At 43.6% G+C, this 288,358-nt stretch overlaps 1 protein-coding gene and 2 long non-coding RNA genes across 18 annotated transcripts; 2 read left to right on the top strand and 1 right to left on the bottom strand.

Annotated features, from left to right (window-relative positions):
• Positions 1-71,821: 71,821 nt before the first annotated feature.
• On the top strand, positions 71,822-139,788 carry BCAS1 (brain enriched myelin associated protein 1). Of its 13 annotated transcripts, XM_067708539.1 has the most exons (11): positions 71,860-72,529; positions 73,136-73,177; positions 92,168-92,314; positions 93,364-93,408; positions 95,802-95,936; positions 102,428-102,604; positions 113,836-113,877; positions 121,371-121,526; positions 129,481-129,546; positions 135,441-135,701; positions 138,625-139,788. In XM_067708539.1, the coding sequence occupies exons 1-11, from the start codon at positions 71,942-71,944 to the stop codon at positions 138,697-138,699; spliced, it is 1,734 nt and encodes a 577-aa protein (XP_067564640.1). In that variant the 5' UTR covers positions 71,860-71,941; the 3' UTR covers positions 138,700-139,788. The 13 variants fall into 13 exon arrangements, with proteins under 13 accessions (XP_067564644.1, XP_067564645.1, XP_067564652.1 ...); XM_067708543.1 differs by lacking the exon at positions 95,802-95,936 and having other exon boundaries at positions 71,822-72,529; XM_067708542.1 differs by lacking the exon at positions 129,481-129,546 and having other exon boundaries at positions 71,862-72,529.
• Positions 139,789-144,783: 4,995 nt separating this feature from the next.
• On the top strand, positions 144,784-206,842 carry LOC137208088 (uncharacterized). Of its 4 annotated transcripts, none has more exons than XR_010935455.1 (9): positions 144,784-144,906; positions 192,516-192,710; positions 193,179-195,892; positions 196,273-196,351; positions 196,642-197,842; positions 198,187-199,824; positions 200,712-200,822; positions 203,758-204,719; positions 205,282-206,842. It is a non-coding gene; the product is annotated as an uncharacterized lncRNA (long non-coding RNA). The 4 variants fall into 4 exon arrangements; XR_010935454.1 differs by lacking the exon at positions 144,784-144,906 and adding an exon at positions 191,867-192,257; XR_010935456.1 differs by lacking the exon at positions 144,784-144,906 and adding an exon at positions 192,295-192,515 and having other exon boundaries at positions 192,596-192,710.
• A 4,899-nt stretch (positions 206,843-211,741) lies between these two features.
• Positions 211,742-226,917, bottom strand: LOC137206489 (uncharacterized). Its single transcript, XR_010934671.1, has 3 exons — positions 226,737-226,917; positions 213,054-213,145; positions 211,742-211,949 (listed from the first exon to the last, which is right to left on the bottom strand). It is a non-coding gene; the product is annotated as an uncharacterized lncRNA (long non-coding RNA).
• Positions 226,918-288,358: the final 61,441 nt, after the last annotated feature.

Here is a 288,358-nt window from a genome sequence, read left to right as displayed (position 1 = left end):
TGAACCTGCGCCCTCAGCAGTGAAAGCACAGAGTCCTAACCACCAGACCACCAGGGAATTCCACCATGCTTTTTTTTATGAAAAGCAATAATGGACTCAGAGATGTTAAGTAACTTTCCCAAGGTCACACAGCAATTAAATGTTGGAGCCAGAATTTGAAGCTAACGTTTGCCATCCTAATCACACTACTCTCTACTCATTTAATGTTCATGAAAACTTTGGAAGTGGATACTATTGATGACCCCATTTTGCAGATGAGGAAACTGAGGCACCAAACAGTTGAGTAACTTGTCTCAGGTCACCTAGGTCAGGCAGTCTCTTATCCACTGCCCTGGGTGCCAGGCACTATACAGAGTCCTCCGTATACAGTTCTATTTAATCTTTGCAAACACTATGAGAAAGGGATTATCACCTCATGTTATAAATCAGGACACTGAGACTTGAAGACATGCTGTAAGTTGCTTCTAATTACACAGCAATGACACGGGGTTACTGAGATTCAGGTCTGCCTGTGGCTGACCACAGAGCCCTTAACTGTTACAAAACCCAATGGCCTCCTCCTCCTCCTGTCCCAATGGCCCAGATCCCAAGCGGCCTTTTCTCTCCCTCTGCCATGTCTCTTTTTCTCATAAATTCAAAAAATCAGGATTCTTTAGATCTGGCCTCACCCTGGGACTAAACTTTAACCTCAGGAACTCATTTAAAGGTCACAGTTCCCAAACAGAGATGTTGGGGGGGTCTGCCAGTGATTATCACCTGAACTTCATCACCTCCACGACTCACTGCAGTCACTGGGTTCACGCATTACGAAACCGAATCAGAGATATCTTCTACCAGCCCCTTAGTCAAACCAACAGTGAAAAACTGCTCTCTCATCAAACACGTATAAAATCCAGAGAAACAGGTTCAACCATTTGAAAAGTCTTCATGTGAATATGATTGGTACCAGCTAAGAGATTGATCAGTTATCTTTATATACTTACTTAAAAATAATGTAATCGTTTTTTTTTCCTTAAAACTTAGAATAGAAAAGATCAAGAGGCTCCAAGGTGGATAATACTCAAATTCAGTCTGTATCATTTAGGGTTTGTTCAGGGAAGCCAGAACCATTCCGAGTGATCTAGAAGAGGGATTTCTTATGGGATTGGACCTTATCCGATTGTGGGAGCAGAGTAAGGACTTTCAAGTTGGGGCTCCTTTACTTCCCTCTTCTCAATTCTGTGCCGATTTCTCTGGCAGGCAACCTCAAGCGGAAATACACAGGAAAGCAAATTCGGGGAAATGTCCTACCTTAGCTACATTGACACAGTGCAAATCTACCACCCATAAGATGAATTTCTATACTTGAAAATTAATAATAATAGAAGCAAATGTATTATTTCATCCACCCATTCATTCATTTAACAAATACTGAGCATCCCTTATTAGGCACGAGGGAGACACAGGTGGACAAAATGAGGTCATAATTCTGCCGGAGTCCACTTCTCCTTTCATCTGGATGCTGGTCTCCCTGCTTCCTTTGGGCAACACCCAGCCCACCGCAAAGATTTCTCTACAGAATTGCCAAAGCAATCCTTTTTTTTTTTAATTAATTAATTTTATTTTATTTATTTTTGGCCACGTTGGGTCTTCGTTGCTGTGTGCGGGCTTTCTCTCTAGTTGCGGTGAGCGGGGGCTACTCTTCGTTGCGGTGCACGGGCTGCTCATTGCGGTGGCTTCTCTTGTTGTGGAACACGGGCTCTAGGCACGTGGCCTCAGTAGTTGTGGCACGCAGGCTCAGTAGTTGTGGCTCACGGTCTCTAGAGCGTAGACTCAGTAGTTGTGGCGCACAGGCCTAGCGGCTCCGTGGCATGTGGGATCTTCCCGGACCAGGGCTCGAACCCGTGTCCCCTGCATTGGCAGGTGGACTCCCAACCACTGCGCCACCAGGGAAGCCCCAAAATGATCCTTTTAAACACAGATCATGTCACTCCTTACTCTCAACCTCCCAATGGCTTCCCATCCCAACAAAAATAAAACCCAAAGTCCTTCCTACGGCCTAGAAACCCTCCAGGGTCTGGGCCCGGCCGCCTCCTCGTTCTCATTCCCTCCTACTCCCGCCGGCGCCCTCTAGCCCTCCTCGCACCCATGCTGTTCCTCAGTCACACGAAGCCTGTCCCTGCCCTTGGGTCGGTGCACTGGCCACCCCTCTGCCTGGACCACTCGCCCCCTGAGCCTCTCAGTGCTCTCCTCACTTCATCTCAGTCTCCTCTCAGATGTCACCTCCTGAACTCGGTCGTCTTTGTCCCCATGCACTGAACCCTTCAGGACACTCTCTCTCTGTGTAGCAGCTGCGTGTCATCCTCAGGGCATTTATCACTACCTGAGTCACTGTAAATGTGTTCATTTGCTTCCCTTTGGTCTCCCACGCAGCAAAGGGCACTGCGGGGTGGCAGGGACTCTGCTTTATCCACAGTGACTTTGTCTATGCCTACCTCTCCGTCCTGTTTCCTTCACAGCACACAGCACCATCTGAATTGACTTGCTGTTCATAGCATTTACTTGTTTACTGCCTGTCTCTCCCCGCAAAGGAGGCAAACCCTGGGTGGGGCGGGTGTTGGGCAGAGGTGGCCTTCCTGCTCTGAAGCAGGGCCTGGCAGACACTCTGCTCTCTTCTCCAGGAGTAGAGAAGGGCTCTCCCCATGAGAGACCTGCTCAGAAGCAACCTTTATGTTCAAGGAAACAATCCTGGCAATAAACATATTCCAGTGAATTTCATCTTAAAAATTTCAAAGCCCCACCTAAGCAAGCCATCAAAATTTACGTCGCCCATCGAGGGGCAAATTGACATCGTGGGCTTCCCGGTACGATGCACATGACGGGAACATACCGCCACTCATGTTTTCCTGTCCGAATGTTCAACCCAAATCTAAATGGGATGAAGCAATCGAAATCAAACCCAAACTGAGGGTCGTTCTACAGAACGGCTAGCCTGTACACTCAAATCTGTCCGTGTACAAAAAGACAAGGAAAGGCCAAGGAACTATTCTAGAGAACAAAGGGAACTAGACGTGATAAGACAATATGTGACCCTGGATCCTGGGTCACAGAATTAATCCCTTTAAATGGCCTTTGTGGGTGGGAGCAGTTGGGAAGATTTGAATGTGGTCTGTACTGGTGGTAGTATTGTTACCGATGATCAACTTTAGGAATTTGGTAATTGCATGTGCTTGTATGAGAGGATGCTGGTGCCTTACGCAGTACTTGAGGGTTTTAGGAGTAAAAGAACAGGATGTCAGCAATTTGCTGTCAAATGATTTAGCAGGAAAATAATGTATATATTATCTTACTATATACAGTACATACTACATAATATATAGTATATCTCAGAGAGAAAGCAAACGTGGCAAAATGTTAACAACTTGAAGAATCTGGGTGAAAAGCAAAAAGGTATTCATGGTGCCCCTCTTCCAATGTTTCTGTAGTTTGAGGTTTTCAAAATAGAAATTTGAAAAATTTTTAAAGCATCTGGGTGGATGAACAGACAAAGAAAATGCAGTCTATAGATACAGGGGAAATATTATTTGGCCTTTAAAAAGGAGGAAATGCTGCAAAATGCAGAAACATGGGTGAAGTTTGAGGACATCATGCTAAGTGAAAAGAAGCCAGTTACGGAAGGACAAATACTGCGCGATCCAGTTATATGAGGGATTCAAAATGATTAAGCTCGGAGAGGCAAACGATAGAATGATGGTGGTCAGGCGCTGTGGGGAGGGGCAAATGCAGAGTTGCTAACCGATGGGTATAAAATGTCAGTTATGCAAGATGAGTAAGTTCTGCAGATCTGCTGTACAGCATCAGGTCCAGAGATAACAAGACTGTATCACACGCTTAAAAATCTGGTAAAAGTGTGGATCTCATCTGAAGTGTTCTTAGCACGATAAAATTAAAAAAAAAAAACTTTTTTAACCCAGCCCACCACAAAATCATCCGCAGAGAAGAATTGATTTGAGTTTCTACCTGGCTTCCTTGGAATATAAGCCCTTTAAAGACACAGTGGCCTTCCCTATCTTTGCTGAGTCATTTCATAGTTTAAGTGTCAGACATTTCACATCTCACAGTGTGCTGAGTTAGTAACTGAGAAGATGTTGTGTACGACACTATCTGCTTTAGATGTAATACGTATATTTTAACACACTCCTTTACTCACTCACACACACACATGCACGTAGTCACCCATTGGATTTGACCCCGTTGACACTGATCTCATCCATGAACTTGATGCCTCACTTGCCCCCGTTGTCCACTCACCTCCCCTTGGTCAAGTCACATTTTAACAGGAAGGTCACAAACCTCCTTGGCCTCTCTGAACTCTTCCCCAGTAGGTCAGGGACAACTCCACAAGCACCCGATTCCCTCAGTGAGTCTCCTTCACGCTGTTGATCAGTTGAGGCGAGCGACAGAGACACTGATGGGTCGGGGAGGGAGGGATGCTGTGTGACCCAGCCTTCAGCGCTCAGCAATCACGTCACCTCCCGGTCCCTCTCCCTCTGCGGGTCCCCGGCATGGGAAGGCGTTAGCTGCCAGAAGCACTCAGGGAGTTGACACAGACCAAGGGGAAGCCATGTTCAATGATTAACTCAACCCTGACTGCAGAGTGCACTTCACGACCTCTCATAAGAACCCAGCAGAAAACAAGTTCTAACACTCAGAACTGAAATCCATAAACCCAAAACCTTTTACAGAGGGTTCATAGCAGAAATAAAATGCTGTTCAGAAAAATGCACATCTAAGCATAAGTGCTAAACATGTTGAAACTATAAAGCAGACAAAGAAAGAGGAGAGCAGACAACACAAGTGATGACATACGAGTTTTAAAATTCTGAAACATTGCAAGCATACCGAAAAGCATCTACCACCCAGCTTTGTCAAATCTTAACATTGATCATTTAGGCCCCAACACTTTTATAAGAAATAAAATATTACAGATAGTGTCAAATTGCCCTGATTTCTTTTCAGCAAATCTAATCCCCTGTTCCTCCTTTCGCAGAAATAACAGCCAACCTGAATTCCTGAATTTGGGATCCATTATTGCCAAACATGTTTTATATGATTACCACAAATGAACATATTCATAATCAATATATGATACTGTTTGCAGGTTTTAGGCGGCATATATCTTTCTGCAATTTGCTTTTTTTCAACATTCTACTCGAGATCTCGCCTTGCTGCTGTAATTCACTTGAGCGCTAATGCATTTATTTAACTTTGGTGTAAGATTCCACTGAATGACTTTATCCTAATTTGTTTACTCATCATCTTGTTTCTGGACCTTCAGTTTGTTTCCATTTTTAACCATCTCACATCCTTCTGCTGTCAACATTCCTTGTGCATGGGTGTGAGGGCTCCTCCAGGGCATCACGAAGTTGCTAGGGCCCAGGGATGCACATCCTCATTTTGATTCGATCTTGTCGAATGACTCTGCAAAGTGGGTGCAGTCCTGGCCCCCACCTGTTCTCTATGAGAGTTCCCACCACTGCATATTTCAGTACTATCTTATTCCAGATTTTTGGTCCACATTCAGCTCAGTGAACACCTTTAATTCACTGGGGCAAAAAACTGTATAAACATAAAACTTAAAATAGGATCACTTTTATCCCGTATCCCATATACACATAATTATATTTACATTTTATATAAAAAGCACTCACCTCTGAAATAAAATAACAGCCTTTAACACAGATGTCAACATCGTGATAATAATCATTAAAAACTATCAGCTATGGGCTTCCCTGGTGGCGCAGTGGTTGAGAGTCCGCCTGCCGATGCAGGGGACACGGGTTTGTGCCCCGGCCCGGGAAGATCCCGCATGCCGCGGAGCGGCTGGGCCCGTGAGCCATGGCCGCTGAGCCTGCGCGTCCGGAGCCTGTGCTCCGCAACGGGAGAGGCCACAACAGTGAGAGGCCCGCGTACCGCAAAAAAAAAAAACTATCAGCTAATATATTGAGTACTGACTGGGTGTCAGGAACTTTCTGCATTCAATAAATGCAATATCTCCTTGGACCCTCACCACCACCCTTATTTAGATACTATTGTTATTATCTCAGTCTTGCAAAGGACCTAGTAAATGTTGAAGTCAGTAAGTAACTTGGCCAGAGCCACATGGCAAGGAATCGGTGAACGCAGGATTTGGACCCTCCGCCTAAGCTTCATAGCTTCCGAAAATTTACTTACTCTGCCCCCATTTCCTCAGCTGTAAAAAGGAGGAAAATAATCGGACTTGTCTCATAAGAACGGACCTGATGATGCAACGGCAAGTAAAGCGGAACAGTCACGAGCATGCGGAAATCTCTTCAGCAGTTCTCAGCTGTCGTTATTTTCCTGTTTATTAGTTCTGTCATTTAAGAATCTTACAAATAACCTTAATCTTAAAATGAAAAGCTAACACCGGAGGCCTCTGCTGTCACACGTGTCCTGTGCTAAGGGCTTCAGGTAACTCTCACTGCCACCTTGTCATCTCAGTGTGTCTTCATCAGTACAAGACGGTGCTCACTTTGAGTCCGGCTTATAACCATCCTCGCTAGTTATTCTGAGCACCGTTACCATTAAAGTGCACAGGAACAAGTGAGGCAATGGAATGTGTACACCCAGTTCAAAGGAAGGAGAAATGACTGAATAATTGCCTAGACCTCCAGAGAGAAAAGGTAAAGAGGCTTTGCTTCATCAACGACCTTGACTCACGATGAGAAAAATGTCGTTGCTGACCTCTAAAGAACCAGCCGTTTTACATGCCCCAGATACTCGAATCGTAGAATTCCAGGTCTAGAAGAGCTTCGCAGATGAAAGAGTAAGAGTTCCAAAGCGTCTTTCAAATAAGTTTGGGAAATGCTGTCTGCCGCACCCCATCTTGGAGATCTATCCCATACGTTGGTACATGAGAGTCTCTGAGAAGTCCTATAATAATCATTTTTAAATCTGTTTCATTTGCTTAGCACTCATGTCCCCTAACTAATTGGATCACAGCATGCTTTCATTATTAAGCACCCCATGCTGCCCATCCTTGGGAACCAGTACCCCACGGACCTCAGTCACCTTAGGGGTCATTGATCTAAAGAGACTTTATTTTACACATGAGAAGACTGAGAGCCAGAGGCAAGTGGGCAGCTGGTGGACGGATTTCTCCAGTGTGGAGGGTAGTGCTTTCCCCATTATCCCAAGCATTTCCCTTTCTGGAAGATAAGAGCCACTTACCTAACTCTGGCCTCATCCCACTGCCCAGGAAAAACAAGTCACATTTCTTACAGATCTCAGCATCTGTGGCCCCTGCTCTTCTACACGAATGTTATCATAGCCATCATCTGTTTGGCACCTACTAAGCACTGAACTAAATGGCTTAAATTATTAATTTAATTTTTACAGCCTGTGGTTATTACCCCCATTTTATAGATGAACTAACTGAGGTTTAATGAGAAAACCAGCAGAGCTGGCACTTGTCTCTTTGGAAGCCCTGCTCCTTCTATGTGTGGCAGTAAACTAACTTAGCCTGTTTATTAGTGATGGGTAGGAAGGCTTACAATAGAAGCCTCTAGAAGAGGCAAAGAACTTTATAATTTTTACTAATTATTCTGCCAAGCAAAGATAATGCCATCTCAATTTACAGGTGATGGAAAGACTCAGAGAGAGTAGGCCAGTCTCAAGATTTCACGAAAGTTAAAGGCATAGCCTGCCTCTTGCTTGATCAAAAGTTCTGCTTTTCCAGCATGATAGGGCTTACCTAAGCCATATTATTACCATTTGCTAGACCAGTTTTTAGCCTCACATAGTGGAAGCAACTTGAGTTTGGTGGTAGATCTAGACTTGCATCCTGGTGCCACCCTTGGGGAAGTCATGGAACCTCTCTGAGACTCGGTTTCCTCATTTGCAAAAGGAGCGTCTAGCCTGATGCTTGGCACATAATTGACCTTCAGTAAATTGCAGTTGTTTCTCTTTTGATGCACCTGGTGATCCTTGCCCCATTGGATCATCCACTGGTGTTACCTGCCATGCCCCTGCCAGCTGGCATGTCCCCTCCAGCCTGCGGGCACTGACGATGGGAATGCTTCTTCAGGTCAATCTAGACCAGCTACAGGCTGGGGCGCTCTACCACCTGTGCCCTCAGTGACCACAGACACCTGGCAAGAAGGATGACTCAAGAGCCCTCAGTGACCCGGCTGGGGATGCGCCGCACTCTCAGCTGTAGCACATCTGTCATCGGGCCGTCCTCGCTGGCCTCCACACCTGCAGAAGGAAAGCAGACGGTCAGCCAGCGTCCAAAGGTCAAAGGGAAGCTCAGCGTTTGTTGGGCACTTGATCCTGTTTCTTTGGGAGTCGCCTGCCTGGAATTTTCAAAACCTCTGAAAATTTTTCACGTTTTAAGCTTATCCAAGTGATTAATGCCACAGTGTGTGAGTGGTCCCCTGTGCTCTGAATTCACTCAGCTTGAAGCTTGGTATAAATAGCATCACATTCATCACTTCTGCATCTTCGGGTGAGACTTCACTCAGCTTTCAGGCTGTTAATTTTATTAGTTATGTAATTTCCAAGGATCGTCTTGGGGCTTTGTTGTATCTTTAACGAGAAGGAAAAGGGAAGTAGAGAAAAAGGGAAATATTATGGAGGGGTGTCTATGGGTTTTGTGCTAGGACGTATTAAACACAGTTAATCCTCGTATTCACTCATTGTGCTGGGTATTATTATCCTCATTTTGCTCAGAGAAGTCAGTTAAGGTACCTAAGGACACCAGTAGTCATGGAGGCTCCTAGGATTTGGCCCCAGGTCCACAAGACACAGAACCCAAGCTCTTTAATCACATGGTCAGCATCACATGGGTTGGGTTCTTACAGTTTATACTGGTGGTGATTGGATTGAAACAATACAATGAAACCCCATTAAATCATGGCCCACATAGTTCAGCCTCAGAAAGGAGTGCAAGAAACACGATCTGCTGTGGAAAAAGAATTTCCGATTTTTACATAGATTTCTCCACAGTCATAAGGGAGTTCACAGTCAAGGGGGGGCGGGGAGACAGATGTGTAGTTGGATTCAGCAGCATAAATGGTACAGTGTGGAGCAGACAGGGACCGGCAGGCAGAGTGCGTGGAGAGATGAGTCCCATGTGCTGGAAGCAGCGGACATTCAAGCAAGGCTCCACCTTTACCCACTCCTTCTCTGCCTTGCTGACCTCACCTCCCATATTCTTTCAATTCTCTCTACGTCCCCCATGTAGTCACAAGCTGGCTGCCCAAATGTCCAAAAAGCACATCCTCTCAACAACGTCCCAAGCAGGAAGGAAGAGGACGAGCCTTCTTCCTGTAACAGAGAAGAAAATCTTTTCCAGAAGCACCCATCAGACTTTCCCATATCTCACTGGCCAGCCTGGGTCATCTGCCCACCCCCAGACCTGTGAGCTGGATATCTTCCAGTTCCCCCCAGCTCTGCATCCTTTCTTCAACATTCTAAGTAGACCAGTGAGGGCTACCTGTAAGGACTTCAGGGCTCCCAGATTCCCTGCCTGGTTTCAGCCCAGGCGGGATCCCTGCAGAAGGTCAGGGGAAGAAAAGACAGTGATGGGGGAGGGGGACGAGTCCCCAGATGTCTTCTCTGGATGTGACCTCAGGCTGGCTGGGGACTTTTCTGCTCTCAAGAGGGTCCTCCCTACTTGACTCTCTCCTCAATTCTATGATGACGCTACTGATGCCTTTGGCCTGAGGAAGGTACAGCTCTGTCGCTGCTAGTCTGTAATTACCTCACTATCCTTTTGGAGTCCCATGTGTTCATGCCTCTATAAATATTCTATTTTAATAACCCCTCCTAAATCACCTGGTGCCATCTGTTGCTTCTTGGGGGCCTGATGTGTTACAACTTGTCATTTCCAAAGAAGAATCATGGTGTAGACCAACCCTATTTCATTCCCCTGGGGCCAGGAGAAGGGTCTACTCTTTCTGAGGGGCTAAACGCACAACACAAGGCAGCGTGTGCCATGAGCTGCAGGCCAAGAGGAGGGCAGGACCCTTGGGGGCAGATGTATCCATGTCCGAAAGCTTCACAGAGAGGGTGACAACCTCTAGAAACCCAAGTAGAGGTCTTCCTTCACTTTTCTCTCCATCCCTCTCTCCCTCTGTCAGCTGTTGCTCTTTTTCTACTTCACCGGTTTTCACTTGTGAGCGGTTTATTCACACAACTCAGCATCACAAAGCTGATTTAGAATCTAAAATATTGGGCTGGCCAAAAAGTTCATTAGGGTTTTTCTATAAGATGTTAAAGAAAAACCTGCACGAACTTTTGGGCCAACCGTAGCAGTGGGTCTCAAAGTATAGTCCCTGAACCGGCAGCCTCCAGCATCTGGAAACTTGTGAAAAATTCTCAGACCCACTCCAGACCTACCGAGTCAGCAACTGCGTTTAACAAGCTCCCCAGAAGATCCTGATGGACACTGTGGCTAGAGACCCCCAGCTTTAGATGGTGGCAGAAACTGTCGGTTGCCAGCTCAAGCCATTACCAACCACGCTCCTTGCGAGCAAACTCAGACAGCGTGTGAGTTTCAGGTGAGGGACATTGTTCTCAAGTTCTTTCAGGACAGGAAGCGGAAAGGTCTTTTTTTCTCCATTCTTTGGTCCTTTCCCTCCTTGGCAGCTTGCACTACAGGGTGGGGCGGCAGGTGTCACGTGGTCGTGGTCAGAATTGTTGCTGAAAAGGTGAGAGGTGAGGCTAGCCAAGGGAGGAGGAGGGGGAGGGGAGGGGAAAGGAAAAGAAGGCGATTGTGCGGAATCTCCGGGATCTGGTTAAAATGCAGATTCTGGTCCAGCATGTCTGGGTGGGTCCTGAGACTGCATTTCTAACAACTGCCATGTTGCAGTCAAAACTGCTGGTCCCTGGACTCAGCAAATGCCCCCTATTCACGCACTCAGCTTCGGAGTCAGAACCGAGACCTGGCTGTCCTAGGCACAGCCCTAGCGGGGGGGTTCTCCTACCTGAGTGCGTGCAAATCACAATCACTGTGCCCCTTGCCCCTATGCACACACCCGAGTTTCTGACTCAGCCCTGCTGGAGAGTTTGCATTTCTACAAGGTGGTACAAATGATGCTGACATTTTGAGAACTGGTGCTCTTAACTAGCAGAACTTTTTCTTTGATATTTTTTAGCATTAAGTGACCAAGATAACTGTTATTTATTCCAGATGCTAATGATCCCAGGTGTTGATAAAGAAAAAAAAGACAAGTATTTATCGTCCCACAAAACCCCCAGCTGAAAGAGCCCCAGGCCCTGACCATCTAAAATATAATCCAACTCCACCACCTGCTGGTGATCTCAGGAAGTGCAAAAAGGTGTCTGTCCTGTTTGAAAACAGCTTATTGCAAATTAATCTTGGCAAACACAACAGGACGCGAGACACTCACTAACCACCATCCTCCTCGCCTTTATTTAGAGCATAAACATGATTTGCGTAGTTAATAAACCAGTCCCTTGATTCTCACCTAAACGGTGCCTGGCACATTGAGATAAAAGAAGTGATAGCTAACATTTGTAACATGCAGGGTAGCCACGCTTCGGCAATGTGTGCGTATGAACTCTGCTGCTCCTGTGCTTCCTACAGGAACCGGTGCAGGGAATTTAAGTAACTTGCTTAAAGTTACACAGCAAAAAGTGGTGGAAACAGAATTCAGACCAGGTAATGTGCCTCCAGAGTTGCCTGCTCTAAATCTCCATGCCATGCTACCTCCCAAAAACAGCTGGAGGAAGTGCCCAATAAATATGTTTTAGGTTAGTTAACTCACCCCACCCAGAAATGTAGCACTGGAATATGCCTCAGATCCAAACTTTTCCATCCCTTTCATTTTATAAAAAGAAGACAACAACAATCTGGGGCACAGAGAGGTGAGGTGACTTGCCTGAGGTCACACAGCAACTTGATGACAGATCAGCAAGGCCACTTGGGCTCCTTCAGCCGTATCACCCTTGCAGTAACATTTACTGAGGGTAAATTGCCAAGTCTCTAGCACAAGGCGGTGTGCCATGGGAAAAGCAGAATTGTGACTAAATGCCCATTTTTGGACAGTTAGGGGCTCTGATTCCATTTGGGGACTATGATTCTAGAAATAATAACTCATTAAAAAATATAATCAAGGGCCCACTACATTCTCTCTTCCACTGTTTAAAAAATTATTTTCTATCTATTCAAATAAGCTATTAAAAGTTTTGCCATGTGCTACCTGGATATTATTTACTCAATATTTTTCCTGTAATCCATGTTCATTTGTCCTTGTCCAAAGTAATATCTGTCAAAGCATGTGTATGACATTACTTGATAAATCTGTTGTTTGACTTAGTCATGTGAACTACACAGAATTTACTTCTGTAAAGCCTAATAGCATCTTCCTCTCCACCAGTGACGCACCACCATGTTTTGGGCAGAAGTGACTGGGTCCTCAGTAGCTCTGGGACCTACATCCTTCTCTTCTCAATGATACCTGTAGGTCATGTGATGTGGGGCAGGTTATTAACCTCACTGAACCCTGGTTTTGTCATCTGAAAAGCGGGATTAATATCATTTCCCATCCAATATAATTATTGGGATTAAATGAGAAAATCCAGAATTTGACAAGATGCCCCACTCATAGCAAGTATCCAATCAACGCCAGCTATTATAATGAGCTATAATCATTGCTCTAATGAGGCATGACAGTGTATTTTTTCAAAATGAAGAACCATGAATCTCAAGGCTAGTCATAAAGGTGGCATGTCATCGTTTTCTTTGAGAATATAGACCTTTCTTTGGAAGAGGGACTTGTTTCCCATTTAACAGCTGGACACACTGAGGCTTAGGAAAGAGTCATTATCGTGAATTCCCTAAAGTCGTGGCATGACTCAACAGGAATACAGGCATCTTCAAGTCTTGAACTTAGTAGGAGGTTTTCATTCTTGTTTATTTTCTAAATATGTGGCTTGGGCGTTTATGCTATCTAAAAAGGTGCATCCTTTTTCCGTGTCAGGGAACAAACAAACCAGGAGTTCTTAATGCTGCTTCCTAAGAAGGGAATGGATTCTACCTAACTGAGCATGGTCTCCTCCGTGATTCATGGAGGACAGTTCTCTTGCTTCAAGAATAAATTGTGCATACGGAGAAACCACTTAGAGTTCATAAATTCTTGCATCTATTCAGGAGGAGGAAATTCAGTTTGACTGTATTCTTTGGGCTTCTTATGCCATAGACATAAAAATAAAGCAGCTTTTCAATTTAGAGAGGACCTTATGACCCAGAGCGTTTAAGTAATTTTACACAAACAGAAAAGCCGGAATTATTAAAGAAGATTCAGATTCAAGCTACAAATCCCGTTCAATGGGGGCATTGTTCTTTTCTCCTCCAGGGAAGGTTGAGTGAAAGTGGATGGTTCCAGTCAAAATCAGGAAAGCACACTCCACTTTTTTCTCCCCACAGCCAGTTATGCAGTGGAATTACATAGTTGGGAGCCAGCTGGGGGAAGAGGGAAACAATACTGCAATTGAAAGAACACTGCTTTGCACACACGCTTGGTTTAATAATATGCTTTGTGTTTCTGCTTGTTCATATTATTGGATCTTCTCTGGTTAGAAATGCCCCAGCAAATTAACAAAGCTGCAGTCTCAGCCCTCACCAAAATAGGAAGAAGCGAGAGCCTCACAGGGCTCCCCACGACAGGGGTTCTTGCTCTGGATATACATTGAAACTACCTGAGTAGCCTTAAGATAATACGAAGTACCTCTGCCCAGGCACACCCGGAACCTACGGAAACTTAATTGCTGGGCGGGCAGCTTAGATGAGCCCAATGTACAGTACAGCCAGGGCTGAGAACCACTGAGCAAGCAGACAGGTGGGCAGGGCCGGACAGCTCTCCATCATGAAGCAAGCGGGCTCTCTGTCCTCAAGGAGATGCACTGTGGGAGGATGTGGGCATCATGGTGGATGTTCGGACATCAGAGAAGTCATTGGTCTAATTCCAGTCTGACTCTGACTGGCTGTGTTTTTTCAGGCCTTTTCTGTAATCTCCCTGAACTTCTCTCAATTTCTATTCTGTGGACCGAGGAAAAGAACTCATTCTACTAATGATTCAAAAAATCAGTATCGTGGCTCACAAGAAATACTTTTTAAGTGGACCAGGATAGAATGCAGTAGAATATAATTGAAATAGAATGTACTACATAGAGTAAGTAAGAGCATTTTTTTCTTCAGATGCCTGTGTGTGTGTGTTTCGGTGAACACGGTCCTAATGAAAAAATGTGTGTCTTAATTGTAAGTGACCATTAGAAAAGTTTGAAATCCTGTGTTCTCACCTACAGGGTTTTCGGGAGGATAAAACGAGATAATGTTGCAGTGCACGTCGGGTATGTAGTGCACATCACATATTGTACAGATTAGGTAGATTGATAGATCAGTAGATTGATAGACAAGCAATCTACAGCAAAATACGTCTAATTTGGTGCACAGATGACGGAACCAGCTGGATGAAAGTGGGGCCACTTCAGCTGTGGTTCTGTTAGTGGTAGAATTGGAAGGTCTGTGTCCTAAGAGAGCATGATTTTGAAAGGGACTCAAACCCTCGATCGATTCCCTGTGTGATGAATGGGAATTTGCTCCATCACATTCAGATTCAAGAAATGTCACATCTCTTCTTTTCCTCGTTATCAAATGAATCCAGCTGAAAACCTTCACTAACTTCATTGCTGAGAAATTCAGTCTCAGTCCTGGTTATGGGGTCACTGCTCTTTTTTTTTTATATAATCATACAATAATAGAAAATAATAATAAAACAGCTGTGATTTATGAACCTTATTATGTGCCAGGCACTGTGCTAAGCACTTAAGTACATTGTATTGTTTAATCCTACCTATGAGATACTTACTATTACAATCTCTATTTTCCAAATTGGAAACTGGGGATTCAGCATCTCCGGGGATTCACTTTGAAGTTACAGCTGCTGTTTCTGCTAATTACCCCCCTTACCGACCTGTTCTTCTTCCGTCTGCAGAGCCCAGATGCTTCAAGTGGGCTCAAAGATTCTCCCCTTTCCCCTGACCACAGGCTCAGACTGTAACCCTCATTGTTACTCTTAGAACCTCTGCTTTCAGAAGCTAGATTCCACTGGCGTCCCATAGCTGCCCTCCAGGGAACATGAAAGCAAAGGTGGCACTGGTCTCTGGCACTAACAAAAACAGCAACCACCCAAGAGAAGTGTTGCCCCTTCCTTGGAACTGGGCATAACCCTCTGTCTACCAGGGTAGAATCACTCCCCCTTTTTCAACCACCAGCCCCAGCTTCCCTCCTGGGATCCTCTATGCACCTCTTTCTTTTTCTTTAAGAAAAACCTAAATCTTGTCCTTGGAGTGTTTAGAAACCTCTGTCTTTGAGCTTGAGACACAAAAACCACGTCTCAGGGAAGCACAAACACTAAACACAGACAGTTTGGCTAATTCCTTAAGGAACCTCTCATGATTTCAAAACTCCTACATTAAAAATAAGTATCTCAATATTTGAGGTGTTCCACGGTAACAAATCACTTTCACTGACACCGTTGGTTCCCCACTTATTTGCAAACAGAACCCTGTTTATTTTTCCAGACAGCGATGCGTCCAGCCCTAGGAAGTGAGCCATGCTTGCTTCAAGCCTACTGCCACACGTGGCAACGTGTTACAATTTGCCAGTGATTTGCCTGCAGGTGAGGGGTTCTTGGAGCTATTTTTCTCCCTGCATCTGAGAGAGCCACTCAAAAGTGATGCTCCATCCTGCTTTGGAAGCTACCATGCCAGGATGCGATATTTAGATCAATACAACCATGGGATAATAGCCTAAGGACAAAAGTCAATGTTCCAAGGACAGTTCAGTGGAAAGGTGGAAAGTCCTACTTTCCTTGATGACATTATTAAACCAGTATCATCCCGGGGGCTGCAAATTTGTGTACTTCTTAAGTAATAAATAAGTGTACTTGTGATTTAAGCCACTGTTTTTGGACATTCTGCTACTTGTGGCTAAGACTATCCCTACAGATGCATGAATCCTTCAGGCAAAGAGGAGAAATAAGTCATTAGGAAAACCTGAACAAACTTTAGGGTACCAACTTCCTTGACTTAACAGTGTTTCGATCTTTTCTGCCTTTGCTGAGTTACTCAGACTAGATCTTCAACAAGCTTAGCCCTGGAAGCTCCTTCAGGTTTAAAGTGTTGGGGTAATATGTTATTACCTAGAAATGCAAAGTCTTTGTGTCCCTTTGTGTCTCTGATAGCACTGTTCAAAAACTTTTCAGATAATTCCACAAGCATTTATGTTCCCAAGGATGCTGGGGGATGGCAGCAGGAAGGTGCAGTACAAGGTGCCTGAGACACAGTCCCAGTGCTCATGGGGCTTGCTGTCTAGTGGAGAGATGGGCCTGGAAAGGAAACGTCTCAAATACAGCATGGCAAATACAGATTCCAGGTGAACAGAGAGGAGGGATGCTCTTACTTCAGTTCCCTCGAGAATTTTGGTATAAAGCAGAAATGGTCAGAAGTGAAGGGCATGTCCCATCCTTGATAATGTTAAGAGATGAATGAAGAAATTTCTCCAGGTGACTTTGGGGTTCAAGAGGGAAAGGGGGACGAGAAAAGTCTTTGGATGAAAGGAAAGGGATGTTGGAGATTCCAGGGAATTACTGAGGCTTAGGCAAGTGACTTCAGAGCAGAAGCTTCTGCCCTTCTTAAAAAAAAAAAAAATCCCTTAAGGCAAGAATATTAAAAGTCTGGCTGATAGCGTGAATTGAGGACCAGGGGAAAATATGAGATTGACAACCATAAATTACAAATAGATCCTTCCAGATTCTTGTTCTCCCTCTGTCATTCACTGTTGCCTTGTTCGCAGCTAATTTGACAGCGGTTTTTTTAGGTTGTCCTTTGCTGAGGTTTTTCCCCCAAAAGAATTTAACTAACTTTTCACGGAAAACTCTGAAAACTCATTGAAAACACTGTGAAAACTCACTGAAAACACTGAAAACTCAACTCTCTTTATTTTGATCCTGATAGTTTACTGAATTATTTACTATTTATTTCAATGATCACTAACAGGTGCTACCACTGTAAGCGGGTATGGGGACAAACATAACTGAGTCGTATAAACGTAACATTCAACAGGTGGGAACAAAGGGAGCCTGCAGACCATGGAATAACCAACTTCCACAAGCCACCAGGTGCTGTGGGCATCCTCAGTGTGTTTTACAGTCTGTGTGTGTGCAAATAAAAGAACCGTCTATTTATAGAGGGAATGGAGGAAAAATCAATCCAGAGGTGAATAATAAGATCTATTTTACTTTAGTCAATCATTCTGTTATCTGGGCTTTGAAATATATCGTACTTTCCTGAGATAGATACAGTAGTTCTTGGACTGGAATGTAGCATGATATTCTTGTTTTAAAAGACTTGCCGAACTTTAATTGGTACTTTTTTTTTAATGTAAATTTATTTATTTTTATTTTTGGCTGCGTTGGGTCTTCGTTGCTGCACACAGGCTTTCTCTAGTTGCGGCGAGTGGGGGCTACTCTTCGTTGTGGTGCACAGGCCCTAGGTGCGCAGGCTTCAATAGATGTGGCACAAGGGCTCAGTAGTTGTGGCTCGCGGGCTCTAGAGCGCAGGCTCAGTAGTTGTGGCTCAGGGGCTTAGTTGCTCTGTGGCATGTGGGATCTTCCTGGACCAGGGCTCGAACCTGTGTGCCCTGCATTGGCAGGTGGATTCTTAACCACTGCGCCACTGGGGAAGTCCTTAATTGGTACCTTGAGTCGCTAGCCCAAAAGCTGATCAGTGATACAGTCGGTCTTTAGGACTAGCTTCACCAGAACCTTCCTGTCCAGGCAGCTCAGGAGCCTCATCTTTCCTGGGGTGTCTCTTCTGTTTGCCTTACTGTTTCCACCCCTCTCCACCTGCGCTCTGCCTCCCAAGGCCAGCCTTTGTGGACGGCGTCAGCACGCAATTGACATAGTGCTGTGCCCTTGGCTTCCGGTTGGGTTTGGCCCCTGGGGATACCAGACAGGAAGTTAGAGAAAAGGAGGAGAGTGAGGTGACCTCAGGCTGGCCGTGTCCTTCTACAGAAAGTCACTGTTCTGCTTAAAGCAACCAGCTTTCTCCGCTCTCTTTCTTTCTGAGTCCACGGCTGCTACCCCTTGGGTTTCCACGCTGTCCTTGTCCTTCTGCTAAACTCCACCCACACCTTGGGGATGAATCTCTCAGGAGATAAATCTCCCTTGAATTGTCCTCATTTGAGCGTGCCATCTGTTCCCTTCGGACCCTCACTGATACACCACTGGAGGGCTCTCTTGGATGCTAGCCACGGACTTGCGGTTTCAAAGACACAGGAGGAGAAAATCGATGGGGAAAGATGTGGTTACAGACATACTTTCCTTTTAGGAGGAGAAATTGTCAAGGCTTGAAATCTGCTTGGAGGCAAGGGTGTGGGACAGTTTGAGAAGTTCCTGATGGTACATGCTCTCCCAACAGCTGTTCTTGGCTTTTAAACAAGGCAGTGTCCTTTTATGAGAGTTTACACACTGTAACTTAGAAAAAACATGATTCCCAGGAAATCAGCAGCAGTAAATGATGCCAGGAGAGGTTGAGAAAACTATAGGTCCCGTTTTCAAAAATCCTCTTCTCTCTCTTCTTTTGGAAACTTGGAGCAGCGTTGAGAGTGTGCTGAATCATAGGAGTAGCACCAACGACAGTAAATTAATCGTCGCAAACATCGATTCAGTGCTTCCGGTGTGCCAGGCACGAGCTCCAAGCTTTCCGGGCACTGGTTCGCTTAATCTTCACCAACTGCCCTGAGAGTAGCTACTACTGTTCTTCATACTTTACAGGTGAAGAATTTGAGGGCGACAGAAGGGCAGTGACACTCACTTGGTCACACAGCCGGTAAATGGCAAAAAGGAGTCAAACCCAGGTCTGTCTGGTTTCAGTGCTACCCGGGGCTCGTCAAGGGTGGGCTGGGAGGCGGGCATGGGCTCAAATGCTGCCTTTGCTGCTTAGTGCTCGGGTTGCCTTGGGCAAGTCACCAAAACTCAGAATCCATGTTTATCCAATGAGGCTAATATTACCTGTGTCCCAGGGCTGTTGTCAAAATGAACCCAGGTCCCCTATGCCCCCTACAGAGACCCCTGTTACAGAGTGGACTTTCTAGAACATGCAGGAGAAGGGCAGGAGGTTGGCATTGCGAGGGCATGGAGTTCCCATCCCTTTGCAAATCTGCTTTCGTAATTCTTAATTTGGCCAACTCAGCTGGGGCTATAGTTGAGGAATAATAATCATGCTGAACGTTTATTTTTTGCCAGACTGTGCCAAGGGTGCTGTGTGCAAGATCTCCTTTCAACCCCACATAATCCTAAGAGGGAGGAACAATCATTATCCCCATTTGAGCAGTGAATAAACTGAGTACCAGAGAGGTGAAGTAACTTGCCCAGGGCCACACAGCTAGGAGGTAACAGAACTCACATTAGCACCCAGATCTGCCTGGCTCCTGCACCGCTGCTCTAATCCCCCCTATCCTATACCGCACACCTTTCTTTATTGCATTTAACAAACATTTCTCTGCTTACTCTGTGCCGGGAACTGTCTGAACCCTTCAAATATTAACTTGTTTCATCCTCATAAAAACTTCATGAGGTAGGCGCTATTATCATCTCATTTTCATGGGTGGAGAAGACTAAAGCCCAGAGAAGTTAAGTAACTTGCCCAAGATCACACAACCTTTCCAATTCCAAACCCACTTTTTCTTAAGTTTGCAAATGAAACCAACGTCAGGCACTGTAGTATGATGGGAGTGACAAGTTTGAGTTGCCCATAGACTTAGTGATGTGTACTCCCATGTCATAAAGTTGTGTTCTTTGTAAAAGGGTGAAGGAAACAGATAGTGGTTTTCAATCCTCAGCCTCACCATAAAACAGCTTGGGGTGGGTCATGGCCTCAGTGGGGATACCAAAAAGATGTCAGAAAGCAAGCCCTGTACTGGTTTAACCTCAGAGATTCGAGAGAACCTCCAAGCCGTTTGTCTGCAGACAAAATAATTCTGTATGAACTGCTCCCAACAAGCAGCCCTGGGCCAAGAGAAATGAGCTGGAGAAACACCCATTCCCTTTTTCCACAGGGATATGGTGGATACGCCAGGCTGAACACCAAAGGTTAATTGCTCTGAGTAATATTGTAGCATTTAATCCTGGTGCCAGACGAACTGAGACAATATTGACCATGGTTCAGCCAACATCAGAATGCAAACACAAATGAAAACCCAAGCCCTTAGGCAGAGAGAGTCCAAGCAGGAATCTGAATATCCAGAAAGAGCAAGCAAGGCCGGGCAATCCCCTCAGAACTTAAAATTTGGGACCCATATGCCAGCGCTTTACTACTAGCAGTGTTGTGTGCGCTGGGCCTTTGCACATGTAGCTCTCTGTGCTAGAAGCAACTTTCTCCACCCCTCCAGACCCCTGATTTTCACCTGACCAATGCCACATTTTTGTTCAACTCTCATGTGTAAGATGCTTGCTTCAGGAAGGCTTTCTCCCCCCCGAGGCAGAGCTAGGGTGTCTCCTCCTCAGTCTTGTATTCCCCCTGCTGTTTGAACACTTTTTTTTTTTCAGTTTATACACATGCGTTTCTCCCTATTAGTCTGTGGCCCAGACAAATCTATACTTTTTGTGTCTTTGTATCCTCTTGTAATCTTAGCATGTACCACAAGGCCTGGCATGGGATAAGTGCTTAATAAATGTTGAAAGGAAAGAAGAATGGATGGATGCATGGATGAGTGGCTGGATGGTGGCTGGATGGAAGCGTGGATAACTGGGAAAATGCATGGTTGGGTATTTGGATGGGTGGGTGAGTAGGTAAGTGATTGGATGGTTAAGGGGATGACTGGATGGACGGGTGAGTAGACAGATGGACAGATACCTCTAGGAGGCAGCTGATGAAGGAATGACAAAAGCTTCCATCTTCTGGAATCAAAGAAATCAAGTCTTCTCCCAACTGTAATTGACCCACAGAATTCTGTAACTCCATTCCTGTGGAAGAAGGTACAGGCCCCACTCCCCCTTTCTCAGAATGTAAGTTGTCTTATTTTTAGACACTTGTTCTCCTTCAAGGTAGTCTATTTGCTAATTGTAAGCAGATTTCACCTGGATAAAGATATAGTTCAATACGGGTCACATCTATGATTGATCCTGAGAGCTGAAACCACAGCCGCCCTTGTTCCTAAGGAAAAAATGAACACTTCTAGGGGTTTTCTATTCCAGCCCTCTGGCAGGGGAAAGCCACTGGAACACTACTGATTTCTTAACTTGTGAGGGCTATGGGGTTTGAGGGGGCAAAACTGTAGTGAAGTTGGTTGTTGATCTGAAGGGCAAGCAATTCCAACTATTACAAGTAGTATGAGACCTGGGTTTGAATTTCAGCTCACTTCTAGTTGTGAGAAAACCTGGCTAAATTTAACTTCTCTAAGCCTCCTTTTCCTCATCTGTAAAACAGGCAGTAGGAATAATTGAGAAACAGTATGAAAGAATATCTCAAAGAGTTTTGTCGGGATTTGAAAAAAATAGCACATTGTAGCAATTGTTCAGTCAATAATAGGTTGACATAATAGCTGGTAGGTAGAAGTAACCCAAGTAGTAATACAAATATTTTCAATTCAATTAAAAAATGATTAATAGTACACTAGGATTTCACAAATTATGGAATACTTACCAGTGGTGATAGAGAAAAATCTTTACATTGTAAATAAAACAAGATTTATATAGCATTAACTCACCAAGTAAGCAAGTGGCAAAGTTATTCCCTGTGAAACTTTCTTTCAGTTACGAATTACTGCTTTTAATTTGTCAAGGAGGAAATCTTAGTTTGATGCCGGAATTTCTTTAACATCTTTTAACAGAATGAGCAGGACTCAGGTGTGGGTCTTAGGCAGGTAACAGGATCTAGCTAGAATGTATGACCCTTCTTTGTATTTGTTGCAAGTTTATTTTTTTAATGTTACTTTTCAATTGTGGGAAGTAATATTGGTTTTCCTTTTATGGTAATCATGTCCAATTAAAAAAATACATCAAATAAAATTGTGAGTCAATTTAAAAGAAACATATAAGTGATAGTTTAGGTGGCATAGGAGGTATGGCAAAAAACCAAAAGTGAGTAACTAAAGTTTGGAAAACCCTGCAGGAGGAGGGAGAAAATACAAATATGGCCATATGGATAATGTTTAAATCCACCTATGAAAAACTTGCCATCTTTTTTCCTAACCGTCTGTTTTAATCTGTCAGAGCAGTGTACATTATAGCTCCTAAGAGATGGCTTTTCTCATATTCTCAGCTCTAGCTCTTTAGAGAGGCTAAAATAGCCCAGATGCCTAAACACTGCACGTGGTGAGTTGAGAAATCTCCTTCTCTCGAGGGAAGGAAAAACACTCACAAAGCTCAGCTTAAAGCTTCTGCCTAAATGCAAGAGGAAGATGGATGGACACCATCTGACAGCCTTGTTGGGATTCGCAAACTCAGGTGTCTACAGTTCAGAGAGACCCAGGGCATGTGATACACATGTTGGAATAAACTCTCCATCTAAAAAGAGCTTGATGCCTGGGCATTTTTCCAGAGGTTTTTTTAAAAAAATAATAGTTATGTTTTAGATGAAAAAATCATACCTGCTGCTTTAAACACACATGCTTTGCATACTAAGTATATGCAACTATATTTATATACATATAATATATAACATATTATACATTGCATTAAATGCATTGCATTAAAATGTAGTATATCAAATTACATTAAATATGTGTCATATATGAAATATATGTCATTTCACTTTCACAAGGATACTTACAAATGGAGACAATGGCGTCTCCAACAGTTCATGGTTCTTTTAAATTTACCCTAAGAAAAAATGGCAGCATGAGGCTGAGGATAAATGGCAAATGATGCTGGGACTCAGGGCCAGAGAAGGAGAGAGGGAGATGGAGGTCGGGGTAGGGGGAGAGGAGGGGACCAGGGTGAATTGAAACTTGAGCAAGGAACATGGCTCTTTAAAAGGTACAGCCGGGCTTCCCTGTACTGTAAGAGGGATTAAGAGTGGTTAAGAGTCCGCCTGCCAATGTGGGGGACACGGGTTCGAGCCCTGGTCTGGGAAGATCCCACACGCCGCGGAGCAACAAAGCCCGTGTGCCACAACTACGGAGCCTGCGCTCTGGAGCCCGCGAGCCACAACTACTGAAGCCCACGTGCCACAACTACTGAAGCCCTTGCGCCTAGAACCCGTGCTCCACAACAAGAGAAGCCACTGCAATGAGAAGCCCGCGCACTGCAACAAAGAGAAGCCCCTGCTCACCGCAACTAGAGAAAGCCCACGCGGAGCAATGAAGACCCAACGCAGCCAAAAATAAATAAATAAATTTATTTAAAAATAAATAAATAAAAGGTACAGCCAATGTCCAATCCCTGTCAACAGTGATGAGAGACTACTTCCTAGCCCTTTCCAAGTTAGAACTGTGAATTTTCATACGCAGTTCCCTGATTATTAAATTAATTCCTGCTTTTAAAAAACACTCTTCCCTTTACCCATTCCTCTGTCGATGGACACTTAGGTTACTTCTATGTCCTGGCTATTGTAAATAGTGCTGCAATGAACATTGAGGTGCATGTATCTTTTCGAATTACGGTTTTCTCCAGATATATGCCCAGGAGTGGGATTGCTGGATCACATGGATAAAGAAGACGTGGTGCATATCTACAATAGAATATTACTCAGCCATAAAAGAAACGAAATAATGCCATTTGCAGCAACATGGATGGACTGAGAGATTGTCATACTGAGTGAAGTAAGTCAGACAGAGAAAGACAAATATGTGATATCACTTATATGTGAAATCTAAAAAAAAAAAAAAGGTACAAACGAACTTATCTACAAAACAGAAACAGAGTTACAGATATAGAAAACAAACCTATGGTTATCAGGGGGTAAGGGGGGAGGGATAAATTGGGAGATTGGGATTGACATATACACACTACTATATATAAAATAGATAACTAATAAGGACCTACTGTATAGCACAGGGAACTCTACTCAATACTCTGTAATGGCCTACATGGGAAAAGAATCTAAAACAGAGTGGATATATGTATAACTGATTCACTTTGCTGTACATCTGAAACTAACACAACATTGTAAATCAACTATACTCCAATAAAAATTAAAAACAAAAAAAACAACACTCTTCCCTCTGACAACATCAGGGAAGATTAATCACTAAGATTATGGCCCTCATGCCACTTATTTCCACCTCTGCCTTGGTTGAGCAATGAAAGCTGATCAGGAAGGAGGCCGAGTCCTGGAAGATAAACGGAACTGGGTGTCAATTGTTTTGGCAGTCGACAAAGAATAAAGACAAATGTCCAATAAACATGTGACAGCATTTTCACCCTCATGTTCACTAAGGCAGGAAAAATTATGAGATGGCATACTGATGAGAGGTCATCTTTTTTCACTAAGCAAACACAAAATAATTTTTTTAACTGTGAATGCCCAATTTTCACCTGGATACAAAGAATCTGTCCCTCTCACACACTGATTCATTCATTCATTCATCTGTGGAAGAACAGAATATAATCATGAGTGTTGGCGACCCAGTCCCTGGCCTCACGGAAGGCCATTTAGTGGAGAGGAATTTGGCCATGTGTATCAAATGCCTTTAAAACATGACTATCCCTTTGATCCCACACTTCAACATCTGGGAAATGCTTCTACGAGAAAAATCTAGGAAATGACTTCAATAATACTGCTGCAAGGATGTCCATCTCTGTCATGTGTATAATAGTGGAATATGTCAAACACTTAAATGTACAGCATGGCCAGTAGTTAATTCATCTGGGGCATGGCTACTCAGAGACACTCCAAACCCTATTTTAAATGACATATTTGGCAGGATATACAGTGATTTCTAAAAAAAGATATCTTAGCTTCAAAACAGTATTTCAGAACCAGTAATGTTTGTGATATTGACATGGAATGAGAGAAATACCAAAAGAGAGTATTTCTCGGTGATAGGGTTATGGATTAGTATTCCTTTTATACGTTTGCTCCCTGCATATTTTATAATGAGCATCTATTCCTTCTGTAATGAGAAAAGAGAGGAGCAGTTTTTGAAGTTTTGTTCTCTAGAACCCTTTTAAACTGTTAAAAACTACTGAGGACCCCAGAGTGCTTTTATTTATGTGGATTAGAGCTATAGAAATTTGCCGTATTAGAAATTAAAGCTAAGAATTTAAAAAATATTTATAAATTCATTTTTAAAAAAATCATAAACCCTTTCCATGTTAACAAAAATAACATTTTATGAAAAAGAACTCTTTCCAAAAGCTTCCAGCAAAACTATTTGGTTTGTTCCAAAACTGAAAACAAAAGGCAGAAATAATGGTACAGTTTTTCATTTTTGCCAGTCTTTTTAATTTCTGCCTTCCGAGAAGACAGCTAGATTCTCATATCTGCTCTACTTCAATGTGTTTACATATGTTGCTTTGGTTAAAGTATAGGAAGAAAATCCAGCCCCACACAGTTCTGTAGCTGGACAAGGAAGAAGTATTTTAACAGCCTCTTCAAATAATTGTGGGTAGTGTGCTATGATGCCACGCCAAAACTTGACAAAGGACAGTTTCTTAAGGTTAGTTGTAGTGTGAAATCTGAAACCATATAATGAACTTTTTATTGTCTCTATAGATGTGAGAGGATGAGCGAGAGAAAGGCAAATAGCATCTTAGTGATATTATGAAGACTGTGTAACCTTTTGGACCACCTGAAAGGCTCAGAGACATCCACGGGTTCCTGGACCACACTTTGAGAATCGCCATCATAAATTATCCACAAGAAAGTGTGTAGCTCCTACCAAATGTGAAATAGATAGCTAGTGGGAAGCAGCCTCATAGCACAAGGAGATCTGTTTGGTGCTTTGTGTCCACTTAGAGGGGTGCGATAGGGAGGGTGGGAGGGAGATGCAAGAGGGATTCAATTTGTTATAAAGCAGAAACTAACACACCATAGTAAAGCAATTATACTCCAATAAAGACGTTTTAAATTAATTAATTAATTTTTTAAAAAATTATGTAGCTCTAGGGTGTCATCCTAGGAGAGTTGGAGTGATAGCTCCATTTTTTTGTTTGTTTACATTTGTTTGAGTAACCTTTTGAATTTTTTTTTCACTTTTTCCCATGTGCATTTCAATTTAAAAAATCAACTTTCCTAAAGTCATTATCATAGATTGGTTCCATGGGATGCAGACTCTGAGATGGAGATTTGCCTGTCGGGAGTTTATTGGGGTGTGCTTTTGTGAACCACTCCTGGGGTGGGGGGGGCGGGGTAAAGGGGGCGGGGCTGGGCAGAGGGAGAAGGGAAACACTGTCAATCCGACAGGGAGCTCTGGAGCTGAGCCCACCTTTCAGGGCTGTCCCCACTGAAGCAAGGTGACCAGGTCTTTATATGTATACTAACCAGTCATAGGATGCTGACTGCCCAGGGAAGGGCTGATCTGAGGCAGAGCAAGTTCCAGAGAGAGAGAAAGCGCCATCCACAGCCAGCCCTTCCAGAAGCTGGGACCGAGCGCTCAGTCCTGGAGGGGGCGTCCGGGCAGGCCTTGCAGCATTCCCTGCAGCCACATGGCTAGTTCAATGTCAGAGCTGAGATTAAACCCTGTCCTTCCATTGGACTCTGGAGCCTCTGTAAAGAGACCCTCTAAACACTCTCCTCATGTAATGAAGGCTCTATCCATCCATCCATTGCGGATGACGACCAAAGCAGAAAATCCTAAGTTAACGGTGTAAGAAGAAAGGGTGGGATCTGCACACCACCCTGTCCTGCACGCGTACAGTTGGCCCCGGGCTCTCTGCTCCTCTCGCGGTGAGAATCTGATCCACTTGTCGTTTGCAAACATGATAAGCAGGTCCACGTGCGATTTGCTCTGGGCTCTCGCAGGATGGATTCTGGGAAAATGGAGGACTTTTCCCGAAGATTCACACACTTTCCCCATGGTGATGGGAATAAGCTAACTGACCAGGAAGGGGAAAGGAAACCGTAGAAATTATGCCTTGAAAGTGTCACCTGAGTCTGAAGTGCTACTATTAAGAAAGTGAAATAATCGACATAGGGATATCCACGCCCATCTATAAGATTGGAGGTGGGAGTACCCAGCTACAGGGGCTACAGATGCCTCTTACACCCACACGGCCTTAATGAATACAGTAACGGCCTGTGTCTCTCTGACACAGTAACCTTTTCTCTATTCTGGAAGTCCCCACAGAAGGAAATCTCTAGTTGGCATCTGTGTCGTTGTTCATGTTTGCTCTAATACAGAGGGAGACCTGAGGTGGTTTTCTGACACTCCTGCCCAGGAAACCCCGTCCACCTTTCTGAAAGCAGGAAAAGAAAACAAAACAAACCCTGCCTGCCCTCCGATCTATGTTCTCTGCCTCTTACTTCATTCAGTGTGAGCAGGAAAACCCCACGAGAAATCACACAGGGAGGGAAAATGATTAGCACCTCATAATACCGTATTTCCAACTCTATTTGCAGAAGTATTTACAGATGCTTCTAATTTAAAACAGCTTTCTGACTGAAGTCTCTGAAGCACAGTACATTGACAACAGTACGATATTTAGACAGTTTTATCCTATGTTCGTGGTAATGAAGTCTTGGAACAAGCTAGGAAGATGGGAGTCCTGTCCCCTTGCCATCCTCAAGAACAGGGGTTAGCAGGGAAGCCATTAATTCTAACGATTAGAAGAAAGAAACAAGTGACTAAAATTGTGGGAATCTAACATGGTGTTTAATTTCCATGCCAGTCCGTGTAGATTGTGCTCCTTCTCGGCAGCCTCTCCGTAGCTGTGCGGGTCCTCCTACGGCCTTTATGTCCCTGTAGACTCTGAATAAGCATGTGGGTGCGGAGACCACTGCAAAGCTGGTGTTGGAGGCTGGTCTGCAGAATCAGATGGGTTAGACTGTGTGACCTCCCTTACCCCGTCCATGCTCAAAATCTAGCTCCCAAATCTAGACTAGGCTCCATGAGGTCAAGATCTCCCTTCTCATCAGTGCTGTCATATAGAAGCTAATGTCATCCCTTTCTTTCCAAACCCTTCCGAACCATACTTTGTGCCAGGCAGTGTGTGAAGTATTTTCTCATTTGAAATAATCAAATTATCTCATTTGATTCCCACAAGTCAGGGTGCTGCTGCCAATACCCCCATTTAACAGACGATAAAACTGAAGCACAGAAAGGGCAATCTACCTTCTCAAGGTCACACAGCTAATCAGCTACCGAAGCCAGGATTCTTTTTTAGACTGCATGGCTTCAGAGCCTGGGTTTCTAATCAAGGCTGGGCCCTGGATTTAGCCTTTAACTGACTCCAGTGTCAGTCTATAGTTCAATTTGGAGCAAGACATTGTCTTCTCAGAACCTCTGTTTCCTCCTTACCCAAGTAGATACCTCTTATGTCATATGATTTTACTAAGGAGCACATCAGGTAATGTACAAGAAAGTGATCTGAAGAATGCCAAGTGAAGAGTGGACACATGTATTAGATTTAGTGTCTCAGCCAAAGCAGGGTGGGCATGCATGACCACACTGTGATGTCTGGGTCATTCCCCCCTCTGGGTCAGTGATCAAAAACACGGCTGAAATCAGCTCAGAATGAGTGAGAGGCCTGCAGGTAGAAAGGAGGAGTGTCTGCAGTGCTGGCCGGAGGAGGCCTGGAGAAGTTGCCAGGGAGACTTCAGATTTCAGATTTCCGATGAATCTTCAGCAGAGGGACCAGCTCCAGTCCAGATTCCAGGAAAGCAGTTTGATAACAGGAGCTGACAACTTCATGAGTTTGTAATATTTGAAGAGGGGTGGAGATGGTAAAGAAAGATTAAGAGGAGAACCAGGTCATGAGATGTGATGATGAACACCACCTAAAATATGCATGGCCAGGAGCAACTCCTGCCATGTGGACGGTCAGAAGTGAATTCTTCCACCAAGAAGTCTGTCAACTCACTGCTACCTCCAGCCAGGGCCCTGAGCTTGGTTTAACACTCTGTGGTCACCATCTTGAAATTATTAACAATTTTATCTTTGAACTCCTGTTGTGGAAGCAAAATTGGATGGGACAGCCTATTAGAATGGTCAGACCAGAACACTGACAACATCAGACACTAGTGAGTGGACTTCCCTTCCCTGGTGGCGCAGTGGTTAAGAATCCGCCTGCCAATGCAGGGGACACGGGTTCGAGCCCTGGTCTGGGAAGATCCTACATGCCGCTGAGCAGCTAAGCCTGTGCTCTACAACTACTGAGCCTGCTCTCTGGAGCCTGCGAGCCACAAACACTGAGCCCACGCACCACAACTTCTGAAGCCCGTGCACCTAGAGCCCGTGCTCTGCAACAAGAGAAGCCACCGCAGTGAGAAACCTGTGCTCAGCAACGAAGAGTAGCCCCTGCTCGCCGCAACTAGAGAAAGCCCGCATGCAGCAACGAAGACCCAATGCAGCCAAAATAAATAAATAAATAAAAATGCTGATGAGGATGTAGAGCAACAGGAACTCTCTTAGATCGCTCGTGGGAATGCAAAACGTTATGACCAGTTCGGAAGACAGTTTGTCAGTTTCTTATGAAAGTAAACATGCTCGTACCATGTGATCCAACGATCATACTCCTTGGCATTTACCCAAAGGAATGGAAAACTTGTGTTCACACAAATACCTGCACATAGATGTTTATAGCAGCTTTATCCATAATTGCCAAAACTTGGAAGTCACCAAGATGTCCTTCAGAAAGTGAATGGATAAATAAACTTGTACATCCAGACAATGGAATATTATCCAGCGCTAAAAAGAAATGAGCTAGCAAGCCATGAAAAGACATGGAAGAAACTTAAATACATATTTCTAAGTGAAAGAAGCCCATCTGAAAAGGCTATAAACTGTATGATCCCAACTATATGACATCCCGGAAAAAGGAAAACTATGGAGACATTAAAAAGATTAATGGTTTCCAGGGTTAGGGGGAAGGAAGGATGAATAGGCAGATCACAGAAGATCTTTTGGACAGGGCATTAGTCTGTATGATACTACAATGGCGGATACACATCATTGTACATTTGTCCAAACCCATAGAATGTATAACATCAAGAGTGAACTGTAATCAAAACTATGGATTGGGGGTAATTATGAAGTGTCAGTGTAGGTTCAGTGAATGAAACAAATGTATCACTCTGGTGTGGGATGCTGATAGAGGGGGAGCCCTGCATGTGTGGAAGCAGGTGGTATATGGGGAATCCCCATACCTTCCTCTCAATTTTGCTGTGAACCTAAAACAATAGAATCTTTAAAAAACATCTGATGGAAAAGGCGGCAGGTACGTGAGCAGAGGAAGCACGGCACACACGCCTGCTGCCTGTTGCTGCCTGTTCACAGATAGCATTCATGGTGCCCCACAGGAAGAGAATCCCAGTGGACCGTGATGGGTGGGTGTCTAGCAAGCCTCAAGGTGAGTATAAAGTACAGTGTGTTGTAGCTACAGCCGAGTTTGTAGGGGCGCTGGCAGCCCTGAGAAGCCACAGTTTCCATTCAAATCAGAAATTGTCTCGAATGCAGAAAGAAGGCGATGCAGTCTAAGAAGTATGAACAACAGAAGAACCCTATTGCATGAGTTGTTACTCAGGTTACCTCGCTGCCCATGTGCAAAAATGATGACTTAGAAAAGGAAAGATGGAGCAACCAGTAGCTTCTTTTCCTTTCCACCCTTCCTTACTCCTCCATAAACTGAAAGTACACGGTGCTGGTAGAATGCATGCGTGTCTAGAAGCAAAATCAAAACAGCGGAGTCAGTTTGTGTGGCGTTTACTCTGCTTTAGTAAAAAAACGAAATACGAGTGTGTGAGTTGGGAGATTCTGCACAGGAGTTCACTGCATTTAAAACCGACACTGCACAATAGAGTATGAATGGTAAAACTCATGCTAATAACTTTTTAAATTTTTCTTTCCTTAGAGTGACTTAGAATAGCAAATAAAATACATAACACGTAGCGAGAGACTGTGGAAGAAGGGAAAGCGCTTTCTATCTCAGGATGTCTACCAGTACTATTTCCTGCTTTCAGAGCGAGGGGCTCAACATTTTCCTCTTGCACTGGGTCCTGCACATCATGTAGCCAGCCCTGCCCACATTACCACTACTCAGTAACACTTGAGGAGATTCTAAGATACACCAGCCACAATGCCAGGTGCCCTGCCTGAATGATGTTCCTTCGTGGCCCGAGTCACTCACGGCCCTAAACCTCATATAATTAATTCTCCCGTAAAACAGATGCCAAACTCCTAATCATGGCGTGGACGTAACTGAGATGGGTGGATGTGAAATGCTTTGCAAAGAGTAGAATGCCATCCATGGGGCACTTATTGTCATAAGTAATGATGGGGGGGGCGGTCCCATCAGGAAGTGCTTGCCCAGCACCTCTTCGACGGCGGGGAGGTGGTCACCCCGTTCTGCAGGGTGCTGAGAGTCGGGATACAAAAACCAGCACCAAATCAGCTCCAAGGCACTGGCAGCCAAGAGGGGTGGCAGAGACTGAGGGGGGCGGAGGGCAAGCTGCTTGTTCCACTCAGCAGCTGGTGACGTGTGAACCCAGGGTCCGGGAGCCCAGGCCCTTGACCCCCAAGGCCAGCCTGCCTCTGTGCTAGTGTCCGCACTGTGTGCGCGCCTGACAGCTGCTTAGCAATTGGGTTTATTACATTCCAGATTTAAAGGTACAGTGCTGAGCTGAACTTGAGGTTATAGACCTAATTATGGTGCATCCAGCTGTGAATTCAGTTTTTATTTCAATAGTATTTTTGTCCCTTAAATGTGGCTTTCTGAAAGGGGCCTTCTCCAGCTCTCCCTGTTTCTCTCTCTTAGCAGCCTCGGCTTTTGTTTCATAATGAGGATCCTACTCTGTGACTCTATTTGTAGGACTCTGTGTTTAATTATAATGAGCCCGGGCAGGGTGGGGACAGGGCCTCTTTTCCTCACCACTCTAAATGCAGGCCTATATATAGCCCAGTGCTCAACAAGTATTCATGGTGGGTGCTTGGATGTGCATATTAATGAATAAAGCCACAATAATTACTAGTTTGTATTTCTCCTGAATGTTTTCAAGAACACTGAATAATATAACTTATCATGTTTCCCTTTTTGCAATGGCTATCAGGAGGCTCAAAGCCATATCTGTGAAGCCTTCATAGCAAGTTTGTAAATCCACATGCAGATTTATATGTGGTGCTGGTCCCATTTGCTGTACGCACTCTTATTTTTCTATCTTCTTTTGTTATCTTTTTATTTATGCTCTCATACTGCCTTGCATATGTCTTTCTAAGACACCTTAGTAAATATCCTTGCTGGAATTAAATAAAATAAATAGCCTGTCTGGAATTTCTGGCCTGCAGAGAAAAAGAATGCCTTTTCCAATGCCGTGCTCTGTCTCCAGAGCAATAAGCCACCCTTAGGTTACCTGCCTTCCAGTATCCAAAGCCCTTTGGGAGTGATGTTTATGTGACTGGGGGCGGTGCAGTGGGTGAGATGTTATTTCCTCCCGATTAGGTGGTTAGGTGGTGGCGGAGGGGGTATTCCAGAAAGAGTGAAGGTGAAAGGCAGACAGAACGGTAAAACCTTACAGAACGTGTTTTCCCTGCTCTGCCCATGACCCGTGGTTACCGGGGAGAGGAATTAGCTACCCAGGTCAACCCGAGCAGCTGCGGCCGGTGAGGGCAACCAGACAGGATGCTTGTGGTGCCAGGGAGGCATTAGCACAAAAGAAATCAGGTACTCGGGTTTTATTGGAGAGGTGAGGACAGCCCCTGAATCCAGGAAGAGAACCTGCTTCTATAGGGCAGTCGGGGAGAGGAGGGCTCCACCCAGACTTGTGTTTGCCCTGCTCTGTGTATTCAGCCAGCAGGCTGCGGACGAGGAAGCAAAGGGCAGGGAGCCGCCGGGCTCAGTTGACAGCCTGGCACTGGGCAGCACCAGCTGGAGACACAGCGCTCCAAGTAAAAGCAGCTCCAGGTGACACCAGAGGACAGAAGACACTCCCACCAGGGGCTCAGCAGGTAATTGCTTCCAGATCCTTTAAGCGTGACTGGAGGGTTTGTTGTTTGTGGCAGGCAGTGAAATGTAGAAGCCAGGGGTCAGAGAGGGTTGCGCTTGACCCCGGCTCTGCCGCTGAGTCACTGCGTGGCGTTGGGTATGTGAGAGCCTCAGTTTCACCATCTGTGAAATGGACCCAAAGATAGCCTTACCTGAAAGGATACAAAGATTAAATGGCAATGTGGGCAGTGTCAAGTTCAAAGCAACAGAAACAGCTCCTATTTGCATGGAACAGTGGAGCGTCATTTCAAGTGTAAAACTTGGGGGAAAGTCAGCAGGTGGAAGGGTATTCTGTGTGATTTGGGGACCACCATCAGGACAAGAATCCCCCATAGTAAAGCCAACTTTGAGTCTGTGTCTAGGGCCATTGTCTAAGGAAGTAAAGGAGACAGGGAGAAGGACTCCCCGAGTGCCTTTTGTGAATCCTGCTGTTCACATAAATTGTCCTAGTTAACATTCAAGACTGCCCCTTGAGGTAGGTGCTGATTCAAATCCCAGCAGCACAACTGCAGAAATTTGCATTGCCCTCAGAAGTTTTCCTGCTTTGAAGAGTCATGGTGACGAGAGGGTGGGACCAGTCTCAGTCCCACCTTGGGCTGCCAGGTTGCTCTGGGGCGGGTGACTTCACTCTCTGGGCTTCAGTTTCCTCAACTATAAAATGGGCATTATCATAGTACCGAGATCAAAGTGACAGCCATGAGAGCTGAGGAGACCAACGCATGGGAACACCTGTGAGCTTGACACGTTAGCTGTTATTTTTGTTGTTGTTATATCATCATCGCCGTCTGATAATTAGGAAAATGAGGTTGGAGGAGGGCGTGGGTAGGAACTCCTTCTAGAGCTCACAGAAAGGAAGTTGTGAAACTGGGATCCGATCAGGGCCAGAACTTCAGTGAGAGGAGTGAGGCACTCCTGGGTGCAAAATTTAAGAGACACCAAAAAACTCAGTTTTCGAGATAAATTATATTTTAAGGCAATGGTTTAAAATTTTAAGATCAATGCCAAAACTCCACTGTGAACAAAGTAGCAACATATTTACTAAAGATAGGATCAGTCCCAGCACTAACTTTGGTTTTTTTAAATATTGTGGTGAAATATATTGTCTATCTTGATGGCTGAGTTTTCTGGTGCCCCTTAAATTTTACACCAGGGGGCACCTGGCCCCATCCTCATGGCACTCTGCGCCGATTGCACTGCCTTAGATGCCTAGGGTGTATAGATCCTTCCTCTCTCCCTAAATAAAAGGCAAGAGAGGGCTGTGCTAATGTAGTTTTCAATTTAAGGGGTCCCAAATCATGGTGGGTGTTTTTTCCAAAGGGTTCTGAAACTTGGGAAGGGTTGTCTTTTTAGGAAAAAGGCATGTGCTTCAGGAGAGTAATGGGCCTGGAAAAGCCCATCCTGGCTTGTTCCCAGTGATGGGGTTGCACAGGGAGAGGGTTGGAAAAGACCTGGGAGGGCTGCTCTCGGCTCCCACAGGCCTGCCCGAGCTGCTGGCGGGTTAAACATTTGTGGAGCGTCACCATGTCAGCAGCTTCTTTTGCTGCCCAGACCTGGGCCTGGACGTGGTTAAGGATCTGAGTGCCTGAGTCACGTGGAACCAGGTTCAACCTTAGCTCTGCCTCTCCAGAGCTTTCTTTCTGATCAGGATTACTTTACTCTCCTTTATCCATTTAATCAGCAAAGGTGAATTGAGGGCTCGCTCTGTGCAAGCAGGAAAAGCAAGGTGCCTGCCCTCATGGAGCTTATCTTCTAGGGGTGAAGGGCTTGCGTCACTAAGCCTCAGTTTCTTTATCTGTGTAATGGGGGAATAGTGTGGGCTGCTGAAAGAGAAAATAGAGACAATGTAAATAAAGTGCCTGGCCCCAGGCACCGTGGAGGCAAAATTCAGGGAGGCACTCACTCTTAGGTGCCCGTCTGCACCTCCCGACCTTGAGGGGGAAGCCTCCTTGCATTTTGCACCCGGATGCCTCTCCTGTCCCACCCTACTCCTGGCCCTGCCCAGCCCATGGTAAGCCTGCAGTTAATGTTACCTGCTATCTTTATTAGCTTAAAAATGGTTGATGCAACGCTCAGAATAAGATACTGAGCTCTGACCCTTCTAGGAACAACAAGGCGTAAATGGATGCAAACACAATGGAGTGTTCCAATAGCAGGACATCAGTTACGAAGCGTTCCTAAAACACTCAGCACCATTTTGATAAAGAAGCTCCTTCCCCTGGGCCCACATGGGCCCATGCCAGGGCGCAGGGCACAGGACTTGGGGAGCACAGAGACGGATGGATTTCAGTCCTCATGTGCTCCCTCGTGCAGGTGGCAGCCTGCACCACTGCACACTGCAGCCCATGTTCCCAGCACGGTGCTGGGGACCATGGGGAGATGCAGGACTATGGGACCTGGCAGAGCAGGTCTGTTCTCTTTACTCATCTTGACCCTGCCTTTGGAGTTGGGGGGCAGAGGGCTTCTGCTGGTGTGCCAGCCTGGCCGTGTTGACACCGCCCTCAGTGGGTGGTGAGAAGGGCCACAGTTGGCCTGCATTCCATTGCATTGATCAAAGGTGTTTCTGTTTACTTGGTGACTAATTCTGTCGCCATTCCACCATCCGAGGACCTCCTCCTTTCATCTCACAGTCATTTAGCTGCCGGCTGGTAAGGCAGCTGCAGGGCAGGTTGTACCATATTTGGTGTTTGATCTGTTCCCAGGAGGACGGCATACTGTTAAGCTGTAACTAAAATGAGGAGATGCTGGCGGTGGTGGGAGGGCTAGGAGGGGATAAAAGTGAAGGTGTCTAAGAGAACAAACTTGCAACGAGTCATAAATAAGCCATAGAGATCTAGTACACAGTATAATGAGTATAGAAAATAATATTGCTTTACAATTGTGTAATGTGATAAATATCACTACATCGGCAGTTACCTTGCAATATATAAATGTATCAAAGTAACGTGTTGCACCTTAAACTTACACAATGTTACACATCAAATTTATTCAATTAAAAATCTTTAAAATTAATTAATTGATTAAATTAAATGAAGCCACATGAACACAAATCACTGGAGTAAATGAGGGATTCAAAGGAAACTTCCAGAATGGCCAATTTACTTGTGGATCAGACCACAGAGCTAATGGGATCATAACATTAATATGAGAAATAAATAGTAAAAACTAACATTTTCTCATCTGACTACTGCCAAGCCCTCGGGCTAAATCTTTCCAAAGATTATTGATGACTTCTCAATTTTTTATTCCTCACTTTAGATCTGGCTACATTCCTTGACTAGTTATGATTTTAATTTCTCAATGCAAAAACACATATGCAATAAATATTTAATATTCTATGTTGTATTAATAAATAAAATATAGCATAAGTTATATGGCAGAGGAGACAGTAAAGGTAAGAAAGTTAAGAGTTTGAACTCTGGAACGAGGCTGCCAAGGGTTAAGTCCTGATGTTTCTTCTTACTAGCTGATCATCTGTATTGGTCAGCTCAGGCTGCATAACAAAAATACCATAGACTGGGTGGCTTAAACAACACATATTTATTTTCTTACAATTCTGGAGGCTGGGAAGTCCAAGGTCAAGATCCTAACCAATTCTGATTTTGGTGAAAGTTTTCTTCCTGGCTTGCAGTCCTCACACCTCTGCCCTCTTGCTGTGTCCTCACGTGGGAGAGAGAGAGCAAGCTCTTAGGTGCCTCCTCTTATAAGGACGCTAATCCTAGAGGATTAGGGCCCCACGCTTATAACTTCCTCTAATCTATCTCTAAATACAGTCACATTGGGCTAGGGTTTCCACATGTGAATCTGGAGGGGGATGTAATTCAGTTCATAGCATGATCTTAGGCAAGAAATTTAGGGTCCCTGGGCTTAGGTTCTGTATCTGTAAAATGGGGACCAAAAGAATATCTGCCTCATGAAGTTCTTAGGAGGATATAATACGAAAAGCATAAAAAAAATTAATACAGAAAAGTTAATACAGAGAGTTAATACAGAAAAGCATTCAGAGCAATACCCAGCATAGAGAAGGCACTGTAGAAATAGTAGGTGTTATTGTTTCTAAAGTATGGCACACTTTATTTACCATTTATAATAATAGCTAATCTTTATTCCTCAACTGCTGTGCACCAGCCAGTGGGCTAAACCCTGCATGAACTGCTTTCTTTTCAGCTCAGCCTCCACGTAGTGACATTGGGGCCAGATCACTCTCTGTTGTGGTGCTGCCCTGTGCATTGTAGGATGTTTAGCAGCGTCTCTGGTCTCTACCCACTGAATGCCAGTAGCAGCCTCCCATCTTGAGTCATGACCATTAAAAATGTCTCCAGACATTTCCAAATGTCCCTTGGGGGGCCCCCAGTTTGAGAAACACTGCTCTTGAATCATTGTGAGAAACAGAAGCATATTTCTAAGGAGAACTTTTTTTTTTTTTTTCAGTGGTACGCGGGCCTCTCACTGTTGGGGCCTCTCCCGTTGTGGAGCACAGGCTCCAGACGTGCAGGCTCAGCGGCCATGGCTCATGGACCCAGCCGCTCCGCGGCCTCTGGGATCTTCCCAGACCAGGGCACGAACCTGTGTCCCCTGCATTGGCAGGCGGACTCTCAACCACTACACCACCAGGGAAGCCCCTAAGGAGAACATTTTAATATAATAATGTAACTCATCAAGAAATATGACAAGATCTGAAATATAAAATGTAAATATATAGTCCTGGATAAGTGGGACCGAATGCACCAGACATTATATAATTTAATATACTAGCTCTGTGCCTGCTACGTGCCTACCTCATTTAATCTTTCCCACACACTACTGTGATGTATAAAGATTGTTGGGTAAGTGTCACAACCTTCCTGTGCCTCAGTTTCTCAAAAAAAATGAGACAATATCGAAAAAGACAAAAATGTTAATTCAAAAAGATACATGCCCTCCAATGTTCATAGCAGCATTATTTACAATTGCCAAGGCATGGAAGCAACCTAAGTGTCCATCAACAGATGAATAGATAAAGAAGTTGTGATATACACACACACACACACACACACACACACACTTATATACAATGGAATACTACTCAGTCATAAAAAAGAATGAAATTTTGCCATTTATAGCAACATGGATGGACTTGGAGAACATTTTGCTAAGTGAAATAAATCAGACAGAGAAAGACAAATGATGTATGATATCACTTATAAGTGGAATCTAAAAAATACAACAAACTAGTGACTAAAACAAAAAAACAAGCAGACTCACAGAGATAGAGAACAAACGGATTGTTACCAGTAGGGAGAGGGAACGGGGGAGGGGCAATATAGTGGTGAGGGGAAACAGTTATTATGGGATTATATGAAACCATGTGTGTGAAACTTTTGAAAATTGTAAAGCACTGTAGAATTTAAAGACTCTTTCATTCAATTAAAAAAAAAGAAAATTGAGAAAATAGCATCTAACCCAGAGAGCGGTTGCAAAAGGGCCAAGGGAAGTCAATACACACAAATCAGAAGTGCTCGGGGGCTTCCCTGGTGGCGCAGTGGTTGAGAGTCCGCCTGCCCATGCAGGGGACACGGGTTCATGCCCCAGTCCGGGAAGATCCCACATGCCACAGAGTGGCTGGGCCCGAGAGCCATGGCCGCTGAGCCTGCGCGTCCAGAGCCTGTGCCCCGCAACGAGAGAGGCCACAGCAGTGAGAGGCCCGCGTACCGAAAAAAAAAAGAAGAAGTGCTCGGCACATAGGAAACACTCAGAACATGCTTATTGTTGTCACCGTTACGAATACTGTCATTTTCCACAAGAAAAATGCATTGAAAGGGCCCAGTGCTTGGCCCAGAGCCTCACAATCGTGGGGTTTACAGAGGCATGTGTCACTCCAGAGCTCTTTTTCATGAGGGGGAAGAGGGGGTGCCCAGAAACGGAGGAGAGTGATGGCTCCCCGCTCAGGCTGCCCTTCTACCCTCCTCCCGCGGGGCACGTGCCCCTCACTTCTCAACAACCAATCAGGAGGTGAGGCTGTCCAGGAGCAAGTGTGCCCTGCACCCCTATTCTCAGGGAAGGAAAGCCGGAGACCCAGGAGGTTTCTTTTGATTTTCGGGCTGACAAAACAGAGGGCTCAAAAAGGAGTGCGGGACTTCCCTGGTGGTCCAGTGGTTAAGACTCCATGCTTCCATTGCAGGGGGTGCAGGTTTCATCCCTGGTCGGGGAACTAAGATCCCACATGCCACATGGGCGGTGCAGCCAATAAAAAAAAAAAGAAGTGCTTTGAAAGGGTTGTGAATGTTTTCAAATGCCCAGGCTGATTGTGATTTGTGGGACCTGGAAGCCAATGCGCTTCCTCCATCTGAGAATCCCGAGCTGGTTCTGGGTACCAGGGTAGTCGGCATCCGGAAGGGTCCCTGGCCTGGGGGATGCTCACTTCCCCAGAATATCCAAAACAGCACCTCTTGGCCTCAGCTCTCATGGAAGTCACCCAGAGATCTTGAAAATATTCCGATGCCGGGGCCCCACCCCGGGGAGTCTGATGGAATGGGTCTGGCTGGGGCCCGGGCCCGGGCATTTAAATCTCCAACGGTGATTCTAATGTGTAACCCGGTTTGAAGACTGGCCTCAAGGACACGGTCGGGAAGCGGAGAAGTAAAGGGACTTTCTCATCTGAATGAGCCCCGTCCAAAGACTTACCCCATGTTCTCCAAATGCTGGGCCCTCAAACATGAGTCCAATTTCAAAAACACACCCCTCTGCCATATGGAGGCGTGTGTTTAATGTCAGATAAGGTCATAAGAACAAAACAACTCACACCATCAGTTCATCAAAGAAGGGGCATTTTGACATCACCTTCAAACTTTTTTTTTTTTTCAAAATAAAACCTAGCTCTTTCAAAGAATATGTTTTTCTTGATGAAAAAACTTGTCATCTAATTTATGTTTCTCCTTTGTTGGAGACTGGAGAAAACTTCATCACAGACAGGAATTGTCATCTGGACCACCTGGAGCCTCGGTTTTACCATCTGCTAAATGGGGATAAAAAGGGCCCTTGCCTCACAGAGTCCCCGACCTGGCTTCCAGGGTGATCAGCTTATCCTGGTTTGCTCAGGACTTTCCTAGCTTTAACAGGAAAGTCCTGCATCCCAGAATGCCCTCATTCCCGGGACAACCTGGTTGATGTTCCCCATCACGGTGTTTCCCCTTATGTGCCTGATCGTGAGAATCACCTGTGTGCATTTGCTAAAAATACAGATCCAGGGCCCCAACCTGACTTTTTGGTGAGACGATCATGGGAATCAGAAGTGCTGCAAAGTTCTTTAGTTGATCATATCAGACAACTGGGGGAAAATGACTGAAAATCTCAGTGATGATCATGGTGATACTTCTAATCATGAAGAACACCTTCAGGGTACTCACTGCGTTGCCAGACCCTGTTCGGGGCACCTTCCACGTATTAACGCCTTAACTCCCATGAAACTCTTAAGTGTGTGCCCTTATTATCCCCATTTTACAGAAGAGGAAACTGAGGCCCAGTGAGGCTCAGTCGCTGGCTCAGGGTCACTCCTTCAGTATGTAGCCGAGCAGGGATTCTCAACTTGGTGGTTTGTCTCCAGAGCCCACATTTTTATCCTGCTGCAGTGCTCTCCACCCAGAATTCTTAGCACTGGGTTGGCACGTCATAAGGCAGATGTGATCATCATTATTGTCTTATTAGTTGTACTATCTTTGGGGCTAGAGGACTTGCCACTGTCTTGCCAACTTTTATCGGAAGGTTTAACTGCTAAATGTAAAACCGTTTCCTTTGACCTCCCCAGACATTTTGACCTTGCCCTGGAGGCTGAATATGTTCATTTCTGCCGATACTGACATTGACCAATAGGTGGCAGTAACTGTTTTTGTCTCCTGGAAATCAGGCTCCTCGCAGAATTTGAAGGAAGGGCAGGAGCAATTTCACAACACATATGTTGTAACTGCTGGTGGAAAGCAATGTTATCTGAGTCCAAGTTGTCCCCGCAAAAGACGTGCAAATGGATTTTCCTTTTCTGAGTCCATTTGGCCTTGAATCTGCCAAGAGGCTCCTTAAAAGTGCAATGATTGGGGTAATGGAACCCGAACTCGAACCCGAACTCTGTGGGTTGAAAAAATTTCTCTCCTGCTTGCACACATGACATCTCTCCCAGTCCAAAGACTTTTTCATAACCTCAAATATTTTTATTGAAGGTAGCCCCCAAATTGGACTAAATTTAGATTGAATAACAGGAACTTTAAAAGTTTGTAAATCTTTTGGTAAATAATTTTTAATTTTATAAAACCTGGATGATGGAGATGTCATATAGTGTGTGTCCATTTTTGCAAGTGGCCTTGGTCGAGGAATTTAACCTACAAAGCTCAGTTTTCTCATCTGTAAAACTGGAATGATGATGCCACTGCCTTGTTGATTTGCTATAAGGAATGAATTCATTTACAGCAAGTAAAGCTCTTAGAACAGTTTCTCAGCACATTGTAAGCACTCACCAAATTTGTTGTTGTTATTATTATTATTACTATCTTATCATTACTATGGTTAGAGTGTTGTTGTCATTATTTTTATACACAGTGGGTTCAAATCCTGGTCAGTCTCAATTTGGGCAACACTTAACTTCCCAGCTGCTTCAATCTCCTTATTTGCAAAATGGGTATATATGTTACCCAGGGTGATCTTGAGCAGAAGTGATAAACTTTGTAGAAAGGGCCAGACAGTAAATATCTTAAGCTTTGCAGGCCATATGGTCTCTGTTGCAACTACTCAACTCTGCCTCAGTACGTGAAAGCAGACGTACGTAGATAATACATAAATGAATGGGCATGGACGTCTTCCAATAAAATTTTATTTATGGATACCAAAATTTGAATTTCATATAATTTTAATGTGTCACAATCTATGATTCTTCTGATTTTTTCTCCAACCACTTATAAATGTAAAACCCATTCTTAGCTCACTGGCCATACTAAAACAGGCGGCAGGCTGGATTTGTCCCCCAGCTGTCATTTCCTGACCCTGGCCTTGAATATTCAATATTATATTCATAAAGTCCCATTTATAGATGAAGTGATGGCCTATTGTAAGTATGTATATCTTGGATTTTATAAATAGAAAATATTGCAACATAACTAGTGTCCTGTATGTTTTAGCACTGCTCAGCCTGATTACATGTTGTAGTTAGTAAACAAATATAATCCCCAGATTCTGATATCTACCAGGTTCCCCCAAGAAAGCCCTTTTCTGGCCTCCCCAATTTCTGATTACTTGAGTCTATTACCAGGGCATAAAAACTCATACCATGGGCCAGAGGCCCATGGGAATCCTTGGAGATGCACTGGCTGCTTTCAGCCAGAAAGCAAAAGCCCTGGCTGTTATTCTGGGAGCCATCAGGGCAGATGAGCCAGCAGCCAGGTCTTTGGAGACACACGCTACGCTGGAATCGTTTGTGTGCGTGGAAAAGCTTTTAGGTAGTAAGGAAGCTTGGAGTGGCTGAAAGAGTCCCACTTCTGGAACCAGACATACTCTGGGTCAAATCCTCACTCGGCCATTTTCTGGATGTGTCCTGGGTGAGTTTGGGAGACTCAATTCCCTCCTTTACAAGGGGAGGTAATAATATGTGGGACATATTATTACCTCCCCTTGTAAAGTTATATGTGGAACATTCCAGTGGTTGGGAGCACAGGCAGCCGGTGTTTGAATCTAGCCATCTTTTTTTTTTTCATCTTTATTGGAGTATAATTGTTTTAGAAAGTCTCTACCATCTTTAACAGGCTGACCTTTGGAAAGTAATTTACCTCCTTGTGACTCAGCTTCCTCTCAGCTAGAGGGACACGATGGCAACACCTCTTTCACACGGGTGTGTAGGGCTACATGAGACGGTACAGGAAACGCTCTTGGAAAACAGTGCTTGGAACTGAGAACATGCTAAATTATTGTTAACTATTACCATTATTGTTCTAACAAGGCTCTTGAGAGGTTTAGTGATAATGTGGGTAAGTGTCTAGTTCAGCGCCTGCCTGCCGGGTGAGGGGTTGTTATGAATGATTATTCCCTCCACTCAACTAATAAGTAATAATTTAGCACCTGATCAATGCAAATGCAGTGCTGAGAATAGGAGATACAACAGTGGGTAAAGACAGACAGTCCCTGCCTTCGTGGTGCTTACAGTTTATTGGGGAAGGCAGACAGAAGTTAAATGCTCTGTTTTGCCCTCCAAATCTAGATCAATTGTTACTTCATTCCAGAACCATCCTATTCAGTGCTGCCACCTCTTGCCCTCTGCTGTGGCCCCCCTCTTGTTACATTACAAATTTCCTTTTTATTCATAGCACTGAATCCTATGTGTTTTGATAACACATTAACATATATATTGCTTCTTAAGAGCCACACATTATTCTAACCGCTTTACAAGCATTAACTCATTGTGTCCTTGTAGCAGTCCTGTAAGGCACAGAGAGGCTAATCAACTCATCCAAGGACACACAGCAGTGAGGGGCAGGGAGAGGGTTCAAGCCCAGGTTGTCTTGCTCCCGGTCTGTGCTCATAACCACTGCACCATGCTGCCTTGAACTATCGAAAACGGCCTGATTTGTGGATTTACTGTCTGTTTGTTTATTGTCTGTCCACCCAACAGATTTCAGCTCCATGAAGTCGGGGGCCTCATCCATTTAATTCACAGCTGTAACTCTAGTGTGTGGCACAGCGTAAGGTACAGAGCTGGCACTCACTATATATTTGTTGAATCAATAAATGAATGAAGATATAGCCAAATAAACACATAATTACACGTAGTGCTAAATGCTATGAAAAAAAAATGCCAGTCCTATGAGAGGTTTTAACGGGACTAAATTTAGTTTGAGGATCAGAGAATACTACAAATTATAAGTATTATTTTAACTGTCCCCATTCTAAAATCTCCTTGATATAATAGTTGTGACCGGCTAAGAAAGAAGAAAATGTTATCTACACGGAATATCCTTTTTGAGATGATAATATTCTCCCAGCAATGAAATGTAATTGAAAACTGGGGCTGCATTTGACTTCAATTCTGTTGAATTTATGAGCCCAAAATCTCCCCTCATTCCCCAAAATAAACACAAGCAATTGGTCTACCTGGGGCGTGTGATAATATACCCACAATACCTTGGCAGTCTCTGCACCTTAGTTTTATAGGCAGGAGTGAGACTTCTGCTGGTCTTGGGTTTTCATTTTTCTCTGTGTCTCTCTTTTTCTCTGTTGCAGGAACAATGGGTAACCAAATGAGTGTTCCCCAAAGAGTCGAGGACCAAGAGAACGACTCGGAAGCGGACACTCACAAGGTGGTGTAGTTATGGTCACTGGGTTATTAGCTACTAGTTGGGAGAGTCGGGGGTAACAGCAGAATAAACAGCCTGCCCAGGGCTCATCACAGAGGCGTGATTGATGCTGCTTTTCCCAGGGGTTGTTCGGTTGTATTCAAACCTCCAGAACCCATCAAGGAGCTTGTTAAGAGTGCAGGCCCTTAGGCCCCCCGCTCAAGGCCTGCTGAGTCAGAAATTGCAGGGCTGGGAGCCTATGAAACCTGTCTCCATGGTGATTGGTTCCCCTGGGGCCAATCTGATCTCTGTTCCCAGGTGGGTTTAGACCAGGGGTTCTCAGCTGTGGGTGATTTTGCCTCCCCACCAGGGGACACTTGGCAGTGTTTGGAGATGTTTCTTGGTTGTCACAACTCGGGTAGTGCTACTGGCATCTAGTGGGTAGAGCCAGGGATGCTACTAGACACCCTGCAATGCACAGGACGGCCCCACAGCAGAGAATGATCCAGCCCGAAGTATCAGCAGTGCTGAGGATGAGAAACCCAGTTTTTGATGAGCAGTTTGCAGCCGTGGCTGGACATTAGAATCATCTGGGAAACTTAAAAATAAGTCGTGAGGCTGGAATTGTACCCTAGACCAATGAAATCAGAATCTGTGTGTGGGAACCAGGGCGGCACCTGGATTTTCAAGGCTCCTCAGCTGTTGCGTGTTCAGCCAGCGTGTAGAACTTCTTGTTTGTGAATCCCTCCTTTAGAAGATTGCTCTGGAGGGCTGAGGCCAGGGACACCCAAATCCTTCTCCTTAGACCTTAGATCTACAAGCAGGCAGCAGAGAAGCTACATGTCCACCACCAGTGCTTCTGCAATCAATTCAGTTTAAGATCTAGAGCCCAGTTAGACATGGAGATCATTGTAGGAGGAGGTAATACCTACGAACTGATATTGATCACAGCATAGAGGGAATTCCTGCTCAGAACAGAAGGCTGCAGTCAGAGAAGGTTCTCACACCTGACCACGTATTAGAATCCCTGGGAATGGTGAAAACGCCTGATGCCCAGCACCACCTGAGACCAACTAAAACACAACCTCCGGGTAGGGGCCCTGCCATCAGTAGTTTCCCAAGATCCCCAGATGATTCCAAGTCTGGGAGCCTCTGGCCTCCAGGACCAGGCAGTGACAAAAATGAGCAAAGCAGGAGGGTGAAGCCCGTTTGCAGACAGCTGGTTCTGACCAACTTCACCCTCAGCACGTTCCCAGAGACTTATTTTTCATGTGAAGCTGGAAAATGGTGTTAATGCAACCTCCTGATTTTTTAAATATTGGCAACTGATTCCAAAATACTTAAAAAAAACAAACAAACAAAACTTCTGTGAGCCAAGTAAATCAATTTGCACACCAAGTATTACCCCAGGGATGCCTGTTATGACCTCAGACCCAAATGATCTCATGAGTTTGATATTTCAATTTTATGATTTCTTGGTGGGGTTAATGATAAATTCAGGAACACAGGCTTCTTTTATTTTTATTTATTTATTTTTGGCCACACCATGTGGCTTGGGGATCTTAATTCCCCGACCAGGGATTGAACCTGGGCCCCGGCAGTGAAAGCACCGAGTCCTAACCACTGGACTGCCAGGGAACTCCCAACACAGGTTTCTTTTAAGCAAAACTGTTACAAAAATATAAAGAAAAGAAACATCTTCCACATCTCCCCAGTAGTTTCCCATCATCAGGAGGTGAGTATTTAGTCTTTTAGGTTTTTTTTCTCTCTTCACTTATTAACATATATTATACTACTAATAGTATTGGCAAAATAAGACACGATATGCAAAGTACTTAGCATATAATCAATATTCAGTTAATGCCAACTATTAGAGGTATAATTTATTTTATTACTAAAATGACATTATATAACATACATTCTTTTTGCAACCTTTTTTCCTTTCCATGTGAGGGTATGTGTATATGTGCGTGTGTATATATATGTACATCTGTGCATACATATATATGTATAATCTTTTTAAATGTCTACAGTAAATAACAGAAGAGAAAAAAATTCAGGGCAGTGTTCTAAAATCGGAAGGGGTTGTAACAGTGCAGGGGAAGGAGTGGACGCGGAGCAGAAAAATAGCAACAACGAACTTCCTGTATTTGACGAGAGACGCCTGTGTTTGTGTGCAGGACCCTGGAGTGTGGTTAACCTCACAGCATGTCAAGTTCTTGTCCCCTCCCTGGTCACACCAGCACCCCAGTTTGCCTGTGTGTCCCATCTGTACGAGGGTGTCTGTCCTGCTTGTGCTGTGGGGCTCATTGAAAGGAGGTAGAGACCATTCAAAGCTCTTATCAACACAGGAGTCCAGTCCTTGCAGCGGGTTATAGAGTTTCTCTGAGGCGTGATAGAAAACGGGGTAGTTCCTAGAAATGCAGACTTTAATTTTGTGAGGCACCCTTGTGGCCTTGAAGTTCTTCCTTGAGTTTTTCCGACTTTCCCCAAAGACTCAGCTAATACTGCCACATGTTCTGTTCCAGGTGGCATCTGGCGACAAGTGTGGTCAAAATGGGATGCCGGTGATGGTATCCACCCACTCTGTTCAACTCTACCATGAAGGTCAGTGTCACGTGGGGACTGCTCCTCCTGGGGGTTGGGGGGATGGTGAAGGGTCTGCTGATCCCTGTTGATGGTGAAACAAGATGGAAGAGTTGAAGCCACACACTCACGTGGAAGACACTTGTATTAGTTCCTGGGGCTGCAAACACAGTGTCACGAATCAGGTGGCTTAAGCAACAGAAATGTATTGTCTCACCGTGTTGGGGCCAGAAGTTGGAAATGAAGGTGTGGGCAGGGTTGGTGCCTTCTGAGATTTTGCGGAAGAATCTGTTCCCCTGCCTGTGCCCTGGTTCCTGGTGGCCTCAAGCACTCCTTGGCTTCTACGTGGTGCTCTCCCTGTGTCTTCATAGCATCTTCCTTCTCCGCTCTGTGTCCAAACCTCCCCCTTTTATGAGGACACAGCCCTGTGGGATTGGGCACACCCCCACTGGCCTCATCTTAACTTGGTCCTCTGTAAAGACCCTCTTTCCAAATGAGGTCATAGGAACTGGGGGCTAGGACTTCATCTTCTTAGCAATTCAACTCTTTTTTGTTGTTGTTAATTAATTATTTATTTATTTTAATTTATTTTTGGCTGCATTGGGTCCTCGTTGCTGCACATGGGCTTTTCTCTAGTTGAGGCGAGTGGGGGCCACTCTTGGCAGTGGTGTGCAGTCCTCTCACCACGGCGGCCTCTCCCGTTGCAGAGCACGGGCTCTAGGCTCACGGGCCATGGGCCACGGGCCTAGCAGTTGTGGCCCGTGGGCTCCAGAGCGCAGGCTCAGCAGTTGTGGCACACGGGCCCAGTTGCTTCATGGCATGTGGGATCCACCCGGACCAGGGCTCAAACCCGTGTCTCCTGCATTGGCAGGCGGATTCTCAACCACTGCGCCACCAGGGAAGCTCCTCGGCAATTCAACTCTTAACAGTACTCATCTCTCTTGAGTATGTATGATGCCTGGAAGAGGCCGAGGCTTTACAGCAATGAATTAAAAGCAATACAGTAGAAACACTAAGAGTCTGGCCTCTTCAGAGTCCGACAGACCAAAGTGAAAATCCCTGTCCTGCAACTTACTAGCTGTGTGACCTGGAGCAAGTCGTTTGGCTTTCTAAGCCTCGGTTTTCTCATCTGTAAAGTGGGGATAAGAACACCTAGCTCACAGAATTGCTGAGAGGACTCAAGGAGATCATTCACCAAGCATTCTACATATTACCCAGCACTTAGGAATTCCAAAGAAACAAGTAAAATATAGAAGACAACAGAGGGCAGTATTAAAACTGGACAATGTAACTTACCAATTTGATTTCATTCTGGAGTATAAGGCTATAAATTCAAAGCATCAAAAATAACTGAGTCCTACGATGTGAGGAATATCTATAAATTATATGAGGCAGTATAGCCCAGTGGTTGAGGGTATGAACTCTGGAATCAGACTGCTGGTTTTGCCACCTACCAGCTGTGTGACCTTGAGCCAGTTAATTAACCTCTCTGAACCTCAGCCTCCTTGTCTGTGAAGTGGGATAGTAACAGTACCTACAACACAGATATCAGATATAATACAAGTGTATCTTTCAGTGCCTGGCACATAGTGAGTGCTATGTATGTATTAGCTATCATGATTATATGAGGCTTATGGTTGCTGTCCTTTACATGTAAGTTTCTGGGCTTCAGCTTCATTTCCTGAACAATGAGATGAATCATAGCATTGGTTCCAGAGGCTTTAGAATTTCCTAGTGTAAGAAAAATAACTGCTCTCTGTTTCCCCTCGCTATGCTCTGCTACCCACACCACATCTGACACCAGATGTGTGGGTTTTCCATACAAGTGATTCTGTGACACCAGCTGGGTGTCCCACAATTCAGTTCGGTTCTGACACCATCAACCCAGAGTTAGCAGCAGCTCCCACAGGTAAAGGGCTCACTCCCACAAGACTACCTCCCACTTCAGTTGCCAATGGCAAGTGGGGAGTCCCCAGGTCACCCACAACTTCTGTTCCTACTTGGCTACAAATCAGAGGTTCTCACGATCTCCTCCTCAGATTCAGTCATTTGCTAGAATTGCTCACAGAACACAGGAAAACAACGTACTTATTAGATTACCGGTTCATTATAAGAGGATGCAACTCAGCAATGGCCAGATGGAAGAGATGCGTAGGGGAAGGTATGGGGGAGGGGATCCTGGGGGCAGTGGATGGGGCAGTGGATCTTCCATGCCCTCTCTGGACAAGCCACCCTCCCAGCACCTCCCCGTGGTCACCAACCCAGAAGCTCTCTGAACCCTGTTCTTTAGGAACATTTGTGGAGGCTTTATTATGTAGGCATGCTTGATTAAATCATTGACCATTGATGGTGGAACTCAATATCCAGCTACTCTCCCCTCCCTGGAGATGGGGGGCGGTGAGGCTGAAAGCCCCAGCCCTCTAATCACATGACTTGTTCCCCTGGCAACCGGGGCCCCCATCCTTAGGGGCTTTTCCAAAGTCACCTCAATAACATAAACTCAGATGTGGTTAAAAGGGGCTGGCTTGTTATGAATGATAAAAGTCTTCTTCATGGCTCTTAAAGTTAAGTTTTAGGAGCTCTGTGCCAGGAACAGAGATGAAGGCCAAATATAGATTTATTTTTTAATTTATTTTTTGGCCACGCTGCACTGCTTGTGGGATCTTAGTTCCTCGACTAGGGATCAAACCCATGCCCCCTGCAGTGGAAGCGTAGAGTCTTAACCACTGGACATCCAGGGGAGTCCTGTATTTCTTAATACATTATACCCCCAGGTTGCTTGTTAAAAACTTAGATGCCCAGGTCCCAGCCCATAGCCTCTGTCTAGACTACCCTAAGGTTGAGGCCTGGGGATCTGAACTGTTGAAAGCTTTCTAGAAGATTCTGACGCATAGCCAGGATTGGCAACCACAGGATGAGATCATGTCACAAGTCTCTTCCTGCCTTTCAACCTTGTGAGTCAAGCTTCTACTTTGATGTGCACAAAATGGATTGTACTGACAGCAGCGGCCTTTGATGAGAACAGTGTAAAGCTGGCTGTTGAGATGCACAGACTTTGAAATGAGAATCATATTGTTTTTATAATTTGCAAACTGTAGGTGTTCTCAAAAAATTGAGAGGCACTGAGAATATAATATGCCCTACAGAAATGGTTTTCTTTATCATCATTTTATCTGTATTATTACTGTTGTTGTTGTTTTTATGCCCCTATTTAATATGGGGCACAAGGGCAAGGAGTGTGTAGGAAGGGCATAGGAACAAACTTGAAAATTGAAAAAGGCTTTCTCTCTCTTTCTGTCTCTCTCTTTCTCTGCCCCTCCCTCCCTTTTTTTCTCCCTCCTTCCCTCCTTTCCTCCCTGCTCCCAACATTTATTTTTATAGAAGAGGCAGTCTTCCTGGAAAGAGGAAAATAAGTAACAGAAATATAGGGTAACAGTCTGGGACAGTGTATTGCTGTGTGGATACCTACACACAAGGGAAAAGAGAATCTGGTTTGAGTGAGTCGTAGGTTGGTTGCACGTAGCTCTCATACCCTGCAGCCTTGCATCAGCACCGGCTTGAGAATCTGTAAAGGGTTTAAGTTAATCCTCTGAAGTCAAAAACTCTGCCTACGTTCACTGACAACCCAGGTCTCTGCAACTCACTTTGGAATGATTATCTCATTTAATGAGGAAGGCAGCTTATCATCCTCATGCTCTTTCCCCTAGGTTATTATAATTTTCGATGCAGTTTTTAAAGGGGTATGAAAGTGGGATTCTGGGTGACTTTTTTTGTCCTTTGGACAGAATTTTCTGACTGGGTCTTTTGATGCACATTTGTGTTCATCTCTCTTGCTGTTTGCACATATGTATGCACATAGAGAAAAGTCACCAGAAAAATAGCTAAGTGGGATGCTGGGTGACTGTTTTCCTTCTTTCCATCTATACTTTTTCCTGTTATAATTAAAACTGTTCATTGCCATGCGGGAATGTTTTCTGTGAAGACTTATTGAGAAGCAGTGATGGCACAGTGGCTGAGCACACAGCCTAGGGAGTCAGGATCCTAAATTCAATTTGTGGCTCTGCTGTGTGACCTTAGGCAAGTTGCTCAGCCTCTCTGTTCTCACATCTGTAAAATGGGAATCATAATAGCAGTAGGCCAGAGCTTCGAAGATCACTGGGAAGCTTAAAGGAGTTGATAGACCTACAATATTTGGAAGAGTGCCTGGCACGTGGTCAACATGTGAGGAAAGTTTATTTTTCTGTGTTGGATTTAATGTTAATAAAGGCTGTCATTACAGTTTGAAGTTAACTGTATTAGCCCTGTCTAGCATAGCACTTAGAAATTTAAAATCTGACCTTAAAATTTGCTTTTCCTACATCCCTTATTCTTTTTCAATGTTTTACTTATTTGTCTTCCAGAGACACTGTGGGAGAGAGCAATCAGGCAAAACACCTCTTTTAAAGTGATTCATGAAGTTACATTCTGTTTCTTCATAGAAATAAATTTATTTCGCACAGTATTTTTTCTTGGGAAGGGCAAGAGACCAGGGGATTGTGATATCAAACAAACATTAATTAGTACAGCTCATGTGAATGAGGGCTTTCTCTCCAAAGCTTAGCATTATAATTCATCTTTAATAACAGTATCTTAGAAAATCAAAATGTCTCATTTTTATTGCCACATTATATTTCTAGCTTAATTTGCCAATTTCAGATGCCATTTGAAAGTCGTGTGTCAGAGAAAGCTGGTAATGATGCCAAAGCCTCGCACAGCGTGATTTACCTGCAGTGCCACAGAGAGCAACACGTTGTCTTGCAACTTCGGGTTAGAGGCTAACGTGTTTGCTCTACCAAAACGTGATTGTTTAAATTCATATATTCGGTTTCTCCCTTTCTTTTTCCAGTACATGTTGATTTGAATTCCAGAGTAGCTGGGGAAGTACTTCCAGCAGAGCAAAATGTCCATTGGTAGAGTGGTCGCATCAGTTAGGGCAGACACACACAGTCCTCAGCAAAAATAGGAATGAGCTACCACCAAATACAGCACCGTGAGGGATCTCAAAACTATCCTGCCAAGAAAAGGAGGCCAGATGGCCACATCTGAATCTCCTGAACCTGTGAATATGTTACCTTGCTTGTCAAAAGCAGGTTTTGCAGAGGTAATTAAATTAAGGATCTTGAGATGGGGAGCTGATCCTGGATTATCCAGGCGGGCCTAGTGTAACCACAGGGTCCTTATAAGAGGCAGTGTTACCAGGTTGGTCGTATGGATCACCACTTAGGCCCTAGCCAGGCTGAAGCCCCCTGCCTTGGTGGGGAAGGTGCTTTTCCTGTTCGGATTCGCACAGCCAATGACGAAACTGACGCTGAGGCTGAAACAGCACAAGCTTTATTCCATGGCCAGAGAATGGAGAAGCGGGGACTTAGTTCGAAAATCAACTTCTCAACCCGCCTTGGTCTGAGACACCGTATATATAGGAGGGTCGAGGCAAAAGGGAGGGAATTGAATAAAGAGAGGGAGAAATGTACATGACTTCTCTGAGAATAGGGGTGTGGTATGCTCAGTACTGGAACAACACCCCTTTTCAGTCCTTGTATGCCCTCCCCCGGCTGTTGCCATGGCAACTGTCAACAGTCACGGTGCTGGCGGGTGTCATTTAGCTGCTAATGTATTACAGTGAGCATATAATGAAGTTCACGGTCTGCTGGAGGTTGGGGCTTCTGCCATCTTGGCCCTTGCTGATTCGAACCAGTTCTGGTGGGCTCTTGTTTTTCTCTTCTGGTGGTCTCCTGTAAAATACGATAACACTTCTCTGCAGCTTATATCCCCTCAAGCAAGGCGGAGGGTTAGAGCTCAAGACTAACAGCCATGGTAACAGGAGGCAGGAGGGCCAGAGTCAGAGAAAGAGATGTAATGTTGGAGTGGATGTCACAGAGAGAGAGACTTGAAGATGCTCCATTGCTGGCCTTGAATATGGAGGAATGGGCCATGAGGCAAGGAATGTGGATTACCAAACCAAACTTGGGTCCACTTGCCCCATGCACAGCAAAGCCAATATACTGACACTGGATTGTGGTGAAGGAAAGTACAGTGTTTATTGCAAGGCACCCAGCATGGAGAATGGGCAGCTTAGGCTCAAAAGACTTGAACTCTCCCCTGGCTTTTGGGGAAGGGTTTTTAAAAGCAAGCTGAGGGAGAGGGTTGCAGGCTGCCTGATCAGCTCGTGGACGTTCTTCTGATTGGTTGGTGGTGAGGTAACTGGGAGGTATTTCAGAAATTTCAGTCATCAACCTTCTGGTTCTAACTGGTCTGGGGTCTCCGTGCTGGTGGTCATCATGTAGTTAACTTCCTCCACCTGTGGGGTTTGTAGTATCTGCAAACCAACTCAAGGATATGGCTCAGGATATTATCTGTAGCCCTTGAAGAGGAACTAAAGGTCTGGACTTTGTTTTGTGGCTAAACTATAATTCTTTTGTCTTGCTTGACTGTTTTCCTTTGTTTCTGCATTTTCTCATTTCTGTGATTAAATTTGCTCTTGGGAACTTGGGGAAGGCCTAGGAGGCTAAAGGTTTTCTATAAACAAGAGGCGGGGGACACAGAGGTCTGTCCCCTAGAAGGTCCTGTAGGGTCCTGCTCGATTTCAGAGCAAGGAAGCAGATTCTCCCCTCAAGCTTCCAGGAGTTGACCCATTTTTGATGTCTGACCTTTAGAACTGTAAGATATTTCGTGTTGTTTTAAGGCACAAAAATTATGGTAATTTGTTACAGCAGCAAAAGGAAACTAATATGAGCACACTGAAGCTTCCGAGGCTCACAGACCAGGTCCTGGCTCTGCCGCTCGCTAGCTTTGTAACCTTGGCAAGAAATGTGTACTCTCAGAGACTCATCTAGAAAATGGGAAGAATAATAATATTAACTGTGTAGGGTGGCTCCAAGAACAGTGGCTGGCACAGGGTAAATGTGACGAAATAAAAAGACAGGGAAATCTACAAGCAGAGTCCACTGTCATGAGTGGCCCTTATCATTGGCCTTTCCCCTGTTGTACCACCTGCCCAGACTTTCCCACCTGTGTATTTATGCCTAAAACCTCACCAGTTTTTAGGGAAATAAAAATGCCTCATTTTTCTCCTTCTTTGATTCCTTCTATCAAATTTATCACATTAGTTCCCCCTTTTAAAAAAATTGTTCAGTTCTCACTGCTGATGAATGGTGGAGACTAAGGCATGATTTATCTGCCAGAAAACGCCATTTTTCAGAAACAGAGGACCGTCTCTGTTTCACCTGGGTAAGAAGTTTCTAAAAAATTAATCTTTCCCTTTTTTGTTCCTAGTTGATTTTTTCTAAAAAGAATTGCCTGATTTTGCTTTTTTTAAAAGAAGAATTGGAATCATCTCACTGGATTGAAAATCCTTGAGTAAACAGTGCTCCTGCCGATGCTGTAACGTGATGAATGAGAGGAAAAGAATATGCCAATCATGATGCCTGGGCAAAGTGTGATGGGAGACCCAGTGCCAAAACTCATAGCTACCTGATAGAGAGAAAGACGTGGGACCAGCCTCACTGGTTGGGAAGGGAGCAAACACACGTGTCCTCTTAGCATCCTCTATCTCCCCACAATTGGCCGGCTTTTTTAATGTTTCACCCACTTGAGTAAAAATTCCTGAGAACAGAGTATTTCCTTTGTTGTTGCAATAATCCCAAAGTTAACACAGGCTCTGAGATACACAAAGGGCTTGGAAATGACTGATGAACAAATGAACGGTGGCACATCAGACCAGTGGCAGCAGAGCAAGAAAATGCGGCTGAAGAGAGAGTTGTAGATCCGGATGTATCTGCTGCAATAATACAGCCCTAAGTAAATAGCACTTTTAATTATAACGAGAAGCCTGGGGGTTGGCAGTTCCAAGCTCGGTGCAGCATCTTGACGGCATTATCAAGACACCAAATAAGTGTGCCAGTTATGTACTGTGGCTCACAAGATGCCACAGACCCACACATCACATCCTCACATGACGGGACCCAAAAGCCAGAAGGGAAAAGCCACGATTTGCTACTCTTTTTTCTCCTTTTATTAGAAAAGAAAGGAAGGTCCTTCCTAGAAGCCCCTGCCTCAAGTAGGCATCCACTTATATCTCATTGGCCAGAGTGAGGTCACATGACCACCACTAGCTGCAGGGGATGCTGGGAAGTCAGGTACTTCTCTGGGCAGCAAGCAAAGAAAACGGGTTGGAGTGGATTGGCCACTGGACAGGCAGTCCCCAGTGTCTGCCAGTGTTTTGATTTCAAAGAATTACAATTGAGCAACCGAAAGTAGCCACATATGTTTACTCAGGCCTTTCAAAAGTCATTAAAGGGATCTAGCTCATTTTCTGAACGCCCGTTTTCTCTCTCCTTCCACCATCTTGCTGTATATATCTCACTCAATAAATAAGCTCCTTATCTTCAGTCCTCCACCCTGCAACCCTGCTAGACATGCCACCCACACAGGCACTTCCTCTGGGTTGCACTGCGACAGCTCTCTACTTAAAGTGGTTACAGAGAATCCTGAAAGCGCTCTGCCAGGTGGCCTGACAGCTCCTGGCTCCTCTGTCCTCGGAAGTATGCAGAAGTCCCTGTGAAATCTAATACTTCTCAACCTCTTAGTGCTTCTTCTCATCAAAAATTCTAGTGGAGGGCTTCCCTGGTGGCACAGTGGTTGAGAGTCCGCCTGCCGATGAAGGGGACGTGGGTTCGTGCCCCGGTCCAGGAAGATCCCACATGCCGCGGAGCGGCTGGGCCCGTGAGCCATGGCCACTGAGCCTGCGCATCCGGAGCCTGTGCTCCGCAACGGGAGAGGCCACAGCAGTGAGAGACCCGCGTACCGAAAAAAAAAAAAAATTCTAGTGGAGAATTTCTGTCTGGTACATGTAGCCTCCCTGTTACTCTGTTGTGATAGACAGTCTCCAAAATTGCACATCCCTCCCCTCCCCCCAATAATCAAGGCTTCCCAGTATTCACACCCCTGTAGTCTTCTCCCTTGATATCTGAGATGACCCTGTAGAACCAATAATATGTAGTGGAAGGGATGATGCATGACTTCCTAGCCTAAGTCTTAAGAAGCCTTCCAGCCTCTGCCTTTGTCTTTCAAAGCACTAGCTCTGGGGAAAGCTAACCACCATGTCAGAGCGACTCAGACTGCCATGGTGGAAGGGAGCCCAAGCTAGTCACATGAAGAAGCCATGTGACAAGAAAGAAATGCTCAGCTAGTCCCCAGATGTTCCGGCCATCCCAGGCCGGGACAGATCCTTGAGCTCCACAGACGTGTGCAAATCCCTTCCATTCAACTGGTACATCTTTAATTCATTGTTTTGTAACAGCTACAAGGTATTTTAAGGTGTGGATGTACTGTAATTCATTCAGCCATTACCCTGATGTTGGGCTTTTTTTTTTCTATTTTTCTCTACTCTGAGCAATGTTGCAATAAACATTCTTGTACATGTTTTTTATTCTTTGTATTTTAGATAACTTCTTCAGGAGGGAAGCCGTGTAATGCAGGCACGTGTTGTTTTATTGAGCTTCACTTGATTGTGCTTTGCAGATATTGCATTTTTTGCAAATTGAAGGTTTGTGGCAACTCCGTGTTGAGCCAGTCTATGGAGGCCATTTTTCCAACAGCATTTGCTCACTGCATGTCTCTGTATCACATTTTGGTAATTCTCACAATACTGCAAACTCTTTACGGTGATCTGTGATCTTTGGTGTTACTATTGTAATTGTTTTGGGGTGCTGCAAACCTCGCCCATGTAAGACAGTGAGCTTAATCAATAAGTGTCGTGTGTTCTGTCTGCTCCACCGACCAGCTGTTTCCCCATCTCTCTCCCTGTCCTCAGGCCTCCCTTTTCCCTGAGACACACCAACTGTTGAAATTAGGACAATTAATAACACTATGGTGGCCTCTAAGTGTTCAAGTGAAAGGAAGAGTCACACATCTCTCACTTTAAATCAAACGCTAGAAATGAATAAGCATAGTGAGGAAGGCGTGTTGAAAGACAAGACAAACCGAAAGCTTGTGCCAAATTGTTAGCCAAGTTGTGAACGCAAAGGAGAAGTTCTTGAAGGAAATGAAAAGTGCTATTGCAGTGAGCACATGAATGGTAAGAAAGTAAAACAGCCTTATTGCTGACATGGAGAAAGTTTTAGTGGTCTGGATAGAAGGTCAAATCAGTCACAACGTTAGCTTGAGCAAAAAAAAAAAAACACCCTAATCCAGAGAAAGCCTTCACTCTCTTCAGTTCTATGAAGCCTGAAAGAAGTGAGGAAACTGCAGAAGAAAAGTTTGAAGCCAGCAGAGGTTGGTTCATGAGGTTTAGGGAAAGAAGCCGTCTCCATAACAGAGAAGTACAGGGTGAAGCAGCAAGTGCTGATATAGAAGCTGCAGCAAGTTATCCAGAAGATCTAGCTAAGATAATTAGTGAAGGTGACACTAAACAACAGATTTTCAGTGTAGAGGAAACAGCTTTCTATTGGAAGAAGATGCCATTTAGGACGTGCATAGCTAGAGAGGAGAAGTCAATGCCCGGCTTCAAAGTTTCAAAGGGCAGGCTGACTCTTGTTAGGGATTAATGCAGCTGGTGACATTAAGTCGATGCCAGTGTTCAGTTACGGTTCTGAAAATCCTAGGGCCCTTAAGGGCTAACTCTGCTCTGCCCGTGCTCCATACGTGGAAGAGCAAAGCCTGGATGACAGCACATCTATTTACAACATGATTTACTGAATTTTTTTTTTTTTTTTTTTTTTTTTTTTGTGGTACACGGGCCTCTCACTGTTGTGGCCTCTCCTGCCGGGGAGCACAGGCTCCGGACGCGCAGGCTCGGCGGCCATGGCTCACGGGCCCAGCCGCTCCGTGGCATGTGGGATCCTCCCGGACCGGGGCACGAAACTGCGTCCCCTGCATCGGCAGGCGGACCCTCAACCACTGCGCCACCAGGGAAGCCCCAAAAATGGTTTCTTGAGATGGAATCTACTCCTGGCGATGAACCTCTGAAGATTGTTGAAATGACAACAAAGAATTTAGAATATTACATGAACTTAGTTGATAAAACAGCGGCAGGGTGTGAGAGGATTGGCTCCAATTTTGAAAGAAGGTCTACTGTGGGTAAAATGCTGTCAGACAGCATCACATGCTGCAGAGAAATCATTCGTGAAAGGGGCAAACTTCATGGCTGTCTTATTTTAAGACATTGCCACGGCCTCCCAACCTTCAGCAACCATCACCCTGATCAGTCAGCAGTATCCACTTCGAGGAAAGACCCTCCACCAGCAAAAAGCGTACGACTCTCGGAAGGCTCAGATGATGCTTAGCATTTTTAGCAATCAAGTATTTTTAAATTAAGGTATGCACTTTTTTTAGACCTAGTGCTACTGCACACTTAATAGACTACAGTATAGTGTAAACATAACTTTGATATGCACTGAGAAACCAGAAACTTTGTGTGACTCACTTTATTGCAATATTTATTTTATTGCTGTGATCTGGTGCCAAACCAAATCTCCAGGGTCTGCCTGTACAATGGTTAGACAGGTGCTTTTGGACAAACCACTTGTGTCTGAGGCCTCACCCCACCTCTCAGCAGCTGTGTGAGGATAAACAAGAGACTTTGTGACCTGATGGTAGAGAAAATGAGATAGTGCTTGCAAACCCCTTTATTTGGTGCCTGGAACAATAAATGATGGCCATTATACTTATATAGACTCCTGAAAATAGTGGTTCCCAAACTTGAATGCACATTAGAATCTGCTGGGGAATTTTTAAATCCTCATACCCAGGCCTCACCTGGAATAATACAATCAGAAGCCCTGGAGTGTAGGGCCCGGGCATGTCTTTTTTCAAGTTTCCCTGGGCTAAGTATTTTTAAAGTTCCTCGTGTTCTGCCAGCGTTGAAAACCCTTTGAAACACACTCCAATAGAAAATTCCTTATTCGCATTTTTCAAAAGTGAAACATTGGCATCTCTGTTTTAATTTGTTTGGGAACATTTTTGTCCCTGCCATGGCTGACGCCGGGGGCACAGCTTTCCGTTCCAGGGCGCAGACCGTCTGGGTGCATTAACTTCCACGCAGCTGTCAAGTAACACACAGCCTGCCCTTTGCCTCTCTGGACCAAGAAGACAACCAGCACACTCCTCTCTAAAGATAGAAGCATGCACACGGTTCCTGCAGCTTGAGCGATATGAACCTGTCCCTCTCTTAAAGGGAAGACCAAGAGAGCCAGGGAGAGACCAAGGGAAAACATAAAAAAACGGCAAGAAGAGAAACAGTATCGTCCTGTGACAACTGCACATCATCTCATTTCTCCGGGGCGCATTTTCATCAGATCTGGAAATGGAATAAACACACCCGCTTGCCAACAACTTTTCAGTTAACAAAAATAAAAATAATAAATCACTTAGACCAAATAAAAGGTAAGGTGCCCTCCAGATTGCTAGAAGTTTAACAATTGAAACAGCACATTAGTGGGTGAGATCTGATATATGCAAACATACCTCAAAGACCAAATACTTCTGGGAATGAGAGCAGGAAGACATAAGCGGAGTCTGGCTCCATTTGTCAGTACAGAAGCTGGGATGTGTATCAGTGATTCTCAGAGTGGTCCCTGGACCAGCATCATCCCGTCACCTCAAACTAGTTAGACCTGCAGCCCAGTTCAGACCTCCAGAATCCAATGCTGTGGGTGGGGCTGGCCCTCTGTTCTCACAAGCCTTCCTGGAGATTCTGACACTCCCCCAGAAGCAAGGACCACTGCAGCTGAGAACTGGCACGAGATGTGGAGGCTGCAGGAAACTGGAAACTCTCCCTGTGTCAGCCCTCGGCCCGGCTGCCCTGTGAGAATCCCTCAGCAGACAAGAGGATATTTCAGTGAAAGCCCCATTTTAGGATTTGCAAATGAAATTCCCCAATTCAGAAACATCTAAACATTCTGCTGGCCCAGCGCCAAGCTGTCAGTGGATCTCATATTTGCCAACCTCTGATTCTGTAAAGTTTTTCTCCCTAAAGCGCATCTCTCAGCAAAGCCTTTTTAAATCATCATCATTGTCATCAGGTTATCCCAGCCTGAAACAATTAAACATTTAAATCCTACAGCCAACTCCCAGCGTGCTGGCTTGACCTCTCGGCTCACTGGGCATCCTGCCCATGATGATGGGATCCCATGTGAGTTTCCCACAGGGAGGGACCAAGTGGGCGGGAGGTCGCCTGTGACCCGTCCCCTTTGCAGCTGTCCTGTCTTAAACCAAGAAGCTGCCTGTGGTTAATTCACAAGTCCTTTTTAGAATGACCTTGGGAGGTACAGGGATTCCAGGTGACTTAAAAAGTTTGAGTTTCTGAGTTTGCTGAGCAAAGGGTCAGACTCTGGAATATGGAGGTGCCCCAGAGGTCATGCCCCTCACTCCAGGATGCAGGACCCACTTGGCCTGGCAACTCCTCCAATCAGAGCTGCACCTTGTCGCTTGCAGAGCCTGCCATCACCGCTGGGCAGCCCCAGGCAGACCGGAAACAGGTCACACATTCCTCCAGTTGGCTTTAAATCCCACCTCTCTTTTCTAGACCTCACCTTTCCCTTTATTTTTTCTTTTCATTACTTTACATTTTTAAGTGACCTGGGGGGTATACCTAGCAAACATTCTCAACAGTTTACATAATAAGATAGGACAGGGAACACCTTCCCATCCCCAATTCTGATCACTCCCCAACCTCCATCCCCAAATTTCCTTTCTTAGAGGCCGGAGCTCTTTACAGTTTCTTGTGGCCCGAGGTATTCCACGTGTGTATATTTTTAAATCCTCCCCTCTACCTCTTGACACCATTAAAAAAACGAACGGGAACATACTATACAGACCGTCGAACATGGCTGTTTTTCACTTACCGTATGTCTTGGAGAATGTTAATGCCTGTGGAGCAGTTCACTGTGTGGACAAATGATCATTTATTTAACCAGGTCCCTATTGCTAAGCCATTAGGGTGTTTTACTATTTTGCCACCACAGCAATAGTCCAGCAGATGATGTGTATCTGTTACATGTGTCTCTGTGGCTCTGTGCGATTGTATTTATAGGGTAACATTCCAGAAGTAGAAATCAGAGCTCCCAGAGTTTGTGAATTTTTAAATATTGATATATATTCCTGAATTATCCTCCAGAGAGACAGCCAGATTACACCTCCGCCCGCAAGAGATGCGGGCGTTCTTCCTCATCCTTTCTCCGCTGCCGGTTACTGCATGTTTCCCGTTTTACCAAGTTGATAGGAGGAGAGCTAAGTCTCACAATTTTATTTTGCTTACATTTTACTACTCATCAGGTTGCACATCTTTTCATTGGCTTAAAAGCCAACCCTCTGTCTTTTCTGTGGACTCCCTGCTCACGTTTCGTGTTGAGCCATCCCCTGCTGTGCTGGTGTTTATATAATGTCTTCATTTTCAAAATTGAGATATAATTCATACACCATAAAATTCACGCTTTTCGAGCGTACAGCGTAGTGCTTTCTAGTGTATTCACGAGGTAGTGCGACCATCGCCACGACCTGATTCCAGAACATTTTCATCACCTCACAAAGAAGTTCCTTGAGCAGTTCATCTCTCGTTCTCCTCCCCAAGCCCCTGGCAACCACTAATCTGCTTTCTGTCTCTGTGGATTTGCCTATTCCGGACATTTTATATAAAGAGAATCATACAATATGTGGCTTTTTGTGTTTGGATTCTTTCACTTAGCATGATGTTTTCAGTGTTCCCCCATGTTGTAGCAGGTAGCAGCACGTCATTGTTCTATATGGCTAAGTAATACTCCACTGTATGGATATGCCACATTTTGTTTATCCAGTCATCAGCTGATGGACATTTGAGTTGTATGCCAGTTTTTGCGTGAACATATGTTTTCATTCTCTTGGTTATGTACCTAGGAAGGGAATTACTGGGTCATGTAGCAACTTGATGTCTAACTTTTTAAGGAACTGCAAAGCAGTCGCACCATTTTACATCCCAGCAGGAATGTATGGGGGTTTCGATTTCTCCACATTCTCCTCAACACTGGTCATTGCCTGTCTTTTTGATTATGGCCATCCTAGTGGGTGTGAAGTGGTAACATATTGTGGTTTCGATTGCCTTTCCCTAATGACTGATGATGTTGAGCATCTTTTTATGCGCTCATTGATCATTTGTATCTCTACTCTGCAGAATATAATGTCTTCTGTTTTTTTATAAATTTATTTTATTTTATTTTATATTTGGCCGCGTTGGGTCTTCGTTGCTGCACGCGGGTTTTTCTCTGGTTTGGCGAGCGGGGGCTACTCTTCGTTGCAGTGCGTGGGCTTCTCATTGTGGTGGCTTCTCTTGTTGGGAGCACAGGCTCTAGGCATGTGGGCTTCAGTAGTTGCAGCACGCAGGCTCAGTAGTTGTGGCTCACGGGCTCTAGAGCGCAGGCTCGGTAGTTGTGGTGCACAGGCTTAGTTGCTCTGCAGCATGTGGGATCTTCCAGGATCAGGGCTTGAACCCATGTCTCCTGCATTGGCAGGCGGGTTCTTAACCACTGCGCCACCAGGGAAGCCCTATAATGTCTTCTTGATTTGGCTCTTTTCCGCATCCTTCTCCTCTAGCCCCTTGTTTCATATGACTTTCTGGCTAGATACTCTTAGTGCCCTGGGGCCCCAAGCTAATAACTGTCACTTTTTAGCCATGTTCTTTGTGGCCTGAATTCAACCTACCCCCACCTAGCATCTCCAAAGCTTACCCTTTGTATCCTAAGAGCTGAGGGCACTAATAGAATGTTATATGATTTTCCTGTTGATTTTTTTTTCCATTTAAAAGCTGTTTAATATTGTAAATATATGTGATGAGTGTTCCTGCTGCTTTGCATCACTGCTACCCTTGGGGGTGGGAGCCACTCATCACGTTGCTGCTGGAAATGTGAATCTCTAGAGCCTCTTTTGGGGAAGTAATCTGGCGGTGTCTCTTTTAGAAGTTAAATGCACATTAATTTGGGTGCAGCAGTTCTACATCTGTACCTCTATTCCATAGAAATAAAGTACTATTTTAGGATTTTTGAATATGGAAGTTTTCCCCAATGTTGTTTATAATGGAAATGGAAAAATAAAGGTTTGGAAACTATCAGAATGTTCATTAATTAGGCAATGGCATACATGTCTTTTGGTATATCCATATTAAGGAATATTTTGCAGCTATTGAAAAGAAGATAAGATAGATTTGGATATATTGATTGGGAGGGAGAACTATTGATGTCTTAGTCCATTTGGAATGCTCTAACAAAAATACCATAGACTGGGTGGCTTAAACAATAACCATTTATTTTTCACCATGCTAGAGGCTGAGAAGTCCAAAATCAGGGTGCCAGCAGATTCTTTGTCTGGTGAGGGACAGGTTCCTGGTTCACAGTCAGCCATCTTTTCACTGTCTCCTCACACAGTGGAGGAAGCAAAAGAGCTCTTTAGTGCCTCTGTTCTAAAGGCACTAATGCCATTCATAAAGGCTCCACCCTCATGACCTAATTACCTCCCAAAGCCCCCACCTCCTAATACCATCACAGTGGAGGTTAAGATTCAGCTTATGAACTTTGGGGTGGGGGGTGGGGGGCAGACACAAACATTCAATCCATAACAGTGATATATAAAAGCAATCAAAAACAATATCCAAATACCATATGCTAACACATATATATGGAATCTTAAAAAAAAGGTTCTGATGAACCTAGGGACAGGACAGGAATAAAGACGCAGACATAGAGAATGGACTTGAGGACACAGGGAGGGGAAAGGGTAAGCTGGGACGAAGTGAGAGGGTGGCATGGACATATATACACCACCAAATGTAAAATAGATAGCTAGGGGGAAGCAGCCGCATAGCACAGGGAGATCAGCTCGGTGCTTTGTGCCCACCTAGAGCGGTGGGATAAGGAGGGTGGGAGGGAAATGCAAGAGGGAGGGGATATGGGGATATATGTATACGTATAGCTGATTCACTTTGTGATACCGCAGAAACTAACACACCATTATAAAGCAATTATCCTCCAGTAAAGATGTTAAAAACAAAACAAACAAACAAAAAAACCAAAAAAATCTAACATAATCGTATTTTTATAAAAACCAACCAGGATATATGTACATGTGTCTGGGAGGCTTGTATGTATTTGTCTGAGCATGAACAAAGTTTGATAAGCCACCCGGCTTGCAGATGTTCATTATACTGCAGTGAGGGTAGAAGGTAGAGATAGGGAAAGGAAAGGGTTGAAAGATTAATCATATGGGAGGTAAACACATGTTAAATGTGTATTATTATCGAACTGAGAAAAAAATCAAACATCTGATGTGTCTTTGAGTGAAATGTTTGCTCATGTTGGAGCAAAGCCTGGTTCTACAGGTAAATTATCTTTGTATGTTCCAGACTTTTATAGGCATATGAATGATAGGAAATGTGTGAGTAAAGAGGAGAGGAAAAATCCTTAAGTCACTGGTGTAGTCTTGCCCCACAGTGACTAACAGTCACTGCTGACTTCAGAGGATGCTTCCGGGAGAGCGTGGGGTGAGTTACCTTCTGCCCACATAATGTTTGAACCCAGCATTTTCATCACCAAATGTTTAGACACATTGTATCCAGCTGACAGTTGAGAATTCTTCCCTCCTGCCCCCCAAACCCGTTCCTTTCTTTTATTTATGCTAGAATCTCTTGGAGAAGATAACCTGGCTTTTTAATATTGAGATGGAGAGCATGAAATCTGATCATTCAGTGAAGTTTTGAAATCTAACATCTCCCTCCAAGCCATAAGCAGCTGCCACGTGAATCCTTATTTCAAGACCTTTAAAACAACAAATGCATTTACACAACACAGAAGGCCACAGTTGTTTGAAGTGTCATTTGACTCCTGCAGGCTGACCACAAAAGGGTCATTTTTGCAAAACTTTTTGAGGTCTTCATCGGTCTTCCCTAGGGCCTATTGTAATCCTTTGATATTCAACTACAGTCCCCTTTTGAAGAATTTAGTGTGTCATCATCTACTTTCCCTTCTATTTTTCCTTCTTCTTTGGCGAACTACTTTAACTCTGCCGGATCCCCATCCAACAATAACCATGTGTGTGATCTTTATATGACTATGAACTCTTCCATCGTTTGCAAGATTTGCAATTTCCCTTTACAATTAGTGTGCATTGTATTTCCTCTTTATTTAGCTTTTATGCTGACTGACCACCATATTGACAGTGTCGCATAGGAAGGGACAGCGTCGCGTAGGAAGGGATGTCTGAGTGGGGAATCGTAAGTGGACACTTCATTTGTGGATAAAATTATGATGACAGTTTCTGTTTTCCTCTTTAACCTTAAGAACTAGGAATGTTTAGATAATGAATTCTTAAAAGAAGTCCAAAATAAGTTTAGCCATTTCAAAATGAAAGTGGCAGGGAGGGGAAACATAGGGGTAAGGAATTAAGAGATACAAACTACTTTGTATAAAATATATAAACAAAAGCATGTATTGTACAGCACAAGGAAATATAGCCATTGTTTTGTAATAACTTTAAATGGAGTATAAGCTATAAAAATATTGAAGCATTGGGCTTCCCTGGTGGCGCAGTGGTTGAGAGTCCGCCTGCCGATGCAGGGGACACGGGTTCGTGCCCCGGTCCGGGAAGATCCCACATGCCGCGGAGCGGCTGGGCCCGTGAGCCACGGCTGCTGAGCCTGCGCGTCCAGAGCCTGTGCTCCGCAACGGGAGAGGCCACAACAGTGAGAGGCCCGCGTACCGCAAAAAAAAAAAAAAAAAATTGAAGCATTATGTTGTATACCTGAAGCCAATATAATGTAAATCAACTATACTTCAATAAAAAATATACATAAAAGTTAAAAAAAACCAACAACTCCATCTCTGCCACCGCCATCATTACTTGGGTTGCTATTTTTGCCGTTGTTAGAATCATGGCTGCTGAGCATGTGCTATGCCCCTGGCTCTTCTCCCTGCCTTACTGTGTTCCCTGAGTTAATCCTACTATATGCCAAGCACTGCTGGGGGCACTGGGGATGCAGCTGTAATCAAAACACACCAAGTCTGTCCATTCAGGGCTTACGTTCTACTGGGGAAGAAACAAGTAAACGATGAATTAATGAGATCGTTTCAGAGACCAATGAATGCTCTGCAAAATCCATGGAGTGAATGGGGTGAGTGGGAGGGGTTACTTTAGAGAGGGTGGTCTAGGAAGGCCTGACCTGGGGCCTGAATGATGACGAGGTAGCCATGGAAGATCTTAGGGAAAGCGTTCCCAGGGGGAAAGGACAAGTAGTGTGAAGAGCCTCGGGTGGGACTACAATTGGTGAGCTGAGAGGTGAGAGGAAGCACACAGTATGAGCTGAGGTTGTGGTGGGTGTGGTCTACCGTACAGTTTGTATTACTGAGTCCAAGTTTGTGCTGCACGACAGACCAGTAATTTGAGAGATGAGGCATTGGGGCAAGGAATAGCGACTTTATTCGGAAAGCCAGTAGACCAAGAAGATGGTGGATTAGTGTCCCAAAGAACCATCGTCCCCGAGTTAGAATTCAGGCTTCTTTTATACTAAATAGGGGTGTGGCTGGTTGCTGCAAACTTCTTGGTGACAGAATCCTTTGTTCTTGCAGCTGTCCACGTAGGTCTGGTTATAATGTTCCTATAAGCCTCCACCAGGACAAATGTTATTTTCTGTTCTGCAACTTTCTATCTCTATATGAATGGAAAAGTGTTATACCTTTAAAGGTCAGAGCCCATCTGAAGATGGGCTCTCCTGTATATTTCAGGCTCTAGGCAACTTTTTTTTTTTTTCTAGGCAGCATTTTTTTATACAAAGATGCAGAGCCAGCATGACTAAGCACAGGCAACAGAGCGCAAGGGTTAGAGCTAAAGCGATAGATCCAGTATGGAGTCAGGCTTGTTCTTCTCTGTTGTATTTGGACTTGATTTTAATGTGATGAGGCCCTCTTTGGATAGTTTTATGCAGATTAATGATATGATCTGATTTTTATTTAAAACAAATAAACAAAAATCATACACCAGTGTTGCCCAGATATGAGAAAGCACAGGCTTTCATTCCGCCTTGTGCAGAGTTTTTTTTTTTTCCTTGAAAATCCACTAATTCTGTTAACCAGACTTTGTTCCACTCATCTTTCCTCCTTTGCTCTTCTGTTCTTGCTTCTACTACAATACATTGTTAGGAATGTGAGCTTTGAAATCAGGCAAACATGTGTTTAAATCCTGACTCCACCACTTGTGAGCAGAATAATGTTAGAAAAGTGACTTTATTCTCAGAGCCACAGTTTCCACACCTGTAAAATGGGAGTGCTGATGGTATCTAGCATAGATTTGCTATAATACATAAATAAAATGTATCTTGTTACATACAGCATTTACTATAATGTCTGGCACCTGGGAAACATTCCATGAATATTAGCTATTGTGATTACAGTTGTACCAAGTGAAAATTGTAGCTTTGGCACATGAAAAAAACAAAACAAAAGATAGCCCTTACTCAGAAGTTCTGAACAGTGTAACACAAACCTTGTGTGTGTATGTATGTGTGTGTCTTAAATATGTGATAGAAATCTGATGAAGCAGTTTGTTTTAACTAAGAATACTTGGTGCTTGGAAAAAGCATTCTTGAAACTTCTCTGGCCCAGGTTCTTAGATTTCTGAAGATAAATTAATTCATATAATTCCTATTTTAAAAGTCTTTCCAGAGCACCCAAATTTAGAGGTTAAACCATTGGAATAATTCCTTTCCTTATGCTTCTATTTAGAAAATTAAATAGTAATTGTAGTAATAATACATAAATATAACAAAACAACTAATAGTTATTAACTATCCACCACGTACCCGCCTATGTTAAGCACCATGTAGGAAGTATTTCATTTAATCCTCACTCTTTGAAGAAGACCCTTATTTTCTTGTCCATTTTATAAGAAAATTGAGGCATAGAGATATAAAGTAACTTGTCCAGGTCACATAATTAATATTTTAGAGGTTAAACCCAGGTCCCTCTGATCTACAATCTAAGTACTTAACAATTATGCTAAGATGCCATTCATCTCCATCACATGTCTAGATAAAATGGCTTTCCTAGGGCTTCCCTGGTGGCGCAGTGGTTAGGAATCCACCTGCAAATGCAGGGGACGTGGGTGTGAGCCCTGGTCCGGGAAGATCCCACATGCCGCGGAGCAACTAAGCCCGTGTGCCGCAACTACTGAGCCTGCACTCTAGAGCCCACGAGCCACAACTCCTGAGCCCGCACGCTTCAACTACTGAAGCCCACACGCCTAGAGCCTGTGCTCTGCAATGAGAGAGACCACCACAGTGAGAAGCCTGTGCACCGCAGAGAGGAGTGGCCCCTGCTCACCACAACTAGAGAAAGCCCGTGCGCAGCAACGAAGACCCAACGCAGCCAAAAAATAATTTTAAAAAAAAAGACTTTCTTAAAACACACACACACACACACACACACACACACACACACTACAAAATATATTTTCTGCATTAAGGAGATCAAAATTTTCAACTCTCCTAAATATTTGGGAGCTACCATTTACATTCTTACTTGATTTCTTTTTATCTTCCTTAAACTCTTACACATTTTTTTCGTGGAAAGTAAAATCTCTTTGGTATGTCATCTGTTTGTCTGCTTTAAGAGAAAACTTTTTATTGAAACCAGATTCCAGATGGGCTTCTCCCAAGATTTTTCATAGGAACAGAAAGCTTAGTTCCAGTCATCTAGAAGGAACTTTTTATTCTTTCCATAATAACGTGAGGAAGGCTTGTAAATTATCCCCATCTTTGCAAGAATATAAAACCTGGAACTCCAATGGGTTTTCTTCCTACTCATTCACACAGATTGGGGGGGTGTGTGTGTGTGTGTGTGTGAATGCTTCAGAACGTAATGTATTTGTTTTTTAATGCTTATCTAGGGTCTCAAATGACTGTAATCTCTTTGCCCACTTGGATTTTTTTCCTTCACTTTTACTGAGAAAACAAAGTGTTGGCGGGTATTTTTTTGTTTCTATCCAGCTTCTTAGAGCTCACTTTCTCCCATTTCATTTTCTTTCCCCTCCTCCATCCCATATTAAATGCCTCCTAGACATATTTGAAGAGCCCGGAGACCACTTCTCAAGGAGAGGATTGATTGCTATTAATTAACAGGTGAAATAGGTACTGACCAATTCCCTGAAATTCCCTGCAAGTCACTGAGTATGTACTTAATTTGAACTGGCATAAGTGAAAAAAAAAAAAAAACAAACTTGCTGGCTCTGGCTGTGTAATTGTAAACCAGCTTCAGGGACAGCTGGATTCAGGTGTCCAGATGCTCCCATGGACCTCTTGGCTCTGCTTTCATCTATGTTAGCTCTCAGGCAAGCACTCTGAAAGGTGACAGCCAAGGCCACCAGCTCCAGTTGTACCTCCTACTGGTTTGCCAACCCAAGCACAAAGATTTGTAACTCTGTTCTAGTAGGTTCAGCAAAAGTCGCAAGACTGATTTTTGTTAGTGTAGCTTAGGTCATGTGCCCACCTAGGAGGTGAGCATTTTAGCAAGGGAGATAGAAGCTCCAGATGATGGACTTGGATATACACTCACCCAAGTTTGGGGGGCAGAGCTTCATGGAAATGGGTTGCCCCATCTAAGAGGTCCTAGTTCTTACAAGTTATCAAAAATACTTTACCCATTCTCTGATATCAAGAGCTATGGTTTGTATCTGCTGTAACTCTTCATGCACTGAAGTCTAGTTTAGATACCTGGATGTAAGGGATGGATCCTTTGTTGAAGCAATATATTGGCACTTTTTTGGAAGTCTGTCCATGGGAAGATTCTTTTCAAAGACTTTTTCTCTGACTGTAACACTCTTACTTACCACTAGCTCCTTGTTTTCCCGCCAGAGAGTAGGGAAGACTAGAGGAGATCAGTTGATGTTCTTGGCATTTTGAAAAGCCCTTCCTTGTTTTGAATCTTCGTCTCCTCCTTTTCTGTCAACTGCTTCCCCTTCTCCTGGCATGGAGCATCCCCACAATTCATTTATATTCACTCTGACAGTTCAACTGCCTGAGTTGCTTATTTGGCATCTTGACACATCCATCCATCACTTCTTTATTCCCACTCTCTCCCTCCCTCTTCCCTTCTGAGTATAATAGTTACCACAATTACGAATTCCAGGACCACAAGAAAAAAGGTTAAGAAGAGCCAAAGGATATATCCAGTGTTCATAAAGGGTCTGAGTTTATGAGGAGCCCCTAGTGCTTGTCACTGGTCTTCAGTACCATTTCTTCTCTGCTCCTCAAAGCTTAAAGAGGAGACCACCACTCTGCACAGGAATCCAGAGCCCTCTCCCATCTCTCCCTCCCTCTCTCTCTCCTTTACTGTTTGTTCTTGACTTTAGACACTGTGAGATACTAGAGTTTGGCAAAAATAATTGCTAATGGATGTGTGTATTTCTCACTACCTATGAGCAATATGAGATGAGCTAAATAAACCTCGGTTCTCTTCTTTCTCTTTCTATCATCCTGCAAACAGATATTAAGAAGTGGTTGACTACAAACTACACAGTCACAGTATCTGTCAGTTACTAAGCAGCTACTACGGAAAAGGCAGGATTCTTGATCCTTTGCATGAGTTTTCTCCTTTAAACATCAGAACAACCCTGCAAGGGAGCTTCTATTTTTCCCATTTTACAAATGAGAAAATTCAAAGAGTTTTAGTGACCTGCCCAAGGTCACCCAGCTTATCGGTAGAGAATCTTGATCTTTAGCTGTGATTTCCAATTTTGTAGTGTATCTTTTTTCCTTGATATTGCACTGCTTTAGAAAAGGGCCCTCGAAAAGGATGCAGTTCAGTTAGGTCGACGCAGAGTTCAAAACAGAAACAGGTGGATTCTGGAAACAGCACCCCTCCCTGGAGGGGGCAGAACCTGCACCCACAGTCTTGCACAGGTAACGCTACACTCTGCCTCCATGCGGCCCAAGGTCTAATCCACTTTCCTGTGTCGACATCTGAACTTCCAGACTTCACAGTGGAAACTTTCTAGAATATAAGATAGAGAGAGCATGAACTTTGGAGTCAGATTTCTGCCCATAACCAGATTCTGCTTGTTGGCCAGCTGTGGGAAGGTGGATCAACCTCTCTGGCTGTCCATTTTCTCACTCATGAATAATGACAATAACTAACGTTCATAACATTTATTGAGCATCTACTATATTCCAGGCACTGTTTGCTGTGCTTTAAAAATATTAACTCATGGAATCTTCATGACAAAATTATGGGTGTAGGTCCTACTATTTGCCTCATTTTACCAGAAAATTGAGGCACAGAAAAGTTAAGTAACTCAGATTCAAATTGACAGTCTGGCTCAGTGGTTCTCGAATGTGAGTTTTGCCCCCAGGGGACATTTGGCAACTTCCGGAGACATTTCTGGTTGTCACCACTAGGGGATGCTATGGGCATCTGGTGGGTAGAGGCCAGGGATGCTGCCGTACACCCTGCAAGGCACAAGGTGGACCCTGGAACAAAGAATGATACGGCCCCAAACAGCAATAAGTCCCGAGGCTGGGAAGCTTGTTCTCCTAACCCCATAACGGCTGTCCTGCCTCCCAGGTGAAATCATGATAATTAGCTTCTCACAGGATTCCCCCGGAGATAAAGAAGATAATTAATGTGTCACTAACACAGCACCTGGTGCGTGCTTTCCAGTAACTTGACTTTCCTCTTCCCTAATCTTCCATTCCTCTCTCCAGAGAAAAGCAGGGTCAGAAGACACCTCGATAGCTGACTTCTGCTCTGCAGAGGGACCCAGGCACAGCAGAGTCCCAGACTGCATCACAGCCTCTGTGTAGGAGACGTTGGGAGTCCATTAGCAATCCTTGAATTTCCTCGCTGGGCTGAATGACCGCTGTTGATGTTTGTGTTTACAGTTGATTTGGAAACAAGTGTCCAGGAGGATAATGTGGCCACTTCTTCCCCCAAGACAATGGAGATAAGCGCTGTTGCGGATGCCAAAGGGAAGAATCTTGGGAAGGAGGCCAAACCCCAGACACCAGCTGCTAAATCTCGTTTTTTCTTGACACTCTCTCGGCCTGTACCAGGACGTACCGGAGACCAAGCCACAGATTCATCCACTGGACCAGTGAAGCTTGATGTCAGCTCCGATAAAGCTCTAGGGAACAAAGACCCGAGTGAGCCCATGGCGCTTCCGGTGGCAGCTGCACTGGGTTGCGACCCAGATAAAACCCCCGTGCAGACCCCGGCCCAAGCCGAGGGGCCCTCCGCCACTTGGGGACCAGAATCTCGTCTGTCTGAGTCCGGAGGGGCAGCCCCCTCCAAGCCCAAGGACTCCAGCTTCTTTGACAGACTCTTCAAACTGGACAAGGGACGGGACAAGACCCTCGTGGACCGCCAACAGGAAGCCAAGAGTGCAGAGCATCACCACCCCACCGCCGAAACTCCTGGATTCTCCACGCAGTCGGACGATGTCCCTGCAGAGAGGGTAAGGCAATCCGTTTTGTTCTTAATGCAGGCTCGGGGGGCACTTGTGGGGCAGGACGATTGCACGTGTGTTGCTGTGCCATCACGGAGGGGTCCTGACAAGGTCTCAAGCCGCGGATCCCTCTAGAACCAGCAGCACATTGCAGCGCGGTGCTCGCCAGGGTTTCTGCGGGGCAGAAACATCTGTTGGAAGAACAGCAACAGCTGTGGCATCTGTTTCACGTAAAAGAAAAGAGGAGGTGAGTCACATACAGATGAATCTGTCCTTCCATTTATCAAAGGCAGAGGTGGACAGGTTGCATTTATGATCAAATGGAGGCTGGAGGGAAAAGCATTAGCAGAATAAAAACGGTTCCTAGAAGACTTAAATACCTGCCCGTCTCAGTAGCTGGTTTCATATACAGAATGTTTATGGGCTTTTGTTGGAATGCAGTTCACTTCTTCCGTTTAATAGCTTGGACTGATCTTTAACTATCTTTTGCACTAAAGTGTGCGTTTAAAGAAAGAGCTTTTACAGCTCTGGGCAGACTCTTTTATGTACAAATTATTTTTCAACACGCTGGAGTAATACCTTTGTAAAAAACGAGATTTTTTTTTTTTTTTTAAGGAGGCATCTGAACCGGTTGCTTTCTTTCCTGCGCAAAGAAAGGCAAGTCCTTTTGATCTTAAAAAGAGCGTTTGATTTTAACCTTGAGAGTTTGTTTATATTGGGGACCGAGAAAAGAACTCCTTGAATGAAGAAGGAAATAAAAGTAGATACATTGTATCTTAAGGCACTTATTCCCTTAGTTAATGGATTTAAACAACAGGATTTTTCAAAATTTGGGAGTAAAGTGCCTCTACTTGAGCTTAGACCCAGGAAAAAATTAACTGGGTTGTTTTTTATTACATGGTCGTGTATCGTTGCTGTCAATATATTTGTCTTCATGACAACCAGCTTCCCTGCCAAGTTGCTAATGATAACACTGGCTGTCATTTATTTAGCCTTTACAATGTGCCAGGCTCTGTTCTAAGCACTGTCCAGATATTACTTTCCTTCAGGAAAATGAGTATCACATTAATCTGAGGTTTTAATGTATCCAGGATGCTGTCAAAAATTATACTGTAAATATTAGACACCACCTGAAAATTCTGGACTGTTAGAATTGAGGCACAGATGATGAGGGTCGTATGTTTAGGCTCATGCTATCAGCATTCTTGTCATTTCTGTAAATTTTTACTCTAAGAACTGATTATTATAGTTTCTTTCAAAAGTTAGAAAAATTGCCCTTTAAACACCCACTTCCCCAAATGCAGCAGTTCAGGAGCCAATTGAATAGCTTTCTGTTTAATTCAAAGTGAGTCTTCAAATGTATGCTGGCATCACATCTTTACTGAGGGGGACGCTGCCAGGTGCAGGTGAAGCACGGCCACAGTGGTGGACAGGACAGGGTCCCGGTGCTCAGGGAGTTTTTGGTCTAGAGAGAGAAGAGGTACAAAAACCTCACAGTTACAATGCAAGGTGCCCAGTGCTCTGGTGGGGAAGGCCAAGTGTTGGAGAGGATGTCCAGACACAAGGAGAATTAGCCTACCTGGCCCAGGGAACCTTCCATCAGATGTATAAACCTGGAGCCCCAAAGATCCTTGTCTTGGGGCTATAAACTGGTCATTAATATTCATGAATATTTGAGAAGCTCTTTACTACTTTACTTTGAGTGGGGAAACTCTTGTTGCCTTCTTGTTATTGGTCATGGGCTACTAAGGCCATTCTGAGTTTTTGAATAGTCACATGTTTCATTTTCATGGGCACCCAAAGCCAGCCCATTGCTTGAGTTAGGAAAAGACTGAGTTATTTATGGAAAGAGAATGAAGGACTGAGCTTTCCCCGTCTTGGGATAGGTGTCTGTGATGCACCCAAATCTCCATCCTCATTAAGTAAACCCGTTCAGCCTCCGAGAACTGACCCTTGAAAGTATTTAACCTTAAAAACTTAATGTGATCCATCCATTCCTATCCTAAGAAGAGCACAGAAAGGTTTAGAATTGTGCTTTATCAACTCAGTTTTTTTTTTTTAATTGAGTGCTCTGGGACAGCACCTCAACTGGAGTGGAATGAGTTCCAGAATGAGATTAGATTCAGAAGATGGGGTCTGTGTTGGGAACATGGAAGGTATTTAATATAGTCAAGCCTGAAGTTATAGTAACCTCTCAGAAAATCTAAAAATTGTCACTTATCTTCCTTTTGGAATAAGTGAATTTGTTTCCCTAGATTCACCCATGAAATTTGCATCTGTGTTTGTTCCACTACAAATTTCCATTTTGGGTTGGTTGTATCATTGGGATTTGAAATATGGAGTGCTCACTCTGCCCTACGTGCTTATAAAACATGGAGAAGTTATGAAATAGCCACTCATTTCTCCTCCAGTCTGTAAACTTGTGGATATCCAAATACATATATCTGTAAAGGTTTTTAGCAACCACAGCCTTCTGATTGTTAAGATTTCTGTTCTGATCCCTGGCTGCACAGTCTGTATTTTGGGGAAAAATCAATTGTCCTGGAAGTGTAATGAAAGGGTCCAGACCTCAGAAAGTAACAGGAATAAAACTTCTCAATCAATGGCTTTCTTGGTGGGAGTAGCACATTATGCATAAGTGGCCGTCAATGTATCGATTGAGAATTCTTAGGGTAAATTATGCCTTCGGCTCAGCGGTGTCAGCTGTCTCTCCTCTCCCACCCACTCAGTCCTCCCCCGCCACCACCCGGTTTCACTGTGTGTCTCTTACTGGATTGGAATTCCAACCACAAACCCACAGAGCCGTGAACTGGGAGAAAGATGCCACCATTTCATTCTGGGGGAAACACACAAATCTTCTGTGTTTTCAGAACGACAATCTTATTTTTGTGCCTTATAAAACTACATTCAGAGCATAGCATAATTAAAACAAGGCCAGAATTCATGAACAAATGAAGCATTTACTACATAGGCCAAAGAAAAGATAAATTATATGCCTGAAGGCTTTCACTGAGCTGTGATTCACACAAACCAATGTGTTGGCAGGGATGAGGTGGGTTTTTTGTAATTTTTCTCTCACCCCAGCAATTGAACCAGAATTATAAATACGCATTTAACAGATTCAGCCCTCTCAAAATTGATCGCATCATGAAAACTTGATCTTTAGTGGGTAAAAAAAAAAAGCAACACTAAATTTCTATTGTCACTGGTTAATTCCAGAAGTGTCTTTATGTTGGGGGTACGGGTGCTTTAAGTGTTGCCAAGCACAGATTCAGGAGATTTAAACAAGAATATCCCTTTTCTTTTAAAAGTTTAATTAAATTCTGTGTTATTTAAACACCAACCTTGTGCAAGGCACTTAAAAGATAAATTATGGTCCTAGACCTTCAAAGATCATGTGATCTAGTAAGAGACACACTATTTTTTTTTAAATCATATGGTATTTGTCTGTTTTCAATTCACTCTTTTTTAAAATTAATTAATTAATTTGTTTATTTTATTTTGGGCTGTGTTGGGTCTTAGTTGCTGCGCGCGGGCTTTCTCTAGTTGCAGCGAGCTGGGGCTACTCTTCGTTGCAGTGCGCGGCCTTCTCACTGTGGTGGCTTCTCTTGTTGTGGAGCAAGGGCTCTAGGCGCGTGGGCTTCAGTAGTTGTGGCTCTCGGCCTCAGTAGTTGTGGCTCGTGGGCTCTAGTGCTCAGGATCAGTAGTTGTGGCGCACGGGCTTAGTTGCTCCGCGGCATGTGGGATCTTCCCAGACCAGGGCTCGAACCCGTGTCCCCTGCATCGGCAAGCGGATTCTTAACCACTGTGCCACCAGGGAAGTCCCGAGACACACATTTTTAAGGGAGGTTGTGATAAGTGCATTGATCCTGAAATTCATTCAGGCTATGGATTTTTAGAGAAGTACTCAGTGTTTTGCTTCCTCCTCTTCTTTTCTCTCTTGAACACATGCCATTCAGGCTTTGTCCTCCATAAAACCTGCTCTTGTCAAAGCTGCCACGATGTCACACCTCCCCCCCTCACCTCAGCTGCCAGACTGAGTACATCTCCGTCCTTATCCTACCCTACTTGCGGGTCACACCTGACACAGCCCACCATCCCTTCCTTCTTGAAGCAGCATCCTCACTTGGTTTGCAGGCTCCCCACCTCCCTGGCTGCTCTTCCTTAATCTCTCGTGCTAAGTCTTACCCTCTAAACATCGGAGTCCCCATCGTTCAGTTCTTGGATGTCTTCGTCTTTAACTACACTTCCTTCCTTCCTTGGAGATTTCCCCCGGTCCCAAGGGTTAAATATAGCCATCTGCTGACAAGTCCCAGATTGATGTCTCTAGCCTAGATCTACCCCCGAAGTCCAGACTTGAGTATCTAGCTGCCTCTGGTACCTGTCTACTTGGATTTCTACACCGCTGTTTGAATGTTTGCTGGACATCTGGACCTCGATAGGTCCAAAACTGAACTCTTCATTCACACTCAACACCACCACCACTGACAACATACCCACTTGTTTAATCCACAGGCTTCTCATCTCAGTTACTGGCAACTCCATCCTACCACTGCTCTTTAGTGGTAGAACTGGAATGAAAGAACCAAGATCTCTACAGTCCTTTTCTACATGGTATAAAGTAGTGAATTAGAACATAAGCATTGAAGTCAAGTAGCCTAGGTTTCAACTCTGTGTCTGTCACCTACTGGCTGTGTGACCTTGGGCAAGTTACTTAACCACTCTGAGCCTCAGTTTCTTCATCTGTAAAATGGGGATAATAATAATATCAAGCACATTTTCACATTATTCACACTTCTGAAAATTAAATAAGTCATGTAAAGTACTTAACACAGAGCTATTGCATTTTGAGAAATATTATCAGTATCACGGTTTTTCTCCCTCTTACTTCACATTTTAGTCTTTTTACCCTTCCCCTCCATAGTCTTCAACCAAAACCTGCAGAGATAGCACAATTGAATCTAATTTGAAAGCTACATAACCAAAGGCATAAGTCCTAATTTGGGTTAAAAAAAAGATGCCGGAGTTGTAAAATTATTTTTAGAAATAACAGAATTTATTCTATACCCATACCTGCAAGCCCCATACCCGCAAGCCCCATTTTCTTTGTCTGACATTCAAGGGTCTCTACAAGCTTTCCTTTGTCTGTTTGTCTAACTGTATTTTCCCCTATTCCCCTAAATTTATCTGGTCAAAATGGCCAACATATGACCTGTGCAGATGCCATCTGCTCCCCAGGATTTTCTCTACCTGTATCTCCTTCTCTCTCTGTTTATCAGAAATCTACTTCACCTTCAAGTGCCAAGTTCTCCATGAAGCTGACCAGATGTCCCCACTCCTGGCTGGTTTCTGATGACGTGAATCCCTCTAGTGTTTCTTTTCTTTTTTTTTGGTATTCTATATGTTAAGTGAAATTCTGTGATAAAATCACTTTGAAGGAATCATCAAAACTTACAAGGGAATTTTTGTATCTTTACCATTTTACAGATGAAGAAATCAAAGCTTTAGAGAAATCAAGTCACTCACTCCAAGTTACACAGCTAAAAAAGAATACGTGTCTGTCTCCAAAGCCCATACTTCTCATGCTCGATATTATGTTTTTACCAATTATTTGAAACTGCAATAACGTTGCAACTATGGAAAATTAAATAACGATGTGAGGAAGTGCTTTTAAAAATTTTAGTACATGGAATATTGGAAATATCAAGTTAATCTCAAATCAAAAAGAAAAAAAAATCCCCTCATTCCAGCATTTGAAGGCCAAGTGAATTACAAGATGCGTTTTTTATTTCATCCTGTTTACCTCTGGCCAGAAGGCCATGACATTTCAACAGGTAGAGAGAACTATCCACCCAAAAGTGTTTGTCAGTAAAGAGGGAAAACCTGTCTTAAATTATACAGGTTATGGAGTAAGCAAGGTTTTCAGCTATAACGCTATAATTTTTATGAACTTTATAAATTAGCACTAAGAAACATTTGATGTGAAACATTTACTGTAGCAGAGGTGCAAGTGTTAGGAGCCTGATTGACACAGGAATGAGTTCAGATTTTACCACTTACTAGCCGTGTGGTAGAGACAAATAATAACAATTGCCCCAGTTTTTAATAATCGGTTATTCCTTGGCTGTGTAGTAAGCATTTGTCACACCTTAATGGCTTTGATTCTTATAACAACACAGCAAGGTAGATATTTTTATTGCCATTTAACAAATGAGGAAGCCAGGGCTCAGAGAAGTTAAGTTATTGGCTCAAGGCCACACAGCTAAATTAGTGGCAGAACTGGAATCAAGATCTGGCAGTGACCAAAGCCTGTTACACTCACTCATTTCAAAACCTTGTGTTTTCATTCACAAGAGGAAGATACTGCCTGTCCTATACACTATTGCAAGGACAGAGATGACATGGGCAGTCAGTAATAATAATGCTAAATGAAATAGTATATTTTCTAAATTGTCAGAAACTTAGAAATAAAGAATAATGAAATAGAGCAAATGGTCTTCCGGTATGTTGGAGTTTGGATAGTATATCATCTATGGTACCTTTGGTTGCAAGTAAAGAAAAAAAAAAACTCAATCAGTAGTGGCTTCGTTAATGAAAGGAAATGTACTATTTCTTGTACATAATAAGAATTCGAGAAGTGGGTTGTTTAGTCTGGTTCAGCATCTTCACAGCCCCAGAATGCATCAGTCTTCAGTGCCCTCTGTGTATTGGCTTGGTTCACAGGCTTGATCCCTTGTGGTTTTTCTTTTTCTTTCTTTTTTTTTTTGTGGTTTAGTTGATGTACAATATTATATAAGTTTTGGGTGTACAAGATAGTGAGTCACAATTTTTAAAGGTTATACTCCATTTATAGTTATTGTAAAATATTGGCTTTGTGGTTTTAAGAAGGTTGCCATAGTTCCAAGCAGTGTATAGAGTCATAATGTTCTATCAAATAAAATAGGAGTTTCCTAAAATTTACTCATTGGTGAAACGAAGTCACATATCTGGGTGGAGGTACAATGGGGGGGTTGGAAAGTTTCTTCAGTAGAAAGCAGGCTCTGCCCGCAAAGAAGATATGTCACAGGTAGAAACCAGATATATTATTTTCTATCCAACTTTATGTGAGAAAAACATTAAGTGGATGGAGCTGCTAAAGGCTACTACAGTATCCCCCTATGGTAATTTATTTAAATAAATAGCTCTTTTTTTTTTTTTTTTTGCGGTACGCGGGCCTCTCGCTGTTGTGGCCTCTCCCGTTGCGGAGCACAGGCTCCGGATGTGCAGGCTCAGCGGCCATGGCTCACGGGCCCAGCTGCTCCACGGCATGTGGGATCTTCCCGGACCAGGGCACGAGCCCGCGTCCCCTGCATCGGCAGGCGGACTCTCAACCACTGCGCCACCAGGGAAGCCCAATAAATAGCTCTTTAACTTAACTATCATCCACAGTAAGAAATAGATTTTACATCTTGATGTGATACATGTGCATGTACATGAAACAAAGAATTCACCAAATAGTAGTATTCTTACCGCACGTAACACAGGCTGGTATTTTCTATTCTTTCCAGTCTATTTCATTTGATGGTTTTAATGCTGGTTTTGATCCATTAAATTATGTTCCAGTCCACCCGTAGTCACAATCTGAAGTTTGAAAAACTCTTTTCTACCACCATCACCCTTTTCACATAGGGAGACAGTGATCTTGAGGGATGTGACTGTTTCTTATGCAACTGGGTGTCCCCAGTGCACCCTGCCTGGCACACCCTGGCAGGCAGTAATGTTCGTTAGATGAACTTGACAAGGATGAAGGTGGTACGTACACATCATGTTACAATTTTTCAAAGAATGTTAGAATATATTATTGCAATCTCATTATCACCTCTGCCTAACACAACTTTAAATAAAAATGATTTCGAAATATATGTACGCTATAGATGTTTTCTCATAGATAAACTATGTAGAATCATGAATCTCTACTATTTATTTGGTATTTTTCATTCAGCCTTTAACATGTTAGGGTGTTAATCATCACGGTTGAGTATCAAGTGAATTGTGTTTTGCAGTGAATTTGCAAAATAAATTTTGAGTTTACTCTCCCTTTGGCATTATCCAGTCTGATTCTCTCCTTCCAAGGTTATAATAACAGTCCTGATTTATTGAGCATTTGCTGACTCAAAGAGGAGTGCAGTAACTTGCATAAGATAAAGTGGCTAGAAAGCGGCAGAGCTGGAATTTGTCACCTACAGGCTTAGTCACTGTGCCTGTGAGTTTAAAAAGAGGGAACGTTTAGAACCTTTGGAAACATATCTTTTTAAAACTCCTGAAGCTAGTATTTCCCAAACTGACATTCTGTGGACTCATCAGTCCAGTGAGATCAGCCTAGAAATAGGGTGCCACCGTCAATAGTTTCGGAAAATAGTACTTGCTTTATACTCTCCTGAAGATTCACAGTGATGCCAGCCTACTAAAGCCTCTGAAAAGTCCTGCAGCAAAAGCACACCTGCTTCACTTTAACTGCTTCTCAGACTTAATTATCCATAGAACAGTTGCCTCTTCCAAGGAATAGTTCTTCTAGGAAATGCTGAGCTACGCATGTAGACCAAAGTTGGAAAATGGGCTCTTGTAGGATGCATCATGCCACAGATGGGTTTTATTTGACCTACACAGTGTCTTAAGTAATATTTTAATTAATTGATAACATTTTGAAATTGACAAAGTTCACAATAGTTTTAAATTATGAGATTTCAATAGAATTCCGTATTTCAGAAATTTCTGAAAAATGGGAAGTTTCATCCTATATTCCCAGGTGGGATGTCAGTTGTGACTGCCCCTCAAGATGGGGCATTCACTCCCCAGTTCACCCAAGTCCCCACCCCTCCCTGTTGGTTCCTGAGAGTACAGCGTGTGAGTTGTCCTTCACTATAACACTTGCACTGTTATTTTCTTGTGGTAGAGTTGAGAGTAATTCCATCAGAGACCACTTTGCATCCTTCATAGCACATAAGGCAATTTGAAGCAATTTAGGTGACCATCTGGCTAATAAACTATAAATCCAGCCCAAGAGTCAGTTTGTCGGCAGGTGTTGAACAGTAAATGGGAGGCATTGATACTTTAATTTATTCATTCAACAAACATCTGAGTGCTTGCTTTGGGCCAGGAATGATTTTAGGATGGACAGAATGATGTACCTCATGGGAGCTTTCATTCTAGTGGAAAGACCAGCAATAAACACGAAAATAAATACACAAAGAGTTCCAGTGTATTAAAAGGGTTACAAATGAAATAAACAGAGTTTTGAGAAAGCAGAGAAGAGAAGGGGCTGGTAATTAGGATTGGGTAGGGGGTAGGGTCAGGAAGGATTTGGTCTAATGTAAAACTTCAGGAAAAAGGATGTGACTTTTCTTTTTTCTGCATAAGGCCAAACCATTCTCAGAAAATCTGCAGCTTAATTTTGGCAGCATTCAAAACAGTTTTCTCACTCCTGGGAAGTGTTTGTTAAACAGATGACAAACTCGTTCTAGACTGTGGGTTATTTGCTTTTGTATTTTGAAGTGGTTTTTTTTGATGTTGGATATTTTTTTCTCTAATAAATGTAAATTGTCATTATCAGTCTGGAGGTTGCACATGTTGGAACTGATCATAGAACAGAAGAATCTACCACAGATTCTTTTTTTGCCTGATGTGAAGTGAGAATCACTCTCCACCCACCCTTTGCCCACAGTAAATGTATTTTTCAATTTTATATCATACATAATGGACTCTATTTAAGAGTGTGCCAGGGCTTCCCTGGTGGCGCAGTTGTTAAGAATCCGCCTGCCAATGCAGGGGACACGGGTTTGAGCCCTGGTCCGGGAGGATCCCACATGCCGTGGAGCAACTAGGCCTGTGCGCCACAACTACTGAGCCCACATGCCACAACTAGAAGCCACCGCAGTGAGAAGCCCGCACACTGCGCAGCAAGGAAGACCCAATGCAACCAAAAATAAATAAATTTTTTTAAAAAAGTGTGCCAACTTATGTGTTCTTAGGAATATCCTCAAAGTAATTACTGTTGCCAAAAACAGAAGCAAGGAAAGAACATTGTATTGCTTAATCCTCGACCCACATTTCACTTGCCATTGGAAATCAAGTTGACAAATTCACTTACCCCTCAAGCAGAGGAGTTACTGAGACAGAAAATGGAAAACCCTTATTTATAGGAAGAAAGTGTGAATTGCTTTCTCTGATAGATTTCTTTCCACTCTCCACCTATGACTACAATGAACAACTGGTTTATTTAATCTTTTAACTAAAACATCTCTGCATCCGTCAATATCATGGGCTAATGAGGCTCTACCATGTCAAGGTGCTATGTTACGCTTCTGCCACCAAGATAGAATATGAGTTTTTAACATCCTGAGGTTATGTCTACAGAGTATTAAAACAGGTGGTGATCTTATGATTTATAATAAAGAGCATCATACTGGATAATTGGTCCAACCTCGCTTGATTCAATTAGCATAAGCAGCTAAAATGAACAGTTGCCTCTCTCTCCTCCCAAAAAGAGGAGGGAAAAATAGGTAAGTGGAGCATTTTTAGATCTGTGTCATGCAGATTCCCCAATTAGAAAACATGCCAGAAGACAATATGAAAATCTGGATTTCACGTTTCAATATTTTTATGTTCTTTTTATTGCCCTCTGAAGTGTCTGATAATTTCTTAACTACCTGCATCACTAGGAAGTTTATTTCAACCGTGGCACTTTGGCAGTACACAATTTTAAAGCCTTAAGAAGGTTTGAAAAGGCAATTTGACATCTAGGAATTTATTGAGAAAATGGGCAACATTTTATCCACAAGCTTTTTTTTTTTTAAGTCTGGCATTGTCTGTAAGAGAAAAGTTGGGAAGATCTAAAAGATCTAATTGCAGGGTTTTTGTACTGATTGTGGTACACCCTTACACTGGACATCATAACAAAGATGACATAGAAATAGAAGTATTGACATGTGAAGACGGTTATAACATAATGTTAAATAAGAAAAGCAGGTTCTGGACTTCCCTGGTGGTCCAGTGGTTAAGACTCTGTGCTTCCACTGCAGAGGGTGTGGGTTTCATCCCTGGTTGGGGAAGTTCCACATGCCACGTGGTGTGGCCAAAAAAAAAAAAAGGAAAAAGCAGCTTTCAAAATAGTATATACAGAAAGGTCCCTTTTGGGTAAAAATCATATTTGCCTTGCCTGCCCACACATATTCATCCTTCCACCCAAAGAGGGGTGTGGAAAGAAAAATTGCGAATTGTTAGTAGTAGTTATTTTCTGTAATGGGATAATGGGTGCATGTTATATTTTTACTCTTTGCTCATCTAGATTTTCTCTTTTTTAGAAACAGAGCAAGTAAGCACTGAGTACTGCCTAAGTATAAGGAAAATACTACAATCTAGGTAATTTCCTGATTCCTCCACTAGATAGCGCTATGAAGCTTGCAGCATCCTGAACTGTATTAGAAACTGCGGTAGTAACAAGCGGTTTAACAGGTTATTTTCGCTCACGGTAATTCCGGAACTGTGCAGTCCAGAGCTTGTGTGGCAATTTCCTGCTCAGAAATAACACTGATTTTTAACACGTATAGCTCATGTGTATTTTGGAAAGAGGAATTTTGTCGTGGGTGGCAGTTTTCAAAGCCCTTTCGTAATTGGCACTTCTTAAGGTTGTGCTACTTGCGTTCTTTCCTAATTTTTGCTTAAAAGATGTGAGTGCATTTTTATCCGTTGATGTGCATTGGGAGGCTATAGTGGGAAAAAATAAAAATACAAAATTAGCTACAGGGGTAGACCTTCCTTCGGTGGTTTTGGGCTTTGTAGTAAAACAAAGTTTAAAACAAAAAAAAGCCCAACTCTTTGGGAAATGTTGACGTTCCGTTAAATATTATTGGTAGACTTTGTTCTTAGAGTTCCTTCCTGCTTGTTTCAGTAATTTGCTTCCCCTTCTATGGAAATTGGAGGATAAATTTTTATTTTTAAGAATTAACCAAATCCCATTTTTCATCCCCAGTCTGACAATGGGTGTATGCAGGTGATGTGCTCCCAGAAGAAAAAAAGTAAAGACGTGATGTATGTCTAGAGAACATTGTTGCTGAGCAGATGATGCCCTTTGTGCCGCTGGGGCAACCAAGTGGGAGAGGAAACATAGCTCCTCCCTTTAATCCCAGACAGCCTGTGGATCGAATTTCCAACAGATGGAAAAGAGTAATGGGTTTCTGTACCAGTCAACATTTTTTTAGACAAATCTTCCTGTGTTAAACTGCCTGTTAGACACTGATTTCTCGGTACAAAGATTCAAAATGAAACCGTTATGCACAATCGGTGGGGACATCTAGATGAGGTAGACATTCATCACAAATAGTTCCAGACAAAGCTTTTTTTAGCCTTGATCGTCCTGCCTTCACTTGTATTTTCACTTGGACAATGCAGACCTTGCTTAGAGAAAAACGAAAGCCAATTGACAATTTACAGTGGAAGGAAGGTACCAGAAGTTCCATATGCATTTTATTATAGGCAATCAAATTAGGATGAGGCAGCACAATTTTTCAACATTACAAATTGTGATCACTTAACTAGTGTTCCTATCTGTTTGCCCTTGGAAGCCAACAGAAAGGAAAAAAATACAGGCCTCTTCCATATGGATGAAAAACAAGCTGATACCATGGACACCTGTTTGCTTAAAAAGAAGTTTCCAGATATTTCCTGGAGAACGCCTATGTTTCTATCTAAAATTTCTCTTTGCTGAGAATGATCTGCAGGCCTCATGAGAATAGCACAGACGTATTTGTAGTTAAGGACAAAGCTCCTACAAATAACCCAATATTTAAGGCATAGGCCACAAACTGGTGGCCTTGGGCTGGATCGTCTTCCAAACTGCGTTGAGTGTGGCCCTCTGGATGTTTTTTAAAATTTGGAATTAGTTGCCCACATTTTGTTTTAATTTTTAATAGATAATACATTCACATAGCTCAAAATAAGAAATTATGAAACGGTATACTTTTCTACCAATGCCACCCGCAATAGAGAATCACTGTTTGTATTTTTAAATGAGTCTTTCTTGAGCATATATTAAGCAAAAGATAAGTATAAATTCAAATTCCTTCTTTTTTAAGCAAATGGTAATATAATATACACTCTGTTCTATCCCATGCTTTTTTTTCCCAGTTAACACTACTTTCTATATCTGTACAGCTTCCTCATTTGTAACACTTGCATAGTTTTCCAATGAATGGATGTACCATGATTTATTTAGCCAGGACCTTATTAATGACATTTGGCAGGTTTCCAGACATTTGCCATGACCTCATTGTAGTGAATAAGCTCGTGTATTTGTTATTTCACACTTATGTGAATTGAGGTTTAAAACCAACCCTTAGGAGTGGAATCGCTTGGTAAAAGAATATATTCTTTTTCTTTTCTTTTTTTTTTTTTTTTTTTTTGCAGTACGCGGGCCTCTCACTGTTGTGGCCTCTCCCGTTGCGGAGCACAGGCCCCGGACGCGCAGGCTCAACGGCCATGGCTCACGGGCCCAGCCGCTCCGCGGCATGTGGGATCTTCCCGGGCCGGGGCACGAACCCGCGTCCCCTGCATAGGCAGGCGGACTCTCAACCACTGCGCCACCAGGGAAGCCCCTCTTTTTTAAATTTTAGTTGATAATACCAAAATTTCAGCCCTGCCTCAGGACTGAAATAGTATATACTTCAATCAGTAAAATATGAGGGCCATTGAAAAACATTTGGTCATTTCCAGTTTTCAGCCGTTACAATAAAGTTTTTATAAACGTTAATGTATGGGGTTTTGTGTGAATGTCAGTCTTCATTTCTCTGGGGGAAAAAAAAGCCAGGAGTGTAATTGCTAGGTTATGTTGGAGTTGCATATTCAGTTTTTTAAGAAACTGCTAAACTTTTCCCGATTGGCTGTACCGTTCTGCATTCCCGTCAGCAGAGTATGAGTGATCTAGTTGTTCTGCATCCTTGCCAGAATTTGAAACTGTCACTATTTTGCACTTTACCCATTCTGATAGGTGTGTGGTGACATCTTATTGTAGTTTTACTTTGCATTTCCCTAATGGCTAATGAAATTGAACATCTTTCGTTTGCTTATTTGCCATCTATATCTTTTTTTTTTTTTTTTTTTTTTTTTTTTTTGCGGTACGCGGGCCTCTCACTGCTGTGGCCTCTCCTGTTGCGGAGCACAGGCTCCGGATGCGCAGGCTCAGCGGCCATGGCTCACGGGCCCAGCCGCTCCGCGGCATGTGGGATCTTCCCGGACCGGGGCAAGAACCCGTGTCCCCTTCATCGGCAGGCGGACTCTCAACTGCGCCACCAGGGGAGCCCGCCATCTATATCTTTTGTCCAGTGAAATGTCTCTTCATGTCTTTGCCATTCTCTAATTGGATTGCTTGAATTTTTTGTTTGTTTTACTGTTGAGCTTCGAGAATTCTTTATTTATTCTAGATTCTAGTCCTTTGTCAGATAAGTGGTTTGCAAATACTTTCTCCTCCTTTCTAGCTTTTTTTCCATTAAAAAAAATGTATGTATTTATTTGGTTGCACTGGTTCTTAGTTGTGGCACGCGGGCTCCTTAATTGTGGTATGCAAACTCTTGGTTGCAGCATGTGGGATCTAGTTCCCTGACCAGGGATTGAACCCGGGCCCCCTGGACTGGGAGTGCGGAGTCTTAACCACTACGCCACCAGGGAAGTCCCATTTTTTCCATTTTTTTAAATAGGATCTTTCACAAAGCAAAATCTTTTAATTTGGATGAAGACCAGTTCATCATTTTTTCCTTTTATGGATGATGCTTTTGATGTCAAGTCTAAGAACTCTTTGCCATAGATCCCAGAAATTTTCTCTTATTTTCTTCTAAAAGGTTTTTTTTTGTTTTGTTTTTTGTTTGTTTGTTTGTTTTTTGACCTTGCTGCACAGCATGTGAGATCTTAGTTCCCTGACCAGGGATTGAACCCGTGCGCCCTGCAGTGGAAGCACAGGGTCCTAACCACTGGACTACCAGGGAATTCCCCTGAAAGTTTTATACTTTACATTTTGTATTGAAGTCCTTGGTCCATTTTGAGTTAATTTTTGTATAAGGTATAAAGCTTAGATTGAAGTTCTTTTTTTTTTTTTTCCCTCCCGTGCATGTCAAATTGTTCCAGCACCTTTTATTGAAAAGATGATCTTTCCTCTATTGAATTGCTTTTGCACCTTTGTCAAAAATCAGTTGGGCACATTTTGTGTGGGTCTATTTCTGGGTTCTCTCTTCTGGCCCAGTCAACTATGTGTCTATGCTTCTACCCACCAGTACCACACAGCCTTGCTTACTATAGCTAAATAACAAGGCTTGAAATCAGGAAGCCTGCTTCTTCCCACTTAATTCTTTTTTTTCAAAATTGCTTTAGATATTCTAATTCCTTTGACTTACAAATTTTAGAATAATCTCATCTATCTCTACAAAACATCTTGCTGGGATTTTGATAGGAATTGCATTAAACCTGTATATCACCTTGGGAGGATTGACACCTTTATTGTGTTGAGTCTTCCAGTTCATGAACACTGTATGTCTCTCTGTTTATATGTTCTTTAATTCCTTTCATCAGTATTGTATAGTTTTCTGCATATAAGTCCTGTACATATTTTGTATTTCATTTTTGGTACAAGTATAAATGGTATTATTTTCTAACTTTATTGACATGTAACTGAAATATAATTTTTGTGTAAGTTTAAAGTGTACAACTTGATGATTTGATACACGTATATACTGCAAAATGATTACCACAGTAGGGTTAGTTAACAACTCCATCACCTCATATGATTTCCATCTCTTTCTTGTGATGAGGACATTTAAGATCTACTCTATTAGAAACTTTCAAGTATATAATACAGTATTGTAAATTATAGTCACCATGCTGTATATTAGATTCCCCAGAACTTATTCATCTAATAACTGGAAGTTGGTACCCTTTGACTGACATCTCCCCATTTCTCCCACCCCCCAGCCACTGGCAATCACTTTTCCATTCTCTATTTCTATGAGTTCAGCTTTTTAAAATTTCACATATAAGTGATATCATACAGTATTTGTCTTTCTCTGACATTTATCTCAGCATAATGCCCTCAAGGTCCATTCATGTTGTCACAAATGGCAGGATTATCTTCTTTTTTCACGGCTGAATAATATATATTATATACAGTCTTCTTTATCCATTTATCTGTAGACAGACACACTTGTTGTTTCCATATCTTGGCTATTGTGAATAATGCTGCAATGAACATGGGAGTAGAGACATCTCTTCAAGATTTTGCTTTCATTTTCTTTCCCACAAATGGGATTGTGGGATCATATAGTAGGCCTATTTTTAATTTTTTGAGGAACCCCACACTGTTTTCCATAGTGGCTGCAGCAGTTTAGGGTCCCACAAACAAAGCACGAGGGTCCCTTTTCCCCACATCCTCGCCAACATTGTTATCTCTCGTGTGATGATAGCCATTTTGACAGGTGTGAGGTGATATTACATTGTGGTTTTTATTTGCATTTCTACGGTGTTTGGCTGGTGGAGAACAGTTATTGTCTAAAAGCTTTCTGTCATATGCTAGACTGGCCCTTTCCTGGTCCTTTGGTTCGAGCAGGCGTTTCGGGAGGGTTTGCCCATCGGTGTTTCCTGGTCATTGGCTTCTCCAACTCCAAGTCCAGGATATCTGCGGCAAAAGGAAAACCCAGGGAACTCACCACCATCTTGTTGTTGAGGTACCTAGCTGGCCTGCCTTCTCCTCTCCACCACTCGGAGTCCTTTTGTGTTTGTTTTCTACATAATGTCCAGGATTTTCCACTGTGTTTACTGGGAGGAATGAAGGGAAGTCTATATCCTCCTTCTTCCTGGAAGCAGAGTCTTACGTTCTTTTTTTTTTTATTTTATTTATTTATTTATTTATTTATTTATTTTGCGGTACGCGGGCCTCTCACTGTTGTGGCCTCTCCCGTTGCGGAGCACAGGCTCCAGACGCGCAGGCTCAACGGCCATGGCTCACGGGCCCAGCCGCTCCGCAGCATGTGGGATCTTCCTGGACCGGGGCACGAACCCGTGTCCCCTGCATCGGCAGGCAGACTCTCAACCACTGCGCCACCAGGGAAGCCCCTCGACTGCTTCTTCTGCTACGGGGCTCTTTGCCCCATACTCCACCCCCAGCCCAGAAACCTTCCACCTAGAAAGCACCTACTCTATAAGCTGCTGCCCAGCAGATTGAGAGGAAGCTCAGTGTGACTGACGGTGGTCTTCTCTAACCACCTTGCGTTTATCTGTATCTCAGTTGACCTGAACAATCTACCCCGAAACCCTCCCCACCCCCATCCCCACCTCATCCTTTTCTACATGTTTTTCACACCCTTTCCTCTGTCTGAAATTCCTCAGCACGCCATCCTTCCCCCACCTCCGCACGTCGACCTGTAGCTCAGGCTCCAGGGCCGAGGGCAGACGCCGCCTCATCTTCACACCTTTCTTGTCCCTGTACTTCAGCTGTTCTCAACCTTGTGCACATTGGAATCACCCAGGGGCTCTAAAAATATTGACGCCTGAGCCCCACCTCCAGACATTCTGATCGAATTGGTTCGGGTGGCATCTGGGCATTAATACTGGTTGAAAACGCTGTGCAGGGCTAAGTGGGCTAGTGGAATTCTTTTATCTCTTTATCCGAGTACTTATCCCCCTCTGCTGGCCTTTATCCACTGTGAGACTGTAAGCATCTCGAGAGAGGAACGTGTCTGATTCATTTTTGTTAATCTCACCGGGCTCAGAACAAGGCTCAGTAACGTAAACTATGACAGTAACAATAATGATAATGATAATAATAGCTAGCATTCACTGCATGTTTACTATGTGCTACACACCATGCTAAATCCTGTGGATGGATTATCCCATTTACGCCCCGACCACTCTGAGAGGCAGGTGCTACTGATCCCCCTTTTACAAATGAGCAAACCCAGGCACAGATGTCAGGGAACAGGCCCAGGATCGCACTGGTGTGAAGGATGGAACAGAGAGTGGAGTCTGGGCGGGCTGGCCTCAGAGCCCGTGCTAATATCATTTTGCCTCGATACAGTTTGTACATGGTCAGAATTCCCCCAGCAAGCTATTGAGTGAAGGTGAGTAAATGAGTGATTGGAAATAAATAACTATTTCCTAGGCAATAGCTCCGTCAGGCCAAGTGGGGCACCTCTCCATTAGATTTAGTCCTGGTACCACTTTCATAATGGCTCATGTTCCAAACACCTGCTTGATGATTTGTGTAATATTTTTTAAATTAATTAATTCATTTATTTATTTTTGGCTACATTGGGTCTTCGTTGCTGTGTGTGGGCTTTCTCTAGTTGCGGCAAGCAGGGGCTGCTCTTCGTCGTCGTGCATGGGCTTCTCATTGCGGTGGCTTCTCTTGCTGTGGAGCACGGGCTCTAGGCGTGTGGGCTTCAGTAGTTGTGGCACACAGGCTCAGTAGTTGTGGCTCGTGGGCTTTAGAGCGCAGGCTCAGTACTTGTGGCGCATGGGTTTAGTTGCTCTGCAGCATGTGGGATCTTCCCGGACTAGGGCTCAAACCCATGTCCCCTTCATTGGAAGGTGGATTCTTAACCACTGCGCCACCAGGGAAGTCCTGACTTATGTAATTTTTCTTCTTTTTTTTTTTTTTTTTTGTGGTACGTGAGCCTCTCACTGCTGTGGCCTCTCCCGTTGCAGAGCACAGGCTCTGGACGCACAGGCTTAGAGGCCATGGCTCACGGGCCCAGCCGCTCCGCAGCATGTGGGATCTTCCCGGACCGGGGCATGAACCCATGTCCCCTGCATCGGCAAGCGGACTCTCAACCACTGCGCCACCAGGGAAGCCCAATAACCCCGTTTTTAATGCAGGTTCTTCTGGCCCAGTCCTTGGCATTAGGGTAACCCACGTGCCAAATGAGTGTGCCGGAGAAGGTGGTCTAGAAACTCAGAGAAGGGAGTAGATTCCATGGGTGCTGTGGCCCAGAAAGACTTCAGTGGAGAAAGTAAACTTGAGCCCGAGGCTGAAGAATGAATGGGTTTGAGGTAACCTGGCTTGGGCCAAGGTCATGGGAGTGAACGTGAAAAAAAGGAGGATATTCAGCCTGCATCCCACCCTCCTGGGTGAGTTAGAGAGGAAAATCCGTCCCAATAGCACATCCTTCGCACAGTTAACTCCCAGATCCTGAAAGCGGAATTATTATTTTAAAACATCAGTACTTTTTTTTTCAGTTGATACAATTCAGCACTGCGGGGATTGTGGGATATCAGATAGAGGCATCTTCCATGATTAAACTGGAAGACCACAAAATATTGGCATCATACATAACCTCTGTGCAGAATTGGGAGAAAAGGGTTTTTGTTTGGGATGCAACGTGCACTGCTGCGTTTGTTAGCCTCTGGCTCCAAACAATGTCCCTCCAACTAACTGCAAATGCTGATTATGTTAGAAAGAGGGGGCAGGGAAGGAAGAGTGACTCTCATAAGCTCCTGATTGTTCTACACCCCCGTGGGCAGAAGAAGTATGGCTGGAATTAGGGGGTAAGGGAGACAGGGGCGCGAAGCAAAAATATTACTTTGAGAGTCCACATTCAACAAGTTGCAACCATGAAAACTCTGTCTTGTTCCTAGGACATAGCTGACGGCACGGGAAAAGAAGGACAGGAAATCCCAACTGTGAGTTGCTCTGTCCCCGGGGTCCCTGAAGAACTGGAGATTGCAAAGGAGGACCCCCAGACAGAGAATAATAATTCCATCATGAGCTTCCTTAAAACTCTGGTAAGCAGTTTCATCTCCTTTTCTATTCTATTCCTCAATTTTATTGCTCAAAAGTTTTGTTAGATCTAAGAATGATGCATACTTGAATGTTACTGCTCTAAACGGCTTGATGCAGCTGGGACATTGGAGAACAGGGACAAGATGTGCTTCGTAAGGGAATTGGCTTTCAGTGAAGGAGTCTTTAGTTGCTGCGAACTGTGAGATTAACTATGAGACATGAGCTATGTGGTAGTAGAATGCTACTGCAATTGGATATCTTATGGTCATTGATCATAAAAATAATTGGAAAATACTTCCTTGAGTTGCTGACCTATCAAAGCATTTTTGCCACTCAAATGGCAAATAAAACTGTAGAAATCACTATCTTGTTACATCTAAAGCTCCCATTTGACTGGGTGGAGGCAGGGACTCACATCTTGCATTGCTTGCTCCTGTCTGACTCTTCAGACCCCGCAGCTTGGCACCTGCCAGACACTCAAAAAAGGGCTGAATGCGTGAATGCATAATTAAACAGACATCTCCAAGTGTTTGGGCTATTCCCAAAGGCCAAGACCAACTTCAAAAGATAAAACAGAAAAAGTCAACCGAATGTGCCACAAACACCAAAGGCTTGTACATTTGTTTGGATTTAGTGGTGGACTTGTTGGAAAGTGTGTAGCCATTCCAGGAGACAGTTTTGAATGTGGTCAAGCTCTTAGTGAATGTATAAGATCTGATGCATTTCATTATAAAATATTAATTTTGTTAACTTATGTATACTTAGGTATTACCCAGAAGTCCATGGGTTTCTACTAAATTAAAAGGACTTCTCATTACATTCCTTACTTGTAGAGTGAAGTGGACCACCCTAAATAAAAATATGAAATAGGGAATTCCCTGGTGGTGCAGTGGTTAGGACTTGGCACTTTCCCTGCCGGGGCCCAGGTTCAGTCCCTGGTCGGGGAACTAAAATAAAAAGAAAGAAAGAAAAAGAAACACCCTACAGAGCTATGGTTTTTTTTTTTTTAGAACTATGGTTTTTAACATTTGGTTTTTCTCAAACTTTTAAGGTTTCGCCTAACAAAGCTGAAACAAAAAAAGATCTGGAAGACACGGTAGGTCATTTGAAGTGTGTTTGGGTTTGGATTTACGTATGCGTCTTTGTTTTTGGAATTTTGTGTGCGTGGGATATACATACACACATATATACATATTTAGCAATTTAATAGTGCTGTTAGCTTGTCTTTAAAATGTTCCACTTATGTTAATGGTATTTTAATGAAGATTTTGGTGGGAAGCTTGAAATATGTGCCAATTCTGGCTAAATAATGTCATAAAAACCAATTTCTTATACAGAATAAGAACAGAATACTCATTATTATATATCATCTTAGTCTTTTTAGCTGTGTGTAGAGAGACCCAGGGAATATGGTAAAAGTTAGCCACTGGAAATGCAAAAGTCATGAGACTCAATTTAAAGCAGATGTGAGCTGCTAGATTTTGGTTTTTAAAAAATATGTCTTGCTTTGTTTTTCATGTAATTTGAAAAAAATTAGTCTCCACTGCAATGGCAGTTGCTTGGTGCATGAAATAGTCACCAGTCGACACTTGCCAAATGAAGGAACAAGTAGAGGGGTTAGGATGCCCTAGAGAGTGTGTGCTTTTTCGCCGTCATCCTAGAAATTCAGCCAGTTCCCCTCAAAGTACATTTTGTTTGGAATGACTGCTTTCTAGAGATGTTTTCCCTTTGCACTTGAGAGAACCGATTTCCTTTCGTAGAACACGTGGTTTAAATTTCACGGGAATCATGAGGGAAATTTAACTTGGTGACAGATAAATGTCTTGTGTCCTCCTTTTGATAACTGAAAGTGCTTTGAAAGGCACTGGGACCAAATAAATGGCTTGGCCAACCCAGTATATCTGCTCCCCGTATTTGAAGGGGCTAAGTTGTGAAAAGGATCCTAGAATTTGTCTCAGAAGACCTGTGTTCGAGCCGCAGTCCTGCTACTTGATAGCTGTGTGATCCTAACCTGTCTGAACCCAAATTTCCACATCTGTAAAACTGGGGCAATAAAAATTCTGCCTCCCCAACCCCAGGACTGAATGAAGGTGTGACAGTGCCTGGTAAACCCTGGAGCTCTGTTCAAATGTAGGTGATCCCTATTTCCATAATCACAGCAGGACAGACTGAACATCAGGATTACATCTGTATTGTACTGATTGGTTCCTCTAGAATTTTCTTCTTCCATTGAAAAAAAGATATATCTGAGGTATCTACGTGCATTTTCCCATAAGGTTATTTATTTGCTACAAGGCAGCTAGGGTCAAGTTCAATGAGTGGTTGGGTCCAAATGTTTCTCTTTGGGTTCTGTGTCCTGCATTGTTGGAAATCACAGAGTCAGCACAATAGGCTATAAACAGTGGGGTATGTGGGTGTGTTGTGTGGCTCCCCGAGTGACCTGATGCCCTCACTCCCTTTAGCTGCTCACGGCATCAAGGCTCTTCCCCCACCCAGAATGTGGTCCCAGCTGAAAGTACCTAGTGGTAAAATCTCATGGCCCTGCCCAGAGAGCTATGCGCTCAGTGCTGATGGAACTGGACCTCAAAAGCGGGTTTTGTGAATGTAGGTTGTCCGTGATGCCCACAAACAGACCTCTTTCTACCAACCTGGTTCTCATACTTGCCTTCTTGACATCTTTTCTACTGAAGTTCTTGGATTCATGCTTTTGAAATGTCAACACTTTTGTCCATCTTCTTATTTGGCCCTGGGCAATTTTTAGCACACTCCACTGCTGCACACACAAAATCCCCTGCCATTTGTGACTTGAGTCAACAATTCTGAATGGTTGTAGCTGGGCTATTTTAGTTCCAATTTCCCCTCACTTTGGCTCAGTGGACTGACTCACTCTAGAAACATCTTTTGCCCAGGAGATCTGCCCATCTAGAAGTCAGTTGAGATTTTTGTGGGTGATACTGCTTCCCTGAAGTTTCTAATACCGCAAAAGAGGAGATCAGTTTGAGAATGAAAGCCATTTAGTGGCAGTACTTGACTCCAGGATGCAAAAATAAATTGCTTGTCTTCAGGTATTTTTTTCTTCTGTTTCACGTGACAATAGCATTTAGATTTTTAAAAATCATCGGGTAGGGACTGCGTTATCGTTTTTATTTTTTAATTTTTTTCACCTGGATATTACATGTCCTGTAGACAAAGCTTAAATATCTTGTCATTGTCTTTAGCAAATGGAGCTGCATTAATCTGGGTCATTTAAATAGGTTGCTGTGTTGAAAATCAACATGTACCTGAAATAGACTGTGAATTTGCACTTTAACAAATCGTCTTTGAGAGTTTGAAAAAGATAAGCATTCACATGATGTCTTGTGATTGGGAGATGGGGGTGATATACCGGCAGCTAATTGAAAAAGTAATTACTGCGCTTAAAAACAACAGAAAAAAAATGCATTCTGTTTAAAAACAAAGTTCTAAGCTGTGACTGCTGTTGCCCAAAAGGCATCTAAAGCAGAAAGTGTCTGTGATGGACAAGCTGGGCAGAAGACATCCGAGATCCAGGCTAAAGGCACCAAGAAAAAGCATCTGCATAGCCCCAGGCTAGGACTCGCCTTTAGAAAATTCTTTAGGCATAAGGTCTGTATCTTGTTAAAATAGGAGGAAAAATAAGAACCCTGGTCTTCACCACATGACACATGTGCCCATCCTGTATCCAGCCTGCTCCACTTCAGTGAAGACAGAGCCTTGGGTGGTAGAAATCATTAGAGGGGAATTAAGTACTATGTGAATCAAATTTCAGGGATTTTAAGTCCCCATAATTGTAAACATCTCAGACTACTTTCCTAGTGTGGACCAGGGTTCTGAGATTATTCTTCTAACCTAGTGTTTCCCAAATGTTGAATGTTTGCATACCACCTTCATCGTTTTTGGCAGATATACCACTATTTACTTGATATTTTTATATTGAAATTGACTCACTTCCTATTTAAAGATATCTGTAAAAGAAACTTTGTATTACATCACACTTGGAAAAGCAGATCATTTTTCATAAGAGGAATGTACCATTATATGGGCAATAAAAAAAGAGATTACATTCTAGCTGTCTCGCTTGTGTTAAGCTCTGAGTCTATTCCCATTTCTAGCTTTATGAAAAGGCAATTAGCCAGCAGTAGGGAAATGTTAAAGATTTCTCTACCGGCACCAGACTGAGATTTTCCCCCAATGGTCTTAGAAAGATGAGAATTGAAAAAGGAAAAGTATTTTCACGATTTTAATATTATTTAATATCATAGCACAATCTGAGGCCATCTCTGATCCCACCAATGGTATGCTTGCTATACTTTGGGAAATGCTCTTCTAACCTCAAGATAACAATTCTATCTTCCTGTGGTCCGTTCCATCTCTTCCCTGTATTAACTAAACTTATACTGAGCCCAAATGGAAGCCCAGGCAGAACAAAACAATGAATGAAGGCAGAGCAAGTTCTGTCTCCACGTTCTTGGAAAGTAAAGACAACAGAGAAGTGAGTTTCGGAGATTTCACTCTTCTAATGTCTACGAAAATGCCAGTATTTGTCTGAAACCATCAATTAAAAGGATCCCTGACTTGGGCCAGCATGCTTGTAAATTTGTTTAAAATATCCACCATTCTCCACTAAGTTGAATGAACTTATTTGAAAAACTTGCCCAGCTGGATGTAATAGTCCCAGGATTGTGTATGCAGATAAAAGCTCCGTAGAAAGCTCTCCCGGCGGAATCTATATTTGCATAAACAAACTAGGTTATGAAGCCACCCTTCGATTTCCATACAGGGTTATTTTGTCCTGTAGCGAGACAAGGGGGTGGATGAGAGACACTGCAATGGGAGAGGGAACGTTAAAAAGTGGTACCACTGTATGTGGGCGACAATTTGGTAACTGCTAGTGAAATCTGTCATGGATCTGGTACAAAGGAATCTAGCTGAATTCCCACGGGTGCTTCGGTGAGTAGGGGCCCTTGAAAGTTTAAGACGCTATGACTCCCCCTCCCCCGACCCCCACAGATCTGCATTTCATCACGACATTCATTTCGTACCTCCAGAATCTCTCCCCTCCCACAAGTGGACCACCCAAGTTCAGTATTCCTGGGGCTTCCCCGAATTGTTGGCTTCACATCCTGCCAACTGAGTTGACTTTTGGGGTAGGAGAGGATTCTAAAACCACTGGGACGATGGAGAAGAAACGACCCTTTCTGGGATACTGTAACACAGACTAAGGTTTTGCCTTGAGTTACATTCGGTCTATTTTTTTACGTTAAAGTAAAGTAAGGGGACAGTTCCCAGATGTTCTTAATTCTCATTTATACAGCAGTGTGGTAGATCTCATTGGCTTTTACCTTCATGCCTAGGACAGTGTTTTTCTTTTCCTCAATTGGTTGTTCTGTCATCCCAAAAGATAGGAAAACAGGGCCATTAAAATTGACCAGCCAGAGTCCATCAGTGAACCTTGTTGCATGATTGTGGGAGGTGTGATACTCATCCTCCTTGATCTCAGTGTGACCTAAGACAGAAAAAAGACGTCCAAGCAAATTCAAGGATAAAACGTTATCTTCTAGTTTTGCTCTTAAAAAAAAAAAATACAGTGGTTACCAATTCTGGTTAACTCCTCCTTTCATTTCTTTGTATGTCCATTTTCCTTCCTATAAAAAGAATTTGCTTAGTTTCAAAGAGGAGGAAAGGCTGACATTAATCAATGAAATAAGTTTATTATTATGAATAATGAGGGGGTCAGCGTTTCTTTGCTGAATCTGAATTTTTTTTTCTTGGCTTAATCACATGCGGTTCCTCAGAATAAAACCTTTTCACACGACCTGCAAACGTTGGACATGACACATGTACACAGAGCAGGACATTGTTTTAGAATGTCTTTGCCACGCCCAGAAATGTTCCCCTCCCCACTCGGGTTTGCTCAATGCCCACCCTCTCCGCAAGGCAGCTAAAACATTAGCAGCTACCTCCCAGGGTTCATAAGCTTATGCCACACATTCATTGCTTTCTGGCTCTTGGTACAATGTTTCCATCTTACTAACACGTCCCCTCTCCCGCCCTCAAATGTGAAAATGATGAAAACTTCTTGTGGAAGAAGGTAAGGTCATCTGATATGCAATCTCCAAATCTAATACATTAGAATTTCATGGGTAGGGTTGCCAGATAAATAACAGGTACCCAGTTAAATTCAAATTTCAGATACACAGCAAATAATTTTTGAGTATAAATCTAAGTATGTCCCAGGCAATATTTGGGACATCCTTAGGCAAAAAACTTATTCTTTGTTGATCTGAAATTCAGATTTAGCAGGACATCCTATAGTCTCACTGTTATTTGCTAAATCTGGCAGCCCTACTCAGGCGATTGTCTCCAAAAAACATGGATAGAATTTTCGTAGTCTTCTCCGTAATGGAGACAAAGAGCATGAATTCAGTTGATGCTGGCAGAACACCATTTGGGGCACTTCTCTGGGAAGCGAGGAGATGAGTAGGCAGGGAAAGGATGACTAATGGGTGTGTGTGACTCCACAGCCCTGTAAGGAGGGGGTGGGTGGACGGAAACATGACATGGCAGGGTGCTATGTGGGTAGCTCTCTGTGGTCCCTCTCGTAAAATTAATTTGTTATTTATTTAATGCCTGTTTTGAGCCAGACACTGGGTCTGATGGGTGGTAGGAGTGTAATGGTGACTAAGACATAACAGCTCTTACCTTCACAGAACTCACACTTTGGCCAGAGAAATGCATACTCAACAGTTACACAGATATATTCGTTATATTTTATTACTATACATATGATAGAGTCATGTCCTTGTCGTGTTTTTCGAAGATCTCAGGGTATCTTCCCAGGGCAAAGAGAACTGGCCATTTCCCAACAAAACCGATCAGTATAGATGTGTTCCTCAACCTTTTTCCCGTTATCACCCCCCCACCATGAAGCTTCTTTAGATATTTTCTCCCTAATTGCCCTTCTCCCCATGGAATTTTAGTACAACAGCTACACTGTTTATCTGTTGATGTACCGTGGCCCTTAGTAGGGCCATAGGCAATATAGACATCTAAAAATTGCCCATAAGGCACCGCCCCAAGAACAAGGGCAATCTCACCCCCCAGCTTTCCCCCACGTGGAGTTAAGATTGCCGTGGCTGAGAAGGCATATGCCGTAGACGGTTCCATCCCCTGATGGGCACAACAGCACATGGAGTGGGGAGACCTTGGTCTGTTGGAAGCAGTGTAGACAGAGTAGCTATTCAGAGTCTGGGTTTGGGTATCAGACTCCCTGGATTCAGATGCCAACCTTGTCGCCTTATAAGTGCAATCACAGGCAAGTTATTTAACCACCTGGGACCAAAATTTCCCTAACAATAAAATGGACATAACAATTAATTCCTTCCTCATAGGACTGTTGTTAGAACGTTCAGTTGCTTAAAACAGTGCCTGGCACTGGTACCTTTTATTGTCACTATTAAATCAGAGTTAAAAGTTGGCCATCTCTGTGCCTAGTCTCCATGGACCCGAGTCCCTCTTCAAGAGGCTGAGAGAGAAAGGAGGCTGAGGGGAACAAAAGGAAAGGGTCAAACCAGCCAAAGCAGAGGCGTGTGATGGGCTAAGCAAACTAGACCTGTCCTGTCTGGAATTCTAGAACTCCAGAACTAGCTTTTTTTGGTAACCCCCATGTGGCTTTGGCTGGGTAGGCTGAGCGCATGCGAAGGGGTGTCCAGGAGCTGGTTAGGTAACGCGGCATCTCTAAGTATAGAAAGCAAAGCAGCAGAATTTAAATCAAAGCAGTGTGGCGCAACGGAGCATCTACTGTAATGACGTGAGCAGAACGGATGGTTTACTTAAGCCAACAAGAACCCTTTCTTAGAGATAGAAGTGAGGTCAGCCTCACCCCGCCCCCAGATTCTTGGCCTAACATGGACCCCTTGAGCAAGTGGGGACTTTCCCAAGAAAGCAGAAGGGGAGTAGATGTTGGGGACCACGCGTGGCCACTCCTTTCCTTCCTGCTTCCATCACGGCTCTCTGATGCTTTCCAAGGGCGCTGAGAGCACGCTGTTCGCTGTGCCTGGTGTGCTTCTCCTCCCTCCTGCAGCTAATTTCTAGTCACCCTTCAGGTCAGGACACAGCATCCCTTTCTCTATCAAGCCTTCCTGATTGCCATGATGGATCTAATTCCCTAGTTTAGCCTTTTTTTTTTTAGCACCAAATCCTTCTCTCCACCCCACAGCACTTATCATAGTTGAAATTTTACATACATTTGTGGAAATATTTGTTTGGTGTCTCTCTCTCTCTCTCTATGAGGACACGTAACCCCAGCACTCAGTACCCATCGCAGGTCATAGAAGGCAGTCGATGCATTTTTTATGAGTACATGAATAAATCATAATACTTTCCTCCTGTTTTCTGGAAAAGCAAGCAAGCTAGTTGGTGGAGGGCACTTCCCCTTCAACCAGTGCTTGTTAATTTAATTACCATTTAGAGCTAAAACAGCACCAGGTGTCCGAGACCATTTGGAACATGCATAAATGCAGAACCGTCTGAGCTCAGCCATTTTGATTGCACTGTTGATACAAGGCAGAGGTTATTTTAAACCCTAGCATTATGCGGTTTTATACATTTTTAAATGGAACTGGGATTATTCCAGGATCACCTATCACAAAAGTCATTTCTATACATTGGCCCTGTAGCTCCTGATTCGAACATAGAATCTGTTCAATAAATGACTCCCTCTTAGTATCAAAGAAGTCAGCACATAAGATATTGTCTTACATCAGATAGTAAAGTTCACATTATTTGTGAACTCCCTTTGGAGGGGCAACGTGCAGTGTGGAAAGAGCACCAGATAGGAGCCGGAAGTCTGGATCTGAGACCAGACTGTGGCCCTGGTTAGTGTAGGGCAGATCGTAGACCTCAATTTCCCCATCCATGAAAATTCGGGCATTCGATTAGGTGGTCTCTAAGACTCTTTCCAACATCAAAAATACTCTGAAACGTCCTGAATTTTTCCACACCCTGTTTCTACTGCCAGATTTTTTTTTCTTTTATTCAGAAAATGTAGTCAAAGATCTGACCTCCCTGGGAATTTAAAGCGTTGTGTCACAAGTCCCTGGACCAAGGATCATTAAAATGAAGATGCTTAAGATGACGAGGTTAGGTCAGGTGAGCCCAGTGTTAAAAATTTTAATGCAATGTTCACTCACGTCGAGGTAAATGGAGACTGTAATTCTCCTAACTCTTCCTTTGTCCCATGAGTCAGGAGGAGAGCATGGAAGTAACAGCCCAGTCACTGAAGAGATCAGATGTCCCAGAAGTGGACCTCAGCCTGGCCGCTCGGAGTGGGGAGAGATGGGGGGCAGTGGCGTGGAGAGAAGGTGGGGGAGAGCAAGAGAATAGGGACTGAGTGAATAGCATTTGGAGTTTTGTATCAATGACAATCCATCCAGTCCCATCTAATTTAGATGTGGAGGCTGCATCTGAAAGTGAAGAAATGGGGCTTGTGGATGCTGTTCAAGCTCGAACCTCTTCCCTGAGTTCCTTACACAAACTCGATAGACTATAGATCTATAGATCTTTATAGACTAAACTTTGTAGACTATAGATCACTATAGTAATCTCTAAAGCAGAGCGTGAGAGGAAAACTTCAGCACTTCTCTTCTGAAGTATATTTATTGGAACCCATCTTTCGTTTCAAATTTGGATTAGTAAAACAATACATCTTTATCATGTAAACAAATATGTGTGTATTGGAGGTGCATGTTCAGACTATTTTTACTGCCATGACCATGGTCGAAAGAAGACCAGGGTCCTCAACACAACCTAACGTTCTGACAGCCAAGTGCCTCTTCCAATCACTTTGAGTCCTAATGCGTTACTTACATGAACATGTTACATGATGGTTCTATATATATTTTTTTTCTGCAAAAGGAATATATCTTGATCTTTTTCCAAGATTTTAACACAAATCCACATCCATGTAGAATATTTGGAAAATACAGAAAATTATGAAGAAGACACTTAACTTGCATAACCGCAGTCCATATTTGTAAAAAAGAGATCTTTTGCTTTTGAAATCCTGAGATCATTTTAATTTTTTTGAACTCTTACAGGGTGCCGAAAAGTCACCCACCACTTCAGCCGACCTCAAGTCAGACAAAGGCAATGTTACGCCCCAGGAGCCCCAAGGGGCTGCCAAGAATTCTACATCCACTGAAACAGCAAAGGAAGGTGCCAAGGAAAAGGGGGGCCCCACCTCTCTGCCTCTGGGCAAACTGTTCTGGAAAAAGGTAAGTCCTAGTTCAAGATTTGGAGAGTCCTTGGGGCCAGGATGACTTGAGATATGGTTTCTATTGGGCCAACGGATGTATTCAGCAATGCATGGAGTTTCTTGTTCTTCAGAATGACTCATCTTGCCATTGAGTTGAAGACTTGTAGCTCACCCCTGGGAAAAATGAAATACCTATCGCGTTAGAAGCATGTGTTTTGTGGGAAAGAAAAGGAAATGAACAAGTCGAATTTTTCATTCTTGGAATTAATCCGGTTCATGACAGAGGGTTTATGGTATTTCGTGATTTCATTTTCTTTCTAAAATGGTGGGTTACATGAAGGTTATGCCCCCACCAGCAGTATAAGGGAGCACATTATCCTACACCCTTGACAACAGCGTTTTATCAAACTTCTTAATACTCGCCAGTCTTACAGAGTGAAAAATGGTACTCAAGTGTAATTTTAAATTATGTATAGTTTGTGAATGAGGTAGGGTGCCTTTTTTTTTTTTTTTTTTTTTTTTTTGCGGTACGCGGGCCTCTCACTGTTGTGGCCTCTCCCGTTGCGGAGCACAGGCTCCGGACGCGCAGGCTCAGTGGCCATGGCTCACGGGCCCAGCCGCTCCGCGGCATGTGGGATCCTCCCGGACCGGGTCACAAACCCGTGTCCCCTGCATAGGCAGGCGGACGCTCAACCACTGCGCCCCCAGGGAAGCCCAGGGTGCCTTTTTTTTATCTGTGTTAAGAACCATTAATGTTTTTCTGTGAATTGTTTATTCATAAGTTTTGCCCATTTCCTAAAACTGGGATCGTTGCGTAGATTGTTCCTTTCATCACAGCACAGTATTTCTCTTTGTCCCCTTAACAGCTTGGGGCTGTTAGTATATTTATTTCACATCAATGCTGTTTTGCTCATAGTACATCTTTGGCCATTCTTGTATCTTCAGTCTTCCTTAGATTTAAGACTTGTGAATATATTTTTAGTTCCAGAACAAACAAACGAAACTAATAAAATGTGGGTTACTCTGGTTTCCTCCTGGCTTTCTCTGAGCTATCCCAGCCTGGAGAGATGAACTGCCTCTGGGCTCTCTGCGCCTCCTACCCCAGCCAGATGGAAGCAGCCATCAGCAGCCCCAAGGTCTCCATCTCCTTGGTTGTCAACCAATTCACCACCAGGGCAAGCCCACAAGGTGCTCTGTGAGAGGAGAATTCAAACCGCTGTCTGAATTCTTTTCCCTTGAGAATTAAGGTGCCAAGTAAGGAAATGAGGTGGGTAGGGCTGAGCAATTCTGAGAGCTATTCCCTGATCTCATTGCTGAGCAAACCTCAGCTGCCAGACAGGTGCAGAACTCTTGCCTGTTTTAAATGTGGCCAAAAGATGAGCGAGAAGTCAGGGATGGGGCAGGGGGAGGTGGTGGGAGCAGGTGTAAGATAGAGCTGGAAAAATCTAACTCAGCCGTTTCAACAAAACATCCATGCCACTTGGCACGCAATGCAAGGAAGGTGATAAATACAGATGCCGCTGTGCTGTTAGTTTATGCTCTTGTCCAGAAGCCAGCTGGATTTCTGAAATGTTCTCCTGTTTGTTTTCTGTTGTACAGAAATCTCCCTTCTAGGTTCTGCCCAGAACACAAACTCTTAATACTTAATGAAAACTTGGGATGATGTCACTTGGCATTCTGTTCGAATTCTCCTTCTTCACCACTCTTTTTTTACAAAAATATTTTATCAGCAATATAATGAAGGGAAAAATTTCCAAGAAAGTTACATCCATATATTGGTGGCAAGGGGGAGACTTAAGTGACTCATATTCAAATATTTTTACTTAAATAGCCATATATACATATATTCAAAGTGTATTAGGAAAAATAAAACTAGCACATTAAAGTCAAGATTTAACATATATTTTGGTCAAGGTGAGACTATTTAGATTTAGTTTAAAAAGGTAATGCAATTAAAAGGAAAGTGTTATGTAATTAATGGTACGGATAATAAGTAAATAACGGTAAATCGGGGTCCTCCAGGAAGCGGACACTAAGACAGAATTGATGTGCAGGAGATGTATCGGAGGAAACCGACTGTGGAGGATAAAGGGAAGGGGGCAGGAGTGGATGGCGAGAGGCTGCAGACCGCAGCGAGGGGCTGACACCTCTGTGCAGGGAGAGAGGGAAGGAGGAGAGGGTTGGAAAGACCTCAGGGTGGCTGTGGTGCTGAGCTGGGCGGGAGGTATCCCCCAGAGCAGAGCGTGCCCCGGGGGGAGTCCTGCATTGGGCAGGACCAGCCCAGCACCCTCTGTGCTCAGTCGTTTCCGGGGAGCAGCGAGGAGATCTCAGCGGTAGCAGATGCTGAAGGCGTGACAATCGAAGCCTGCCTTTCTTGCAGGGAAATCTGACCAGCACACGGCCACGGCTGCCACAGATGGTGCGTACAACGTGGCAGAACTATACTGGAGGTCAGCAAACGACTGAAGTTGGAGGAACACTGATGCAGGGTTAAAAGCTTAGAGTCAGACAGATCCCACTCTGAGTCCCAGTCCACCTCCATGAGCCTCAGTTTCCTCATTTGTGAAATGCAAGTGATAATAGTACCCATGCCATGGAAATGAGCGAGGATTAAATTTTAAAAGGCCAGTAAACGCCTCCCCGCCACCATCACCACCACCGCGGTTCACACAACAGCGTCTGATGAGTGGTCCGTCCTCCTTCCGTCATTTATGCTCAGAGGGCTGGGACACTAACATGTCCACTTCTGCATCTTTCTGTGCCATCCAGTCTGGGGAGGCTTCTAAACTTCACATGCTTTATCTTTCCTTATCTTTGGCATCTATAAGGGATGTGTTGGTTCCTCTTTGAAATTCCGGCTCTTTCCATTGAAAATAAAAGTCAGGACCACTGGGCATTCATCTATTCATTTATTTCAGTCTCACTGGTTTTTCACCATTATCTGACTTTTATTTCTTTAGTAGATCATAAAAACAGTGAGGTTAAGAGAAACTAAAAACCAAGTCTCCTGTAAATCTTGTCTTTCCTTCTTTCACCCAATCTGAAAGAATAGATTATATGGAAGTGAAAAAGGGGAGAGTCACTCATTCAGCAGTGGTTTTAATCACTTCCTTTGTGCTAATTTTTTTGGGGGGGTGTGTGTGTGCTACGTTTTAGGCATTGAAAAAATATCAGTGAGCAGATTGCTGTCCTCTGGTAGCTTACATTCTCATGAAGGAACTTATCTCTAGTAGGAAACAAAATGAAAGTCTGTGTTTTCTTTTCTTTAAACTAGAATAAGCTTTGGCTATAAAACCATTCTTGTAAAAATTTTGAAAAACAAACAAAGGGAAACACCAGAAAATGCTGATATTTCCACTAACTAACCCTAAGCTCGCTTTCTTCTCTTTTAATTGAAAAGCTTTTAAACAAACACATTTTGAAGTTTGCAATTATGAACATCAGAAATGAATTTTTCCCCTAACAGGCTGTCAGTATGAAACTATGCATTATTTTGATTTATAGTCTTGATTGCTAAAGTAGTTCTTATTATAAACAAAAATAACCTTTGAGAAAATTAGTTTCAAATTACGTTGTGCTTGCCAGAAAATGTTTAAATCCAGTTATATGGCCTAACTGCGCCCTTGATTGTTCAGGGTTAACTGGAATACCATTTGCTCTGTGACCTCACGAAAGTTATTTACTCTGTTTGGGTTTCTTTTTCCTCCTCTGTTGAGTAAAACGATTGGAGTAGATTATCTTAAAAAATCTTGGGGACGGCGAGTTTGCCTAACAGTCAGAATCAGGAAGGTGGGACTATGTAACCTTGGGCAAATTACTTGATCACTCAGAGCCTTTATTTTCTCATCTGTAAAATAGGCACTGTGTTTATCTCACAGTGTTGTTATGAGAATCCAATCATTTACATGGAGAGCATCTGAGACATACTAAGGGCTCAGTGAACGGTGTTACCCTCATTTCTTCAAGTATGACATTGCTGGTTATGATCTGAAAAGCCACGTGGGGCTTCAAGTGCCAATAGCACCCGAGGTACAAAACAAGTCTAAGACATATTTACTACCATCAAAACCTTGAAATCCATTTGGAGGAATAGGATATACACGCATGCATGCACGCGTGCGTGTGTATGTGTATGTGCCTGCACACAATTAGTAAATGATACATTTGGAGCACCTTCAAAACAGCCTTTTTCCTGATTTCCTTTGGGAGAGACAAATGATGAAGTAGAGAAATAATGTGAGTTCTGAAGCCAAAGAGACACATGGTCAAATCTCGGCTCTGAGGGTTACTGGCTGTCTGAATGTGAGCAGAGACCTAAACCCTCCAAGCCTTACTTTCCTCAGCTCTGAAAGTAGGAGGTGGTACCTACCTTTCATGATGTGGGGGAGAACTGAGTTGGAAAATGAATGCAAAGTGAGTGGCATTCAGTGAGTGAATTACAAAACAGTCAAGTGTGGAATCCAGTGTTAATCCGTGGAATACAGCTTAAAAACGCTGCGGCTGTTCAGACAAGGGAGCAGTCAGTGTAGGTCAAAACAGACTAAGAGAACTTAAAAATTCCTTTGACTCATCTGGGTTATTTGTTTCAAATACAGAATCTTGTGTGTGATCCCAGAATCCATGGGGATCCTGGTTTAGAAAGCCCGGCACAGGGCTGGACAATTATGGAAGCACTTGAAAGATGGGATGAAGTATCCAGCCTTGATAGAAAAAGTCTTAGGTCCACCGTGAAATCAGTGAACTCAGAACAGCCGTCACGTGATCCAAATGGTGCTTCTGGAAGACTTGGTAGCAACAGGGTGTCTTCTGGCTTAAGTGCTACCATGTGACAGCATTTTAAAGAAACATTCCTTTAAGAATTGAAATGTGCTGTTTAAAGGAGAGGAGCTCGTTAATCACGTTTATATGATAAGTACATATGCTATTTAGATCCTTATTCTTGGCAATATAAATGTCCAGACAAGATCCTTTAGATTTCAAACTGGATTTTTGTTGTTGCTGTTAATGAGATTGGACAATTTTTAGACTCGCCAGATAACAGCCAGATGTCCAGTTTATTGAAAAAGATTGAAGTGTTCCTGGTTTTGAGATTCGAATGAGAATCCCATGCTCTGTGTGTTTCCTGACCAGCCCCACACCTTATCATGCTCCTCTGGATGAAGGACTTGAGAACCTAATAAATGCCTCTGGTCTGCAGAAATCGACCTTGCACTTTACAATCATTCTCTCTCATTCGCTTTGAAGTGAGTTGCTGTGCCGTCCGATTTTCCTTCCTGTCTCTGAAATTCCTTTCCCACACATATTCCCAGTGTGGAAGAGTTAGTCTTCTCTCCTTCTCCTTAGAGATCATCCATCACGGCGTACTCGCTGGCAGTGGAAATGATGAATTGGAATCTGGTTCTGCTGGGTCCTCAGCTCACAGGCTTTCTGCTGTGTGGAAAAGATGGGGAGAAAAGGAAGAAGTTGTCCGATGTCTTTGTCTGTAGTTGTGTCTTGAACGTGGAAACCATCCTGGTTACAGATACACATTAAATGTGAGATCCAGGATGTCAGCTTTGAAGGAGAATTAGAGACACACCTCAAACGTCAAAGGGAGGTATTGTTTTAGAATAAGAGCAACATGTAATAGGTATTGGAGCAGAGGCCTAGAAATTAGGGGAGATCTGCTTCCATTTTGAAGACTGACGTGGAATACTAACGTAAAAACTTAACCTGCTGCCTAACGCAGAGCCCAATAATGTGGGTTGTTATCATTGTTATTATCTTTGATAGTATTACTGCTTTTCTTCAGTTCTGTAGTGTTGCATCTAAGGCATGTTCACAAGATGGGTAGATGCAAGCCAACAAAGGATATTTATTAGAGGATCAAAACCACATGCAAGAAGCTGTCTTTGGGATGGCCTCTGGAATCTGGCCTCAGGCCTGTTTATTCAGAGTTTTTATTTGTAACTTGGTCAATAAACTGTGAAGGGCATTTGTCAAGTTTACAGGCTGGGAGGGCTCATTAATGCAATCCAAAATATAAACAATATAACAAAATATAAACAATAAGGATCTCAAAATACTGGCACAATGGGCTGAAGTTAGGATGTCCTGGGATTTTTGTTGTACGAAGGTCAATGTGCCACTTATCCTGTAGGGAGCAGATCATCACGATTTTAACTGAGACCCACACCATCCTGTACCCCATTCCAATGCTGGAACCCAGTATAACCTAAGAGCAACGTTAAAAATGTCTGCTCCTAAGGGATTCAGGAGCAAACGTATATCTGAGATAGATATAAGGAAATTTTGAAAGCAACATGGAATTAGTCAAGAAAAGTTTTTTTTAATATATTTTATTGAAGTATAGTTGATTTCCAATGTTGTGTTAATTTCTGCTGTACAGCAAAGTGATTCAGTTATACATATATACACATTCTTTATCATATTCTTTTCCATTATGGTTTATCACAGGATATTAAATATATTTCCCTGTGCTATACAGTAGGACTTTGTTGTTTATCCATTCTCTATATAATAGTTTGCATCTGCTAATTCCAAATTCCCAATCCATCCCTCCCCCACTCCCTTTCCCCCTTGGCAACCACAAGTCTGTTCTCTATGTCTGTGAGTCTATCTGTTTTGTTGATAAGTTCATTTCTGTCATATTTTAGACTCCACAGAAGAGTGATGTATGGTATTTGTCTTTCTCTTTCTGACTTACTTCATTTAGTATGATCATTTCAGGGTCCATCCATGTTGCTGCAAATGGCATTATTTCATTCTTTTTTATGGCTGAGTAGTATTCCGTTGCATACATATATGTACCACATCTTCTTTATCCATTCATCTGTCGATGGGCATTTAGGCTGTTTCCATATCTTGGCTATTGTGAATAGTGCTGCTATGAACATAGCGGTGCAGGTATCTTTTTGAATTGTAGCTTTGTCCACATATATGCCCAGGAGTAGGATTGCTGGATCGTATGGCAACTCTATTTTTAGTTCTGTGAGGAACCTCCATACTGTTTTCCATAGTGGCTGCACCAATTTACATTCCCATCAACAATGTAGGAGGGTTCCCTAAGAAAAGTCTTAAATAGGTCACGTAGGCCTAATTTATGCCACTTTTCCTCAGCATTCACAAAAATCGTTTCCACTAATTGAACACATCCTATGTGCGGGCACTGTGCTAAGTGCTTTACACATATGAGATTAACGTCAGCAGTTTTCATCGCCTGAAGCACGTCAATCCACACCCCTCCTCATCCCATTCACACAGTTCTAGGAATCTAAGGAATGTGATCACCAATCAGTCCAGGCCCCCATATGTCTCTACTGGGTGATCACTCCCAAACCACACCACTGTCACCAGAGCCACCAAGGAGAAGGTCCACACCAACTTATCCGACGCCTCACTGATGTCCTCACGAGCCTGCCATAGTTCCCCTGCCACTTGCAAAGCAGTAGGAGAAAACTCTCTTTCTGTGTGGTGCTCAGCTCTGGCTCGGGACACAGAGTGACGCCATTTAACAAGACCCACCCTCGGCATCCACGCAGCCCTTTTCTCCCCAGTGGACGCCCAACTCGAGGGTAGCTGAGCTGGTCTGAGTTGGTCTACCAGCCACCAGCATCCTACCCAGAACTCCTCCTGCAGGTAGCTGGCTTGCCTGGAGTCCTAACTTCCATCGGTGAATTCTCTTTCTGATGTCCTTTTCTTAAAGTCTTTATTTCTTCTCCTCCCATGCCTTCTGACTTCTAGAAAAGACTGTAGACAACTGACCCCTCATTGCAAACATGGCTTCAGTTGTCCCTCCCACCATACACACACCTTCCAGAGTCTCTACTGCCCTTGGAAAGGGAGGTCTTCACATACGTACGGGGAGGAGCTGTGTGGCCTGACCCCAGCCACCAGACGCAGGTGAGTCTCAGCTCTCCTCAGGCATGACTTTCCCGTCACAGGCTTTATTGTATCTATTCCTTAGAACAACTCTCTGATTGGTAACAGTCCAATAGCCCACTTTTGAGTAAGTGAACTGAGGCTCAGAGAGCTGTGGTTGACTGGCCCAAGGTTGCACAGCTAAAACAGTGAATTTGAACCTGACTCCATAGCCCAAGATGCTCTAGACTTGGGTTCTGAGCAGGTTTTCCTTACATGTGCCGAACACAAAAGGGAAACAAGAACCTGGCGTCTCATTATCCAATTTTGGGTCCTTCTTTTAACTGGATTTCAGCCACCCCAACATGAAGGCTATGCCCTTAGGCCAGTGTGCAAATGTACAAAAATGTGCAAAATGATTTTGAGTGGTTCTTGAAGACAGCCCTAAACATTTCATCAGTCAGGCAATGCAAAGTTATCTTCTCGCCATTCTACTCCGTTTCCTTTGGTGACCTTAATTATAAAATCTCTTCGTGATATTAATAGGCACTTTTTACTGTGCTAATAACGCTTGCTGGTCTCTCTTTTTAACAAAAACTTAAAAATAATTAGAATTTAATGAGCATTTTTGTTTTATTCATTGCAGTAGTTTTGATACATACTTTTGGTTACAGGGAGGATGTTGATATTACATTCATGATTATGATAAGATGCTTTCTTTTAAAATATATTTGTTTAAGTAAAAAGATAGTCAACTTAAAGACAAATATCACGTAAATACAGATGGTACACGGGCAGGTCAAGAATCGTGAAAATGGTATGCAAATTACTGACTTTTGAGAAATGTCCCACTGGGCTAATTCCCAAAATAAGGAGTGTTTTGCTGGGTAGTAGAACTTTGAAGTGGGAAATAGTCATTGCTTTTGAAACAGACGGTACTTATAATGCCAACTTTAAAACATCAGAAGGATCTGGATGTCTGAAGCCGTAACAAAGATGATGGAAACATCGCTGTTGAGAATAGCTCCTTCCACGCCGCACCATCGCCTACACCCAGTTCTCAGTTTCCTCTAGAAAACAGTGAGCAGTCAACAGCCAAGAACTTGCCAGACACAGGAAACCAAAGCACAAACTAGTCTCCTTACAACCAACTGGGACAGGAAAGAGGCCTTGAAAACCTAAAAGTGCCGTTCTTACATAGTGGGCGGGTTTTCTCAGCCTAACGTAGACAGTATATTGACTCTTGAAACTTTTGTGGGTCAGGTTTAAGGACGCCTGGCTTTTAAAATATCATTTAACTCTTGCCTTTTCATGGGATTAAATAGCATCCAGGTGGTCTCGGGAGAAGGGGTGTAGTTCCAAGAAAGCTACACTGCTTGCAATTCCTTCTGAATGTGCTATAATTTTCTGACAATCAGAAGCTTCCAGAAAACCCACAGTCCATTTTAGGGACATATTTTGTGCGCAGGTAAGCTTCAGTATGAGAAGATAAGGAAAAAGAAATGGTCCAAGCTGAAGATCTCATCTAGCGAGAGAGCAAGTCTGGTAGAGGAGAAAGAAGCCCACACAGTCACACACACACACACACACACACACACACACACACACACACAAAGTGATTCTTTTTTTTTTAAAATAAATTTATGTATTTTAATTTTTGGCTGCATTGGGTCTTCGTTGCTGCGTGCAGGCTTTCTCTAGTTGGGCGAGCGGGGGCTACTCTTCGCTGCCGTGCACGGGCTTCTCATTGTGGTGGCTTCTCTTGTTGCAGGGCATGGGCTCTAGGTGCGGAGGCTTCAGTAATTGTGGCACATGGGCTCAGTAGTTGTGGCGCACGGGCTTATTTGCTCCGTGGCATGTGGGATCTTCCCGGACCAGGTCTCAAACCCATGTCACCTGCATTGGCAGGCGGATTCTTTATCACTGCGCCACCAGGGAAGCCCCACACAAAGTGATTCTGATCCTTCAAGTTATCACGGCAGGGGGAAAACCTGGCTTTTGGAACCATTTTCACCACTTTTTTTTTTGCGGTACGCGGGCATCTCACTGTTGTGGCCTCTCCCGTTGCGGAGCACAGGCTCCGGACGCGCAGGCTCAGCGGCCATGGCTCACGGGCCATGGCTCACAGGCCCAGCCTCTCTGCGGCATGTGGGATCTTCCCAGACCGGGGCACGAACCCGTGTCCCCTGCATCGGCAGGCGGACTCTCAACCACTGCGCCACCAGGGAAGCCCTCACCACTTTCTAGTTGTACCATCCTGAACAAGTGACTTCACCTCTCTGTACTTCCATCTCTTGTCGTGTAAGTGAAGGTCACCATGCTGACCGCTTGGGGCTACTTTAAGTGACATGGTGTATGCAGAGCAACATGAAGAAGATATATTTGCAAATGTCAGGTCCCTTCTTCCTCTCCCACTGCATGTTTTTAAAGCAAAAATAAAGGCAGGACTTGGAACAAAATCAACATAGATAAGAGTTCTTACCCTGGAATCCAAAAGAAAGACAAGGGTCTATGAACACCCTGAAATTATTTGCAAAATATTTTGTTCATGTTTACTTTTCTGAGAAGAGAGACCAGCTCTGTCAAGTGAGTCTCAAAGTGGTCTGTAAACACCACCACCCACCCACCTAAAAATCCTTCAGAACAACTGCAAAAAATATGCAAAGATGACCTCCCAAGTTGGAGCTTGGCAAACTGATATAATGATTGTGACATTGACCTTTGATAGGATTTGGATAACTCCTCTCCTATTTGGGGCAGGACTGTAGATGCCAGAATTACTGCAGGGATTAACAGGGTTTGAAGCTGGGTGTGTTGGACCCCAGCCCTCTGGCCCTTCATAGAAGTATTTTAACCAGATTGTACTTTGGCATGGTGACCTTGGCCTACGTTGAACGCTGATGTAAGATGGAGCTTCGGATGCTGGCCACTGCCCGACTGCCAGGGTAAGGCTGAGTACTGCTTGCTCTCTGAGGACCATGGGATGTATGTCTCTGGACACGTTACCAGAATTTTCCTGAGAAGCTCATGTATCTTGCCTAACAATGACTGTATCGTGTGACCAATCATAGATCCCTCTTTTCATCAGCTACCAGAAACTGTCAAGGCAAACGTGTTCCTTGCCCACAGCCAAGACTGTAGTTTGTGTTTTCTGTCGCATCCCTTCTCCTTACTCCATTTGTATTCTGCCTGCATCTGTATGTTTATTTTTCCTTTGTTACATTTTAAAATACATAACTTAATTTACACTGTTTACATTTGTGTAAAGCTCCTTGAGTTTCTTCTTGGAACAAGGTAGCATAAGCTATGTCCAAGAATGGCACCCGAGAGCTGTTAGCCCTGGTTTTGGTAACAGTCTGACTCTTACTTTTGTTTTTATCTTCCCTTTAGTCAGTTAAAGAGGATTCAGTTCCCACAGGTGCAGAGGAGAATGTAAGTTATGCATTAAATGACAGAATCATTCCATACTCATCTCCGGCATGATGGACCACTGGGGGTGTCAGCTCTGGGGTCCTGGGTTCTTGCATGTTCCAAGTGTTATTCATCCGCTGTAGACTCTTTCTGCCTTTCACGTAATTAGGGACCATGGGGGAACAACTTTGGATAAATATTTGTAAAGCCCATTGAACCAATGCAAATAAAATGCAAAATCAGAGCACACATTTTTAGCATTTGTTACCCTTAAGGGGCTGAAAGAGTCTACTAAACATAAGAACATCTTGCCGCTTCCTTAAGGGACAACGATGCTGCACCCTCTGCTTCATCTTACTTCGATCGCTCTTGCGCCTTTATTTCCATGGCAACCTAGATTCTCCACTAACAGTGGGTGGTACCCAGGACAGGTAGTTGCATCAGATATGATGGCAGATTGCTGCAATAGTTGCTGTGAGACTCTTGGTCTCGGGCAGGAGAGCCAACTGTGTGTGTCTACACTTGACAGACATAGGTTGAGCCTCACTCTCTTTTTGGCCTTTAATTTCCGAGAATGATGGTCAAAACTTTCAAGACGTTGCGTTCATGTCTGAAGGAGATGGCTCCCTGTGAGACACCACAAAAATGTATCTTTCCAAAACATCTTCCAGGGAGATGAATACATTGGCCTTATGAGTTTCAGACCCAAAACAGCAGCTTTCTGCTCTGAAAGAAGTACAGTCTTTGGAAAATGTTCTAAGTGGGCGAAGTTCACAGCCCCTTAAGATAGAAACTGTTTGTTATCATTTCACCAAGGCAAAATATGTTTGGCTCTTCCGAGGTGTCTCTTGTTTGCTTGCCATGGATGGGACTTGTGTTTTCACCTTTATTTAATTGCTGGAACTGAGCAGAAGTTGAAAATCCAATATGTTCCAGAAAGGATGTCTGTGATGTGGAATAAAAATTAGAATGGCTATGTCATAATTCTTGTTGGGAGAAAACCCTTCGGAATCTGCTCTGTTGTTGTTGTTACTGTTGTTATTTCTCTTTCCTTCTCTCCATCTCTCCCTTCTTTCTCTGCCCCCCCACCTTCTTCTTCCCCTTCTTCCCCTTCCTCTCCCTCCCCCTCCCCCTCCTGTCTCCCCCTCCTTCTTCTTCTTCTCCCCCCCCCCCCCCCGTTTCTTTTTGTAGCCAAATTTAGTAGCTCACAAAGCTCAGGTCTCTGGTAATTCAAATTCTCATGAGTTTGCTGGCTATTTTCTAGCAAGCCTAGGTCTCTGTTTCAGCAGCCTACAAGAGGGACCTCTTCCCATGAACTTTAAATTTAAAAGCTGCAGGTTAAATCCAGGGCAGTTGTTAGCTTCGAAGTTCCAGGTTTTCTGAAGAGAAACTTCTTTTTGGATATTCGTGTGTAGTTGCCTATCCGAGGAACCTCGTGTCTCTTGCAGCTCGCACGTGAAAATGCAGAGTTGATCTCCAGCAGGCAAACAGAATGTGTTTTATTTTCAAATTTGAAACAGAAAAATAACATGAATTAGTTAAATGATTGATACTGAAAGATAACACAAAATCAGATAGAGATACAAATGAAAGCAAAATATTGGGGTGGCCAAAAAGTACATTCAGGTTTTTCTGTAATATCTTATGGAAAAGCCCAAACGAACTTTTTGGCCAACCCAATATTTTTGTCAAGAAAATAAAGAAGCATTTAAAGATCGCTTTAAATTGCTTAGTCCTACAAATGATGTTTCTATTTCTAAGCTTTCACATTTCATCTCCTGTTAGTTGGAAAGAGCGAGGCTAAAATGTTGTGATCTTGGCCCCATCATCCCCAGGCTGTGCTGCCTCTTGGACCTCAGTTTACTCATCTCTTAAATGGCCGTAATAATATTACCTACCCCTTAGGATTCTTGTGAGAATTAAATGAGTAATGCAGGTAGTATGCGTATTTCAGTGCCGGAAACACAGGAAGAACTCAGTAATTCAGGGTTGGCAAACTACCATTAATGGGCCAAATATAGCCCATCACCTGTGTTTGTATGGCCCATGAGCTAAGAATGGTTCTTACATTTTGAATGGTTGAAGAAAAATCAAAAGAAGAATAATATTTTGTGATGCGTGAAAATTATACAAAATTCAAATTTCAGTGTTTATGAATAAAGTTTTATTAGAACACAGACACCCTCCTTCCTTTACACAGTCTATGGCAGCTTTCATGCTACAAGGGCAGAGCTGAGTAATTGCAAGGCCCTTTGCAGGAAGAGTTTGCCTCCCCCTGCGGGAATGTCAATGCATAGGAGTTGTAACAACAGGAAGTGAGTGCTTCCCAGTAATCAGGGATTATATTTCCTCATGAAATTACACACCTCACAGCTGACTCAGTGTCCACGTGGAGTCAAGGTATGTGTAAAACAACTAGTTTAATTTCCTTTTCCCAAGTAAGAGAGATGGTGTTAATCCAAACAATGGATAATACTCTAATCCTTTAGAACAGGACAATTAGGTGTCATTAACCATATTACAAGAGTCCTGAAACAGTCTCAACTTCTTCTGGCTGAAATGCGATTGAGTTTAGTTTTTAAAGTTTCTCTACCGAGAATTTCCAAAACTGATCTATCACCCAGTGCAAAGTAAAGAGCAGGCTGATGTCAACATTTTTCAAAATGTTTAATGAAAAGAAAAATAAGGTGCTTGAAGCCCCTGGAAGTTTTAACGCTTTTCCTAGAATGAGCCTTTGGTCCTAACAGGAAAAAAAATCTGTTTATCCTGACTACGGAAAATATTGAATTCTTTTGTTGTAACCTGAAAATGTTTTGACCACTGGTTAATTGAGGTAATGTTCTAACTAATGGTGGGGGGCTGGGGGCGGGGGTGGGAGCTTTCCTTCCCAGTGACCTATTAGATCAGGGAAACAGGTATTTCTCTTTCTTAGTGATGAACTTCTCAGTTGCAAGTGAAAGAAAACCCATCTCTACCTGGATTAAAAAGAAAGTGGAATTTATTGGCTCTCATGCTCTCCCTTGGCTCAGCCTTCTTGGCCTGGCTACGTCCTCTGCCTTCCAACATCACGTCAGCCAGTGCAGAGTAAAGGAGAAACTGGTCCAGCAGCAACCCTGCATGTCCTGGAATTTGTTCCTGTTCATTGACTTAAACGGGTTCCCATGCTCTGTTAGTCAGCATCTGCCAGGTTGTGTTGCAATAACAACCAAGCCCCAAATTCCAGTGGTTTTCAACAGCACAGATTCTTCTTTTTTTTTTTTCCTCACTCATGCTGCATATCAGCTGTAAGTTGGCTTGTGGGTGATCCTTATGGCCTCTTCCTACTGAAATCTAGATGGAAAAAGCAGCCCCTTCAACAAGGAGGTGCAGCTGGAATGACAGAGAGAAAATAGTGCCATGGCTGAGCCATGGAATAGCTCTTAAAACTTTCACTCAGTCGAGGTTTATATCATGTCCACTCACATTCCATTCTCCAAAGCAAGTCACACAGCAGTGGGCATGCATGTGTAATTCTTTTATAGGAAGGCAGAATGAATAATTGGGAAAATTCTACTTTCTGCCACATATTCCCATCCCTGAACTCATATGACCAAGGAGCTAGACCATGTTAATTGGTTTAGACCTGCTCAACCAGCTTCATCCATATTACATAGTATTAAAGTTAGGGAGGATTGTCCTCCCAAAGAAAACCTAGGGGGCTGAGAATGAGGAAGAATGTGAAAGAGTTACTGGGTATAAAAATAAAATCTCTACAGTGTCTTTGCAATTAAATAATCATGTTATAAATCAAATCAGAACAAATCCAAATAAGATTCTATAATTTAAAAATTTAATATCAATATTATTATGTCATGGGTGAAGTTTAAGTGGAGGAAATCCATTTTGCTATAAATCAGTTTCTGAAACTCACAGCTCTAGTAAAAACTGTGTAAACCAAATTTTAAGAGTAAATATGGTATATTACTAGGGGCAAAAAGTGAAACCTTTTGCTGAAATGTGTATTGTCCGTGTTAATTGTACTAGCCATCTACGTGCAACATACAATATCCCCTACTGAAATCAAGCAAGGGAGATTTAATTCTAAAATATAGCACAAATCTGCTTTTCACCTTGTCCACTGTACCCGAAGTTAAAGTGTGCAGATGCAGTCATATATTCTGAATAAGGAACAACTTTTTCCAAAGCTCTGGCCTGGAAAGGAATCAGAAAGCTATCCAAAGAAAAATCAAATTCTTATGTCTGTATATGCAAATCAGATCCTCACTTAGCTCGAATCCTTCTAGATTTCCACACTGGATGTCAGTGGATTTTTTTTTTTTTCTTGGCTGCTGAAAGCCAACTTCTTGGCCTGACTTCAAAGCTAATGAGAGTCCCTAGAAGTCCCTTTTTTTCTTCCTACTGAAATAGTTGTGTTTTGAAGAATGGACTCTGGGCTAGGATTTATAAGTTGACACCCCTTGACATTTGGAAAGGTCCAGTAAGAAAACCATTGGCACTCAAGTAAAGTTGATGTGCAAAGTTATTCCCATACAATCATTTTATCATATGAGTAAATGGCCCACCAGGCTGTCCACACAAAAAATGAACGTGCTGCTTTAATCGCAAATAAATCTGAACCCAGAGTCAGTGAGTCAGACTCTGTTCATTACCTACCTAAGGGCCATTTCCCATTCCTCCACCCTCTTTCTCTTGATCTTAGGTAAGGTTGGCAACCCCAAAGTATTTCACTGTGATTTGTCTAAACCAACAATCCCATTTTCTTCACCAATAATTAGTCAAGGGGTAAGGATGTGACCTACTTTTGGTCAATGAAATGTACTCTGAGTAGAGGATCAAAATACAGAAGTTCATTTGAAGCCACTCTTTTGCTGTGACTGTCCTTCCTTCTTAGGACATTGGGTTGAGGATGTGATGCATGGAACTGTGGCAACTACTTTATATCCATGAGGCAGCAGATAAAAGGATGAAAATTCAGCATGACAAGGATGGCAGAGCCAAAGGATAGAAAGAGCCCAGGTTATAGAAACACTGTGGAGCCACCAAACCAACCCCATAACTTCCTACTTTCAACCTTCTTCTTCCATATTGTTATTGGTTAAGTCACTATTAGATATTCAGTTACTGGTAAACAACTCCATCCTCATTGAAATGACTACTTGCCTGTGGTGTGACTTTGGCTAAGCCATTCACTCATTATGATTCTTGATCTATAGAATAGGGATAATGTTACGTACTCTGAGCTGTCTTGAGTAACTCATTAACTCTTTATTGAGGTAATATATTAAAAATACCTTGTACAATGTCTGACATAGTAAGAGATAGTTATTGATATCTTCTCTAAATAGTGGACATGTGCATGGTGGGTGATTCCAGGTAATTCATGCCCGTGGAGTAAATGGCTCTCAAATAGCCTAAGTAACAACCGCTAGTGTTAATTAAGTGCTTATTATATGTCAGGCACGGTTCCAAGAACTTCACATGTGTTGCCTGATTTAATTCTCAAAACAACTTTCTGATGTGCATACTATCCCCATTGAGAAATGAGAAATGAAAGCACAGACGTGTGGAGTAGGAAACTTGGATTAGAGCCCCTGGAAGGGGTAGGGTCAAGATTTAGGCCCAGGCAGGCTGGTCACTCTGCCAGGCTGCCTACATTTCAGATGTACCCCAGGGCTCTTGTGGCTGAAGCTTATTTTTCAGAAATGCAATTAAATTAAGTCAGGCCTGGATGTGGAAACCCAGGACCACATTTGACCACTAATCCAGTCTCTTATCTGGCTCTAGTCTCTGCCTGGTTTCCTAAAGACAGGCCTGGGTTGAAGACAGACAGCCCAGCAGCAGAAGCCTCCTCCCAGTCGTGCTTTGTTTGACTGTCCAGTGGTTTTAGTGTTTTACTGTCTTTCAGTGGGACGACGTAACTTTCATTTGTTTTAGTTCCCACCACTCCTTTTTGTCTTAAACCTGGTCAGTCCATGCTGACTTCACCTGCCTTGCATTCTGGGGACTTTTGACTTTATAACTCCCCAACCTAGATCTTAGATTACAAAGGGAAAATGCTGCAAGTTGTGTCAATACCTTAAGAAATGGAAGGTGGGGAGAGAATGCTATGATTTAATTGCCAGGTTTGGGGATGTTCCTATATGCTGATTTGCTGATGGGCACCTTCCTGCTTCAGCTGACAATATAAAGATGAAGGGTCCTTCTCAATTTGGATCATCTGGGTTATTTGCAAACCAACGGTATATTCCGCATGGAGGAACGGAAAATGATTTCTCCAGTCATCCTGTGTTTTTAGAAATGACTCAGTTCCCTTCCCCTCCTCCCTAACAGCAAGAACAGGATTCGGAGGAAGCTGGGGGTCTGGCACCAGCCAAAACAAATGCAAAGATGCCTTTGGCTCTAGAGGACTTCTCTCTGCGGCAGAGATGACAAGTGTTTGTGTAAAGGGCCAGATAGTAAATGTTTTAGACTTTGCCGGCTACATGGAGTCTCTGTTGCCAATTCTTCATCTTTTTAAACAATTTTTCCAACCCTTTAAAAAATGTAGAATCTATTCTTAGCTCATGGGCCATCCTCAAACGGGCTCTGGGATGAATTTGGTAGTAGTTTGCCAACCCCTGCCTGAGGAAACGAAAAGGAAATTATAAAACTCCTTCCAGGCCAACTAACTCTGTCGCGTTGCAGGGACCAGTGCAAACACAAAAGCTGTCCCAGGTGTGACTGGGGCACAGCCCAAACGGAGTGAGGCAATGCAAACGAACAAAATCTGGAATCAGAGCGCAGGTGAACCATCTAAGGGCAGGGCTTCCATCTCAGCCCCCCACTGGTGGCCATCCCTTCAGACATTCAAGGGGTGCTGAGCTCACGAGGTACCCTGCTGGGGGCCACAGGAACTTAGCCGGGGTTCTCTTGCCAAGTTCATCCTGTTTCTGAAAGCAGGAACTTCAGTTAAGTAACAAGAACAAGTGACTGGTCTGGGGAGAAGTGGGAAAATGAGTTAACAAGGAAGTCAAGCCCATTAAACTGAGAAGCTTTCACGCTATCCTTTCTTGCAAAGAGGACGGTTTCTCCACAGCTGCAGCGAGCTAGGATGTGCAGTGGAAAACATCCCGGCCACTGTCCTAAGATTGTACTCTTAAGGACATAATTACACAGGCCAGGTGTGATTTACCTTTATGGGAGACCAAACAGGTGGGTCTGATAGATTGATTGGAAGGGGTATTGAGCATGCTCTGAAGGGCAGTCCTTAAAAGGGACTCCCTATCCAAGCCTTGTAGTTTCACAGGGCAGGAATTTTGTCTCTTCCACTTCAGCATATTTGGAGAGCACATGATATGATGTAAGTATTACTTCTTCAAGATGTGCCTGTGTATAACCTAGACTCCAAACTGTAGCTACCATGTGGTTGAGGGGAAAACCGGGACCCCACTTTATAAAACATGTCTGGGGGATGGGGTTTTTTTCCCACTGTCTTATTACCTGGCAAAACAATCCAGGTGGTGTGTGAATCACAGGTAGAGGCTGTAAAGTCCGAAGAAGTAGAATCAGCCTTACAAACAGTGGATCTCAGCGAAGAAGGAGATCACACACCTGAACCCACAGAAGAAACGCTCAAGAGCGCAGAACGCAAAACACCAAGACCCTCTCTGATGGCGTTTCTCAGACAGATGGTAAGCCCTTGCTTCCAGTTCAGGGAAACTGAAATACATACATCAGCTTCTGAGACCAAAGAGCCCAGGTCAGGCGGTGAGACATGATTCTAGGTAGTATAGATGGAATATAAACCAAATAGGAGTTGAGAAAATTCCCTTTCGTCCTCCTGATTTAATCACAGAGAATGTCTCTCTTTATTGCTAATTTTCCTTAACCTTTAACCCCTGCTAACTGCCTTCTTAACAAAGGAGGAGCTGGCCTGGGCTCCTGAGCTGTGGCAGACAACAATACCAACCTGGAAGTTAATAGTGTTGCTTACTTTTAATTTTATTTATTTTTAAAAGTTTCGCTGTGTATTTGGCAAATGATCCCATTTTCCTCGTTATGGTAATAATATGCAGTTTCCTTTGAAAATACGTTTATTTACATAAAGAACATAAGGTATTTTTAAAGGATTAAGTAATTAATAGTTCAAGTTATATTTTGATGTTGGAAAACTTCTGAAGGGGATGTATGAGTGACACAAATTTGGGCAAAGCTTGTTTATAGATAATTCCAGAAAGGGTATGATATGAAAGGAAATGACGATTTCCTAATAGTGAGGGTGTATAATTTAGTTGGTGAATTTGCCATGTTTTTAATTTCTATAGAATGGAAAGAATCTGGGCAGACATCTTTGGGCGTCTGTGAAGAGTCATGTGCATAAAATATCTAAACATCCAGGAACTTAATATAATGCAATCAAACCCCAATCGGCTAGAAGACAAAAAAACAAAAACCATGTAAAAGGTCATTGGTTTAATTCTCTTTTAATGAAAAACAAGAATTTCATTATAGTGTGCCTTTATTTTCAGGAGTATTTGGGAATTAATCCTTTGAGAAAGCAACTCTCTAATTTCACAAGCTCAATCTGTTAAGGAATTCTTTCTAGTCCACAAAACAAAACAGAACAAAACCCTTGCCAGTGGGAGATGAGGAATATTAGAAATCACTGTTAGAAACTGTTGACAGGAATCATTTTCTTTTATTGCTGAATTCTCATGGAGTAAGAAGTACTGGGCAGCCTGCATGGCTGGAACCCCATCTGTATTCCTGGCCATTTATTCTGCAATTTGGCACTGAAAATGGGCATCAAGATTTGAGATTTTTAAATCAATTTTTACATGACATCAGGAAAGAAAAGAACATTTGGCCTCTTTCTGGCAACCCATCTACATTACAAATGGGATCCCCAAATAGCTCATCACAACATTGAGGATGGTCCAGCTTTCTCGTTTCTGGATGGAGTTGAGAGATACAAAAAAAAAAAAGCAAACAGAATGACTTTCTCTTCCAAATAATCAACATGAGACTTCTTCGTTTAAAAGGGAGGAAAATACAAGAGACTCCATATAAAGCATGAAAGACCTCTAAACCACCCAATGCATCCATTCAAAACAAGTCCTTAAATTCAAGTGAGGTTCCATACTTAAATTCGTCCTCTGGAGTTATCCATTAGATGTTGTTTGGGGATATTTTCTAGCAGTAGAAACTGTGTAAGTCTGAACAAATTGGAAACAAGCGTCGTTTGGAATTGATTCTCCATAGGATAGGGATGGGGTAGAAAAGGACACATTTCCCCAAGTAATCCTCCGTCACTTCACAGTGCCAGGTCTTATAATGTCCATTGTTCTTATTTCCTGTTGCCCACTAAAAGGGTTATACCTGGGAGCTTGAATATTATTGCTTCCTTTTAATTTTTAAACCCCCAAGCTTCCATGATTGTTGAGATTTCCCCTAAAATTCCAGATTTCTTAATTATTCTGGTCTTGCATTCTGTTTTGTTTTCATTAGAACATTATATTCCCATTGCAGTTAATTCAGATACACAAAAGACAGGGGTTTTTTCAAGTTTACCACAATTCCCACCACTCCCTATTGCCCCACCCAGGCCACCTCCCTCGTTGACATTTCTGGTCTATCCCGTGGGTATTTGAGTTTGCAGCCCCAGATACAGAGCCATCTCACTCTTTATGAGAACTTCATTGAATCACGTTGTCTGGGTTTATCATGTTCTGATTAACCGTTGCGCTATGGATGGACATTTGGTTTCCAACTTTCTGCATTTCATTTATTCACTTATTCAACAAATAATTATTAAGCTCTCACTATATTCTAGACGATACAGATACGTAAATAGACGTGGTCCCTGTCCTCATGGAGAACAAAGCCTAGTAAGGAAAACAGACTTATTTTGAAGTCTGTGCCGTATTCAGTGAGCATGCACCATGTATCTTCCACACGTGATCTCAGCGGCTTCACTAACCTGCATGAATATTGTTATACGTCTACTTTTTGCCCAGGTGTTAATATCCCCATAGTGTAGAATCCTGCAAGTCAGCTTCAGCCGTTTTTTTCAGGAAACACTTTTGGGTAATATTTCATAGCTTTCAAACTAAAGTCTTTGGATTTATGTCGGGAAAAAAACAAACAAACAAAAAACTGCTTTAAGGGCTTGAAGATAGAGGCAGCATCTGGCCCATCGCTGTGGGATTTTTATTTTCTATTTCTTTTAGTATGTGCCTGAGCATTATAATTGAATAAGTGAATGTTTTAAACTGATTTTAAGTATTTTTAGCAAAATATAGTTTTTAAAAGTAATTGATTTAATAGAAGAGAAAACTCAATTGCAAACACATCACCCTTGTTTTGTAATCAGGGTTTCCATTCATCTGATCATTGATTTTCTACTTTCTAGCCTTCCCTTCCCTTAAATTTCTTTCAGATAGCGTATTTTACTATCCCATGGCAAAGTACTTCTTGGTTGAATATTTTTTTTAAATAAATGCATTTCCCAGTTCATTTCTAAAGTGATCTTTTTCTTTCCAGAAATTAATCTTTCCTAAAAATAGAAAGAAGATCATTTTTCAAATAATTATATTTCAGGGAAAAGAAAATAGAGTCATATAAGTCCTAACATTGCATTGGGCACATGTAGATATAGCACTTCACAAAAATCCTATGGGCTCCTACAGACTTTCGAAAAAATTGCAAGGAATAGCAAAGACATCTGTCACACCCTAAATAGAAAAAGAGTCTTATGTGTATTAATTCAACGGTATGTCAAGAAATTGGCTATCTGAAGCACTAGTATGTTTTTACAAAGTGCGTGGGTGGAGAACTGTATTCATGTACCCACAAACCAGGTAGGCAGATAAAACCAGAAAAGGTGGTGGATGGAAGTACAAAGATAATAGATTTATACTTTGTCAATATTAATAACACCTTACACTTGAAAAGTGCTTTCTCCTGCAAACCATTGTCACATACATGGTTTCATTTAATCCTCCTCCTGTCTCTTTCTCTAGACCATTAGTTTTGTAAGAAACTCTTTGTTGGAATAACCTTCTCAGGCTTAGATAAGAAAGACTCTTGAACTTTAATACTGGGCAAATTAAAGGCCCAAGTGAGACAGCCATGAAATCAGAAGGATTTTGTTAATTACACTCAATCTAATAAATCTAAGAAAACCTGCTGAAATTGACTGTCTTGTGGAAGAAGGAGAATCGTTTGTAAGGATAATTATAAAACAACAAACAGGCGTCTTTTAGCCAAAGTTTTTGATCTCAACTTCTTCCCTGAGTGTTAAGATATGAATATTGAGTTGTTCTTTAAGGTAAGGTTTCTGAAAGCAGCATTTGTTGGGGGCAATTCCTGTCTCCATCAGCGACTTGCATTCTTTCCTACCCTAAAAGGGGACTCTGGAGTCATTTGGTGGGTCTCAGCTATTAATAGTAATAATAATAATAGCTACTGTTCTAAAAACCCTGTGAAACAAACACTCTTCCTGCCCCACTGTGCAGATGAGGGCACGAAGACTCAGTGTTTAAGGGACCTGCCCAAGGTCGCGGAGCTGGTCGACAGCAGATCCAGAAGTCAGAGTCAGGCTTTCGTTGCTTCGAAAGCTGAGCCTTGTTCCTGCCGCCTCCTGTGCTGCTTCTGGCAGCCATTTTCTTTGAGAGTAAATAGAACAACCAGAGCTCCATTTTTGTGATTCTCCACCTGAAATTACAACAAAGCGCAAGAAAGCAGAATTCATACATGTCTTACATAAAGCTTGGACGAAAGTTTTCTGAATATACTTGTCACTAAAGCGAGATTTACCTTGGCTGTGTCATTTTGTGTGAATTGTCCAATTCCATTTCAGGTGAGCGTCTTGGTAAAACACAAAGATTGGACTCATAACCTCTGTTTATCCTGGAACTTTCTAGCAGGTCCAGTTCTTTAGATTTGTTGTAATGAGGTTGATTTAGTAAACAGTCGGGCTCCTCTGCTCACACTAAATTAAAATATCCCAATTCTTCCTTTAAATCGCAACTTCAGTTGGGATAGATCTCTATCAAAATACATTTGTATTCCTTTCAAAGAGATTTGAACTGACCATCAAACACTTCCACTAGAATTTTAAGTACCTAAGTGATATATATCAGAGATGCTTCCAACATTCTTCAGAGTATCAAGCTATAGGAATGCATGACACAATGAAAGAAATTTAAAAGTGATTTCATTAATATGCACGGCTTGGATTCACAACCAGATCCCATTTCAGCACCGCAGGCTGGATGCCCTGAGATGCTTCATCTTGGATTCTCGTGAATAAAAATAAACTCTTTGTAAAGAAACTTGCTCAGTATCATACTGGGAAATCTCCACAATTACTTAATAGTCTTCAAACTGTTCTTTAAAGTACTAAATAGTCTCTGAAAGCATTTTTGTCTCTTTAAACAGCAACTCTGTTTTTTGTGACAGCTGGGAAAAATAAGCTTCTGAGGTTATGGTCCTTTGAATAGAAAGCCCAACAGGAACTATTTTAATTTGTCACTGAAAGAGGGCTCTGCAAAGAGGAAAGAGGAGGGGTAGAAAGAAAACAAAGGAGAGAGGGAGAGAGGGAAGGAGAAAGGAAAGAAGGGAAGGAAGGAGGGAGGAAGGAGGGGAGGAATTGTTAATAACTGCAGGTATTGAAGAGACCTCAGATGGACTTAATAAGGCCCTTAGTCTAAACTCAGCATACAGTCACCTTTGCATAAATACCGTTTTATATGCCTCAAAGTGAACAACAGAGAAAAATCATAGAAAAACTCGAGGCATTCTTTTTTTTTTTTTTTTTAAAGACTTTTAACCTATTTGCAATGATTTCCCTGGCAGCATGACGGTCTGTTTTCAGGATGGTAGTAGCCTAGATCCACTACTGTCAAGGGAGCCTTCTGATTCAATCCAAATTCTCCCTCAAGGGCTAGCTAGGAAAGGAAGGAAGAAGAAAATCAATTTTAACCTTAAACGGGCAGGTACCTAACACTAAGCAAATTGAAACAATTAAAGGGAAGTTAAAAATCTCTCTCTCTTAGCGGGTGTAACATGACTCCTAATTATCCATTCAGGTTTTGCTTTAAAAAACCATGTTGGTTGGTTGGTTTTTGCCTTTCAGCATTCCCTAAAGGCCGCCTCATGAGGACAGGACCCTGTGTTCTACAGGACCCTAGGGAGTATGTTTGAGTAGGCAGGGCAGTTACAACACAGCCTGAATTCTGGAGGCCCCGTGAAATCCCAAAGTGGTAAAACTCTTGGGTGAGAGCTGAAAGAGCTAGTTGCAGGGAGAGAAATAATAACTGAGAGCCCTTTCTTTTTCTAAATGTTCTCAAGAAATTTTCTAAATTGTTCTCAAGAAATAGAACAATGCAGAAGACCTAGAGGAAGAAAAAAACCACCTTCCATCTGAATGGGTCTAAATTGTACAAAGAGAACAGATCCTTATTGGCCTTTGGGTTGAGCAGCTTGGGGAAACCCATGACAATGATATCTCTAAGAAAAGTGCATGGAACTTACAGACACCGGGAGGTCAGGCTGAAGAAAGAGTTCAGGAATGGCTTCTCCATTCCTAATCAGTGAAGAAGTAGGTATCAAGGTCCTAGTAGCCTAGCTCTGGAAAGGTTGCTTTGGGGGTAGGAAGGATATTGGAATTCTCATACTGTGTTCAATCATAGACAGTCCTAGTCAAGTCTTCTGAATCAGAGAACAGCACCAAGCAGTAAAGATAAGCATATTTGTGCCCTGATGATAGGCATGTCCCATAAATATCCCTATTTGAGATTTTCAACCTCCACCTTATCCAAGCCCTTATCATTTTTCCTAATTAGGTAGCTTCATAGTAGATGCTCAATAAGTGTTTGTTCGTTAAATGGTACCTCCTACCTTCTACGGGCAGTGTGGGGAGGAGGTTAAGAATGTAGAAGATGGGGCTTCCCTGGTGGTGCAGTGGTTAAGAATCCGCCTGCCAATGCAGGAGACACGGGTTCAAGCCCTGGTCCGGGAAGATCCCACATGCCGCGGAACAACTAAGCCCGTGTGCCACAACTACTGAGCCTACGCTCTAGAGCCCACGAGCCACAGCTACTGAAGCCCGCGCGCCTAGAGCCGGTGCTCCACAACAAGAGGAGCCACCGCAATGAGAAGCCTGCACGCTACAATGAAGTCGCAACCAGAGAAAAGCCCGCGTGCAGCAACAAAGACCCAAAAGCAGCCAGAAATAAAAAAATAAATAAGAATATAGAAGATGGACTCATTGCCATAGTGCCAAATCATGGCTCCCAACCTGCTACTTCCATGACCCATGTTAGTTTCTCGAAGCTTCCACTTTCTTGCTGGTAAAACAAGAGCAATAAAATTGTTCCTCTATCTGAAGACTGTGGAGTGATAAATAAATGAACTAATGCATGTTATTATCTTATTTGGTACAGTTCGGGCACTTAGCACTCCATTAAAAGTTAGCCTTCATAAATAATAATTTTTATTACCTCTGCTAATATGAGTACCCTATCTCAGATTATAGAGGCGCATAATATTAACCAGTAAAAAAAAAGTACTGAATGCTTTAATGTTTGTAACTGTTCTCCGTGCAGGTGTTATATAGGTTCTTGCTGTCCGCAAGCATAACAGCCAAGATAATAACAGTGGAATCTAAAGTCTTCCTCTTTGTGCCACAGAGCTTAACCTCCACTTCTACAATCCCTCCCTCTAGCCAGGAGGAGGAGACCATAAGCATTGAAAAAATATGTGGGGTTAGACCTGAGTCCAAATTGTTAATAACTGAACAATTCATTGCCAGACTTCTTAGGTCTTCTATCAAGCATCAAGCATAGAACATTACTAAATCCACAGCTAAAACTGCAGACTCCAGCATTGGTCTGTATTTGTCTATGGCCAGTTAGCTTAAAGCAGTGATGCCTCAGAGTCACCTGGAGGGCTTATTAAAACACAGATTGCTGGGTCCCAACCCCGAGAGTTATTGACTCGGTAGATCTGGTGTAGTTCTCAGGGTTTGTGTTTCTATCAGATTCCCAGGTGACGCTGAAGCTGCTGGTCCCGGTATCATACTTGTAGAACCTTTAGCTTAGATTTTTGATTTAAGGACCCAAATCTGTGACGTCAGCCCCATTCAGCCCTGTCCCTGATGCCGCCGGCCACAGGGGCCACTAAAGATTGGAAAATAGAGTGTTCGACAGTCCATCACTCCGCCAGGGGCAAAAAATACTACAGCAAAACACCCACCATTTAAATGTTACCAGTAGATAGCTACCAATGGTTTAATTGTTTATTTACTTATTCATTCATTCTACATGTTCAACCACCTTCTGGTTCCAACATCAGTATTTTCATCATCATTTATTTATCCCAGAATTACCTAATCCCAGGGTTTAAGACTTTTAGTGTAGTTATTTTTGGAGACCAACACTTGAATTTAATCAGACTCTGGTTATAGACCACATAGAAATCATGTGACTCATGAGGAAGGCGTTTCTAGTTGGTCTTCCATTTGTCCTGACCTTGAATCTCAACAATGAATGACTGAGGTTATCCATTTCACAACCTCCCTTGCATTCTCCATGTTGCTGTGCTTGTGGTAGCTGAAAGGCCATTGTCTGTTTGTTATTTTAGTCAGTGAAAGGGGATGGAGGGATCACCCACTCAGAAGAAATAAATGGGAAAGACTCCAGCTACCAAGTAAGTGATCTGTGAACTCGGTTCCATGGTGGGTTCAGCTGGCATGTTCTTGGTTCTCTGCAGCCTCATTTCTCATGCAATGCTCAACCACAGCCACCTCATTTGATGCCTCTAGGTTGGGTGCCTGCTGTATACCAGGCACCATTTTGGGCTTTGCAGATGCAAGCATGAACAAGCTAGAGTTCCTCAGCTATTTCTTACTGCAAAGCACCTTCATGTGCTCTTCCCTCTCTCCACATGGACAATTCTTTCCCATTCTTCACATCTTGGCCTAAATGTCACCTCCTCAAAAAGCTGTTCCCTTTCCACCCATCATCCCTGCATCTTGTCCTTTTACTTCATGGCACTTGTCACACATTGAAATAAGTCATATGTCCATGTCTCCCCTACCCCTTCCCGCCCCTGTCTGGAGTATTTGTAGAGCAAGGAAGGGGCCTCTTCTATTTTTTTTTTTTTTAATCACACTGCATGGTGCCTGGTACATAGTAGGAGCTTTTTCTGGAATAGATGTGTGAAAGACATGGGGTCAGGTGGTTCGTTTCTATCATTTTCTCTATCCTAAAGAGACAGCTATGACATTTTTATAAATATATGTATTGTTTTTTCCCCAGTGGGATCATCTCATGCTCAACACCCTATTTTATAACCTGCACTCTTTTTTAACTTAGAAATATACCTCCACAAAAATGTCATCAAATATTCTTGTTCTAATTTTGGTAATACAGAGATGTAGTTAAGAGCATGGGTTGCAGACTCAAACTGCCCGGGTTTGAATCCTGGCTCAGCTAGTTTTTAGCTGTGTGACCAAAGGCAAATTACCAATCTCTCCATGCCTCAGTTTCTCATGTGTATAATGGAGCTAGGAAAAGTGCTGCCTTATAGGGCTGTCATGTTTAGGTGAATCCGTACATGTAAAGCACTTAGAACATTCCTGGTGTAGGGACTCAACAAGTGTTAGTTGCTGTGTTTATCAGCATGAGCTGCCATAACAAAATACCATAGAGAGGAGAGAGAATGAGTATTTTGGTGTCTCTTCTTACAAAGACACTAATCCTATTGGATCAAGGCCCCATCTTTATGACCTCAATTAACCTTAATTACTTCCTTACTCCAAATACTTTCACATTGGCTTTATATGGCTTCACCATATAAAGCCATAGCTGTTGCTGTCGTTTTATTACTATTATTATTGTGCTTCTGATGAGAAAGTATCACCCTGTAATGTTGTTCATATCACACGCACACACAAATTCCAGCAATTACTAAATAATTTATGATATTTCTACTTCCATAATAATTAGTTTATCCTGTATATTTCGACATGGAATATATTGCTTTTTAGTGCATTCAAATTATTTTCATTTTTCTTTTTTAACTTATTACTATACCTGCCCCCCCAAACCCATACTCTGGACCACTTTGGAACCAAAAATCCCAAAGGTTACTACCTTGGAAACATGATAAACTTACATCATTCACCATGAAACACTGAAATATGTTTGTACATTTTGTCTGGAATCTGACAGTGAAACAGTTATGCCAGTCATTTTGGTGATTCTAAAATCTGAAAACAGTCAGTGGAAATTTGAATGAGCTGGAAACGTCATTCTATTTACACTCATCTAGAAATGTTTTGAGCATTCTATTTTCCAGGGCTTTGGATCCAGACGTGAGAAGATTGGTGTGTACTATTGGGAGATGACAAATGCTTCGTTTAACTTTGGGGGGTGGGAACAGACATTCTCTGCTCCTGTTAGATTTGCCCTCTGAGTTATAAAAGCCTTAGTTGATGTTTCCATGAAAAAAAGCCCAAGAAATTCCCAGCCTGGGTTGGCTTCCAGTGTCTGAATCAAGCGGGATGCTCCAGTAACCTTGTGCTCCAGCTTCCTGCCAGCATCCCTGGGTTCTAGGAGAGGAGACACTCGGATTATTTAGATGGGAATAATTTTCGTTATAAATTTTGAGACAGCGTCAAGCCCCAAGCAAAGGTCTAAATCTTCTGCATTTCATGACAAAGCAGTCACGCACAGTTCCGATTCTTAGCTCACTCTGAAGGTAAGGAACCGGCCATGTATTGTTTCCAGAAGTTCGTTTCTAAGCCATTTTTTAAAAAAAATTAGGCCTAATAGGGATGGAGTAATAACCATGTGGTAAATGGATATGACCCATTGAAAGCTCCCCTCTTGAAAAAAAAATCAGTGTCCCATGAGAGCTGTTGGTTTGTAGGGACTTCCCACTTCACACCCGAGTGATGTGCTAAGGGAAGTATTTTGGGAACACTTGGAAGGCGAGTTGCTGGCCATTCATCCAGCCCATTTTGATGGCGACTTACCATGTGTCAGGTGAGGTGCTGGGAATAAAGCAATGGAAGAGACACAGAGGAGTTTCGTGCTCCGGAGGGAATCAGAACATTTCCAGGTGAGCAAAGAAATCCCCGTGATGACTGCAAACATAAAGAAAATTCAGGGGCTTCCCTGGTGGCGCAGGGGTTAGGAATCCACCTGCCAACGCAGGAGACACAGGTTCCAGCCCTGGTCCGGGAAGACCCCACGTGTTGCGGCACAACGAAGCCCCTGCGCTATAACTACTGAGTCGGTGCTCTAGAGCTCGCGAGCCACAACTACTGAGCCCGCGTGCCACAACTACTGAGCCCATGTGCCACAACTACTGAAGCCCATGCTCTGCAACAAGAGAAGCCACAGCAATGAGAAGCCTGCGCACCACAAGGAAGAGTAGCCACCCCCCCGCCACAACTGGAGAAAGCCCGCGTGCAGCAACGAAGACCCAACGCAGCCGAATAAATAAATATTTTTTAAAAAATACAATAGGGAAAGGTAGTTTAAAAAAAAAGAAAAGAAAATTCAGCAGTGTTCCACAAGAAGGGGGGTCAGGCATCTTTAGACCCTCTAATCAGGGACTGTGTCTCCAAGGAGGTGATGACATTTGAGCTGAGACCTTCTGGGAAAGAAGCAGTCATCTGAAGCCCTGGAGACAGACCCGAGCAGAAGCACAGCCAGTAGGAAGCTCTGAATTGAGATTAAGTTTGTTCAAGAAAAAAAAGCACCGTGTGGCTGGAGCAGAATGAGTGGGGGGATGGGGGGTGGTGTGGGAGAGAAGATGAGGCTGGAGAGACACGGGGACTCGATTCAGCAGGTGTCTGTATTTCTTGAGCGCCTTGTCTACACCCGCAGCTCGGATGCTTAGCCACTCAGAGTCGCTACTGCTAGTGTTAAGCCAGGACCACCAACTCATCCCAGTGGGCCCGGGACGTTCCTGGTCTTAAAAAGGCAGGTTCCATGTCCTAGAACCCCCTCACTCCCAGACAGACCAAGACGGTTGGTCCCTTTATGCTTGGCATCCAGACACTGTGTGCAGTGGGCTTTCCATTACTAGCTAATTTAATCCTCACAACACCATGAAGTATGATTTGTTTGTTTGTTACTCCCATACAGAAGAGGAAGCTGAGAGATCACACCATTTATTCCAGGTCATACAGCAAGGATGTGATGAAACCAGAACCACACCATGTTTTTGTTTTTAATTTTTTATTTTATTATTTATTTATTTATTTTGGCTGCGTTGGGTCTTCGTTTCTGCACGCGGGCTTCCTCTGGTTGCGGCGAGCGGGGGCTACTCTTTGTTGCGGTGCGCGGGCTTCTCACCACGTGGTTTCTCTTGTTGTGGAGCACGGGCTTCAGTAGTTGTGGCACATGGGCTTCAGTAGTTGTGGCTCGCGGGCTCTAGAGCGCAGGCTCAGTAGTTGTGGCACACGGGCTTAGTTGTTCCGCGGCATGTGAGATCTTCCCGGACCAGGGCTCGAACCTGTGTCCCCTGCATTGGCAGGCGGATTCTCAACCACTGCACCACCAGGGAAGTCCCCACACCATGTTCTTTTGACTCCAGACACTGAGCTTTTAGCTACTCACTGTATCTTAAAATCTTCTATGCAACAAAAACAGTTAACAGGGTGTTTGAGCAGGGTCACTGGTTTCTGGCCTTTGTGCAGAGCAGCACGGTGGGAGTTTCTGTCTCTTTCTAAGGCGAGTATCTGCTCTAGGCCCTCTGTTATACTCGACATCTGTATCTTAGCATTTGCTACAACTTTGGCAACTGGGATCCAACAGAAATATCCAGGATATGTGCTTGTAAAACATCTTCTTGGGCTGCACTGGATGTCTGAGGCTTTGTTCTCCAAGGAGTTCTGCCCTCCAGGAGGGCGCTGCAGCCTGGGGAGGCCTTCGGGACAGGGGAATTTTCTCTGTCTTCCTGCTCATTTCTAAGGGGTGTGTTTGATTCACTGATGTGAAATGACAGTTCTATGCCCTCTGAATCAAAACTGTCACTTTGTCCTAGAACTTTGTGACTTGGGGACAACACATACATTTTATGAATCATAAGTTGTAAATATGTATCCAGTGGGCCAAATGCAGCCCACAGGGATAACTGTGTTGTGGTTGTTTGCTGTGAACAGGGCTTTAAAACTTTCGATGTCAATATTTTTAAACTGACATATTTTGCATTTGAAATAATTCGATTTCAAGCTTCTATCTGAAAACATAGAAGATATGACAGCACTGGGGCTGTAATCCCACATCGTATCTTTGGTGGGTCTGAGCAGTTGTGGCCCCTTTAGACAAGGCATGTGGCATTCAATTCACCACAGTGCCCCCTACTGCAAATTGTCTCCCCAGCATCAAAGCCAGCAGAGCTTGAACTGTTTTTCGTACACTAGAGAAATATTTCTTTGGCCTTATGCTGCTTTCACAACTGGGGAAATAAGTTCACCATATGATTATTCTTACCCCTAGCCTCTTTCATGCTTTCGTTTTATCTGTCTGACCCCCAGAGTCATTTCAGTTCAAGCAAGTTATGGGAAAAAGTCTTTTACTTCCTAACAGATTTTTGGTTGTCTGTAATTTACCTAGAATTTTGGATTTTACAGCCTTACTCCTCCAAATTGTAGGAACCAAGTAGGAATGCAAACATTGCACTCTATCATGATAAGATGTATGTTCACAACTAAAACCATTATCTTCTTTTACCACTGTTTTATGAAATGACAGTTTCACACTAGAAATTAAGATAGACATAATCATGAAGAAAAGACCAGGCATCCCAAGAAGAGTGACGTGTGGTTGCAAGTGGGAGAAATCCCCTCAAAGCTGGCTCATACAAAAAGGGGCTTCAGGAACGGCTAGATCCAGGGGCATGCGTAATGCCATCCACACGAGGGCTCTTTTTTTCCCTTTCTCTCTCTTCATCTCTCAGCTCTGCTTTCCCCTGTGCCTCATGGTTCATTTTTCAAGAAAAAAGAAATTCCACTTCCAGGATTTTTCTTTGGAAATGGTGGTGGTTCTGGAAGCTCCAGGCTTTCATCTTCCCAGCTTCAAGTTCATGGAAAGGGAACTGACCTCTCTCTCGGTTGCTTTAGCAAAGCCCTGAGATTAGCCCAGGTTTAGCTGCCTTTGGCCAGCTGGAACCAATCCCAGCAGCCCAATCACATGCAGTGCTCTGACCGGCCAGGCCTGAGTCGTGTGCCCTTTGTCCAGGGATGAAATGAGTGTGTCGAAACCACAGGGAATAAACCAGAGAGAAGGGTGGTTCTCCAGGGAAAACCCAGGTTCTAGTTCCCGAAGAAGGAGTAAAGAATGCTTGCTGGGGAAGTTTTCATTAATGAATGAATGACCAGATTGGTAAATAAATGTCCCCACTGTGACCTCATACCATAAAAAGTATTTACACATTTTTCTTACTTTTTTCCATCTCACCCAGGAATCCTGAACACGTAGGCACCATCCAACCTTTGAACATCTCTGTTTTAACATGTTTACTCACCTGCCACTGAGCGTTGTCTTGCAGCCACTAAAAATGCATTTTGTTTGAACTTGCTCTAGGCCCCAGAGGCCACTGAGAAGGCGGTGGTGCCGCCGGAGCCAGAACCTGCAGCCGCCGGCCAGAAGGGCAAAGAGGGCGCCTGCAAGGACAAGAAGGCGTCTGCCGAGACCGAGAAGCAGAAGAGCAGCAAGCAGGAAGCCAACGAGCCGGCCCCGCGCGTGGAGGCCCCGGGGGAGGCGAACTCGCTGCGGGACGGGGACAAGTCCCAGAAGAGGCTCGAGAAGCGGCGACCGCCCCTCGGGGGCTTCTTCAAGGGCCTGGTGGGTGGACGGTTCGCCTCTTCTTTCTGGGCTTTTCCAAAGGGGACCGGCTGGCCAGGGGGTGGCTGGGCCTTGGCCAAACACCGAGGACCTGCTGTGTGCCAGGCGCAGAGAGCAAGGTGGGCGCAGGCATCGCTTTTCCGCGGCCACAGGCAGGTGTGACGCTGATGGCGGGGGTGGGGGGGGTGTGGTGGTGGGGGTGGGGGGTGGGAGGCAGGGGCGGGCACGGGAAGGGAGCCTGAGGGTGAGGACGTGGCCTGGCCTTGGGTTTGGGAGGAGGGGGGCGGGGGCTTCTCAGAGGTTCCATGTGAGGAGGGACCTCAAGTTAACCTGTAGAGGGATGAGGCAAGGGGAAGTCTGAAGGCAGGTGAGGTCCAGGCCATGGGAACAAAGGTGTGGGGGGGAGACGGCACGGATCTGAGGCTCAGTCTGGCTGGAGGAGAGGGAATACAAGGATGGGGTGGGTTGGCAGGAACAGGTGATGATGAGAAGCAGGGATACTCGTCTGTGGCCAAAGTCAGCCTTGTGGAGTTTGCACCAGGGAAGCTGCTGTGAGCCTGGCCCTGGGTGGTGGGTATACAGACCAGGCTAAAACTGATTAGCTCCTTCCCTCTGGGGAAGTCCAGTGAGGGGTGAGTGGAGGCCAAACATTAAATAATGAACTAAGCTTGGGGTTCTTTATTTGTGTGCATTTGGTTCTTCTCTGTCTCCTTCTTCAGACTGTTAGCTTAGGGAAGGCAGTGACCAGACCTGTCACAGGCAGACGTGCTGTCCCCTCCATCCCGCCAGCGTGTGGCTAGAACACAGTCGACACCCCAGCAGTGTCTGTTGATGAACGAATAGATGGAGTGAAATACGCTACTAGTAAAGGTTTCATTATATCTGGGATAACGTAAATCCTGGCAAACAGGGAGAAGAATCATCACCCAAATAATAAGAAAGAGAGACAAGTGAAATCATACCCAGGGCCCGTGGGAACGTGGGTTGAGCCAGGAGGGCCAGGCAAGGCAATACTACTGGCATCAGCTATGGGGCCAGTGAACCGGGGTTCACCTTCATGTTGCAGTGAAGATGGGGTAGTTACGTGAAGCAAACTGCCCTAATGATTCCTAACTATGCCGTTTCATGAATATCTGTAGACATTGGTGCCCTCTAATATTATAGTAGAGGTTAGGTGAGGGCTGTGGTTCCTCTGGCCCCAGTTTGGTCTTTAGAAGCATGTCTGGGGAGTTTATTAGAAATACAGACTCTCAGGCCCCAAGTTTAAAATTTTATCATCAGTGTCATCTATTTGTCTCGTCTTTGTGTCCTTGAGTATGTGTGTAGAACTTCAGTTTGAGGCTCACTTTCTAGTGGGACACATGGAACTATAAAGTAGATAAATTAAAACACAAAAATGTTAGTGTGGGAAGTCACAGAGGGGAAATAAACATGGTAATGTGATGGGTTACGCTGGGGATGAGGACAGCAGTACGTGTGCAGCTTGGAATCTATGGATCCAGAAAGTGTTTCTGAGGAGATAATATTTGAGATGAGACAGGATTGATTATCGGTGCCAGACAGGAAGAGAGCAAGGCTCTTTGTTCCAGCAGGAGGGAACAGCATGTGCAAGGGCCCTGGGGTGGGAATGAGCTTTGTATGTTTGAGGCCCCGTTGCTGGGAGTTGGTGAGCTAGGTGAATAATAAAAGTCGCTAAGGTTGGAGCAGTGGGCAGCTCAGGCTGGCTGTACAGGCTGTGGAAAGAATGTTGACATAATCCTACTTAAATTGGGAAGCTATTAAAGGGTGTTAAGCAAGGACCTTTGTTTATGGCCTTTAAAGACTATTTTGCTGCTATAGTGCAGAAATGGCTTATAGAGTGGCAAGAGCAGAAACAGATGCCCAGGGTAACACTTCTAGGGTTACCTGGGAGAGCCAGTGGCGGTGTGGCATTGTGATGCCTGCAGAGATGCCAAGACGTGGGCAGGTTCTAGATAATAATTACAATTCAAGTCACCGAGCCCTTCCTCTGAGGCTGTGCTTCACTTATATTCATCATCTCTTTAATTACGGCAACGTCCCTTTGAGGTGGAAGTGCTTATCCTTCAAGTCCTCCATCTTCCATTGTCAGGAGACTCCCAACAGTGGTGGAGAAGGAGGGAGGGGTTTCCTGCCATTTTGCAAGGATCCGATCAAGCCCTGAGGACTGTCAGGCTGGACACGTTTCCCTGGGGTTGTCTGACCCCTTTCCTGAGAGGGCAACGCCGGCAGCGGGACTGGCACCAGCCAGGGACCCATCGAGGCCCTGTCACCTACAGGAAACGAGCTTCTGGCCCCCCTCACCACCACCCAGCCCAGCCTCAGCCCTCAGGTCAGCTTCTCAGAAACTGCACCGCCAACCACTCCCTGCCTGACCTTTGCCCTCCTAGTAACATCCCCTTCATTCTGCCCCTTTTTCCCTCCTCCTCCATATGCTGCTTGGATTCTAACAGAAAGCAGCCTACTTGGCATTACATGAAAACTTTGCAAAGATACGTTTTGTAAGAAAAGCAAACAGGCAGTGTGGTTAGAAAGTGATTAGAGAGGGTGACGGAAGTGAGCTCTAACTGTGGCAGGTTTTCTACACCCCAGGTACTAAGTACATTACAAGTCAGGACTCACTTTATCTTGGAACAACCCCTCCGAGATAAATGTTATCACCTCCATTCTAAAGATGAGGAAACTGAAGCAGAAAGAGTTCAGCCATTTGTCCAGGATTTCACAACGCTAGAAAGTAATATAACTGGGCACTGAACTCGGGCATCTCATTGGAAACCGTCCTCTTACCCACTGCCCACGAATAAGGTGTATTTATGTGGCACAGAGTCGGTGCTGAATAAATGGCAGTTGCTGTTGATACTACAGCTCTTTACTAGGATGCAACTTCTTGTATATTTCTCTCCAGGGACCCAAGCGGATGTTGGACGCTCAAGTGCAAACAGACCCCGTATCCATCGGACCAGTTGGCAAATCCAAGTAAACAAATCACCACGGTTCCCACCAAGTTCCGCCACCAAGAGGTCTTCTCCCCACTCAGTCTCCTCCCCAGCCCCGCTCCATGTATATATTTTTTCTTCCGATGGCCACGAAATGAAATTCTGCTTACACATTAAGCCTGAGCTGTTGTATATTGAGGTGTATTATTTCTGTCTCTGGTCCAGTCTTTCCTGGTAAATATAACTGTCAAGATGGTTTAGCAGGTTAACGAGCCAGGTCAGAAGAGTCGATGGTTGCCAAGCAGGTAGGGGGAGGGGGCCGAGGACTGCGTTCTGGTGAAGTTATGAAAAATGGCCGGTGATGAGTAAGTTCCAGAAGGAAAACGCCTGCCTGAAGGGATTAAGCTTTGTAGTAAATACACGCTCATCCTCTCAGCTTGAAGAGGAGAGACAAGAATCCGTTTGTTTAAGTTCATGTCTCAAGGAGGGAAAACGTGGGCTCTGTGTTGGGAGGTTGCCAATTTTCTGGAACGGAATGTGTGGGGAATGACAAAGGAATGAATAAGAGTTGTTTTTCAAATAGGGTTCTTGAACGTTACTGACGAGCGGGAAAAGATTGACTGGAGAGGGCTTGACATAATTTGGGAAAACAATTGCTTTTTGAGGCTCAGTGACAAGGGCGGGGATTACAACTTCAAAAAAAAACAAACCAAACCGAATAAGTGAAGTTGCGAGTTTATTTTTCAACACTAGGGGGCGCCAAGGTCTCCATTTTCATCCCGCATCCTGCATCCCTAACAAAGATTTCGGTCTCTGCAATCTTACATTATTAATGTTTCTCAGATGGCTGAGGGGCTTGCTTCATCTGTTCTGTCTGACACTTATCTCAAGTCTGTCTGTAATTTCCTAATGTTCTCAGGATGTGCTCTGATAAAACCCTCCCTATAACCCCAGTTAATAATAAAAATTTACAGAAGATTATTCAAATACCTGAGTTTTTTTTAATACTTGTACAGAGGAGTACATAGGACGATGAGTGTATTAAAATGTAATCCAAAGTAGCCATATGATTGACTGATACCATGTATACTGTATCTTTCTCTGATTTAATAAAAAGTACATTTACATCTGAAGGATCTTTTAATTTTCAACTTTGAAAGCAGGTCTCTCGTGCTCTATGTCTGAGATGCCTTTATCTTCCACAGTAGAAAATCAGTGCTCTTTTTCCATCTTATCTCTTCTCCCAGATCCTTCTCAATTTCCTTGTATGTGGGCACGTGCACATACAAATGTGTGCACATGTATATTTGTATATACGCACACATGCACATATATACAAACACTTTCTTAGGCCACGCCGCCTAGAGCAGAGCCTGAGACAGGGATTCAGATGCACGTGTTAGGCTGAAGGAGGGCTCCCAGGGGAAAGGGAAGAAGAGAAGGACAGGGCAGGGATTGGTCTCAGCTGGAGTTGAGTTTCGTCCTGATCTGCCAGGGGGCCCTGGAGCATGAATTGCACCATAAAGTTGGTCATACCTACAAGGCAGGGTTTGTCCCCTTGTTGGTGAGACATGGGCCACCCTGGCAGGTGTCAGGACAGGCAAGCTGCTCCCACTGAGCTGAGAAGCTGGATCCCTTACCGGCTAGAGGATGAGGGTCATCCCAAGTGTCCACTACAGGTACACATGTATACGTCCAAGCGTGTATTTATACCCACATATGCACACATTCATACTTATAAACATAGTTACTTCTATACAGGAACAGATAAGTGCATGCACACATTCATAATCATACACAGACACGTGTAACCGACAGAACCACATGCATACACTGACTCATACAAGTCCATTGCATGTACAATCCATCACAGTGATTAGAAATAACATTGAACATCCTCTCCTGACAAGTCTATACCTTAGGCAAATAAAACAATGGCTTAGGCAAAAAGGCCTTTGGAAAATGTGTTCGGGACAAAAATGTTTCTAAAAGAACAAATTGGGAGATCCTTGGCTCCTGGAACCCGCTGGCTCCCAGCTTGGGCTGCCTGAATGCTCAGTTTCCAGTAAAGACCAGAGGCCTTTTCCTTGCAGAGGGGTTGGTTTCTTCATCCCTCCTGCCCGAACCTGGAGAGTCCTCAGTGTCTGTGATTCACCCAGCTGAGAATGACCTCATGCTGCTTCATGTCTGCATGCTTAACTTTGCCCAAATGAAGAAAAAAAAAAAAAACATTGGGGAAGCCCTTGGTGGGGGGTGACTTTCCCTCCACCTCCACCATCGCCATTACAGTACATGGGATGATTCAAGGCAAACAGGCAGCTGGTTACTGCTTTGTCTCTAAACACCAGGGGGGTTGCCTGGTGTGACCTTTGGGCTCCAGACCATACCAGTCTATTGAGAAAGGTGACAGTATTATTTGCAAGCTTCACCTCACTGGACACAGGGGCTTTTTGCCCTGAAGAGAAATGTCCCCAGGCAGGGCTGAGTCACTAATGCAGAAGGAGCCCTCCCACCCTCTCCCGCCCCAGAAAAACATTTTTTAATTTTTAAAAAGAAGTTCTCTGCTGCGAATCTTGCTGGAAAGCATGCCAACAGTTTCTGTAACTGGTTTCCCATCCTCCTGGCCAAAAAAGAGAACAATCTTGTAATGAAATTGCTTTTTTTTTTTTTTTAAGAAAATTTAAGCCAGATAGGACTCAAATAAATGGCTTATTGGGGGGATTCTAAAGCCAGTTGTAGCCTGAGAAGCAAGTTCAAACTCCATTTCTGAGTTTTGTGGAGTTTGTTTGGTTTTGACTGGCGAGCCAATTCCTGATGCATTTACAATAAATACTAATTTCCATGCTCCTGCTGACCTAGTGTGAAAAGAGCACACAGTTCCCAAGTGAGCTCAGGAAAGTTCCCAGGACACGGATTCACAGAAGGACTGAAGTTCTTCAAACTACAGAACCCAGGAATGCCATTTGGATAGCAAAACGGCACACAGTAAAATGTTAAGAACACCCTGAAACTGAAAGAGAAATTAAGACCTGGAGGAGGGGGCAAAGGTACCTTTCTGAAGTTGACATACTCATTAAATTATTGACTTCTTTATTTTTAGGTGCACATGGAAGAGTGTCTTCTCCAATGTCATGAAGAAGTACCCTTTCCAGGAACTGGGCCTTTGAGCTGAAATGGCTGCAATCGGGGAAAACAAAAATCAAAAAACTCTGCTTTCCAGCTCCAGCCAACGGCGACTTCTGGACTGATATCCATAAAAGAATTCATTCAAAGGCACAGTTGTTCTCAGCAGCCCCTGAGGTCTCTCATGAATTCATCCTCTTGGGGAAAGGGACACATACCACCCAAGGAAATGCCAAACTGGTTTTACTGTACCCCCCTGCCCTTTAAACAAATTATCGGGGATTTAAATCACACACACACACACACACACAGACTCTCTAGCTGGACTGTTGTTGTTTGTTTGCAAACAGATGCACTGGGGTCCCCTTTAATTAGATTCCAAGAGGCTAGAATCTGTGTTCTGCTGGCTCTCTCTCAAAGTGCCTGGAAGGGAGCAGACCTGACGAGTATCATTTCTTTTGTCAAATAATCCCAAGTTGACCTTAAGCCTTACAAAATAAAATCAGATCGCCACCCTACCTTAGAAGGAAAGCAAAATGATTTCCATTATTAACTCACCCAGGTTGCAAATGCAGGGAATGCGCTTTGCAGAAATGTAAGATGATTCTTATCAGCTTTTATCCTCCCAATGTCCCTTTTTCGGCCTTTTAAAAAGGCAGTTTGCTCGGTGAGTAGGATTAGGTTCCTCTGTGGTCTAGATCTTGTTCACTCTATCAGTGGAAATAAAGGGAGTCCAGCCCCCCTGGAAATTACAGGCTCCATTAGGAAGAAAAGAAATTACTTACAGAGCAGCAAATTCTGTAAATTTGTAATTCAGATCTTAGCCCTGGCCTGAATGCCAGTCAGGATCCAGCCCTTTGCATAAATTGGTTTTCTGGGGAGCTTAACTCTTTCGCCTCTGTTTCCCTTCCCCGGAAACCTATTCACTCAAGCCTGTCTATCCCCTGGCCCTTTAACTAGCCATAGCCCGTGCCTGGGTAGCAACCCGTGCAATTTCACAGAAGTAAGGGTAATAATAATAAGGCCTTACATTAACACACTTCACAGTTTATAGACTGCCTTTTGAATATATTATCTAATTTAAAGCTGTATGCCCCTAACTGAACTTAATTGCCTCCTTTGTTATATTTTATTATGAGGGGAACTGGTGTGCACCTGTATGGCTTTTTTTTCCCCCAAAGGCGCACTCCTTAACAAAATGGCCTCCAGCTGGAACTCTGGCAATGATTGCTCATTGCTCACGTGATTTATTCTCGTTAAATCTGGCCACAGCCGGGAGTTCCAAGACCTGGCGTCCCATAGTCTCTAGCCTGGTCCTTTTCCCTGACTGCCCGACCAGGAGGCTGGGCTGAAGCAACTCTTTAAGAATATGTTACTCTTAAGTAACTTCTAGAAAGTGGTCAAGTTGAATGAAGAGAACTAGAAAAAGAGGGCCAAACCGGGTAAGTCAATTGCCTTCTGTGATTCTCAGTCCCCCAAACAAAGGTAAAGTTGGTTGTTGGTGGTTTTTCCATTCTTATCAGCTCAGTCTTGGAAGAAGCTTGAGGAAGGGTAGTGTGATTGCAAACCGTTTAAGTTGGTGTCATTGCTAAGCATGTAAGTCACCCTCACCAGCCCACCACGCTCCACAAAGCAGCCTTGCCTCTCTCATCTCCACACCCAACTAGGGGAGAGGGCGAGTGACTTACCTCGTCAGTTTCCTCCCTAAACAGGAGGATAATAAAAGTGCCAACTTCATGGAGTTGCTGTGAGCATGGAGCAAGTTGGAGCAAGGCAAACGCTTCATGCAGTGGCTGGTGCATAAAAAACAGTACAGGAGGGCTGATAGAGCACAGGGCATTTTAGCACCAAGTAGCTGAAAACTCCTACTCAAATTGGCTAATTAATAATAAAAACAGTAGGGATATTTATCATTTCATGTAACAGGTGTTTTGTCACAGCCTGCCTCTGATTCTCTGGGACTCTGCTCTGCCATGTCCCATGAGCTGACCTCATCCTAAAACCAGTGCCAGATGATGGCTGCAGTGCCAGACAAGGGAATGACGGGATTACCATAATCAGTTTTGATTTATCATTTTGGTGAAATCAATATTGAGACGGCAACTAGGATAATGCAGTAAACAGTAAAGCAAGCATTAATCTGTTTTGTTTTTGTTTTTTTTTTTGCGGTACGCGGGCCTCTCACTGCTGTGGCCTCTCCCGTTGCGGAGCACAGGCTCTGGACGCGCAGGCTCAGCGGCCGTGGCTCACGGGCCCAGCCGCTCTGCGGCATGGGGGATCTTCCCGGACCGGGGCACGAACCCGCGTCCCCTGCATGGGCAGGCGGACTCCCAACCACCGTGCCACCAGGGAAGCCCTAATCTCAGTATTTTTTAAAGGTAGACGTTCCCCAAAACAACCAGGCCCCTTCAATTCAAATTGATGGGACCTGAGCAATTATGATGCCTGCCCTGCAAACCAGGGCCATTAGACCGTGGGCTCGTCAACACCGGGGACCTTCTTGTCTCATTCACTGCTCTATCGTCAGTGTCTAGCACAATGCCTGGGCATAGTAGATACCCAATAAATGGCAACCAAATGGGTAAATTGATAGATAAATATTCTATGGCCACGTCCATTGGGAAGAGGGTTGCCTTATGCTCTAGTATGAGTTTATTTTAGCTCCAAGTGTTTGATCACTCAGACATCTTCCCTCCTCAGGTGCCCAGCTGAGTGGTCCTCAAAGTGTGGTCCCATAACAATCAGTATCAGCATCACCTGAGAACCAATTAGAAATGCAAATTCTCAAGCCCCCCTCCAGACCCACTGGATCAAATGTGTGGTTTCACAAGTGCTCCAGGTGGTTCTGATGCAGAAAAAATTGAAAACCACTGGTCTAGGTTGAGCTCTTACTTCACTGAGCATCAACTAAAAAAGACCAGGAGATGCAAAGATGGTGATAGCTAACACTGGGCTTTACTAGCTAACACTGGGCTTTACTAGCTAACACTGGGCTTTACTAGCTAACACTGGGCTTTACTAGATGCCAGGTATTGTGCTTCACATGAATTCCCTTGTTTATTGCCCATTTTACAGATGAGAAAACCAAGGCTCAGAGAGGAGAAGCAACCTTGCCCAAGGACACACAGGTCAGAACCAAGGTTGAAACCCAACCTAAGCTCTTAAATGCATGTTTTCATATCTGTGGGAAAGACAGGCAGACAAAAAGACAATCATAATATAATGTAAGATAAGTAAATGCAGGGCATTGTGGAACTCAGAGGAAGGCGCTGCTACAAGACTACAGGGGATGGCCATTGGAGGAGGCGACAGTTGAGCTAACTCTCAAAGAATGGCCAAAGGGGTTTCCAGCAGAACAGAAGTTCAAAAGCCCGGAGTCTACAGAGAGAATGGCAAGTAGCTCAGCGTGGCTGGAGTGAGGCTGCGGGGGGAGGATAGATAAGATGGTGAAGGCTGGGGAGAAGGCCAGACCAGGTCAACAGGGACACGCAGTAAGGAGCCCATGGCAGGAAGTTTAAACTTTCTCCTGAGGGCAGTAGGGAGCCATGGGAGAGACCTGAGCTGGAGGGTTACATAATCAGATTTGTATTTTGTTGCAGGCATATCTAATAATGCAAACTCAATTCAACTAATACTCATTGGATTCCTTGAGTGACCTGAACTACTAGATACCATAAAGTATCATCATTTTGTTTTTAAGACTCTTTAACGAGTGTAAGAAATACTCAGATGAAACCTCTAAATGGCACTGGTCCTTAAAAGAATGCTTCAATGCTTCTTCCCAAGCGCCGTACGTGTGAATTTGGAATTTTGTCCCACAGTCCACCCAGATTACCCACATCTATGAACCAAGGCTGTGAGATCTTGAGTCAGTTACTTTACCTTAGTTTGCTCATCTGTAGAATGGGAATAATAATGGAACTTAACTCAGAGACTTGCTGAGAAGGGTAAATGAGACAACGCATTCATGGCTTGCTAGCATGGTGCCCGGCAGGTGTTGAGTGCTCAGTCAGCATTATTGATGAGGCTGGTGACACCTGTGCAAGGTAGAGTGTACGTCTTCTCTTTCAAGGGCTCAAAGCCCATCCAATCTGTGGGACACCCTTAAGCCGCATCCCTGTCTTTCCCCGTCCTGGTAACCACTTGTCTGTCTGGCTCATCCAAGAAAAGAGAAAGGAGGGAGGAGAGAGGGAGAAAAATGCCGATCTTCCCTGGTGTCCATCCCCTTCTAAAATAAAGTAGAATTGGAGGTGGGTGGGGGAGGGAACTCAGGTCTGCCTTTGACTTTCCTTGGTTGTATCTACTTGTACTGTTAGCCAGGTTGCTATAGTAACAGATGCTATGGCTGCCCCGCCTCATTGCTCCTCAGTCCAGCTCTGAGTTCACCGGTACTGATAACTTCCTACCTCAATGATCCCTCCATGATTTGCTTTTCTTCCTGGTGGCTTCCTCCAGGGGCTGTGAGAACTTGTTCAGCCCCCATGCAGGGCATCCTGAAAGTTCATGTCCCCAGAGGCTACCCTCAACCAGTGAGGGGTGGAAAACGGTGGATAAATATCTCAGCTTCGCCATCTTTTGGGGTGGGGCTTCCGCATGCTCCCACAGTGTCCCCAGCAAGACTGAACCCAACTGCCCCAGTAGTAACACTCAGAAACACACTCTCCCTCATTCACGCTCCCGGGGACCCCTTCCCAAATAAACAACCTGCGTCCAACTTCTTGTCTCAGGGTCTGTACCTAAAGCGCAAACGTCTGTGTCTCACTTAGGGTTCTCTCAGGGAACCTCGCTTGTGCCAGTAGTCTAACAGAGGAGGATTAATGTGGGTAGTGGTTTTAAAGGTGCTGGAAGAGCTGACAAGGCAAGCATGTGACAAGGAGGCCATCCAGAGATGAGACACAGAAGGAAGCCACAACCACTATTAGGGCCAGACAGATAAAAGGAAGAGGTGGTGTTACCAGACCAGGGAACCCGGTGGTCCTGTGGGAAATGGAGCGCCATGTGGGGAGGTGCGGGAGGGGAAAGACTGCCTGAGGGCAGCTGTGGGGACGGGGGTCCGGAAGCAGGGTTTTTCTGCTGATGGGAGGGAAAAATATCGTGGTGCCAGAGCCTTCCACTGGCTGAAGCAAACCAGGAGCCAGTTGGCAATGGAACCTGGGAAAGGCAGTGTGAAGGGCAGCATGGAGAGAGGAAGTAGGAGCAAATAGGCAAATGCCCAGCACAGTCCAAGACCCTGCTTTAAGAGAGAGAAAAAGAAAAAGCAGGGAGCAGCTTTGGTCAGGGACCCATCCCCTCCCCTGTTTCCACAGACAAGAGCACATCTACTATGGTCTCTGAGACAGCCCTGTCACCTTCTGTCTCTTCAGGACAGAGGAGTGGTTAAGGACACAGGCTCTGGGTCCAAGGGCCTGGGTTGGAATTCCAGGTCACTTCACTTCTCCCAGGCTCACTTTCACATCCATAAAATGGAGCTGAGAGTGGAATCCACCTCCTGGGGTTGCTACGGGGATTTAACGGCACACTCCCTGCAAAGCAGTTAACACGGTGCCTGGCGCATAATAAGTGCTGAGTAAATGTTCACGTTTATCAGAACATTATGAGATTCAACTGTCATTTGAGTATTTGGAAACTGATTAAAATTCCTGCTCAGACCTGTTTCTTCTTCTCTTAACCACACAAACCCCCAACTTCAAGTCTAGAATCTGAGACTCTGCCTCCAGTCTCTACTTCCCTGCCTTTAAACAACAAAAATAAAACACCAAGGAACTTTTCCACTTTCACAGAAGTCCTGCCAGAACCCAGGGAGAAGCAGCCTTCTCCACCCCTCTTGGCTCAAAACCCTCTCTCCACAGCCCCTGTCCCCTCCCTCTCTTGGCCAGTTGTTCACAAGTAGCTTAGCAGTTTTGAGGACACAAAAACAGGAAATTGTGCACCAGTCCTGACTAAGGCTAAAAAACTCATGTGCAAACTCTGCAACATACAGATTTTTTCAGCTCACACAAAAATAGGGCCTTGAAAAATCAGGTCCCCTAGCCAAGCTCTCTGGATTTGCTTAATCATGCCCTTTGCAAAATTATAACTTCTTTAACCATAAAGAAGAGATGGTGAGAAAGAGGGAGGCGGGAGGTGAAAGGTTTTAAGTTAACCACAAGACAAGACAGGAAATTCTGGAATGGGGGCTGGTGGTGATGTTTCTTTCATCCCTCGATGCCATAGCAGCCTTGGATAGCAACTCTGGAAAAATGACCGGGAATTTTTTTTTTTTTTTTTTTTGCTGTTGACTCTGACTCAGAGGGAAACGTAGGCTTCTTCATTCAGGGGCTAAATAGAGACTATTGGATCCAATTAAATAAAAAAGAGAGAGACTATCAGAGACTATTAGAGATGAGAAGCAGAGAGACTCTGAATCGTCTCCATCTGACCCTTTATTTGACGCAGACAGCAAACATTTGGTGAGGGCCTATTCTGCCCTTGTTCTGTACAGAGACAAGGAGAAAGACAGAACAATTTTAAATCTAGAAACTCTTGCTAATATAGCTGTGATATGTATAAAGCAGAAACCCCCAGGTCTAGAAGGAGAAATAAAGAAATCCACCGTGGTAGTTGTAAGCTTCACCATTCCTCTATCAGTAACTAATAAACAAACCAACAAAAGCAAATTAGTAGGAATTAAAAAAAAAATTAAAAAAAAAATTTGACCAGCACTATTTACACAGTTGGTTGAACTGACATTTATAGAACAAAGCAACCAATAACTGCAGAATATATAATGTTTTTGAAGTACATATGGAATATTTACCAAAATTGACTGTGCTGGCCATACAGTAGGCCTAAAATTTAGAAGATGGGGCGGGCAGTGTTTGCTGTTAGATTGGATAAGAGTATCAGAAAGAGACGGAAATCAAGGTTGACATTGAAGGACTTGGTGCTCTGAAGTCAAAGGTGACTGGTTCATGCTGCATAATTACCATTTTGGAAAGATGGTGTGTGTGTGTGTGTGTGTGTGTGTGTGTGTGTGTGTGTGTGTGTGTGTGTAGTAGTCATAAGATAGTCCGGAGTATTTCTATGTGTGAGTCAACCTGGGAGTGAACCTGTGTCCAACTGAACATGAACCAATTATTCAAACTTGGTTTCTGGAATATTCCCAGGGTGAAATAAGTCCCTGGTTTTATCATCGTCTTCTCAGTTTAAGTGTTTGCTTGTCTTGTGAACTGGGTTGACATTATCTGTTTCAACTTGGAATGGTGGACACACAGAAATAAATCTATGAAAGTCCCATGACGTTGACAGACACTTCTGAAAAAAGGAGTGGATGACCCGATTCCTGGCCGCCTTTATCAATGTGGGATTGGTTTATTCATTGACCGATTGAGTATCAGTTGTGAGTCTGGGCCTGGGAGAGTGGTAAACAGAAAAGCAGAGGACACTCCAGTATGGCTAAGGAGGGATCCATTCCCAAGGCCATATATCAAGGAAATGCTGTAGGAAATCCCACATGCATAGCTGTGTGTCGCACCCTTGTGTGATATGTTTGGAGTAGTAATGAAGAACATTCTAGGACTCAGTTCTTCTATGAACTATCCCTAAGACATTGGGCTTGTATAAAACATCACGTCTCAGTTTCTTCACTGTAAAATGGCAGTGATTTTGACAATACCATCATTGTAGAAGTAACCAGATGAAATTCCCAGCCTGCTCAGAGCAGTACCTGGGATTAAGTTAGCACAAAATTAGCATTTGCAGCTCTTATCGTTATGCTGCTTCAAACATTTTTATCCTTTTAAAAAAAAATTTGTGAAATCATATATTTCTTTAAAGATTATACTCCATTTATAATTATAAAATATTGGTGATATTCCCCACGTTGTACAGTACATCCTCGTAGCTCACTTAATGTTGGATTGGCCCAAAAGTTCTTTCGGATTTGCTGCAAGAGCTTATGGAAAACCCGAACGAAATTTTTGGCCAGCCCAATACATAATGTTTTATACCTCTTAATCCCCTACCCTTCTATTGCCCCCCTCCCCGCTTCCCTCTCCCTACTGGTAACCACTACTTTGTTCTCTATATCCGTGAGTCTGTTTCTTTTTTGCTATATTCACTAGCTTGTTTTTTTGTTTTTTTTTTTCGGTACGCGGGCCTCTCACTGCTGTGGCCTCTCCCGTTGCGGAGCACAGGCTCCGGACGCGCAGGCTCAGCGGCCATGGCTCACGGGCCCAGCCGCTCCGCGGCATGTGGGATCTACCCAGACCGGGGCACGAACCCGTGTCCCCTGCATCGGCAGGCGGACTCTCAACCACTGCGCCACCAGGGAAGCCCGTGCTTCTTGTTTTTTTTTTTTTTTAATATTTATTTATTTGGCTGCATTGGTCTTAGTTGCAGCAGGTGGGATCTTCATTGTGGCATGTGGGATCTTTCAATGCGGTGTGAGGGCTTCTCTAGTTGCGGCGTGCGGGCTTAGTTGCCCCTCGGCATGTGGGATCTTAGTTCGCTGACCACGGATTGAACCCATGGCCCCTGCATTGGAAGGCGGATTCTTAACCACTGGACCACCAGGGAAGTCCCTGTTGTACTTTTTAGATTCCACATATAAGTGGTATCATACAACGTTTGTCTTTGTCTGGCTTATTACACTTAGCATAATGCCCTCCAAGTCCTTCCATGTTGCAAATGGCAAAATTTTACTCTTTATTATGGCTGAGTAGTATTCCATTGTGTATGTGTGTGTATATATATATATTTATATATACACCACATCTTCTTTATCCATCTGTTGTCAGATACTTAGGTTGCTTCCATATATTGGCAATTGTAAATAACGCATGTAATTGTAAATACATGCATTGGGGTGCATGTATCTTTTCAAATTAGTGTTTTTGTGTTTTTTGCATATATGCCCAGGAGTAGGATTGCTGGGTCATAGGGTAGTTCTATTTTTAGGTTTTTGAGAAATCTCCATGCTGTTTTCCATAGTGGCTACACCGATTTACATTCCCGCCAACAGTGTACTTAGGGTTCACTTTTCTCCACATCCTTGCCAACGTTTGTTATTTGTGTTCTTTTTGATAACAGCCATTCTGACAAGTGTGAGGTACATCTCATTGGGCTTTTGATTTGCATTTCTCCGATGATTAGCGATGTTGAGCATCTTTTCATATGCCTGTTGGCCATCTGCATGTCCTCTTTAGAAAAATGTCTATTCAGGTCTCCTGCCCATTTCTAATAGGGTTTTTTGGGTTTTTTTTGTTTTTTTGATGTTGAGTTGTATGAGCTATTTATATATTTTGGATATTAACCCCTTATCAGTCATATCATTTGCAAATATTTTCTCCCATTCAGTAGGTTGTCTTTTTGTTGATGGTTTCCTTCGCTGTGCAAAACTTTTAAGTTTAATTAGGTCCCACTTGAAATCATATATTTTTAATGTTAGGGGAGAATAAAGATAAAACAACCCATGATAATCCCATCTCCCTGACTCAGTCTTATCATTACATAGTCCTTTCAGATATTTTTTATATAGATTATTTCATACAAAAGTACCTTGCATACAGCAGGTAATCAATAAAATGCATACTGACTGCCTGATTGTCCGATTCAATGCAAACTATTTTGTGTTATGCGTTGTGTACCTAAGTTATATTACGTATGATATGATGATATTATAATTATAGCATGTACATTCCCCTTATGTTTTTTCATAAGCTGTGTGATCATAATTTTTATGGCCTTAGGATCTCTCATGTCAACGCATGAGCTTGGCTAAGCCATTTCTCTTTTGCTGTGCTGTCGTACGTAGAATTACTGCAGATCACTCTACTTTGGACTCTACCACAGTAAACAGTTCTATGTATTGTGTTTTGCCTTTTTTGGAAATTTCTTAAGATGATCGTAGACTATGGAATTAAACATCCCAAGCTAAACCTTTAAGTTAGCTGAGCAGGGAGTCCCAAAAGATGAAACCAAAATGGGACTCCTTCCATAAGGTCAGGTTGAAATAAAATGAGCTCTACAAGGTGATAAAACTACGTATGATCCTATCTTCATTCTGAAGTATTGCTTTTCACTCTTTCAAAAAACATTGTATGAAAACCTACAACTCCCTCAACACGGATCAATAAAAGATAAGAGTAGTTTGACGTGTTCATAAACAAAAACAACAGCACTGTCACTCTTAGTAGGTATGTGTTTAAAAAAAGAGCTCGTCAGACCTCTGGTTAATCCAAAGACTGGCTTTTAAAAGCTGCGGAGAAAGATTCTCAGCCGTGTATTGTGTTTCCTGAAGCGGAACCCCTAACATCTTAGGATGGGTTGGGTGGATAAGTTTCTCTCTCACGGTGCTGGTAAAGCAGAGAGGAAGGAGCGATCACAGCAATGTGTTTAAGTGAGAGCCGCTTCCTAGTGATGCAGGGACAGCCAGCTGCGCCTTGATGGTTATTTGTCACAGCAATGATGGGTGCAAGCCTGGTGGTGCAGAGTGGGGTCTCTGGAACCAGGCAGCCATGGGCATGAAAAGCGCCTTTGCCACTTGCTACCTTGTGACCGAAGGTACATTAGTAACTGACCGAGGCAGGGTTCAGTCCCAAATCTCCCTGGTTCTGAAGTCCCTGGGCTTCCACAGGTAACACTACGCTCTCTCCAGATTGGTTGTTCTCCTATTTTGGTTGATTCCGAAGTGTACTGGAAATGGGAAGAATGAAAGAGGGAAGGCCGAGAAGGCTGTTGCTGTGCCTCCTTGAGAGAAGATGGTGGCTGAGGAGGTGGTGAGAAGTGGCTGTTTTCAGGACTTACTTGAATAAAACGTAACACGATGGTATAATCGATGTGGACCTGAAAGGGGGCTGAAGCACACGGCCTAGCAGGTAATAGTGCTCAACAGATTGGTTCATTGGCTCCCAATGGATACCAACCTGGAACTGGGAGGTTTTGCTTTTCACAGGAAAATCTGCAGGTTAACAAGAGTATCTTTCTCCCCACACCGTCTTTTCTTATTTCATCCCATGAATGATGGCCCTAAGGTAGTGTGAGAAGAAAAGAAAAATAGGTAACCTGAGAATAAAACTACTGATTCAGTGATAGTTACATGTCCACTCTCTGTATTTTATCCTATTGAATCTTCAAAGGAGCCCAGTGAGGTGGGGATCTTCTCCCCATTTTACACATGAGAAAACAAAAGTAAAAGGAGTTTACAGAATTTGCCGGAAGCCACAGAGCTGTTAAGTTTAAAAAAAAAAAAAAAGGAAAAAGAAAGGCAAGGATTCCATACGGGTTTGTTTGATTCCAAAGTTTACAGGCTTAATCATGAAGCTGTATTGCTTCCTGCCATGTTAGTGGGAAGGAGGGAGATTCAGGGGGAGGGAGAGAGCTTCGTTCTTCTGTCTGCATGTTACATAACTCTTTCGGGATCAGTTTAAGGAAACAGGGGCCAAACCTCTGTTGCCAGCCTGTGGCTCCAGCCCGCTCAAGTTCTGTGTTTTCTCTTATAAATGTAAGAACACACAACAGCCCCTTGGGATGGGAGGGGGGAGGGGTTGACACTTGTCACCCAGCATTGGGGAAGTTGATCGTTTTAGGTCCTTTTTAACTGTGTGAATGCCTGACACTTGACATTTGGGCAAAAGGGGAAATAAAAAGTCCCCAAAAGGCTGCTTGGGTCCTGCGTGGCTGATTCCTTGCCAAACAGGAATCCTCCCTTGGCTGTCTTCCCTCAGAAATGATTTTCAAACTACAGTTTTAAAAACAATTCCTTTGGGGAATTAAAAAAGCAATCATGTTTTCGATAGAAAATTGTTGTGTCAACAGAAATGCATGAAAAATAAAATCACCAATTTCCCTATCACCCAAAGAAAAGCACTGTTAACAAATGAATGCTTCCTTCTTTCTTTTCCCTTATGCATATAGACCTTTTTTTTTTTTTCCCCTGTACGCGGGCCTCTCACTGTTGTGGCCTCTCCCGTTGCGGAGCACAGGCTCCGGACGCGCAGGCTCAGTGGCCATGGCTCACGGGCCCAGCCGCTCCGCGGCATGTGGGATCCTCCTGGACCAGGGCACGAACCCGTGTCCCCTGCATCGGCAGGCGGACTCTCAACCACTGCGCCACCAGGGAAGCCCCGGGCGTGCATTTTTTAAATCAAACATTGTATTACCAGCACTTCCCCATGTTTTCAAATTTAAAAACTTGTAAAACGTGGTTTTTAGTAACTACCTAAGAGTCTACCCCAATGATTACTATAACATATTTAATCGTTTCTCCATTGGTGGACATTCCTTTGTATCCTATTTCAAGCAACATTTTCTCCCTAGGAATGTTTTGCCTTTATGCAGGTATTCTGGCCCTATCCTACCAAGCAAACAATTTTAATTTCCCATCAAAATCCTTCTAGGCTTTTCTACATCAGAATAGTTGGGATGCGAATCAGAGGAGTAATCTCAAATCAGAAGCAAACCCCATGCTCTACCATAGAAGCAATGGCCTGTAAGAGGAAATCAAAATGCCCTTTTATTGAGCTTTTCAGTCACCCCAGTTAAAAGCCAACCAACAAAGGACTTTCTCTTGCCTCCCCCCGCCCAGGCCTTTCTGTAGCCTTATGTTCCTCTTTCCCTTTGCTTTGATTTCTGTCTCTTAACCTCCCATTTACCCCTCAAGATGCTGTCATCTCTCCTCCACTCTCATTGCCCTGCTGCAACTGTCCTTGCAAAATGCCAGATGCATTGTCCTATGCTTTCAAGTAATTTCTAACTGCACAAGTGATAGAGAAAGGCATTTTCCTAGTTAAAAATAATTAACAACTTAAAGATAGATTCCCTGGTAACCACTTATCCCTCATCTTGGAAACTTTCCCCTCCAACAAGGGTATTTAGCGTTGCAAGTGTGGTGATGGGGGAGGGGAGCAGTTTCCAGGTCCTATCTACACATACAGAGAGACTGAGAGAGGCGGAATGAGAGGGAGATGGAAAAGGTGCCAGGTAGTATTCGTCTCGTTTGGAAGTCTTTTAGTGTAGCTTATCTTTCTAAGTGATCCTTGTGTCTCCACAGCTCAGATATACAATGGACCAGAGTTTATTTACCTGTAACTCTACTGATGGACATTAGGTGTTTACTATCACAAACAAGGAGGCAACAAAGAGTACTATTGACCCTCTTCCTCTGGGCACTTCTGTGGGAATTTTACTGCTCTGGGAAAATACCGAGAACTGGACCTCCAGGCCACTGAGCTCAGTACTTTTTCCTGATAACGTTCACACACATTGACATCACCCCCTCCAAGGTGGCAGCACCAATTTACATGAACAGCCTACTTCAATCCTTCTACACTGAGCTCTTCAGTAGCGTCGTGCAGCAATACTACCCCATCTACTGCTTTTTAAAAAACTGAAATATAGTTGGTTTACAATATCGTGTTAGCTTCGGGTGTACAGCAAAGTGATTCAGTTATATATATATGTATTTCAGATTATTTTCCGTTATAGGTTATTACCAGATATTGAATATAGTTCCCTGTGCTATACAGTAAATCCTTGTTACTTATCTATTTTACGTATAGTAGTGTGTATCTGCTAATCCCATATTCCTAATTTATCCCCACACTCCACTGTCTTTCCCCTTTGGTAACCACAAGTTTGTTTTCTATGTCTGTGAGTCTGCTTCTGTTTTGTATATAGATTCATTTGTATTATTTTTTAGATTCCACATATAAGTGATATCATATAATATTTGGCTTTGTCTGACTTACTTCACTTAGTATGATATTCTCTAGGTCCATCCATGTTGCTGCAAATGGCAATATTTCATTCTTTTTTATGGCTGAGTAATATTCCTCTGTGTGTGTGTGTGTGTGTGTGTGCGTGTGTGTGTATTGGACAATTGGGTTGTTTCCATATCTTGTCTATTGTAAATAGCGCTGCTGTGAACACTGGGGTGCATGTATCTTTTTGAATTAGAGTTTTCATCTTTTCTGGATATATGCCCAGGAGTGGGATTGCTAGATCATATGATGGTTCTATTTTTAGTTTTTTGAGGAACCTCCATACTGTTCTCCATAGTAGATGCACCAATTTACATTCCCACCAACAGTGTAGGAGGGTTTCCTTTTTCCACACCCTCTCTAGCATTTATTATTTGTAGACTTCTTGATGATGGCCATTCTGACCGATGTGAGGTGATATCTCATTGTGGTTTTGATTTGCATTTCTCTAATAATTAGTGATGTTGAGCATCTTTTCATGTGCTTGTTGACCATCTGTATGTCTTCTTTGGAGAAATGTCTATTTAGGTCTTCTGCCCATTTTGGTGGTGTTTGTTGTTGTTGTTGACACTGAGTTGTATGAACTGTTTGTATATTTTGGATAATAAGCCCCTGTCGGTAGCATTATTTGCAAATATTTTCTCCCATTACGTAGGTTGTCTTTTTGTTTTCTTGATGGTTTCTTTTGCTGTGCAAAAGCTTTTAAGTTTGATTAGGTTCCATTTGCTTATTTTTGCTTTAATTTCTTTTGCCTTGGGAGACTGAGCTAAGAAAATATTGCTACGTTTATAGCCAAGAATGTTCTGCCTATGTTCTCTTCCAGGAGTTCTATGGTGCCATGTCTGATACTTAGGTCTTTAAACCATTTTGAGTTTATTTTTGGATGTGGTGTGAGGGAGTACTACCCCTCTACTTCTTATTCTACTTCTTCCTGTTGCTTTTTCATTCTCCCAGCCTATCTTTTGTAAATCCCCTTTGCAATCATCCTCTACTCTGTCCTGAAGTGGCTCTTGCCTGGAATTCCTCACTTCTTTCTCTACCTGAGCAATCTCTTATATCCCATGGCTTGCACAACCAGCTCCTTCAGGGGGTCACAGACTCAAATATGTATAGGAACCAGGCGGGTGAAAGAAATAGTGGGGAGTCCATGAACCTCTCCCCTACCACCCAAGCCCCAATTCACCCCCAGCTCCAGCCATTGCTGCTTTCTTGGAATCCACGTCTAATACTCTCAGATAGTTTTTTCTTTCAAAAGAAGCTGGAAATCTAGATTGGTATATAAATGCTCACATTTTTCAAGAATAGGAAATTAATTTAAAAGAAATTGTAACCCCATGTGGTCCACACAACACACCTCTGAGGATGATTCAGCTGCTAAGATGCCAGATGGGAACTTCGACCTCAAATAGTGATATAATCACTCCCTTTCTCAAATCCCCCTTTTCCTTCCTTGGGCCCGTCCCTTATCCCATCGGTCACTAATCCTCTGATTCCGCCTAAGAAATTGTGCCAGAATTCGGCCCACGCTTCCATCCTCACTGCCGTTGCCTTAACTCCGAAGCTCACCAAATCCCCGCCCTGCCTGGGCCTAGAGCATCCTCCTTGGCCCACCTTTGTGCTACCCTCCTCGCTGTTCTAGAGTGTTCTCAAGCCCACCTCCACCCCCACCGCAACCTGCTCAGAGTTTTAGTAGCGTCACATTGCTCCCAAAGCAAAGTTGCCAGCTACGGCCACGTTGAATCAGCATTTGGCCCAGCATTGTAAGATCTGACCCAACATAACCAAATCAGATTTCATATAAACCTTCAGATATTGGGCTTTTCCTGAAAGATCTGCCTGGCTGGCAGCACTGGGTCTGCAGCTTCACATGGAATTAATTGCCCGGAGCCCAGCAGTGACTGTCACCATGGAGAGTTGGGGGCTTTGCCCCCGCCCCTCTTTTCTCACCCTGACCAGCCTCCTGTACCTGTGTTACTGGCTGGCCCTGAAGGCGTCTGCCAGCCCTGAGCCACAGGCTGAAGCCCACGCTGTTAGCGTGCGCATGAGACCCTGTGCTATCTGGCCCCTCTGCCCCCAGCCTAAATTCCCAGCCCCTCTTTTCGACTCCCCTTTTTGTTCCTGACTCACAAAAAAATTGTTTCTGACCTGAATCTAAGCACCACTCAAATACCATGACTGTTTTAGTTACTTAAACCAAGGTAGACGCACTCCGTTCAGAGAGGTCGTACGTTTGGCTCCATAAATCTCTCTTCAAATCGCTAATGAAGTTGAGCTTGCTCTAGACAGTGCGTTTCAGGTTTAAGAAACTCCTCCTGAAGTTAGTTCTCAGGAGGACCCCACTCAGCTCTGATTCTAATGGAAGGAGACTGAGGGGCTGACAGACAAAGTCACACCTACTTCATGTAACACCCCAGGAGGAATGTCCTGAAAATCATCATGCAGTAAAAATGCAGCTCACCTTCCTGCAGAACACACACACACACACACACACACTCCTTTTAACTAACTGGTCTTCTTCCTTGATATACGTATTTAATAGTAGGTATGAGCATTGTTTTACTACATGGTACTTAGTTACAAATAAGTCATTCATAATGACTATCAAGATTATTTTTGTAAAACTAGATAAAATTGTTTTAATTTGTTTCAAGGTGCTTTGAAGTGGTAAATTCTACTCGATGCCTACCCCATATCCAGTCTCCCTTCTTTCTTATTAACAGAATATCAACTTTAAGGGGGGTGGGGGTGGGGGCTTTAGAAACTTTAGCTTTAAAAACTACATTTCCCAGCCTCCTTTGCAAGTAGACGTGGCCGTGTAACATGGTGCTGGCCAATGAGATGTCAGAAGTCATTGGTTGGGAGGCCTTCTCAAAAGGCTCCTTAAAGTTTGGGGGTTGGGTGGGTAGGGGGGTGGTCAAGACTCAGGTGATCTCTTTTCCCATTCTCCTTTTCTGCTACCTGAAAAACTATGTGACTATGAGGAAAAGACCCAAAAATTTAGCCTTAAAATCTATGCTACACCAACATGCCTCTGAATTTCTTACTAAACGGGAAAAATAAATCTTATTTAAGCTGCTGATATTTGGGTTATCTCTTAAAGGCAGGTAAACTATATTCTATTCGAAGCTACTTTGAAGGGAGGAAAAAAAACATTTTTCCCTCTGGCTAGCCCACCAAAAATCACTGAAAGGGACTAATTAAGGAACAGCTGAAATGATATTACTTTATTCATAGCAAATATTTCAAAATTCTTAATGTCCTGTTTCACCATTTTTTGGTCTTTTGGCTCAAATGTAGTCCAATATGAAATTTAGCAACTGTGCATATAATAAAGGGTGATGTGAAGAACTGACCATCTGAAATATTTAAACCCCAATTTTTATTTCCATTTTGGCCGAAAGCAAGATGTTCCTTTCGGTGGTAAGAGGCCCTCAATCTCCCACTTTACTCTATGTGACTTAACCTGATTGCATTCCCACTGACGTTCTGGATTTTTCTGTAATCTCCTTTCCTTAATAAATTCAAGATGGCCCCACATATCGCAAACAGTTTATAATAGTGTTACTGTTTCTGGGCTAAATTGGGGATGCAACCCTGGCCAGTAGCTATGTCTGTGGGTATCTGAATAATTGCTTCAATTCCCCACTTGTTTCTGAGTGAGTGTCGGCCTGACCTCTGGGCACGGCAGATCATTACTCACAGTCAAACTGAAAGTTTCAACGCTAAATGTGACCGTGTGTGCTATATCTGCTTTCTCTCTGGCCGATTATTCAAATACCATCGAGTTGAAGTCAAGTTGTTCCAGAGTGCACTGAATCTTTGCCCCAAAGGTCCCCGTAGGAGTCCTTCCTTGAAGAGCTTCCTTTGCTGTATTGTAATCTGTTTCTCAGTGAATATGTGATGATTGGATGCTTTCAGCCTGATTCTTTTCTCCTGCCTCATGTCCCCTGGAGATCCCGCTGCCTCCTTATAAAAGCCATGTGTATCTTATCTCCTCCAGCGCAGTTGCTAAAACCAGAAAGCGGCCTGGAAAACATTTCCCCAAACTGTACTGTTTTTCATCCTTTCTTTCTGACACCTCCAGATAACTTGTTAGCATATTGTCTTTCCCTGCTTAGCATTGCCCCAGTGAGTGTTGGGGGACTGAGTGACATCACCCAGGAATTTATAATTAGAAACAAAAACGCCTCTTTCCAAATCTATAACACCAGGAGACAACTGGAGAGATTTTTAGAAGTTGTTGGTGAAACCCCAAATGTAAAAGGGCTTTTCTGATCAGGTGGACACTCCACTGGCTTTTAGGACGCGACCAGGAAACCACTGGGAACAAGCGGCAAATAATCTTTCCAAGTGCTGATTGCAGTGCCACATGCCAGGGTGGACACTCAAGACCTGGGGTTAGCCTTGGACACTTGGCAGGAAATGTCACTGGGATCTTGGCTCTCCCCAGGCAAAGCTGTGTTTCTCGAAGTTCCTGGAAATCTCTGAGAAGTGGTCTGAATTTCTGCCACTGCAGAGTTGGAACACAGTGACTTTTGATTATTGAGTTTTCATTTGTTCAACCAATTCTTACTGAGGGCCTGTCTCAGCAAGTCTTATGCCTGGGGCCTTAGCTGCTATCACCCAGAGTTCTGGTCTTTTGCTATGAATAATATGACCAGAGCTCTACTGTCTGATACATTAGCCGCTAGACACATGCAAGTATTTAAATTTAAATTAACAAGGGACTTCCCTGGCGGTCCAGGGGTTAAGACTCCGCACTTGCACTGTAGGGGGCTGGGTTCCATCCCTGGTCTGGGAACTAAGATCCCGCATGCGGAAAAATAAAATTAAAAAATCAATACATTTAAATTAACAAAAGGTAAAGGAAGCTACAAATTTGTCTCCTGGGTTGCCTTGGCCACATCTCAAATGCTCAATAGCCACGTGGGGCTGATGTTACCCTGTTGGGCAGCACAGATCTAGAACATTTTTATCATCATGGAACGTTCTTGTTGGACAATGCTGGGCTAGAGAGTCTGACTTGCCTGGGACACTCCTGGATTACACCTATTGACCAGCTGTAATCAGTAATAGCACCTTCTTTTATTCTCAAGGCATAAATAATAATTTAAGAATGGAAATGAACTTGGCCACCACCTCCTGGCAGCCTCCCTACGCCAGTCTTTGGCAGGACTTCGCTGCGCTGAGACCCCAAGCCCTTTGCTTTGATGAAAAAGTTGGCAGTGTCAGCAAGCCCCTTGCCTTTTTTCCTGATTCTCTCGCACCTGTCAAATCCAACAATATTTATTGGAAAAAAGAAAATCCCAGTGAAGAAATTGTCAGTTCTCCCAAAGTGAATGATCTGCTCGTAAGCAGTTTCGGTTTTGGTTTTTCGTTCCCCATGCCCCAAAGACCTCAGCTTGGCCCCATTTGCCCTGAAGGCTGCCGGTGGGTCACACAAGAATGGGAGATGGGGAGGCAGGCTTTGCCCACCGCGGCCGCCAGGCCCCGCCTCTATGCCAGGGACCTCCGCACTCAGGCCCCGCCCCCAGCTGCCTTCCCTCCTGGCCTTGGCCCCTACCTGTCTCGCCCAGCAGAGGGCACCTGAGTTTACTCTTCTCTGTAAGGAATATTTACACAATCGTTGGGGATTTTTTTTTTCTTCCAGTGTTACTTTTTTTGTGAGTAGCAATCCGAGGTGCCAGATAATATAGGTCACTTTAAGGACATGTCATCCAAACGTGGAGATGAGAGCCGTTGGGGCGGCAGGCGGCTCGTAGGGAACCGCACACTCGCCCCCGCGGACGCAACACCGCAGCCCCCGTGTCCGTGGCGCAGACACCATTTTGCAGAACTAAGGAAGGAGGTCCAAACCGTCTTCCCTTAAATCCGTGCCGCCCCTTGGGCCAGGCCTGGGGGGCTAGCGGGCCGCCCCCAGGAGCTCCCCGCTGATGCTGGCTTTGCCCTTTGGGGGCGCCCTGGAAACAGTCTTGCATCTCACACCCCTGCCAGGGAACAAAATGGTGGGAACTGGAAAGGGGTGGCTGCAGGGACCGGAGGTGGACCCGTATACAAGTTGCTTAGCTGCCCCTCCCTGCACCATCAGGCCGCATTTCAGTATCTATCTGTCCGTCTGTCATCTAGCATCTCCCTCTCTTTCAATCTCTTTTTCTACCCCTGTCTCTATCTCCTCCTCCCCCATTTCTCTCTCTCCCTCTCTCTCCTCCACCAATATCCTTCTCAATCTCTGTTTCTCCCCCCCACTCCCTCTTTTCCAGTTTCTGTTTCGTTCTCTCTCCGTCCCCCCCACCCCCCATCTCTCTCCTTATTCTTCCGGCAGCATTCTCTGCTGGCGTCTTCCGCTCTCCCCACGGAAGGGGGCTGGAGTCCCAGCTGATCTGATGTCTGCTCTGGGCTTCTCAGTGTTCGTAATTCATTGCTGAGCATAGTTTGTGATTTATTTTTCTGTATCTAAGGGGTGAGGTGCTGAGGCAAGTTTGGGTTTGGGTTATTTTTTTCCTGTTTTGGTACCTCAAACATAGGAGGTTCAAAAGCTCCTTTCTAAATGGACGTTCACTGCTCTTTTCAAGATTCCCAGACAACTTTTTGAAAGGGCTTCTCGGTGGCAAACCCCCAGGACTACTCTGTTGTACCTTCTGGGAAGAAGACAAGCCTGCGGCTGGGCTCCTGGGCTCTAGTTGCTGGGCGATTTGTCGGCGGCATCCTCAGTGTCCTTTTCTGGAATAATTGCGCCTTCCTTAAGGAATAAGTAGGACGGTGCAGGTAAAGGGCTTCGGGAAGGCACATGGCATGGATTCAGTGAACTGCAGCGAGTGCTAGTTTATTATTTCTTTGCCACGAGCTCCCTCCAGGAGGCTAGAGCTTGGCTTCTGAGCACAAGTGCTTGACGGAGGGAGCTTTGTGTCCCCTGAACCGAGGAGTCCTGCGGGAGAGGTTTGGCCCTACCTCACCTGCGACTTCCTTTCTGTGACTTTGTAAGTCAGGGCTTTGTGATTCAGTTTCTCTTTGAATAAAACAAATGCTCTTTACTTACCACTCCTCCCATACTGTTGATAAAACACACTCAACACACCTTTATGGAGCCCTTATGATGAGCTAGGTTTAGAAAGAAATACCCGGTCACTGCCCCACCTGGCATGGTGAGGGTGCCTGGGGCAGCGCCCGTGTTCGCCTCAGTGCTAAGGGCACGTCCTTCTGTTCCCCAGGTGTGCTTGGTTGGGTGACAAATAAGGTCACTCTACAGAAGACGTAACACCAGGCCTGGGTAAGCTCAAAGTCAGGTGTAAGAGACAAAGATACATTGATAGATGATGGAGAGATAACTGATAGATAGGAGAAAAATATATGATAGATAAATGGATGCATAGATAGATAACTAGATAGACAATTGATTAGAGACAACAGATGAAACAGATAGATAGATAGATAGATTAATAGATGAGAGAGACAGACAAACACACGGGAGATTGAGAGAGCTAGACCTAGACCGGGCATCGCATCCTACCTGCAGAGCTGAGTAGCTCTGTGACCGTGGACAAATCACCTCCTCTCTGCGTCTCCATTCTTCATCTGGAAACCAGGGATCACTGGGTGGTACCCATCTCTGGGGCTGGTGGGCTGACTAGCGGGCAGGTGCTTTGGCCTGTGCTCATGCACAATCAGCTCAAGTTTTCTCAGTGGGCAACCGATCACATGGTCGCGGCTCTAGCGAAGAAGGGGTTCACCCCCCCAAGAAAGAAAGAGAACATCTCAAAAGGAAATAATTGTAGCATACAGTGTTGTGTGTCGTGTCAGGAAATAGAATTCTATTTTATGGTTTAGTACATTTTTCTTTTGGAGTTCATCTGGGGCTGGGGAGATGGGCTCTACTGTCAGATTACGGGTCATCTAAACTGACAACAACACAGCAGTACAGGAGGGTGAGGGCTAGGGTGGAGGACGTACACCATGCAACAGGGGAAAGGATGATGGTGTGATGGCTTCTGCCTAAGCTGGGTGACAGGAGAGGGACAGGGACAGGGGAGGCAGAGAAAGTGGCCTTCTGAATAGGAGCCCAGACCTCCTGCCATGTCCTGCTCGCACATACCCCCAAACAGAGCAGATGAGGCAGAGGCCAAAGGAAGCACGGTTTTCATTTCAGAAACATCCACGTCTCCTGCTCCACCAACTCTCCAAATGCCTTTTTTTTTTTTTTTTTTTTTGGCACTACATGTGGCAAGTGGGATCTTAGTTCCCCAACCAGGGATCGAAACTGCTCCCCCTGCAGTGGAAGCATGAAGTCTTGACCACTGGATCACCAGGGAAGTCCCCAGATGCCTTCTTGAATTTTATTATCCCAACCCCCCAACCCCTGCCCCACTGAGGAGGAAGCCAGAGCCCAGGGAAGCTGGGTGATTGTGACAGCCACAGGCCAGAGGACCAGTGTTTGGACTCTCCTCCCTCTCTAAGGCTTTCCTGCCTCTGATTACTTTCCACCTTAGGTCAAGTTATGGGGTCCTCATAGCTGAGATTTGTCTTACCTGCTTCTTAAACCTCAGCTCAAACTGCCTTAAGCAAAATAGGAATTTATTGGCTCATATAACTTAAAGATCTAAGAGCTGATAGCTTCAGGCATGGCTGGATCCAGGACTGGGGCTCAAACCAATATCCACCAAGTTCATCTCTTTTTCTGCTTTCTTCTGTGTTGGCCTCACTCTTGGACGGGTCCCCTTTCCGAGGTCCCCCCTTGGATAGGGGACCTATCCAAGAGTAACTTGGTACTCTTGGACCAAGTAACTCTGGTAACTTCACATTAACATTCTCTCAGCTATAAGCCCCAGTGGAAATAAAACACCTCTTTGCCAATAATTCCAGCAAAAGTCTTGGCTCAGGTCTCATCTAACTAACTTAGACCATTCGTGAACAGATCAATTTGCCAAGCCTAGGTACTAATGTCCATCCCTGAAGACAGGATTCAGGGTAAGGCCCCCAAAACCCACATGAGCTGCAAGTTGGGGTGGTGTTAGTCAAAGGAAAATGAGGGAGCTTTTTACTCAAAGAACGGAAAGTGGATACTCTGTAAACAAAATATATGGATGTCCATCGCATGCAGTAAGGGCTCAATACACTTTAGCTATTAAAGGGAGCACTTGACCAAAAGTTAAAGACCTTAGGGGATCATTGAAGCTCCAGAATCATACCTTTAAGCCGGTGGTTCTTTATCTTGGGGGTTCTTTGTCTTAAAACTCTTCCATCCCTGAGCCCCACCTTCACGGGTTCTGATTCAGTTGATCTGGGGTGAGGTCTGCCCAGCACCGGTTATTAAATGCACCCAGGAGAACATAATGTGTGGGGCTGAAAACCACTGCTTGAAGCTAATACACACGCTTGGCTGGTGCCCACAAACTCTCAGCCATGGGACCACCTCCTTTAAGACCCAAGGAATTATTAGGAAGTAATGATTATATGGGATGCTTCAATGCAGAATTTTAAAATCTCTCCACATTATTTCTTCCAGTGTCCCATGTGCTGAAACCAGACTTTGGTGGTAGCTAAAAAAGTGCAAAGTGGAACAGAGCTTGGGTGTGTGAGAGTGTGTGTGTCCCTTGTGATTATACAAAACCTTACCTGGAGTGGTTAAATCAGCAACACAGATGACTCAGAAACTTAACTAATGCTGAGTCATATGCCTCCTTGTTTTTCAACTCTCTTCCCCCTTCCTCCACCTCATGTCATCCACAAACGTCGGATAAAAGGTTGTGGGTATTTAATATCATCAATGACAGACGGGCGGACATCATGTGCCTCCAGAGATGATATCCTGAGGATACAGCATCTTCTCTGCTCCGCACTCCAGCCAAGAATGCACAACCTATACCTAATCAGACAAACACAACTTGAGGAACGTTCTGTTATAATGGGGTAGCAGTCAGGGGAAGGATGGTGGTTTTCAAAAATGCTAATCTCACAAAAAACAAAGAAAAACTGTGGAAACTTTCTGGATCCAAGGAGGCTAAAAGAACATGACAATTAAATGCGAACCCTGCCCCTAGACAGGACTCTGTACTGGCGGGGGGAATGTCAAAAGCAACAGCACAGGCTAACTGAGGAAACTGGAATATGGACGATAAATTAAAGAGTTGTATCAGGATAAATGTATGAAGTTGTTAAATCTACTGTGGCTGTGTGAGAGATTATCCCCATTCTTAGCAAATACATACTTGGAATATTCAGGAGAAAAGGGCCATGATGAATGTAACAGCCACAGATGGTTCAGGAAGAAAGTTTGTGTGTGTGTGGCAGGGGGCGGGGAGAGAGAGAGAGAGAGAGAAACCGAACAATCAAGTAAATGGAGTAAAATATTAATAATATTAGGGGCTTCCCCAGTGGCACAGTGGTTAAGAATCCGCCTGCCGATGCAGGGGACATGGGTTCGAGCCCTGGTCAGGGAAGATCTCACATGCCGCGGAGCAACTAAGCCCATGAGCCATGGCCGCTGAGCCTGCGCTCTGGAGCCCGCGAGCCACAACTACTGAAGCCTGTGCGCCTAGAGCCTGTGCTCCGCAACAAGAGAAGCCACTGCAATGAGAAGCCCGCTCAATGCAACGAAGAGTAGCCCCCGCTCGTCGCAACTAGAGAAGGCCCGCACACAGCAACGAAGACCCAATGCAGCCAAAAATAAATAAATAAAATAAATTTTAAAAAAATTATTTAAAAATTAATAGGTAAATATGATACAGGGTATACAGGTAATCTGTATTATTTCTATATTTGCAACTTGGTGGGTAAGTTTGAAATTATTTTCAAGTAAACAGTGTTTTAAAAGCTGGAGACAGAGAAAGGCTATAAACAATAAACAGAGTGTTCATTTAATTGAAATGTAGAAATATACTTCATAACTCATGAAGATTAAGAATTCCAAACACACGCACACACACCCCAACCCCCATATATCAAAGCTCATACCTCATACTAATAAAATGAAGTGTTCCTGTTTGCACCCAAGATAATTCAACAGTCAAAATGTGAGGTGCATTCCTGAACATTTTCATAAACTCTCCCAGGTTAGGGGGTTTACAGGAAGCTGCCGGATGGCACCCCAATGGTTTCTCAGGACCCACTAAGTTACACTGCAGTACACACAGAAACACTCGCTCCACTTAGAGCATCCTGGTGGTATACATTGCCCCCTTAGAATAAAATCCAAACTCTTAATCTCTGGCTCACGAAGCCCTGTAAGCGTTTGGTCTCTCTCTTTTTTTTAATTTGGCTGTACCACGTGGCTTCCAGATCTTAGTTCCCTGACCAGGGATAGAACCCAGGTCCCCGGCAGTGGAAGTGTGGAGTTCTAAGACCGCCAGGAAATTCCCTGGTCTCTTTCATTTATTGGGCTTCATCCCAGACTCCCCCTCGTTAGCCTGCTTTCTGGTTCTCGAACACGCCAAGCCCTTTCTTAACTCAGGGTCTTTGCATCTGCTGCTCCCTCTCCTGGAAAACTCTTATCCAGTGCTTCACATAACTGTCTTCATCTTCCAAGATCATGTCAGTCTCAACTGTTGTCCAGCTCTCTCTATTTATCATAGAAATGACCACCAAGTGGATTTCTTTTAAAACTCCGTACAAATATAGTGCAGAAACCTTATCTAAACATCTCCCACTCTGCTCAGTCTCTGGGCACTTCTTTTCGCTTCTGCTCTTTATAAAGAGACTATGCTGCATGACCCCACCCTTCTTTTGGGGTTACCCTCACCTCCTCAGAGAGCCCTTCCCTCCACATTCTCCTCCTTCCTTTATTTTTCTTCATAGCACTTATTACTCTCTGACCACACACACACAGTATATATCTGACAAATATAATCTATATATATTTCTGACTATCACTCCAACTCCCCAACCCCAACCTCCAATAGATTGTAAATTCCATGAGGGCAGGGAGTGTGTATATTTTTATCACCACTGTATCCCAGCACCTAAAGCCGAGCCTGGCATAATAGACACTCTAGAATTTTTCTTGAATGAATCAGTGAATAAACGAGCAGAACTGGATACACAGCTGGCACTCCATGAATGAACGTTGAAAAGAAGAACAAAATTGGAAGCCTTCAAGTACCTGAATTCAAGACTTACTATAACGCTACAGTAACCAAGAGAGAGTTTTTACTGATGTAAGGAGAGATTTGTAGATCAGTGGAACATCCAGAAATATACCCACACAAATAGGATCAGTTGATTTTATAAAAAAGGCATCAACTTAACGGGAAAATGGTAATCTTTTCGACAAATGATGCTGAACAATTGGATATCCATAACAAAAAATAATGAACCTTGACCCTTTTCTCACAGTATACATGAAATATTCATTTGAAATGGACCAAAGAGCTAATAGACCTAAATATGAGAGAGAAACTTATAAAACTTTTAAAAGAACACAGGAGAAAAATCTTTATGGCCTTGGGTTAGGCAAATATTTCTTAGGACACAAGATCATCTATATAAAACAAAAAAAATGGATACATTAGTCCTCATAAAAATTAAAAACTTTTGAGCTTCAAGACCCTATTAACAAAATGAAAAATCAAGTTACAAATGGGGAAAATATTTGCAAAGCATATAGCTGATGAAAGGGTTGACTCTACAGTAGAATAGATAAAGAATACCTATATTCTAGATATATAAGTAATAAGACAATTTTTTTCAATGGGGAAAATGTTTAAGCAGACACTTGACCAGAGAAGAAAGAAGAATATCAAATAAGCACATGTACAGATATTCAATATCATCAGTCATTAGGGAAATGCACATTAAAATCACAATGAGATATTACCACGCACCCGCATTCTAGGTTGAAATTTTAAAGATTGATAATACCAGCTGTCAGTCAGCATCTGGAGCAATTGGAACTTCCTTACAGGGCTGATGGGAATGCAAAATGGTGCAGCCACGTTGTCAAACAGTTTGGTATTTCTTATAAAGTGAAACATACACTTAGCATGCGACCCAGCAATCCCACTCCAAGGCGTTACCGAAGAAAAATAAAAGCACACGTCTACACGAAAACTCGTGTTCAGTCATTCATGACAGCTCTATTTATAATAGCCCCAAACTGGAAATAACCCAAATGTCCATCTACTGACGAATGAATAAACAAATTGTTATACATTCCTGTGATGGACTATCACACAGCAGCATCAAGGAAGGAATTACTAACATGCTCAAGAGCACGGGTGAATCTCAAAAACATGTTCAGGGAAAGAAGTATATGATCCATTTATATGAAATTCGAGAGAAGGCAAAGCTATAGAGACAGAGAGCAAGCCAGACATTGCCAAGGTTGTAGTGATGGTTGTAGGGCTGTGTGCCTTTGGCAGAATTCAAAACCAGACTTAACATGGGTGCACTGCGTTGTATGTAAATTATACCTCAATAAAATACAAGCATGTTGGATGAAAAAAAAATGTATTTCTGTCAGATGTGATATTTATTCACTTTCCACCTGCGGAAGAGTACTAGCCTCAGCAGCTGTTGCCTGTCGACGCTGACGTTCTTGTTAAGCTGCTGGGTCACCATAACCTCCTCTGGTGTTGCCAGAGGACAAATAATAATGATGACTAATGTTCATGCCTTGGCCCAGTCACTGACCTTGACCTCCTCATCTGTAAAATGGGATCATCGCAATGCCTGCCTCCTAGGCTTGTTTGGGGGAGGGCAGGAGGAAGTCATCCATATTAAGTATGACCTGGCAGATGCTCAGTAAGTATTAGCAAGCACTACACTAATTACAGGTTGGGCATTTATTACTGTGTCCGGTCCTGGGCTCAGCTCTTTGGAGACTTTATTCCATTTCACCCTCACAGGGCAGGGCTTCTTCTTACTTCCCTCTTACAGATGAGGCTGAAGATCAGACCAGTGGGGGGGATAGAAGGTCACACAGCTGGTAAGTGGTTGGATTTGGGATTCAAATCCAACCCTGCCTGACGGCACACTCAGAAGTGCTACGGGAATCCAGTTCTGATCATCACTGCTCTCCTTTCTCTTGTTTCCCTTCTATTCTTGAGTCACCAAGGAGTCATTTCCTGTGTCATTAGATCCTTCAATGGCCCCTCTGCCCACTGAGTCCTCCACCCACCTCTATGGCACATCCTTTCTCAGTGTCTTGCTAAAAGAATATCAAATCAGTTGGAAAGCATTAATGGTCATCTCTTCAGAGAGGCCTTCCCTGACCTCTCTCCATCTCCTTTTACTGCTGTGTTCTTCATGGCATTTGCCCTCTCTGACATTGTATAGTATCATTTTTGTTGACTGTCAACACACACACACACACACACACACACATACACACACACACACACACCCCTCCCTATCCTCATCCCCCACTCCACAGACAAGGGCTGAATCTGTGTGGAGTGTTGGTTTTTTCTTCCCCACCATGCTACCCCTAGTACTTAGACTCTTCACATGGAACTGGTATAATCATAAAGTTTGAGAAGGAACTTGTAAGGCCCTCATCCAACGCTTGCATTTTTATAGATGGGGAAATCCAGAGAGGTTAAGTGACTTCCCCAAGGTCACACAGCTGGTTGGGGCAAAGCCATAGAGCAAGCATTGAATTCTTTTGGGTCCCCATCAGGTGATGGTTCTGCTTCTTCACAATGCCCTCATGTCCAGGTCTAAGAAAGCAAGAGGCACAAGACACAATTTAATCATTTTTAAAAATTAATTTGAATGTCATGTAGTAGGGCTGGCAGTGAGGGATCTAGGGGACATTTGACCCAGGCCTTATAGTGATCTTCTGATGTCATCTCCAAAAATATTGCAGGCCTTCACAGGGATGTAGTAATAGGGCTTCACCTTTATACTTGTGTCCCATCCACAGATCATGCTGCTTATATAGTTCATTCTAAGATATGGTGTCTTATAAATCCTATAATCCTGTATACAGCCCAACGTCATTGCAGTGAACAGTAATCAGTGTGTGTATTCAAGTTCTTATTTTATTCAGTGTAGACACTGAAAATATTTCATAATTTTTGGTAACCCTTGTTTCCGCAATTCTTTATTTTTATTTCTTGAGATGCTAGAAGTCTCATCAAGTAGGCACAGCCTGGTCCTCTCCCAGACTCTCTGTGGTCCTGGGTCCCATACCTGTGTAGTGTCCACATTCTTAGAATCCCCATCATACTCACTCCCTGGGGGTACACAGCTCTCTGGAAGGCTGAGAAAGAGAGACAGTCTTCTCAGGCACAAGCTCTAACAGGAGGTGGTGTTTCTGCAACTGGCTTTTACACAATTTCCCTTTTGCATCTCTACACAGCCTCATCCCTGGTTGCATGCTGTTCTGTGGATGACTTGGCATGAAACATTATCTCTGCAAGAAAAACAAGTCAAAGGCTTAGGCCCTGATGGTGAAATCAGCACTCACTCAGCGAGCAGCCAAGGGAAATGGGCACCTGGCTATGCTCAAGCCACTAGATTAAAAGGCAACATCCCACGTGCCAGAGGGCATTACATAGACGATCATAAGGGACAGATATCTAGGAGTGTGTTTGTCATAAACTCAAAATCTGTTTGAATAGCCGACCCAAAGTGGCAAAAAGAACTATTAGCCAACCAGTGACCCAAAGGGTGACTTTATACTTCTGGGATGAAAACTGATTGTTAAAGAAGTCCTTTGTGCTTATCACAGATATCAACGTTTGATAGCATTGACTGGTCCCAAATTATGCCTAAAATGACTATTCAGTAGCAATTAGAATAGCTTTTTGCTTCCCCTTAGACAAATTTTCTACGGTTGAAGCTGCCCAGTTTCTTAAAATGAAAGTCCATCCTTGCATATAGATAAGCCCTAGCACTTGATTCTTGGATTAGTGGATTTTCTCTGTTGCAAAATTTGGTCATTAGTCAAGGTAAATATTTACATATCCATTTAGAGTTCAGATCAGAAGGAGGATGATGTAATAGCAAGACTACTGCCGTTGCAAGTGGAAGCAGCATAACTCCATCTGCTTTAAGAATAAAAAGGAATTTATCATTGTATGTAACTGACGCATCCAAATGTACTGTCGACTTCAGGCATAGCTGGATCCAGGTGTCTAAGGCAGTTAGCAGCAGGAGCGGGCCATTCTCCCTTTCTTGGCTCTCTTTTCCTCTGTGTTGGCGTTATTTTCAGGTAGACTCTCTCCATATGAATATAAAGTTATCATCTGTAGCTTTAGGCCTAGATGATCCTCATGGCTGGTGAGTCCAAAGGAAACACACATGCATACACGCACCTTTCCCAATACCTCTAACAAAAGTCCCAGGTAAGAAGCTCACTGACCATATACTTGAGGCACGTACCCAGTCCAGAATACGTTCTCTCTTAACTGGCCATTTCGTGTGTAACCAGTTGTTTACCATTACAAACCAGACTGACCCGCCGATGCTCTCCTAGGTCTCCCTAGGCATTCATGTAAGTTTACGCTGGAGTAGAGAGATGACTTATGTCTTTGGACACCAGACACAATAGCTGGCTTACCTTTAGGAACCATGGTCTAAGAAAACACTGTGAATCTGTAAACCAGGTTTACACACCAAAGAACAAGAGAGCTCTCCCTTCCTACAGGAAGAGCAGGCATGTCCTCCCACCTCAAGCTCCCTTGAGAGCTGGAACCACCATCACCAGTGTCACAAACATTACTGTTTGCTCTCTCACCTGTGACCATCCCTGGCCACATTGGATCACAGAGTTTGAGTAATGCATATATTCAATGAGCAGAACGGTGCAACGTCTCTGCATTGATGGAAGGATGTGAGAAAAGAGGACAGAGACAGAAAAGGCTGAGTGAGCTCTGAAGTCCCACCTGCCACTCTGCTAGCTACCAGAAGCATTGCGCTTCCTTTTGCGGACGGTGCCAAAGCCGGCCCTGAGCGCTTCCCTCCTGAAACCGTGGGCGGGGAGGCCCTGCTGCCGGGGCTGAGTCCACAGAGCCCACAGACCAAGCCCTCAGCCAGGAAAATGAGTCAAAATGACCTTTCCACTCTGCCTCCTTCCTTTAGAAGGAAATTTTCCCTGACATGGCGTTTCATCTTAATAAATCATGTGCAGTAGACTTCAGGGCTTGAGAAAACATTAGCACTGGCTAACATAACTGGCAATAACAGAATTTCTTGCAGCCTAAATAAAAAGTTGATGTATGACTTCCCACTTTCATTCCTGCCTCCCCACACTTAGGCTTTAATACATTTTTGTTAACGATAATAAAATTAAAAAAAAAAAAACAAGACAACAGAGTGAAGTACTTCTTGAGATCCTGCCCAGTCTATTTTTTTTTTAAGTTTACAATAGTCAGAATCATCGTTCAGGGTTAGGATATTCATCCAAACCAAATCCCAGATCTTTTCATCCTGAGTCGGACCCTGGCTGAACACCTTGCCCTCGTTCGAATTATGGACCTTCTGACCCAGCTCAAGGCATGGGATTAAAGCTGCTACGGAAGCTGAACTCACAGATACTCGTCCTGACTTGGCCACTCTGAACTCTGCTCCACTGTAAGAATCTGTGCGTTTCCTACTCTCATTTCCTCGGAATCTGCTTGGGAGTGTCCGGGAGGCTGTCATGAACAGACTTGCCATAAAAACAATGAAATAAATGGGGAGCAGGTCTCTTTCTGGAATGCGATTTTTTGTGTGTGATAGGAAAGAAAAAAAGTGGGTAAGGGGCAGAGAGAAGTCAGGTGAATCCAGTATTACCATGTCCACCTACTTACATTTCACCCCTCTGGGACGCCTTGCTCCTTAACAATGGCCCTTTTAGCTGCAAACACAGAAGGGCTAAACTTCTTCTAGCCTGTCAGTGAGAACTACCACCATATATTGGTGAGTATTTCTGTACCAAATTCACTTGGAAAGGATATCAAGTCTGGACAAAGCTCATACTGTCATGGTCCAGTTCCAGTTATTTTAGGCAAAGAAGGGAATTTCCACTTCTCCCTCTAATCTGTCGCGGGCACTCTGCTCTGAGTAACCACTTCCCTGTAATCTGTCAGAGTCCAAGTTATTTAACAGGAAAAAAAAAAAACCCTGATATTATGCAGAGAATTCCTAACAAAGACAGCCACTATAAGAACATGTCGATGAGCTCACGCAGGATCGAAGGTGTGACCTCTTTCAGTGGAGGGAATGAAAGAGAGTTGATTCTAAAAGGCAGGAATGAAACGGGGCAAAACTGACAGTCATTCAACATCGTTGTTGATGGTGACAGTGGCTCTCATTTATAGCAAACTTACCATGTGGCAGGCACTAGTTTATCTGAACCATTATTGCACTGGTCTTATTTGCAAGTTTACAGTGTTTAAGGATTTTTTTTTTTAGAGTCAGTTAATATATATTAAATAAAAAATAAGTGCAGGTGGTAACAGATATGGCAAAAATCCATAGTAATGTGCAAATAACAACGGAGAAACGATGAGCTGGACAATACTATTTCTCAAAATAAAACAAAAACAAACAAAAAATACTACCACAACAAAGAAAAGAAAAACGAAAAAATTTTTTACCATATATTAAACGTTCCTTAGGTGCCAGACACTTGATGCTTACAAAATATTATAAGCATTAACTCTAATCCTCACAAAAAAACCTATGAATTAGGAAATATTATTATTATTTACATATTTATTGGAGTATAATTGCTTTACAATGGTGTGTTAGTTTCTGCTTTATAACAAAGCAAATCAGCTATACATATACATATATCCCTATATCTCGTCCCTCTTGCGTCTCCTTCCCTCCCACCCTCCCTATCCCACCCCTCTAGGTGGTCACAAAGCACCGAGCTGATCTCCCTGTGCTATGCGGCTGCTTCCCACTAGCTATCTATTTTACATTTGGTAGTGTATATATGTCCATGCCACTCTCTCACTTTGTCCCAGCTTACCCCTCCCCCTCCCCATGTCCTCAAGTCCATTCTCTAGTAGGTCTGCAGCTTTATTCCTGTCCTGCCCCTAGGTTCTTCATAGCAATTTTTTTTTTTTGGATTCCATATATATGTGTTAGCATACGGTATTTGTTTTTCTCTTTCTGACTTACTTCACTCTGTATGACAGACTCTAGGTCCATCCACCTCACTACAAATAACTCAATTTCGTTTCTTTTTATGGCTGAGTAATATTCCATTGTATATATGTGCCACATCTTCTTTATCCATTCATCTGTTGATGGACACTTAGGTTGCTTCCATGTCCTGGCTATTGTAAATAGAGCTGCAGTGAACATTGTGGTACATGACTCTTTTTGAATTATGGTTTTCTCTGAGTATATGCCCAGTAGTGGGGATTGCTGGGTCGTATCGTAGCTCTATTTTTAGTTTTTTAAGGAACTTCCATACTGTTCTCCACAGTAGCTGTATCAATTTACATTCCCACCAACAGTGCAAGAGGGTTCCCTTTTCTCCACACCCTCTCCAGCATTTATTGTTTGTAGATTTTTTGATGATGGCCATTCTGACTGTTGTGAGGTGATATCTCATTGTAGTTTTGATTTGCATTTCTCTAATGATTAATGATGTTGAGCATCCTTTCATGTGTTTGTTGGCAGTCTGTATATCTTCTGTGGAGAAATGTCTATTTAGGTCTTCTGCCCATTTTTGGATTGGGTTGTTTGTTTTTTTGATATTGAGCTGCATGAGCCGCTTGTAAATTTTGGAGATTAATTCTTTGTCAGTTGCTTCATTTGCAAATATTTTCTCCCATTCTGAGGATTGTCTTTTCGTCTTTTTTATGGTTTCCTTTGCTGTGCAAAAGCTTTTAAGTTTCATTAGGTCCCATTTGTTTATTTTTGTTTTTATTTCCATTTTTCTAGGAGGTGGGTCAAAAGGGATCTTGCTGTGACTTATGTCATAGAATGTTCTGCCTATGTTTTCCTCTAAAGGAAATATTATTTATCCCCATTTTATAGATGAGGAAACTGAGGCTTAGGAATGCCAAGTAACTGGCTCAGGGTGACCTAGCTACAGTGTCAGAGCTAGGACACCCACTCCCACTAGACGCCAGAACCCTGGGCAGGTGTTAACTGTGATGTCATTGCCATTCGTGCCAAGCGCAGGGTTGGATCATCTGGATGATACCACTCACTCCTCTGGGCAAAGGAAATGCCACAGGCCACTGGGAAAGAAGCCACTTCCTGTCCCTGCAGAATGAGAACATCCTCCTCAAGGTCTTCACCATCCCTGGGTTCAGCCTCTAAGCTAAACAATTTATCCTTGTAGTGACAGATGATGACTTAGTCACCCCGACCCTGCCCTTTTCCCTCTTCCTATAAGCAGCCGTGTTTCATGGGTGGTTAAAGCACACCTCAGAATATAATTTACATAACCAGCAATCACTGGGCACTGTGTGAAAGGTTGTCGGTGTTCCCTCAGGTCTCGCTCACGGGCAGAGCACCTTCCCGGCTGCAGTGATGCTGACGGCAGCGTCAGCACAACAGGCGCCAGCTCACCTAGGAGATGGTCCCTCCCCCTTCGCGGGGCAGCCCACAGCCAGGGTGTGACGGGCCAGCCCCTTGGCCCCCAGGTGACACTGTGGTGCCATGTATACTTTAGATCCCCGTGGGATTGGGCTTAGACTCCAGCTAAGAAAAAGCTCTGCTTAACTCCTCCCCCTGCCCTGTCCTGCTTCCCTCCCTTGCCTTCTTCCAGCCGCCTTCTCTGGCTAAACCGTGGGCACCCAAATCCACATCTGCTTCTAGAAACCCACTGTGTGCCAAGGCAACAGGCACTGGAACGCTCAAATAAGATGTGGTCCTTGAACTTCAGGAGAAAGAAACTTAGTGGAGAAAACAGTTACACAAACTCACATACAATGAGATAAGAATTATAACAACACCTGCATCCTTTTTTATTACCTTTCTTTTATTATAGTATTTATACTATAAGTATGTGAAACATTACTCAAGTGTTGTTCTATTTGATTCGGAGAACAAACTCATAAGGTGGGGACTCCAATTAGTCCATTTAGAGTCAAGAAAAGCGATGTTCAGAGAGGTTAATTAACTTGCCTGGGGTCACACAGCCAATAAGTGGTACAGATGAGATTTGAACCCAGATCTCTCAGAACCTCCTTACTCTTTTACATGGTCTCTTTCCCAAGTCTCTAGATCAGGGGTCAGCAAGCCAGGCTTCCTGAGCCCTGTCTGTTTTTATAAATAAAGTTTTATTGAAACACAGCCCTGCACATTATTTACATATTGTCTGTGACTGCTTCCAGCCTACCAAGGCAGAGTTCAGCCTTTGACACAGACCCACACAGCCAAAAATATTTGCAATCTGTCTCTTTGCGGGAAATTTGCCAACCCCTACTTTATTTATTTATTTATTTATTTATGGCTGTGTTGGGTCTTCGTTTCGTGCGAGAGCTTTTCTCTAGTTGCGGCAAGCAGGGGCCACTCTTCATCGCGGTGCGCGGGCCTTTCACTATCGCGGCCTCTCGTTGCGGGGCACAGGCTCCAGACGCGCAGACTCAGTAGTTGTGGCTCACGGGCCCAGTTGCTCCGCGGCACGTGGGATCCTCCCAGACCAGGGCTCGAACCCGTGTCCCCTGCATTGGCAGGCAGATTTTCAACCACTGCGCCACCAGGGAAGCCCGCCAACCCCTCCTTTAAATGATGTTATTGTTGTTGTAGTTTAGCTTCAGATGAAACGTGAATTCTCTTCCCTTCAAATCAAAGTTTCCTGTTCCACCGCGTTTTATAGCAGAGACTGTATATCCTTGCTCAACCCAGGGGAAGGGAGCAGCTTACCCACTGTATTAAGTTCTCATGAAACACTCACTGGAGAATAAAATCACACCGTCTGTTTGGCCTACATCTCCCTGACTGTTTCACCTACTAACTCTTTCAAAGGAATTCTATCATTTCCTCAACAGATGATGCTTATAGAGAACCACAAGGAAGTTTCCTCTCGAGATTTCATTGTTCAAATATATCCCATTACCTTTTGAACCGCCCCCCCCCCCCCCCCCCCCCCCCCCCCCCCCCGGGCAAGAAGTTCCTCTTCTAGCCTTTTACTTACTGAATTTCAATGCTTGGAAATGGTGATCACCTCCTTCCAGGGTTTTCTGCCACACAGCTCTCAGACTTTGAGCCCTTTTCATCTTTTCCCATAAGTCAGGTGCTTCTTAATTGTGTTTTGTTGCCCAGTCTTTGAACTGCATCCAATCTGTTTGCATTCTGGGATGATTAAAATACAATGAGTACCAGGAGACTGACTGAAAGGAAACATACCCAATCCATTCAGGTTCAAATGGCAAGTTGAATTTGAACCCAGCATACTATTTCCCTCTCTCTGAAAGACTTTTCTGGTCACCAGAATTTGCTAGCTGTGTTGTTGGTAGCTTGTACTAGCTATGTTTGTTATTTAATCTTTAAGACTCCTGATTTTTAAATGTAAACTCCTACGCTAGGTCAAATTTGAGACAACCTTTCTGCAAAGCAATTTCATCATGCACATCGAGGCATTTTTAAAGTTTATACCCTTCAACTCAATCACCTCACTTCTAGAATCAGTCCCAAGCCTTAGAATCTAATGAAATTATCAGAGATGACACCAATGATGTGGATGTAGGGATATTCACCATGGTATTATTTTAAAAAATAGGAAAAATGAAAAAATCAATTTTAATATAAAGGAATGGCTAAGAAAACAATTTCACATTTTTCTGAAGGAACACTTAATAGGCATGAAAATCCCATGTTTAAAGAGTTTTTGTGAATATTGTAAAATGTTCATGAAACAATAAGTTAAAAACTATATACTGAAGAATACCAAATGTGTAAAATGCTTATATTTGTTTGTGTGTATATATGTATATTTTATAAATACATAGTAAATAGATTTATTTTCTATTGTTGTGTTTGTTGTGTGCCCAGAACCTAGAGCAGGTTTCTCAGTCACGGCACTTCTGATATTTGGGGCTGGATCATTCTTTATTGTGGGGCCTGTCCTGAGCATTGTAGGATAGTTGGCAGTATCCCTGGCCTCTACTCACTAGATGCCAGTAGTACCCCTCCATCCACCCAGCTGTGACAACCAAAATGTCTCCAGATATTGCCAAATGTCCTTTGCAGACAAAATCACCCCTGGTAGAAAACCACTGGCCTAAACATATAAAAGGTGTTCAATAATATTGTTGAATAATTCAATTAATTAGAAAAGAGACATGGAAATTTCAGTAGTTATCTCTTGTTAATATGATTATTTTGTTACATCATTTGATTATCATTGTATTTTTCCAAATTTTCCACCATGGCAGGTCCTGTTCATAGACTCTCAGCCACAATTCCAAAATCCACAGAGCCCCTTTGACAGCAAATCTGGACTCCTCTGAATTTACTTGAGGGCTTTAATGGTCCCAGGTGGTATGAATATTCATACATTTGTTTGAATAAGTATTAATGTGTTATTTGATATTCAGTGTAAACAAAACATATCTAAAAATCTGAAAAGAATCTGGCTTACACGACACACCTGGTTTCTAGGTTTTGGGACATAGGACTATGGGCCCGTATTACTTTTACAATCAGCAAAACAAACAAATGAAAACATAGGGAAAGCATCGAGATACTCCTCTACTCAACAGAATAGAACAAATCGAGGAGGTATTATTAAGTAAACACTCACCCCAAAAATCCTCTCCAAAAAGTAAATTATGGAAAAAAGAAAAAGTTATGGGCAGTTGTAGTAATCTTATTTGACAGGTGTGGAAACAGTTGCTCGGTGGGTTTCAAAACCAAAGTCCCACAGCTGGCAAACACTGGTGCTGGGTGTGGATCTTGGGTCTATATGATTGTCTCCCACCTGAGCTGCTTTCTTGCCTCTGTGACACAGAACACAGCACCTGGCAGTCAGCCTCCATGTCGAATGAATGGATGAGCACCTTCCTGGGAGGAAGTGAATTTCTTAGAAGACCAAGGTCATCTGAATTCTACCTTAAACAGGAAATCAAGCAAGGGGGGGCTTGGCAGGGGCTAGATAAGACCTGGGGCCGACTGATAAATGTTCAGTTGCAAAGTGGAAACTGTCACAGGCAGTGACATAAACAGTCATGCCGCTTATACGATGCCCTGATAAAATTGTGGGGACAGAGGCTCGGGACCAAGACCCCTTGGGTTCCAGTCCAGGTTCACCACTGACTAGTTGCAGGTTCATTAAAGGTTCTGTGCCTCACATGCTCATTTGTAAAATGGGAACCACAATAAGACCACCATCACAGGTCCGCTGTGAGGACGGGATGAGTTAACACAGAAAAAGTGTTAAGAAGAGGGTCCCATGCTAGGCAACCGTAGATATCCTCCCCTCTCTTCCCCCAGTACATCCTCCTAAGCATTAGCTGATCTGACTGCTCTCTGCCCCATAAGGAGGCACAGAGAGGCACGAGAGTCCCAAGTGTGTAAACAGATGGACTTGGTGGCACATTCCTGTTCTTGCAGCCTCGAGTTGTGTGACGGGGCAAAGCCGCTTCCCCTCTCTGTGCCTCGGTTTCCTCATAGATCCAACCTCAGTTAACAGCCATCGTTATGGAGACTTTGAGAGAACTGAATGAGCTATGGGGTGTACACTGCTCAGCTCAGTCATTTTTCTATAGTGGTGGCTATTTTTATTGACATCCTATCCTAATGACAAGAAACTGAGAAGCAGAAATTCAGGCAACAGCACCTAAAGGTGCAGAATCCTCAGTGTTTTCCCTAAGAACAGTGCACCCCCAAGGATGTTATGTCGACGGCTGGTGGGATACAGAATGACATGAGGGGATGTATGGACAAAATTATTTATTACCTTTAATAGTCATGTTTTTATTTTCACAGTTTCTACCTGTGGCAAGCGAATCAGTCTCCCATTTACTAAGATGACAAAGTTTCCTTTTGATATAAATGTAGTTAAGTAGTAATAAGTACTAATTATTACAATATTATTTTAATATTAATATTAGTTGTGCAGTAATAAGTAGTAGATCGATCTAAAGAAAAGTATTAACTGAATCCTATACAAGGCAGAGACTGTGGTCCATCATATCTGGTGATTAAAACAGCCCAGCAAGATGGTCAAGGGGCCTCTCGAGGGCTGCAGGCAATGATGGCCTGTGTGATTCACCCTGCGTTCTACGTTCTTCCTTAGTGAATCCTTCCTCTCTCTGACTACACATTGACCTTGTCCTTGACAGATTTCCTAACCACAAACTAGAACCATCTTATCAACTGTCTTGGTCTCCTATGTTAAGTCCTTCCTAATTTCCCATTTTACATCTTTAACTGGCACGCGTCTGTGTGTAAGAAAGAGAGAGAGGGATCCTTGTGAACGAAGATCATACTTTCTTTCCTTACACTACGTGCTTCAGTAGTGGACACGTGGAGGTGACTTAATCATGATAGTTTACCGTGTGTGATATGAATGCATGATTGCTTCTAATCCCCCTGATAACTTGATAAGGTAGATATGATTACATGCCAGTTTTTATAAATGGGGAAGAATTTGAGACTTACAGAGGTGCTGTGGGCCCAAAGGGAAGCAGCTGAAACCAGAAGTTGAACCCAGGTGGTAGTCTGAACTTGGAACCTAGATCCTAACTATTACACAACATTGAATCCACTTTAAAAGATGCCTCAGGTGGATGGATGGATGGAAGGTTCAGGACAGGCATAAAGAGGCAACAGGACGATCTTTGAATAGTCCTGAATCCATGTCATGGGTTCTACTATGTGCTAAGCACTGGACAGACATTACCTTTAATCCTCATGTAAAATCTTTGCTCAGAGGAAGGGTGACATGGAGATGTCGTAGAGGTTTGCTATTAAGACATCTGCTGTTAAGACCACAGACTCCGAAGTCAGACAAACTAGGTGCCAATCTTGGATCTGCCACTTAAAAGCTGAGCGACCTTGGGCTGCTACTTAGACTGCCTGGGCCTCAGTTTCCCCATCTATAATGGGATGATGATATCTACTCCACAGGGGTCCCAGAAGGATCAAATGAGACCTTGTGTCCCCAGTGCCTGCTTTACATCATGTTCTCAACATATGGTCGCTGTAATTGTTGCTGTTGCTGTAGTTATCATACTTGTGAATCTCAGAACTGAACTACCAACCCAGGTCCATTTTAAGAGAGGGAAGAGGTTGGGAGTTGAAGTCGGACTTGAACATCAGGGGGTGTAGTTGGAAGACTAGTGGCTCTCCAGAAAGGTCCGTAGCCTAATCCCCAGAACCTGTGGCTCTTGTTACTTTGAATGGCAATGGGCAATAAAGGTCGCAGATGGAACTAAGCTTGCTCATCAGCGGACAGTAGGGAGTCAGCTGAAAGTAGGAAGGGTAGCCTGAGATTATCCAGGTGGGGTCAATGTAATCACAGGGTCCTTAAAAGTGGAAGAGGGAGGCCCTAGAAACAAGTCATGGCGGGATCGGCGTTGCTGGCTTTGAAGGTGCGGGAAGGAGCCAGGGGCCAAGGAACGCGGGCGAGGAATCAGATTCTCCCCCTGGAACCTCCAGAAAGAACGCGGCCCCGCCAACACCTTCAGTTTAGCCCGAGGAGGCCTGGATTGGACGTCTGACCTCCAGAACTGCAGATAAGTTTATATTGTTTTAAGTTGTTTTTTTTTTTTTTTCGGTACGCGGGCCTCTCACTGTTGTGGCCTCTCCCGTTGCGGAGCACAGGCTCCGGACGCGCAGGCTCAGCGGCCATGGCTCACGGGCCCAGCCGCTCCGCGGCATGTGGGATCTTCCCGGACCGGGGTACGAACCCGTGTCCTCTGCATCGGCAGGCGGACTCTCAACCACTGCGCCACCAGGGAAGCCCTGTTTTAAGTTGTTTTAAGGTGATTTGTTACAGCAGCCCTAGGAAACGCATTCAGCAAGGAAAGATTCAGACTCTGGCCTCAGATTTATAGGAAGTCAGAGGTCTGGGCAATTCGCTTCACGGAGGCAGGTTGGTTTCACTTGCCCTCTAAAAATAAAACCATAGGCAGCCACTGCTTCTGCTTCTCCAGCTCGCCTGCCTGCGTGCTCGGACCCTTGTGCTTGGGAAAGGGGTGGGGCGCGTCTATACAGCCTGATGGGGGAGTGGGCTTCCGGCTAGTCAGCCGGAGGAGGGGTGCCCCCGGGCCCCAGCCACCAGCAGTTTCCACGCGGTAGCAGGTGGAAGGCGTTTCCAGCTGAGCGGAGGGAACTGTCGTTTTTTTTTTTGCAAGACCAGGAAACGGCTTTCTAGTCTCCTAGTTCCAGGGCTCAGAGGAGGAGGGATCGCTGTTATTTCCTTCACACCAGAGCTCTGTTTAAAACAGGAAACGAGTTGTAGGGCCACTGGCATCTGACAGACATCAGGGCACCGTCGGTTTCTCCTTTTCCTTTGCAAATGTGACTGGCTTCATCACGGGCAGGAGAGGCTGACCCTTAGAGACTGGTCCACCTGTAAAGGGAGATTTTCTCACTTTCAACTTCAGCTGTTCGCTCTCATTATTTAAACGGCAGTCAATTTTACAGACAAAGCACAGATCTCAATTGTTCTCAGTTTTGACACTTACATACACCCAAACCAAATTATAGAATGTGTTCATTACCTGTGCCCTGTCCTGGGCAATACCAGCCACCAGCCGCTCTCCAGAGGCAACTATTCATCTGCTTTGGTTGCTATAGATTAGTTTTTTTAGAATTTCGTATAGATGGCATCAGGCAGCATGTGCTCCTATGTGTCTGGTCTTTTTTTTCCACTTTGCATAATTTTGATTCATCTGTGTCGTAGATCAGTAGTTCTTTCCATTTTATTACTGAGTAGATACATCCAATGAATGTACCTTATTTTAAAAAAATCTGTTTTGTTGTTAATGCTATTTGGGTGGTTTCCAGTTTGTGGCTGTTCTGAATAAAAATGCTGTAAACATTCACGTATAAGCCTTTTGTATGGACATTTGTTTTCATTTCTCTTGAGTAATACCGAGGAGGAGTAGAATTATAAGAAACGGCCAGACAGTTCCCAAAGCCCTTGTACTTCCGTCAGCCATTAAATAACAGAACCATAGTAAAGGTTTAAGTTTTCCTCCTTGTGGGTGTGGGTTTGTTCTTTTTTTTTTTTTGGCTCTTCTAATGTGTGTGAAATTGTATCTGATTGTGGGTTTAAACTGCATTTCCCTGATGACTAGTGATGTTAAGTGCTTTTTCACGTGCTTATTGGCTATGCCTATATCTTTTGTGAAGTGTCTGAGTTTTTTGCCCATTTTTAAAGCATGTATGTTTGTCTTTTATTAGTTGTAGGAATTCTTTGTATAGTCTAGATGCAAGTTCTTTATCACATACAGGTGTAAAAATTTTCTCCCGATCTGTGGCTTGTCTGTATTCTTTATAGTATCTTTGAAAAAGCAGAAACTTTAATGTCCAGTTTATTTTATGATTCGTTCATTTTGTGTCCGAAGAATTCTTTGCCTAACCCAAGTTTACAAAGAAGTTTTTTTTAATGTATTCTTCTAGAAGATTTCTAGTACTAGCATTTACGTTTAGTTCTCTGATCCATCTCAAATTTTTGTGTGTGTCTGGAGTTAGCGTGGGAGATGGGATCAACAAATTCCACGGCCAGTTCTGTGGAGACATCAGGATGACTGTCCTAAGTTCAGGGTCTAGTGCAGGATTCAGCAAATCTTTTTCTATACATAGAAACAGGGCCAGAGAGTGAATATTCTGGGCTTTACAGGCCATATGGTTCCTGTTGCAACTCCTCTACTTTGCCTTTGTAGTGCAACAGCAGTTATAGACAACATGTAAACACAAGGGCATAGCTGTGTGCCAGTAAAACTATTTACAGACAATGAAATTTGAACATCGTATAATTATTGCATTTCACGAACTATTATTTTTTTGATTATTTTTTTAACCATTCAAAAATGTAAAGATCATTTTTAGCTTGTGGGCTATACGAAAACAAACAGCAGCCGGATTTGACCTGCAGCCTCAAGCCATAGGTTGCCAAGTCCTGGGCTACTCGGCAAGGCAGACATTCAACAAACAGAAGGACACGCTGTGACACCAGCCTGAGAGTAAAGAGCTGTGTGCTGTGGGCAAGAGAATAATAGGTGATGGGTAATCGGATGAGATCAAAAGGGATTATAACTAAAACACAATGAGATACCACTTCACACCCATTAGGATGGCTATTATTTGTTTAAAAATAAAGTGTTGGTGAAGATGTGGAGAAATTAGAACCTTGGTGCCTTGCCGGTGGGAATGTAAAATGGTGCAGGCCGTGTGGAAAACCTGTAAAAGTTAGACAGAATTACCGTATGATTCAGCAATTCCACTCCCAGGTAAATACCCAAAGAATTGGAAAGCAGGAACTCAGACAGAAACGTGTACACCCATGCTCATAGCAGCACCATTCACAAGAACCGAAGGTGGAAACAACCCAAATGTCCATCAACAGATGAATGAATAAACATGTATAAATGCAACGGAAAATTATTTGGCTATAAAAAGAAAAATGAAATTCTAATACATGCTCCAACATAGATGAAACTGGAAAACATTATGCTAAGTGAAGTAAGCCAGACACAAAAGGATAAATATTGTATGATGCCACTTATCTGCAGTAATATAGAACAGGCAACTTCAGAGAGCCCGAAAGTGTAATAGAGGTTACCCAGGAGCTGGGGGGAAGGAGGAGTTATTTAATAGCGTTCCTCTTTGGGATGATAAAGTTTTAGAAACTGACAGTGGTGATGGTTGTATAACACTGGAAACATACTGAATGCCACTGAATTGTACACTTAACACTGGTTAAATGGTAATTTTTTTTTTTAAACAGAGAACAGGAGTATTTATTTATTTTTAATTAATTTATTTATATTTTTGGCTGCGTTCGGTCTTCGTTTCTGTGCAAGGGCTTTCTCTAGTTGTGGCAAGCGGGGGCCATTCACTATCATGGCCTCTCTTATTGCGGAGCACAGGCTCCAGACGCGCAGGCTCAGTAGTTGTGGCTCACGGGCCTAGTTTCTCCGCGGCATGTGGGATCTTCCCAGACCAGGGCTCGAACCCGTGTCCCCTGCATGAGGAGGCAGATTCTCAACCACTGCGCCACCAGGGAAGCCCCTATGGTAAATTTTTTATTGTGGTAAAATATACATATTTTTAGAAATGAAAGGAATTATAATTAAAAGTCTTTCTCTGAGTCTGTCAGGCACTGCACTAAATGTATCACATATCAATTTACTTAATCTTTACAACACTATGAGGTAAGTTCTTTTATTATCATTATACCCATTTTATAGGTGAGGAAACTGAGGCACTAAGTTTTGACAACTTGCCCAAAGTCACACATCTAGTGAGTTGCAGAATCAGGATTCAAACCCCAGCAGCCTGGCTTTCAGCTACCACGATCCACTGCCTTTAAAAGCAGTCACTCTCAGCTTTGGCTGAACTCGAGCATTTTCTGGGGAGCATTTAAAAATCCCCGTGTCCAGGCTGTACCCGGTTAAATCAACCTCTGGAGGCTGGACCAGGCATCACTAACTGTAAAAAGCTCCCCGGGTGCTGCCAGTGTGTAGCCAAGGTGAGAAAACCTGAGATGATGTTACAGCCATGACCTCAAAAGTGAACAGGAGTCAGCCACGGGGGGAGGCGGAGAAGGGTTCACTCCAGGCCATACATTTTATGAGTCATGTATTTTTATCAAACTGCATTGGTCTTTTTCCTATGTGAGAATAATGACGTGTCCTAATAGGAATGGTTGCCGATATTTATTGAGCAATTATGCCCCAAGCATGACACTAAATGCTTCTCACACTTTGTCTCCATTAACATTCATGATGATATTAGGTGTAAATGCCATCATCCCCATTTTACAGATGAGGCAACTGAGGCCTAAAGAGAGTGAGTTGCTTGCCCAACGCCACACTGGTACTAAGAGGCACTATGTGGGTACCCAGGCACATGTGGTCCAAGCTCAGCTCTCCAGCCTGCCCGGCCAGGGAAGCTGGCCAAGGGTGTCCCAGCAGGAACAGTGAGAAAGGAGGTGACCTACCCACTGCTGTTGGTTTTGTCTTATTTTGTTTTCTGTACCTGTCTGCCTATGGAAAGGCCTCTTGATTGAGTCAGGACCTTGGTGCTCCCATAACATCACCATGGCCCGGGGCTGCTCCGAGGAAGAAGTTTGTTAAAGAATCTGAATAATCTCACTCTGGGGTGGAGAGGAGGCCTGAGGCTGGGAGAATTTTGTTGGGGGGATTTAATGCATCATCAGCTGGCATCCAATAAGGAGATTCACAAGGCCCCTGGTTCGGGGAGAGTGGACCAGGGTGTGACAGTGTGTATGTTTCTAGGTCTGGATCATGTTGATTGTGTCCACAACTCAGAGCAATGCTCCACTAGGGAGAGGGGCTGACCCCGGGAGACACAATACAGAGAAGAGTCCCTTGACATTTTCCTCTGATTCTGAAAGGCCGCGACCACGTCTTGCTAACACAGAACTCTGCTTCGAGAACAGTGTCTGGCACGCAGTGTAGCTGCTCATTAAAAACTTGTGGAGCAAATGCATATGTGCAATGGGTGGGGGAAGGGCTGCCCTGCAGATGCGTAGATGAACTGAGATCCTGGCTGGACACTTGTTAATAGACGAAGGGATGAAGGAAAAAATGTTCCAAGGAAGGAAAAATTGATGTTTCAAGTTCAGATTAAGCTTTTCTATGATGTCACCCATGACTGATGAGGAAACTAAGGCTCAAAGAGTTCTAGTGAATTTGTCAATTACGATGCAGCTAGAAAGTACCAGAACTTGGATTTGAACTTGGGCCCCCAGACTCCTGTTCCCGGGTTGTTTCTACTGCATATTAGCAAACAACCAGAGGATAATGCAAGTGAATAGAAAGAATATTTCATGGCAACGCGAGGACCCTAAACATCATCACCAATGAGAAAAAAATCATAATAAGAGCATTAGCTAAGATTCATTAAGAGCTTACTCTGTGCCAGGTGTATGTGTATTTGAAATACATTATCTCTAGAATCTTCCCCCCCAAAAAAACCCCATGGAATGGAAGCTATTATCCTTATTTTATTTTTTTATTTTTTCTGGTATGTGGACCTCTCACTGCCCTGGCCTCTCCCGTTGCGGAGCACAGGCTCCAGATGCACAGGCTCAGCGGCCATGGCTTACGGGCCCAGCCGCCCCACGGCATGTGGGATCCTCCTGGACCGGGTCACGAACCCCTGTCCCCTGCATCGGCAGGCGGACTCTCAACCACTGAGCCACCAGGGAAGCCCCTATCCTTATTTTATAGCTGCAGATATGAGGTCCAGGGGGCATCAACAAGCCTCAGTTTACACAGTTAATACGGAGCAGAGCAGAAATTCAAACTTGGGAGTCTCAGACCACAAAGTTTAGCCACTGTTCTCCTGTGAGTCCGTTCAGTGTCAGGCAAACTGCCCTTTGATTGTAACTGAGTTGATGATAATAATTATTATACCTTCCTTTCTGGGGCTTTTAATGTTTCTTTTTCTTTTCTTTTTTTTTTTTTTTTGCGGTACGTGGGCCTCTCACTGTTGTGGCCTCTCCCGTTGCGGAGCACAGGCTCCGGACGTGCAGGCTCAGTGGCCATGGCTCACGGGCCCAGCCGCTCTGCGGCATGTGGGATCTTCCCGGACCGGGGCACAAACCCGTGTCCCCTGCATCGGCAGGCGGACTCTCAACCACTGCGCCACCAGGGAAGCCCTAATGTTTCTATTTTAAGAGAACTTTCACAGTCCTTTGACAAAATTTTCCACATTTCAAAACCAGGTGTTTTGGTGTCATGTCCTGAGTGATGGAAATATTTCTGGTCTCAGCTGTGAAAACATAATTGGTAGATAGCCACAAAGAATATGAACACGGCTGCAGAGTAGGTTGTTATCAGCCTGGGGTCAACACCTCTGTGTACCTTCCCCGGGCCCCCTGGTGCCCAGTCAGGAAGCTGGGAAAGACTGCTTCTCCCCTTGCTCCTAAAACTCCTGGCCTCTCCCTGCCCTTCACCCACTCCCCTTCAGGAAAGGAGCAGAGACTTATCTGGTAGGTAAATTGGGGAAGAATCAAGCTGTCCTCTGCTCCCTGTCTCCTTGTGGAGGGGGAGTTGTTCTCTGATCCTATGTTGGAATTGGAAGATGCATTTCATTCTGGGGTCAGTGTGGGCAAGTCCAGTGGCCCACAGATATCTAGATTTATCAGCAACAGAGGTGACGTTTGGGCTCCCATCTGTGCTATAGATTGAATGTATGTTCCTCCCCTTCCACAAATTCATATGTTGAAACCTAATCCCTGATGTCATGGCATTAGGAGATGGGGGCCTTTGGGAAGTAATTAGGTCATGAAGTTGGGGCCCTCACGTGTGGGATTAGTGCCCTTACAAAAAGAGATCCAGAGAGCTCCCTTGCCCCTTCCACCACTGGAGGACACAGTGAGAAGACACCAACTCGGAGAGGCCCTCGCCTGGTCATGATGCACCCTGATCTCCGACTGCCAGCCTCCAAAACTGTGAGAAAGACATTTCTGTTGTTTGTCAGCCACCCAGTCTGGGGTATTTTTGTTACAGCAGCTCGAATGGACAAAGACAACCTGCTCGTTCTTTTGTCTTATTTCTCAATTGGTTAAGAACTCTGGCTGGGAAGGGACCTACCCCAAAAGCCCATCCCAAAGGATGCTAGTTTTAAAGAGGTGTGATGTCTGATCTATAAGCGGGAACAATGATTCAGCATCAGGGATGCTCTTTCTTTTCAGTTCACTTACTTATCCCACATTTACTGGCTAAGCACCTGCTGTTTGCCTGGCCCTGCACTAGACACCCTTTAGATAAGGATGAGCTGCTCCAAGTGGGAGCAAAAGGCTTCATCAAGACTGAAAAGAGTTTTCCGTTCTGACCTTTTGACTGTAGAGTGGGGTCAGCTCTTTTTGAGAAGGCTGGCATCCAGTTCCTATTGCCTGGGTTACAGTGCCCTGATTTTTCTTTGAGGAAATACACACCCCCTCATGAGTCACCCCGGTGGGACTGTCCAGGCACTCTGCCCTTTCCTAGCGGAGGGATGAATCCACAGCCGAGATTAAGTCAATGCACTGCAGATTCTGGGACGGTTGATCTTCACCAGAGTGAGGCAGGGTGGAAAGCAAACTGTAGCTCCCCTACTCCAGAAGAATACTTTTGAGAAGTCTGCTTGCTCCCTAGATGCATGGGACGGCTCTGGTTCTGTCTTCCTCCCTTCCTCTCTTTTTCCTTCCTTAGCTCTCAATTCCCCATCTGTGAGTGACTCAGTATCAGTCCCTTAAACTCTTCTCAGCACAGGTCAGCCAGAGTTGGTTGCCTTTGCAAGAGAATATACAACCCCACTGTCTGCACATGGACTGGAAGAATTAGAACCTTGGGTTCCACACCTTCATCTAACAGCTGGGGAAAATGAAGTTAAGAGGAGACTTTCCAGTTTGGGGTCGAGGAGGCCTTGTGGCTTGATGATTAACAGCACGAGTTCTTCAGTCATCTGGTCTGGACATAAAGCCTGCCTCTGCCATTTTGTAGTTATTGATTGATACGGGACACATTAACTTCCAAGCTTCAGGTCATCATCTCTGAATATAGGATACTAACAGTACCTAGCTCCCAGGGCTGGGAACACTATGAAGTGCATAATAACCTTTGGCTGTTATTTTAGTGATTATTCTTCTAGATTTCTTCTGAGAAGTCATGCAAAACAGGAATGTAAATTGCAAAAAAGATGCTGAGCAGGGAGGCACTAAAGACAGCCTGTCTCCAAAGGGGATGTTTATTTCAGAGGCACACAGGGGGAGGCTCAACCAGCTGTTTTCCAGGAAATCATCCACTTAACCCAGGGTGAGCTCTAAATTTTAATGACCAGCCAGTGTCGAAGGACTGGAAAAAGAAGAAAACAAACAAGGATGATGTAAAAATCCAGCCACACACTGTATAAACTCTGAGGTCTCCAACATTTAATCGGATTCCTGAGTTTGGAGGTGGTTCCCACCTCCATCAGGAAAAGAATCATAACCATCACTAATACTGGCAGCTAAAAAATGAACCTAATAGTAAATATCAGAAACCAAATACCAAGGCTCACTAGGATCTTGGAAACAGATGTAATTCATTAATCCATACGCGTTGGATTAAAAGTCTGGGGGTGGGGAGGGGAGCTCTGTACTGGAATTTTCTTCTGCCACAAATGCTCTCCCCAGTCCCCCACTTCCCTGTACACCCAAACTCTCTCATCTCACCTCAAATGTCACCTCCTCTGAGAAGCCTTCCCAGTTCTAATGGAGCTATGATCTCAGAAGGTCCTCTTTCTTCCCAGCAATACCAAGTTTGTAATGAGATGCTTTTTGCAGTTGTTGGATCAGTTGCTTTCCCCAAGTAGATTGCAAGTTCCAGGTGACCAGAGATCTTGTCTGTTGTATATACTACTGTAGAACAGGTTAGACTGGTTTCACACCCACAACAGAAACTGTGTGAATCTTTGTTGATGTAATGACTTCGGCAATGTTCTATTATCATTCATTCACTCACTATATGAGGACTTAAATCTTCAGCATGAATACTATATATTCATGCTAAAGAATATTTAGCATGAATACTTCTCATTCAATTAATTATTAATAACCTATAAGTGTTTACTATCTGCCAGGCAATCTGCCCACAAATGTGGGCAATGAGGACACAGCCGTGACAAAGAAACAAAAATCTCCACCCTCATGGAACTTAGGGGGAAGGGACCATCAATGAATACATAAATATGACATAAGTTTGTGGAGCCTTAAGTGCTTTGGAGAAAAATAAGTAGAGGAGAGAAATAGGGAGGGTCAGGATGGGGGCAATTTTGAAGAGAGATGCTGGAGAAAGCCTCCTTGGGCAGAGACCCCGACAAGTGAGGGAACACAGTGAGGGGCACCTGGGGGATAATTCCGGAAAGAGCAGCAGGTGCAAAGGTCTGAGGGGGTGTGTCCTTGGTTAGTGTGGCCACAGTGGAGAAAGCAAGGGAAAGAGGGTGGGTGAGGCAGTCAGGGGAGCAGATGCGTGCAGGTCACCGAAGGACTTGTTTAGATTTTGCTCTGAGATGGGGAGTCATTGGAAAGACACATCTGGGAAGAGATGTGGGAATTAAAATTATTTTCGATGGAATTCCCTGGTGGTCCAGTGGTTAGGACTCCACTCTCACTGCCAAGGGCCTGGGTTCAATCCTTTGTCAGGGAACTAAAGATTCCACAAACCGTGCGGAGCGGCTAAAAAAAAAAAAAAAAAAAATTCAAATAACCTGACTCTGGAGACTAAATGGAAAGGGGGACCCAGGGAGATGTAGGGGGTTGTTAGGCAGCTCCAGGAACCCTTTTTCTGCCTGCACCAGGGCAGGGGCTCACGTGGCAGATGAGTTGTCAGGCTCTGTGAAAGTAAGAGCACCAGGAAGTGCTGAAGGATTGAAGGTGGGATGTGAGGGGAGAAAGGGGTGTCAGGGGTGACTCCAATACTTCTGGCCTGAGTCAGTGAATGAACAGTTGCCACGAGCAGAGTACTATGAGGAAAGCAGGTTGGAGAGAGGTGGTGATGGTGGGGAGGGAGAATTCCAGAGGCTGGGTTTCACGCATGTGATGTTTCAGACTATTTTTATAACATCCAACTGGAGATACTGACAGGACAGACACAGTCCTTGCCTCTCTGGGAACCTATATCCTAGTGAGGGAGAAATCCCGTCAACACCACAACTAAGAGACAACCTAACCTGTCATACAGTGCCAGGTGTCGTGATGGTCATGTGATGGGGAGTGGTGACTGTCATAGTTGACTGGGGGCGGCCTCGGTGGGCAGGTGACGGGAGAGCTGAGACCCAGGACAGGGACAGCAAAGCCAAGTCCCGGAGGAAGGAATGAACTTAGTGAGTTAGAGGAATAGAAGGAAAGCAACTCCAGAAGGCTTACCCACAACTGGGTCTTACTTTACATGTGATGGGAAGCTGACTTGGAGGATGTGGTCACCTGATTTCCATTTTTAAAAAAGGTAACTTTGGAGACTGGATTAGCATTAGAGGGAGCAGGAAACCTGATTGGCAGTCCATTAACCGTCGTCTAGCCAAACAGGACGTCGCCTTGGAAGGCCACTGGAGATGGAGTAAATCAGAGAGATGTGGAATCTGCTTTGGAGGCAGGGCCAGCAGGATGAAATAAGAATCCAGGATGCTGCTGCAGTCTTGGGGTAAGTCGTTGAAGGCTACCATGAGCTAAGTGGGGGCGACACAGCTAGGAGGATCCAAGCCCTCTTTGGTCACATCAACTTTGAAATGAATGAGGAAGGAGGCACAGGGAGATCATATTGGCATTTTTTTAATGTTAGTAAAACATACATAATCGCAAATTGGAACTATCCAGCTTGATGAATTTTCCCAAAGTTGTCACATATCCGGGAAATCAGCACCCTGAAAGTCCCCGTGTCCTCTCCTAATCATTCTTCTTTCCCCAAAGTAACCTCTGTCCTAGTCTGACATAGTTTTACTGGCATTTTTAAACCTATGATTAAGAGATAATAATCAGAGGTAAGCGTGGGGCATTTGCTTATGTAATTCTCAGAAAAATAACCTCACTTGGTTTTTTAGACTAAGGCTTTGTTTTCTTTTATCGTAATTTTGAGGTTTGCTCGTGCGTCTTTTTCTCCTTCTTCCCACAGGAGGTGCTCACGTGGAGTGTGAGGTCTCGCCGGACCCCAGGCTGGCAGGTGGCCTTTGTCTCCGTGAGTCAGAAGGGCATCAAACCACGGCCCCGAGGTTTAACCGCGAAGCCCTGCCCCTGGCACCGAGCAGGTCCTCCCCCCCACCACCCCCTTCCCCTCTGCGTTTCATTTTACTCGTCCAGTCCCAACAGAAGGCTCTTCATAAGGCACCGTCGTCAGTTTATAGTGCTTGCAGTGTTTTAACACTTTAATGACATGACAGCCAATTTTATTCTGTCCTGGAAATTACTCTCTTCTGTTTCTGTTTCTCTCCCTCCCTCTCTCTCTTCTCCTCCTCCTCCCGTCTCACTGTTCCTGCGATTATTTCTTTTGGAAATAATTCCTCTCACACTCTGCCTCCATAAATCTCTGAATCCCGGCAGATGGAACAAGGCTGCTATTACGAGGGAACAGAATCAACAGGGAAGCGGCAAGCGGGAGGCAAGCTTTATGCTCTGTGGTTTCGCCCCAGTAGGAGGATGTGATGGCACCTCCAGGACAAAAGGTTCATCTTTTCAACTACTTTGACTTCTCAGGAGCCCCCCAGCCCTGTGGTCTTTTTATGAGAGAACTGTTTTCACCTCCTTGGCTCTGCACATGTTTTCTACATAATATTAAACAGTAACCTTTGAGTCCCCACATACTGGACGCACAGACCACAGTACACACAGACACACACACAGACACGCACACACACACACGCACACACACACTCTGGCAAAGATAAAACAACTTTTAACTTAATTTGGCTCTTCCTTTTTTTTCTTTAACACCTTGAGATATAATTTACATGCTGTAAAATTCACCCATTTTTAGCCATGTAGTTCGATGTTTTTCTTATTTACCGAGTTGTATACTGGCTGTTTCTTTTTGAAAATGGAGCCCGTGGGTGAACATTTTGACCCCACGTGCTCCCTCCTCACTTTGAAAGGTGACATCTAAAGTGCAGAGAGCAACTTCTGTTTCACCCCCAAAATAGTTGTTTTATTCATTCTGCCATTTACAACTTACTTCCTGTGTTTTGATTCTGAGCTGCTCAGACCTGCTTCTTAGAAGCCAGGTGGATTCATTTTTTACACTGTCACGAAGTTTCTCTTGTGTTAGAGGAATTTTCTGTTTGCTTGTTTGTTTTGTTAGTGTTTAGTGAGTCTTCAGATCTTTGTTTCATCTGCTGGGCTAATTAGAGAGACTTGAAATGTATCTTTGTGACACGAGAGACTATATAGAAATATTTGGTATTTAAAGCTCAGCTCAAACGGTCACAGCATTCTGACTGCTGAGATTGGTAAAAAGAAAAAAAAATGAAGTTACCAAGAAATAGAAATAGGGCATGGAGGCCTAGAACTTTTTCCTAATATTACATCTTCATCTATAGTTCGGTCTTGATATCTGAGTCTTTCTCATTTGAAAAGCAGAAATGAAAATAATCACTTTAGGAGATCTGCCTGAGGACTGCATGAGCTAATTCACGTGAAAACACCTAGAATGCTAACAATTTTTAAAAATTTATAAATGTTCATTGGATACAAATCCTAAGGAACTTCACCAATGGCATAAGGATCGTGTTTTGGCCACGACACGGTACATTAATAAAAGCATAGCACCTGCTGTTGAAGACTGTGTACCAGTTTAACCAATTGTTCAACGAACAGGTAATGAGGCTTGCTGTGTGCCAGGCACCGGGGATAGAATGGTGGACAGGCAGGTACAGTTGGATGGAAGAGAGATGTTCAACACATAGTTGAGCAAATAAGTATCTAAGTACAAACTGTGCAAGGGTTAAAGAAACCATTCTGGTATGTGTGTATGCATGTGTGTGTGCGCATTTAAAGCAATTTAAGGTATATTTTGCTAGTAAATGTATACCTATGGGCATAGAGAAATTTTCTGGAACAACTCATGAGAAATTGGTTACAAGTGTTTCTTTTTGTACATAGATAGGGGAATGTCTTCTACTTTTTATTCTGTAACTTTTCTATGCAATTTCAAGTTTCTAACTATAAGCATGTACTTTTGTTTAGCTGTTTAAATATCAGTAGGCTTCTCTGATCAGTAGGCTGGGAGTCCATTATTATTTTCTTCATTAGACTTCTATTAAAAAACAACCTGTTATTTAAAATGAACAAATGATTAACCGCTTGCAATATTTAACTTGTCATGCCAATTAAATATTAAATATTACACTTGAGAAGACAAAGGTCATTTACAAGAGTGCAAGACTGCATCAACCCACACTAAATTGTTACCACCTGCTCGCGCCCCCAGTTTGCCCAGACAACACTTTCATTCAACAGATATTTACTGAGCGCCTACTGTGTATTAGGTAGGCATTGTTCTGAGCACTACTAGATAAAACAAAGCCATCAGGGAGTCAGGCTAGATTCTAGTTGGAGGAAACAGACAAATAAGTAAACCAAATACATATTTATATATAATATGTGCTATAAAAAATTAAAGCAGGGCTGGCGGGCAAGTGACGGATGGTGCCCTCTGTTCATCATATAGAATACACTCTGTAGTTGTATCACTGGAAAGAAAGACTGGGAGGCCTGAGAAGGTGCCATTTCAGCCTGGATGAGGGAAGGAGGGAATGAGCCATGCAGATAAATGACTGCCAAAAGGACCAGTAAAGGCTCTGAAATGGGAAAGCTGGAAACCAGCAAATCTTGGCAGTAAGTACGTGTACTGACCATTGCACCATTCATTCTGTCCATTTGTCACAGCGTTCAAAACACTTCATTTAAAATTTAAAAAAAAATACTCAAAATGAACACTGATAGCTTCATTATTGTACATACAGGGCTCAGATTATGTGGTTCTGGGCACTGCTTCTCTTGTTCGATATTTAATAAAAAATAGTTGATGTGAACTATACATCCTAGTGAAACAGAGATACATCTTTATTAAGACGTGTTCTAAACTTCTTTAGCCATATCGTCATTCCGATACATTTTTATTATTCTAACAGTATCTCATAAAATGTGTATTACTGTACTACATGCCCATTTCTAGCCACTGAAAATTAAATTAGTGAATATTAATTACTTCACAGTCATAAGGAAAAGGATCCTGAGATGCGTTGTTTCCCGTCTACTCTGAGATGCTTCCCAGCAGGAGGGGCACAACGATAGGTAAGTGAATCCATGAACTACTTGAAATAACAAGAAAAAAAGCTGACAATAACTAGCCTTAGCTCACCATCTAGCTGTACATGCTGGGATGCACTTCCTGCTGTGGTCCCCACCTGTAAAATGAAGGGCAGCTATTACGTTGTCTGAGTCCTTTGATTCCTTCTCTTGCTCTCTCTCTCATATTCTGAGATCTAACTTTATGAATTGATTAAAATAACTGCTTTGTAACCAGTGATTTTCACTGTCGCTGGCTGAACACTAAGTTAATCTTCTCTTCCTCCTTCAAACAGGATTCTGTGGGTGGGTTGCCCTGTAACAGTGGTTCTCAACCCGAGGCGATCCGAACGCCCTCCCCACCCCCCTTCTAGGGGACACGTGGCAGCTACAGGAGCCGAGGTTACCTGTCATGACTGTGGGGGGTGCCGCCAGCATCTGGGGTCTAGGCCCAGGAAGCTGGTAGACACCCCACAACGCACAGGACAGCCCCCTGCAACGCAGAATGACCCAGTCCAAATGTCAACAGTGCCGAAAATGAGAATCTCCGGTCTAGAGAAACTGGAAAAGATGGAGAAGGGAGGAAATGAATGGAGGGCACTGCCTACTTATGTCCAGCTGGTATTTTCCCACCTAAGAAACAACACAGCAACTTTGGTCTTTTTTGATGCTGATTCTCCTCTATTGATTACGCTTTATTATTCCTGAAGACTTGGGTGTGTGACTTAAATAACCCCACGTTAGACACAAGCACAACAGAATAAATGAAAACTGGAGGGCAAATTCTAACATGTACCATAACTATAAGAACATTCTTTCTAAGGCTTGAAAAAGTCTTCAGATCCTTGGTTTAATTTAATCGACAATGCGTTCATCTGCATATGGCATTCAGCAGCAAAATAAACTTTTTTTCCTGCGTCTTTTGTTTCCGAATCAATGGGGAACAAAGGATATCCCGGTTCCATTCAGGCAGTTTCAATGATTCTCAAACGTGGGAGTAGTAGTCGAGCCATTTAAAATACAGTGATGAGAAAGCATACTTAGTAACCTTGTAAACATGCTATGAAAGTACAAGGGAACCTTTAAGAAGGATATCCAAATGTCCTTTTTATATAATAGCCCTTTGTACTATGAAATGTTCAGAGGTCCATAAAATGGAATTGAACAGAACAGACTAGAAGAGTGCAATTTCCAAGTTTTCTAGTAATGGTGCTGTTAAAACATTATTTTTGTTTCTTAACACTCAGAAAATTAAGTTTCCTCACCCCAGGATCAGCCCTACTCACAGAAAGGACTTTGGACCCATATTTAACCAACCGTCAGAAGGGATTCAAAAGGAGGCTAATTGAACACTGAGGTTTTTGAAGCTCTCAAACGATGACCCAAGTGTTTTCTTGAAAACAGCAGCAGCTTGGCAGGAAGCAGGAATTAGACAAGAGAACTGATGGAAACCTGCCCTCCAAATGGGAAGAAAAACTTCCAATAACAAACTGTGAGGTTTGAAATCACTGCGTGTTATATATTCATTATTCAAATGGCCACCGCCCTTATTGCCTGGCATTTTCTCCTGCTTCTGAGCTGCCCCAAGAAACGCACTTTAGTAAGGATGATCCCCCCGTCTGAGGAAAGGGAAACCCCTCTTTGTCTCCCCATTCTGCCCCCCGCTTCTATCTGCATTCTCGCTCTGTTCTAGCTGCATGTTTTGCAGTCCCCTCCAGTGTTCCAAAGGCCAATGAAATCAGTCTCCCATAAGGGTACCCAGCCAAGTACACTCACTGCTCAACTGTATTTTTCTCTTTCTTAGCCCTTTCACCCACTGATTTCAAATTTCTCTTTAATAGGCCAGCTATGGCAGACCTCAACCGAGTAAGTGATGAAAAGGCAAGCTAGGAAACCACACAGGTAAGGTTTCTCGAAGAGGAGAGCAGCCCGATGTTTCTCATCTAAATCCTGAGGCCTCACTCCAGCCTACAAAGACAAGTGGCAGGAAACTAACAGCAATAATCAAAATGAGCTCAGCTGGCCTCGAATTGCTTTTAAAAAAGTGTGTGGAGGGGAAGGAATACAGGCACTCTGCCCAGGAGAACCTAGAGAGAAAGAAATCTTCTCTCCTAAAAATCCCTGAAGTTTGCTGCCAGTGATTCAGCACACACCTGACCAAAAAAAGAAAATTTCCTACCCTAACTGGTTTGGCTGTTTCCCGGCTACTACCTAGAGAAGTAAACAGAACCTTATCATCTCAGTTACATCTGATTTGGACTTTTTTTTTCCCAAGTAAATATTTGTAATTTCAATGCAGTTCCATTACTGCCACTGCTGTCTTTGAATTGGACTGACTGACAATACTGTCTTGGATGACGCCGACTCCATAGCAACAAGCCAGGGAAGCCTGTACCTTCCTCCCAGCTGGCCTCCCTGTGGCCACTGGGAGGGCTGGGGGAGTATTTGGTGACTGGGGACCTCGCACTTATCTTAGGTTGTAGCTGAACGGAGAAACGTTCTTCCTTTGCCCTCTGGGCCCCTCAGTCGGTCAGGATTTCTGCTGATCGCTCTGCACCTCTCAATGAATCCAGCACTCTGGGCATTTTTCTCTCTTTATTCAGGAAGTGGCGAGCTGAGCCCTGAGATTCTTTCTGCTCCGATGATATAAACAAATTGCAGAGGAAGTCAAGTCAAACTTTCCCTTGCTGCTTTTGTTCTCCCAACTAGCAATTCAGAAAACAGAGCCAACTTTTTTTCTTTTTGGATGCCTTTGAAAGATTGCTGTTAACTGGAAAGGCAGAAACCCTCTTTTTTTTTTTAAACAAAGATACTCAACTTATTTTTTCAAAAAAGAAATGCCCTAGACGGGTTTTTTTTTTTTAAAAGGCCGTTTCTGAGACTTTTCAAACCAAACTGCTTCCCTGACATTGCATACTTACCTAATGGTGGTTCTTCCCTTCAAATTTCAACCAAAAGAGCAATAATGAGCTTCGTGAGGACAATGGCTAAGCCTGACTGGAGGCTCCTGGGGCCCTAATTCACAACCAAGGAGAGGCAACAGTCACGATTCAATAAGGGTGCTAGTACAAGGCACACGCCAGACAGAAAGGAGACATCTTATCTGTATAATCTACAGACGCTGCTTGAAAAATCACACATAATTAAGCCCTTCTCACAGTGGAAGCTACTTGAAGCTTTATCACCAGCTTGTAAGATGTCATCTCTGGGCTTCACTGATGGCTCTGAGTGAACATTTCCAAACCAGAGGCATCTGACAATCCGGGTGACGTGTTTACCATGCCTACCTTAGTCATCTAACTAAGAAGCTCTGCACTACATAACTGAAGGAAAGCAGAATGGCGGGGATGGCCCTGCGGTGGCTTCCCACACTGGGTGTTCTGTTACATTAATCCTGGTGCAAGAAATAAGACATGACAGTCATATGCATATCTATATGCCACGCTTGCCTGTCCTCAACTGGCCCTCCCTGTACACAGGTGGGTAGTCAACTTTCAAAACAGCCTGATTTTCTAGTGAAGCATGTTAGAGTTCAAATACAGGCTCAAGCTACTTACTGCATCTCTGTGTTCCCTTCTTTACTATAGGGATATGTTCTAACATGGCAGTGCTGTTACATGGGTTAAAAATAATAATATATAGAGATATCTCACCCCAGTGTGTGGCATAATAACTACCTACTCTCAAAGGTAGTTGTTAATAAAATTCATAACACTGAGTTCCCCGGGTCAGGAAAAACTAGCATTGGTAGAAGCTGAACATCGTAGTATTTGCAAGGTTATTTCTATGTCAGAACATGTTTGTTCAATCATGATCATCCCTGCCCTCCTTATCTACAAACATATATATACTGGAGATATTTATAGACTACTAGGTATATAAAATCATTTATGCAAGTTGTAATTGTGCAATTACTGAATAAACAGTAGATGAAAGGAAAATGTGAGGTTCTGAAAGCTGGCTTTAATTCATGGCTTTCTTTTTTTTTTTGGCTGCGTTGGGTCTTCGTTGCTGCGCGCAGACTTTCTCTAGTTGCAGCCAGCGGGGGCTACTCTTCGTTGCGGTGCACGGGCTTCTCATTGCGGTGGCTCCTCTTGTTGCGGAGCAGGGCTCTAGGCATGCGGGCTCAGTAGTTGTGGCTCGCGGGCTCTAGAGCGCAGGCTCAGTAGCTGTGGCACACAGGCTTAGTTGCTCTGCAGCATGTGGGATCTTCCCAGACCAGGGCTTGAACCCATGTCCCCTGCATTTGGCAGGCAGATTCCTAACCACTGTGCCACCAGGGAAGCCCTAATTCATGTTTTATCTTATATTCATTAAACTATTTATTTACTCGTCTACACTCTCCTCTCTGTTGATTATCTTCCAGGCACGCATTTCCCTTGAGCAACATCAGATGAGAAAGCAATCGCTTTTCCATTGCAGGGGAAACAGAGAAACAGGAAACCCAGAGGCAACGACTTGCTTGGAGGCCTCCAAGGTATGCACGGCAGTGTTAGAAGCTGTGTGCACCTCCACACCCCATAACTACTTTTAAAGCTTTGATGTAGAAACGTGCAATACCTACAATGCTCCTGAATTTCTGTAAAGCAATAGAGCGATCATGCACTGATGCAACTGCCATACATTTATAGAATTCAACATTGCGTTCAACAAACTATGTCAAATACCCACCAAGTGCTGGGCACTAGGATACAAAAAGGAGTAGTCATCAGTGCTGGCTGGCCCCAAATGAAGACTAGACACACACTTAAAGGACCAGAAAAGCAGGGACACCATTACAATCCCTCTTGACTGCCAAAGGAGACAACCAGAAAATTCAGAAAAGCTATTTTTAACATGTACGTGTTTTTGTCTCTTTGAAAAATATAACTTTTCATTTTAGTTTGGATTTTTTTTTTTTTTTGCGGTACGCGGGCCTCTCACTGTTGTGGCCTCTCCTGTTGCGGAGAACAGGCTCCGGACTCTCAGGCTCAGCGGCCATGGCTCACGGGCCCAGCCGCTCCGCGGCATGTGGGATCTTCCCGGACCGGGGCACGAACCCGTGTCCCCTGCATCGGCAGGTGGACTCTCAACCACTGCGCCACCAGGGGAGCCCTTAGTTTGATTTTTATTTTAGCTTTTATTTGGTTATGGGTCTTGGGATAGCGTGTATTACTGTTCAGGAAATACACCTCTCCCACGCCTGCTTTGGATGGAATATACTTCCCTGACCCACTGATTTGGGCTCAGTCATGTAACTTTGCTGGTAATAGGCTGTTAGCAAGCAGGATGCAAGCAAAGCCTTAGAACGTGTTTACACCGCGGGTCTCACTCTTTTTGCATGTCCAACGGTGCTGTGAGAAGAACATGCCTGTTCATTCAAGGAGGATGAGAGACACCTAGAGCAGACCCTGATGCAACCCACACCTTGAAGCCCAGCCCAGACAGTCTAGATCATCTGAAAACCAGCCAACTTGCAGATGCTTTTGTGAGATTAAATAATTATTGTTTTAAGCCACTGAGCTTTGGGTGATTTGTTACATGACATTAGCATGGCAACAGCTGACTGATGTAGGCCTCATAATACTTATAGGTCTTAATCTGTCCGTGGGCATACCGTGACAGATACTAAATTACCCACCCCCCCCCAAAAAAGTAATTAAAAAAAAATGCGTCAGGGCTTCCCTGGTGGCGCAGTGGTTGAGAGTCCGCCTGCCGATGCAGGGGACACGGGTTCGTGCCCCAGTCCGGGAAGATCCCACATGCCGCGGAGCGGCTGGGCCCATGAGCCATGGCCGCTGAGCCTGCGCGTCCGGAGCCTGTTCTCCGCAACGGGAGAGGCCACAACAGTGAGAGGCCAACGTACTGCCAAAAAAAAAAAAAAAAAAAAAAAAAGCTTCAAACACTTGTCTTACTGATTTGTTATGTAAATCAAGGTCAGTTATAGCCTTTCATGGACTAAATGAAACTTGAGGTCCATAATGTTTAAATGAAACAGCATATGGTTAAAAAATAAAAGAGGTATGAGGCACCAGATGAAAGCCTTCATTTCCACAAATGCTTCATTCCAAAAACATTTTTCACTCAAAGAGATACTGGTTGTACTCTTGTGTTCAACCCTGAAGATACAGTACTAAGTATTAATAGCTAACCCTTATCAATTGCTTACCAGGTACTGGGTTTCGTTTTTTGGTTTTTTACTAGTATTTTTTTGGAAGTATAATTGATTTACAATGTTGTGTTAGTTTCAGGTGTACAGCAAAGTGATTCAGAAATATATATATACACACACATATATATATATACACACACACATTTTTCAGATTCTTTTCCATTATAGGTTATTACAAGATGTTGAATATAGTTCCCTGTGCTATACAGTAGGTCCTTGTTTATTTTATATATAGTAGTGCCTATCTGTTAATCCCAAACTCCTAATTTATCCTTCTTCCCCTCCCTTTCCCCTTTGGCAACCATAAGATTGTTTTTTTTATGTCTGTGAGTCTATTTCTGTTTCGTAAATAAGTTCATTTATATCATTTTTTTTAGATTTCACATATATGTGATATATGGTATTTGTCTTTCTGACTTACTTCACTTAGTATGATAATCTCTAAGTCCACCACACTGCTGCAAATGGCATTATTTCATTCTTTTTGATAGCTGAATAATCCATTGTGTGTGTGTGTGTGTGTGTGTGTGTATATATACATATATATATATATGCCACATCTTCTTTATCCATTCATCTGTCAGTGGACACTTTGGTCGCTTCCATGTCTTTGCTATTGCAAATAGTACTGCTATGAACGTTGGGGTGCATTATCTTTTTGAATTAGAGTCTTCATCTTTTTCTGATGTATGCCTAGGAGTGAGACTGCTGGATCATATAGTAACTCTATTTTTAGTTTTTTTAAGGAACCTCCAAACTCTTTTCCAGTGGCTGCACCAATTTACATTCTTACCAACAGTGTAGGAGGGTTCCCTTTTCTCCACATCCTCTCTAGCATTTATTATTTGTAGACTTTTTGATGTGGCCATACTGACCGTGTGAGGTGATACCTCACTGTGGCTTTGATTTGCATTTCTCTGAAAATTAGCAATGTTAAGCATCTTTTCATGTGCCTGTTGGCCATCGGTATGTCTTCTTTGGAGAAATGTCTATTTAGGTCTTCTGCCCATTTTTTGATTGGGTTGTTTGTTTTGATATTGAGTTGTATGAGCTGTTTGTATATTTTGGAAATTAAGCCCTTGTCGGTCGCATTGTTGGCGAATATATTCTCCCAGCCCGTAGGTTGTCTTTTCCTTTTGTTTATGGCTTCCTTTGCTGCTTCCTTCTTAATGCTTTATCTACAACTTATTTAATCCTCAAAACTGAATGTAGTACTTACTATGTTTACTGTGTAGTTACTATGATTATCCCTATGTTGCAGATGAGAAAATGGAAGAAGCAAGAAGATAAGTGACTTACCCAAGCTTCCACAATTTGTAAGTGACAAAGCTGGGATTCAAACCTAGGCTGTCTGGTTTCAGAGCTCACACTCTTACCCACCCTGGGATGTTGACAGGGAATTTGCAGAGTAAAAGGGGCAGCAACCTTAACGAACAAGTCAAGTCAATAATTACAAACCATGGGCAGGACTATGATTGAAAAGAACAGGAAACAAGGGTTAAGAATAATAGAAACTGGCCTTCCCTGGTGGCACAGTGGTTAAGAATCTGCCTGCCAATGCAGGGGACACCGGTTCAAGCCCTGGTCCAGGAAGATCCCACAAGCCACGGAGCAACAAAGCCCGTGCACCACAACTACTGAGCCTGCGCACTAGAGCCCGCGAGCCACAACTACAGAGCCCACGAGGCACAGCTACTGAAGCCCACGTGCCTAGAGCCCGTGCTCCACAATGAGAGAAGCCACCGCAATAAGAAGCTGGCGCACCGCAACGAAGAGTAGCCGCCGTTCACCACAACTAGAGAAAGCCCGCGTGCAGCAACAAAGACCCAACACAGCCAAAAATTTAAAAAAAAAAAAAAAGAATAATAGAAACTGTTTTAGACAGGTTGCCAGAGAAGTCTTCTCTAGGTAGGGGAAATTGCTTGAAGGATGAATATGATCAGACCAAAAATGGCTGAGAGAAGATTGTTCTCCAGAGAGAAGAGCGGACAGGTTAGTCTTGAGCCAGTACACAGACTGGTATATTTTAGGGACTGAAAAATGGCCATTGCTTCAGGAGGCCAAGAAGGTGAGTGTGTCTCTTGCTCATCTCCATAGGACAGGGGTTGGTCAACAGATTTTTTGTAAAGCACCAAATACTAAATACCTTAAGCTTTGTCGGCTCTGTGGGCTCCGTCTCAATTACTCAACTCTGATGCTGCAGCATGAAAGCAGCTGTACATGGTAAGTAAATGGATGAGCATGTCTAAGTTCCACTAGAACTGTATATATGGACACTGAAATTTAAATTTCAGTGTGACAGTTCCATAAACAGCAAGTATGTGTGTGAAGACACACAGGATAGTCAAATGTGGTGCATTTCTCATATATCAGGGAACTTACATTTGATACACCTTGAGCTTGGAACTCTGGTGAGTTCTCTATCAAAGTATAAGTGATACCAGTAAAACATAATTTTGAATAAAACTAATAACTAGGTTTTTAACTAATAACTGGGTTTTTAAAATCATTCTACTAATCACGATTCTCCAGAAAAACAGAATAGGATATGTAAGTATAGGAAGAGATTATTAGGAAACTGACTCACGCCATTACGGAGGCTGAGAAGTTGCACAATTTTCTGTCTATAATCAGGCAGCCCAGGAGACCCAGGGGTGTAGTTCCAGTCTGAGTCCAAAGGCCTAAGAAACAGGAGTACCTAGGGTAAGAAAATCAATGTCCCCACTCGAGCAGTGAGTCAGGAAGGGCTGAATTCTTCCTTCCTCTTTTTTTTTGTTCTATTCAGGCTCTCAATGGACTGGATGACGCCCACCCACACTGGGGAGGGCGCACTGCTTTACAGAGTCCACTGATTCAAATGCTAATTTCATCAGGAAACACCTTCACAGCCATTCCCAGAAATAACATTTAACCAACATCTGGGCAACCCATGATCCAGTCAAGCTGACACACAAAATTAACCATTACAGTCTGCTGAAGAGGAGCACACGATAATGGTCACCCAGGAAGAAGAAGTATTGGCACTGACAAAGATAACGCAAAAGAAACGCTCCATCGTTACAAACTAGTTAATGGGTGTCATCATTCAAAGCGTATTTGAGATTCATCACTGCCCTGGAAAGCTCAAATTGCCTAAAATCTTACAGGTCATATTATAAACAACTGGACAGATGTTTTCCCAAATCTGACACAACAGTCCTAAAAATTTACATCACCTAACCAGGTAATGTGTTGCAAAGCCAAAAGAAACTTTTCTAAATTGACAACAACAAATTTTGATCAATCCTGATGGTGGAAAGATTAAATCTTCTTTCTAGTAGTCTCTCTAAAGAAAATGATAATCCAAGATCACTGTCATATTAACAGGTAATCCAAGAGCGTGCAGCCAAAATACATAGGAAACGCACATTACAGGGAAAGTCAGGTAGTTAATAAAATATAAAGATGTTATTTGGAGGGTTTTGTGATGTCAGTGCTATTTTCAGCTTTAAAAATTGGGTAATTTGTAGTATATTCTTTTATTCTAAATAAATACTAACTTTTATAACATTTTTCATAACTTTTCTACATCCTTTCTCTTAAAGCCCCCAATTTTATAACCTTCAAGGCTACCAACCTGGAACCAGCTCTGATTAAGCATCTATTATAGGAGCCAGGCATCTCTAGATGCTAGAAATGTAACATTGAATGGAATAGACACTGGTGGTTTTAAAATGTCTACAAGAATCTGAAAAAGAATATATATATGTCTAACTGAATCACTCTGCTCTACACCTGAAACACTGTAAATCAACCGTACTTCAATAAAAAAAATTTTTTAAGTGTAAACACATTGGGGGAAAATATTCTGTGACACTCCCCCTTCAAAAGGCAGAAGCCTCTCCCTTTGAGCTTAGGCTGGACCTCATGACTTGTTTCTAAGGAGTAGAATATTATGCAGGTGACACTGAGCAACACCCAAGCCCAGTCAGAAAACACACTGCGGTTTCCTCCTTGCTCTTTCCCTCTGGAAGGCAACGGCCGTGTCCTGAGAATATTCAAGCAGCATTATGGAAAAGTCCACATGGGGAGGAACTGAGGCCTCCAGCCAGCAGCCCTGTGAGCTCCATCTGAGAAGCGGATCCTCCAACTCCAGTCAAGCCTTTAGATGTTGGCGGCCTTGACCAACATCCTGACTATATCGTGACTACTTACAAGAAACCTTGAGCCAGAGCCACCTGTCCAGACTGTTCTCAGTGATTCCTGACCTCAGAAACGGTGTGAGATAAGAAATGTTTGTTATTTTCAGCTGCTGAGTTTTGGGGTAGTTTGTTACACAGCAAGAGATAAATAATATACCACCAAAAGTCCTGTTTTCATGATTCTTACATTCCGATGTTTGTTTAGGGGCAATGAATAAATGTTGTTTGAGGAGATGATGAACGACAGTAAATCAAATAAATGTATCAGATTATTACCCATTCATTTATTTATCAAATATTTACTGAGAAGCACCATATGGTTATCTGTGTTCTAGGCATCAAGCTAGAATAATAAACGAGAAAGACAGAAAACCCTCCCTGCATGGAGCTTCCAGTCTGGTAGAAAACCAGGTTTTTGCCCTGTCTCTGATGTGACGCTCCCTCACTGCAGGACACTGGAATGAAGCCGCCATTTCCCTGTTGCAGTTACATACATTATCTGACATAATCCCCACCACAGCCCCCTCTCCCTCACCCACCTCCATTCTGGAGCCTTCCCTGGTCTCCCTTGCAACTTGGCCATGTGACACAGTTCAGGCCGGTGAAGGAGATCGCTGGGAGTTTTCTGGGCAGGTTTGTTGTCTCAAAAAGGAAAAGATGTCCTTGGTTCTACTTGCCTTCCTTTTCCCTAACTTGTGAGTAAAGCGGTTAGGCATCCTGCAAGCATGAAGAGAGAATCGCAAAGCTCTGACATTCTGGAGCCATTGAAACATAACAGCTTCCTGCTCTGGACTTCCTTTTAAGTGAGGGGAAAAACAACCTAAGTCTCTGTAGGCTTTTTGGTATGGTGGTTGCTACTTACAGCTGAAAGCATTCCCAACTGATTTAATGAAACTGAAGCAGAGAACGTTTAGATAGCCAAGGTCACAAAGCCAGTGGATGGAGAGATCAGAAAGCAAAACCAGATCTGATTGACCTTAAAATCCATACCCTTAATCACGATGTTATACTGTCATTATGGTTCCCTCAAGTAAGCAAAAACGCTAGAGCAAATGTATGTGCTCCAAACAGAGTAACAAGACTATTTAATGTTGCCTCCGACTCCAGCACACTAAATCTACACGCCGATCTTAACGCTTAATTGCAAATTTCTCGGAGGTCATGGAAAGTGCTAAGGAATTCCTTAATATTGATGATGACGTTGAAAATATACTAACCATGTATATATCTTTTAGAAGAGTTAATAAAAATAGATCCTATTCCTTGAGGGTCCCTTCAGCAAAATATTTCTAGGGCACCTACAATGTGCCTCCTAATTTACTCCCATGATCTGTTTCTCTGTCAGACAAGTTGAGCCCGTGCTCCTCTTTTAGAGATGAGAAAATTGCAGCTCAGAGAGGTGATAGGAGCAGGGTTAAACTCAGTTCTGCCATAGCCCAGAGCCTGCATCATTGCAAGTTAGGGGGAGAGTAGTAAAATGTATCCCGTATGAGAGCAGAATAAATGATACTGGATATGGCAGCAACTCTGACAGTTTACACATGAATGAATAAAATTTGGGAAATACTCTAGTGGTAGATATTGAAGTGAAATAAAACATGGGTCAATTCCTGCTCTAGCCCCATCTAGCTGTGACATTAGGTAAATCTCCCAATCTCTCTAAGCCTCAGTTTCTTCCTCTGTAAAATGGAGAGAATATTAATACAACCTCACAGAATTGTTCTGAGGACTCAATGGGGCAAAGCTGCTGGGCTCCAGGCAGGCTGTCCAGCTAGCCCTTGACAAATATTAATGGTTATCATTATTTTAATTATTGTCCCATACTTCCTCCCTATATACAAAGGAGACAGTTTTGATCCTTGTATTTCTCCTCGACAATTATGAGCACTCTCAGTACTAGAAGGAATATGCAGTAATCTGAGAGCAAAGGATCTCTGCAAAAGCAATGTCCTGAATTTTGCTAACAACGTTTTCCGTGCCCATGGCACAGAACAAAATGAAGATAGAACACGGTGAGGGTGTCTGGTGGGGAAAACAGGGTTTTGCTGCCCTGGCTTGGAGGTTCTTTTTCTACCCCCGCTCTATCCCCTACCACCGCTTCCCTTCTTGTCCACATTGATCTAGTTCTCCCTCCACAATCTTGTCCTGCAGTTACATCAGCACTTGTTTTCATTTTAATATAATAGATCCCCGACCTCTCCCCACGAAAGTAGTGTCTTGGTTTACAGGGGAAAGATGCAACACAACTGGGGGTGTCCTAATTTCCAAGGCAGTATTCGAACATGGCCCCCTGTATTCATGTCCCTTGGAGTGTAGGCTGGCCTAGTGACTGTCTAGCAAATAGAATACAATAAACATGGGAGGATAGCACTTCGTGATTAGGTTACAGAGGACTGTGACTTCCACCTCTGCCAGCAGACGCTCTGTCCCTGCTCAGCTTGTACACTGATGAAGCAAGCTGTCATGTTGGGAAGCTCCACGCAGCAAGGAGCTGAGGGTGGCCTTTGACAGACAGCAAGAAAAGACCTGAAGTCCTCAGTCCAACAGCCCTTGAGGGAATGAGTCCTACCAACAGCCACATGAGCTTGGAGGCAGATTCTTCAACTGAGCCTTCAGATGAGACCCTGGCCTAAACTGACACTTTGAATGCAGACTTGTGAGAGACCCAGCTAAGCAGAGTCCAATCCACAGAAACTGTGAGACAGTAAGTGTGCCTTGTTATAAGCTGCCATTTGGCGCAGAGGGTGTGTGTGTGTGTGTGTGTGTGTGTGTGTGTGTGTGTGTGTGTGTGTGTGTGTGTGTGTGTGTGTGTGTGTGTGTGTGTGTGTGTGTGTGTGTGTGTGTGTGTGTGTGTGTGATTTGTTACACAGCCATAGATAACGAATACGGACCCACCTACTCAATAAACAGGAAGAAGGGGAAGAGTTGGATCAGGATCTAGTATCTCTGGATTCTGGCCACATTCTGCCACCTACTACACGAATGATCTTAGAAAAGGCATTTCCCTTCCTTGCCTCAATTTCTTCTGTCAAAGGAGAGGGGTGAATTAAGGATTATAATTTTTTGTAGTTTTTCTCCTTAAAAACTAGTGATGTTCTGCCCTGGGTTCACTCTCTCCTTGGCAACAATCAGAATTAGATACAAGCTGTCCTGGTGAAACAGGGGTGGGGTTTTAACTCACCTCAGGCCTCACCTGAACCACTTTAGCCATTTATATGACCTGCCAGGCACAGTACTAGCAGATGCCAAGCTGGGAAAAGACATACAAGACTTTTCATGGGGGGGACCCATAGGATGGGAACACGAGAAAGGAGCCAGAGGAGGCTTGGAGAAGAGTTAGACCACAACGCTCGTCTAACCCCCGCAGAGGAGAAAAGAAGAACCAACAGGTGGGTAGGAGTAGTCTGAGTCTGTGGCACAATTCTAAGAAAGTTCTGGCAAAGCCACGTGTTTCCCAGAAACGAGCCTGCTTTAGTACCCCTGTTGCAGGCAGTCACTGGTAAGGAGAAACCTGGGGGAAATGTGGTCTTGGCACAAAGGTGGATTTCAGAGCAGGGCATCCGGACCCTCGGTCAATTACAGGCCCTGCTGCGGGAGACCCGAGAAGCACATTGTCATGGCTTCCACATCCCCTGAGGTTCCTTCTAGTCTAAAAATCCCACCCCATTGTGGGGCCCGCAGGATGCACGTGGCCCACAGATGCATTTTGACTGGCTCACGGTGTTTAAAATAATTAGCTACAACACCAAAACCTTCATCCACAGAAAAAAATGTTGATACACTGGACATCATCGAAATTGAAAACATTTGCTCTGTGAAAGACACTGTTGAGAAAATGAAAAGATGAGCCGCACACTAGAAGGAAATGTTGGCCAATCATATATCTGACAAAGGATTCGTATCCAGAATATGTGTTTGAAAACTTTCAAACTACAATAATAAGAAAACAAACCACCCAATATTTTTAAGTGGGCAAAAGATTTGAACAGGCACAAACAAAATATATACTGACGACAAATAAGCAAATGAAAAAATGTTCAACATCTTTAGTCACCAAAATGAGAGACCACTACAAACCTATTTAGAATAGCTGAATTAAAAAAAAAAACATATCAAGTGCTGGCTTCATAGGACTGTTGTGAGGATTAAATAAAATAATGTGTGTTTGATACTTGGCAAATAATGCATCCCTAATACATGTGTTATTGGAAATTTCAAAAGAAAATTAAGAACCAGAGCTTTGGAAGAGAGGGTTAAAAAGAAGACAGAGGGACTAGAATTTGAATAAAATGTCAATGGATAGGAGTTCACCTCAAAGGAAGTGATTTCCCTTCCTGAAAATTTCAAACACTCCTGGGTCATCTGCCATTTTACAGGACAAAGAGGACGGTGTAAAAATGACATCACATTTCCTAAACATCTGCTGTTCCTCAGGTACTTCACTCGGACTCTCGTATTGCTAGGCCCACATTATAGATATGGCTCAGAGAGGTCAGTGGTTTGCCCAAGACCACACAGCAAATGAATGGCAGAGCCAGAATTCCCAAGACGTTCCTTCTCTCCTCCTTACACAATACTGCCTTCCCAACTAGGAAGTAGGAGCAGCAGCAAGGAGGAGGATGTTGCTCACTCAGGGGAACTTTCTCACTTTAACGTGCTTCCTGCACACATGAAATCCCTCCTCCCATCCCCCCCCACCTTCCTGCCATCTGAGATCCCGCCATTTTTAGTCTTATATCGGGTACCTGCCCCGTCCATGTCCCCCCCAGCCCGTTATATCAGGGTTAGCCAGTGTTATTTAACATGTTTCTCATTTGCATCCCCCCATAAGGAATATTTTTAGACTGTTTTTTGTAATTACCCCATGATACGTTAATTTCACATATACACTATACATCTGTTCATGCACTGTGCATATTTCTGTGCTTTATCTATAAAGAGTATGATTTTTGAGAAATCGAGAAACAGTGTGATCCCCTGGAGGGCAGCTCTGTGCCCCTTGGGAACGTGGGTGTCAGGGGGAGCAAACCCAGCAGCACAGTATGAAACGGGGCTTACCTGGTGCCCGACACTGTTGTTAAGGGCTTCACATGCATCGACTCATCCAGCCCTCTGCTCAGAGGCAATAGTTTCTGGGTTCTACCCAGAACTGGGAAGCTGCGTAACTCTGGGGACCCTTCTGGAAGATGGAACACTTTGCTTTGCTTTCATTTTGCTCATCTCCAATCTCTCTCCATCCTTGTCCACTTCCAGGCTAGAAGCAGAAGTGATTCTAGGAAAGCAAAACCACAGGAGGATGTTGGCTTCTCTTCCAGATGGCAGGCAAGATTACTCCTGATCGTCCCCACTGCCATCTTTTCCCAACTTTTAAAACCTGTTCTGAATTGTTCCTTTAATTTCAAAAGTCTTTCTGAGTCACTGTTTGCAGAGGATTTTGAGTCCAAAAACGTCCTGAAGCCGCCCTTTTCTAGAAATCATGACGACTAACCTTCACAAGCACTGAGCTAAGTTCTTTTCAGGGATTATCAACATTTCATTTTTGCAACAACTGCCATTTTACAGGTGAGAAATGGAGGCTTGGAGAAGTCGGTTAATTTACCCCAGGTTCCATGAGGACATGCGGTGGCCAGCCCGGCTGCAAACCCAGGACAGACTGGCTCCAAGTGTAGGCTGCTAACCGCGATGAGAAGCCACCGCTTAATTTTAGTGTATCACTTCCCTCAAAGTGGAGAGGAAACAGAAGTTGGAGATTTTTCAAACTGGGAGGGGGTACCTTTGTGCTTTATATAAGTTTACTCTCCCAGCCACAAAAGAATACCCTGGTGCTTAGTAGACTTTTTTTTTTTTAATGATGCTTCTGATAACTGATTTGCTACCCAGTCACTTACTTCTTTTAGCAAGAGATTTCTCTCTTCCTACTCAATTACTATATCATAAAGTGACTCCCTCAAGGGAGAAACTTCGCAGTGAAGACAAGGCTGCGAGGGGAAAAGTTCACCATCTTACACTTTGCCACATGTGCCCAGAATCTTCAGACAGATCTGAATAATGAATTGTGTTTTCTACGTTGCTCAAATTCGCTTTTCCACATACCATTCTCTAGTTTGGTTTGCACTGTGTTAACCTTGAATCTCTTCCTGTGTCCTTGGAGAGCTAAGTGAACATTCAGGGTTTTTTTTTCCATAGTAAAAGGAAGAAAAAACTTTATGTCTATAATGATCTATAATGTTTCTATTCTATTATGTACAAAACAACGGGAAATATACCTTCTACTATGTACTTTATACAAATTACCTCTAATCCCTTCAAAAGCTTCCGGTAAATGTCCCAACACCCAGTTTTAGATAAGGAATCTCAGAAAAGGGAAGTGACTGACCTGGGGCACACAACAGGGTGTTGAGAGAAGCAGATTTCAAGCTCCCCTTTCGCTGGTCCCCGGACTCATGTGCTTTGCAATATCACCATTTCCTGCACGTGGCCAGAATATCGGTCAAAACTTTCTCTTTCAGGCACCTTTGAAACTTCCAACAGAAGCCTAAAATTTCCATTTCTAACCCAATAAATCCCCCCCGCCCCGAAAAAAAAATTCTTGACATTCTCAATCCGTCACTTCTTTGGTTCTTAAAACTGACTTCCGGTTTCTAGTCCATCATGTAAGAAGCTTAGAAGTCACCTCTCCATCATAGAAACAGGCAAAAAGCTGAACAAACTGAAAACAATTAACAGCTCTTCTTAGATCAGTAAAAGAAATGAGGTCACAGGGCAAACCACTGCCCCCAAATCGGGGAGACAGACAGTTGAATACAGAAAATCACCACTTATTGGACCATCAACCTTGGCGGGAGCCAGTGCCAGCATAGGGAAACCGGTGCTGAAATTGATGAATTGCTGGAGGCTGCTGTGGACAGATCTGAGAGTCAAAAACTCCAGGGGTACCCAGTCATGGGGGGGTTCCCCACACTGTTTTACTGGACCAGGTACTCACAGTGAATATCAGAGAAAAGTCCCCTCATTCTTCCAGCAGGGGAGGGGAAAAGGAAGCATTCTGAAATAGGCCAGACCACTCTGTACCTCTTAACAAGGTCTGCCCTCAGGAGAAACTACTTAACCAGGACTTCACCTGCTGGGATTTTATAAGAACTTAACTGATTTAGGAGAAGGAAAATACCTAACTCCAGGCCCCTATAGCTCTCCACGTGGAGGAAGGGAAACACCCGGCTTCAGCCCACTCTAGCCACCTGTCCCACCTTAGCGGGTGAGGAAGACGAACTGAGAAGCATCGGGGGGTTCACAGTCCAGAGGCACAGTCTCGCTAAAAGACTGAGAGCTAAACACAGGACTACGAAACGCTTCCCCTCCCCTCCCACCTCATCACCACCTTACTAAAAACCTATAGCAGTTCCTGTTACTGGGTACATCATGTCAGGCTATCAGCAAAAAATTATAAGGCATACCAAAGAGCAAAAAACACAGTTTGGAGAGAGAGCAAGCATCAGAACCAGACTCAGATGTGGCAACGATATTGGAATTCTCAGACTGGGAATTTAAAACAACTATGATTAAGATGCTAAGGACTCTACTGGGTAGACAGCATGTAGAAGCAGATGGGCAATGTAAGCAGAGAGTCAGAGAAATTCTAAGAAAGAATGAAAAGGAAATGCCACAGATAAAAAGCACTGTAACAGAAATATTGTCTTTAATTGGTTTACTAGTAGACTGGACACAGCTGAGGAAAGCATCTTTGAGCTTGACAATGTATCAATAGAATCCTCATAAGCCAAGACGCATAGACGATGAAGACTGAAAAAAGAAAAAACAGAATGGAATTTCCAAGGGCTGTGGGAGAACCACAAAAGGTATAACATATGTATAAGGGGAATACCAGAAGGAGAAGAAAGCAAGCAACAGAATATTTGAAGCACTAATAACTGGGAATTTCCCTTAAATGAATGTCAGACACTAAACCACAGATCCAGGAAGCTCAGAGACACCAGGCAGGATAAATGCCTAGGTCTAGGCTATATCTTATTTCTTCATATCGTATAACTACATCTAGGCATATCATATTTAAATGGCAGAAAATCAAAAATAAAGGAAAAACTCATGAAGGAAAGGGAAACTGCCTTACTGATGGGCAAAGATAATGACACCTGACTTGCCAGAAACCAACACACAAAAGGAGTGGAGGGAAATACTTAAAGCATTGAGAGAGAAAAAAACTGACCGACTGAGAATTCTGTTCCAGGCAAATTATCCTTCAAAAGTGAAGGAGAAATGAAGATGTTCTGAGACCAAGAAAAACTGAGAAGATCTGCTGCCAGCAGACCAGCCTTCTAAGACATACTAAAAGAAGTTCTTTAGAGAGAAGGAAAAAAAATCAGAAACTCGGATCTACATAAAGAAGAGCAACAGAGAAGGAAAAAGTGAAGGTGGAATAAAAACCTTTATTTTCCTTATTCTTTACTGATCTAACAGATGCAGCTTGTTCAAAATAATAATAGCAACAATGTATTCAGTTATGTATGCCTGCGCGTGCGCGCGCACGTGTGTGTGTGTGTGTGTGTGTGTATGCTTATGCCTAAGTGAAGAGAATGACAGCGATGATGCAAGGGATGGTGGACGAATAAGGATTGTTTTTGAAGGTACTGGTGTTACCTGTGAAGTGGTACAGTGGACTTGGATCAATTATAAATGTGAGTAAATGCACATGTACGTAAGTGTATACTGCAAATTCTAGGGCAACCACTCAAAAAAGTAGAAAACACACCCCATAGCCACACAGCCTGGGAGAGCGCCATCCTCAGGTGGAGAAACTGAGCTCCAGACACAGGCTGAACGAGCAGGGCTGGACACAGCGGTGCTCCTTTAAGTTTCTTAGCTGCAAAGAGGTGGTGTTTTTTTTTACTTCCTCACACGGCCAGTCCTGGCACCCGTGGCCTTACTTTCAGTGCAGAGTAGGGCAGCCAACAGTTATAACCTCAGCGGCTTCCTCACCTCTGGGACCTTTTACAAAATGATTGCTGCTTGCTGTTTCCTTACCTACTAGTGTCCATGCCCGCAGCATCTAAAAGCCAGATTTTAAGGATAAAAACCACAGGTGTTTGTCTTGTTCGCACCTGTCTCCCATGCCTGACAAAGTGCCTGGCTCAGAGTTTTATGAAAGAGTGAAAAAAAAAGTGGATAAAGGGAAGGAGGGAAGGAGGGAAGGAAGGGAGGGAGGAAGGAGTTTCTTAGAAACTCTTTCAGCTGAATCTCTTTGGAAAGGTTTCCCATGAAATATAGAGTATGGGTCAGAGTTCTGCTTTTTCACTGCTTCAGTGCTTATAAAATGTGTGTGTGTGTGTGTGTGTGTGTGTGTGTGTGTGTGTGTGTGTAAACAGTTCAGCCAGAGAAGGATAATGCCATTGATCAAAGGGATGAGGGAGGAGAGGGAGGCTGAGGGGCAGGGGGATGCTAGGACACAGCCACGAGATAAACCGAAAACACTGCAGTCTGCAAAGTTGAAGTCTGGTCAGGGACGGGATAAAATCCAACTGTTCTCACTCATGAAATCAGCCTCTCAGCTGGGCACACGTCGGGTACACATGTTGGTATCTACAGGCCAAAGGGAAGGGCCTGAAAGAGAAGTCTTAGGACAGTACAGACGGGGGAGCAAGCATTGCCCTTGAGCAACAGGACAGGTAAAATCCTCCATCCATCCTTCCATCCACTGGATATTCGCTGACTGCCCATTTTCCTTTGTGTCCTTTCTCTGTAAAAATCATGGCCATGCTGCTTCCTGGAGTCCTCCTAGCAAATCCTTAAATCCAGAAGTGGTTTTGGAGACCTCCAACACAGCCTCTCTGAGGATGTGACATTTGAGCCAACCCCTGAATGAAAGAGCCAGGCTTAGGACTATCTGAAAGACAAGTATTTCAAGCAGACAGAATGGCTGGTGCAAAAGCCCCGAGGGCAAAATGAGCTCGGTGGGTTTCAGGAATAAAAAAATTGAGTGGGGTAGGAACACCATGCAGGGTTGGGAGTGGCCGGGGCAGATCGGGTGGAGTTGTAAACTGGGGTGTAGAGTCTGAATGTGATTCTAAGTGTGGTGGGAAGATACTGGAGGGCTTCAGAAGGAAATGACTTTGAACAGTGATGGCAGCAGGCAGGGCCAGAGAAAGTGGGGAATATATTCAGTATTTCACTCCTAAAAAAAAATATCTTGCACTCGTGAGTCCAGCCTCATTCCTGCCCCCACCCCCCAGCCCCCAGGTCTAAACCCAGGCTGCAGATTACCAACTAGTAGTTAAGCAGCCATGTCTGGCTGACAAACGCTTTGGTCCCTCCTGTGCCCCACTCCCCAAAATCTGGGCTAACATTTTAAAAATAAAAAAACCTATAAAATTCACCCTTTGGACTTTTAAAATGGGCACAGCTGAGTATATTCAGTCCCACAGGGCACCTGCAGCCGGCCATGCACTCAGGCCACCTGGGCCCAGGTCTTCTCTTCCTCACAAGCCCTCCCAGCCGAAGGGCAGCAGGTGTCCTGGTGAGACCCAGTGTCCCAGTGAGACCCAATGTCCCATGACACACGGTGTATTAAGGAGCTCGCTCTTGTTTTGTTTTGGTTTTTTTACACAGCTCACATTAGCCATACTAAGGCTAAACCATAAATAACCTCCATTTTTATAGTTTGAAAAGTGTCGAATATCAACAGTTTCATATGTTCTACCTGGTCCCCAGAGGCCTTTGGGCTTGCGTTTTAGGCAGTTTTAACTTTTTTCAGTTCCTCAAACTGCTGTAAGAGCTCTTGCTTCCAGGTCTTTATAAATGTTGTTCCTCCCCCTTAAACTCCTCATCAGGCTTCACTGGTGATGGGGTTTCCTCCAGGAAATGTCACCTGACCCTTCACTATCTGGGCTGCTGTGCCCCCGAATTCTCCCAAAGGGCCATCTTCTTCCAACATGGATAATAATAAAAATATCTAACACTTAGAAATATGTTAATGCCAGACACTCTTCTAATAAGTGTATATACATTAGATATGCATGTCTCTTAACCACAGTTGGCAATGATCCAAGGTCATCTCTTTACAAGAGTATAATGGTGATATACACAGGCACCTTGGAAATATTGCCAATTCAGTTCCAGATCGCTGGAATAAAACAAATATGGCAATAAGTGAGTCATGTGAATTTTTTGTTTTCCCAGTGCGTGTAAAAGTTATGCTTACACTGTTAAGCGTGCAATAGCATTATGTCTAAAAAAACAATGCGTATACCCTAATTTAAAAACACGTAAAAAATAAAATACTTCATTGCTTAAAAAAAATGCCAATCATCATCTGAGCCTTCAACAAGTCGTAGTAGTAACGTCAAAGATCACTGGTCACAGATCACTGTAACAAGTATAATAATAAAAAAGTTTGAAATAGTGCAAGGAAGGCTTCCCTGGTGGCACAGTGGTTAAGAATCTGCCTGCCAATGCAGGGGACACGGGTTCAAGACCTGGTCCGGGAAGATCTCACATGCCGTGGAGCAGCTAAGCCCATGCGCCACAGCTACTGAGCCTGCACTCTGGAGTCCGCGAGCCACAGCTACTGAAGCCCGCGCGCCTAGAGCCCGTGCTCCACAACAGAAGCCACCGCAATGAGAAGCCCTCGCACCGCAACGAACAGTAGCCCCCGCTCGCCGAAACTAGAGAAAACCCGTGCGCAACAATGAAGACCCAATGCTGCCAAAAATAAAAATAAATTTATATTAAAAAAAATAGCGCAAGGACTACCAAAATGTGACACAGAGACATGAAGTGAGCCGATGCCGTTAGAAAAATGGCAACAACAGACTTGCGCGACACAGGGTTGCCCCAAACCTTCAATTTGTAAAAAACGCAATATCTGTGAAGCACAATAAAGCAAAGTGTAAAAAAAACAAGGTATGCCTGCAGATAATTTTTTTTCTCCCCACCCCACCCGACCTGCCTGTAATTTAATCCTTACAACAACACTATGTGGTACATACTTTTATTAGCTCCATTTTACAGATGAGAAAACTAAGGCATAGAGATATACTGTGATCAGCTCAAGCCCATATACTTAGTAAGTGGCAGTGCCAAGGTTTGAACCCTGTTTTTCCCAGAGCCTGTGCCTTTGCCATGACACTCTCCTGTGTCGTCACTGTAATGACTGTTTGTCTTTCTCAGCCACTGGACTGAAAGTGCTTCAAAAGCAGGGCCAGTGTCTACACTGCCCTGAGGTGTATGTGCAGTGCCTACTTCCATGGTATCTGGCACAAGGAAGGTGCCAAATGCATTCTTTATTTACTGGACGTGACAGGAGGAAGAGAAGGGAAGGAGGTGTTGCCCAGATATTAAGGGATATATGATGTTTTAAAAAAATGGTATGAGCCACTGCTGATTAGGGAGCTTGAGAACTGATCAAAGGGAGGGAGCACAGAACTAAGAGGAGGGGCAACAGCAGAAACAAGACTCGAATGGGTCCGTCCTGAGGGGTGGGAGGGCGGAAGAGTCACCACAGGATATAGCCTTTGGCTTTTCCCAGCAAAAGTAGGTCAATGGCAGAATAAATGATCACAGTGACTTTCTTACATTTTGATATTCTTAGAGTAGTAGGCAAGAGGGAAATGTTAGGAAGAAGAGAAAACTAGAGGCATTGCAGCATGCTAGATGACATGTAATACACAGACCTTTGGCTAAACAGTGTGGTCATTATAATTTTAATATTCATTTGCTATTTCACTGACTATTTACTATGCACTTAGGACGTGCTTAGTATTTATTTTCTCTAGTGAACAAAGCAAAGCCACTAACCATGTGGAGATTACATCCTAGAGCCATGCTGTCCAACATGGCAGCAACAAGTCACATGTGGCCCTTGAAGGTGGCCAGTTGGGATTAAGAGGTGCTGGGAGTATAAAATAGACACCAGATTCTGAAGACTTAGTCCAAAAAATGAAAATGAAATCACATTAGCAATCATTTTACACTGATTTCATGCTGAAGTGATAATATTATGGATGTATTAAGTTTAATAAAACATACTGTTAGATAGGCTGGGACCTGGGACCCTCTACCAGAGTGCTTGCACTTGGGCTAACATCTCTCTGGGCAACAGAATACAAAGAAACTATAAGGGACTAAAATAACTGCAAGAATGGGCATTTGGGGCAATTATGAACAACAGGATACAAAAAGGCCACAAACCAACTGCCATTTCTGCGATGCTGGGAGCAAAAACAGGGGATCGTGTGTGATCCCTGCATGCAGCACCACTGAGGGGGTGGGCAGACCACCTAAGCTAGCCACCTACCCACCCCACAGACCCGCCCCCCCTCCGTCATTACCCCATTTAAGGACTTAAGCAGCTCCTCTCAGGGAGAGTGCAGAGGCACCTGTTTCTTGTTCTCACTCCCTCGTGCTGTAGCCCGAGCCCCAATAAAGGTTTGCCTGGAATTCTCATCTGGCCTCTTATCAATTTCTATTGATTAAAGAGTCTAAGGGCCTGGGTCGGTAACACTATTATAATTAATTTCACCTATTTCTTTTCACCTTTAGAATGTGTTTCCTAGAACGTTTTTAATGTCCTATGTGGCTTGCACTGGATTTCTGTTGGGTGGCGCTGTTCTAGTGGTTTATAAGCTAGCAGATAAATACGGGTGTTAATAAATAACCTGTATTGATGAATGCTTTGAAGAAAAAGTGAAGCAGGGCAAGACAACGGAGAGAGACGGGAGGTGAGGGCTCTAGCAGTATTTCATAAAGGTTGTTCTTGGAAGGACATTCCGAGCAAGGGATATTTGATTACCCAAAGAAGTAGATAAATGTTGGTTTCTAGAAAGACTGCCTAGAGCCTGTCCTTTCACTGTATTATCAGCCAAAATACTGAATGAATACTCACAGGGAAACTGAGGGGATAAAAACGGTTGAAATACTTTGTGCCTCCTTGTATGAATGACTTCCAGACTTAGGAGCCAGGAATAATGATTTTCTCTTATAAACAGCCAGCAAATAATCAGAGAACAATCTTATTTAGGCACAAGTAGTAAAGATCTTAGAAATAGATTTTCCCTTCCCTGTAGCTATTTGCACTCACATCATCCATTTTTATTTAATTCTGATAAAATAAAACCCATGTCTGATGATGGGTAGGGGGCGGAGGAGAAAACGAGAGTTTCACATTCCTCAAGGCCTAGTTCGATTCCAAGCAATAATTGGGTTTCCTGTATCTACAGAATAAATGCACAGTAGTGGAAATTCTGTTTTAAGTGGGCAGAGACACTTTTAAAGTCTTCCATATTAAGAGTATTGCTATTACGAGAATAGGGTAATTTAAGCCCCTCTCAAAAGTATGGTATGAAAAGTTAAGCCCAGATTACAGAGTTCTGCCCAGGGGAAATGAAAATAAACACAAATCGAAGCAGTGCAACTGCTGAAACTATTAAATGTGCTTGAACTTTGATCATCAGAAAGCCCTTAAAACGTCAGGTGTGTACAATCTCAGAGCTATTTATCAGTTCATGGATTCCACTGTCCACAGTTGCCACAGGTTCACTGCATTTTAATTAAACTTGACAATGGACACAATGTTTACTATTAGAACAATGAGACTGTGTACACAACTCAAGAGCTGTGTTTAGTGGGTTCAAATCCAATAAAATAAATTATTGCAAAGTTTTGCTTTCATATTCAGGGAACCCTAGGTATATCGCAGATCATACTGTGTGGTTGACAACAAGCCCCATACACTAAAACCCTGATGTACAACAGATCTCTAAATTGCGGGAATTAGAACTGTGCCTACCACTTAGGAAAGGGTTCTACTGTATTTGTTTTATTCCTAGATCTTGGCTGTACATGAATCAAAGACTCTGTCTCTTCTCATTCCCCACAAGGAAAAAAAAAAAGAAAGGACAAAGAGTATTTCCTTTATTTTCTAAAATTGCTTCCAGTTTTTCCTAGCGATTCTTAAAAATAGAAGCTTGGCCAGTGGCTTAATGGTCAGCTCCTGAGACTGACTCATACATTTGAGCCATCATTTAGGGAGGCATTATCTAGAAGAGCCCTGGGAAAGAATTCTGTCCTAATCACTAATATGTTATGTTTTTAAAAACTAGGTTCTGGCCAGAGTTCTCAGACACCCTTGAAGAAGAAGAATGATTTGATTATTATTTCTGTTGACTGGCCCTTCAAAACTTAACAGCAGGGCTTCCCTGGTGGCGCAGTGGTTGAGAATCTCCCTGCCAATGCAGGGGACACGGGTTCGAGCCCTGGTCTGGGAAGGTCCCACATGCCACGGAGCAACTAGGCCCGTGAGCCACAACTACTGAGCCTGTGCGTCTGGAGCTTGTGCTCCGCAACAAGAGAGGCCATGACAGTGAGAGGCCCACGCACTGCAATGAAGAGTGGCCCCCGCTCACCACAACTAGAGAAAGCCCTCGCACAGAAACGAAGACCCAACACAGCCAAAAATAAAATAAATAAATAAAAATTAAAAAAAAACTTAACAGCAGCTGGAATGACCAAGTCATCATATACCATGAACGGAGAGCTACGTGTATTTGAGGACATATTCGGAAGAGCAGAGGTTGACTCCTCCTTTCCCCCACCCCACACGCTTGCATACCTCTCATCTCTAACTCACACACGATTCAAGTGCCTGCAGCAGTCCACAGATATTAGCTCTCTGGTGGAAATACCAATACTGGTAAAGGAAACCCCAAAGGGCCCAGAAAGAAGCATTCACACAAGAAGGTCGCACCAAAATTTCATTAGAAAGGAAATAGGTCCTTACGACAAAATAAAACAAACTGTCGGAAGATGCCAAGAGGATAGTATTAATGTGCTTAGCTAGAAAGCGATTAATCAGCCTCCTTGCTTCCCTAGTTTCCAGCTGTAGAAATATGCCAAGGGGAAAAAAAAACATCTCCCCTAACACTATCAAGTGTAAGAAGAGTGCTGTTTTGACTCCAAAGCCAAGGCTGAGGATTGGGGCTGTAGGGTGGGAACGTGGGCCCTCCCTAACAACAGAAAAGACTTTTTTTTTAATTAATTTTTTTATACAGCAGGTTCTTATTAGTTATCCACTTTATACATATTAGTGTATATATGTCAATCCCAGAAAGACTTGCGCAGTATCCGTTCCCAGACTATAAACATTCAAAGACTCCTAGCCAAGCACATAATAAAATTTTCTTCTCCCTCTCTGATTTCCTGTAGTTTATATGTTCACATGTAAATCGTGATTATTAGTGTCGTCTCTGACTTAAAGAATGCTGAATTTCCCCAGAAGTTACCAAAGCCTCCTGCTGAGAAGAAAGCACCTTTTAGGAGATATTTCACTGGTTGAGAAATGTATGTGTTCATTTCAGCAATTGTTAGATTTGAAACAAGAATATGAAAAATGATCCACTAATAGTGATAACAACAAGAGATGTCACCCAGGAAAGCCTGTCTCTACAAACAGAAAAGGAAAATACAGCATTCTTAACCCAAAACTCTAAAGACAGTCTTGCGTAAAAAATCACGAATCTAATCCAAAAGTCAAACGTTTGCTCCAAAAGGTGACACTCTGAGAATGTTCCTACAACTGGTTTAGATCAGGACGCAAATTTTCTCTTTCACTTGGGAAGTAAACACTGACTATAAGACTCTTTTAGGAGACGAATCATTTAGCCCCTGCATCTGACACGGGATTAGGTCATTTGTTTGTTTCTGGGATATATTCTATGCTTGAATATGACTGGGTTCCACGATTTGTTCAAACGTTTTCTGGCAATCTCTGATTTGTTCAGACAAAGACGAGAAGCTTAAATCCCACTGAATTAACCGGGTGGGTTATTACCAAGGTGGAACAGAGCCAGAAAGCTGAAAACATATACACCATGCGCTGCTGGAACATAATGTCTGCCTTCCTGAGGACAGGATCATTCCTAGGACTCTCATCCACCAGTTAGCTAGATGAACTGGAAATTTTTTTTTTCTTATTTTTTTTTAAACAGGAGGAACAGAAGAGACTGATAATTCTCAGGTGAGCAATTCTTTTGCCTCTTGGAACATACTAGAAAGTAAAAATAACCATCTTCTTTCTTATAACACTGACATCGCTATGTTAACCAAAAAGGGGAGAGAAGGAAAAGGAGAGAATAAGAAACAGAATACCATGCTCCACAGTCACAGAATAAACAACCCAAACACACCTGAATGCACTATTCTAAAAACTCAGAAGTCACCGAAGTAGTGTCCATGTTCAATTAATTGAAAAGTTTAAATAATACCTCCAATTTGAATGCCATTTACCCAGGACTTTCACATATATTATTGTTTTGTCTGACATCACTAATCATTTTGTATATTGAAGAAAGTCGAGGATTAAAGGAGATTAAATAATTTAAGAAAGATCATGCACCTAGTACAAGATTGAGCCAAAACAGACCTTGGTACGGGAATTCCCTGGCTGTCCAGTGGTTAGGACTCCGTGCTTCCACTCGTGGGGATCCAGGTTCAATCCCTAGTCAGGGAACTAAGATCCTGAAAGTTGCACAGCACAGCCCCCCCAAAAAAAAAAAAAAAAACTAACCTTGGTATATCAATCTTAGTTTCTGGTTTTTATCATGACACCAGAGAATTTTCTGGTCCTGCTATAACACTTATAACATCTCGAACACGTTCACAGGTATCCCCCAATTTTTATGTACCCTGTCACAAAATTATTTTGTAAGAATTAAAGCACTGCACTAAACTGTACCCGTCAGTGGTTCATTGTACATTAACAGATCCCAACAATTGGTCCACCTCCTTCTGTTCTGCTCAGAAAACACACTGGAATAGGTCACAGGCCTATTTTCCCAGCCGGCATCTCTTCCCGTAGAAAACTACTCTCGCTCCATAGAACTGGTTCTCAACGGGGGTGATTCTGCCCAGCAGGGGACATGTGGCAATATCTGGAGTTATTTTCCTGGTCACGGTGGGTGGAGGGAGGTTAATACTGGCATCTAGTGGGTAGAGGCCAAGGGTGCGGTTACATGTCTTAGGATGCAAAGGTCAGCCCCCACAGCAAAGAATTCTAGGGCCCAGAAGATCAGTGCTGCTCCGGTCCTATCACCCTGTGGGCCTGACCTCCTCCTGACCCTGCACCAAGGACCGACAGGGGACCCAAGCCTGGCCAACTGGGATCCCCTTGCCCACGGGACTTTTGCCGGAGATATTGGGAAGAGTGTTCTCTATTTCTCTCTCAGGTCAAAACCTTAAGGCCAACAAAAACTTGGTCCCACCAGATTGAGAACTAAGAGAGAGAGAGACAGAGAGGGAGAGGGGTCTGAAGACTGTTTGAATCAGGCTCTGCCTTCCCACCTCTTAAGCTTTTGAGCTATAGGAGCCTATAAATTCCACTTATGTAAGGGGATTTCTTCTAGGACTTTTGCTTAAGCTAATCTGAGGTGGACTTCCACGACTTGCCAGCAAGAGTCTTGGCTAATACAGAAGCTGGCGAGTGAGAGTGATATTATTATAAGAATACCTTACTTTCTAACTAATATTTTTAAGACGACGTCATTCACCAATGCCAGGACTTTAGCTGCTACTACTAACAAACAGCACTGCAGCCCATTAGTCAAAAGCAAAGTCTCTTCCGTGTATATTTAAAATAAGGGATAACCAGAATCACCAATGTATTGTTTTCCTTTACCTGATCAGGGAAGAAGCAAAGCTAAAGTTTTGAGGCTCGTCAACCAAATCAAAGACCTAGTACGTGAAATAATTTAAGGAGTTACAGCTGCCAGACTGAGTCCAGAGTCAGATTCCAAATGCCAAGGCAATCACTTGATAGGCAATGTTAGGTTGCGTAGGAGGTGCACCTGAGTCTTTGACTCACCTTGAACACGAGAAGTCTGGGGTGTCAGAAGGGATTCTTCCAGAAAACATTTCAAGGAATCTCCAGTGGGATGGTTAAAAGGCATCTCAAAGTCAGTATGTTTGGGGAGGGAGAACCCAGGAGAAGCAAGATGGACTCTGAGCTGAAGAGATGGAGCTGAGAGGCTGGGGAGACTGAGTCAGCTGAGTTCAGAGGGCAGGGTACCAGAGGGAGGAGTGGGGTGGAGAGAGAGAACTCCAGAGACAGGCAAAGGGCCCACGTGAGGTCTTCAGCTGACTATGGATCAGCACACACTCAAGAAACTTCGAGGCTTTGGAGACAACCACCCTGGATTCGAGCAAGCCACACTGGAGCTCACACAGCCCAGCTGGACAACCTCACAATTCCCGGGCAATGGGCAGAACACTGTCTTGCCTCAGTAGCAGAGAATAATTAGCCTTGGACGCTGAACGCTGCTTTGATCCTGCCAAACAAATCTTAAAAGCGAGACCTGAAAGAATCAAACCATTTCCAGGTCCTTTAACTGCATTCCAGAACAAATCTTGGAAATATTCATGGAAATATAAAAACACCCCACAGCCAACAAGGTCAAATACATATGGGCAAACATTAAAAAAAAAAAACAAAAAAAAACTAGGCCTGCAAAGATGGAGGAAAATAGGACCCAGCTGATACTTGTGAAGCAAAAGAACTGCCCAGGCAGCCCACAGAACCATGAGAAATAATAAACTATTGATGTTTTAAGCCACAAATTTTGGGGTGGTTTGTTAAACAATAGAAACTGGGAGAAAAAAATCTTGTCTGCTCTGGAGTGTTGGACTAGCCTCCAAACTTGTTTTCCTGATTCCGTTCTTGCCCCCTATAAATATCTCAATAGCAGTCCGAGTGATCTTTAGTCTAGGTCACGTACATCTTAGGCTCCCAACCCTCCCATGGCTTCCCATTTCCCCCAGTAAACAACAACAATCTCTAGGGGGCCCTCCACACTGTGCTTCTCCACCCACCTGGTGAAACATACTTATGCCTCCCAAAATGAAGCCCAGTCACTCCTCTTTGCGCTTTCACATTTAAGGCATACCTAACACATCCTGATGTCAAATTTCCCGCCCCCTCCCCGCCCCGTAGAAGGAGAAATCCCAGCCATAAAATAGACCCAATACAAAACACAAAAACAAAAGAAGAAAACAACCTAACCTCACGTCCAGTCTCCTCCTCTTGGCCCTCTGGCTCCAGCCATTTGGGTCTCATTCCCACTCCTCAGATATGCCGGGTAGCCCGAGCGAGGCTCGGAGCCTTTGCCCTTGCTGGGGCCTCTTCCTGGAATGCTCTTCCCATGTATGGCTCTTCTAAAGGCTTTCCTCGTAGGAGATCCTCCTCTGCCTGCCTGCAGAAAACAGGGCCACTTGCTGGTGTTCCCTGTCCCCTCTAGGCAGCACCACACCCATTTGACAGGCAGTATTCTTTGCTTATTTGTTTGTCTGTCCCTGAGGGCAGGGGCTTTATTGATTCTGATTCCTGCTCTCTCTCCAGCACACACAATTGGTCTAAAACCTGTAGCAGGCAATCAATCAAAATATTTGCTGGATGGAATGAATGAAGAATGAAGATGAAATGAATGTATGATTGACTACTAAACACAGGACCAGGTAATGCCGAGTATAAATTTTCTCCCGTGGAGGTCTGTACTAAGAGGTTAGTAGGACGATATTCTTGTAAATGTTCTTAGCCTCCAACTGTATCTCATCAGCTCTTCTAAATGCCTTAATTTTTTGTTATTAAAATGCTGTCTTTCTGCATTTCCATCAACAGCCCCCCTTACGGGCCCAGAGCAACAGACAATGAGGGCTTGCTCTCAAGGCTATAGACAAGATTCCATTTGCTAAGGTTGAATCTGAAAAAGAAAAGGGGGAAAAAAGGCACCTACAACGACCACAAAGCAAAACAAACTAATGCATGGAGCGTAAGGGGGGTACGAGAAGAGTTTCTGGGGTGCTGGAATATTCTATGTCTCTATCTGGTGGCTGTTCACACAGACCTGTTGTTCAGTGGGTGAAATTCCATTGAGCTGTACGTTTACGATATATACACATTTTAAAATGTACCTATGCATAATAGAAAATTCTCTCAATGATCTACTTCTTAATTAAAAAAACTACAAACTGTGACGTATGTGTTCAAGTCTCTGCAGTGGTCAGCTGCCGCCTATCAGTGACCAAGTCACACTTGACCTCTCCTCCTGGGCTCCCACCACATGCTCTGTGTTGTGCTGGGGTCTGGAGACCTCAAGGGCGGAATGAGGATCAATCTTTGCCCTCAGAACACTTCCCATGTGGTCGGGGCCAAGAGAGTAACACACCCGATGAGTCAACGAGGATAATGAAAATAGCAAAAATTTAAAAACTTGAATATTCACTAAGCCTTTCCCCAACGCCATTCCATTTGATAAACAGATATTTTTAAATGCCAAACTGCACTGTAATACAGTGACAAATAGAAAATAACCTGTTACCCACCTTTGGAGTGGGGCGCGAAGAAGCGTCCTCCGGCCTGCCGTCCTTGGAGCCAATTGAAGGAGACCGAGGTGGATTCAGAAGTAAAGGAAAGCTTCATTCTTTGACAAAAGATACAACAGCCCGGCTCTTCGCTCCAGAGCACACACTCTCCCAACGGGCGGTGCGCAGGACTGCTTTATAGTGTCAGCGGGGAGGGGGCGGAGTTCTCGCGGGATGAGCGTAGCTGTGCGGCTGGCGATGCTCTGGATCCAAGCGCCCTGCGCAGCCACTGCACACGGCCCGCCGCCGCCATCTTGAATTGCAGTGCCGTGTGCAGTGCTTACGCATGCGCAGCCCCACTGAAGGCGCCTTAGCAGCCATTTCACGGTAGGAAACCTGAAGTTCCAAATGCAAGACGTCTGCACGTGGTCTCCTGCCAGCCAGTGAAACTAGACCAAGCACAAAGGAAAAAGGAAAAAAAAGGTTAGACTTTATTTTATTACCCAGATTGTGTTTTTATTTCCCAGGAGTTGTTAATCGGCTTTGCCGTTAGAAGCCTAAATATTTCACAATGAGGGAATAATATAGTCCCGTCATGAAATAGAAAATAGAATATTCGATAGTCCTCAGAACTAAGGTATAAAAGTATGTTTAGTGGCATGAAAAGATGCTCATAATGTCCTTGACTAAACCGTGGGAAAGTGGTGTGTACAACATGGTATGGCGCGCACGCACGCGCACACACACGCACACACAGAACAATTCTAAAGAAAGTACACCACCATGCTATTGCCGGTTAACTCTGTGTGGTGAGAACGGTACTGTCCTTCTTTCCAAGAGCTCAGCTCTGATACGGCCTCTTCTTTCTACCTTTTCAGTCCCTCCAAACACATTTGCTCACTCCCATGTTCAAACATGAGAACACCCTGACACCCACGAGAGATGCCGAGGAGCTTTTCCCAAACCAGGCTTGTCTCGGGGCTTCGTCCCCTCTTTTGGAAGTGAACACACATCCACTCAACCACTTTGAATGCCTTTGCTCACTCTCACCCACACGCTCTCACACGCACAGCTTTCTTGATGGTCTCTGCCTACTGAGTCCATTGGTGCCGATGTCAGTGTCCCACGGCGCATCATATATTCGAAAAATAAAACAAGACACCTGTGTGCACACCTGTTAAGCCAAAAGTAGTGGTGAGAACTTAAGAAGAAACCTGTGTGCAGAGCAATGTGGTTGAAACTGTGGTTTCTGTGCACCAGCAACTGGGTGAAACACTTGTAGGATCTGGGTACCTTATGGGGAGGGCAGTGCAACATTAATCAGTAATATTCCTGTTTCTCTAGATCTTTTTTGGCATGAACTCCAGGGGTGGAGCCAGCACTCACGATGCTGGGAGTGAGTCACAGTAAGGTTGGGCATTGCGTGACTCCTGGGAGAGTGTCTAAAGCCGGTGTCAGAGATAACCTGGGGGTCCCTCCTTTACTGCCCCACCTCACCCCTTGTCATGGAGTATGAAGACATACACATGCTGCCCTCAGTCTGTCCTGCTGTATTAAGTGAAAGCTTCCCAGGTTTGCTTATCACTTTGCTAAGTGCATAATGAGGACATCAGTGCCAAGCACTCATGCTAGACATTGGGGATATAGTTTGGTTCACAAAACATGGCTGGCTGCCTTCATAGACTGTGATGGGGACAGATAACCAGGCAGAACAATGAAGTGTGATCAGGGATCACTGGGACGACGAGGGTTAGGGGAGCAGGGGCAGACCCCCAGGAAGGGAGCTGGGAAGGATTCCCAAAGAAGGTGAAACTGGATTTCCCTTGTATGACTGGGTTCAACAGGGAAAGTGGGCTCAGCTCTTCAGTGACAAGCAGAGACACTGAGTCTGGGAGAAAGGGAACATAGAGAGAAGACAGCGGGAAAAGAAACCCTCCAGAACGTGCGGACTTTATATTTCAGTGAAAGAGCGTGGACAGCGAGAGCAGTGAGAGCCACTGAAAGGGTTCCATCCAAGGCATGAAGTGGTCCCCGTTGTGTCCCAGAAAAGCCACACAGCCCACAGTGCAAAGACCAGACTGAAGGGAGGCATAGTACGTTGTGATGGAATATTTGGGGTCAGTTTAAAGTATGTGAATATAAATGTATATCAACATAAATGCCAAATGTTAGCAGTAGACTGCATTGCAGGTAATTTTTTTGTGTGTGTGTGTGCTACGCGGGCCTCTCACGGTTGTCACCTTGCCCGCTGCGGAGCACAGGCTCTGGACGCGCAGGCTCAGCGGCCATGGCTCACGGGCCCAGCCACTCCGCGGCATGTGGGATCTTCCCGTACCGGGGCACGAACCCGTGTCCCCTGCATTGGCAGGCGGACTCTCAACCACTGTGCCACCAGGGAAGCCCTGCAGGTGATTTTTATTTTTGTCTTTTAAAACTTAATCATATTTTCCGATTTTCATATGGTAAATCAGACATTTATAGAATTGGGGAAATTTTTTATTTTTAGTGTACTTGGGAGCAGGGCTAGGACATTGTTGGGAGGAATGGTCAGCCCTTAAAGGACAGTCTTCCCCCTTTGGTTCTGATATCACAGAGCTGTGTTCTCGAAAGTTTGAAGGGGCCCTTGGACTCACACACAGACCTAAGAGTAACTGCCAGGCCACAGGCATTCATGTGGGTTAACTCAGTTCCCTTCAGCAGCTCCGCTGGATTGGGTTATGGTTCCCATTTCCTGATGAAGAACCTGAGGCTCGGAAAAGTCAAGTCCATGTAGCCACTTGTTGGGAGTTCCTCTCATAACACCACAAATTGCTGTTGATAGGAACCTGACGCCTGTCTTGTTCTTTTGTCTCTTTGTCACCTGGATGCGTATGTGTGATGCGTATGTGTGCATATATGTGCGTGAGCTCGTGACCCCCTCAGGCGGGAACTGTGGGCATCCCTCTCATTCTCTTTACGTCTCATTAGGATTTACTGATAGAAAGCCAATCAAGCAGCTGCTGCAGGGCCCTATGGAAATAGGTTTGAATCCCAGCACCACCTGTGACTTGTTATGTGACTCAAGTCAGCCTCTGAGTCTCAGTTTTCCCACCTGTAAAAAGGGGGTGGTGAAAATACCAAACCCACAGCGTTCTTGGGAGGATTGCAGGCTATCATGTATAAAGCGCTTAGTGGGTGCCTAGCTCTTATAAATATCATCTATTAATATTATTTTTTAATTCCCCCCCCCAAAAAAGATTCCAAAGAACATTTTGATAATAGCGTAATTGAGGTGAAGTGTTCGTACCATTTGACCCAGGAGTTCCAGGTTAGAAATCTGTGGATATATTCAAACAGGGACAATAGCCAACAAGGAAGACCAGGAGAAGCGTATTGACGTTAAAATACAGGAGGGTTTCCATACCAGATGGTCAACAGCTGCTTCCTCAGGCCCATCAATCCACCACCCAGGCTGCCTTGGCCTCTCCCTGGAACCATCTGGGGCGTCCCAGGATCCAGAAACTAAAGGGTCAACAAAGGGTCCCACTGCCTGCTGCCTTCCGATTGGTCCGGCCAACAGGGCTACTTTGAAGCTGCACCACCACCATCACCACCACCACCAGCACCACCACCAGCTCAAGGATGTTTCCCTGTTTCATTTGCTTCTTTGCATGTTGTTTGTGTGTGTGTGTGTGTGTGTGTGTGTGTGTGTGTGTGCAGCACAAATCTGAAAGCAACCTAAGTGCTTCATAATAGGCTCATTAAATAAATTGTGGCATGTCCCTCCTATTGAATATCATGCAGCCTTATAAGAAAGAACGGCCGGGGACTTCCCTGGTGGCGCAGTGGTTAAGATCCCACGTGCGGAGGGGGTGTGGCCAAAAAGAAAAAAAGGCACAGAACTGTTGGCTCTAAAGTGTAGACATTAAAGACAGCCAGCGAAGCAGGTCACCTGTGCGTATATATTGTACAATTCCATTTGTGCAAAATAAATGGGACAGACATTTATAGGTGAGTATATGCAATATATGTATAAATTTTTATATATGCGTATATAAAACATGCAATGCATGTACATAGTGTTCAGCTGATATTGTTCATTATTATTTAGAAAAACTAAACATCAACAGAAGAAAGACTATCTTCCAGTTTGGTACTATGTATCAAAAATGTAAATACATCCCAAATATGCACATATGCTTACAGACTAATATATATATGTAATTTGAGTGTAGGACATTCCTATGTACATTAGAAACTGTGCGCAATTTTTACTTCCAGGAAGTGGAGCTGGAATGCAGGTGATGAGTGTTCAGATCACTTTTAGGTCTCACTTTACACTTCTGTTTAAAATTTTTGACCATGAGTACATATTACTATTATTTTTACATTATTGTTGTTGTTTTGAAACAGACAGACTCCGAGCAAACTGTAGAGTGTTCTGGCCACTGCAAGGGAACTTGGTAAAAGGGGCCACAGGGGACCCTGGGAGCCTGCATTGTGCAAGGGAAATACAGGGTTAATACCCCTTCCCAGGCAGCCTGCTGCTGCAGCCCTGCAATTAGGCTAATTAAGCAGTTTCATGAGTAGGACAGAAATGTAATTGGGGGGCTTCCCTGGTGGCGCAGTGGTTAAGAGTCCACCTGCCAACGCAGGGGACACGGGTTGGAGCCCTGGTCCGGGAAGATCCCACGTGGTGCAGAGCAACTAAGCCCATGTGCCACAACTACTGAGCCTGCGCTCTAGAGCCCATGAGCCACAACTACTGAGCCTGTGTGCCACAACTACTGAAGCCCGCCTGCCTAGAGCCCATGCTCTGCAAGAAGAGAAGCCACTGCAATGAGAAGCTCGCGCAATGAAGAGTAGCCCCTGCTCGCCGCAGCTAGAGAAAGCCCACGTGGAGCAACAAAGACCCAACACGTCCAAAAAAAAAAAAAAAAAGTAATTGGCCGCAGACACCTAAGTTCTCAAAGGTAGATGCTGGAAGGCTCCTGGAGGGTTGGAGGCACCATGGAGGAGAGGAGCTCACTGCAGGGGCTTATCTAAAAGTATTCTCTTTCCAGACTTCGGAGAAGATTTGGAACAGACTACCCCCACCTCCCACCCTGGGGGCATTCAAAGGATTGAGACCATGGGGGAACCAGTACAGAAAAGGGGTGGAAAACAAAGTTGAAGCTCTCCATTCATTGCATTTTTTAAAGGGGTATTTTTCCATTCATTGAGAAAGAAAAAGGAGTCTCTCTTGACTGAATAAATAAATTGGACTCTTTCAGGGTGAGAAGTTCTGAGCCAAGGCCTGGGGATGGAATGGTGGGTTCTCCAGGAGCTCCAGGCTGGTGAACTGGTACGAGCTTATCTTATATACAACACCACCTAACGTTTCGTGGGGGCCTGCTGTGTGCCAGGCGCTGATCTAAGGCTTTTCCTATGTTAATCCATTCGACCCGCACCTCCCAACGCGATGTGCACTACCATATTTTAGAGTCTAGGACATATGTTTTTGACCTTTATAACTAGAATTACCAGAGTTAGCAAATAAAATTCAGGACCCCAATTAAATTTGAAATCTGGATAAACAATGAATAATTTTTTCATATAGAGATGTCCCAAGTAGTATGCCCCAAATGAGATACACTGATCCTAAAACATTATTCATTTTTTATCTGAAATTCAAATATAACTGGACATCCTGTATTTTATGCAGCAACTCTACTTAAAACATTTCTAAAGTCCCTGTAAGTCTTAGAGTCAGTGGGTTATTTTATAATTAGTAACAATTTTTTCTTTCTTACTGGTTCATGGTGTTACCTTTCGGTGGCTTCTTGGAGTGGTTGAACTGTGATATTATTATTCCCATTAGACAGATGAGCAAACTGAGGCTGGTGGAGATTAATTCACTCCCCGAGGTTGCAAAGCCAATGGCACAGGCAGAAGTTGAGCTCCGGCAGGCAGCTCTAGGACCGCACGTGTGACTGCTGTGCTTCTGGCTGAGGAGGGCGCTCCTGATGTCGGGGCAGCTGAAGGGATCGTTAGGAGCCACGTCGTTACGTTTCTGATTTTTCTCTTTTTTTCCTTAAGATTCTGTAAAGCCTTTTGGATCTGTATCTTTAGTTTCCTGCATAAGAAGAGTTAGGATTCAAGTTCAAGTCATAGATTACAGAGTCTTGACTTTAAGAGTTTCTCTGGTATTAAAAAATGAGCTCCGTGGGGCAGGCTCCCAACCGTCAAGTGGATTCAGATGGCGGTGGAGCCCGCGAGTCAGAATGGCGTGTGCTGCAGGGCAGAGTGCTGACCCTGGTTTAGCCAGGAAGGGATGGGGGTTAAGGAAACAGACTCTTAAATATCAGTCAACTCGTAACAAGTGTTCAAATCCCAGCATTCATGCGTCCAAAAAATATTTATTTAGGCTTCCTAAATGCCAGGACAGTTATAGAACTAGAGACCTGGCAGGGAAGGAAACAGAAAAAAAACTCCTTGCCGTCATGGAGTTCAACCTTAGAATGATAAAGACAGGAGATGAATAATCCAGTTATATAGTAGGGCAGAGGGTGATAAAAATTATGGGGGAAAGTAAAGCAAGCAGGGGAGAGAAATAGGAGGTGATGGGAGTTGTAGGGGTTCCAGAGAGCTCTGAGTGGAAAGGGGACATTTGAAATGAGTAGCATTGACCACCGCCATCGTCGAGTGATGTAGGAATACACTAGGCCCCACCAGTTACGACGTCTGGAGCAGTGCTAGAGGTATTTCTTTTCTGTTTTAAATATAATTCATTTAATTGTCAGTTTTATAGCTTAATTTTTAATAATGGCTGTGTTTAACAACTGGATCACAAAATCCCTTCAGATCTATCAGTCGGCTCTTATGAGCCTGTGTAAGTCAACTTCAGCTCACTTTCCACACCTTGTTTGCCCATTTAATGCCTACCCGTCCTTCAGACCTCAGCTGAGCAGTCAGGGAATTCCCAGAGCACCCACCCCAGGCCCTGTCACCCTTGTGTTACCTAATTATATGTGTGATGATTGTTGTGTGGTTGCCTTGACCCTTTGCGAGGTCAGCTCTGTGAAAGCAGAGTTTCTGGTCTGTCCCGTCTCCCGTGCCATTCACAGGGCTTGATGCGCCGTAGGTGCCCAAATAATCTTTGTTTAAGGGACGCACGAATGAATGAGATATTTCCATTAAGGCTTTCCCTGCCTCTTACATGTACAAGTTTTGGTGATATTGTAAAGAAATTATTTAAAACTTTGTGCCCAAACAGTGAATCATTTATTAAATAAATGGCCCACTTCCCAGCTCTTTACAGGAGCTCAGTCTTTTTATGTCGTGGACCCTTTTGGGGGCTTGGGGAAGCCTGTTATGCCCTTCTCAGAATGGTTTTTAAATCTTTAAAAATGCATAGGCTTGCAAAGAAAACCAATTATATTTAAACGCAGTTACTAAACAAAATTTTTCAACAAATATGTACTATGATAATATATGTGCTTTTTTATTAACACACTAAACGACAAGACCAATATGAAGTCTAATAACTAATTTTGAAGTGGGAATAACTATAAATGATATTTCAAATTATCTGTAACTGATGTGATATGAAAGTATCTGGTTTCCACTGGTGACAAAGTTTCAATACTGCTAATTTTCTCTCATTTTTAAAATGAGAATAATAATAATATTTAGGTTAGTGTTATATGTTTATCTATTTATCCTGAATTTTATCCAAGGATCACTTGGGGAGATCCGTGGGCACCAGGTTAAAGATTCCTGTGGAGAGAGCAATTAGCACAAGGGTTCAAGGGAATATAGATCAAAGATCTCCACACAAGAAAGAGGCTGTACAAATGAAAAGCCAAGATTTGCTGTCAGATGTTCCTGAATTCAGACTCTTACGCCTGCCTCCTATAGGCTGTGTGACCTTGGACACATTCCTTGACTACTCTGAGCCTAAGTGTCCTTATCTGTAAAATGGGGCTAATGGCGTCACCTCCAAGGAGTGTTCTGATGCTTAAATGATGTAGAACTGTGCCTGACATGTAATCGATGCTCAGAAAATAGTAGCTACTATTTCTGTTTTACTTATGCCAGTTCTTTTTGACTGGGAAGCTCCAGTGCTTTTAACAGAATCAAACTGAGTCATTGGTGACTTAAGGGAGGGAAACTATCCCTGTGACTGTTGAAGCTTGAAAACTGTAACTTGGGACAGAGAGCAGAGGGCACATGTATTTCAACTGATTCTGCTAAGAGGACTTCAGGCTTTTTATCAGGAAAAGACTTTGAGCAGAGCTTCTGGAGCTAAAAGGCCGAAGAGAAACACACACGGCTGCTAGAGCCTTGCTGGTGAGATCCACCCTCCAGATTCTGCAACCAGATACAGTTTGGGTGGTCCTCTGGCCCAGTTTACCCAGGACTGCCCTGGACAATACTTGCAGTTTCCATGTGATTATTCATAGCATCATTTTCACTCTTCATAGCATCCCAGTTTGTATGATATATTAGATAGTCACTGTAGGTAAGGAGTACACCCTTCTCTCATAGCTGCCAATCCCCTGATGAAATTCTTTCGAGGGAGCAGTTAACATATTTTTTCCTCCTTGGCAGAATTCAGAAAGGGAGCTTGCAGGCCCTGGAATTCTGATCCTTTTCTTTCAGGGTTCTGCAGTCATCCTTGCATATGGGCTTTGGAGGCAAAGAAACCTGGAATTAGGGTAACCAACCATCCTGCTTTGCCTGGGAGGGAGAGGTTTTCCGAATGCAGGGTTTTCAGTGCTAAAACTGGGTCAGTCCTGGGGAAATTGGACCGGTTCGTCACGCTATCTGGAATCAAATCCTGACTCTAGTAGTGACCATTTGTGTGACCCTGGACACGTTATTTTTTTCTCTCTGAGCCTTACTTTTCTGGTGTCCCAGTGGGGATAACAATGTTTACCCCCACAGTATTATTATAAGGATTAAGTAAGATAATATTTTTAATAAGGATTAAGGGAATCAATATATAAGCACCCATCCAATGACTTCCATCCAAATAAAACTTAATAAAATAAAACCCAAAGTCCTTTTCGTGGCTTATGATGTCCTACGCAGTCTGGCCCTTGGGTACCTTCCAACTTAATCCTCCATGTCTCCCTCCTCCCTTTGCTCCCTTTGCTGCAAGCACTGGCCTTTGCGCTGGTCCCTGTACACCTCACTTGTTCCTCCTCTGGGCCTTTGCACTTGGTGTTCCTTCTGCCTGATGCTCTTCCCCAGACATCCTCATCACAGCCTCTACACAGATGACCTTTTTTGCAGAGAGTTCTTCCCTGGACACCATCTAAAATAGCTTCCCCCTGTCACTCCCTATTCCTTTACATGCTGTATTTTTTCCCTCACAGCATTCGTCACCACCTGATACTATATTATAAATCAACACATTTAGTTGTTCATTACCTGATTTCTCCATTAGTCTGTAAACTCCCTGAAGCAGATATTCGATTTTAATCACTGACTCCACCGCCCCCACTGCTATATCTTGAACAGTGCCCAGCACAGTACATGGGCCAGCAGTACTTTTAGAAAGAAATGAACACATCCTACACAGCAACAGGGTCTTTTGAGTTTGGGAAATGGTATCCATCCTTGTGGCTGCTCCCCTGTAGTCATTTGGGAAATGCTAGGAAGGTCTGCTGGTACCTCTGTGTGCTTTGTGTGATACTTAGCAGTTCACTTATCAGTGTGACTGGCAGGTGCTGTATCATTTATAAATGAAAGATTCAACAGTCCCCCCTGTTAAGCCCTCAGACCCTCTTCTGTTGCTGGAGTCCATTTCTGGAGTGACAATGAAGAGGCATCCTTTCTGAGGCAGGATGTGGGGTGGAAGATAATTTTGAAAGTCAGGATTAACCTAAAATCACATTATCCAAGTTACGCTTGAAAATCCCTTGAGCCTAAATCTCGCATGATGTAGGTATGGCCTGGTACCTACAGCTATGGAATCCTTTTTATGCACGGTTAAGGTTGAAGATCCTCTGAGCTGGACTAAACAGACAAGCACGAGGAGCCTGTCCACACCTGTGTGCTTGCAGGCACGCACATCTCCTCGTCTTCAGGACGGCTCTGTCCCAGCAGTAGATGGTGGATGGTGGGGAGCTTGAAAGTGGCCTGCTTATCATGGGACTTACCTCCATGTGCTCGAATGTTAAGCCTCTGTGGCCTTGATATGAGTTCATAGATTTGTTTGCAGTTGTGAGAATTAACTGGGAGAGTGGGATTTGTTTGTGAAAATGTGTGTATTTTTATGGTAGGAGGGAAGGGGGGTGGATGGCCTTAACTTCAGCCTAAAAATTAAATGCACGTATGATGCATTTCGAATGGACTCTACGATCACCAGTATTTTCAAGTTTTAAAGATTTCCAAGCCCATCATAAATGCCAAGTGCTATGCTAGGTTCTAGGAAAAGAAGAAGGATAGAATCATTCATTCATCCAGTGTTATCATCTGCTATATTCCAGAGTGGGGAGGGGTGTACAGGAGTGAACAGCTTCAACAAAGTCCCTTCCCTCAGACCACTTATATCCCAGGGGTGGAGACGGCAGACGGGTAAACAGATACGTCCTGGCTGGAGAGGATGTGGAGAAGTTGGACCCTGATACGCTGCTGGTGGGAATGTAAAATGGTACAACCACTTTGGAAAACCATCTGGCAGTTCCTCAAATGATTAAACATAGAGTTACCTTATGACCCAGAAATTTTACTCCTAGATATATTCCCAAGAAAAGAATAAAAACACATGTCTATACAAAAACTTGAATGTTTATAGCAGCGTTATTCATAATAGCCAAAAGGAGGATACAACCCAAATGTCCATCAACTACTGAATGACTTAAAAAATTATGTAGCATATCTTTACAAGGGAGTAGTATTAGGCCATACAAAGGAATGAAGTACTGATGTGTGCTACACCGTGGCTGGACCTTGAAAACATTATGCTAAGTGAAAGAAGTCAGTCACAAAAGACCACATATTACATGATTCTATCTATAGGAAACATCCAAAATAGGCAAATCTAAGACGAAAAGTAGATGAGTGGTTGCTTAGGGCTAAGAAAGGGGATAATAAGGAATGATATCTAAAGGGTACTGGGTTTCTTTTTGAGATGATGAAAATGTGCTAAAAATTGACTGTGGTGATGGTTACACAAGGCTATGAATATACTAAAAACCATTCAGTTGTACGCTTTAAATGGATGAATTATATGGTATGTGAATGATATTTCAATAAAGCTGTTAAACAAAACCAATTACATCCCGGACCATTGCGGAGAAACTGGCTATGGAGAAAATAAAGCAGGAAGGGGAGGCAGAGTGATTTTGGCCGAAGGGGTGCTCTTTCAGCTCAAGTGGTCAAGAAATTCCTGTATGAAGAGGTGGCATCTCGGCCAAGATGGAGTGAAGTGAGAGACTGAGCGTTGTGGGTGTCTGGGCAAAAAGTGTCTGGTAGAGGGTGCCTCGAGGGCAAAGGCCCTTTGGCAGGAGTGTGTGGCTGTGTTGAGGACCAGCAAGAAGCATGTGTGGCTGGGCAGGGGGAACAAGGGGAAAACTGCTGAGAGGCTGGCTTGGCAGCCACCCATCGCACGGCCTTGGGATGATGACCAGAGGAAGCTCCGAGGGGCTGAGCAGCCTGCCTGGAGGCCCATAGATAAGAATCCCCGACAGACCTGAAGATCTGCTGTGAGTGGGCACCCAGTCCGAGCTCCAGCCGCTGTGCGGGGTGTCCGCCATCATTTGCTGCCCTACCCGCTGTTCAACCCTTTGAATCTAATTGTCAGATTCACCGACTGAGTCATTTCACTATGAACTTGTTTTCCTACGAGGAAAGTGGCTGCACCCTTGCAAAGAAAATGGGGGGAAAAACTGTAGTGTGTAAGTCGTGTCCTTATCTTCTGTCCAGAGATTTATCGAATGAGGGTGGATGCACAGTCCGGTTAGGTGCAGGTGAATGAGTGATGTGAGCATACAATTTCCTGGCGAGAGACTTCCATTTCTAAGTGATGAAAAAAATTTACATGATACTGCAATTTAAAGGGCAAGTTATTTTCTCAGTTTTCTTGGCTTAAAAATACAGAATGGGCTTCCCTGGTGGTGCAGTGGTTGAGAGTCCGCCTGCTGATGCAGGGCACACGGGTTCGTGCCCCGGTCCGGGAGGATCCCACATGCCGCGGAGCGGCTGGGCCCGTGAGCCATGGCCGCTGAGCCTGCGCGTCCGGAGCCTGTGCTCCGCAACGGGAGAGGCCAGAACAGTGAGAGGCCCGTGTACTGCAAAAAAACAAACAAACAAAAATACAGAATGGCTTTGGGGAGAGTCAGATTTACTGTGTATTTGGCCTAATATGAGTCAGTAAGTGTTGGCTTTGCTACAGAAGCACCCTTCGTGTTCCCAGGTGGTGTTCTCCCACGTTTCTAAACGGAGGGTTAGGATGCCTACGTTCTGCCGTGGTTTGTGATGAGGTCGCTGGTGATGGAATAGAATGAGGTCAGGAAATCCATTGAGACCAGTGATGAAGAGCAGGGCTGTGGAGTTGAGAGTCCCACGCTGGAGTTCTGGATCCACGACGGCTGGGCCGTGGGCTGGCTCAGGGCTGCGCTGGGGCCCGCTCTGCCAGCGCGCAGGAGCTGGTGATCGAATCTTCAGGAATCTCACAAGCTGGTGGTTAAACACAGCTTACGAAAAAATTAAATTCTACACACGATTAAATGAAGGGTATTAAATACAAAGAATATGCTAAGTGAACGAAGCTAGACACACAAGGACAAGTGTGTGATTCCACTTTTATGAGGTACCTGGAATAGGTGTATTCATAGAGACAGAAAGAACAGAGGTTCCCAGGGCCTGGGGGAGGGAGAAGGGAATGGGAGTTATTGGTTGATGGGGACAGAGCTTCTGTTTGGGATGATGAGAAAGTTCTGGAAATAGTGCTGATGCTTATGCAACACTGTAAATGTACTTAATGCCACTGAATTGTACACTTAAAAATGGCTAAAGTGGTCAATTTTATGTATATTTTACAACAATAATGCACATGTGTGTTGTATATGTATACACATGTATTTATCCATTGTGTATATATATAACTTAAAGGAAACAGATACTCAAAATTCACTTTCTAGTGCTTCTCCTGCATTTTACTGTTGCTCTTGAGGTTATTTACATGTATGGTGGAAGTAATACGTGGTACTATTGCAGATCTCCTCTCAACTCTATGTTCAGTGGGCAAAGCCCCAACTGAGCAGGAAAAGTGACCAGCTGAGCCCCTTGAACCTCAGAATCATGAAAAAAATAAATTATTCTTTTAGGCCACAAAATTTTGACATGGTTTGTTACTCAGAGTGATACCCAGAACAATCTTTGCTTACCATCAAGATTATGTGAAAGAAAAATATTTTTCTACTATATTTAATTCATTAAAACGATTGCTTGATTGCTTTGCTTTTTTTTTTTTTTTTTTTTGGCTGCGTTAGGTCTTTGTTGTTGCGCACAGGCTTTCTCTAGTTGTGGCGAGCGGGGGCTACTGTTCGTTGCAGTGCCTGGGCTTCTCATTGCAGTGGCTTCTCGTTGCGCAGCACAGGCTCTCGGCGCGTGGGCTTCAGTAGTTGTGGCTCACAGGCTCTAGAGTGCAGTCTCAGTAGTTGCGGCACACAGGCTCAGTAGTTGTGGCTCATGGGCTCTAGAGCGCAGGCTTAGTAGTTATGGCACCCAGGCTTAGTTGCTCTGCATGTGGGATCTTCCTGGACCAGGGCTCGAACCCGTGTCCCCTGTACTGGCAGGCAGATTCTTAACCACTACACCACTAGGGAAGTCCCAAACAATTGCTTTTCTTGCATTTAAACTGAATCCTTACTAACTCAGGTTGGATGAGGGCTGGGTGATGGTGTGAACGAACATTATCAAGAGATTTAGAAACCTTGATTTTTTTTTTTTTTTTTTTTTTTTTTTGCGGTACGCGGGCCTCTCACCGCCGCAGCCTGTCCCGTTGCAGAGCACAGGCTCCGGACGCGCAGGCTCAGTGGTCATGGCTCACAGGCCCAGCCACACCGCGGCATGTGGGATCCTCCAGGACCAGGGCACAAACCCGCATCTCCTGCATCAGCAGGCGGACTCCCAACCACCGCGCCACCAGGGAAGCCCGAAACCTTGATTTTAATTGCTCGCAGGCGACATGACTTTGGCTGTCTTCTTCCTCTCTGGACCTCAGGGTCTTCATCTGTAAAATAAGATTAATCTATTAGATTAAAACTTACTAAGCACCACTACATGTCAGGCACTGCACAGCGCTTGTTGTCTTCTCTCATGAGGCTTATCCTATAGCAGGGTGTAACAGTCAAGAAAAAGATAAATAAGCCATTTCAGCAGTGTTAGAGAAGTGCACAAAAGGAAACAAAACCAGAGGAAATAGAAGAATGGGTAGAAGGAGGTGTATGTACTTTACACGGAGAGCTGAGGAAGGCCTTTTAGGGAGGGGATATTTGGGCATCAGTCTGAATACAGGACAAGCCGCCTGTGTGAAGAGCTGCAGGGGTCGGGGGGGCAGTAAAAGAGCAAAAACTAATTTGGGGGGTGGCTGAGGAACGGCCAGAAGGCTGCCACAGATGGAGCTAAATGAATAAGTGAGACACATGAATGAATATAGAGATGAATATAGAGACATAAGGGCCAAAAGTAAGCAGCTTGAGGAAAGATTGGGCCACACAGGGCCTTGTGTTATAGGCCACTGTTGACCTATATCAGTGGTTTCCAACCTTTGGGCTATAGTCCCCAGCAGTGACGAAAGCTGATGGATGGATTCACGAAGAGAGGAAATTATTATAAAGACCCCAGATTTGGTATATACATAAAATAGTATCTATCAGTTAAATACATGGATCTCACTTCTCGTGTACCACTAGCTTTTAAATGTATTGGCAATGTTGTTGTAGTTTCCCAAAACACAAATACACTGCAACAGCCCTTGAGAATTTACAGTTATGCATTTGCCATTATATTTTTCTCAGTCAGTGAAAACGAATAGCTTAACTATATCATGTGACTGTGAAACGTCTGGTGAAAAAAAAAAATGAGCTCATATTCCAACCTGGAAGGACACACCTTCAGAATGTCTAGACACTTCTGCTTCTAAAATATAGAAGATTCTGCTGCAAGAAAATGTGTTACGGCACAAAGAGCATGTGGTGATTTTTAAAAATTATTACTACTATAGCAAGAGTTTATTGAGTATGTACTATCAGCTGGGCACTGTTATATTCTTTTATTTCAGTTACTCATCTGATCTTCAAAACAATTTTGTAAAGTGAGAATTACAGTATTCATTTTACAGATGTGGTAGCTTAAGGTTCAGAGGTGGTAACCAAATTGACCATGTTTACCCAAGTAGTAAGTGGTAGAGGAAGAGGTGAAGACCTGTCCTAATAGAAATGTGTCAGTTAGGTATGCCTGTGTAACGCATCACCGCAAAATTCAGTAACTTAAAACAGTAAGCATTTATTATTGATTCTGAGTCTGTGGGTTTAGCCAAGTGGTTCCTCTCTTCAGAGTTAAACTCAGGCCTCTGTAGTCAGCTGTGGGTTGAGCAGGTGGCTCTCCCGATGTAGAGTGGGTTCTCTCACAGGTGAGGAGGTCGGCTGGCTGTAGGCTGGTCCGTGGTGGCTTTAGCTGAGACAACTGAGCCTGGCTCCGTGCGGTCTCTCATCCTCAAGAAGGCCATGCCAGGCATGTGCTTATGGCAGTAGCAGGGTCCCAAAACATGCACAGAATACATGAGACCTCTGGAGGTACAGGCTGGGAATTGGCTTACTGTTATTTCCCCTGCTTTTTGTTGGTCAGAGCAAGACACAAATCGAACTGATATTCAAGGAGTGGTAAGTAGACTCCATCTCTTGATGGAAGGCACTGCAAAGGTGACATTGCAAAGGGTATGAGTATAAGGAGGGATAGAGAGATACAGCCATCTTTTGCAGTCATTCTACCCAGACAAAGAAAAATACAAGCTCTTGTGTTACTAAAGGGCAGGTAATGAGGCACACACTTTAATCAGGAATCTCAAAACCAAGTAAGTTCCCCACTTTGGAGAACAGTTGGCAGTTTCTTACATGTACATTAAACTTACATCTACCCTATGACCCAGAAATTCCATTCCTAGGTATTTATCCAAGAGAAATAAACATACATGTCTCTAAAAAGAGTTATACAGAAAAAAAAAAAAAAAAAAGAGTTATACAGATACATCCACAGATACATCCATTACAGTGTTATTCATAGTAGCCAAAACCTGGAAAAGAAGTAATAAATGTCCATCATCAGATGAATGGATAAACAAAGTGCTGGTTTTCCACACAGAGAACTATGACCCAGGAGCAATTTAAAAATGAACTGGTGGCCTAGTGGTTAGGATTCTAGGCTTTCACTGCCTTGACCCGGGTTCAATCCCTTGTCAGGGAATTGAGATCCCACACGCCACGCAAAATGCGGCCCAAAAAAGAAAACAAACAAAAATAAATATATAAATACATAAAAATGAACTAAGGAGACACAACATGATGAACGAATCTCCAAAACCTTACATACTGAAAGAAGCCAGACACAAAAGTGTACATTTTGCCTGGTTCTGTTTACATGAAGCTCCAGAACTGACAAAGCTGAGCTGTGGGGATAGCTATGGGGGTGGGAGGGTTTTTACTGGGAAGAGGCGTGAAGGAGTATATGCGAGTGATGGAAGGTTCTGTATCAATTAGGGCGGTGGTTACAATGTTGTAGACATTTGTCGAAACTCGTGAAACTGTACTTGAAATCTTTGCAATTTATTGTATACAAATTGGACCCCAGTTCATCACCATCATCATCATCAAGTCGGGCTTCCAAAGGCTTTTCTTAGAAAGGTTTGCAGGGACTGGCAGGGTTTCACGGTGAGGGTGAGACTCTGTGAGTCGCAGCAATAGGGAGGCTCGAAATAGGGGGCCAGAGGGCCCGTGGGGAAGCCGGTAAAGCATTGAATGTGTCCTCACCTGCTCCTGCTCCTGCTGCGACAGAAAGGAGGATAAACGCAGGAAACATCAACAAAATGTGCATGCAGATTCACTCCAGCTAGCTGGGGTGACAGGGATGTGCCTCCATGAGGCCAGCTTTATTTTCCCAAGAGTTTGCTGGCAAGAGGCTGAAACGCCGCCTTCCTGGAGTCACGTGGCAGGAAGGAGAGCAGAGATCTCTGGGGAGCCTTCCGTAGGAGTCAGGCCCCACGCAGAACGTTGTGAATCAGGTTCTGGTGTTTATGCAGCATAGAAGCCAGTAATTCTCTCACTTAGAAAACCCCTCCGAATGCAGCCAACTATTTGATCACAGAGACTAATCAAATTGAATTGTACCAATAAAAATTAATACAAATCCTGGTGTAGAGCCCTCAAGCTACCCCTGGGCTAAGTGGAGCAAAGTGGGGACCCTGGAGCTTGTATTTTAGGGACTTTTTTTTAATAACTCGTGGTCCTGATTTGGAGTGCATCATTTCTCCTGTAAAGACAACATAGCCAAAGTCATTTTAAAATCCCACAGAAACCAACTGAGGAACTGAGGACAGGTTGGCATGTTTTGAGCAGCCTACCTGCATTATTCTCACACAACCCACTGCAATCCCATATGGTAGTTATTATTGTTCCACTTTACGGGTGAGAAAGTTGTGGCTCTGACTTGCTCTCAGTCTGTCTGATCCTTGCTCAGTGATTTCAAAGTCCAGCAAAGTGAGGCTTTTGAATTCCCTATAAGAAAATCGTTCACATTTTATGTTCCCTTTTGCAAATCATCTAAAAATAATCTTTCCGTATTCTAACTGAGCATCCTGCTGGTTCCTGTGCTTGGGTTGACAGTCACTGGCTCCAAGTTATATTACTTTATTTGTGGAGTGAATGGGAAGAAAAGAGAGGCAGGCTGAACATGTAAAGGGTGCATCTGAGCCCCAGGAAGGCTTTGTTTCTCTCCCTCTGGTCCCAAAGTTGAAAAGTGGTGGGCGGGCTGAGTCACTGCACCGTCAGAAAGTGCCTGTGATTGGGAGTCCACGCTGCCTGCAGAGATTTCCAGATGTCACTTATGTGCAGTTGTTTCAGCCACCATATTAAATTATTGTGGCTTATTTGGGTTTAACAGTTTTCATAGTTTTGTGTTCATCTGTAAGTTTGCTTTGATCTTAGGGTTCCCGAAGAACTGAGTGTAAGGGACGTAAGCCTTCTCTTATGTTACTGTGCATTTATGTTGTATAGTTACATATATATATGTTAACACTTGACATCTACAAGACTTCTTTTCTTTGAAAGGTATCTGAATATTACTCATATTTCAGAGAATCTGTCTTTCACCACTGCTGCCCCGACTACTTTTTTTAAAGTGCATACATTTCTCATATGTTTCATAAAGAGATTTCAAACTACTGGGAGTCAAAAAATGCAAATAAAAACCAAATACGATTTCTTTTGTAATATCTGCAAGTGTGTGTGTGTGTTTTAAGTTTAAAGTCCTGAGTTTCTTGGAAGAAACAAATATATCTATCCACACAGTGCAGCTAAACTGTAAATCAATACAACCTTTGGGGAGAATGCAATTTGACAGAATGCATCAAAAGCTTTAAAAATATGACAACCACTACACCAGGATTCAACTGACAGGAATTTATCCTGAGTAAATAACGTGGAAGAGGAAGGAAGGAAGGAAGCAAGGGGAAAAGGAGGGAGAAAGGGAGGGAGAAAAAAAATATAACCAGAATGTCTGATATTGGGAGATTGCCTAGAAGTTCCCTGCTGGAATATGATACAGCCCTTTTAAATGATGCTAGTGAAGAATATTTAACATCATGATGGAAAAGCAGTCCCAAATGTCAAAAGAAAAATTAGAATATTAAACACATCCCACCTTTCATAAAGTACACGTTTTAAATGCAGAGAAAAAAGACTGGATGGATTCCTAACAGAATGTCAACACTGGTGATTGTTAGATGGTGAGATTAGCAGTGATTTTATTTTCTTCTTTTTGTTTTGGGTTTTTTTTAAATGCCCTACTGTGAATGAATGTAATTTTGGAAATCGGTATGGTGAGTGAACCGCAGCATAAAATAAATTCGGGTGAAGATCCCAGCTGCATCAATTCTTCTGAGTTACTCTGAAGAAGTTATTTCATCTCCCTAAATCTCTTGTTTCCTCACCAGTAACTTGCGGATAATGTTTATGCCTATTTTAAAAAGCTCTGAGTATTAAATGAGATAACACGCATTAAGGGACTTAGCACTGAGATTGGCAAATAGTATGAGTTCAATAAGTATCATCTCTAATGAGGAAAGGATGATAAAAATGTTTTCTTTGAATCAACCATATGTTTAAGTAAACATTTCTCAGGCTTCTGCTAATCAAACATTTAGCTTCCACTAGGAAGTTCTGCTAGTGGGAGAGAGAGACAGAGAGAGAGAGAGAGAGAGAGATAAATCCGCGGTGTGTTTTTACTGGCCCTATAACCTAAGGGTATTTCTTTGGAGCTCTGAAAATCATTGTTAAGCGTTTATTAATCACAGACCAGTGGTGCTTTACCAGGGACAATTCTTCTACTCACCACCCCCCCCACTCAGGACATTTGACAACGTCTGGAGACAATTTTGGCAGTCACCACAGAGCATCTAGTGGGTAGAGGCCAAGGACGCTGTAAACGAGAGCTACCTGCCCCAAATGGCAGTAGTGCCGAAGTTGAGAAACTTCACCCCTGGTGTTCTCACGCACAGTCTGACCGCTGGAACAGTGTGTGACAAAGTGAGCTTATTGTCTTACTACTTTTTGATCCATTGTACGTTTGTGTGTGGAACTGAAATGAAAACATTTTAGAAACCACCCCCATCTCACTCCACACAGACTTATTTTTCCTCTTCAAACCCACTGGACCTCAAGGCCTATTGTGCACAAGATATTAGGTTTGTTATCAGGGTTAAAAGATGAAACATGTTTCTACCTTTGTCCTTTAAGATAAAGAAAGACAGACCGCCTAAGGAACTGATTGAAACCCAGGGCGGTAAGTGAGAGACAGTTTGGGACTTGGAGTCTGACCAATATGAGCTCAAACTCAGCTTCCTCAGCTATTCCCCATGGGACCCTGGATAAGACTTTTCACTTCTCCGGAAGTTAGTGTCCTCATGTGAAAAAATGAACCTGACAGTACCTAGGTAGATGAGGGTGACAGCTAGAAAAAAGAGAAAAGGAGAAGCACTCTCGACAGTTATTCTATTAAGAGTGGGGTTTTTTGGTAAGCACCCCAGAATGCCCATCAAAGCTTAGTGCACTTAACCTGTCAGCCAGTGGCACCCCGACTTCAGAGATAATGGGCTTGATCAAACAAATCACAAGGAAGATTACAAATACAAGTTGCTGGACAAACCTGTTTCCTAAAATAACAGGTGCTGAAGCCATGATCCTAGGTGCCAAGAAAGGAGTTCACAGGGCAGTGCTTTGCCAAGAAATAAGTTATCAGATCAGAAGTAAATGTGACTGGTTTATGAGCAGCAAAACTCAGCTCCAAAGTGCAAAGCTGGAAAACATCTTTGGACAACAGACACTCATTTGAGAGCCTTACTTAGTATACAAAGAGAGCTTATAGATGGTTTCTAAAAGGCAACTCCCGCAAGAAGAAACAGAAGAGGCTGTCAGTGAATGCAGTGATGTTCATCCAGCTCATTAGTGAGGCTGCTGCCTTCATGGCACACCTCCAGGGGGCGGGGCTCACGTCCTAGCCTATTTGGAACGCACTCCCAGAATTGTGCAGTTCACAGGCAGCCTGCTCCTGCGCAGTGTCCCTACTTAGTAAGCAGCACAATAATAGTAACAAAACAGCAACGAGAGTATTGTAGTACGTGGAGGGATATTTTTTTAACTGCTTTATTGACATGTAATTGACACGATAAGCTGCACATTTTTAAAGGTACAGTTTGCTGTGTTCAGTCTTACGTATATACATACCTATGAAAGCTTCACCACCAATCAGTTTAGTGAGTATATCCTTTATTCCCAATTTTCTTTTGTAATCCCTCTTTTCTTCTCCCCGCTACCATCACCAGGCAACCAGGGCTGCTTTTTGTCACTATAGATTAGTGTGTACTTTCTAGAGCTTTTAGAGTTCAGTGGAATCATACAGTATGTAACACTTCTGTCTGGCACCTTCGAGCATAATGATTTTGAGGGTCATCCATATTATCACATGAACAACAGTTCATTCCTTTTTATTGCCAAGTAGTATGCCATTGAATGGATAAACCACAATTTGTTTATCCAGGCATCTGTTGATGGACGTATATGTGGGTTATTTTCAGTTTGGGGCTATTGCAGTAAAGACACTATAAACATTTGTGCACAAGTTTTCATATGGACATCTATTTCCTCTTCTCTTGGATAAACACCTAAATATGGAATGGCTGAGTCATAGGTTAGATGTGTGTTGAACATTTTAAGAAACTGGCAAACTTTTCCAAAGCAGTTGTTCCATTTTGCACTCCTCCCAGTGGTGTATGAGGCTCCAGGTCTGCGTTCTCACCAGACTTTCATGAAGTCGGTATTTTAACTTTAGCCAGGAATATCATACATAATAAAAATAATGTAACAATGAGAATATTTTTAACTGTAAAACTGGCAGAAGGATGTTTTTATTATTAATACCCAGCATTGGCAAGGGAACCGGGGAAAGCACTCATATACTGATGGTAGAAATGGAAGTTAGCATAATCTTCTGGGAGCCACCTTGGCAATATATATCAGATGCCTTGGAACCATATTCTATTTTATTGAGCAATTCCACTTCTGAGAATTTATCCTGAAGAAATAAGGATGCATGCAAACATATATGCCACAGCCCTGGTCCCTGTGGAGGGAGGTTTTGCATCCGTTAGTCTCCTTGAGAAGCAATAAAAGCTGAACGTCAGAGGTTTACAGCTTAGAGTCCACAAGCTAGCCCCACCTTTCAAACATGATTTCTCTGACTCTCAAAATGTTTTTAAATCATTTGAATTTTTTGCCTGCATTTCAAAATGAGGAGCTATCCCGTGAAACTCTAATTTCCAAGCATTTCTTGAAAAATTAGAAGATTAGACACACCCTGGGCCCACATGAAAGCACCAAGCAGAATGAGGTACCCTTCTACACTGGCCTAATTTATAGAATTTACCACACTCTAGTACAAACTGTGTGTCCCTCTAGTCTACTGGGAGTACCTTTGAGAGACACCAAGATCTATTCTTCTCCTCCCACCTCACCCCAGTGCCTGACACAATGAATAAATATTTGTTGAAAAATGAGTGGTTGGAAATTACAATTAGTTTAAAGTGTGTGATTGGTTGAAGCTAAGTCAACTGAAAGACAGAGGGCCATATTCTGTTGTTAAGGCGCCAGCAAGATTCACTCTCTCCATCGTTGGTGAGAATGTAAAATTAGTTGTAACCTTTGGTAACACCGATCGGCATTTTAAAGCCACATACTATTCGATCTGGTTGTCCCACTTAGAGGAATTATAAGACAGATATGCTAGCATCTGGGCATTTGTGAACAAGAATCATAGCAATATTGTTTGTAGAAGCTGGAAACAATCTAAATGTCTCTCAATAGGAGACTGAGTAAATAAATGATCATTTATACAGTACGATATTCTGCAGCTTGAAAGGATCTATTTGTGCAGATACAGAACAATCTCCATGGTTAAGTGAAACGGAAAAGATGAAGTAAAGAGTGTGGTGTATCTACCATTTGTATATAAAAAGGAGGTGTGTGTGCATGTGTTTGTGTGTGCATGCATACTTGTATTTGCTAATATATGTATACAACAAGGTTTCTCAACCTCAGCAGTATTGACATTTGGGGCCAGATAATTCTTTGCTCTGGGGGGCCAGCCCTGTGCATCTTTAAGATCCCTGGCCTCTATCCACAAGATGCTGGTAGTACCCCTCCCTCAGTTGTCGCAAGCAAAAATGTCTCCAGACATTGCCAACTGTCCCCTAGGGTCAAAATCACCACCACTTGAGAACCACTGGCACAGAGCACCTCTGGAAGAATATACCAGAAACCTGTAACTGGGGCTTTGTCTGAAGATGAAAGCTAGAAGACCACAACCAAAAGAGGAAAGGAAACTTTATTTTCACCTGTTTGAACTTTTTAACTTTTAAAACACAAATATAATAAAAGTTTCATTTACATTTTTTCTGATGTCCCGATACCTGTAAAACAGAAACCACCTTTTAAATTAAAAATGTTTGACATAAACATTGTATAAGTTTAAGATATATGACATGTTGATTTGATTAATTTATAATTACAATATGATTCCCATTGTTGTGTTAGCTAGTACCTCTGTAGAATCTCAGAATTATCATTTCTTCTTTTGTTGTTTGTAACATAGTACTGTTGTCTGTAATCACTAGGCCCTACATTAGATCTCCAGGACTTATTTATCTACTAGTTGCAAGTTGGTACCTTAAACATCGCTCTTATTCCATCACTGCTCCCACCTCAGCTCCTGGTAACCACCGTTCCACTCTCCAAAACAGAAACAGTTTCAGAAAATACGAAAGGTTCTGAGATCCACTGGCAAGGAATTCCCTTGTCTCTTTTTAGTCTGTTTTTTAAAGTAACAGGATTGATTATAGATTACATGATTTTTTTCCCAATTTGCCCCATTTGCTGGATGGGAAAACTGAGTCAAGAAAATGAAAAAGTCCTAATGCCATCTGATTGGTAACCAGTTTACAACTAGCACCCAGATTCCCCGAGACCCAGTCTTTGCTGCCACTTTGGGCATGTAAGTCTCCACTGTAGAACACAGACCTTTCCAATGAGTTAGAAACTCAAGAAGGTAGTACTCATAACTCCTGTTTCCCAGCCAGTAAATGTCCATCTTTGTTCCAGGACAGTTTAAGTTGTGCAGTGGAGGCTCCCTCCAGCCCTGAGACCCAATATGTGACAAGTTCTAGCTGGAAACATCACATTTAACCTCAATCGTCTATTTATAACAGGGTCCACCATCTCTGTGCTATTTACCTCCTGATTTGGTTCTTCCAGTGAATTATGTGTGAATCATAAGTAGTATCTGTATGGTGCTTTGGAAAGTGAATTCCACCTACAATCATATTGTCATAGAAACCCTTCCAGAAAACTATGAACAAACTTTATAGGTGAGGAGATCACTTCAGAGAGGTGCATTAACTTGCCCACCATCACAGTTAGTGAAATGGGAGAGGCAAGTTTGGAACCAAGATCAACTGAACCTTTGCTCTGTAAGATCCTTCATCAAAGTCTTCCATTTGCCAATAAGAATCCCATTAAAAACAAAAATAACTTCCCAAGTATGGAATTAAATTCTTAATTAAGAACACATACTAGTGAATGAAATAAGACAGTAAAGCATGTAGCATCATGCCAGGCATATAATAACTGCTAACTAACTGTTAGTCATTATGATGAGGCAGAGATCTTCACATACAAAAAATATATATAGTATATTATTAAAGATGTCTTAAATTGATAGTGTAGGGGTGAGGTGCACCCATCAACCTGTATTATTTGGCAGCACAAAGTTTTTTAAACGTTTGAACTTGTTTCCACAGTTTCAAAATTGGGACATTTCACATGACTAAGCCAGATGTATGGCATCTCCTGGAACACTGACGCCTATGGGCTGGAGCTCTGGAGCCACTGACCTCATAAGACTGCGTGAGTACTTTCTGGTTCACCACAGACTCTTTACGTGCCTGAAGTAAGCCCTGTGGGTTTGCCATTTCTCATTGGTGGTTAAGAGAGGACTCTGGAGAGTCCAACGACAAGTCTTGGTTCTTAGCATTGCTGCCTCCTAGTCGGGTGGCCTAAGGCAAATCATTTCACCTTTCTGAGTCTCTCCCCTGGCACTGTGGTGATGCTTAAATAAAATACTCTGCATGAAAGCATTTAGCACAGTGCCTCCTAGACGGCTTTCAATAAAAGTTAGCTCTTCCTATCATTAAGTGTGGGAGGCGGAGTAATGGCCCCCTAAAGATGTCTGCATCCCGATCCCTGGAGCCTGTGAATATGGTACCTTACACAGCAAAAGAGGTGTTGCAGGTGTGATGCAGTTAAGGATTTTTAAATGAGAGATTATCTTTGATCATCCAGGTGGGTCCAGTGTAATCACAGGGTCTTTGGAAGTGAAAGGTGGAGGCAGGAGGGTCAGTGTCAGAGGAGATGTGACGATGGAGGCGGAGGTTGAAGTGATGCTCTTTGAAGATGGAGGAAGGGACCGTGAGTCAAGGAAGGCACATAGCCTCTAGAAGCTGGAAAAGCCAAGGAAGTGGGTTCTCCTCTAGAGCCTCCAGAGGGACACAGCCCTGCCGACACCTTGACCTTAGCCCAGTGAATCCCATTTGGATTTCTGACCTCCAGAACCGAAAGATAATTAATTTATTCTTTTTTAAACCACTAAGTTTGTTGCAATTTCTTACAGCAGCAATAGCAAACTAATATATTAGGTTGTTTAATCCTCACGACGGTTCTATGGGGTATGCCAATTCTCCTCTTTCTGCAGAAGAAACAGGCTCAGTAAAGCTTAAGAACATTGTCCAAGGACCCACAGCAAGAGAGTGGCAGAGTCCAGGGTCAATTCCAAGACTTTCTGAAGCCCAAGTGCAAGATTCTCCTTATGACTCCCAATTATCGAAGGTCATTCAGCTCCTACATGAATGATCCCAGAAACAGAAATATCCTTACTTCCTGAGGCTACTCTTTCAATGGCTGAATAGGGTTCACCATTATGTCTTCCATATACTGAGCTACCTTCTGCCGCATTCTGCAATAGTTAAGACACTTAGTTACAAGTGAAGCAACCCAGCTGGCCTGGTGGAAGTAAGAAGGGGAGGTGGCTTTATAACAAAGACGAAAAGATATCTCACAAAGCACATGTCCAGGAAGGCAGTTACACTTTCAGAAGAACTAATACCAAGAAATGGGAAGCTGAAAAGAATCCGGGCCAGGCAGAACCCTCCATCTTCCACCTCTGCCTCTTTGCATTCCTGCCTCATTCTTTTCTTCTGTAGATTGATTTTTTCTTGGCTGCGCCATTGTCATGGTGGCGAATGGCTGTCCCACATTTACACATTGCAGATGCAATCATATGGAGAGGCGGCCAGGCAGTCTGTCCCCAAGGCAGACTTCACTGTTCCCCAGAGAAAGGATGAATTGTTCTGGCTTCCCGCAGGCATCCACCCTTTGTCCCATCAGCTGTCAACTGGAAGGCAGGGTTGTAAAAAACAAGTATGGCCTGCAGGGTCTCACCTCACCTGAGACAGTGGACTCGGGGTGGACAGGGGAGGGGTGGAGGAACTGTCATGAGCTGAGCTGATACCCCAAAAGGTATCACATTTATTTCCCCAAAGTTTGCCAGAAAAGCAATAGGGAGAATAAGACAGCTTCTTCCACGTGGAAGAATTTGGGGGTTTTCACAAAGCTCTCTCTTCCCTTGTGGTCATCTCTTTCCCTGGGAAACATCCTTAGATCCTTCAGTCATTCCTCACTATGACGGATCCCAGATGACCCATCAACCTGAGTACTCCCCCCACCTCCCCCTCGGCCTGCACGACTTTGCAAGATCCCCACTCAAATTTGTAATTTGTCTCCATAACTAACCTCCCTTCTCCAAATGTGGGCTGCCTCGCTCATTTAAATTGTTTTCTTCCTTTACCTTCCTTGGACCCACAAGGCATGTACTGACTGTTAATGCAAACTAAGGTCATTTCCTTGGCAGCTGTATACATCTGGCTCAAATTGAGCTTGTGGCCAACTAGAAGCCCCAGATCTCCTTCCCAGGAACTGCTGTCTGGCCAAGTCTCCCGATTCCCAGACTTAAATAATTGATGCCAGAATCCACATCAGTCCCTGGTAAAAAGTTTCACTTGGCTGCGGGGACCATTGTGAACCTTGATCCTCTTATATCAGCTTTTTGTCTCCTAGACATTTCATCTGTATACCTTAATTTTTCAGTCCTGAACTGAAATGGTATCCAGAATAGACCTAAATCAGTGCCCCGTGGCCAACCAATGGACACTTCCTAAGTTGCCATGGCTCTAGTAATCAACATTAAATATACTGAAAATATGCTGCAAGTATCTTATGATCTTACATATTCCTGGAACAGGAAGAGTGGCTGCACAAATTCCTCAAATATTTTTGATGTTTAATTGTTATAAGGACAGAAAAGATCCAAGAATATGGGAAAACCTCTGGAAGTCTTTAATTTAGATGAATCATAATAACTATCACTGAGTCGGCACTACCAGGATTATTGAATTTACTTCTCACATCAACCCTGAGGTATTCATATTTCCATTTTATAGGTTTGTAACCAAGCTTACACAGAAGTAAGTTGTAGAAGTGAGATTTGAATTAAGGCTGTTGACAACCAAAGTGCCTAATCCCAACACCAGGGGTGGGCAAATTTTTTCTGTAAAAGATCAGACAGTAAATATTTTAGGTTTTGGGGACCATCCAGTTTCTGCCTTTGTAGTGTGAAAGCAGCAGTAGACCATACATAAATAAATGGAGGTGGCTGTGTTCAAATAAAACTTTATTTACAAAAGCAAGCAGGTATGCCCCATTTGGCTCACAGACTGTAGTTGGCCAACCCGTCCTAGAATATTCTTCCTTCCAAATCTGCATGGCGAAATCCTACTCAAATAGGCAGGTCAAATAGGACCTTTAAGTTACAAAACTAGATAAGCTGAATTTGGTCCATGGATCATAGCCTGCTAACCCATCCTCAACCATCATGCCTTCTAATTCCGTGGGTTAATTTATCACTGAAGAACTTTGAGTTACTGGCTGTGACCTCAGTTTCCTGGTGGCCATGCTGTCCCTCTGGCCAGGAATGCAGAGTTGAGTGCAGTACTGATTGTGAGTTCTATTTGTTCTCCTACATGCGTTTAAAAAAACAAAAAAGGAAATGTTCTACTGGAAGTTAGAATTCAAGCAAGGATAAATGGCCCGGGAAGCAGAAGAGTGAAGATTGATTCGGGTATAACGTGGCAGGATGAAGGGGTTGTAACTATCGTGGCAACCAGGGAAGAAGTCACCAACTTTAAAGAACAGGTAAAAGAAATCAGGACCAGAGCCCTAATATGAACTTGAGCAAGTTGAAGAGAACAAAACAGGCATTTAAAGCTGATGCAGAGAAGGCTACCGCTTCCAGAGATGCGTTCTCCGGGTTACAGGAAATGCAGGCACTAGCAATATTCACTGGGCATTTTGCAGGCAAGCCTATCCTATTAGCCTCTGGCCAGCTTAACCTTATGTTTCTCAGTGTTAACAGTTTTCAGGTAAATTGTTCGTTGGGTTGCTTTAACCTTTAGAAACACAGAAAATATAAACAGTAATAATTGGCTGGTTTTAATGACACAAAAAGACATAGGTAACAATAACAAAAGCCCTGGACATCTTTTATCAGGTTTATTTGTATTTTTTAATGTGAAAATAGGACTCATTTACTCGTTGCCTGATAGCCTTTGACAGAGTGCTTAAGAAAACAGGAGTTAACATCAGACACATAGTGCAAATCTCAACTCTACCATTGGTAAATGCAACTGTGGGGTCAGGCCAGCTTCTTTGAGCCTCACCTCCCTCATCTGTAAAATGGGAGTATGAATAGAACCAGCCTCACATACCACCAGGTGTCTTCAAGTTCTCCAATCTTGCAGACACTCTAGATTTTTCCCCCTGTTGTAGCAGAAATTGACCAAACACCTGGAGGAAATGGAGGTGTTTCCTGAAGCCCCTCATGCGCCTCTGCCACTGGAGATTTTTCATTAGAGATCTGTGGTCTTCTTTACCCTGCTTTACCCCCGCCAACCTCTCCCTCCTGTCTCTGACCTCTTCTCCTGTCTGCATCCCTCCCTGGTTCCTGAGACTTCTGCCCGCCTTGAAATGCCACCTTCTTTGCATTCCATTGTTACAACTGATCCTCATCAATTTTTCATCTCCCTTGACCCCACTGATACCATACCTAGAAAGCTGGACTCTTCTACTCAAAGAAACCATTGCAGCATCTACCAAAAGCACTGTTCTTTGACCCAGCAATTCTATATGATATGAAGAATTATCTCTCTGATAGGTTCAGGAAAATACTGTATATTGAGGCTATTCATGTCAGCACTGTTTATAACAGATAAGAAAGAGACCACCCGGGGCTTCCCTGGTGGCGCAGTGGTTGAGAATCTGCCTGCCAATGCAGAGGACACGGGTTCGAGCCCTGGTCTGGGAAGATCCCACATGCTGCGGAGCAACTGGGCCTGTGAGCCATAGCTACTGAGCCTGCGCTCCGCAACAAGAGAGGCTGCGACGGTGAGAGGCCCGCGCACCGCGATGAAGAGTGGCCCCCGCTCGCCGCAACTAGGGAAAGCCCTCGCACAGAAATGAAGACCCAACACAGCCAAATAAATAAATAAATTTATTAAAAAAAAACAAAAAACAAAAAACCACCCAAATATCCAGCACCAGAGAACTGGTTAAATAAACTTATATGTGATTATAAAGTGGGATATTTTGGGCTTCCCTGGTGGCGCAGTGGTTGAGAGTCTGCCTGCCGATGCAGGGGACACAGGTTCGTGCCCTGGTCCGGGAAGATCCCACATGCCGCGGAGCGGCTGGGCCTGTGAGCCATGGCCGCTGAGCCTGCGCGTCCGGAGCCTGTGCTCCGCAACGGGAGAGGCCACAACAATGAGAGGCCCGCGTACCGCAAAAAAATAAATAAAAATACAAAATAAAAATAAAAAAATAAAGTGGGATATTTTGTAAAAAGAGGGAAGAAGCTCTCTTTGCACTAATGTGGAAAGATATCAGGATAAGTTAAGTGAAAAAAGCAAGATGTCTAAGAAGATGTATGTTACACCAGAGTTTACCTTGAGAAAGTAAAAGACTGAACAAGAAAATGTGCTTCGTGTATAAAAGAAGACTCTGAAAGGACACCCAGGAAAGTAATAAAAAGGGGCCAATGAAGGTAGTAATGGGTCAGATGGAAACAGGAATGTAACTTCTCGTGCTATCCCTTTTTATATTGTTGTCTTTTCAAACCATGTGAATGCATTAACTACTCAAAAGCTTGAATTTTTAAAAAAACTATCAAGGTGTTTAGAGCAGTAATTTTCTAAGAGCATGTTGCTACTCGATGTTAAAATATTTTTGTTTCTCTGCACTATGTGAAAAATAGATGAAATTAGCTAAATAGTGTGCTTGGAATGGCATCTCCTGCATAGAATGTGGTATAAGTTGAAGCTATTTGTGGCAGCACGCAGAAGTGATCAAAATGGAAAATACCTAGGTAGCATTATCATTGTAATATCTATATGTTAATGTTGCCTAAAGTAAAGAGATTGAACTTGGATTTCAGACCAACCTGGGTGGAATCCAGCTCCAAAGCTCGCTGGCTGTGCACCCTGAGCAGGTCACGTCAATTCCAGATCCTCGGTAGCTGTGTGTAGTGGGGATCGTTACACACCACGAGCGAGGGTTGTTTATTCACTCCTTCAACATGTAAACGTTTAACTACCAATAATGTGCCAGGTGCTGTTTCAGGCTGAGAAAAGACCTTAAATTCTAGACCAGTGTTTCTCAACAGAGCAATTTTGCCTTCTAGAAAACATTGGCAACGTCTGGAGGCATTTTTAGTTGTCACAACTCGGAGGAGCAGAGGGAGATGGTGGGTAGAGACCAGAGATGCAGCTAAAGGTCCCGCGATGCACAGGAAACCCTCACCACAAAAAGTCAATAGTGCTGAGGCTGAGAGCTCCTGCCCTACCCTGTTCTAGGAGGGGAAAGAGAAAACAAAGTTAGAATAAACAAATTCAAGACATTGCTCTGTGCTACGAAGTCAGTAAATCTGGGAATGGGACAGAGTGACCCGGACGGCTGTTGTAGCCGGGGCGGGGTGGGGTGGGGTGCTGCTGTCAGGGCAGGCTCCCTGAGGACAGGACGTTTCTGCTGAACACTGGCAGCTAGGAAGGAGCCAGGCAGATGAGCCCTGGCCAAGCATGGCTTGTTCAAGGAAGAGAAGGCTGCAAGACTGGCTGCAGTCGAGTGAGCAGAGGTGCCTGGAGGGGATGCGGGGAGGACCGGGGCCATATGCCTGCTGAGGATGTTTTATTTTGTTGGAAGTACCGTGGGAATCCATGGAAAGGTTTTAAATAGGGAGCTGGCGTGATCAGCTGTGCATCTTAAAAAAGCCATTCTGGCTGCTCTGTGAATGACATTGAAGGAGGATTGAAGGAGGGCAAGAATGAAGCAAGAAGAGCAGGTAGATGCACCGTCCAAACGAGGCAGGTGGGGACACCAGGGAAATGATCTGAGAGCCATTAGTGGAGGGAAAACCCTCTAGGACTCTGTGGAGAAGAGAATTAATTGAATAGCCCAGATCAAGTGCGTTACCTGTAGAGCAGCCCGTAAGCAAAAGGAGTTTTAATCCTTCAATTTGGAAGTTAGTATTTAGCTAAAACCAAACTTAATAATGTACTTTTCAGTATCCAGTTTTCCCCAATTGCCCCAGGGTGGTGAAGGATCAGGGGCAGCTGGCCGTTTTGATGTTTGAAAGTTCTGGAAGGAAGATGCACACCTGGGAAAATAAGAAATACAAAAATGCAGCAATAATTCCAGTTTGGGGAAGGTTACAAGACATAGTCGATGTGCCCAAATTCTTCAACAGGAGGATATCAGAAAACTCAGGAAGTATTTCAGATAAGAAAAGAATACTCTGAAAAACACAGGTCTCCACTAGGAGTCCGATGCTGACATAAACAGTAGATTGTCAGCACTGTCAACAATGGAAGAGCCACGTCAAACACGGCATTAACCGTAGTCCATGTCAAGCCACTTACAAGCAGCTGTTTAAAGATTTTTAAACATAGAGGATATTGTTTATGAAACGTAATCTAATCACCCAAGCAAAAATGACACAAATTCCACGGCAACTGTGGAGATTAAAGAAGTGTTTTAAGGACAAACTCCACATGAATCCCTTATCTACCATCCCTCCTGTAAATTTTACTCACCAAATAAAAGCTTTCAGGAAAAATGTTAGGGGAGAAAAAAAGACAATTCACTCTAGGGAGAAAGACTTTCAGAATCCCACTTTGAAACTGGCGTATAAACACCTCTAACCCTGGGGAATTAAAAGGCATAGTTAGGCTTTATTATGTTTTATATAAAGTCTAAAAATAATAATAAGGTAATAATAATAGCAGCTGTTGTTTACCAAGTGTTTTATGTGCATCAGCGCTGAGTCACCAAGGGATTTGAGATCTTCCCTTTGCAGGTGAAGGAAGTGGGGTCCAGAGAGGCTGACTGACTTGCCCAAAGACACGCAGCTATTGAAGGGTTTCCAGGCTTCTGACCCTGGCAAGTCATTCTCTAAATCATGCTCCTTGTCGCATCTTGAGCAAACAGTCCAATACCTCTGGGCATGGGGGAGAAAAGAGCAGAGATACCACTTAGACTAATAATAACAACTAGTCTTAATCGAGCACCTTCTGTGTGCCCATTTCTACAGCTAAGTGCTTCACTTAGATCATCTCATTTGATTCTAATGATAAGTCTGTGAGTAAGCATTTCTATTATTTCATTCTACAGCTGAGGGACCTAAGGCTCGGAAAGGTTCAGTAACTTCTCTAAGGATTTGAAACCCTGTGGTGGGGCTGCAGAGTCTGCATGCTTAGTCATCCCCTGCAGTGAAGCAAAAGGAAAAGGAATCTCAGGGAGACAGGAGGTGGGATGGAAGCTTAGATGCAGCTCAGATAAAGCCTCATTGCACCCTATGTTCGTTTCTTTCATAGCAAGTTATCAAATGGTAATTAAATTATTCTTTTTTAAAATTTGTATTTATTTATTTATTTTTGGCTGCGTTGGGTCTTCGTTGCTGTGTGGGCTTTCTCTAGTTGTGGTGAGTGAGGGCTATTCCTACACTTCGTTGCGGTGCGCGGGCTTCTCATTGCCACAGCTTCTCGTTGCGGAGCTCGGGCTCTAGGCGCACGGGGTTCAGTAGTTGTGGCACACAGGCTCAGTAGTTGTGGCTTATGGGCTCTAGAGCGCAGGCTCAGTGGCTGTGGTGCACGGGCTTCGTTGCTCCACGGCATGTGGGATCTTCCCAGACCAGGGCTTGAACCTGTGTCCCCTGCATTGGCAGACGGATTCTTAACCACTGCTCCACCAGGGAAGTCCCTTAAATTATTCTTTGAGGAATTATTTGTTCAGTGTATGTCTCCATGTAATTATCTGTAAGAACCTTGTCTTGCTTACCCTCTTGGGCCCAGTGACTATAACAGAATCAGCACACAGTCAATGCTCCACCAGTGTCTTCTGTTTTGCTTTTTGCTTTTGTTTTTTTGGTTTGAGTCAAGGAAGCAGTCATTGGAAAGGGGAAGTGTGGAGAGTCACAAAATGAAGGAATCATTATCCCAACGCAGAAAGCAGGCATATTCACTTCCTGCCTTCCAAAATCTGATCTCATTCTTTCCCCCAGAACTTTAACTCTAGCTCCACGTTGGTCAAGAATTATTTTCCACGTGTCCGATCAAAGAGGGAAACTAGAGAACATCCAAATGGGCACCTCTCGAGGTCGCAGCTCCAACCTGGGACATCAAGAGGGTTATTTAGGGCAAAATGGTTGCCTTTGTAGTGAGTGACATCTTGGGAGTGTCATTCTCTTTATCAGTGCCTGGGATGTAATTCTTGTTGGCTGGGGTGAGATGCATTGTGTTGGATATTCTTATTGACTCACCTTTCCTCTCCGCTTCCTGTACCTCTGCAGCGTCATAAGTCACTTGCACAGAAAGTGACTCTGTAGTAGGTCAAGCCAACAGATTGTAAGAAAGCTGGCTCCAGGAACCCTGCTTGGCCATGGGAGATAATACTGCCTAGTGGTTAAGAGTAGTTCGTAAGAAACAGATCTGGGACTCAAAGCTCAAGCCTTTGAGTCCTAATTGGCTGCCCACCTGGAAAGTTCATCCTTCCTCCATCTGCCATGTTGAAGAAATAAATGTATGTAGAGGCAAGCCCGTACGGATGGATGCACTTCTGGTGGGATTACAGTTTTGGATTTTCAATTCAAATACACCCAGCTTCAGAATCGGGCTCTGCCACTTTACAAACTGGGCTTCCTGGACTTCTCCAGGCTTTGTCTGTGTGGGATTATTAATAGAACCTCCTTAGAGTTTTGGAGCCAAAATTAAATGAGATAAAGAGCATTTAGTACAATGATTAGGGTAAAAAGTGCTTGATAAATGATTGCTATTATGTTATTAACAACCATTCATTTATAGAAAGAGGTTTCCAAATTTTACACAAAACAGAAATCTTCACTTTCCTCTCATTTTTTCTTCCCCAAAAGGAAACAGAAATTTGCAGTCAAGACAAAAATGATAGAACTGCTCCAAGTTGGTGCAGTAGTTTACTTTTTAGGTCACCATGTTTATACTGGGGTGATAGTGGTGTATCTGTTAATACTAAAGCAAAGAGAAGTGTAGCACAGGCATTCCGAATGGCATCCTTGATTTCATTATTTTACAGTGCGTCTTACACGTCTTTCCTCAGCCTGTCCTCCTAGTGATCATCTGTATTTTTCAGGTAGGTTTTTTCTGCACAAATCCCACCCACCCCACTTTTTGTAAGTGTGAAGATTACGTGGACAAAGACGAATTCAGTGAAGCTGCAGGCTTTCGTGGCCAGCAGCTACTTTTCTTGGAGAACTGAATCCAAACGTCTCAAGGGTTGGGACCTGGGTGCGCCGTGTTTCTGAATGGACAGGTGGCAGAACTTGAATATAAATCACTCGACAAACGGATCCCTCCTCGATTAATCTTTTATTCAGAAACAGACCCTGTTTTAAGGGGAAATTAAAGGCAATCAATAAGCAGGCTTGCCTGGGCGGCTTCTGAGCTTGAGATGCAAATATTATTCCAAATTCTGGATTCCAAAGAGATCCCTCCATTGATGTGTTAACAACCTCCTCGTGTTTCTATGACCTCAGATCCTGGCAGGGCGTGAAGCTGTACTTACCGGAAACAAAAGGAAAGCACTCGTAGAATAAACATTTGCTAAGTGGACTTTGACTGTAAACCCCAACTTGTCCTTTCCTAAGGAAAGGATGGAATTCTCCCTGAACCCGGTACTGATGCACTGAACGTTTAATACATTTATATGTTCAAAGAGCTGCCATGACGGATTCTTTCTCTGGTGTCACCTGACATTTCAGCTTCATGTTTGTAGCGCACAAGATAGCAAATGTTTTGGGGTAGTCGTCCCCAAACAAGGCAACCCTTGGCAACTGGGAATAAGCAAAATTCCATTTGCCTACCAGTCAAAAGTGATTGCAACCAAATGTTGGTCACCTATTTATAAATTCACAGAGTCAAAAACAAATTCAGAGAAGATTTATTTAGCACCTATTTATGCAAGATATTGTGCTAGGGTACTGGGGATAGACAAGCACGTTTGACAAGGAGCTTATATTTTTAGGGGCAAATAGGCAATAAACAATTTAAAAAGTAAAGATAAATCAGGTTGTGGTGAGTGCTATGAAGAACAAAACCAGATAATGGAAAAGAGAATAACTGAGGGGGATAGGCCTTGAGGTAGGAAATGGCTTGTGTTTGAGAATGAGAACGTTGCCCACTGTAGCTAGACTGTGGTGGGTGAGATTATGTCTCACTGACAAGCAGGCCTTAGAGTTAATAATACTTCATGAAAAATTAAATGTGACAGTCAAAAAAATTATTTCTTCCTGTCGATGGAGGTACATGGCTAATCTTTTTTTAAAATTTTATTGAAGTATAGCTGATTTACAGTGTTGTGTTAACTTCTGCTGTATAGCAAAGTGATTCTGTTATATATATTCTTTTTCATATTCTTTGCCGTTGTGGTTTATCACAGGATGGGACATGTCTAATCTTTAACCCTGGACATACTAAAAGAATCTCAAAGCCTGAAGAGACATGTACTTTTAAAGGATTTGGGTTTACTCGTACTTAATCATTTTCTTTTTAATTGCTGTGCATCTTTATTATGCTGGTGAACTTAGTATTGCTAACATTGTTAGGATTACAAATTGTTATCCCTCGAGTCATTTTCAGTTAAGACAATATTTACTGTATTCTTAGAAAGATATTAAATTCTAGAACTACATACGTTAGCCTCAATATCTGTTCATCAGAATTGAGGTTTCTACCTAATTTGCTTTTCCAGATCTAAACTCAAATAGAGGCTAACCTAATATACCATGTTTTTTATCTTTTACGTGAAGGGAGTTTGTAATATTTCCCAGGAGTATCTTTCCAAGTGAACTAGTCATCTACAGTGTGAGGCTGCTAAACCTTTCATGAAAGTCGATTTTCCAGTCAAAGCCTGTCTTCTTTTAAAAGTTTTCTACACACCAGCGTGTGGTTGGTGTGGTGACCAGCTGCTAAGATGGACCCCATCTCCTGGTATCTCCAACCTTGTGTAATCAACCCCCTCCCTGTCGTATCAGGGTTGGTCCATGTGACCGATAGAATACACAGAAGTGATAGGATGTCACTGCTGGGATTAGATTATCAAAGACACTGCAGCAAATCGTAGAGCCCAGGCATCTCCAAAGTTTCTGCCACCTTTTTGAATTGGCGATATTTCCCCAGATTTCCTCAATGGCAAGTGACAACAGAAAATAATTGACCCTAATCAATGGAGGAAGTACCCTAAGATTTCTGGATTATTCCAAGGCAAGAGATCCTGGAGATGGAGAGACACTGAATTTTCTTCTGCTGTGTTTAGGGAGGGTTTTAGAATTGTGAATGATAGCAGGTAGCAGAGTAGCTGAGAGAGCTGCTGCTGTGCTCTTTGCCTGCTTCTTCCCCTCCTGGCTGTGTGACCCGAGTCAGGTTGCTCTGTCAGTGGTAGGGTCCTTACTTATAAACTGGGAACGAAATAATGACTATTTCATCAGTTAATTGATCAGTATACGAGCTGATTTGTGGAAAGCACTTAGCACTGTGTTTGGCGCATGGCATATGCTATATACATTTTTGCAAATATTAAGAGCCCACAGTGAGTGAATGTTTCAGGCACTGTGCTGAGTGAGGTACTATGATAGTTCCCATTTACGGATGAAGAAACTAAGGCTTGGGGATATGAAGCAGCTTGGCCACTACCTTATAGTTCATGAGGGGTGGAGCTGGGATCCAAGCCCATGGGTTTTTGATCTAGGAGGCTTTGCTTTGAACATCTGTGTGATAGTTGGGCCCAAAGATATTTTGATTTATAAATTCACACATAGAAAAACTAGTTTTTAAGGATATGTTATAAAACTTTTGTAGTGATACATAGGAATGTTTTGTTCTAATTTGTTTTGGTTTTGCTCTGTGTATAATTTCTTCCTTCCTTCCCTCCTTCTCTCCTTCCTTCCTTCCCTCCCTCCTTTCTTCCTTCCTTCCCTCCTTCCTTCCTTCCTTCCCTCCTTCTCTCCTTCCCTCCTTCCTTCCTTCCTTCCTTCCCTCCCTCCTTCCTTCCTTCCTTACTTCCTCCCCTCCCTCCTTCCTTCCTTCCTTCCTTCCTTTTCATCCTTCCTCCACCCCTCTCTCCCTCTCTCCCTTTCCCCAGCAATAAGGGTATATAGTTTAATGGGGGTTTTTTAACATCTTTATTGGAGTATAATTGCTTTACAATGGTGTGTTAGTTTCTGCTTTATAACAAAGTGAATCAGTTATACATATACATGTTCCCATATTGTTAATGATGTTTTTAAAACAATAAATTTTAAATGTACCATGCAGTTTGCCCCCCAGGGCCTTTTGTTTACAATGTCCAGAGAGATTTTTGGTTGCCACCACTGTTGGGGGATGCACTGGCATCTAGTAGGTGGGGACCCGGGATACAGCTAATCGTCCTACAGTGCACAGTCCCCCACGACAGAGGATTATCTGTCCCCAGATGTCAATAGAGCAAAAGCCGCCTTCTTGAGGGGCAGGTTCTTGGTAGAACTCACCCTGCTATGGCTTCTCCCTCTGCTGCCCTGTGGACCTTGATGGAACCACTCTGCTCCCTTCTGAGCTGAGTCATGCAGATGTACCACAGGGCAGCAGCGCTGGGGCCACAGGCTAAGGGCTAGAAAGGGTATGATGGAAAAAGAAACACAGAGAAGTGTTTATTGAGGCCTTACTCACACAAGGCTCTGAACTAACTTCTTTACACCAATTTAACCTATTATGAGTCGATGTATCAGTTATCCTCACGATAACCTTGCCAAGTAGGTGCCATTTTTATACCCATTTTGCAGATGAGGAAGTTGAGGCTCGGGGAAGTGAAATAACTTTTCCAATGTCACACATCAAGAAATCGGGAATTTGGAGATTCTTAACTGAGGCTGCCCAAACCCCTCATTTCCTCCTGATGAATGTTCTGTGAAAATCCCTCGTATTACCCTCTGAAGAGCAATCAAAATGGACTTCTCGGGCTTCCCTGGTGGTGCAGTGGTTGAGAGTCCGCCTACCGATGTAGGGGACGCGGGTTCGTGCCCCTGTCCGGGAAGATCCCACATGCCGCGGAGCGGCTGGGCCCATGAGCCATGGCCGCTGAGCCTGCGCGTCTGGAGCCTGTGCTCCGCAACGGGAGAGGCCACAGCAGTGAGAGGCTCACGTACCGCAAAAAAAAAAAAAAAAAAAAAAAATGGACTTCTCTTGCCCCTACGGTGATTGATTTGGGGCCAAGGTGTTTTAACTAATAGGACTGCCAGCGTGTTTCGATTGTTCTGCTCAGACTGTTAACCAATTGCATCAATTCCAAATGGTGCCAGTGCAGGCATTTTTGTTGCAGAGTGTTTGGTCGTTGGCCAGGCTATTTAGTTTCCCTTAACTTGAGCCTTTTATTTCCCTGCCCAAGCCACAGGTCTATAAAGAGTCCCACTGCGGAGGCAAACACAAATGACAGAAAAGTCCTGATGCACTGGAAAAGGATTGCATAAAGCCTATACCTCCTTTTCTTCTGACTTTTGGCTCCCGTGCCCCATTTTTAGACATCATGTAAATCATAGGAAAATAACCTAATCTTCAGAATTTATTTTTAAACCACAACCAAGGAAACACTGCTTTGGGGAAGACTTGAGGTGAGTGTAAGTGCCATGCAAACGGTTACAAGTTCACTGGAGCTAAACATGCGCCACTAGGTCCTGAATTGTAACCCAGGTCAGACCACCAGTCATTCAGGTGACTCAGTTATGCTCAGAGACTTACGAAAGAAGGAAAGAGTCAGAAATGCTTAAAGGTTTTCAGCTCTAAGGGGTGATGTGAAATATGTGTTCTGCATATCCTTGAGCGCTGTGACAAGTGCCAGCCACCACAGGCCCCCACAAAACCCAGGACGGTCCACTAAGGAACTTCCTTTTTTGAAGGGCAGTTGAATTAAAAACCCACCAGGATCCACCCTTCTGCCTACTTGTCCCCCCACCTCGGCTCCCTATTAGGCAGCTTACCCCAGTCACATGCCCTGGTCACACGTGTGGCCTTTCTGTTCATCAGGGCTCTGCCTGGCCCACCTGCCCTGAACGCAGCCCCCGCCCGACCCACCAGTCACGCTCCTCACCCCCAACTCGCCCTGCTCCGGGACACTTGTCACTTCCTGCCATCGTCCTGTCCACTTGTTCTTGGGCTGCCTTAAAGATCAGACTTAAGACCGACAGTCATATCGTTACAAGACAGACCCTAAATCCATAGGACCAACCTTCACATCCTGCTGGCCATTCAACTGGCTGTGGGACTTTTGAAAAGATACTTAACCTTTTGGTTTCTTAGATTCCCATTTGTAAAATAGGGAAGCCTAAAATGAGTTCATATATAAAGAGCTTAGGGTACCACCCAGCATGTAATAAGTACTCTGTCAAGGTTGTCGTGTATTAATAAACACAGTTATTTTATGTATTGTAGTTATAATAAATATAACAGGCAGTCTAGTCAATTCTGTATTGATTTATAAGTTCATTCATTTGTTATTTATTAGTGCTTTAGTAGCTCCCCTAGTAGAAAAGGAGTGGCCTAAGAGCAGGGACTTTTGAGCGCAGTACCAGGCATACAGTAGGCACCTCATAATTATTTGTGGAATGAATGAATGAATGAGTGAATGAAATGATGTGCTTCCTTTTATCAGCAAAGGATGAGGAAATCCCAACAGAAAGGTTTTACAGAATCTGGATGGAAAGTCCTGAGAGATTATATTTTACTGTTACCTTCTTTTCTTTTTAATTAATTAATTAATTTATTTATTTTCGGCTGCGTTGGGTCTTCGTTGCTGTTGTGCGCGGGCTTTCTCCAGTTGCGGTGAGCAGGGGCTACTCTTCGTTGCGGAGCACGGGCTCTAGGCTCGCAGGCTTCAGTTGTTGTGGCTCGCAGCCTCAGTAGTCGTGGTGTGCTTGCTCTAGATTGCAGGCTCAGTAGTTGTGGCTCATGGGCTCTAGAGTGCAGGCTCAGTAGTTGTGGTGCACAGGCTTAGTTGCTCCACGACATGTGGGATCTTCCTGGACCAGGGCTCAAACCCGTGTCCCCTGTATCGGCAGGCGGACTCTCAACCCCTGCACCACCAGGGAAGCCCTAGTGGGTTACCTTGAAAGGTCAGAGAAAGCCGGACGCCTGTCAGGTGGTGGCTCCCGCTCTCAAGGAGCAGCTGGTGATGCAGCACAGCGAGTCGCAGTTGCTGGCATGGCCCGGATCATCTTCAAGGCAGACACACTCGCTGAGAATTCCACGGGAAGTTGGCCTCCTTGCCGTCTCCTTGGAGAATCAGAAAGTAATAACCTAAGTCCTTTCATTTCTGAGCCTGGGTTTATTTAGGTTGGAAGAGAACTTTAAAAACAAACTTAAAATGTGAAATGTAAGACTTCAAGGGGAAACTAAAAATAGCTGAGTGGGATTATTCTTTCACTCTATTGCTATTAGCAGTATTTATACTGGTCAACCTTAGGAGGGAAGGAGGAGGAAATAAGCTTTTCTTCAAAGGAACGCAGGAGGATTTGCGGTGGCAGATGGCTTGGGATCCGACACTCTGGCAAACATCATCTTTAATAACATCTGTGTATGCAGAATGTTCTCGTTTTCTTACCACCGACCTGGGCAGACAGCGGTTTCGAGATATGTGTTTAGTTTTATGTTTTTCACCATTCTTCCACATTTTTCCTGATGAAATAGTTCACGTCTCATTTCAAAGCTCTCACCTGGGAAAAGTGAAGACACCGGGCTTCTGGTTCAGAGCAACTGCCTTTATCTGTTGCCCAATAATACCGCACCACTTACGGGCTCACCTGACATGACACCCTTGATGTGTCATGTTCGTGATCTTATTTGTCTCCAATGACAAGTGGATGAGTTATCTTTTTTAAAAGACATTTTATCCATGAAGAAACAGAGGCTCAGCACCTTGGCCAAGTTCACGCAGCAAGTGGCAGGTGCACAGGCTTACTTGCCCCGAGGCATGTGGGGTCTTAGTTCCTTGACCAGGGATCAAACCCGCGTTCCCTGCATTGGAAGGCGGATTCTTTACCACTGGACCACTGGAGAAGTCCCTTTATTCTTTTTTATTAACAGAATCCTACCTAAGGTTATTCAGGGTGCCATTACGCTCAGCTTTAAAAAACCTCATTTCCCAAGTTCCCTTGCAGAATTTTTCTCTTGATAAAAAAGCATAGATTCTGCTGGCATGCACACTTGTTACTTTCTCCTCTGCTTCTCTGATGGACTATGTCCCAGTCTTGCAATGGAACAGTTCTCATGGAATCATGAAGCTGAGGGCCACATGCAAAGGATGTCTGCACCAGGAAGGCAGAAGGAGTTGGCATCCTTGGGAACTTCCTTGGAATGTTCCACCAGCCCTGGAATCTAAACTTCTTATTATGTGAAGGAGGAAAATATCCTGTTGGTTAACCACCATTTGGTAGTTCTTACTACATGCAGCCAAGGCAACTTGTTAGGCAACCAGTAGTATGTGCTACATAGAGGAGCCTGGATGTTCTGTGTGAGGAAAGCTTGAAGTGACCTCTTCTAATCCAGTTAGCTTAGCAGAGCTCAGGGGAAGTCCTCTCAATGTACAAAAGTATATAGTGGAGTTGCGTCATTCATGCATTTAACTTAACAAATGAGCAAATGGAGAAAGAAATACCTTTACTGGCTTTCATCAACCTTCCAAGTTCACACGAGGCCTTGGCCTTTGATGCGTCCAGAGAAAGAAAAGCCAGAGCCAAAATGCTAACGGAAACAAGAACCGTTCACCCTTGACTTGAGCTTCCAAGAGCCCTAGTCCTGGCAGTTAAGCAGTGAAAGATGCCAGCTAATCTTCTGCCCTCGATCTTCCTCCTAGCGACAGAAACTCACATGGAAGTCTGGAATTAAACTTTACACTCATCTACTGGTTGAAGAAAAAATATTGCCTCCTGTAAGAAGGCAGCAGAGACAACACAGATCAATCATTTAATGTGGATCTATTGAGGGTAGTTTCCTGAGAGGTTGAACTTAGAGAACTTTTAAAAGAATCAGAAAATGCCATTGTTGCCCTTCAGTCTATGTTCTATTTAACCATCATCATCAATGACTAAGCCAGCGAACATCTTTTGAGCACTTACTATTTGCCATGGATGGTGTGACACATTTTATGTGGATTTTTCTCATTTCCACCTCACAAGTCTATAAGGAGCTGTTGTTACCCCATTTTACAGATGAGGAGGAAAGTAATGCGGAACACGGCTAAGAAATGTGTCCAGAGTCACACAGCTTTAAAGTGGCAGCTCGGGGATGTCCGCAGAGGCCATCTGATCACCCACACTAGCTTGTTTCACATCACACATCATATCTGTTGAGCCCGTTCAAACTCAGTGAAAGGCATTCTGAAGACAATTCCCAAATTTAGTGGTACCGCCTATGTTTATTTCAGTATGGTGCTCTCGTGACAGCAGTCTAAGGAAGGGAGTTCGTTAATAGCATAACCTAATCATACAAGTTATTCAACATCTTTCAGTGATAAGAATTGAAGATATGATCTATTGCTTATAGGACACCAGTGCCTTTGCTGTGATATGGAGTCCAGAGCATTTCAAAATGTGTCTCTATGTGTCTACTCTCTGTCTCCAGGGAGTTTATGACCCAACAGGAGGTGCAAGGTAACTGTCTCATGTTTGATTTTGCCTCCTTAGTGCTTCCTATGTGCCAAGGAAATTCAGTGTTTGATCGTCCCCACAAGCCCCTGTCTAAAGTCAGCAGCAGCATCCTGAGTGTTAAACGGAGAAACAGAGACTCGGAGACGTTGCCTGAAGTCTCGGAACTAGTATGTGTGGTGCCCCGGCACCACCACAAACGTGAAGGTCGGCCTTACACAAGGGGACCCGGCGCAGAGAAGTGAGGGTCAACTGAAATGTAGCCCCTCCTCCATCTGCCATGCGGAGGCCCCTGAAGTGGGCCTGTCAAGCCGTCGGCTCAGAGAGGTAGCATCTGCTTTGAGCGAGCACATTTTCCAGTTTTCAAAGGTACCAAATGGACGAGGGTTGGTGAAACCAACTAAAATTGAGTTAATAGATGCCTAAGACCATGTTTGCAATCATCACCAGGGCAAGGATAGGAAGAGTGTTTCTTCATTACCGGCCTTGGAAAATTTTGTTAGCCTCACTGTACTTCAATTTTCTCAACTTTATAGTGAGGATAATAATAATATCTACCTTATAGAGTTGATGTGAGCATTAAATGAATTACTACTTGCAAAGCACCTACAGCAGTGCCTGACATACAACTGTAAGTGAGCTATGATTATTAGCCATTATTATTAGTTTTATTATTGTTGCTAATTTTACATCACTTTTGAACATGCTTGAAACCTATTACTTGCCCCTCACCACCACTAAATTCTTGACTTCAGTATTTTACATTTGGACGAGGTTAGTTTTGTTTTCCCTTCAGCAAAACCCAGCAAATCATCCATTTAGACATCTAGGTACTACCTTTTGAGTTTCTGTTTTAATGAAAAAGGACTCAAAGTTTTGGATCAAAGTCTACCTTCAAGAAAATTTAGTCTAAAAGTTAAGCAGGGAGGGCTTCCCTGGTGGCGCAGTGGTTAAGAATCTGCCTGCCAACGCAGGGGACACGGGTTCAAGCCCTGGCCCAGGAAGATTCCACATTCCGCGAAGCAACTAAGCCCGTGTGCCACAACTACCGAGCCTGCGCTCTAGAGCCCGTGAGCCACAACTACTGAAGCCCGTGCGCCTAGAGCCCGTGCTCCACAACAAGAGAAGCTACCACAATGAGAAGCCCGTGCACCACAACGAAGAGTAGCCCCTGCTCGCCGCAACCAGAGAAAGCCGGTGTGCAGCAACGAAGACTCAACGCAGCCAAAAATAAATAAATAAAATAAATAAATTTATATAAAAATAAAAAGTTAAGCAGGGAAGTAAGAGTTGATCCCATTCTTTTGTTTCCTGCTCTGCTATAGACTTGCTGTGTCATAGTTGTTTTCCATTCTGTGATTCAGTCTTCCTTTCTGTAAATGAAGGGGCACACCCCTAGAGTAAAAGGGAGCCTGTGATTGTCTCAGATTACTATCTATATTTGCAGAATCATCTTGCCGCCCACTCACAGCGATCTAGTGTGGTCCTCTAAGATCAACAGCTGTACAGTCAACTCAGATAATAAAGTAAAAATAGACGAGTTCCTGGCGGGGCTTGCAGACGCTCATGGTGTGTACCTGATGACAAAGGTAAAATTAGTCCCTTCCCCAAAGTCTAAAGTAGGTATTTGGAGGGGAAATCATACTTAAGTAAACTTCTGCTTTGAATTTTATTGTACTCTTGGAAGTTTCTCCAGAACATTTAGCACAGGTGAACCCTGGAGTTGACTGAACTCCACCTGAATAAAATCTGATAGAAATTATACCTGCCTCTGCTGAAAAGGTTGAACAAAAGAGGTGGGAATCCTAAACACTCTCTGGCCAATTGTTTACGTGCATGAATTAACCTTTCATGCCTCTCTCTCCTCACCTGTAACACAGAGGTTGTTTACTCTGACAGCCTCCAGGTTGCTATGAGGATCAGATAAGAAATAATATGACAATAGTGCTCTGAAAAGGACAGGAACACAACCTAACATTTGGATGAGACTTTCAAAAGAAAGTCTTTACCTCATTTGATTGAATGAAAACAAAATTTCTTGCATGATCCTCATTTAATAAAAACACATTCTAAAAGGTGGGTGCAAATAGACCTTTTCTAACAGAGTTCCCTAAGTCTGCAAACCTCAGGGATTTTGACAAACTCTTGCCGACCAGAGGTACATCCTGTAAGGTTGAAAGTCCCAGCCTTGAGAGAATAATTTGCTGGCTTCACAAATCTTTAAGATCCGCCCATGCTGGTCATTTATTCTTTCAGCACATACGATTAAAGCTTCAGTAATTAAGCATACTGTTCTCCTAAGAGAAGCCAGTTTCAGATTCATAGCTGGAAAAGCTGCTCAGTTTGCGCCTTGCCGGCCAGCAGTCACCATTTTGCTGAATTCCCGTTGTCTGTGCAGATAGAGATGGATGCGGGAAGAGGGAACCCCTTCCTCAGTCTCACCACCACCACCCGCCTCAGGCTCCTTCACCTTCTATTTCCTATTTAACGTGATTTATAAAAAATAAAGTGAAAATAGTAACAGACAACCTAGTGAAACTTCAACTGAAAAATAACCTGAAAATAAAAAGGCAAGCACGTTATTTTACGGTAGATTAACCAGACCAAAATGTTTTTGTACGTAATCGAAAGGGCCTCCAGGAGCTATTGCACCCCTCTCTTAGTCTCTGAAAAAGGTTGGTTTTTATTTATTTTTGTTGGAGTAGAGTTGATTTACAGTGTTGCGTTAGTTTCAGGTGTACAGCAAAGTGATTCACTTATACATATATATATTCTTTTTTTCAGATTCTTTTCCCATGTAGATTGTTAAAAAGTTTGGCTTTTAGATGTGATTTTGCTTTTTAGTATTCAAAGGTAGGATCTGATGCCTTAATCTAGTAGGATGTGTGTTTTAAAGGACGAATTATAAAGATCATCAGTCATTTTGGATGATTCCTATTCTTTTTTTAATGCTAATTACTTTAAATAGAGTATGAGAAAGAGGAAGAAATTAAACATTTCCTTTTTGCCCAACAGGCAAGTTTCAATAACAATGTTAAGGAGTCCACCTTGTTCCGGGGGTGGGGTAGCATTCAAAGTCAGCTTCCAAAAATGATCGAACTAGGAATGCCCCAAACCAGGAAGTCCTTTTGTGTCTGGAGCCTCCTAATTCTTAGAAGTTAAAGGGATTTCTGTTTATTTTGAAGTGATGCCTTAGGGTGTTTTTGTTTGTTTGTTCATTTGTTTTTGCAAGTTAATTTTATTTGCTTTTATTTATTTTTTGATTACACAGCAATGGAAGGATACTGCAGTGTATATGACTGAAAACAGAAAATCGCCCTCTGACACACAAGCCTTCCTCCACCCCCGCCTGTTTCTCATTTACTTCCTGTGTTAACGCTGAGGGTGTATTATTCTTATCCTTTTTCTGTATTTTTACACACATTCATGTGCACACACACATATGTAGATATATGGCTTTTTTTAAACAAAGTGAAAATTATATAGTATTCACCCGCCTACAACTGTGTTCAATCAACAGTGTCAGCCCCTGGCCAAGCTGTAGCCCATCTCACTCCTCTGAGCTTTTTTGGAGACACTCTTGTACACTTAAACCGTGTTAATTTTCCACTGCCTTCTAGAGGCAACTTCTTAAGGAAGCGTTGAAGCACGCGAGAGGAGGCTCACTTCCCCCCTTGTCTGGAGGAAATAATGCCTTCAAGCTTTTGGAAGCTGCATCACTATACCCCATCGCCCTATTCTTGTCTTTGTACCTAACAGACAAATTACACTTTTCCTGTTAGCTGTGGCTTTTGAGTGTCCAGGACCAGAGCAGCTCCCGAAGCCAGAGAGAGAAAACAGTAATGATTTTTCACAAGGGGACGTGTCTTGATGGAGGCAGAGTTTAACCACAATGACAAACTGCCCAGCTCAATCCTGCCCGTCTGGAAAAGCATCTGCTTTCTTTCCCCTGCCTGGTTACTAGTGGGTTTTGTCACCTGATTCATACAGATGAGATTACTGAAAACAGCAGGCAGCCACAAAGCTCCAGGAAATAGAATCGTGTGTAGCTCCTTTCTGAGGGTGTGTGTGTGTGTGTGTGTGTGTGTGTGTGTGTGTGTGTGTGTGTTGCACTGCATGTTTTACATGCACATTTATAACTGCAACATTGGCCTGGAAAGATGTTCTGACAGAGGAAAGGCAGGAATCTCCCCAGCAGCAGGCAAAGCAGCCCAGGGGTGGGAACAAGGCCCAGTCAGTTTCATTTACCTTCAGTTCATCCAGTCGAGGAGCACCAGCCCCTCTCCTAAGAGAGCCTAGTTAACAGACACAACTCAGGGGTCAGATTCCTGGATTCACATCCGGGCTCTGCCACCCACTGCATAAACATTTTTAATTTAGTTTACTCTCTCTATTCCTCAGCTTTGAAATAAGGAAGAATACACATCTGCATCTTTTATCCAAACCCTTATAGCTGAATATGCTTTGGAATTCAGGATATTTGGATTTTAGAAGTGGAACGTAGTGCTGTGTCATATGTTACAGAGCATCTCCAGCAGGGCCTGGGGCAGCACCCCTAATCCACCTCACTGATGTGTTTGCAGGGAAACATACACAGGTTGAATTAGGGAGGTAAATATAGGCAATCAATAGCTTCACATTCGTTCAGGTCATACTTTGCAGCCAAATGAGTCAGGTCAGATCAAATCAGATTTTGCTGTCAAATTCGTTGTTTTTTTTTTTTAAGTATGATTTTGGAGTTTCAGGTCTGTGGACCCTTAATAGACTCTAGCTCACTGAGTGGTAAGGAGGATTAAATGAGATAATTAATGCCTGGAAAGGGCACTTAATATGGTCAAAAAGTATTTGCTGAGTGCCCACCAAGTGCCAGGCACTGCACTAGAGCAGTCGGCCAATAACCACATGGGGAGGTAGCACACGTTTTCTGAAAGGGGTAAATATCATCACTTTTTGGTATACGTTCTCTATCACAACTACTCAACTTTGCTGTTGCAGAGCAAAAGCTGCCATGGACAATACATGAAAGAATGGGCATGGCTGTGTTCCAATAAAACTTTATTTACAAAAAAAAGACAAAGGGCCAAATTTGGCCCATGAGCAGCCATAGTTTACAAACCCCTGATCAAGACAGACATGATGCTAGCTCATCATGGTGCCCACATTTGAATGCAGGAGACAATCGACTAAGAAAATAAATGTCTAATCTGATTATGATAGATATTACAAGGCAATAAACAGGCTGCCTAATTGAGCGTAACCAGCAGGGCAGGAGCAGCAGCTCAGTTCATCTTTATTAAATGAAGAGTAAAGTGGGGGAAAACAGTCAGAATTAGAGGAACCCAGGCTAGGAAAAGTCATCACTCAAAATGTAACAAAAGCCAAAAAAAAAGAAAAGGAAGCTGGAATTTAAATATATAGCCACTGAAAATGGAAAAGGGGAACTGAAGAGTTCTTGAGGGATACTCTTGAGACCAGGCTTTCTCCAGTGTGGTCAGGGGACCAGCAGCAGCAGCAGCATCCCCTGGGAGCTTGTTAGAAATGCAGAGTCTCAGGCCCACTCCAGACCAACTGAGTGTGAACATGCCTTCAGCAAGCCGTCCAGGTGATTCATGTGCATGTTACTGTCTGAGAGGTGTCGCACTGGTCCACGCCTTTCTTCCACTAAACAAGGCTTGACATTGCTAACGGGTACTGAGCACGGCTTTAATCTTTATAACTCCTTTAGGAGGTGGGTCTTATGCCCATTTCACAGATGAGGAAACTGAGGCTCAGAGCGTTTAAGTCACTGGTCCCATATCACCCACTTTGTAAGTTCTAGAGTAAAGTTTTTAGATGCAAGCTTTCAGAATCCCAGCCCTGCACTCTCAACCACAATTCTTTCTTGCTCTGCAGGAAATGACAGGAAATAGTCTCCCTCCTATAAACTCTCCAGGAAAGGAGATTGACATTGCCCTAAGTCAGCTGCAAGGGAGACTGGAAATCAGTTTTCAACATTTTCAGTTTCTATGGTGAGAAGTGGGCTGATTCGTACCACGAATCACTGGGGAGTAACTCCCTAAGTTTAAGAAGTGGGTTCAGATGGTGGGCGACTAAAAAAAGGATAAACACCCACTACAGTTGACGAGAACACATAATCTCAGAACTTTCTCTGCTGGACACATGAGAGCAAGAACTCTGATAACTAGCTTTGGGATCTAACTGAGTCTACATTGGCCAAAGGCCATGTTTAAATATTTTTCCAGTTTTCTCATTTAAATGGAAAACCGGACCTCTGATAGGTGTCCTTAACTTTCCTCAAAGCCTAAGATAAAAGATTTGCCCAACCCCCTGGAATATCTTACTTTAGAGTGGGTGGCACTGTTGTTTTGCTGTTATTTTCGCAGGCTCTGCCTCTGTCTTTGGGAAAATTACTTCAGCTCTCTGAGCCTGAATCTTATCTGAAAGTCGGGCTAAGGATAACAGCAGACAAAACGTACTGAACGCTCACCACGTGCAGATGCTGCGTTTCCTTAATTGTCATAATCATTATTGTCTCCATTTTACACATGAGGCCACTGCTGGACAACTCCAAAAAGCAAAGCCAACAGCACCGTATTCTAACCAAGGGGACACCTAGAGTTGTGCTACCGGAGCCTGTAAAGAGCATTAGCCACTTACCTAGTAAGCTAGTAAGTGACAGATTAGATTTGAACCCAGCTTCCCTGATAGCAGAGCCAAGGACAAGTTTGTTCATTCATCTGTGCTGTGTTTTCCTTATCTGTACCTCTACCTTGCAGAGTTAGAAAATTACGTAAGACACAGCCATAGGGCTAAGAGTTAGTTCATAAAACAAAAGCTGGTATTACTTTATTTCTTACAAGTTCTCTGAACAGTAACAATGGCACCCTTTTTTTTTTCTTTGCGTATCCCCTCTCAGCCAGGATTTGAAACAGGTCATCTGTATTCCTGCAACAAACAGCAGACTCAGGTGGTTCCCTCTCAGTACAGAGTCTATACTTTAAGACACTTCCATATAACCAGTGCGATAAACTGTCCGTGCAGTTAGTCCAAATTCAGCTGTAGGAGTGTGGTCAGCTAATTGACGATGGAGAGGGAATTGTTTAGAGATAGTTAGCAAACACTGTGGCTAAATGACCACCCTCCAGCAGCAGCTGCAAGGGCTTCTTGCAATTCAGATACAGGCTTTTCACTGGTAAAACTAGGGACTAGTTAATTAGCATGATGATATTAGAAATGGATTTGCATTGGTGAAACTAAAAGTATTGGAGCCTTGTGAGTTGACTAGCATGCATTACAGGATATATAACAACCCATCCTTCACCTACACCCTTCCCCCACTCCTCCCAAGTTAATTCTGTGTCCAGCAACTAGTTTAGGAGGAGTTCTGATTATGTCATGCTGACCAGTGAGCACGGAATCCTACTTTTAGAATGTTGTTATGCCTGCCTGGAGTGAACCTCTTATTTAGGGTGTGACCAGAGCACCTGAAAGAATAGAGTGCTAGGACTTCATCAGCCTTCCAGAACAGGTTGTATGAATTGTTGTGTCTGCTTTGCTAAGGAATGTTTGGCTGTAAGAGTAGCAGAATTTGGACAGAGACTTGATTTTACGACAACCTGTAGCTAGACTGTAGGAAAACAGCTAACTCTCACCTCTGCCAGAAATAACCTAAGAACTGTTCCATGCACATTGGCTCAGATCACAACAGTTTACCTGGTACCCAAGTGCCATCACCCGTGTCTGTCTTTCTAAGAGAATTGCTGCTGGTCCAGCTTTTAGTCAGCAATGTAGTCACAGAAGATGGGCCTAGGACCAGGACATGAACCTTGATTAGTCTAAGCCAGGGGTCAGCAAACTGTGGCCCGCAGGTGAAATCCAGCCCTCCATCTGTTTTTGTAAATAAAGTTTTATTGGAACACAGCCACACCCACTCCTTTAGGTGTTGTCTGTGGCTGCTTTTGAGCTGTTGCAACAGCAGAGTTGAGTAGTTGCAACAGAGACTATCTGGCGTACAAAACCTAAAATATTTACTATCTGGCGCTTTACAGAGAAAGTTTATCTATGTGTAATACAGAATAGCGCTAGTCAAAGACTTCTGTGGAAAGAAGCATCGGCCTCACCTGGGAGCTCATAGGAAGTGCAGGCTCTCCTGCCTTACCCAGACCCATCCCGGGATCAGAATATTTAGGGGGTAAAACTTCCCACAAAGGGGAAAAAGAATTTCATGACTGGCTTAGGTCAGATATCCTTCATCCCTTGGACTGGGTGAATTGCTGGCCAAACTAAATGCAGTTTCTGTTAGTAGGGAAGAAGAGGAAATAACTGTCAGGTAAGGAACCCCAGTTGCACTCAGTGTTCATTCTCCTTTGATTACGGAGTTTTTACATATATAAACAAAGCCCCAAATGCCAAGAGTTTATATGTTACTATCAAGGGGTAATGGAACAGGGATTGTCATTGGATCTGGACAGACTTAGCTTGATGCACAGGGCATTGGGCAAGTCCTTTTATCTCCCTGAACTTTGGGTTTCTTAAGTGTAAAATAAGAATAGTAATTTCAGATGTAGTGTTTGTATCATATGGGATAAATTCGGCAGCAAGTAATGGAATAGCCTGTAAAAAGTGACTTTATTTATTATCTAACACAACACGGAATCTCGCGGTGTAGGGAGTTATAACGTTGGATAGGAGGATTAAAGATGTCATCAAAGATTTAGCCTCTTTCCGTATTTCTTCTCTGCCAACTTCCATGTGTTTACACTCTCTCCCTTTGTGAATTTAAGGTGCCTGCTGCAGCTCCATCACCTTATCCTCATTCAGAGGCAAGAAGAAGGGAGCTTCCTGAACAGCTCTTTTGATGGGAGAATGTCTTTCTCAGAAGTGTCCCCCCAGCAGAATTCTCTTTAAGTCTTATTGGCCCAAAGTGGTTTATATAATTCCCCCTAGACAATCACTGATAAAGATAAGATTACCATGATTGGTTTACACCAGCAGGGGCCTGCAAACTTTTTCCATTAAGAGCCAGACAGTAAATGTTTTAGGCTTCATGTGCCGTACAATGTCTCTCACAACTACTCTGCTCTAGTAGCGCGAAAAGCACCCACAGACAATGCGTAAAATCACTGGGTCTGGCTGTGTTTCAGTAAAACCTTATTCACAAAAACAGGTGGAGTTCGGCCCACAATCCATAGTTTGCTGATCCCTGTTCTATACCTTAGTCATTCAGAGTACAGGAGCTACATTCAGATAAATTCAAACCCTGGTCTTCTCACTTACCAGCTGTGTGACTGCAGAGAGAGAGCATAACCTCTCTGTGTTCCACTTTCCTTATTGTATAAAATTGAAAATGTTTAGGCCTTCAGGAAAGAGAGAACCCAACTAAAATATGGCATAAATGTCCTCCTGATAGGGCAGCTCCCGGGTTGGTTAATTCAGTTATTCTAGTCCCAGATTCTTTTGATCTTGTTCTGCCCGCCTCAGTGTATTGGCTTTGAACTTCAGGTTTGCCTCTTATAGCCACAAAATGGCTGCCACAGCACCTGGTGGCATTTATTCACCTTAAAAAAGTCTAAAAATGGGAAGAGAGAACATTTTTTCCCTTGTTTATCTTTTCATGAGCAAGAATAACTTTCCCAGAGACGTACCCCAGCCCACTTACTTTACCTCTCATTGGTCAGAATTTTGTTGTATGGCAATTCCTTAATCAGTTATTAGTAACAGAAATAAAATTATCTTAACTGCTTAGACTAATTTAACCATAGTTGGGAGTGGGGTCCAGGCACTGACAATTTGTTAAAGCTCTGAAGATGATCTGACCTGTGGCCAAGGTTGAGAACCACTGATACTGACCAATCAAAACTCCATCCCCTGGGACTGTTGAGGTTCTAGCTTTCCCTGAAGCACATAACAGTCAAAAAAATTAAAAGTAAAAATATACGAATGTGATAAAATAGATAACTAATGAGAACCTGCTGTATAGCACAGGGAACTCTGCTTCACTTTGCTGTACAGTAGAAACTAACACAACATTGTAAAACAACTATACTCCAATAAAAAAAATAAATAAAGTGTAAGGTCAAAAATACATGTATGTGTGTGCATGTAAATTGTGTTTTATTAGCAAAGAAAATAATTAGTGATTACTATTAGGTAGACAACAATCAGGATCTGCTAAACATAATTTTGAAAAAAATAATATGTAGTCCCTTGCGTATTTTTAATTGACATCTTAAATTTTTCTACCACAATTCAAATAAGCCCATTTTGTCTTAACAAGAAATAGAAAATAGTAAGCATTTTGGGACTTCCCTGGTGATCCCATGGTTAAGGCTCCGCGCTCCCAATGCAGGGGGTGTGGGTTCGATCCCTGGTCAGGGAACTAAGATCCCGCATACCGCACATCACAGCCAAATAAATAAACAAAATTTTAAAAAAGAAAATAGTAAACATTTTGTATGAAAAAATAATACAGAGAGTGACAGTAATTGCAATCCGTAATTCATTGTATGACTTGATAAGTTTTAACTGATGTATTGAATAGCATGCACTAAATCTGAAAATATACAGATAAGTTTTTTTATCCTGAGACATATCCAGTGTATCCTGAAATATTTGATGGTTCTAGAAAACATTCCAGTTCCATTTATAAGAATAAACAGTATTATTAAACTTCTGTCATGGTTTGGAATGCTCTCTAGAAAGAAATGCAGGTAACATAAAGTAATATAGAATGCCCCCATTTAGGTGCCTCGATTAATCATCAAAGGTGGGTTTCACAAAACCAACGTTTGGATTAGTCCCTTTGTTTGTTACCTTGAAGACTATTGCAGCACCTACCCCCTCAATGCTCCGTAGAGTTGCTGGGGGTACTCTGCCCTCCCACCACCACCTCAGACTTCTCTGTAATGTAGAAAAAGCGTTATTGTGACCAGTGTGAACTTAGGCATGCAGGAGCATTCCCAGACAGGCTTAGGAATAAGCAAATGTAAGCATAAACTTGCAGATTCTAGAAAGTAATTCCCTTAATACTATCGGTGTAACATCCTCCTGCTTTGAGACTACTGTTCTACAGAAATCCATTGGGTTGCTTTGCAGATTAAATGAGATAATACAATTAAGCAGTTAGTACAATACATGGCACGTACTTAGTAATTGGTAATTATTATTATTATTTCCAGTCACAAATAAGTGAGGAGCATCTTGCTCCCCTGTCTGACAAGGGGAAGGAAGTAGCAGCGTTAGGAAGTCAGAGCCAGATGTCTTAGATCTGAGAATAACCCCTCTGCTAAGCCTGCACCTGGAGAGCAGCACCTGAGACCTTCAAGCTTGGGCAGGTCTTAATGACAGCCTCATGGCTGAGAGCTAGAAAGAACCAACAAAACTCCTCAACATACCACGACCCTTCCCATCTCAAGGAATGTGCCTTTATTCTGTCCTCTGTCTGCAACTTTCTTCTGGAGTCTAGATCTTCACCTGCGACCTCTACTCAGGTCTCTTCCTTAGCTTCCCCATCCCCTATTGCTACACCCAACTTTGACACTCTCCATCCCATCTGTCCTGTTTAATTCCTTCCTTAGCCCTCCTCGGGAACCAAGTGCTGTACCTGATTCATGGTAGGTACCCAAGTAGGTAAAAATTGAATGAAAGGATGGACAATCAAAACCAACCTCCTCTTAGAGGCGAAAGAGTATGGTGTTTGAGGTCAGGATTTGGGGGTCATTCAGTCACGTATTATTTGTTTTTGTTTTACATATTCTTGGGTTTCTAACAGATTCAGTTCCCGATAACAATTACTATTTCTGACATTTTAGATTCATTTTTCCTGTTAAGCAACACATTAAAAAAAAAAAAAAGAGGCATTTTTAGAGCAGAAGAAAACATATGGGTTTAAGAGCATGGACTCAGGTGATCTAGAGCAAGGATCTGCAAACTTCTTTTGTAAAGGAATAATTATTAAATATCATAGGTTTTGCAAGCCATAGTGTCTCTGCCATTGTAGCTCAAAAAGCAGTCAAAGGCAATATATAACCAAATGAGCATGGCTGTGTTCCAATAAAACTTTATTTACAAAAACAGGCCTTGAGCTGGATTTATCCATCAGGCTGTAATTACCAACCCCTGACCTAGAATTACTTTTTGTCTCTACAATTTTCCAGCTGGTGATATGGCTGAGTCTCCATTTATCTATCAAATGGACATAACTATACCACTTCATTTGGTTTGGAGGGTAAAATGGATCCGTGTATAAATCATTCCATGTAAGGTTTCTATAAATGCTGCTGCTTCTCTCATGGTAGAGATAGCAACCTGCTACGTCATGCATTTAGGAGGTGTCACACTCGACCGCAGGCAGCCTCTGGAAGAGATTTTCCTTGTCCAGCGAGTTTAACTTGGTCCCACCTTAGCTTTTGGCTAAGCTTTTTTCCTAGGAGGAAAAAAAAAAAAAAAAGAGCAGAAGTGGACAGGTGACCCAAATAGATTGGTCTCTTTGGGGAGAGGGATAACTCTGCCCCTGCCAAGTACTCCTTTTGCTCCAAATCTAGACTCCTTTTTGGAGGAAAACTCTGTCCCCCAGGTTTACCCTTTTTGTCCAAAGTCTCAAGCTGGCCTGGAGAGAGCCCTTGAAGGCATATCATGAAGCTCGTTCCTTTGACTACAGCGCTGCTCATGTGAGCACCATGGCAAGACCAACCTTTATTTACTCTGTGAACTAACATCACAGAGGAAAAAGATCTCCTGGGATGGATTTTGTTTTCTTCTTTTCTTTGGGATGTTTTTCTTATGTCTGGACTTCCCACTTGAGTTTTTAGGATTTCTGGCATCAGTCATGGGCTTTGTCTCTCATTTCTTTGTGCTGATTGTCAAATGCCCACATATTATTTACACCTTCCATTCTCTCTGGGGTTTCTAATCCTCCCTTTCTTATTACTAGCATTTCTTCCTAAACCTCGCCTCTTTTTTTAACCAGCGGGCTAGCTCCCCAAGCCTCAAGATAAACAGCAAACGAGATTGTGAATTTCAATGACAAATAGGGCAGGCCACATATTTTCCAGCCCCACATAATTTTTTAACTTGGGGATGATAACTTCTTCGGTTTTCCTGCTCTGAACATCGACAGGCCCAGTTCCTCTTTCGTTTTGGCCTCCTTGCATCTCTTCCTGAATTAAATTTTTCAATTAGCTGAGTTGTTTCAAGGCATGTGGAGCTACCCTGCTCTTTAACTCAAATTTCCTTCTTCCCGGGCGTCACAGAAATATGCAGTACACACTGCAAAGACAAAGAACAAAAAGACCTCGTATCCATGATTTCACCGGGTTTCCAACTGGATAATGAAAGCAGACTCCTCCCCCCCGGAGGGGGGTTCCCTCACCAACCTACTGAACGTAAAACCCCACCCACTTCTTTCCAAGGACACACTTTGTTCTAAATCCCCAATGCCGTCACTCTTGCACACAAAAAAGGGCAGGAAGCTGTACCTAAGTTGTAAGAGTGAGCTGCGATCTTTCTTTGAGCCCAAGATAAAAGGAGTAAATGGGAGGGAATTACCCAATATGAAGCATGCGTTTTGTAATAGGCGCGGGATGCCACGCGTGAGCTGGGCTTGGCCGACTCCTGGGTTGGGGGGAAACACGACTTTTTTTTTCTTTTTCATGAGCCTCTCACTCTCAAGCTGGAGGAAAGATTAAAAACTACAGGGAGGCAAACGTGTTCAGAATAGATTTTTAATGGGTTAATAATACTCTCTTAAACCTGTTTTTTAAGTTAATTCAGTCAATTCTTTGGATGAAGGAAAGTTGAGGACAGGTGTAGGGTAAAGGAGTTCTTTTCAGGAAGAGGTGAGTGTGTTGAGCAAAGACTCACAGGATGGACAAGAGACTAGAGGATGCCTGAAATCCACCCAAAGCCCATCCAAAAAGGCAAGTGAAATACATTAAGGAACAGCCTTCAAGAAATACTATGCCACCATTTAAACGTCAATTTTTTCTAACATGGACCGCTCTTCAAGAGATCTAAGTGAAAAATGGAAGGTGAAAGATACTTGGTAAAGACAGAAGAGTGTGAGTGTTTGATAAACATATGTGCTGATCTATGTGGAGATTGTTCCTGACCCACTTAACCCTAACAGCGATTGTCTGCGGGGAGGGGGGGAGGTTCACCCTTCCCCACAAGCCCTTTAACTTGAATTCTCTGCTCCCCTCAACCCAGAAACATGTATTGCCTCATTTTTCTCAAAAACTTATAATTTTTAAAAATGCATGTAGACATAGAAAATTGCTGCTAGATATTTTAAGTTTAAAAAAAAGTTGTATAGTAGTGTCTATAAATAGGATTCCAGTGGTATATTTAAAACAAAGAGTATGTGTGTGTATACACACACACAAACGTGCATATTTATGGAACATGTCTGGAAAGATATATTACAAGTAGTTTTGAGCTAGCTCGATCGAGATCATGAGCTAGCACAGGTGAGGAAAGGGAATGAGGAACTTTGAGTATTTTACCTTAATTTTATACTAGAGATGACATATGACTTCGATTTTTAAATTTTAAAAGCTGAAATGAGAAGGAAAGAGAAGGAAATGGTCAAATACTGACCCACAGTACAGGAGAAATGTGGGCCATGTCTTCCCAGGGAAATCAAACTCCCAAGAACCGTCAAGGTAGATTTCTGCTTTTTGCCTCCTTAACAGTGGGACATTATACATTATTAGGGAGGCTGGAGTTTCTCCCCTTCCCCTAAATACTGCTTGCCGGGACTGCTCTGAGCGGCTTCCCGAGGTGGCCCAGCTGGTGTCTGTTGGGGGACCCACCTGCCTTCAGGAGCGTGGACACGCAAAGCCAGGCGGCAGGCTGGGCTTGGGAGCAGAAGTCATACCGTGTTTACTTTCCTGCCTTGCACTGTGAGCTGCACTTGAATGACTCCATTAACAAGAATGAAATGACTTCATGATAAAATCCTGACTCTGGCTGCTGTCTGCTGTTTTCTGTGATGCAGCCGTCCTGTGAACGGGCTTCTGTTGAAGTCCTATTTGATAGTCTGCCTCGGATACGGTGCCATGGAAATACCCTCTCCCTTCTCAGCTCTAGGCTAGGAAGACCTCTTACATTTTCTTCTGCCTTAGGCATCTGTGAAAACGGAGTGGGGAAAGACACACTTGGAAAAATAGAGTTTGAAGTCTATGTGAGTCCCAGTTTCCAGGCGCTTACACTGCCGTTCACCTACTGAAATAAACATATTTTGCAAATGGACATGATCTGTTTTCTGGGATTGATAACAAACACAGAAGGTCAAATAGCAGCCCTAATCATTTCTGCATGTGCACTTTTCGGGCAAGGAAATGCCGGGAACGAAGTTTACAGCTTATCCAACTTCTAGCGCTTTAGGTTTTTTTTTTTTCTCTTTTCTAGGGCAGCTTATTCTTGCTTCCACGATGTTCTGTTTGAAAGGTCCCTTCTTGCTTCCCAACAGTTGTTTGGAAATTTTCAACATTTAAGTCACGACCTTATTATTTTATTCGGGGGGAGGGGTCAAGTCGAGAAGCCAAATTTATACAAATAAGGAGTGTGACAGAACAGCCTAAGATTTGAAATTGGAGGAGCTGGGGGTGGGGGGGCTGGTGTCGGTCACGCCCCGTCTTCCTCGTTGGCAGCTGGAGTTTTTTGGATCCCTTGAAATTATAATGTCTGTGTTTGCAGGTATTTCTGAGACATCATTTAGATTCCTTTAAATTAAGGTGAAATGTTAAAATAAAGGGGGACTCGACTGTCTCTCAAGATGAAAAAAGGATCTACCGGCTATTGTGTGACCTCCTCAGTGCCTGATTGACTAGTAGAAAACACATCTCCATGGGAACAGATAAATGTCTGCTTTTCATGCCGTGAAATAACCAACTCGGCCTGTGGAACTTCACCAACCTAGCACTTTATTTGGACGGCTGTAAGCAGCCTCTCCCTTTTCATGTTCAGCCAAAGTATCTGCTAGAATTTCTTTTCAAGTCTATGGAGAAAAAAAAGAAAAAAAAGAGTTTCCTCCCCCATCCCCCCTCTGCATGGAGTTAATTACTGTATTTTCATCTGGGAGGGTGGGAAAAAATACACGCTGAGCTGACATAGCACAGAAAACAACGGCTGCTGGTGTGTTGTATCTGCCTGGTGTCTATTAGCTGTCGGTAATTTTTTTAAGGTATCGTGGTCTGCTGTAGTATTTGGGTGATGTCGGCAGGACAAGCAAACAGCCTGGGAGGCAGGGCCGGGAACTGGCTGTTTTGGATTGTTTGTTTACAGTCATGCCAGTGTTGGGCTGTGTGACCTTAGGCAAGTGGGGAGCAGCACTGTTTTAATATTGTGGTCTGAGAAATGGAGGTGAGGAGAAGGGTAGGAAAAATTGCTGGAGAGTCTCAGGTATCTGCCTCCCCTCCCCCTAAAATCCCCAGCATCTGCCATTTTAACTCCCTGATCACTGATCCATGCTCTGTGCCAACAAAAATTCGAGAATGGCTCTCAGGAGATCTGGGGCTTTCTCGAGTGATTCCAGACACTTTTGCTTCTGTTCCTGCTTTAAAATACCACTGGAAGCAGCATTTTCTGATGAGATTACAGCACTTCTAGTCCAGTTTCTGAAGCAGGGGGGAAAAAATAAATGAAAAGGAAAAAAAAGAAAACATGGAGGTGAAATATATATATATATAACCCACACATACACATACGTATATATATGTTTTCAACACACAAGGTTGAAATCTTAAGCGGAAAGTGTCTTAGCCTGCTTGGTTCTAAAACTGGGCACAAGAATGTGTGGGTTATTTTATTGGAATCCATTCACCCGTTCCTATTATTCTCTCCTTTGTCATTTAAGCTATTGGTGCCTTTGTCTCTCTCCTCTTCCTCAGCACCTCCACCCACCCACCCAACAAATCTGAACAAGAAATGTTTAAAGACCGGTGAACTACAAACCCACTACACGTTTTTCAAAAGAAACCAGGTTAAAGATACCTGCAGTCTATGTAGCAATCAAGCCTCAATCCCAGCTCTTCCATAGACGTGATTCCTAAATATCAAAACCCCAGTGGTCTTTATCTGGACCAGCTGCTTCTGATGTCGGGAAGGAATGTGGCACATCAAGTGTGTGAACACTGCCTCTATTGTATCCAAACAGGCTGATTGAAGCCTGGGTAA

This window comes from Pseudorca crassidens, chromosome 15, assembly GCF_039906515.1.
Source record: "Pseudorca crassidens isolate mPseCra1 chromosome 15, mPseCra1.hap1, whole genome shotgun sequence".
Lineage (NCBI taxonomy): Eukaryota > Metazoa > Chordata > Mammalia > Artiodactyla > Delphinidae > Pseudorca > Pseudorca crassidens.
Note: the sequence above shows the minus strand (reverse complement) of the source record. Positions and strands in the feature narration are given on the sequence as shown.

Excerpts from the sequence above, each read along its gene's own strand:
- BCAS1 (XM_067708539.1), top strand. The coding sequence starts at position 71,942 with ATGTTTGTGTTTACAGTTGATTTGGAAACAAGTGTCCAGGAGGATAAT. Across the intron at positions 93,409-95,801 it reads AAAAAGATCTGGAAGACACG|GCATCTAAAGCAGAAAGTGT; the intron begins GTAGGTCATTTG and ends GTTGCCCAAAAG. Across the intron at positions 95,937-102,427 it reads GAAAATTCTTTAGGCATAAG|GGTGCCGAAAAGTCACCCAC; the intron begins GTCTGTATCTTG and ends GAACTCTTACAG.